The sequence below is a fragment of the Gorilla gorilla genome, chromosome 14, assembly GCF_029281585.2.
Source record: "Gorilla gorilla gorilla isolate KB3781 chromosome 14, NHGRI_mGorGor1-v2.1_pri, whole genome shotgun sequence".
NCBI classification, from domain to species: Eukaryota; Metazoa; Chordata; class Mammalia; order Primates; family Hominidae; genus Gorilla; species Gorilla gorilla.
In genome coordinates, this window is record NC_073238.2 from 34,229,084 (window position 1) to 34,517,441 (window position 288,358).

The 288,358-nt window shown below is 41.4% G+C and overlaps 3 protein-coding genes and 1 long non-coding RNA gene across 13 annotated transcripts; 2 read left to right on the forward strand and 2 right to left on the reverse strand.

Moving 5' to 3' along the window:
* Positions 1-29,001: 29,001 nt before the first annotated feature.
* ZMYM2 (zinc finger MYM-type containing 2) lies at positions 29,002-153,288 on the forward strand. 10 transcript variants are annotated; one of them, XM_063697172.1, is made up of 27 exons: positions 29,002-29,132; positions 31,290-31,358; positions 36,434-36,495; positions 59,732-60,233; positions 60,495-60,588; positions 69,562-69,847; positions 71,775-71,940; positions 73,070-73,282; positions 86,234-86,305; positions 93,317-93,467; positions 93,910-94,025; positions 98,038-98,154; positions 100,981-101,131; positions 103,455-103,627; positions 118,164-118,329; positions 119,011-119,045; positions 125,233-125,362; positions 126,114-126,229; positions 127,710-127,881; positions 129,513-129,638; positions 131,086-131,180; positions 133,456-133,624; positions 133,843-133,994; positions 148,602-148,716; positions 149,369-149,620; positions 150,244-150,364; positions 152,418-153,288. In XM_063697172.1, exons 3-27 carry the CDS (start codon positions 36,440-36,442, stop codon positions 152,608-152,610), a joined length of 3,939 nt encoding a protein of 1,312 aa, XP_063553242.1. In that variant the 5' UTR covers positions 29,002-29,132; positions 31,290-31,358; positions 36,434-36,439; the 3' UTR covers positions 152,611-153,288. The 10 variants fall into 10 exon arrangements, with proteins under 10 accessions (XP_063553242.1, XP_055216090.1, XP_018895360.1 ...); XM_055360117.2 differs by lacking the exon at positions 29,002-29,132 and adding an exon at positions 30,333-30,475; XM_055360115.2 differs by lacking the exon at positions 29,002-29,132 and adding an exon at positions 30,040-30,181 and having other exon boundaries at positions 59,732-60,588.
* Positions 153,289-205,834: 52,546 nt separating this feature from the next.
* On the forward strand, positions 205,835-239,178 carry LOC109029331 (uncharacterized). The gene is made up of 3 exons (XR_002008390.3): positions 205,835-206,286; positions 233,803-233,872; positions 239,010-239,178. It is a non-coding gene; the product is annotated as an uncharacterized lncRNA (long non-coding RNA).
* GJA3 (gap junction protein alpha 3) lies at positions 206,542-229,455 on the reverse strand. Its single transcript, XM_019039555.4, has 2 exons — positions 229,152-229,455; positions 206,542-211,569 (listed from the first exon to the last, which is right to left on the reverse strand). The coding sequence occupies exon 2, from the start codon at positions 211,550-211,552 to the stop codon at positions 210,245-210,247; it is 1,308 nt and encodes a 435-aa protein (XP_018895100.3). The 5' UTR covers positions 211,553-211,569; positions 229,152-229,455; the 3' UTR covers positions 206,542-210,244.
* A 16,960-nt stretch (positions 239,179-256,138) lies between the features above and the next one.
* On the reverse strand, positions 256,139-265,114 carry GJB2 (gap junction protein beta 2). Its single transcript, XM_004054219.4, has 2 exons — positions 261,376-265,114; positions 256,139-258,197 (listed from the first exon to the last, which is right to left on the reverse strand). The coding sequence occupies exon 2, from the start codon at positions 258,173-258,175 to the stop codon at positions 257,495-257,497; it is 681 nt and encodes a 226-aa protein (XP_004054267.1). The 5' UTR covers positions 258,176-258,197; positions 261,376-265,114; the 3' UTR covers positions 256,139-257,494.
* Between the last annotated feature and the right edge of the window lie 23,244 nt (positions 265,115-288,358).

Consider the following 288,358-nt stretch of genomic DNA (forward strand, 5'->3'; position numbering starts at 1 on the left):
CCAGCCTGGCCAACGTGGCAAAACCTTGTCTCTACTAAAAATATAAAAATTAGCTGGGCATGGTGGCACATGCCTGTAGTCCTAGCTACTTGGGAGGCTGAGGCAGGACAATGGTTTGAACCCGGGAGGCAGAGGTTGCAGTGAGCTATGATGAAGCCACTGCACTCCAGCCTGGGTGACAGAGTGAGACTCTGTCTCAAAAAAAAAAAAAAAACAAAAACCCGTCTTAGTAGAGACGGGGTTTCACCATGTTGGCCAGGTTGGTGTCGAACTCCTGACCTCAGGCGTTCCACCCACCTCGGCCTCCCAAAGTGGTGGGATTACAGGTGTGAGCCAGCAGGTCTAGCCTTTTGTTACATTTAATCTGGGCAATTTATAGCTTTGGTTGAGACTGTAAATGTCTTTAAAAATTATATCCAACTATTGCTAGTATATAAAAATGCGACTGATGTTTTATACTGATGTTATAGTCAGTCACTTTGTGAAATATTTTTGTTACTTATACTAATGTGCCTTTAGATTCTTTTAGGTATTCTAGGTAGATAATCATATATCTGTAAATAATGATAGCTTTGTTTCTTTCTTTCCAATTTTTAATGTCTTTTATTTTTATTGTTCAGATGACATTATGTATTTTTTTCTCCTTTTCTCCTTTTTTTTTTTTTTTTTTTTTTTGTGAGATGGAGGCTCACTCTGTCGCCCAGGTTGGAGTGCAGTGGCGCAATCTTGGCTCACTGCAAACTGCGCCTCCTGGGTTCACGCCATTCTCCTGCCTCAGCCTCCCGAGTAGCTGGGACTACAGGCGCCTGCCACCACGCCAGGCTAATTTGTTGTATTTTTAGTAGAGATGGGGTTTCACCATGTTAGCCAGGATGGTCTCGATCTCCTGACCTCTTGATCTGCCCGCCTCAGCCTCCCAAAGTGCCGGGATTACAGGCGTGAGCCACCGCGCCCAGCCTTCTCCTTTTATCCTTAATGTGGTGATTAATATTTAGAGATTTTTCCAGTCTTGAGCCATTCTAGGATTTCTGCACAAACCAAAATTTGGCATGGTACAATGTCTTTTTAAAAGTGTTTGGATTTATCATGCTCATGGGTGACTTTGGTCTTTTAATTTTCCATCTCAGACTTATATTTTCTAATTTTACTATCAGTGGTTACTTGCCTCATAGAATGATGGTTTGGAGCATATTTATTTCTCTCCTATCCTCTGGAAGACTGTGTTTAAGATTAGGTTAATTTACTTGTAAACCGTATGAACCTGTAATATTTTCTATGGGAATATTTTACGTATTTCAATTTCTTGAATAGTTATAGATCTACTCAGTCTTCCTGGCCTCAAATTAGTTTTATAATCTATGTGTTGTTTTAATAATACACTGGCATAAAGCTTTTAAAGTCTGGGATGGTAGTTCATGCCTGTAATCATAGCACTTTGGGAGGCTAGGCAGGAGGATTGCCTGAGCCCAAGAGTTTGAGACCAACCTGGGCAACATGGCAAGACCTCATCTCTACAAAATAAATAAACAGTATTTTATTTGTCAGGCACGGTGGCTCACGCCTGTAATACCAGCACTTTGGGAGGCTGAGGCAGGAGGATCACCCGAGGTCAGGAGTTCAAGGCCAGCCTGGCCAACATGGTGAAACCCCATTTCTACTAAAAATACAAGAATTAGCTGGGCGTGGTGGTGAACACCTGTAATCCCGGCTACTCAGGAGGCTGAGGCATTAGAATCGCTTGAACCCAGGAAGTGAAGGTTTCAGTGAGCTGAGATCACGCCACTGCACTCCAGCCTGGGCCACAGAGCAAGACTCCATCCTCCATCTCAAAAAATAAGTAAATAAATAATTTTAAACCTATTATTTTTTAAATTATCTTTACAATTTCTGAAGTACTTGTGGTTGTGCCCTGTTCTGTTTCTAATATTATTAATTTGTAAATGTTTGTCCCTCTTATTTATCTATTTATTTGTTTTGAGATGGAATCTCACTCTGTGGCCCAGGCTGGAGTGCAGTGGCGCGATCTTGGCTCACTGCAGCCTCTGCCTCCCAGGTTCAAGAGATTCTCCTGCCTCAGCTTCCTGAGAATAGCTGGGATTACAGACGACCGCCACCAGGCCCTGCTAATTTATGTATTTTTAGTAGAGATGGGGTTTTCCATGTTGGCCAGGCTGGTCTCGAACTCCTGACCTCAGGTGATCTGCCCACCTCGGTTTTCCAAAGTGCTGGGATTACAGGTGTGAGCCACCTCACCTGGACCCTTTTATTAATAATTTAAGGCCGGGCGCGGTGGCTCACGCCTGTAATCCCAGCACTTTGGGAGGCTGAGGCTGGCAGATCAAGAGGTCAGGAGATCGAGACCATCCTGGCTAACATGGTGAAACCCCATCTCTACTAAAAATACAAAAAATTAGCCAGGCACGGTGGCGGGCGCCTGTAGTCCTAGCTACTTGGGGGACTGAGGCAGGAGAATGGCGTGAACCCAGGAGGCGGTGCTTGCAGTGAGCCGAGATCGCACCACTGCACTCCGGCCTGGGTGACAGAGCGAGACTCTGTCTCAAAAAAAAAAATAATAATAATAATAATAATACTTTAAACAAGCACATTTTAGTTTGTTAATATTCTCTATTGTGTGCTTTCTATTTTATTGATTTGGGCTTTTATTTTTTCCTTCCATTTTCTATGGCGTTTATTCAGTATTTTTCCCCCCATCATCTTCAGTTGAACATACAACTCATCCCTTCTTTCTAGCTAACTATTGTTCATATAGAGAGATATTATTGGTTTTTGAGAGTTTATCTTGCATCTAACAACCTTGTTGAACTTTCTAAATAATAATAGCATAATTATTGATTTTGGATTTCACCGTCCTAAAAATTCTCCGTGTTTCACCTATCCATCCCTCCCTCTCCCAACCCCTGGCAACCACGATCCTTTTACTGTCTTCATAGTTTTGCTCCTTTCCAGAATGTCATATAGTTGGAATCATACAGTATATTTCTTTTTCAGATTGGCTTCTTTCACTTAGCAATATGCACCAAAGTTTTCTTTTTTGTTTTCTTTGGAGACAAGGTCTTTCTCTGTTGCCCAGGCTGGAGTGCAGTCGCGCAATCATGGCTCACTGCAGCCTTGACTTCCCAGGCTCAAGTGATGCTCCCACCTCAGCCTACAAAGTAGTTGGGACTAGAGGCGCACGCCAAAATGCCTGGCTAATTTTTAAAACATTTTTTTTGTAGAGAGAAGGTCTCACTATGTTGCCCAGGCTGCTCCCAACTCCTGGGCTCAAGTGATCCTCCGGCCTCGGACTCCCAAAGTCCTGGGATTACAGTCGTAAGCCACTACACCCAGTTCCTTATTTCCTTTTTAACTCAAGGACTTAATAATATTTAATTTCCAAAAAGGTAGTACTTAAAAGTTATCCTTTATTGTTAATTTTTATTCTCATTACCTTAGGGCCAGATATTGCAAGTGATAACATGTTGATTATTTAGACTCTATTAAGAATTCCTTAATGGTTTAATAACTCAGTCTATTTTTTGGAAATGTCCCACATGCTAGAAAAATTCTCTTTCTAAATATATTCAACAGTTTAAGCTTATATTTGTATAACTCATCTCTCTGATATCTTAGTGCTATGAACTGAATTGTGTTTCCCCCAAAATTCTATGTTAAAGCCCTAGCCCCAGTGTGACGGTATTTGGCCATGGGGCTTTTGGGAGGTAATGAGGTTTAGAGGAAGTCAGGAGGGTGAGAAGCCCATGATCCGATTAGTGCACTTATAAGAATAGACACCAGAGGCCGGGCATGGTGGCTCATGTCTGTAATCCCAGCACTTTGGGAGGCTGTGGCAGGTGGAACATTTGAGGTCAGGAGTTCACGACCAGCCTGGTCAATATGGTTAAACCTTGTCTCTACTAAAAATACAAAAATTAGCCAGGTGGTGGTGGTGCGCACCTGTAATCCCAGCTACTCGGGAGGCTGAGGCAGAATTGCTTCAGCCTGGGAGGTGGAGGTTGCAGTGAGTCAAGATCATAGCATTGCACTCCAGCCTGGGTGACAGAGCGAGAATTCATCTCCAAAAAAAAAGAATAGACACCAGAGAGCTTGCTCACTCTTAGTCCCTCCCATGTGAACATGTGAAGATCCAGCAAGAAGGTGGCTGTCTACAAGTCAGGAAAAGAGTTCTCACCAGAAACTAAAACCATGCTGGCACCGTATCTTGACTTTATATCCTCTGGAACTGTAAGAAAATATTTTTGTTGTTTAAACCACCCAGTCATGGTGTTTTTGTTTGTTTGTTTGTTTGTTTGTTTTGTTTGTTTGTTTTTCATGGCGGTCTGAGCTGACTAAGACACTCAGCTTCTTTTCTCTTTTTAAATTTAAATTTTTATTTTTAGAGACAGGTCTCATTCTGTCACCCAGACTGGAGTGCAGTGGTGCAATCATAGTTCACTGCAGCCTTGAACACCTGGGCTCAAGTGATCCTCCTGCCTCAGATTCCCAAATAATTGAGACTACAGGCATGCACCACCACTGTCAGCTAATTTATTTTTTATTTATTTTAGAGATGGGGTCTCACTATGTTGCCCATGCTGGCCTTGAACTCCTGGGCTCAAGTGATCCTCCCACATTGGCCTCCAAAAGTGCTGGGATTACAGGTGAGAACCAAAGTGCCCAGCCTGTTTTCTTTGATGTATCAGCTTCTGGGAATAAGGTCCAGAAATTTTTAAATATGATTTTTTGGTTATTTCTCCTTATAGTACTATCAGTGTTGTTGTTGTTGTAACTAATTTCAAGTCTATATTATTAGATACAAATATCTGTATATTAACTGTATGTCTTGTGTTTATTATTCTATTATTATATCACATCCTTACACCTCTTATAATTTTTTATTTTAGTTTAAGTTTTTTAATCAGATAAGATTTCTAGCCTGACTGATTTTTGTTCATATTTGCTCAATTGTTGCCTGAGATAGAGATTGGCATGCAGAAAATTTATTAATTAGTATTTTGGGGATCAACACCTGTTAAGATGCAAAGGAAGCAAGAGTGATCAGAAGGAAATATTGCATTGCCAAGCGATAAACAGAGACCTCAGATGATCCTATGTAGAATTCTGGAGCTCTCCTGGCCCTTCAGAGTCGTCCTTAATTGGGATGAGGGCACTGGGCCTTTATTGTCCGTCAATGACAGTTGTTAGATGTGGGCCACACATTATGGAAGGAATAAGGAGTTGTGACATTGAAGAAACTGACTCTCTTCAGACAGAGTAAGTTTCTGGAGAACTTTTGGTCTCCAAATTCCTAGCATCTGGGAGAGTAAGTGCTTCTGTTCTGGTCAGCAATCACAGTATCCACTATACTGAAAATCTTTATCAGTGCATTTAACCCATTTACAATTATTGTAATTACTTTCATATTAGGAATTTTTTCTCTATCACCGCATTTTTTTTTTATATTTATTGAATTTTCTTCCCTACCCCACTTTTCCCGCTTTCTATAGGACTTGTATTAGAAGGATTTAAATGTCATACATTTTACTTATTTTTTATGGTAGTTGTCTTTAGAATTCATACTCGTATTTTGTTTTAAATAATTTTTTTTTGAGACGTAGTCTCGATCTCTTGCCCAGGGTGGAGTGCAGTGGCATGATCTCAGCTCACTGCAACCTCCGCCTCCCGGGTTCAAGCAATTCTCCTGCCTCAGCCTCCTGAGTAGCTGGGACTACAGGCGTCCACCACCACACCTGGCTAATTTTTGTATTTTTAATAGAGACGGGGTTACCCATATTGGTCAGGCTGGTCTTGAACTCCTGACCTTGTGATTTGCCCACCTCGGCCTCCCAAAGTGCTGGGATTGCAAGCGTGAGCCACCAAACCTGGCTTTAAATAATTTTCAATTTCTTAAATTCGTCAATTTGATATCTGTATTCCTCATAATAATACAAGCTTGTTAGCATGTCTGTTTGTCTCTAGACTTAGCTCCATCCCTTTAAAATTTTTATCATTATCTATAATTTTAGTTTGGAGTTTTATGGATACATTTTCTCTTTTTCCTTCTTTTGGTGCTAGCTCTTCTTTTACCCAATAATGTTTACCAAGGTGTCAAATGACTCTTATTAGAATTCTTACAAGATTTCTCTCTCTCTTTATTTGAATACTCCTTCAAAGAGCATTTTCTTTTTTTTTTCTTTCTTTTTTTTTTTTTGAAACGGAGTCTCTCTCTGTTGCCCACGCTGGAGTCCAGTGGCACCATCTTGGCTCACTGCCATCTCCGCCTCCCAGGTTCAAGCGATTCTCCTGCCTCAGTCTCCTGAATAGCTGGGATTACAGGGGCTTAACACCACGCCTGGCTAATTTTTCTATTTTTAGTAGAGACGAGTTTTCACCATGTTGGCCAGGCTGGTCTCGAACTCCTGATCACAAGTGATCTGCCCACCTCGGCCTCCCAAAGTGCTGGGATTACAGGTGCAAGCCACCATGCCTGGTCCAAAGAGCATTTTCAATGTGATTTTATGTTTGGTAACATTTTGAAACTTGTATGTCTGATATTATTTTATTTATTTATTTATTTTTGAGACAGAGTTCCACTCTGTAGCCCAGGCTGGAGTGCAGTGGTGCTATTTTGGCTCACTGCAATACCTGCCTCCAGGTTCAAGAGATTCTCCTGCCCCAGCCTCCTGAGTGGCTGGGACTACTGGTGCATGCCACCACACCCAGATGATTTTTTTGTATTTTTAATAGAGACAGGGGTCTCACCATATTGGCCAGGCTGGTCTTGAATTCCTGACCTCAAGTGATCCGCCTGCCTCAGCCTCCCAAAGTGTTGGGATTACAGGCGTGAGCCACCACGCACAGCTGATGTTTCATTTTTAATTTGTTGAGGAAACACCATTGCTAGTTTGCAAGTGGTTGCACCATTTTACAATCACACCAATAGTGCAAAGCGTTCCAATTTTTCCACATACTTGATATCACTTGTCTTTTTTGTTTGTTTGTTTGTTTTTTGGATAGTAGCCATCCTAATGGGTCTGAGTAGAATCTCAGTGTGGATTAATTTGCATTTTCCTTTTTTTTTTCTTTTGAGACGGGATTCCACTCTCACCCAGGGTGGGGTGCAGTGTCGAGATCTCAACTCATTGCAACCTCCGCCTCCTAGGTTCAAGCAGTTCTCCTGCCTTTTCCCCTTATAGGATACAGAGTAATATCCTGGGAAAGGTTATCAAATAAGCCACAAGTCTCAATTATCTGTTCTAGGGTTTCTTTTTCTGGAAATAAATAATGACTCTCTTAGAGTGGATAAGCAAAAACCAATGAGCTGTGTGAACTGCAAGAGTTTTAACCTCTCTGTAAGCCTTTTCAGCTTCTATGTGAGTAATCAGAAAACGTTATGCTAGTAATCATAGGAGCGTTTCAAAACAGTCTTTAAAATTCTAACCATGACTTGCACTTGTTAGCTGGAATCATGGAATATCTAACTAGCAACAATAAAGGTTTTGAAAATCTTAGTCTCTCCTAGGCCTTTTAATTAATTTGAAAGTTCAGCATGTAAATGGTATAATATGTGAACCTCTTCTATAATACTATTTTCTAAAGAGTAGACTTTGTCATGAAGAGAGTTCATTTCAGACTTTTCCAGAATTAAAGGTCTGTGTTATATGGTGATTTTTCCCATAAAATAATCTCATAGCATGGCCCTTAGAGACTGCATTTTGAGGCTTTGCTACATAAACTATTTTACTCCTGTCTGCTCACTTAGCCATGGATGGCATTATTTGTAAACATATTTTTAAAGATGAGGAAGCTTGTTTTTAGAGATTAGGAAGAGGTACGTAATTTTTTCAAAAGAAGAGAACAGGCCGGGCATGGTGGCTCTTGCCCGTAATCCCAGCACTATAGGAGACTGAGGCATGCAGATTACTTGAGGTCAGGAGTTTGAGACCAGCCTGGACAACATGGCGAAACCCTGTCTCTACTAAAAATACAAAAATTAGCTGGGCCTGGTGGCAGGCGCCTGTAATCCCAGCTACTCGAGAGGCTGAGGCAGGAGAATCACTTGAACCCAGGAGGCGGAGGTTGCAGTGAGCTGAGATCACACCACTGCACTCCAGCCTGGGCAAAGAGTGAAACTACGTCTCAAAAATAAATAAATAAATAAATATATACAAGAGAACAACACTTAAAAAAACCAATTAGTAGCCAATTAGGAGAGGTTTTCCTTCAGTTTCTTTCCTATTAACTACTAATTTCTACAATTTCATAGATTTACTAAAATATACCAAATGAGTTGATGAATGTCCTATTAGAAAATAGACTAATTCTGGATTTCAGTTTTCACACTATACTAGATTACAAGTGAACTGACTTAGAGTTTGATTTTCATTTGGAGAATGTTATTAACATTGTTAAGATTTTCTAATTTAAATGATTTTTCAAGTGTTTTAATAAGTTGCTATATTTTAAATTAGTACGCAGCTTCAGTAATATTAAATATAATTAAATTTAAAAAATCAACCTCTTCAAAAAATTTTAAAAATATATGACATTAAATGACCTGTTAGTATTCTACTTTTTTTTTTTTTCTTAAGATAGTTTCGTTCTTGTCGCCCAGGCTGGAGTGCAATGGCACTATCTTGGCCCACTACAACCTCCGCCTCCTTGGCTCAAGCCAAGTAGCAGCTGGGATTATAGGAGCACGCCAGCGCCACCACGCCCAGCTAATTTTTGTATTTTTTTAGTAGAGAAGGGGTTTCACCATGTTGGTCAGGCTGGTCTTGAACTCCTGACCTCGTGATCCGCCCGCCTCAGCCTCCCAAAGTATTGGGATTACAGGCATGAGCCACTGCGCCTGGCCTACCGGCCTAGTATTCCTCTTTTTTTTTTTTTTTTTGAGACAGAGTCTCAGTCTCGTTATGTGGCTCAAGCTGGAGTGCAGTGGTGTGATCTCAGCTCACTGCAACCTCCACCTCCTGAGTTCAAGTGATTCTCCTGTATTCTGCTTTTATTTTATTTTTTTTTTAGAAATATGGAATATTTATTTTTAAATTATTTCTTTTTTTATATTTTATTTTATTATTATACTTTATGTTTTAGGGTACATGTGCACAACGTGCAGGTTTGTTACATATGTATACGTGTGCCGTGTTGGTGTGCTGCACCCATTAACTCGTCATCTAGCATTAGGTATATCTCCTAGTGCTATCCCTCCCCCCGCCCCCCACCTCACAACAGTCCCTGGTTTGTGATGTTCCCCTTTCTGTGTCCACGTGTTCTCATTGTTCAATTCCCACCTATGAGTGAGAACATGTGGTGTTTGGTTTTTTGTCCTTGCAATAGTTTGCTGAGAATGATGGTTTCCAATTTCATCCATGACCCTACAAAGGACATGAACTCATCATTTTTTATGGCTGCATAGTATTCCATGGTGTATATGTGCCACATTTTCTTAATCCAGTCTATCATTGTTGGACATTTGGGTTGGTTCCAAGTCTTTGCCATTGTGAATAGTGCCGCAATAAACATATGTGTGCATGTGTCTTTATAGCAGCATGATTTATAATCCTTTGGGTATATACCCAGTAATGGGATGGCTGGGTCAAATGGTATTTCTAGTTCTAGATCCCTGAAATAAAGATGGCCGGGTGTGTTGGCTCACATCTATAATCCCAGCACTTTGGGAGGCTGAGGTGGGCGGATCACCTGAGGTCAGGAGTTTGAAACCAGCCTGGCCAACATGGTGAAACCCTGTCTCTACTAAAAATACAAAAAAATTAGCCGGGCTTGATGGTGCGCACCTAACGCAGGAGGGTGAGGCAGGAGAATCACTTGAACCTGGGAGGACAATGTTGCAGTGAGCCGAGATTGCACCACTGCACTCCAGCCTGGGTGACAGAGCAAGACTCCATTTCAATAAATAGATAAGTAAATAAGTATTTGGATTCACTTTGAAAAGTTTTCTCGTAATTTTTTAACTTAGTAGTGTTAAATAAAATTATGGAGGGGGCCATTATTTTGGATTGAGCTCCTGTACTAGGCTCTGATAGATAGACTAGACCAAGCAAAACAGAGTCACTCACACTAAATGCCACATGAACAAACTGAAATGTTAGGGAAGCAGAGAGATCCCAAAACAGACCTTTTTTTTTTTTTCCTGAAAACAGGAGATTCCAGCCTGAGTCAGCTTAATACGGGAGTTCCCTTTGCTTTAATCCTTACAAAAAGATAACCTGGAGTAACCTGATGTTAATCAATCAATTTTTTCATATTGTTTTTGTTTCCTTGTTCCCACCTTACAAATCCCACTGTTTTGCCATTGCCCAGTGGGAACTCTCATTCTTTTTTGTACAAAGGAAACTGCCTCAATTCATGAATCATGAATAAAAGCCAATTAGATCTCAAAAAAGCCAATTTGATGTATAACTAACTTTGTTGTAATTTTGTATTTTTTTTTTTTTGAGATGGAGTCTCGCTCTGTCACCCAGGGTGGAGTGCAATGGCGTGATCTCGGCTCACTGCAACCTCCGCCTCCTGGGTTCAAGTGATTCTCGTGCCTCAGGCTCCCGAGTAACTGGGATTACAGGTGCCTGCCACCACGCCCAGCTAATTTTTGTATTTTTAGTAGAGACAGGGTTTCACCATGTTGCCCAGGCTGGTCTTGAACTCCTGACCGCAAGTGATCCACCCACCTTGGCCTCCCAAAGTGCTGGGATTACAGGTGTGAGCCACCGCACCCGGCCGTAATTTTGTCTTTTGACAGTTCATAAAATCTAATACTTATCTAAATTTAAAAAAAGTATAATATTATGTTATATATATGTTTCTGTATATTGGAGTTCTAATGTTGAATAATAGGCCATAGTATATGATTTACTTTTATATTTTAATAGATAATTCTACTAATTTATACTTCAACTGTCAATAAATGAAAGTAACCTACTTTGTGTTTCATCTGCATTGGTTGCTAACAACTTTTCCATTTTTGGCTATTTAATAAGTGTAACACACTTTAATTTTTGTTTTAGGATACTTATGTAGCTCAATTTGTGACAGCAAAGAATTGAAAATACTTTAAACATCAATACATATACAAATAATTACAAGTTAGGAATATATTTATTGTGGAACATTTACTATTAGCCATGAAAAAGAATGAAATGAGGATATATTATTTCCCCAAGCTCTTATATAGTGCTTCCAATGTACCAGAACTATAGTAAGCACTTTACACATTGTAACACATTTTATTCTCATTACAGTCCTATGTGGTAGGTACTATTGTTTATATCTATCTTGCAAATAAAGGACTCAAGGCAGCATGATATATCACTCTGTGGACTACTACACAACAGTGAAAAGGAATTAGGCAGTTCTAGTTGTACTGATCTGGAACAGTGTCGATAACATATTGTTAACTGAGAAATCAAAATGTGAGAATAATACAATACTATTCAATTTTGTGTTTTTAAAATGTAGGTGTTTATGAAAACATATCTAAGTATAGAATCAAATATAGAATGATATTTCATTAATAGCCTGAAATTGGAAAAGTTATGAGGAAGGCTCCCATTGATGTCTAATACCTAATTTTAAAAGAAAGAAAGAAAAGGAAGCATGAAAAGAAAGTGGTAGAATAAAGAAATGAAATAGAGTTCTTCGTTAACGGTGAGCCAGAATATGGGGCTAGGGAATACATTAAGCAGTTCTTTTCTTCCACCCAGGGATGGAGGACAAAAGGGTTCTTAATCTGTTTGGAATTTGGAAGCATTCAGTGCAAACTCTTTCCCATAGTTTACAGTTAATTCAGAGTCTATTTAAACAAAATCACTACATTTTCCCCAAATTTCTTGATTACGTGATATTTACTACACTACAAATTGGTAACTGCCACACAACTTCTTTTCCGTTCTCTACTTTCAGAGATTGCTATATTAGCCTTCAGGTTTTTTCCTGAAAACAACAACAATGAAAAAGTTTGTTTCTTAAGTAAGCTAGTCTCAAACAACTCTCTAAAATCTTTCATTTCCTTTCCCAGGGTTTCTGTAGGAGAGATCAAACTAAACCCACTAGACTGTATTTCAAATGGTGTTCAGCCATTTCCTTGACTACAATTCAATTTCTCTAGGTAGAACCAGACATTTTCTCAGTGCACTACGGGATGAAAATGTATATTTTTCTAAGGAAATGCTATAACCTATTCCTACTGTAAACTCTAGGACAGGAGGTACATAAGAAAAATTTTGTTAACTATGTAACAGAAATAAATTAGTAAATATATGCTGTACACCTATAGTTATGCCAGGCATGGGAATGCAAAGGTAAATAACACATTATTCCTGCCTTCCAAGAGACTAGAGAGATAGAGCTATAAACAACTAAACTTGTATTATTTAAGCCTATATTACAATATTTTACATGCTGTAGTAGTTAAGACAAAAACTTGGCAGGGCGTGGTGGCTCACTCCTGTAATCCAGCACTTTAGGAGACTGAGGCAGGTGGATCACTTGAGGCCAGGAGTTCAAGACCAGCCTAGTTAACATGGTGAAACCCTGTCTCTATAAAAAATACAAAAATTAGCTGGGTGTTGTGGTTTGTGCCTGTGGTCCCAGCTACTTGGGAGGGTGAAGTAGAGAATCGCTTCAACCCAGGAGGCAGAGGTTGCAATGAGTGGAGATTGTGCCGCTGCACTCCAGCCTGGGTGACGGAGCGGAAAACAAAACAAACAAACAAAAAAACAAAAAAAAAGAAAGCAAGAAAGAAAAGAAAAACTTTAGGCAAAATAAAGTTAACAGAGTTTATTTGAGCATTAAAGGATTCATTAATTGGGCAACACCCAAAACTGGAAGAGGTTCAGAGATCTCTATCCTGATAGTGTGAGCAGGGAGCTTTTATAGGCTGAAGATGGAAGCACAGTAAAGACATTACTTGATTGACTACAGCTAGGTGTTTTCCTTATTTGGGTATAGTTTGAGGTCCCTAATTTTATAACCAATTGGCTAGTTGGCTTTCTGTGATTGGTTAAAGCTCAATTCAAAATTAATCAGATGCAAGGAATGCCTCTAAGTTATGTTTTGATTTGCTTGTATAAGGGTTCTGGGTACAGAAACAACTCCAGGCAAATGGCTTTCTGCTTTTTTTTTTTTTTTTTTTTTGGCAGAGGGCTGAGAGTGGGGGTGGGAACAGGATCTCACTCTGTCAATCAAGCTGCCATGTGGTGGCACCATAAGTGCTCACTACAGCCTTGACCTGGGCTAAGCCAATCCTCCCACCTCAGCCTTCTGAGTGGTTGGGACTCCAGGTGTGTGCCACCACACCTGGCTAATTTATTTATTTTTTGTAGAGATGGGATCTTGCCAGTTGCCCAGGCTGGTCTCAATCTCCTGAGCTCAAGCGATCCTGCTGCTTTAGCCTTCCAAAGTGCTGGATTACAGGCATTAGCCCCTGCACCTGGCCAAAAATTACTTTCTATATCATCAAGTGATATATTTCTATATAATTCTACTTTTCATAATTACCAAACCGAGTATATAATGCATTATGTTAATTCAATCAAATATTTAATATAAATAATAGCTTCATGTGTAAGAAATTTTCAACACAGCTTTATGGTCTAGAAAGTTACAAATTTTGAATTTTAATTTATTACATATTTTTACTGCAGAGTAATATAGTAGGATGATCGCTAAAATTTTTAATAATAAATATGTATTATACTAGAATACAATTCTATGGGGGAAGTGGAATGGAAATACAAATGTGAATGAGAAAAAGGAACCACATAAAATGTCCTATACTAAAGAATTTATCATCTGTGTACTTTTTAAAGGAATGATGGTAAGTGCCAAGTCAATAACATATTTTTACTGATGTGGGAGGATTGCTTGAGTACAGGAGTTTGAGATCAGCCTGGGCAACATAGGGAGATACCGTCTCTACAAAAAAAAAAAAAAAAAGAAAATTAGCCAGGCATGGTGGCACATGCCTGTAGTCCCAGCTACTTGGGAGGCTGAGGTGGGAGGATTTCCTGAGCCTGGGAGGTTGAAGCTGCAGTGGGCCATAATCCTGCCACTGCATCCCAGCCTGAGCTACAGGGAGAGATCTTGTCTCAAAAAAAATCAATCAATAAAAAATAATTTTTGAAATAGCTCATAATTTTTTAATGAAAAATTTTTTTTTTGCTGAAATGGGACAGGTTTTATTACCCCCCTTTTCAGTTTTACGGATGTACGTGATGAGAAAACTGGTTAACAAATAAATAGACAAAAATCTAAGTTTTGTGTAACGCCATCTCAATTATTTTGAATTCTTGGGGAATTACATGCTAAAAGCTATATAGAAATTAGGTTCGTAGGGCTGCCATCACATTATACTGCAAACTGGGTGGCTTAAAACAGCACAGATTTATTATTTTACTGCTCTGGAGGCTAGAAGTCTGAAATCAAGGTGTTAGCTGGGCCATACCGTCCGACAGCTCTAGAGGTGAACGGCTTCCTGCTCTTCCAGCTTTTGTTTTTTGCTGGCAATCCTTAGAGTTCCTTGGCTTGTAGATGCAACATTACAGTCATATGGCCATCTTCTCCCCAAGTTTCTCAGGTTTTCTTCCCTCTGTATGTGTCTTGCCTCTGTGTCCAAATTTCTCCTTTTCATAAAGAGATCAGTCATATTGGATTAGGACTCTTCCTAGTGACAACATTTTAATTTGATTATCTCTATAAAGACTCCATTTCCAAATAAGATCACATTCCAAAGTACTGGGAAATAGGACTTCAACATGTATTTTTGGGGGTGGGACACAATTAAACTCACAACACCAGGCATGTGTGTTTTATAAGATTAGCCGACATCCCAATTAGCTCTTCATTCAATTTTCTTGAAAATAAAGAATTGAAAACCATCTGATGTTCAAAAATAATCTGTCATCCAGTCATGAGAGTCATTTATTTACATTCAAATTTATACCAGTGCTTCAAATTGTCCTCTCGCTGGGCATTTTGAAGTCTTTTTCACTAGGAGGCACCTCGCCTTAATGCAATTCTGGGGTGAGATACGTGCTTTTTGTTTTTCAGTGGGAGAAGGGTGGATGGGAATGGGGCAGATCTATTTTAGGTACGTGTACAACTGAATTTGAGGATCTGGAAATGGATTATTCTAAAACTGCTCTTGCCCAGTACGCAGTTGGTATATGTGCCCAAGTATGAAATTTTCTGCCTTAAAGATGAAGTAGTTCACCAGACTGAGTGGAAGCCAGGTTTTAACTAGTTTGAGGAAATCGCACAAAGGCAGTCTGTTAAAAGCATGCAGAATTGTTGGGGTAGAGTAAATTATCCAATGTGTCTAGTGTGTAGGCTGTTTGAGGGGAATGAGAAGGGAGATGGGGCTGCATTGGTGGGAGTCATTGTAAAATATGCGGGGCTGTAGAAAGAACTCTAGAACTGATTCTTTAGGCAATGGGGGCCTAGTAGGCAGCCTTGGTAGACACAGACCTCTTTTAGCTACTTCTCTTTTGCTGTGCATATCTAGAAGGACTCTGTAGGTATTTAAAACAATATTAGGAAAGAAACAAGAACAATTGCCACAGAGACAGTTACTTAGCAATCAAAACATTACCCCTTGCTCAGGATAAAATAATTCTAAAAAGGTATTTTTGGGGACTTCAATTTTTAAAAGTAGCAGTTAATGTGAAAATAACCTCTTATTATGAGAATTAGATATTAAGGACAGGATAATGAAATGACTGAGGGTCACTGTAATCTGACTCTGTTAATGAGTAATACAGTTTAAATAAATTATAGTTCAATTGAATATTATACATTCCTGAAAAAGAATGGGCTGTTATCTATGCATGTTGATGTGAACTCAGCTTTAAGATACAATGTTGAATAAAAAAAAAAGTTGTAGAAAAAGAATACATGCTTTTACATGAGAGATGTTTCTGGAAAATGTTAGAAGGAACTGGTGACAGTGGTTGTCTCTGGAGAGGCAGATAGGAAGGCTGGAGGCTACTTGAGCGGGTAGGGGGAGTCTTACTTCTCACTGTGAATTTCTTCTTCAATCACCTCTCCTTCCATGTCCTATTTATTTATTTAGAGATGGAGTCTCACTCTGTTGCCCAGGCTGGAGGGCAGTAGCACGATCTCAGCTCACTTCAACCTCCGCCTCCCAGAATCAAGCAATTCTCCCTGCCTCAGCCTCCCAAGTAGCTGGGATTACAGGCACCCACCACCACACCTGGCTAATTTTTGTACTTTTAGTAGAGATGGGGTTTTGCTATATTGGCCAGGCTGGTCTCAAACTCCTGACCTCAGGTGATCTTCCCACCTCAGCCTCCCAAAGTGCTGGGATTACAGGTGTGAACCACTGCGCCCGGCCCCTATTTTTTATTTTGAAGAAAACAAATTAAAAACACAAAACAAGGTCAAAATGAAAAAAAGAAAAACAAAACCAAAACCCAACACCTCTGAGACTATTATAAAGAACTACCATAGTATTATAGTGATATAATTAAAAAACAGAACTAAATTTGAAGTTGGTTACAAATCAATCGTTATTTACTTATATTCAACTATTTTTCCAAGTTTGTTGAAAAAGAAGTAAAAAGCAATAATAAGTAGAATACTCAGTAATGTTTTACTTATACATTTTAGACTAATTTCATTTTTGGGGGTTTGGGCAGGGGGACAGAATCTCACTCTGTCACCCAGGCTGGACTGCAGTGTCATGATCTCGGCTCACTACAACCTCTGCCTCCCGGGTTCAAGCAATTCTCATGCCTTAGCCTCCCAAGTAGCTGGAACTACAGGTGTGCATTAACACTCCTGGCTAATTTTCGTATTTTTAGTAGAGACAGGGTTTCACCATGTTGCCCTGGCTGGTCTTGAACTCCTGGCCTCAAGTGATCCACCTGCCTCAGCCTCCCAAAGTGCTGGGATTACAGGTGTGAACCACTGTAATTTTAGACTAATTTCTTTCAAAAATTCAGTCAATTCAAAGTAGTATTAATTTATTGGTCTACTTAGTATAACTCCTTTTAGCTATCATTCTTGAAGATTAGCTTCTACCTTTTGTGAAGCTTCTCATCTTTTGTTTGTACAAAATTGATCAGATTTGCTAAGAGTTTAATATTATTTAATAATTAGAAAAGTTTTTTCACCAGCCTGACCAACATGGAGAAACCCTGTCTCTACTAAAAAAAATACAAAAAAATTAGCTGTGCATGGTTATGCATACCTGTAATCTCAGCTACTTGGGAGGCTGAGGCAGGAGAATTGCTTGAACTTGGGAGGCAGAGGTTGTGGTGAGCCAAGATCGTGCCATTGCACTCCAGCCTGGGCAACAAGAGAGAAACTCCGTCTCAGAAAAAAAAAAAAAAAAAAAGAGAAGTTTTTTCTGTGTCTGAATTTTAAATTAGTTCCCAAATTTTAGAAATGCCTCTCTGTACCCCACATCTTCCCATCATTAACTATCATCAACTCACTTCTTTTACCTGCATTGCCACCACCCTATTTGAGGCTACCAATGTCAATTCTTGCTCAGACAACTCAACAGCTTCCAAAATTCTACCCTTGCTACCCTACGACAATTCCCCACAAAGTGGCCAGGGTTATATGCTTAAGGTTTAACATTACATTGTGTCATTTTCCCACTGAAATCCTCTATTTATGGCTTTTCCATGCACTACAGTAACATCCTGTCTCCTTAGTGTGGCCTCCAAGGCCTTCCAGGGGCCACCCCGCCTGCTCTTGACTCTCCTTTCCCATGACTCTTCCCCACCCAACTGATTGTCTTCCATTTCTTAGGAGAAGTTTAATTCTTGATTTTCCTGCTGTTCAGAGCATTACTTCTCTGGTTCTTCTAAAGATAAACAGTGGTTTAAATGTTACTTCTTCAGAAAAGTGTTCTATAATCATTAGCGATGGTCCTCATCGTTATTCTGTATAGCAGAACTCTGATTCCACCTAGCTCTCGATCGCACTTACTTTATTCATTTTGTTTACTTTCTGTTTATTGGCTGTCTGGTCTAGTAGAGACTATACATCCCATGAGGGTAGGAACTACATCTGTGTGATTCACTGTTGTATCCCTAGCACTTACCCTACTGTCTGGCCTAACTTAGACTCCCAGTTAACATTAGTGGAATGAATGAACAACAAAGATCTTAGTAAAAGTTCCATAGTATGTTTATAATAATGACTAATTTTTGTTACCACCACAAAGTGTACATTTAAAGAATGATTATTAGATCCACAATTAGTTTCTTACAATTAAACAATTATAGATGTGGTGTCTTAAAAGCATTTTATATCCCATCAAGTAATTAAAAAGTGTGTCTAATATCTTCATCTCCCTACCTGTTATCAGTGTGCTGCCTCTCTCAAGAATGTCACTTTTCCATGGTTGGATCCTTAGCTTTGATTTGTTATCAATTTTTTATTTTATTTTTATTTATTTTTATTTATTTATTTATTTTGAGACAGAGTCTCGCTCTGTCGCCCAGGCTGGAGTGCAGTGGCGGCATCTCGGCTCACTGCAAGCTCTGCCTCCTGGGTTCACGCCATTCTCCTGCCTCCACGCTATTCTCCTGCCTCAACCTCCTGAGTAGCTGGGACTACAGGTGCCCGCCACCACGCCCGGCTAATTTTTTGTATTTTTAGTAAAGACAGGGTTTCACCGTGTTAGCCAGGATGGTCTCGATCTCCTGACCTCATGATCTGCCAGCCTCAGCCTCCCAAAGTGCTGGGATTACAGGCGTGAGCCACCGCGCCCAGCCCAATGTTTTAGGAATAGAAGGAAGCCAGAGTACAATTCTTTATGTAGCCACGTATTACTCCACAGGGTATGTATCTCTTCTTCTTCTTCTTTTTTTTTTTTTCCTTGAGACAGAGTCTTGCTCTTGTTGCCCAGGCTGGAGTGCAATGCATGATCTTGGCTCACTGCAACTTCCGCCTCCTGGGTTCGAGCGATTCTCCTGCCTCAGCCTCCCGGGTAGCTGGGATTACAGGCACACGCCACCACGCCCAGCTAATTTTTGTATTTTTAGTAGAGATGGGGTTTCACCATGTTGGCTAGGCTAGGCTAGGCTAGGCTAGTCTCGAATTGTCTCGAATTCCAAACTTCAGGTGATCCATCCGCCTCGGCTTCCCAGAGTGCTGGGATTACAGGTGTGAGCCACTGCGCCCGGCCGCTATGTATCTCTTTTAAAAATCCGTTTACCTATCCTACAACAGCAAAATGAAGACGACCGCTCTATTCTCAATGACAATTTCATTTTTCTAGATATCACTAGTTCTTTACAGCATCTCTTCTTCACTCTATGCCATGTAATAAAAAAAATTAGCAAGACATAATTCTTGTGGGATGACAGAAATGTTTTTAAAACATCCTGTAAGTAAAAAAAAAAAAAAATAGTTACATCAACATGTTTATAAAGAAAACAAAAATGAGATACCACTATATACCTATCAGAAGGTGAAAATCCCAAATACTGACAATACCAAATGCTAACAAAGATCTGGAACGACAGGAACTCTCATCCATTACTGGTGGGAATGTAAAATTCCACTCGAGAAGACAGTTGACAGTTTCTTACAAAACTAAACATACTCCTACCATATGATCCAGTTTACCGCTCTCCTTGGCATTTGCCCAAACGAGTTGAAAAGTTATGTCCACACAAAACCCTTGCACATGGGTATTTATAGAAGCATTATTCATAATTGTCAAAACTTGAATGCAACCAAGATTTCCGTCAGTAGGTAAATGGATAAATGAACTGTGGTACATCCAGGCAACACAATATTATTCAACGCTTAAAAAGAAATGAACTACCAAGCCATGAAAAGACACGGAGGAAACTTAAAGGCATATTGCTAAGGGAAATAAGCTGATCTGAAAAGTCTGAATACTGTATGAGGCTAACTGTAAGACATTCTGGTAATGGCAAAATCATGGAGACAGCAGAAAGATCAATGGTTACTACGGGTTATAGGGCAGGGAGAGAGATAGGAAGGGATGAACATCACCAAGATGTAAAACCAAGGGTAAACTCTAATATATTAAACTATGGACTTTGAGTAATAATAATGTGTTCATATAGGTTCGTAAGTTGTAACAAAACGTACCACTCTGGTGGGGGAGTTGCTAGTGGGGAAGGCTATGCAGGTGTGGAATGGGGTGTGTGGGAACTCTCTGTATTTTCTGCTCAAATTTTCTGTGAACCTAAAACTGTTTTAAAAAATAAAGTCAATTAAGAATGTTAACAATTATAATTACATGCAAGGGTTATTGGTCATTTTCTCCCCCTTTGTACTTTTCAGGTATTCCAAGTTGTGGTTTGTGTGTATGTGTTTTTGTTTTGTTTTGTTTTTTAAATCACTGAGGGCAGGGCCAGTTCATATTCCCAGCTCTTTGGGAGGCCGAGGCAGGAGGATTGCTTGAGCTGAGTTCAAGACCAGCCTGGGCAACATGGCAAAACCTTATTTTCACAAAAAAAAAAACACAAAAATTAAGGCTGGGCACTGTGGCTCACGCCTATAATCCCAGCACTGTGGGAGGCCGAGGCAAATGAATCACCTGAGGTCAGGAGTTCGAGACCAGCCTGGTCAACATGGTGAAACCCCATCTCTGCTAAACACAAAAATTAGCTGGGCATGGTGGGGCATGCCTGTAATCCTAGCTATTCGGGAGGCTGAGGCAGTAGCATTGCTTGAACCGGGACCTGGGAGGTGGAGGTTGCAGTGAGCCGAGATCACGCCACTGCACTTCAGCTTGGGCTACAGAGCGAGACTCTGTCTCAAAAACAAAAAACAAAAACAGAAAACAAAAATTAGCTGGATGTAGTGACAGGTACCTGTAGTCCTAGCAGTCGGGAAGCTGAGATAGGAGAATCGCTTCAGCCCAGGAGGTGGAGGCTGCAGTGAGCCATGATCATTCTACTGACTCCAGCCTAGGCAACAGAGTAAGACCCTGTCGAAAGAAAGAAAAAATAGGCTGGGCGAGGTGGCTCACTCCTGTAATCCCAGCACTTTGGGAGGCCAAGACGGGCAGATCATGAGATCAGGAGTTCGAGACCAGCCTGGCCAATATGGTGAAACGCCGTTTCTACTAAAAGTACAAAAATTAGCTGGGCGTGGTGGTGGGTGCCTGTAGTCCCAGCTACTTGGGAGGCTGAGGCAGAAGACTCGCTTGAACCTGGGAGAACGAGATTGCAGCGAGTCGAGATCACGCCACTGCACTCAAGCCTGGGTGACAGAGCGAGACTTTGTCAAAAAAAAAAAAGAAAAGAAAAGGAAGGGAAGGAAGGAGCAAGAGAGAAAAAAAAGAAGGAAGAAAGGAAGGAAAGAAAGAAGAGAAAGAAAGGAAGAAAAAGAAAGAAAGGAAAGACGTGGCAGCTCACACCCGTAATTCCAACACTTTGGGAGATTTAGGTGGGAGGATTACTTAAACCCAGGAGTTGGAGACCAGCCTGGACTGTTAACATAGTGAGACCCCTTCTCTACAAAATAAACAATAACAAAATTCAGCTGGGTATGGTGGCACATGCCTGTGGTCCCAGCTACTTAGGAGGCTGAAATAAATAAATAAATAAATTTTAAAAATTAAAAAAAATTAAAATCATTGTGTATTTATTACCTTTGGAAGTAGGAAAAAGTATGAAAAACATAAGAATGTAATGATTCAAAACTTTCAGACCTGCTTAATTTTAGATTTTAATATTTTAGTGAATAGCTACTGGTAAATTAAGTTTAGCCTAAAACCACCTGCTTACATATTTTAAGTTTGGCCTAAAAGTTTCCCCTTACAGGGTGAACTGCAACCCAACTGGATATGTAAACAGAATGTAACCTATTTTTTGTACTAGTCACGGAGTTTTGGCCAGTCACAGGCGGCCAGCTCTTCAAACCATGTTCAAATAAGGCAAATGCTAAGCTCTAACCAATCAGGATGTTTCTGGGCCTCATTTCTGTTTTCTTTAACTTTACTTTTTCTACCCATAATCCTCTCTGACCACGTAGCAGCTGCAAAGTCGTTCTGAACCTCTTCTGGTTCCGGGTCCTGCCCAATTAGCAAATCATTCTTTGCTCAATTAAACTGTTAAATTTAATTTGTCTAAAGTTTTGGTTTTAACACTACTCAGTACAGAAATTCACTAAATAACGGTTGACAATATAAGGAGTCCTTTCAGCTTATTATTTTATAAAATCATAGAATTTATTGATGGAAAGGATCTTGGAAATAATCTAATCTTTCCCTTTAAAATTTGCTTCTGTTTTGCAGTGAGTACCTCTAAAGCAAGCTTGTCCAACCAGTGGCCAGGAGGCGGCATGTAGCCCAGGATGGCTTTGAATGCATGTGGTCCAACACAAATTTTGTAAACTTTCTTAAAACGTAAGATTTTTTGTGTGTGTGATTTTTAAATTTATTTATTTTGGCTCGTCAGCTATCGTTAGTGTATTTTATGTGTGGCCCAAGACAATAATTCTTCCAGTGTGGGCCAGGGAAGCCAAAAGATTGGACACCCATGCTCTAAAGCTTAGATGGAACTTGGTGGGCTATGATGCCTGGGAGATGAATGAATAACAAGAAAGCACAGGTACCAACAGCAAAAGCAGACAAATGAGATACATTAAAAAGCTTCTGTATAGTAAAGGAAACAATCAACAGAGTGAAGAGACAACCTATGAAATGAGAGACTATATTTACAAACCATATGTCTGATAAGAGGTTACTATCCACAATGGGAACTCAAATAACTCAATAGGAAGAAAGCAACCTGATTTAAAAATAGGCAAACGGGCCAGACGCGGTGGCTTACTCCTGTAATCCCAGCGCTTTGGGAGGCTGAGGCAGGTGGATTAGTTGAAGTCAGGAGCTCGAGACCAGCCTGGCCAACACGGTGAAACCCCATCTCTACTAAAAAAAAAAAAAAAATTAACCAGGGGTCGTGGTGTGCGCCTGTAATTCCAGCTACTCAAGAGATTGAGGCAGGAGGATCGCTTGAACCTGGGAGGTGGGTGTTGCAGTGAGCTGAGATGGGACCACTGCACACCAGCCTGGGTGACAGAGCTAGACTCTATCTCAAAAATAAAATAAAATAAGGCAGACAAAAGAATACACATGCTGTTAATGATGTGGAAGAAAGGGAACCCTTGCACACTGTTGCTAGGAATGTAAATTAATACAGCAATGATGGAAAACAGTATGATGGTTTCTCAAAAAATAAAAAAATTGACTACCATGTGATCCAGTAATCCCACTAGTGAGTATATACCCAAAGGAAATGAAATCAGTTCCTTCAGGTGGTGCCTACACTCTCATGTTCGTTGCAGTATTATTCACAATAGCCAGGATATGGAGTATATGTAAGCGTCCATCAACAGATGAATGGATAAAGAAAATGTGGCATATATACACAACGGAATATTATTCAGCCTTAAAAAGAAGAAAATCCTGTTGTTTGTGACAACATGGATGAACCTGAAGGACATTATGTTAAATGAAATAAGCCAGGCACAGAAAGACAAATACCACATAATCTCACATATGGAATCTTAAACAAGTTGAACTCATAGAAGCAGAGCATAGAATGGTGATTACCAGGGGCTGGGGTGGTGGCATGAGAGTTTGGTGGAATTTAGAGGATATGGGTCAAAAGATAGAAGTTTTAGCTACATAGGAGGAAGTTCAAGAGACTGTACACCATACTGTGCAACATGGTGTTTAAAATCAATAACAGTATATTGTATTCTTGAAAATAGCCGAGAGTAGATTTTAAGTGTTTCTACCACAAAAAATAATAAGTATGTGAGGTTGTGCCTATATTATTTAGTCACTGCACAATGTATATATATTTCAAAACATCATGTTGTATACACTAAATATATTCAATTTTTTGCCAATTAAAATAAATACATTTGATTTAAAAAGAGAAACATGATGAGACCCTTATTCCAATGTGAACTGGTAAGGAAGAGTGAAGGGCAATCTTTGTTAAGACTATAGTTGCAAACACTTTTTATTACTCAATAATAAAGCCACAGGAACTCAGAGGAAAGGAATATTTACAATAAACTGGAAAAATGATATGGGGTTGGTTGGAGGCATTGGGATCCCAAAGGATGAGAAGATTATAAGGAGAGAAGAAGGGATTTTCCTTGAAGGGTCTAGGATGTACAATTCCCTCAGTTCACTGAAGAAACTGAGGCTCAAAAAGTGGAGGGTCACTACTATGGTTTGAATATTTGTCCCCTCCACAGCTCATGTTGAAATGTAATTGCTATTGTGATGGTATCAAGAAGTGAGACCTTTAAGAGATGTGAGCCCTCATGAATAGATTAATGTTATCAGGGAAGTAGGTTTCCTTATTGCAGGACTGGGCTTGTCCCTTCTTGCTCTTACTCTCATCCTCTCTCAGCCTTTCAGACATGTAATGCTTTCCTTGATGTTATGACATAGCAAGAAGGCCCATGACAGATGCCAGCACCTTGATATTGGACTTCCCTGCCTCCAGAATGGTGAGTCAGTAAATTTCTGTTATTGATAAATTACCCAGTCTTCTGTTGTAGAAGCGCTAAATGAACTAAGACAGTCACAAAGCTAACAAGTAGTGGAATTAGCATTAACTTCACCTCTGCATACTTTTCCAGGCATTGTTAATAAGCTTCATTACTCTTTCATAAAGTGTAAAACATGTTGATAGGAAAGAATAAGTATTTCATATATTTAGAAAGAATGGCAACTTAAATCTCTATTTTTAAAATTTCAATCTATAGGCTGGGCACGGTGGCTCACGCCTGTAATCCGAGCACTTTGGGAGGCCGAGGCGGGTGGATCACGAGGTCAAGAGATCGAGACCATCCTGGCCAACATGATGAAACCCTGTCTCTGCTAAAAAACACAAAAATTAGCTGGGCGTGGTGGCGCGTGCCTGTAGTCCCAGCTACTCAGGAGGCTGAGGCAGAAGAATTGCTTGAATCCAGGAGGCAGAGGTTGCAGTGAGCTGAGATTTCACCACTGCACTCCAGCCTGGCGACAGAGCAAGACCCTGTCTCAAAAAAAAAAAAAAAAAAAATTCCATCTATGGTTCATTTGAGATTACTCTCAGTTTCTGATATCATCTTGTGTTTTTCCAACTGATTTAGAACTTAAATTTATCCATGACTTGCTTTCTCCAGAGTAATATTTTTCAAACCACAGTTTGTAAACCGTGAAATGAACTTGGTGTGTTGCAACTATTATTTATTTATTTAAAAAGAAGGACTAAAACTGCATAGACTAGATTTAAATATACTAGAATGGATAATATTAAAATGCATCTAAGACAGTGAAAGATAATTATTCCATGAATCCTGTGTTTCAGTTATATAGTCACGTACCTAGTAGGCGTTTGTACCAGGTGCTGATGTACAATGCATATCCCAGTGGTTGTCATGGTCAAAAAAACTTTATAAGCCACTGATCTAAAATGCATTATTTAGTGCTATGTTTAAATTTTTTTTTTTTTTAGACGGAGTCTTGCTCTGTCGCCCAGGCTGGAGTGCAGTGGCGCAATCTCGGCTCACTGCAAGCTCTGCCTTCCAGGTTCACGCCATCCTCCTGCCTCAGCCTCCCAAGCAGCTGGGACTACAGGCGCCCACCACCATGCCTGGCTAATTTTTTGTATTTTTAGTAGAGACGGGGTTTCACCGTGGTCTCTATCTCCTGACCTCGTGATCCGCCCGCCTCGGCCTCCCAAAGTGCTGGGATTACAGGCATGAGCCACCGCGCCTGGCCTGTTTAAAATTTTTTAAGATGACATGTTTAAGAGTTAAAATTTAAGAATGAAGAGAAAGCTATCTAGAGAGGCCGTATAATGAGGTGGTTAATAGCATGGATTCTGGAGCCAAGAATCCTAGGGCCAAGGAACTTCACCCTTTCTCCACAACAATAAAGCAAAATTATGGATTTTTGGTTGCTATAACACCAAACATCATTCAGTATAAGCAAATTATAAATGTCAACTTAAAACTAACAATTTTTGTTTAAAATTCTTATTTTTGAATCCTATGAGAAGCATCCTACCCAGGAGTACTATGTTTATATATCAATAAGTAATATTAAACTTATTTCAGTCTTTGTTCCTTCTCTTGTAGAAAATTTTCTTCAGTGTTTCCATTGTTAAAATATTGTTGTTTTTTTTTTTCTTTTTGAGACAGGGTCTCACTCTTTGCCCAGGCTGGAGTGCAGTGACACAATCTTAGCTCCATACAACCTCTGCCTGCCGGGTTCAAGCAGTTCTCCCACCTTAGCCTCCTGAGTAGCTGGGACTGCAAGCATGCACCATGCTGCCCGGCTAATTTTTGTATTTTTTGGTAGAGATGGGGTTTTACCATGTTGGCCAGGATGGTCTCAAACTCCTGATCTCAAACACCTGCCTCGGCCTCCCAAAGTTCTGGGATTACAGACATGAGCCACTGCGCCCGGCCCCAAGACTACTTGATTTAGTTACTGCAATTATTATTATTATTATTATTATTTGGATTATGCGGTAGCATAGTATTGGTGGTAGAGATATCAATATGGTCCTAGTAGAATATTATAATTTTTTTCTAATATTTCATTGAGTCAAGTATGAATGATAAAAACAACTAAAATTTACTGAGGTCTATGTTAAGTGAGGTGCAAGGTGCAAGTTTTATACATGTATGCTCATTTCACCCCCTAAAAAACTCTATGAAAGAGGAATTATTATCTACATTTCACACATGATGAACCGATCAGAGGCTTAGAGAAGCTTACACATGACTAAAAGCATCTAGCTAGTTGCTAGTTGTGGGTAATGCCAGAATTCAGATGGGGGCAGTCTGGCTCTTTAAGCTGTGCTCAGAGTCAGTTATACTACATCTCAATTAACGGTGAGCTCTTGGTCTTCGAAATGCAATTAAACCTAACACTTTTATATCACTTTCACAGAAGTTACTTGGTCCTTATAACAACTCTTTTTTTTTGAGACAGAGTCTTGCTGTGTTGCCCAGGCTGGAGTGCAGTGGTGTGCTCTCGGCTCACTGCAACCTCCGCCTCCTGGGTTCAAGCGATTCTCCTGCCTCAGCCTCCTGAGTAGCTGGGACTACAGGCGGGTGCCACCATGCCCAGCCACAACAACTGTTTATTACTTTACTTTACAAATAAGGAAATGGACTCAGAGAGAAGGTAAGTTTCTGAGGTTTTGAGTGGCCAGATATTTGAAATACAAGTCTTTTGCTCATGTCTTGCAGCTGCCTCTTGGATGTCTGGTATGCTTTTTGACAGGTACAGAATAGATTAATACACACACACACAGTTTTAGTTGTGGATTTATTGAGATATAATTTACATATCATGCAATTCACTCATTTAAGGTATGCTGTTCAGAGGTTTTTAGCACATTCACAGTTGTGCAATCATTTCAGTCAATTTTAGAACACTTGAGTCACTCCATTAAAAAACCTCATAACTTTTAGCTACCATTTTCTACTCCCCACTTCTCCAGTTCTGGGCAACCAGTAATCTACTTTCTGTCTCTACAGATTTGCCTATTATAGACATTTCTCATAAATGGAATAAAATATTCAGTGGTCCTTTGTGTCTTGTTTATTCACTTAGCATAATGCCTTTAAGGTTTGTCCATGTTGTAGTGTATATCAGAACTTCACTCCTCTTTAGGTCTGAATAATATTCCATTGTATGGATGTACCACATTTTGTTTATCCATTCATCAGTTGATGGACATTTCAGGGATGTTGGAAATTATGAATAATGCTGTTATGAACATTCAAACATTTATTTTTAAAATTACTTTTATGTAAAATTGTCTGCTTTTTAACATTATGACAAATACTTTCTTCCCAGTTCTAAATTCTCAACGAAAATTCTCCCTGATATCAGACCAGCAAACCAATGAACAGTTGCATGGACAAATGTACCTGAATGAATTTAAAAAGTAAATAATAAATACTATAATTAGCACAGTTGCTCATTAGTTACATAAAACAGCAATAACACTAGGGAATTAGTAGCAGTATAGAGCTCCAACTGAACAGTACGTGGCAACCCAATCTATCATTTATCACAGAGCTTATTTGGAAGTATTAGTCTACTTTAGTCTTCTAAATGTAAATTCAATGAGCTGAAGCTACTGCAATAGGACCTGGCAGCAGAAAAGGAATGATGTAAGTTTTCACCAAATTATTACAATTTGGTAGTAGAGGATGTTTGTTTTGATGATAGTGGCTGTTTTTGTTGTGATGTTTCTGTTGTGATGATAGTTTTTCAGTCTAAAACAGTACTGTGTAATATAAAATCTTAAGAGGCTATTTTAGTGTATTTAAAACTAAAAAATTTTAGTTACAGTTTCCTAAAAATTAGTGATACTTTTTGAAAAGCTGGTTCAAGTACATTTTATTAATTTTTTTCAATAAAAGAGAACAGTGTATTCAAGGTATTTAGTATAAGGTGGAAAGCCTACTTGATTTATTTTTTTTAATGAGTGAATGAATTCAACTTCTACTAGATTATCCTCTGTAAGTTGCGTCTATTAGTTTACACATCAGTCTTTCACGGGTGATTAACCTCACTAAAAACTTCATGTTCATCAATATTGTGTTGAACTTGAAACTGTATTATCATATATCTGTTTATTAATAGGCAATGGTGTCAGATAATCATGAAATTGAGAACTCGCCTATCCATTTGGGTGGGAAAATAACCAACATCCTCAGTTGTAATCCCACTAAGAACCGCCAGGGCGAGACGAAAGCGACATCGCTTCCATCTTTACGTGAGTCTTGGAAATGGTTCAGCACCATGACGTCCGCCGAAGACGTAGGTGTAGACGAGGAACAAAAGAGAAGACCCCTCGTGGAGGTGGCCTGTGGGGCCCGCCCTCCTCGGGCGCCTGTCGCCGTCTGTCCCTGACTCCGCTCCCCCCGGCGGCCGCAGCGAGTGCGCCCCGCGATGCAGCGGGCTGTGGAGGGAGCCTCCATGGAGTCTCCATCAACCATTGAGGACCAGGAGACGGTGGCAGGCGGTAGAAAGGCCTGGGCAGGGCCAGCGCCCCCGGCTGCGGAGCACAGGACGGCGGCGCCCAAGGACGCCCCAGGGCAGGCCTCAGCCCCTCCAACCGGTGGGAGCCTAGCTCCAGGGGAGCCCGCAGCTCCCTCCATCTTGGTTGATGGAGGCGGGGAGCTGCGTCTGGGTCTCTCCACCGTCGTGCCCGTCCCCTATGGCCCCGCGGACGCAGACGCCAGCAGCCGGGGCTGTTCCCTTGGCCGAATGGCAGAGTCCAGTTGGGGCTTCCCGAGGACAAGTTTCCCGGCCCCACGGGGTTTGGTTTTTAGGGGGTCCCAAGTTCCCATAGTCGTTCCGACAAAATGGAGGACGTCGTCTCCTCCTGCTGCAGCCATGGCGGGAGGTGGGGGACTATTCCCCACGGGGCGCGGCGAGGGTGGAAGGGCCTCCACTGCCCCCAGCGCGGTCGGGATTCCAGTTCACCCGCGGTCCCGAAAGCCCACTCGGCCCCGCTCCAGCGCCTCCCCGGCCTCGCCCCTCGCAGGGGCCTTCAAGCAACTGGACAGGGAGGGCGTTGGGGCATCGAGGCCGCGGCTCTCCTCGGGCAGAGGCGTTGGGAGCCGCTGCCGCGGCCTGGGCGCCCGGGCTCAGGCGAGGGCAGGCGGCCCCGCCGGAGTCTCCCGGGCTGTGTAGGTACCGGAGAGCCCCGGGCCCCGAGGAGCCGAAGCGGGTTCAGTACGGCGGGCAGCGAATCTCGGGCTCCTGACCCTGGCAGACCTGGTGGGTGGGGGCGGGGGACCGGCGGGGAGGGGACCCGGCCGGGAGTCGAGGGCCGGCGGAGGCGGGAGTGGAACGGCAGGGCCGGGGGAGTGGCCCGCACCTGACGGACAGCCCTTCGGACCACCCTACCGAGGGGGGGCCCTGAAGGACGGCCGTCGGAGCCAATGGGCGTGCCCGAGGCGCTCCGGCCCGCCTTCCCCGTCAGCCAATGAGCGCGCGGAGGGCGGGGCCTCCTCCAGGCTCGGCCGCGCCGCCGCCTCCTCCGCCTCCTCCTCCTCACCAGCGCTAAAGCCGGGACTGGACCGAGCGGAGTTGTGCGTGTCGCGGAAGGGGGGTGGGCCGGGGGAGGGGAGGTTCGTTCCGCGGAGCCGCAGCCAGAACCGGGTGAGGCTTATCCCCGCTGTCTTTCCAGTCCAGGGCCGCCGAGAGTGGGGGTGGCTGGGAGCAGCGCAGCCTCCGGAGGAGGAGGCGGAGGCGGAGGCGACTAGGGAGGCGGAGATGGGTGAGGGCAGCCTCCGGAGCCTCCCACCGACCCGGGATTAATACCCCGCGGCGCGGCCGCCGTCGCCGCTGCCGCGTCGGGGCCTCGGGGGCAGCTCGGGGCTGCGCTCATGTCACAGGCGCCTTTGCGTGCGGCCCGAGGGGCTGGGAGAGTGCGGGCGAGGCCGGGAGGGCTGGGTGAGGCGGCCGCCAGCGGCGGGGGTCGCGGGGCCGGCGGGGCGGCGGGACGGCGGGGCGGGGGTGCCGGCCGCCCGGGGAGGTCGCGGGGCATTTTCCTTTCTCTCCGGCGGGGGGCGGGGGAGGGGCGCCCCGGCCGGGTCTCCGCTCTCGGGGCAGCGCTCCCACCCTGTCCACCGGAGCCGAGGTCCCCAAGTTTTTCGGGGTGAGGGCTGCTGCCTCTGCTCCGCCGGGTTCCCTCCTTCGCTCTTCTTTTCCTCGGCGCTGCGCTGCGCGGCTCTTGCTCCGCACGTATTGTTTGGCTGGGTCTCTAATGGCGGACGGGGAGGCAGCGCTGCCGGTCGCCGACTGCAGGGGGGGGCAAACCTCGGGCCCAGGGCAACTGCTTGGGGCAAATGTGGGCGATATCGGCCCAGCGGTGACGTGAGCCGCCCCTTACCTCTGAATTGGTGCTTGGAGTGACGGGGATGACGCTGGGTGGGCAAATTTAGGAGGGAATACAAATCCCTTGCTGGCGTCGAGGCAACGTTTTCCCTTCCCCCCTCCCTTCCCGGGAGCAGGCTCGGTGTCCTTAGGCCCCCTCCCTTCCAGATTTTGCCTTTCACATGGGTTTTGGCCCCAGATATGTATTTTGCGCTGTTTTGCCCCACTTACGCAGGAGGGGGCTGTTGTGCGCATGGTGGGGGTAATAATAGAAGGACCGAACCTCCTTGACCTCTTATTCCCTTCTCTGCCTCCTTCTGGCAGAAAGGGTTGGGTTCTCCCACCAGGTTGTGTGTTTTTGATACATTTTTCTTTTTTCCTCCTATCCCAGGACCAAGAATCGCCTTCAGCCCTGTCTGGTGCATCCTTGGCAGAAAGTGAGGAGGAAAACACCCCCATTGTGAGTCCTTTGCCCCCAATTTGTTGCTAATAGAGGACATTGTCAGGTTGTAGGGGTTCAGCTATGGGACCTGGCCCTCCCCGTTGTTTTGAGGGGGAGGAGCTTTCCCTTGGGTGGCAGCTGCCCCCAGGGCGAAGCCTGGGTAATGGCTGGTGAGGCAGCTGGGAGTGGGCGCTGCTGTTTCCACCGCTGCAGACATCGCTCCTGCTGCTGCAATACCAACCTCAGCAACCAGACGACGGGCTTCTGCAGCTGCTCACGTTACCCGGGAGGAGGGGTGGTGCGAAGGAGGGCATATTTCTGGTGCCCTCTAGAGTTCCAAAATGGGAATTAAAGTTATTTCTTGTTGAATGCTGTGCATGCAACCTGAACATTTTTTCTTCCTTAAACAATGGCTAATTGATTGAAGGAATTGGAAACATAGAAATAATCATTTATATTTTTGTTTATGTCTGCTGGAAACACATATTTTGACACTTATGGCTCATGAGTTGCTAGATCTTTTTTCATGTGTTTGCTTAGGAAAGGGAGTCAACTCCTCTAGTACTATCTTGTTCACCAAGTAGTATGCTGATCAGTCCAGTGTACTGATCTAGTTACTTTCTTCGTTCCCCATCTTCCATGTTGATCATCTTTAACTTAACGATCATTTTTGAATGTGTTACCTGAGAATTATTTAATTTGTTGGTTTTAAGGCAACTATGTAATGTGCTAGAGAGGAAGATGAAGATAGCCAGTCATATTTTCCTTCAGACAATTGAAACTAAACAAAGTATCTGAAGTCAGCACTCTGGACACATCATGTCTCTGGAGCCCATTGACAGTTGATGTGGTAACTTGTAGATCTCTGTCAGAGTCAGAGATAAGTTATTTACGCTTAAGTATTCAGTCCACATGGTTCAAAAAATAGTTAATAAGCATTTGTTGAATATACATTGTGAAGGATGATGTGAGAATAGTAACATATTAAATATACATCGTTCTAGGCACAGTCCAGGACACTTTCCTTTAATCTTAGCAAGTAGCCCACAGGGTAATACGTATGGCATGTATTGAGCCCTTATTGTATGCTAGCCCAATTCTAAGGTTTTTGTTTTTTTTTTTAAGTTTATTATGGAAACTTTAAATTTTACTAGTAAGAATAGTGTACTGAACCTCCATGTACCCATCATTCACATTCTAAAATTATCAATACGTGCCCACACTAATTTTTAACATGTGTTAAGTAATTTAATTATCACGAAAACCCAGTGATGTTGATAACCACAGTTATCAATTAGATTTTTATACTGCCTTGTTTCAAAACTAACGGGCTATTTGGATCAGAATTAACATAGTCTCTTTTTCAATGTGTCTGTACAATTTACAGTCTGTAATTGTTTTCTAAATATTGCTAACTTGAATGAATATAACATCTCTAATGAGTTTGAAGTTCATCTCAGGCATCAGATCATTCAATAATGAATCAAGGGTTAGATCTTTCAAATAGATGGATGATGCTTATCGCCACATATTTTCACAAAAGATTTATCTTTCTAGGATTTTTTTTCTTTGTTCTTAGTTATGTTGATAGGGGAAGCTTGATAATTGGTTGTGTTTAGTAGATATTTGGAGATGAGGAACATAAAAAATGTAAAATCAGTACTTTACTGTAATGTCAACATATGTATACTAACGGAAAGCAGTGCTGCTTTGACATAATACCAGAATGGTTCTTGTTTTGCTTAACGATTTAGCTTAGAGTTGAACATTTCTTTACTTAAAAACAGCAACTAGTGATGCTGCTATATGCTAGACAGTAAGATGAAGATAACCTGATGATTTTTAATTGGCCTTGACTAAATAAGTACTTTTATTATACAGTAGGAACATATGTAAGTGCTTTTAGATCGATTTACAAAGTATTTTGACAGTTAAAAATACTTTGCATATTTATGGCATATTTCTTTAGTGCATCCTTTCTAATATCTATTCCCTCCCACCTATCCTTTTAAATTGTTGGGAGGAAGATATAAAGTGGTCCCTACTTTTCCATGGGCTGGGCTTTTGTATCTCATGTGGTGAGACAATCCTGAATCACTCAAGTATGACATATATGCTGACATATGAACATTTTTAACTTCTGTGTGGATATAGAGCTTATATTATCTTTGAACAACAGTTTTTATTTTTTCAGTTTTATTGTATTTTGCCCTTGTTTGAGGTACAGAAGTGTACAAATTTAATATTAATGCATTTGAGACAAAGTGAATCTTTACCTTCAGTCAGATGCTCTGGTATTAATGTGATGGGAAGAATGGGTATGAAATGCTGAAACCCTGGTGTCAAAAGGCATGGTATAATTAGAAATGTTATATTTTCTGTCTCTCTAGCATTATATGTCTCTATACCATTTGACAATATTATTAATATATATCATAATGTCGTTTATTATGAGAAGACTGGGCTATTCAAATTGCATGGGATATATATATATATATATATATATATATATATATGTATTTTTTTTTTTTTTTTTTGAGATGGAGTTTCACTCTTGTTGCCCAGGCTGGAGTGCAGTGATGTGATCTTGGCTCACTACAACCTCTGCCTCCTGGGTTCAAGTGATTCTCCTGCCTCAGCCTCCCAAGTAGCTGGGATTACAGGCGTGTGCCACAGTGCCTGGCCAATTTTGTATTTTTAGTAGAAACAGGATTTCACCATGTTGGTCAGGCTGATCTCGAACTCCTGGCCTCAAGTTATTCGCCTGCCTCAGCCTCCCAAACTGCTGAGATTACAGGCGTAAGCCACCTTGCCCAGCCTTTTTTTTTTTTTTTTTTTGAGACAGAGTCTCTGTCATCCAGGCTGGAGTGCAGTGGCGTGATGTCTGCTCACTGCAGCCTCCGCCTCCAGGGTTCAAGCATTCTCTTGCCTCAGCTTCCCAAGTAGCTGGGACTACAGGCACGTGCCACTACACCTGGCTAGTTTTGTATTTTTAGTAGAGATGGGGATTTTTAGTAGAGACGAGGTTTCACCATGTTGGCCAGACTGGTCTCGAACTCCTGAGCTCCGGTGATCTGCCCGCCTCAACCTTCCAGAGTGCTGAGATTACAGGCGTGAGCCACCGTGCCGGTCTGCATGTGATTTTTTTAGCGAATGCAAGGAGAGCCCAAACTCAAGTGTTTTCTCTCATTGGATTCACAAATAGTATTTTATGTAGGGCATTTCAATTTAGGGAAGAAATAAATTGCTTTGACTCCCTGCGTTTTCCTCCTTTGAAAACACTTCAGTTGGTTAATTTTCTTATATTCCTGTCAAAGCATAGAAGTGAACAGGACTTTTGAAGTATTCAGATCAAAAAGTTCTAATGCAGGTCTCCAATATATAAGACTTACAAAGTTGTCAATGAGAAAAACTGCTGTTGGATAAATCCATGAATTTGAGTGCAGCAATCTGAGTAACAGTTGCAGCTTATTTTCATATTTTATTTTGGTTGTATACCAGCAAGAATTTTTTTTTTATGTAGTTGGAGTTGCACATTTTTATATCTACAACCTGGTTTTTTAAACAAATCACTTTGTAGTCTTTGATGTCTCTTACTAAAATAGACATATGAAAAGGGTCTTTATGGTCATCACCAAATGCTTGGCAACAAGATGAGTTGGTCATTTTAAAATGTGTTAAAATTTGGATTATAACACATTTGAACTTATCTGTTGTTTTTGTGCATATTTAAGATATATTAATTTTTTTTTGGATCAAGCTTTACACAATACTTGAAGCACTTCTGTGGAGCTGCAGAATGAATTTTCGTAAACATTTTTAAACTCTTTTTAAGAGTTTAAAAAGATGTGCAGAGAGGTTAGCAAAATCACTTGATTAGTATGACTTTGGGATTTGTTCTTAGTCCTGTTTTATTTTTAACTTTATAACAGTCCATTGAAAATTAGAAGTAATAAATTTTAAGAAAAATCAATGCTCTTTAATTTGAAAGAAGGGTATAGCTGTTGGGTTTTAGTTTTACTGATTTGATTAATGTTCTGTAAATATTCATGTTTGCTATTTCAAGAAATGACGTAAGAGTAAACTGGTTGGCCGGGCTCAGTGGCTCACGCCTGTAATCTTAGCTTTGGGAGACTGAGGCGGGTGGATCACCTGAGGTCAAGAGTTCGAGACCAGCCTGGCCAATGTGGTGAAACCCTGTCTCTACTAAAATACAAAGATTAGTCAGGCATGGTGGTAGGCACCTGTAATGCCAGCTACTCAGGAGGCTGAGGTAGGATAATCACCTGAAACTGGGAGGTGGAGGTTGCAGTGAGCCAAGATTGCACCACTGCACTCCAGCCTGGGCAATAGAGTGAGAGACCGTCTCAAAAATAAAAAAAAAAGTAAAGTGATTATTCACAGAAATAGATAATGCATGTTTAATAGGTCGGTTTTTTGTAGAGACAGGGACCCACTTTGTTGTCCACACTGGTCTCAAACTGCTGGACGCAAGCGATCTTCCCACCTTGGCCTCCCAAAGTGTTGGGATTTCAGGCGTGAGCCACCATGCCCAGCCAGTAGGTTGGGTTTTTAAAAACTTGCACGTTTATGTTTTATTAGCATAAGTTATCATCTTGTTTTTGTTTATTCTTAATTTAGACCGTTCTCTTTAATGTCAGTAGGCTGCCAAGGATTAGGTTTTTCTCTCTTTTTCAGAGGGTTCCAGATTTTTTTTTTTCTAAGTGTTCCCAGTGAATTTCAAGGTCAGATTAGTTTTTGTGAATTTATAAATTAGTCTAAAAAGTTTTAAAAAATTTATCCATAAAAATGTTTTTTTATATTACAAGTTAATGTTAAATTGTAATCTTTCAGGATAAATTTGCTAGGAATATAACTAATTGTTGCAACTTCATATACAAATGTTGGGAAAGATCTGTTAAAACTCTTGCATTAAACTTATTTGTCTCTAACCATGCATTTAGGTTGGATAAGAAAAATACTTACATAGCTATTCTAATTAACATTGGGATGCACAGTTAGAAGTTGCAGACAGAATAATGTTTGTAAAATGTGACTATAATACAGTGAGACAAATTCTTTTTACTTTATAGCCATACATGTGTATATTACTCTCTGCCGTAGTCACCTGGATACCATCTCTGGACTTACTAGTGTAAGAATTGACAACTAAATTTTTGGGTTTTGTTACTTAACATTAAAAAATGACCTTTCTTCTAATACTGGAACAGTTTTATAATCATTCATTTCAAAGAGGTATGTCTTTTCCTAGGAAGAATAGTGTTTCTTGGAATATCAAGTTGGACTAGACAGAGTGTTCAGGGTAATAATCAGGGGACTGATTTAACAACACCTGTTATATATTAGATAGTCATAAAAGATGTGTTCTGTTAATTATGGGCTAGCAGTTTCTTTGGCTCTGCTTGGAAGAGCATTTCATCTAGACTTAGTGAATTGTGTTTCTAGTTCTATAGAACTAAGGAAAGGTTTGGGTGGAAGTGAAAATATAAGTTAAATGAAAATTTTATTTTATCCTCCTGTTTAGATTTGTTCTTTTTTTTGTTCCAGGCTTGTCATATCTTATTTTAATCATTTTAATTATTTCTGGCCCTGATATGGTATCTGAATTCTTTTTTTTTTTTTTTGAGACGGAGTCTTGCTGTGTTGCCTAGACCGGAGTGCAATGGCATGCTCTCAGCTCACTGCAACCTTCGCCTCCTGGGTTCAACTTGAAGCAATTCTCCTGCCTCAGCCTCCTGTGTAGCTGGGATTACAAGTGTGCACCACCACACCTGGCTAATTTTTGTATTTTTAATAGAGACAGGGTTTCACCGTGTTGGCCAGCTGGTTTTGAACTCCTGTGATCCACCTGCCTGGGCCTCCCAAAGTGCTGGGATTACAGGTGTGAGCCACCGCACCAGGCCTGAATTCTTATATATTTATAATTCTATATTTGCTTGGTTTTTTTTTTTTGTTTTTTTTTTTGTTTTGTTTTGAGACAGAGTTTCTCTCTTGTTGCCCAGGCTGGAGTGCAATGGTGCAATCTCGGCTCAACGCAACCTCCGCCTCCCGGGTTCAAGTGATTCTCCTGCCTCAGCCTCCCGAGTAGCTTGGATTGCAGGCATGAGCCGCCACGCCTGGCTAATTTTGTATTTTTAGTAGAGATGGGGTTTCTCCATGTTGGTGAGGCTGGTCTTGAACTCCCGACCTCAGGTTATCTACCTGCCTAAGCCTCCCAAAGTGCTGGGATTACAGATGTGAACCACTGCACCAGGCCTGAATTCTTATATGTCTATAATTCTTTTTTTTTTTTTTTTGGATACAGAGTTTTGCTCTTGTTGCCTAGGTTGGAGTGCAATGGTGCGATCAGGGCTCACTGCAGCCCCTACCTCCTGGTTTCAAGCGTTTCTCCTGCGTAGCTGGGATTACAGGCATGTGCCACCACGCCGGGCCGATTTTGTATTTTTAGTATAGACGGGGTTTCTCCATGTTGGTCAGGCTGGTCTCGAACTCCCGACCTCAGGTCATCTGCCTGCCTTGGCCTCCCAAAGTGCTGGGATTATGGTCGTGAGCCACCGCACCCAGCCTGCTTGTTTTTTTACCTAAAGAAAAATTTGCACTTGTTTTAATTAGTTATAGGAAAATCATTATTATAAAATTTAACAAGTTTTAGCTTTATAACTTTACTATGAATATTGTCTCACTTTATTTTGATTTTTGTCTGTCTTATTATTGTATAGTCCTGTTTCTTAGCCAAATAAGTGTTGAACTCCTGCCTAGGAAGTCATTCCATCCTATGTCTCGTACGGTTTTACATTGCTTATGGAAGAGAAGCTTCTGTTCCAGTTAGTCTCTCTTCCATGACACAGACTCCTGACTTCTGTTATTTCATGTTCTTTTTATTTGTATATCACATTTTCCTTTTTTAAGGACCTTACTCTTCTGTTTTCATTCAGTCTTCCTCCTGGACTTACCTGTTCATTTGTCTTTCCTTTTCCTAACTCCTTTTGCTTTTTTTAAAAAAAGAGCACAGTATCTGTAATAGCATCCTATATAAAAGTCTGATTATACTGTGCTTTTAGGGGGTATGTTTCCAAATTACAGTAAACTTGTGAATTTGGTGAGATCATAATATGTGAGTATGGTTCTAGAGATATATAAGGGCCTCACATGGAAAGGGAACTAGTGAGTACTAAGAGAAGATTGGAAGGGTAACGACTTAATTTTGCAGATTTTCTGCCAAAAAAAGCCATTTTTCTCATTGTAGCATGACATGAGTTGGAGTCATACAGATTCAGGCTTAAATCTGCCCTGCTCATGAAGGGAGTTTTGGGGTGATAGAGTGTTATATAAAACTGGATTGTGGTGATTGTTGCAGAAGTATATACATTTAATACATTTATCAAATCTTTCACTTAAAATAAGTAAATTTTACTACACGTACATTATGCTTTAATATAACTATTAAAAACAATTTTGCTCCGGTATTTACCAGTTTGCGATATCAGGCAAGTCATGTAACGTCTGAGCTGTAGTTCAGTCAGTTAACAAATGAGTATGGTAATGCCTGGTTTCCTGAGATTGTTGAGGTGAGGACTAAAAATAATACAGGGTATGCAGCTGGCCAATAGTAGGTGCTCAGTTAATAGCAGCTGCAATTCTTAAACTGTCTGTTTATATGGACCAAACATAATGAATTTGCTGCCACCACCTGGTATGGTAAACTTACTGTGTGCTTATCTGGTAATGACTAGAAGAATTTCTATGTTTCTCTTCACCGACTTCCCTCTTCTAGCTTTTTCATTAGTCTGCAGTGCTTTATCCTCCATCGAGATAAAAATGCTTTATCCTCCAGAATCTCTGCATCTTTTTCTAACGATTTCTTCTTTTCCCTATACTTTTAGAAAGAAATGCACTGTCTGATCTGCACTGTCAACACTATAACAAATCTCTTCTGAGGTCGCTAGTGACCTAATTGCCAAATCTTTTAACTGCTTCTTTTTGTCTTAATTCTGTAACATTTAAAATGTTTGCTTCTGAGGCTTAATGTGGTCTCATAGTTATGACCACCTCCTTCACTTCCCCTTGCTAGACTTTCCTTTTTTTGAGCCAGAGTTTTGCTCTTCTTGCTCAAGCTGGAGCGCAATGGCGTGATCTCGGTCCACTGCAACCTCCGCCTCCCGGGTTCAAGCGATTCTCCTGCCTCAGCCTCCCGAGTAGCTGGGACTACAGGTGCGCTGGGATTACAGGTGCGCGCCACTGTGCCTGGCTAATTTTTTTGTATTTTTAGTAGAAATGGGGTTTAACCATGTTAGCTAGGCTGGTCTCGAACTCCTGACCTCAGGTGATCTGCCCACCTTGGCCTCCCAAAGTGCTGGGATTACAGGCGTGAGCCACCACACCAGACCTCCCCTCACTAGACTAATGTTGAGACCTTTAAGTGTCCTTTACTGTCATCTTTAGCTCTTACTATGCTTTTAACTTTCACCTTAGTCTGTTAGAAAACGGAATTATTTACAAGGCAGTTTCTTCCTATTCTTGACTCCATTGTAGCCAGATTAATTTTTCCTAAAGCTCAGTCTGATGACATTGCTCATTTTGCAAAAAGTTGAGAAATTTCTGTTGGCATGTGAAACAAAATAAAAATTAAGCCTGGACTTAAAAACCCTTTTAAAAAGAAAAAATCAAGTAGGAAGTGTGTTATGTGTGTTTTTCATGTAAGTTCTCACTGTTCAGTTCAGAGAGGTAGTCATATAAATGAGTAAATATAAACAAAGTGTAATAGGTAATAAACAGAAATGAATAATTATATGCATATCACAAAGGACACTTCTTAAAGAATATTTTGGTTATAAAAATAAAACATTCCCTTAATATCTTTATGCAGTAAGAAATATATGTGACATAGAAAATGAGAGTTCCTGCATAATTCCATTCCCCTTGAGACCAGTGTTTAAACTTTAAAATGTATTCTTATGATTTTTCCACCTGGTCATCACACTAATAATTTGCATATATACTGTTACTATCAACAATGGACGTATTCATCGCAGTCTGACATCCTTATTTTCCGTTCCCTATTCTTATGTTGCAGAAGTCTTTAGCTGATTGTTTGAATTCTAGTGATCAGTTTATTAGGCCAGTTCACTAGTCTTAGTTCTAGCTGATGGGAAGATAATGTGGTATAATGAAAGGTATGTGGACTTTTTAGGTACAAACTTTGCGTGTGCCACCTACAGCTGTGTGCTGTAGATTTACTTGATCGTACAGAGTAATTTACTCAACTGCAAAATGGGGTCATAATATAGTATAAGGTCTTTTCAAGGAACTTGTGATGAGAGTGCTGTCAAGCGTGTTTTTCATAATTGGTAGTTATTGTGTTAGATGTATGATGAAATTCAGAGGCAAAAGTATAACTCAAGATATGAAGGAAGGGATTGAATAAAAGAGATCAGCAAAATAAGACTTACTGAGGACTGCTTTCTTTAGTTAAGATTTATTGAGGGTTGCCTTCTTTGCTTCAGGCTCACTTTATTTACTAGATAATTTAAAAAATAAAAAGCTATTGAATTGTAAGTGATAAGATTTTTTATTTTCTGAAATTTGTCTAATAAGGAAATTCTGATACTCTATGCTCTGTATTCCTTTGACTTTTTTTTTTCTTTTTTAAAGCAATCTGAAACATTTGAACATCTCAAAAAAATGCTGGTTAAAAAAGAGTTTTGAGTCTTATGAAACAGAGGCAAGAGATTTTTACTTAGTAGTAGTCTGTATTAGAGAAATAGATTCTTAGTACCTGAAGTCTACCTTATTGGATCTGTGGTCTCATTTGCTTATTGATGCAAGTATTGTTGTTTCTTTAGGTTAGATGAGGTCTTAATCATGGAACATTTGAAGTCACGTAAAGAAGGTAATGTTTTTTTAAAAGCCCTCTACTCCATCTGTTTAAACATTATGGAAAATTTGTTATCAAAAACAGTCATTACACTAGATCATAGATTTAGAACACCAACAAGTGGTCATAAGAATAAATGAATGTTTGATGATTTGTTTCCAAATTAACGTGTGTAGATGAAGTTTATTTTTGCTGCTGTAGTTTTTAAACTATGTTTGGAGAAGGAAGTATGGGTTTATTTACCTTCTTTGGTAAAGGGGATCACAGGGATAGGGTATGATAACCTTTCATTAGGGACTAAAATCAGGTCATGTTACTAACTGTAATTACGCAGATGAATATAGAAGTAAAAAAAAATTAGGACCAAAGACAAAGGATAGAGATAAATTATATTTTAGCTTGTTTCATCTTTTGAGGAAGTTATTCTAATTTTCCATTTTTAACAGGGAAGTGGGCTTGGGGGCGAAATGATTGTCCTATGCACACAAGAAGAGGGAGAGCCAGAATTCAGTGTGGGTCAGGGAGGAGTGAAAAAACCCCAAACCAAAAAAAAAAGGGCATCCTCTCAGAAAGGTTATTTGTTAAAGAAAAATATTCATTCAGTAAATATTTATTGGCCAGGCTTTTATTAAGTTCAAGGTTATAGTAAGGCAATAAGAGCATAGGTCTTTTCCTTCATGGACCTTGCAGTCTTCTGGGGGTTACAGATTACAAATCAACAAACATAACTACAAATTGGATAAATGCAGCTGAGGAAATGAGTATGATCTGAGATTGTAGCAGGAGACACCTAATTGAGACCAGCGATGGATTAGTGGAGTGTTTGACGCAGGAGGATCTTTTCTTTGAGAGAGTAACATTTAAGCAGAGAATAGACGTAAGCATGAAAAGGAGTCTTTCAGGCAGAGGAAGATCCTGAGATGAGGAACTTGAACTCTTCCACAGCCTGAAAGAAGGCTTAGTTTAGTTTAGCTGAAGCTTAATGAGCAAGGTGGGGAAGAGTAGGGCTGAAAGTGAACCTAGATTGTAGGTAGGGATCAAAGCAGACGGAAATATTACATACAGGTAAGGGGAAGAATTGTAGGCTTTCTCCTAAGTATACAGAAAAGCCACGTAGGAAGTGAATGTTGTAGTCTGATTTCATTTTTAGTTTATATATATGTGTGTGTGTGTGTGTGTATATATATATATATATTTTTTTTTTTTTTTTTTTTTTTTTCTTGAGATGGAGTTTCACTCTTGTTGCCCAGGCTGGAGTGCAGTGGTGTGATCTCGGCTCACCACCACCTCTGCCTCCGGGGTTGAAGCGAATCTCCTATCTCAGCCTCCCAAGTAGCTGGGATTACAGGCATGTGCCACCACACCAGGTTAATTTTGTAGTTTTAGTAGAGACGGGGTTTCTCCGTGTTGGTCAGGCTGGTCTCGAACTCCTAATCTCAGGTGATCCACCCGCCTCAGCCTCACAAGGTGTTGGGATTACAGGCGTGAGTCACCATGCCCGGCCGATTCATTTTTAAGAAGTTCTTTAGATATTCTGGGGAATATAGTAAGTCATGTCAGTATTCCAGCAGAAAAATGGTGGACTTCTCGGGCAAGAAGGATAGTAGTAGAGATGGGTAAAAGTGGACAATTTCGAGATTTATTTTGGAAGTAGGATAAGCACTTGATGATTGCAGGCTGTAGGGGAAGAAAGGAGAAAAAATTAAGAATGACCTCCAGATTTCTGTTACTGAGTCACTAGACATAAAACATCGTGAAATGGCAAAAACTGGAAGAGGTACAGATAAAAGGGGATAGAGCAAGTTAAAAAAAAAAACTAGATGTAGAGAGTAGGCAGTTTGGCGTTTTGAAACATCTTGATTGAGATAAATTAAGGAATTTAGGGGTATTAGGGTATTATTTTAAATCATGGGAATGGATGAGATCCCCAAAGAAAGTTAAAATTACTTGGAAGTACCTTGTAGTTAAATTTTGGTCCTATAGGAGAGAAGAAATTATTTCTTACCTCTAGAAATTCTACACCCTAGAGATCCCTGAATGAAATAATTGATTTATTCATGTATTTATTAGATCAAAGGGATTTTTGTTTAGACTCTGTCATAACCCTTGAATGGATTTTTAGTAGCTGAGTACATGAATTAAATGGTTCCTATCATTTTCTAAAGCCAGACTAGCTTTGTTTTAGGTATCTAATAGAGATATGTTCAACAGATTTGTGGCTAAATTGTAAGCAATGTGAATACCTAATTTATGTTATCTGTCTTTGGTTTTCTGGTCCCTGTCTCCATTCTGCGAAGGTTAAGAATATCACTTTAGTATGTATTACATTTACCCTTAAGAATTATCTAGTAATCTTGTGTATGCCTTTTAAAAACATGTATAGTATAAATATCTTTTCACAACTTTTTTTTTCACTTAGTGGTATGTCTTAGCTGTCTTTAAGAGTTAATACAGAAAGATCTCCTTTTTAACTGTCGTGAAGTATTTAATGGCATGGATATAATACAGCTTAGACATTCTTTTGATGGACAGTCTGTTTCCAATTTTTTGCTATTGTAGCTAATCCTGCAAGGAATATACTTGCATTTTCTTCGGATTTATGAGTGTTTTCTCTAGGGAAGATTCTGAGAATAGGAATTCCTGAGTCAGAGTATATGCATATTATATATTTTAATAGATAACTGCCAAATTGCCCTCCGTTATTCTACTATACCAACTGCATTTCCACCACTTCTTCCACATTCTTCCCGACACTGTATATTATCAAATAGCTAAATTTAATGTGTCCCCTCTGAAGTATAAGTATCGATTTTTTGTTATAGCTGTTACAAATTATATATATACATATATATGTATATATATATATATTTTTTTTTTTTTTTTTTTTTGAGATGGAGTCTCGCTCTTGTCACCCAGGTTGGAGTGCAGTGGTGCGATCTCGGCTCACTGCAACCTCTACCTCCAGGGTTCAAGCGATTCTCCTGCCTCAGCCTCCCGAGTAGCTGGGATTACAGGTGCCTGCCACTAGGCTTGGCTAAGTTTTGTATTTTTAGTAGAGATGGGGTTTCACTGTGTTGGCCAGGCTAGTCTCAAACTCCTGACCTCAGGTGATCCGCTCACCTCAGCCTCCCAAAGTGCTGAGATTACAGGCGTTAGCCACTGCGCCCAGCTACAAGTATATATATTTATGGTATCTTTGTTTGCTATATAAATTTTTTCATGTAATGGAGAAATCCATTTTATTCTTGTAAGAAATAGGAATAACTATAACAGGAAGTATGCAAGACTTTAATGAAGGAAACTATGAAACAATACCATAGAGGGGCCGGGCGTGGTGGTTTCTGCCTGTATTCCCAGCACTTTGGGAGGCCAAGGCAGGTGGATCTCCTGAGGTCAAGAGTTCAAGACCAGCCTGGCCAACATGGTGAAACCCCGTTTCTACTGAAAGTACAAAAATTAGCAGGGCGTGGTGGTGTGCGCCTGTAGTCCCAGCTACTTGAGAGGCTGAGGCAGAAGAATTGCCTGAACCCGGGAAGCAGAGGTTGCAGTGATCCAAGATCACGCCACCGCACTCCAGGCTGGGTGACAGAGCGAAACTCCATCTCAAAAAAAAAAAAAAAAACCAAAAAACAAAACAAAAAACAGAAAAAAAACCCAACACAATACCATAGGGCAAGCTTGTCCAATCCGTGGCCCGCAGGTCCCGTGCTGCCTAGGAGGTCTTTTGAGTGTGGCTCAACACAAATTTGTAAACCTTCTTAAAACATTGTGAGATTTTTTTTTGGATTTTTGTTGTTGTTAGCTCATCAGTTATCATTAGTGTTAGTGTATTGTATGTGTGGCCCAAGACAGTTCTTTCAATGTGGCCCAGGGAAGCCAAAAGTTTGGATACCCTTACCATAGGGCATATAAGAAAACTTTAAATGGAAAGATGTGCCAGTGTCTGAATGGGAAGACTTCCATAATGTAAAAGTGTTTAGTTTGTCTCCAGATTAATCTCTTAAATTCAGTGAAACCCTAATCAAATCCCAGTATATTTGCATATGATACCAACTTTAAAAGGTAGAAGAGGGTAAACAGTGAGAAGGAAAACTCACTCTTCTTCCTCTGATTCATCTACACAATTCTCTTCCCTAGAGGCAAACCACTGTTGTCATTTTCTTGGGCGTTTATCCAGAGATACTGTGTGTGGTGTGTTTATGCATTGTTTTATACCTTGCTGTTTACACTTAATTTATATTTGTGGTTGATCCTTATTAGCATGTAAGTCCATTTAGAGTTGCTTCATTGTTTCGAAGTGCTGCATGGTGTTTTGTTGTATGTCTTTGTCGTCATTAATTTTATCCATTGTGTGTTGAGACATTTGGATTGTTTAAATCTTTTGATTTTACCATGAATATCCTTCTACTTTTTTTTTTTTTGAGAGAGACTCTTGCTCTGTTGCCCAGGCTGGAGTGCAGTGGTGTGATCTCGGCTCTCTGCAATCTCTTCCGGGTTCAAGCAATTCTCCTGCCTCAGCCTACTGAGTAGCTAGGATTACAGGCGCCCGCCACCACACCCGGCTAATTTTTGTATTTTTAGTAGAGATGGGGTTTCACCATGTGGGCCAGGCTGATCTCTAACTCCTGACCTTGTGATCCACCCACCTCAGCCTGCCGAAGTGCTGGGATTACAGGCGTGAGCCACTGTGCCTGGCCTGTTCTTTAAAATATGAGATAATATATCTGTTGGATGGATGCCTAAAAGTGGAATTGCTTGGTCAAAGAAATATTTTTTTAGTTGCCCTCTATAGAGACTGTACCAATTAACAGAATAGGAGTCTTGCTGCATGGGATATTATTAAGACTTGGTGGGCCTTTGTTAATATAAGAGAAAATTGGTGGCCTTTCAGAATTTAAGTAGTACTTTTGTAGATACATATTTAAGAGTGATTTTTGTGTGTGAACTGTTTATTTTTTGTCATTCTATTTGTGGTTTATCTCATTGATTGTAGGAGCTCTTTGCCTTCATTTTATTACGATATGACAAAAATTTTCTTTTCATAGGATATCATTGTTTTTGGTATTTTTTTCCACCATATGGTGTCTTATTTTCTTAAAAAAAAAAAAAAAGTACAGTAACATAAAATTGACCATTTTTTACCATTTTTAAGGGTACACAATTTTGTGACATTAAGTACATTCACAGTTTCTTATAAAAATCAACATTATCCATTGCCAGAATGTTTTCATCATCCCAAATAGAAACCATACTCATTAGCATTCCTTGTCTCCCTTTCCTCAAGCCCCTGGTAACTTCTGTTCTACCTTCTGTATCGAACTACCTCATGAATGGAATCACAATATTTGTCCTTTTGTGTCTGGCCTACTTCACTTAGCATAATGTTTTCAAAGTTCATCTATGTTGTAGTATGTATCAGAGTTTTATTCATTGTTAAAACTGTATAATATTCCCCTGTATATGTTTACCAACATTTTATTTATCCGTTCACTCTTCGTTGGACACTTAGGTTGTTTTCACCTTTTGGCCGTTGTGAAAATGCTTCTGTGATCATTGTTTTACAGGTATCTATTTGAGTCATTGCTTTCAGTTATTTTGGGTTTATATCTCACAATGAAATTGATGGGTCATAGATTAATATCCACATGTGACTTTGGGGAACCATTAAACTGTTTTCCACAGTGTGGTACCATTTTACGTTTTTACCAGCAATACAGAAGAGTTCCAATTTCTGAAGGTCTTTATCAGCACTTTTCTTTTTTTTAAATTTTTCCTCGATTTTTAAAATTTATGTATGTATGTATGTATGTATGTATGTATGTATGTATGCAGAGCTGGAGTCTTGCTATGTTGCCCAGCCTGGTCTTGAACTCCTGGCCTCAGTTGATTCTTTCACCTTGGCCTTCCAAAGCATTGGGATGTGAGCATTGGTGTGAGCACCACCACGCCTGACCTCCTTTTTTAGAAAAACAGCAATCCTAGGCCGGGCATGGTAGCTCATGCCTGTAATCCCAGCACTTTGGGAGGCCGAAGCGGGCAGATCACGAGGTCAAGAAATAGAGACCATCCTGCCCAATGTGGTAAAAATTTTTTGTAAAAATACAAAAATTAACTGGGTGTGCTGGCGCGCACCTGTAGTCCCAGCTACTTGGGAGGCTGAGGCAGGAGAATCACTTGAACCTGGGAGGCAGAGGTTGCAGTGAGCCAGGATCATGCCACTGCACTCCAGCCTGGCGACAGAGCGAGACTTCACCTCAAAAAAAAAAGAAAGAAAGAAAGAAAGAAAAATAGCAATCCTAATGCGTGTGAAATGGTGCTTTATTTTTTCTCTTTATTTTTTATTTTAAATTGTAAAAAAAAGCATAAAATTTACTATTTTTACCACTTTTAAGTGTTCAGCTCAATATTAGTCGGTATATTCACATTGTCACACAGGAGATCTCCAGACCTTTTTTATTTTATAAAACCAAAACTCTACGTATTAAACAACAGTTCCCCAATTATCTCTTCCTCCAGCCCCTGGTAACCACCATTTTACTTTCTGTTTATGAATTTGACTACTTTAGATACTTCACATAAGTGGAATCCTGCAGTATTTGTCTTTTCGTGACTGGCTGTTTTCAGGTAGCATGATGTCCTCATGGTTCTATGTTATAGCGTGTGTCAAAATTTTCTTCCTTTTGGAAGTCTATTGTATGTATATATGTCTTTTAGGTCTGAGTAGTTTATAGTGTTGTTTAAGCCCCTTCCATTTCCTTACTGATATTCTGTTTGGTGGTTCTATCCATTTTTGGAAGGGTATAATGAAATCTTCAGCTATTATCATAGAGTTTTGTGTCTATCTCGCCTTTTAATTCTGGTAATTTTTGCTTTAATATATTTTGATGCTTAGTTGTTAAGTATCTATATGTTTAGAACTGCTGTATCTTCTTGCTAGAATGAACCTTTCATCAATATATAATGTCCTTTGTCTCTTATAACCTTTTTTGATTTAAAGTTAATTTCTGATTAGTATAGCCACTCCAATTCTCATTTGGTTAATATTTGCATATATTAGGTTTTCTATCCTAACAGAAAATAGTACTCAGCTATTCTGTATCTTTGTATCTGAAGTGAATCTTTTTCTTTTTCTTTAAATTGAGATGGGATCTCACTTTGTTGCCTAGGTTGGTCTCAAACTCCTGGGCTCAGGTGATCCTGCTGCTTTGGGCTCCCAAAGTGTTGGGATTACAGGCATGAACCATGGTGCCCGGCCCTAAAGTGAAATCTTTTGTAGACAGCATATAGATGGATCGTGTCTTAAAAAATTCAGTCTGCCAGTGTATCTTTTATTATAATTTAATCTATTTATATCTAAGGTAAGTCTTCATAAGGATTTACCTCTGCCATTTTGCTGTTTTCTGCATGTCTTATGTTTTTTCCTTTCCATTTCTTTTTTTTTTTTTGAGACGGAGTCTTTCTTTGTCACCCGGGCTGGAGTGCAGTGGCGCCATCTTGGCTCACTGCAAGCTCTGCCTCCCGGGTTCACGCCATTCTCCTGCCTCAGCCTCCTCAGTAGCTGGGACTACAGGCGTCCGCCACCACGCCTGGCTAATTTTTTTGTATTCTTAGTAGAGACGGGGTTTCACTGTGTTAGCCAGGATGGTCTCGATCTCCTGACCTTGTGGTCCACCCACCTCAGCCTCCCAAAGTGCTGGGATTACAGTCATGAGCCACCGCGCCCAGCCAACCCTTTCCATTTCTTCTATTATTGCTTTTTATGTTAAATTTTTCTCTAGTGTACCATTTGATTTCCTTCTTTTCTATGTATTTTAAAAGTTTTTTTTTTTTTGAGACAGGGTCTTGCTCTGTCGCCCAGGCTGGAGTGCAGTGGCACAATCTCGGCTCACCGCAACCTCCACCTCCCTGGTTCAAGTGATTCTCCTGCCTCAGCCTCCCAAGTAACTGGGATTACAGGCATGCGCCACCACGCCCAGCTGGTTTCACCATGTTGGCCAGGCTGGTCTCGAACTCCTGACCTAAAGTGATCTACCTGCCTCGGCCTCCCAAACATTAGCTGCCCTAAGTACATCATCCCCTTTGGAGAAGAGATGCTGCTATTAGGTTGGTGCAAAAGTAATTGCAGTTTTTGCCATTACTTTCAGTGGTTCCTGAACCTGTTGAGTATTCTATTTTGAACTGTTGCCTCATTCCTCTGCAAATTGTTATGTTGATGAAGGTACTTCCTACCTTGACAAGTGAATGTTAACTGCAGTTTCATTTGTAATTTGTTCATTTCAAAACGTTGCTTCCTGTGGATTCAGTGTTTACCTTTTTCAGGCCTGCTAAGTCAGATACAACTAGTCCATGCTTATCTGCCTTCCCTCTTCCAAATTTTAGTGCACTTGAATTCTCTCCTATCTCGCCTTCCTTGTAGGTTTGTCCTTTTTTTAAAAAAAAAACCCTTATTGTAGGTTTAGTTGACCTTTGGATGGAAGCAAAATTTTATGGCCGTTCAGTTGACTGATTTCTGCATATTAATTTGTTATGTAGATACAATTATTTTACTATATAAACTCACTGTCTATAATAGTTTTTCAGGTAAATCTTCCGGGTCTTTGGGGGTAAAGAATTGTATAATTTGTATATAATATTTTCCCCACTTTCACTTTTTTTTTTTTTTTTGAGACGGAGTCTCATTCCGTCGCCCAGGTTGGAGTGCAGTGGCACAATCTTGGCTCACTGCAACCTTTGCCTCCCACATTCAAGCAGTTCTCTTGCCTCAGCCTCCGGAGTAGCTGGAATTACAGGCGTGTGCCACCATGGCACGGCTAATTTTTGTATTTTTAGTAGAGATGGGGTTTTGCCGTGTTAGCCAGGCTGGTCTCAAACTCCTGACCTCAGATGATCTGCCTCCCTCGGCCTCCCAAAGTGCTGGGATTACAGGCATGAGCCACCGTGCCCGGCCTCACATTTTTATATTTCTTCATTTCTTTTTTGTGTAATCACATTGGCTGTTACTTCTATAACAGTGCTATATGGTAATAGTAGAAGAATGTTCTTGTCTTATTCTTGACTTTAATGGTAATGCTTTTAATAATTCTTTCTTCCTATAATTCCTTCTTCCTATTTTATTAGGAATTTTTATTTTATTATTTTTTTCTTTTTTGAGATAGAGTCTCGCTCTCTTGCCCAGGCTAGTGTGCAGTGGTGCAATCTTAGCTCACTGTAGCCTCGACCTCCTGGGCTCAAGTGATCCTCCCGCCTCAGTCCCATAAGTAGCTGGGACCACAGGCGTGCATCACTATGCCCATCTAATTTTCCTATTTTTTGTAGAGTTGGGGTTTCTCCATGTTGCCCAGGCTGGTCTCCAACTGCGGGCTCAAGAGATCTGCCCGCCATGGCCTCCTAAAGTTCTGGGATTACAGGCATGAGCCACTGTGCCTGGCCAGGAATTTTTATTCTTAACATTTTAAATCTGTCATATTAACTCAGAACTATTATAAGTGCCATGAATACATACTGACTTATAATACTCTTTGCTGTAAAAAAGAGTTCACCTTAGCTTTCTTTGTAATTCTTTAACGATACTTAGAAAGCGTTTAGATAGGCTTGTAAGGGAGAAGACGATGAATACTTTTGTTGAAGCACTTTGAAGTGCTTTGTGATTTTGTTTTTTGAAGGTTCAGCCTTTTTCAGCAAGTACTAATATTTTCTTGATACAAATATATGAATGTTTATATTTTAACTATCACCTTTTCATTGTTTTTTCATGACAACATCAACTGTTGTGTTAATTAATTCTCACTGAATCAAAATAAAGACCAAATAGAACTGAAAGCATTTATGATTTATAATGTGGAGTATCACAGGGCAGCTTAAAAATTAATTGGAAACTTACTGAAATTCTGAGGTACAAGCACCAGTTGTCTGGTAATTGTTTAGGAGTTAGGTAAGTATTTAGGAGTGTGCTAAGTGGTTTTCACATCCAGTTATACCTTTGAATTAGAAGAAAAGCCATGTGAACTATTTTTATACCATTTACTGTAGTAAAATGGAAACTCAGATAAGTTATTTGTTTAGTCTTAAATAGTTAGAATTGACTGGAGGTAGAAGAGTGGTGGCTACATGGAGTAGATTTTACTTTGATAATGGAGGAGTGGTCAACTTCTAATTAGATTGTCTTTCTTTAAAGGACTAAGTAGATGTTTTCTGGTTGAAACATTATTTCTATGATATGTAGAAGTGACCAATATTATTTACAGTCTATGATTTTAAGATAGCTGTCATAGTTGAATGGTTATTCTGTTTCGAGAAGTAGATTGCTGCAGGGATCTAACTGTGGTAAAGAAAGACCTATTTTAGGCTACACTATTTTCTTCTAAGGAGACCGAATTGACACATAGCAGCCACCAGAGGGAACTGTGATATCAGTTCTAGCTTTTCTGCCCCAGAAGTGGTTTTGTTCTGTTTTAAGTATGCCAAAACAAAGGAGCCAAATAACTTATATATTAAAAGCTTACACATTTTATAACATCTGTAGATTTGGGCTGAGCTGTTATCTCATTTCTGTGAAAATCATTATGTTGATCAGGTACTTCCCTTATGACAAGTGAATGTTAACCACAAATTCAGCTTCGTTGTGTTTTTTGTTGTTGTTGTTGAGACGGGGTTTCACTCTGTTGCCCAGGCTGGAGTGTAGTGGCATGATCTCTGCTTACAGCAACCTCTGCTTCCCTGGCTCAAGCGATCCTCCCACCTCAGCCCCCGAAGTAGCTGGGACTACAGATGTGCACCACCATGCCCAGCTAATTTTTGTATTTTTTGTAGAGTCAGGATTTCACTGAGTCACCAGGGCTGGTCTCTAACTCCTAGACACAAGTGACTGCCTGCCTCTTGTCTCCTAAAGCACTGGGATCACAGGTGTGAGCTACCATGCCTGGCCCCATTCATTGTTTTTTAAATCCCATTGTAGGTTGGTACTTTGGGCTTGCTGTTTCTTTTGAAGCTTGTGTATTTTGAATATTGATTTGGTTATTTTATTGAATGGTTGTGTTTTTTAAAAAAAATAAGAGCTGTGGCCAGGCACAGTGGCGCCTGTAATCCCAGCTACTCAGGAGGCTGAGGCAGAGAATTGCTTGAATCCAGGAGACAGAGGTTGCAGTGAGCCAAGATCATGCCACGGCACTGCAGCCTGGGCGACAGGGCGAGACTTGGTCTCAAAAAGGAAAAAAAAAAAGGAAAATTTGGCCGGGCGTGGTGGCACGTGCCTGTAGTCCCAGCTACTCGGGAGGCTGAGGCACAAGAATTACTTGAATCCTGGAGGTGGAGGTTGCAGTGAATTGAGATTGCACCACTGCACTACAGCCTGGGCAACAGAGTGAGACTCTGTCTCAAAAAAAAATAAATAAGTAAAAAAGCCGGGTGTGATAACGTGCGCCTGTAAATCCCAGCTACTCAGGAGGTTGAGGCAGGCAGGTTGCTTGAGCGTGGGAGTTCGAGACCAGGTCAGGGCAACATGGCGAAACCCTGTCTCTGCAAAAAAATACAAAAAAATCAGCCTGGCGTGTGGCGTGTGCCTGTGGTCCCAGTTACTCAGGAGTCTGAGACAGGAGGATCCGTTGAGTCCAGGAGTTGGAGGTTGCAGTGTTGCAGTGAGCCTAGATTGCACCACTGCTCTCCAGCCTAGGCAATAGAGCCAGACTCTTTCTCAAAAAAACAAACAAACAAAAAAACAAAAAACAAACAAAAAAAGGGATAATTCTGTTTAAAAGCTTAACCCAGCACACACCTATAGTCCTAGCTACACAGGCAGGAGGATCATTTGAGCCCAGGAGTCCAGCATGGGCAACATAGAAAGATCGCCATCTCAGAAAAAACAAACAAAAACAAAAAAAAAGAGAGGGGTGATTATTTACTTTACCCAAAGACCTATAAATTACTACTTCATATCCTAAGACATTTCAGAAATTAAAATATAAACATCATTACTCTAAGGCAGTTCCTTAATAAGGAAAGCTTGTGTATAGCAAAAATAAGATATACTAAGGAGAAAGTTTCAGATACGTCCTTTAGTTACTTTTAAATAAATTTGAAAAAAAAATTTTTAACATTTCTGTTACAGAAAGTTTTAAAAATTGAAATATACTGAATAACATTTTCATTCAAAATTGTCATAACTAATTCAATTAAAATTTTTTAAATACAAGTACTGTCATCAGTAATAACTAACATTCTTTTAATGGTTATTATGGACCAAATATTCATGTCAAACACTATAGCAGCCCCTTAAAGTAGAATCATTATTATATCAATTGTACAGATTAAAAAAAAATCCTCAGTGGGGCACGGTGGCTCACACCTGTAATCCCAGCACTTTGGAATGCCGAAGCAGGTGGATCACTTGAGGTCAGGAGTTCGAGACCAGTCTGGCCAACATGGTGAAACCCCGTCTCTACTAAAAATACAAAAAAATTAGCCGGTCATGGTGGCTCATGCCTGTAATCCCAGCTACTCAGGAGGCTGAGGCAGGAAAATTGCTTGAACCTGGGAGGTGGAGGTTGCAGTGAGCTGTGATTGTGCCACTGCACTCCAGCCTGCAGCCTGGGCAAGAGAGCAAGGCTCCGTCTCAAAAAAAAAAAAAAAAAAATCCTCAGCAGTTAAGTAAGCTGCTTAAAACCACAGCAAGAAAATGGTAGAGGTCAGGATTTAAATATTCACAGCTATTAAGCAAAATGAAATTAAACATTAATAATGTAAATAAACAATGCAGCTCTTATTTTTTTTTTCTTGAGACAGAGTCTCTCACCGTCACCCAGGCTGGAGTGCAGTGGTGCAATCTCGGCTCACGGCTGAATCCACCTCCTTGGTTCAAGCGATTCTCCTGCTTCAGCCTCCCGAGTAGCTGGGATTAAAGGCGCCTGTCACCACGCCTGGCTAATTTTTTGTATTTTTGGTAGAGATGGGGTTTCACTGTTTTGGCCAGGCTGGTCTCAAACTCGTGACCTCGTGATCTGCCCACCTGGGCCTCCCAAAGTGCTGGGATTACAGGAGTGAGGCACCGCACCCGGGCCCCCCGCTACTTTGTGTGTGTGTGTGTGTGTGTGTGTGTGTGTGTGTGTGTGTGTGTGTGTGTGTGTGTGTGTGTGTGTGTATAGGAAAGATGGGGTTTTGTCATGTTGGCCAGGCTGGTCTCGAACTCCTGAGCTCAGACAATCTGCCCACCTCAGCCTCTCAAAGTGCTAGGGTTGCAGGCGTGAGCCACCGTGCCCAGCCTAATTTTTGTATTTTAGTAGAGACAGGGTTTCACCACGTTGTCCAGGCTGGGCTTGAACTCCAGAGCTCAATCTTCTTGCCTCAGCCTCCCAAAGTGTTGGGATTACAGGCGTGAGCCACTGCCCTCAGCCCATTTTCTTTAAAGCAGTAATAAATATATCTTTTGCCATTTTCCAATCTCAGCATGTCTTTCATCTGACAGCAGATAGACACACAGCTCTTTCTCTGAGAGGAATAGAGACTGGTTTTGAAACCGAGCTCTGTGTATAGTGTTTGAATCCTTTACTGTCTTGGGACCTTGGGCAGTTTTAATTAATGTGTGAGCTGCTGTTTTATTATAGAAACAAATTCTGTTTTCTTTTAACTCAAAGGGGTTGTCACAGTTACGTGAGAATAAAATAAGACCTTGGTATTCTGTAAAATACTGTATGTTTTTGAAAATATTTCATTTTCTTACTTTGTTGAGTGGTAGAACAGTGCTCTTCTGATACTAGAACTTGGTTTATGGTCAGAGAATAATACAGCATATATAAACTAAAGGGCTAGAGTGTGTACTTGGATAATTAAATAATGCTATTACTTAAAAATAACTTTGATAGTTAAAGTGAACATAATTGGCTTTGGTTTCTGATCTTTCCTCAAATATTTGGGACAATTGTCTACTCTGTGCTCAAGCATTGTGTTAGGTCTTAGAGATTCAGTGAAAAGACAAGTTACGGCCGGGCATGGTGGCTCACGCCTGTAATTCCAGCACTTTGGGAGGCTGAGGCGGGTGGATCACGAGGTCAAGAGATCGAGACCATCCTGGCCAACGTGGTGAAACCCCGTCTCTACTAAAAACACAAAAAATTAGCTGGGCGTGGTGGCGCATGCCTATGGTCTCAGCTACTCAGGAGGCTGAGGCAGGAGAAATGCTTGAACCCAGGAGGTGGAGGTTGCGGTGAGCAAGATCGATTGCGACACTGCATTCCAGCCTGGGTGACAGAGACTCCATCTCAAAAAAAAAGAAAAGACAAATTAATGATTCATTAAAAAGTTAGTATACACATATTTGATGTCTGTGAAAAGTGCTTATTCTGCATCTCTTTTTGTATCTGGAGATTGCATCTTTGACTAGAATTTTGTCAACTGTATATCATCTTCCGCTAAGATGACTCCTTTTCCTTCCTTTATTCAGTCAGATGCTTAGCTGCATGAAACTCTAGATTAAAGCAGAATCCAAAGTGCATCTGGTTGACCACTCACCCTCCCCTGCGTAAACTTCTGCCCTTCCTAGCAAACTACTTCTGTCAGTATGATGTGATCCTCTCAAGAGTTTTTTTCCCCCATGAATTTATGTACAAATATATATACTTCAGGGAAAATATCATATATATAGGTTTTTGGGATATGCATAACATCACAGTAGTAATTTTCTTTGTGTTCTATAACTTTTTAATTTTTGTGGGTACTTTGTAGGTGCTTTTGTGGGTACACTGTAGGTGTATTTATGAGTTACATGAGATTGTTTTTGTTTTTGTTTTCTTTTTGAGACAGAGTCTCACCCCATCACCCAGGCTGGAGTGCAGTGGTGCAGTCTCTGCTCCCTGCAACCTCCATGTCCCAGGTTCAAGCGATTTTCGTGCCTCAACCTCCTGAGTAGCTGGAATTACAGGTGCATGCTACCATGCCCAGCTAATTTTTGTATTTTTAGTAGAGATGGGGTTTCACCATGTTGGCCAGACTGGTCTCTAACTCCAGACCTCAAGTGATCTGCCTGCCTCAGCCTCTGCCCGTCTACATGAGATGTTCTGATACAGGCATGCATTGTGTGATAATCACATTATGGAGAATGGAATATCCCTTCAACTATTTATCCTTTGTGTTGCAAATAATCCAGTTATACTCTTATTTTAAAATGTGCAATTAGATTATTGTTGACTATAGTCACCCTGTTGTGCTATCAAATAATAGGTCTTATTCTGTTTTTTTGTGCCCATTAACCCCCACCTCGCCACTACCCTTCTCAGCCTTTGCTAAGCATCCTTCTACTCTATCTCCATGAGTGTCCTGTAACTTTTAAAAGTCATCAGTATACCTTGTAGATTTTTTTCATGTCAGTAAGAGATCTTGCTTTTAAAATACCCTAGTCTGTTCACTTTTTCTCATCTCCCATCACCACCCTTTTTCAGCCACTGTCATCTCTCACTTGGACCATTTCAATGGCCATCTAGTTTGTTTCATTGCTTCCAGTTTTTCCCTCTTGTTCGCACATAGCAGCCACAGTGATCTATTTAAAACCTGAGATTGTATCACCTCTTTGCTGGAAACATGGCAATGTTTCCTGTTCCAGTAAAATCCAAACTTTCACCTTTAGTTAGAATTAATGCTTTCTAAGCTTAGGCAGGGCTGTTTACCTGTTTTGATTACTGATTTTTCCCATGTGCCTAGAAAGTATCTTGTGCATACTAGGTGCTCTGTAAATCTGTTAAATGTAATTAATGAATTAGCTAGTTGGCCTTGATGTGTTATTCTCTGCCTGTTTATCTCATTTTATCCTCCTCTTTGCTTCCTACTTTGATCTGCCACATTGGCTTTATTCTGCTGCTTGGATTGGCCAACTTCATTCCCTCTAGGCTTTGCAGAAGCTGTTTTCTTTGCCTGGAATATCCTGTCCCCAGTTTTCTCAAAGCTGAATCTTGTCATTTCGTATTTCAGTGTAAATGTCACTTGCTTAAAGAGATGTTCTCTGATCACCAAACTAGTTATCTCTTCACCTTCTGTTATTCTGTTTAAAAGTTTTTAAATTTAGTTTAAAAAAAAGTGATAAATCACGTGGCCCAAAATTAAGAAAATGCTACAAAGACGTACAGTGAAAAATGCCTCTACCGCTGTCATCTGCAAATCAAAGCAATACATATTAGTCTCTTTTTTATCCTTTCAGAGGCTCTTTAAATGAAGTGTTTTTAAACCAGTCTTTAAGAACTATGTAGCCAGTATCTCCTCATCTTTTCAGATAATACACTATGAAAATTAGGCCAAACCACTGGATATAAGCCACTTCAACTTCCTATTCATCCTATCTACAATTTAATCTATAGTCTATACTTGCCCTTCAGTTTTACCTCTTCTAGTTGGTTCCCCTTGCATTTTGCCCCCCAAGTTTGATCTGTGAGATCAAAATGGTTCTTGTTCAGAATTAGTGATACTACCACCTGAGCCCATGATCTGTCTCATCTCCATTTGCTCAGTAACTTTGTCCTAGAAATTTTCTCTCTCTGTGTGTGTGTGTGTGTGTGTGTGTGTGTGTGTGTGTGTGTGTGTGTGTGTGTGTTTTCTTTTGAGACAGGGTTTGCTCTGTTGCCCAGGTTGGAATATAGTGGCACAATCGCAGCTCACTGCAACCTCGAACTCCTGGGCTCAAGTGATCCTCCTGCCTCAGCCTCCTAAGTAGCCAGGACTACAGATGTGCGCCACCATGACTGGCTGATTTTTAAATTTTAGTATTTAGTAGATTTGAGGTCTTGTTATGTTGCTCAGGCTGGTCTCGAACTCCTGGGCTCAAACAGTCCTCCCACCTCAGCCTCCCAAAATGCTAGGATTACAGGTATGAGCCATTGTGTCTGGCCTGAGGTTATCTTCTTAACTCTGCTATTTTCTTTGACTTCAGCACAACCTGGCATATAGGAGGTGCTTAGAAAATATTAGTTGAATATAGCAGAATGATGAGTTTTGAACTCTTGAATTTTAGAGACCTGGGTATTCAACCTAGCTGTGTGACTTGGGCAAGAGAGTTAGCATCTGTAAGCCAGAATTTCTTTTCTTTTCTTTTTTTTTTTTTTTTCCATTTTGAGACAGGTTCTCACTCTGTAGCTCAGGCTGGAGCGCAAGGGCACAATCATGGCTGACGTCAGCCTCAAACTCCCGGCCTCAGATGATTCTCCTCTTCAGTCTCCTGAGTAGTTGGGACTACAGGCATGTGCTAACACGCCCGGCTAATTTTTGTATTTTTTGTAGAGATGGGGTTTTGTCATGTTGCCCAGGCTGGTCTCAAACTCCTGGGCTCAAGTGATCTGCCCACCTCAGCCTCCCAATGGTCACACTGCCTTCTCTTTTACTTGTAGCCTTCCTCTGCATGTCTTTTATAGGGGTACTTGTGAGTACATTTGTGACCCACCCAGGTAATCCCATATAATCTTACTTGAAAATCCTTAACGTTAATCATATCTGCAAAGTCCCTTTTTCCATGTAAGGTTAACATTTGTAGGTTCCAGGAATGGGGACCTGATATCTTTGGTGACCTTTATTCAGCCTGCTACTGGGATATAAAGCACACAGCATAGTGCCTGGTAAAAAAAAGAATTTATGCTTTCTGGATAGGGTCAAAAAAGATTAAAATTTTCAGAAAGATTTAATTGTACAATTAATGGGAGCCAGAGAATATGAGAAAAGTGGGTTAAAAAAAGATGAGATGGCCAGGCACAATGGCCCATGGCTGTAATCCCAGCACTTTGGGAGGCTGAGGCCGAGTTCAGGGGATCTCTTGAGCCTAGGAATTTTGAGACCAGCCAGGGCAACATAGTGAGACCTCGTCTCTACCAAAATAAATAAATAAATAAATTAGCCAGGTGTGGTGGCGATGGCCTGTAGTCCCAGCTACTTGGAGGTGGGAGGATCGCCTTAACCTGGGAGGTCAAGGCTGTAGTGAGCCATGATCACAACGCTGCACTCCAGCCTGGGTGACAGAACGAGACCCTGTCCTTCCACACCCCCCAAAAAAGATGAGGTAAGGGAAAGGATTATAGCATGTGACTTTATATGATACAGTGAATAAATGGGATAAGTGTATAATGAAGTAATTATTTTTTGTCAGATTTTGATTTTTTTTTTCCTGTTCAGATGTGTGGGAGGATTTATCCATATTTTTGGTGATAAATTTTATGGAGTAAATAGTGTACCCCTGAAAGGAGGCGGTGGTGGTGGTAGGAATATATTGCATGTGATTACCATGAATATATTGCATATGATTAATTATCCAATAAAAATTGGATAATTGCCTTCCTTGTTATCCTGCAAAAGTTAACATGTAAACTATATGAAATGATTAATGAATGGATATCACATATTTTCCTGAATGTTAGACAAGAATCACTTCATTTAGAATAAAAATAAAATAAAAGTACCCTTTAAATCAGTGGTTTCAGTTAGAGTAACATAGAAAGTCATACTGACATTTTAATTCTTTTTTCTATCTTCCTAACAGGTTCTTTGGCATGGACACAAGTTCAGTGGGAGGATTAGAATTGACTGATCAGACTCCTGTTTTATTAGGGAGTACGGCCATGGCAACTAGTCTCACGAATGTAGGAAACTCATTTAGTGGTCCAGCTAATCCTTTAGTGTCTAGATCTAATAAGTTTCAGAACTCGTCAGTGGAAGATGATGATGATGTTGTTTTTATCGAACCTGTACAACCTCCCCCACCTTCTGTACCAGTGGTAGCTGATCAAAGAACCATAACATTTACATCATCAAAAAATGAAGAACTACAAGGAAATGATTCCAAAATTACTCCTTCCTCAAAAGAGTTGGCATCTCAGAAGGGAAGTGTAAGTGAGACAATTGTCATTGATGATGAAGAGGACATGGAAACAAATCAAGGGCAAGAGAAAAATTCCTCCAATTTTATTGAACGAAGACCTCCTGAGACTAAAAACAGAACCAATGATGTGGATTTCTCCACTTCCAGTTTTTCAAGAAGTAAGGTAAATGCAGGAATGGGTAATAGTGGTATCACCACAGAACCAGACTCTGAAATTCAGATTGCTAATGTTACAACTTTAGAAACAGGTGTAAGCTCTGTGAATGATGGCCAATTAGAAAATACTGACGGGCGAGATATGAACTTAATGATTACACATGTAACATCACTGCAGAATACCAACTTGGGAGATGTCTCTAACGGACTGCAGTCAAGTAATTTTGGTGTTAATATACAAACATACACCCCATCTTTAACTTCACAGACCAAGACTGGAGTAGGACCTTTTAATCCTGGTAGAATGAATGTGGCAGGAGACGTTTTTCAGAATGGAGAATCTGCAACTCATCATAATCCTGGTAAGCAGTAAGAGATACTCTACTTCATGTAAATGAATTTAAACTTTTGGCTGCTGCTTTTTTCATTGTAGTAACTGGTATTACCTTGTTTAGTTTCATCATGTGAAATATGTGAATTATATTGAATTTTATCTTAAGTTTGGAATTTTAATAAGAATTGTAAAACCACGTATAGTATTTTTCTGTGGATTACTAAAAAGTTAATCATAAAGTAATTTTATATTTAAAGGATTTAAGAAAAAAATACTCTTTACATTCATCACCAAAGTCTGATAATTTGGCCGGGCACGGCGGCTCACGCCTGTAATCCCAGCACTTTGGGAGGCCAAGGTGGGTGGATTGCTTGAGCCCAGGAGTTCGAGACCAGTCTAGGCCACATAGGGAGATGCCATCTCTAAATTTAAAAAGCAAAACAAACAACAGAATGAAGTGTGATAATTTAATATCTTGTTTGTCATGCATTACTTTTTGCTAATAGAATTTTTACTAGTGTTTTAGTATATAAATTAGAGAACCAAAAGATTAATATAATAGCACACTTAAAGAACAGTGTAATATTGTACAGTAGTTGCATTTAGATTTTTTTTTAAGATGGAGTCTTGCTCTGTCACCCAGGCTGGAGTGCAGTGGCGCGATCTTGGCTCACTGCAATCTCCGCCTCCTGTGTTCAAGCGATTCTCCTCCCTCAGCCTTTCAGGCAGCTGGGATTATAGGCGTCCACCACCACGCATGGCTAATTTTTGTATTTTGTATGGGGTTTTATCATGTTGGCCAGTCCAGGCTGGTCTCAAACTCCTGACCTCAGGTGATCTGCCCACCTCAGCCTCCCAAAATGCTGGGATTACAGGCGTGAGTCACTGCACCTGGCCGCATTTAGATTTATTTCTACTTTCCCTGTGCTTATTTAATTTAATTAATTAGTTAATTTTTTGGGACAGGGTCTCTCTCTGTCGCCCATAGTGGAGTAGAGTGGCACAATCTCAGCTCACTGCAACCTTGACTTCTTGAGCTCAGGTGATCCTTCCATCGCAGCCTCCAGAGTAGCTGGGACCACAGGCGTGAGCCACCATGCCTGGCTAAATTAAAAAAAAAAAAAATTATTTGTAGAGACGGAGTCTTACTGTGTTGCCCAGGCTGGTCTTATACTCCTGGCCTCAAACATTCCTTCTGCCTTGGCCTCCTAAAGTACTGGGATTCTAGGTATGAGCCACCATGCCCAGCCATTTTATTTTTTATTAAGAGTTGGCTAAGGTTTTATTTTTCTCACATTTGAAGAAAGCCAAACATATCATCCTTTTTTTTCTTTTCTAAAACAACTTTAAAGTTATGATTGACATGCAAAAGGCTGTATATATTTAATGTCTACAACTCGATAATGCCGTGTTTATTTTTGACCACGTATCTTTAGCTTTTAGTTAGCATTTTACTACTAAAAAATTTTTAAAAATTATTTTTATTTTTCAAGGGCATAAATAAGCAATACTTTTTTTTCTTATTTATTTATTTATTGACAGAGTCTTGCTGTATCGCCCAGGCTGGAGTGCAGTGGTGCAATCTCGGCTGACTGCAGCCTCTGCCTCCCTAGTAGCTGGAATTATAAATGTGTGCCACCATACCCAGCTAATTTTTGTATTTTTAGTAGAGATGGGGTTTCACCATGTTGGCCAGGTTGGTCTTGAACTCGTGGCCTCAAGTGATCCATCTGCCTTGGCCTCTCAAAGTTCTGGGATTACAGGTGTGAGCCACTGTACCCAGCACCCCACCTTTTTTTTTTTTTTTTTTTTTTTTTTTGAAGGTTGATAGTTTTCTTGACTTTGAAATTGTTTTCTGTGAGCAGCCTTGTTCTGTGAAAACTTTAAAATATGGAAGTGATAAGAACTCTGTGCCAGCCTGGACAACATGGTGAAAAAATACAAAATACTGAAAATATGAAAAGTTAGCTAGGCATGGTGGTGCACACCTGTGGTCCCAGCTACTTGCGAGGTTGAGGTGGGAGGATTCCTTGAGCCCCATAGGCAGAGGTTGCAGTGAGCCGGGATTGCACCACTGTATTCCAGCCTGGGTGACAAAGTGAGACCCTGTCTCAAAAACAAAACGAACTGTGTGACTTTTTCATGACACGTCTGTGGATGTCTCTCTCTCTCTTTAACCTCTCCCCCAATTCCTCTGTGTGTGTGTGTCTATCGGCGTTTCTCTCTCACATGCCTCTCTCTGACCCATTCTGTCATCATTTTAGGCTCATTATCCTAGGGATTGTGGAGAATAATGTGAAGTAACTAAAATCTAGGCAATGTAGAATGCTATATGAATTGCTAGTTATTTTTCTTATTTGTCGGGTAATGTCTGATTATTGAAGACTGCTTAGAAAATCTATAATTTAAAACAAGAGCTGGTGCCAAGCATGGTGGCTCATGCCTGTCGTCCCAGCACTTTAGGAGACCAAGGCAGGAGGATCACTTGAGCTCAGGAGTTTCAGACCAGCCTCTGGGCAACAGAGCAAGACCTTGTCTCTACTAAAGATAAAAAAAAAAAAACTAGCCAGGGCTGGTTGCGGTGGCTCAAGCCTGTAATCTCAGCATTTTGGGAGGCCAAGGTGGACGGATCATCTGAGGTCAGGAGTTTGAGACCAGCCTGGCCAACATGGTAAAACCCCATCTCAACTAAAATACAAAAATTAGTGGGGCATGGTGGTGCATGCCAGCTGCTCGGGAGGCTGAGGCACGATAATTTGTTGAACCTGGGAGGCGGAGGTTGCAGTGAGCAGAGATTGCACCACTGCACTCCAGCCTGGGCGACAGAGTGAGACTCTGTCTCAAAAAACAAAACAAAACAAAACAAAAAAAACTAGCCAGGCATGGTGGTGCACACCTGTGGCCTCAGCTACTTGGGAGGCTGAAGCTGGAAGGTTGTTTTAAGTCTGGGAGATCAAGGCTGCAGTGAGCTATGATTGTGCCACTACACTCTAGCCCAGGCAGCAGAGTGAGACATTGTCTAAAAGAAATAAAGAAAGCTGAGCATGAAGGTGTGGGGTGTGGAGCTGTTGAGATATGAGGATCACTTGAGTCTGGGAGTTGGAGACTGTAGTGCTCTGTGCTGGTGCCTGTTAATAGCCAGCACACACCAGCCTGCGCAACACAGTGAGACCCAATCATAGTCCTCCTGAGTAAAGACGACCACTATCAATGCTTTGGGTGGTTGTCTTTTAGTCTTTTTTTGTATTTTGTTAACCTAGTGGAAATGCAGATCTGTGTAGTTTTGTTGTCTGTTTTTTCCTCCACTGCATTTTCTCATACCATTAACTATTTATATAAGTTTTAATGGCTGCACAATGGGTATTGATGTAACATTCCCATATTTGGCTTTTACATTGTTTCCCATATTTTGCTGTTGTAGGTCTATGATGAAATATTTGTTCACATTCCTGATTATTTCCTTAGAGTATATTCCTACAAGTGAAGTTACTGGGCTAAATGATATGATTACTCCCATGCCCCTAACGATTTTTGGTTTAAAAATACATACCTGGTATATAGTAGTGTTAAAATAAATATGCTCTTTTTTACTCAGTTTTGAAATTTCTTGTTACTTCTAAAACTCCTTATAGGTAGGTAGAAGTGTGTGTATGTGTGTGTGGGTGTATGTGTGAGTTTGAGCATTTTTAACTTACAGAAATACATTGTAATAATGCTTTTTAGAAAGCTCTTAGCAATTTATACTGTCATGAACTGTATGTTAGTCTTTCATTGTAATCTTGCCGCTTAAATAGTGCTCAAATTAGTTTTAAAATAGCTATTTTTTCTTTCTTATATGTAAAAATATAAAGAAAATAATGTTGTCTTACCACTGAGAATCAATTAATTAATGGTACATGTAATTCTAACCTGAGATCATAGCATAGGTACAGTTTTGCAACCATTCCTGCCATTCCGTTTAATACCTAGCAGTAGATCTTGAAATTTTGTTCATGTCAATATATGCGTGTGAAATTTGTCGATTTTGTGTTTAGCTTGGTTCCAGTTTTTCCTACTTAGATAATTATTTTTAAGAATATTCTTGTGTATACATCTTGGGATACTTACTTCTTTAGGAATATTGCTGGATCAAAGAGACCGTAACATAAGAATTGTGTTCCTGTTTACTCAAACTCTGTAAACTCGTCATCAGAAAAACTGTACACGAAGAGACATATGAATTGGGTCTTGCATTTATATGCTGATTTTATTTGTAATAGAGAATAATGGATGAAGAGCTATAAAATCTTGGCTATTTATATTGGTTCTTGGACTAATTGTTAATTGGGAAAATTTACCAGCTATGCTTTCATGAAATCGCTTGTATGAAATTGAACGTTTAGACAAAATGATTAGGCCTTTTCTATTGCTAAAAAATTTTTTTGATGTTGGAGGAAATAAAAATGTAAAACTAGGGCAAATGTAAATTGAAAATAGAGAAGCACCATTTTTTTCAGTGTCAAGGCAATAGATGCCCTTAAGTTTTGATAGGCTCTTTTAACTATGTATTCAAGTGACAAGCCTACAAAATAGAACACCCTGAGGAGCCACTATTTGTGTGGGCAAGAGCTGTTTCTTTTAGATATGTTCAAGCATAATTTTTGATTGGAGGCCTTTTTTCCTTTCTTAAGATGGAATTACCAGTTCTTCTAGTGACTTTCTTTCTCGTTGATTAGATTTTTACCCGTTTATTGAAACTGATCAGTTACTGTGATGATAGTTAAATAACAGAATTCCAGAATGCACTCTTTATTCTAATAAGTTTGGTGTGTTCTTGTTTTTGTTTTTCCAACTAAGGGGTATTAATACAGTCAGGTAAAATCTGAATAGCCCCTCGAAACCATTAGGTTGATGGAATGGGTCAGAACCAAAAAATCATCCTTTTTAAAGTTTTGGTAGTAAAGAAGTTTCCCCAAGCTCTGGTTGTATTTTGTACCGCAAGGAAAATAATTTTTTTCCTGTGGAAGGGCAGCTTTTATATATGGAAGTTCAAAATACGGAGAAACTAGAAAGGAAAAAGAAATTTATGAGAGACCAGAGTAGTAAAAATTAGAAGTGGTAACCTGAAAAGTTTCAAAATGAAGATAGGTTATGGTATTGGTAGTGCCATGGGAGGCCTGCAGAACAGCAACTAGTGCAGCAAACTGGAGACTTCTACTAAGCACTAAAGAAGCTTAGCGCAAAAGAGAAAATATGTCCTCTAGTTTTAATAGTTACCACACCTCAGTACTGTGCTGTGCTGAACCTTTGCAGTGGTAGAGGAATTTGACATTGGATTGGTCAGTACAGGCATACCTCATTTTATAGTACTTTGTTTATTGCACTTCACAGATAATTGCATTTTACACAAATTGAAGGTTTGTGGCAACATTGAGCCGAGTAAGTCTTTTGGCGCCACACTTCCAACATCATGTGGTCACTTCGTGTCTCTGTTTCACATTTTGGTAATTCTCACAATATTTCAGACCTTTTCATTATTATTATATCTGTTACGGTGATCTGTGATCAGTGATCTTTGATGTTACTATTGTAATTGTTTTGGATGCCACAAACCATACCCATATGAGAGCGAACCTAATTGATAAATGTTGTGTGTGTTCTAACTCTCCCTCTCCTTGGACCTCCCTGTTCCTTGAGACACAGCAATATTTAAATTAGGTCAGGTAATAACCCTATAATGGTTGCTAAGTGTTCAAGTGAAAGAAAACCTTACATTTCTTGCTTTAAATCAAAAGTTAGACCTGTTTAGGCTTAGTGAGGAATGCATGTTGAAAAGCCTAGAAAGGCTGAGAGCTAGGCCTCTTGAACCAAACAGCCAAATTGTGAACGCAAAGGAAAAGTTCTTGAAGGAAATTAAAACTGCTACTCCAGTGAACACAGGAATGATAACAAAGTGAAATAGCCTTTTTTTTTTTTTTTTTTTTTTTTGAGACAGAGTCTCACTCTCACCCAGTCTGGAGTGCAGTGGTTTGAACTTGGCTCACTGCAGCCTCTGCCTCACAGGCTCAAAGAGATCCTCCCATCTCAGCCTCCCGAGTATCTAGGACCATAAGAATGTGCCACCATGCCTGGTTAATTTTTTAAAAATATTTTTTGTGGAGACAGGGTTTCGCTGTGTTGCCCAGGCTGCTCTCAAACTGCTCAAGCAATCCACCTGCTTCAGACCCCCAAAGTGCTGGGATTACAAGTGTGAACCACCGTGCCCAGCCACAAAACAGCCTTATTGCTGTTGTGGAGAAAGTTTAAGTGGTCTGGATAGAAGATCAAAGCAACTATGACATTTCCTTAAGCCAAAGCTTAATCCAGAGTTAGGCGCTAACTCTTTTTCAGTTTTATGAGAATTGAGAGAGATAAGGAAACAAAAGAAAAGTTTGAAGCTAGTAAAGGTTGGTTCATGAGGTTTAAGGAAATAAGTCATCTCCGTAACATAAACGTGCAAGGTGAAGCTGCAAGTGCTGATGTAGAAGTTGTAGCAAGTTCTCCAGAAGATCTAAGATAATTGATGTAGGTGGCAGCATGAAACAACGGATTTTCAGTGTAGACAAAACAACTGATGGCTCTCTTGTTAGGGGTTAATATACTTAGTGACTGTAAGTTGAAGCCAGTGCTCATTTACCATTCTGAAAATTGTAGGGTCCTTAAGAATGATGATAAATGTACTCTGCCTGTGCTTTATCAGTGGAACAACAAAGCCCCGATGACAGCATGTGTGTTTACAGCATGGTTTACTGAATAGTTTAAACTAGTGTTGAGACCTTTTGCTCAGCAGAAATGATTCCTTTTAAACCATTACTGCCCAGTACACCTGGTCATCCAAGAGCTCTGATGGAGATGTACAAGGAGATGAGTGTTGTTTTCATACCTGCTACCACAATATTCATTCTGTAGCCTGTGGATCAAGGAGTAATTTTGACTTTTAAGTCTTACTATTTAAGAAATACATTTTGTAAGGCTATAACTGCCATAGATAGTGGTTCCTCTGATGGATCTAGGCAAAGTAAATTAAATGCCTTCTGGAAAGGATTCGCCATTCTCAGCGCCCTTATGAACATTTGTAATTCATGGGAGAAGGTCAAAACAGCATTATTAACCAGAGTTTGGAAGAAGTTGATTTCAACCCTCATGAATGATGGTGAAGGGTTCAAGACTTTAGTGGAGGAAGTAATTGTAGATGTGGTGGAAATAGCATGAGAACTAGAATTAGTAGTGGAACCTGAATGAGGCTGGGCATGGAGGCTCATGCCTATAATCCCAGCACTTTGGGTGACTGAGGCAAATGGATCGGTTGAGGCCAGGAGTTCAAGACCAGCCTGGCCAACATGGTGAAACCCTGTCTTTACTAAAAATATAAAAATCAGCTAGGTGTGGTGGCACACACCTGTAATCCCAGCTGCTTGGGAGACTGAGGCATGAGAATTACTTGATCCCAGGAGGTAGAGGTTGCAGTGGGCCAAGACTGCTCCACTGCTCTCCAGCCTGGGCTACAGAGAGAGACTGTCTCAAAAGAAAAAAAAAAAAAAAAAAGTAGAGCCCAAAGATGAGATTGAATTGCTGCAATCTTGTGATAAAACTTGCACAGCTCTGAGGAGTTGCTTTTTATGGTTGAGCAAATAGAGTGGTTTCTTGAGATGAATCTATTCCTGGTGAAGATACTGTGAACGTTGTTGAAATGACAACAAAGGATTTAGAGTATTACGTAAACTTAGTTGGTAAAGCAGTTGTAGGGTTTGAGAAGATTGACTCTGATTTTGAAAGAAGCTCTAGTGTGGGTAAACTGCTGTCAAACAGCAGAAGAGTTCATTGATGGGGTAAAGATCATTGTTGTCTTATTTTAAGAAATTGCCACAGCCAATTGGCAGCCACCATCGTGATCAGTCAGCAGCTATCAGCATTGAGGCAGGGCCCTCCACCAGCAGAAAGATTACAGCTTGATGAAAGCTCACATGATTAGTGTTTTTTTAGCAATAAAGTATTTTTAAATTAAGATGTAGATTTTAAAAAGATATAATACTATTGTACACTTAATAGACTACATTATAGTGTAAACATAACATTTTTTGTGAAACCAAAAAAATTCCCATGTCTTGCTTTATTGCAGTATTAGCTTTATTGCAGTGATCTGGAACTGAACCAGAAATATTTCTGAGATATGCCTGTATACGTTGGTTTAATTCCATCATTTCTGTGTAACACTCTTTCTATGAGATTATGTGTTACATTTAAAGGCCATGAAACTAAACATATATGGAAAAGCTGTTCTTAAAAATACGTCTTGGAAATAATTATAAACTTTATTAGACTTGCATTACATTCGTCAAAGGTTCTAGTTAGGATTTTATTATTATTTAATGTTGATATATGTGTTCCTTGCCTAAAGTGATATTTTATAAATACGTGAATACTTCCTGCTTAATAGCTAGTGACATTTTTTAATACTTCCTATATGCCAGTTATTATGCTTTATTATATGTCTTACCTCATTTAATGTTTACCATTAGCATGAGGTTGATACCATTTCAGGCGCTCTAAAGAGTAAGGCACAGTTTAAGTAGCTTCCCAGTCTTGTAAGCGATGGAGCTGGAATGTGAACCATTCTTTTTTCTTTTAATTAATTTTTTAAAAAATTGACAAAACTTGTATATTTATTTATTGTGTACAACATGTTGCTTTGAAGTAGATATACATTGTGGGAATGGCTAAATTGAGCTCTGAGTTACCCGACATACCCTTTTTTTGTGCTGAGAACACTTAAAATGTAATGTTAACTATTTTAAAGAATACAGTGCATTGTTAACTGTGACATTCTTACTCCAAAACTTGTGCTACCTCTCTGCTATGTTGCTGTTCCATTAACATCTTAAAATTGTACAAAATGGGAAGTTAATATTTCTCTGATATAAATTTTAATATGTATAAACAAACACTTGTTTCATTACTCTTTCTTGTGCATTTTGTTTTTAAGATTCTTGGATCTCCCAGTCAGCTTCATTTCCCCGTAATCAGAAACAACCAGGGGTGGACTCTTTATCACCAGTGGCCTCACTTCCTAAACAGATTTTCCAGCCGTCTGCCCAACAGCAGCCTACTAAACCAGTTAAAGTCACTTGTGCAAACTGCAAAAAACCTTTACAGAAGGGCCAGACAGCTTATCAACGAAAAGGATCAGCTCACCTCTTTTGTTCTACCACCTGCCTTTCTTCCTTCTCCCACAAGCCTGCTCCAAAGAAACTCTGTGTTATGTGTAAAAAGTAAGGTTTACCTTTCAACATAATTCCATATAGTTGAATTTTGGAGTTGTAAAATTTTAAGAAAAGTGAAACAGATTTGTAATACCTTTGGAAGCTTCCCTATCAAGTCCAGGTGGCATATGGATAAAAGGCTTCCTGTTTGGATAGGCATTGGAGTTGATTTAGATAGGTCCTTATAATTAGTCTGTAATCTCCATTGGACTCTTTGATTTTGTAACAATACATACTTATTTACATGATTAATGAGAAGAATTTCGTTCTTATAGCCAAATAAAAATGCTAAGCAGTTTATGCGTGATTCTGTGTTAAAATTGGTTAAATTTTACCCTGTCTTCAGATCAAGATTATGAAATTGGCAAGTCTTTGGATTTTATATGTGTTTGTTTTGAACATTAGGTCATTAGAAATAGTATTTCAAGACTCAGGTACCAATTTTTAGCCAGCCTTAGAAAGGCAGGATCCTCTCTTCTACTGTTTTTTTCTTTTTCTTTTTCTTTTTTTTTTTTTTTTTAGGCAGAGTCTCACTCTGTAGCCCAGGCTGGAGTGCAATGGTGCGATCTCAGCTCACTGCAGCCTCCACCTCCTGGGTCCTCCACCTCCTGGGTTCAAGCAGTTATCCTGCCTCAGCCTCCCGAGTAGTTAGGATTGCAGGCTTTCACCACCATGCCCAGCTAATTTTTGTATTTTTAGTACAGATGAGGTTTCACCATATTGTCCAGACTGGTCTTGAGCTCCTGACCTTAGGTGATCTGCCCACCTCAGCCTCCCAAAGTGCTGGGATTATAGGCGTGAGCCACCATGCCCAGCCCTCTTCTGCTGTTTTTTGATCTAGCTTCACTGGTTAAAAATAGCTGGAATATGGTATGTTATATGCAAGGTAAAGCCTGGTGGCCTTTCTGTACCATATCTTGGAGCAGCTCAATTCTCTGAAGCTATATTTAGATCTTGAATTTTACAAAGAGCTTAGTGTTCTGTACCTGTTTAATAAATTCAAATACTGAAACAATTGTTACACAGATTGCTTTGCAGTATTGAACTCAAATACTACAGTGTAGGATCTTGAAAATCAGAATAAAAGGAAAACTTCAAAGGTCATCAGTATTGTCAATTTTGTTTTGTTTTGTTTTGAGACGGATTCTCGCTCTGTCGCCCTGGCTGGAGTGCAGTGGCGCTGATCTCCGCTCACTGCAAGCTCCGTCTCCTGGGTTCACGCTGTTCTCCTGCCTCAGCCTCCTGAGTAGCTGGGACTACAGGTGCCTGCCACCATGCCTGGCTAATTTTTTGTGTTTTTAGTAGAGATGGGGTTTCACCATGTTAGCCAGGATGGTCTCGATCTCCTGACCTCATGATTCACCCGCCTCAGGCTCCCAAAGTGCTGGGATTACAGGCGTGAGCCACTGCGCTCAGCAGTATTGTCATTTTCTAACATTTCTATTTACTGTTGGAGAGCCATGTTAATAGTGGGTGAGGTTATTTGGGGATGGGGTGTGTGGGTATATTTAAGTTCAGTTATCCCTCTAGAACGTATACCGTATTCCCATAACCCAGATACCTCTTACTTTCTACTTATCCAGGGGAGGGAATTGAACAGGTTATACCTCAGTAAATTAATCCTTAACATTAATTCCATATAACTAATAACAGCTTTTCTTTTTTTAGTTATCCCAATATTTGAAATCCTTTTTAGTGAATTTAAAGATAAATTGAGTAGTGGCAAAGATTTAATAGTATAAAATATTTTTGCTTCTCAAAAGTCTTTATTTCCAAACATATTTTATTAGGAATGTCTAGTAAAAATGATTTGTTAGATCCAAGAATGATGTTTGATTTGCAGGACTTAGTCTATAGAAATGAAAAATGTCACTTATGACTGTTATATTTGATTTCTTTTAAAATGGAATTTTAATATGTACCACTTATTTTTCAGAGATATAACTACAATGAAAGGAACCATTGTTGCTCAAGTGGATTCAAGTGAGTCCTTCCAGGAATTCTGTAGTACATCTTGTTTATCTCTCTATGAAGACAAACAGAATCCTACTAAAGGAGCTCTAAATAAATCAAGATGTACAATCTGTGGTAAACTAACTGAGGTTTGTATTTTTTTTCTTTATCATTTAATTCTAACAAATAGGAATATTTTAAACTTCATTTAAGAACTATTAGATAATCTTTTATCAGTTCCTTAAAAATGAATATATATAAAGACTATCTTATAAATATCCTATTATGTAATCTGATTCTCCCATAGGATCTTATCTTATAAATATCCTTTTATATAATCTGATTCTCCCAGAGGATGATTTTGGAAAAATCATTGTGTTAATTGCCTTTTTTTCCCCTGAGGTTGGGAACACTCACAGACAAAACCATAGTGTTGAGGTTGATTTTTGTCTAGTAATATATTTATTTAAACAAGCAGGCAGACTACACAGAAATACTACAAATAATTTTGCTGAGAAGTAGAACAATTGGAATATTTTTTGATAACCTCACATTATTAATATTGTGTTAAATAAAAAGTAATCTGTTTATATATAAGTCATTTGAATGATTTATAATGGTTCTCCCCTCCTCATTTTTCTAGAGAAATGTACTTTATTTATAGTTTTTAAAAATTGATCTAAAGATTTTTAGTCTATGAAGTTTAATATTACCACTACCCAAACTTGGTTTTCTGTCATCTTCTGATACCTCTAGAGAAGTTTGTAGTGATGTCACTGATGGGTTTTTTTCTTTTTTCAGTGCCATACATGTGTTCCTATGTGTATAAAAACAATTTAAATAATTATGAAAGTGGGGCCAGGCTCAGTAGCTCACACCTATATAATCCTAGCACTTTGGGAAGCCAAGGTGGGAGGATCACTTGAGGCCAGGAGTTTGAAATCAGCCTGGGAAGCATAGTGGGACCCTATCCCTACCTAAAAGAAAAAACATTAGTTAGGCGTGGTTGTGTGTGTCTATAGTCTCAGCTACTTGGGAGGCTGAGGTAGGAGGATTGCTTGAGCCCAGGGGATTGAGGCTGCAGTCAGCTTTGATGGTGCCACTGTACTTTAGCCTGGGTAATGAGTGAGACCCTGTCTTTAAAAAAAAAAAAAATTTTTTTTCCTTTTCTCCAAACAAGCCTTATTGGGACATCTTTATTTCTGTTCAGAATGCTTTATTATTTAGCTACTTGTCAGATTGATCTGTTTTGTAAGATTTTGTTTATTTTTCTTTCAGATTCGCCATGAAGTCAGCTTTAAAAATATGACTCATAAGCTGTGCAGTGACCACTGCTTTAATAGATATAGAATGGCCAATGGTTTAATAATGAATTGCTGTGAACAGTGTGGAGAGTACTTACCCAGTAAAGGTGCTGGAAATAATGTTCTGGTGATTGATGGTCAACAGAAAAGATTTTGCTGTCAAAGTTGTGTCAGTGAATACAAACAGGTAATTCATGTTCTAATCAAAATTGGGCATTCTTTAGAATGTGCTTGAAAGTGTTGTAATACTTTTACTCTAACAGTGTTTATTAACTGGCTTTATCTTAGAATTTCATTTAATTCCATTATTGTTGTCATATCATGGAGCATACTGAATGCATAGTGCTTTGTACCATTAAAGCTGAACCATCGTAAGTCAGGGACCATCTGTATTTTTTCATTTGAGGTAGGTCATTTCCGTGATATAATGATGGAGTTAAGTCTGGGTAAACCCGTTGTAAGTTGGAAATGTCTTAAAATGCACCTTTGACCTAGGTATTTTCAACTTAGAATGGGTTTATCAGGATGTAACTCCATTCTTAGGGAACATCTGTGTATGTAGATTATTGGCAGTAAATTTAAGATTTTACATATAATGGTAAATGCTATCAGAATGATTCCTCTTTTGAATTTATTTCCTCTTTGGGAGTTGGAGAGGGGCTGCAAATATTATTTTTCAAACTTTTAAACCTCGGCTTGAAGTGGTCATATTGTTTATATTTAAATTCTAAGGTTAATGTTGTTATAATTTTTTTTTTTGAGACGGAGTTTTGCTCTTGTTTCCCAAGCTGGAGTGCGTTGGCGTGATCTCAGCTCACTGCAACCTCCGCCTCCCAGGTTCAAGCGATTCTCCTGCCTCAGCCTCCCAAGTAGCTGGGATTACAGGCATGCGCCACCACACCCGGCTAATTTTTTGTATTTTTAGTAGAAACGGGGTTTCACCATGTTAGCCAGGCTGGTCTCGAACTCCTGACCCCAGGTGATCCACCTGCCTCGGCCTCCCAAAGTGCTGGGATTACAGGTGTGAACCACTGCATCCGTCCAGGTTAATGTTATTTTAAGGACTTTTTGATTTCTAGTTTTATTCCATTGCTCATTGAAAAGATAGTCTGTGTGATTTCAGTCTTCATAAATTTATTAAATGTTTTATCAGAAATTATTATTGCCTTAAAGATCTTTTTGTTGTCTGTGGAGAAGGTTATATGAACTTTCTCCCTCTTTAGTTTTTTTTTTTTTTTTTAAAAAGACAAGTCTCGCTTTGTTGCCCAGGCTGGAGTGCATTGGCGTAATTTTGGCTCGCTGCAACTTCCACCTCCTGGGTTCAAGTGATTCTCCTGCCTCAGCCTCCTGAGTAGCTGGGATTACAGGCGTGCACCACCACGCTGAGCTAATTTTTGTGTTTTTACTAGAGATGGGGATTCACCATGGTGGCCAGGCTGGTCTCACACTCCTGAGCTCAAGTGATCTCCGCGCCTCGGCCTCCCAAAGTGCTGGGATTACAGGCATGAGCTACCACACTTGGCCTTAGATTTATTAAGGTGTGAGTTATATAGTAGTCCTTTCTCACGCAAAGCTTTGTTTTTTGTGGTTTCAATTACTCACAGTCAGCTGCAGTTTCCAAATAGGTGAGTAGACTACAATAAGATAATTTCAGAAAGTAATTAATTATAGATGAGTAGACTACAATTAAGATAATTTGAGAGAGATTAATTATAACTAACTATAATTGTTGTTGTTTTTTGTTTTGTTTTGAGACAGGGTCTTGCTCTGTTGCCCAAGCTAGAGTGCAGTGGTGCAATCTCAGCTCACTGCAGTCTACTTTTCCTGGGTTCAAATGATTCTCCTTGCTTCAGCCTCCTGAGTGGCTGGGATTACAGGCACATGCCACCATGCCCAACTAATTTTTGTATTTTTGGTAGCGATTGGGTTTCACCATGTTGTCCATGCTGGTCTCAAACTCCTGACCTCAAGTGATTTGCCCACCTCGGCCTTCCAAAGTGCTGGGATTACAGGCGTGAGCCATCATTCCCGCCCAATTGTTGTTAATCTCTTGCTGTGGCTAATTAGAAATTAAACTTTATCATAGGTATGTGTCTACGGGAAAAGACATAGTATCAAAGGTTTCAGGCATCCACTGGGAGCCTTAGAATATATCTCTCAAGGATAAGAGGTGGCACTGCCATATTAGTAGATTTCCTAATCTATTGAGCCATCCTTGTATTCCTAGAATAAACTATGCCAGATAATTATTTTTTCAAAAATGTGCGTACATTCTGATGGCTAATACTTTATTTGGTACTTTTGCATTGATATTTATAAGTAAGATTGGTCTGTAATGTCCTTTTTTTTGTGCATTGTTTAAGGTATCAGTGTTACATTTGCTTTATAAAAATGTCCAGAGGAAAATTCATTTCCTCATATACTTAAAGCAGTAAAAATGAAAATAAATGAATTAGTCAACTTGAAAAACCTGGAAAAAGAAAAATAAACTGAAACAGAAGAAAGGAAATAAAGATAAAAGGATAAACTAATTAGGAATTTTAAAATAGTCTTAACATTGTTCAGAATGTTGCCTCTTTGAAAAATCAGGTCTTCAAAAACCAGGGAAAAAATACCCAATTGTTAATCAGGAAAAGAGGTTTAAAAACAGAAATACGTAAAATAAGAAATGACAAGGTAGATATGAACATCAAAACAAAAGAACTTGACAAAAATCAGTCATAAGAACTAATTTATTTAGCCCTATATAAAAATGTTGAACCTAGATTGAGTAATTTCCTGTGAAAATATAATTTCCCCAACTGGACTTCAGCGCAGACAAAATTAAGTGGACAAATTTCTATAGATGAAATAGAGATAATTATTAAAGTAGTACCCCACAACAAGGACCAGGCTCTGATGTTTTCATAGGGGAATTCCATCACATTTAAACAAGAAAATCTCAGTGCTATTTAAACAATTCCAGAGCATAAAAAGGAAGGAAAGTAACTCATAAGGTTTTTAAACATTGTGGTAGACTATATGTAACATAAAATTTGCAGTTTTAAGTATTTTTAAGTATATAAGTGAGTGGCATTAGTTACATTTACAGTGTTGTGCTACCGTTGACTCTATTTCTGAAACTTTTTCATCATGCCGTACAAAAACTGACATTAGCCAATAACTCCCATTTTTTTCTATCCCAGTCCTTGGTAATTTAGTACTTTCTGTCTCTATGAATTCGTATATTCTAGATATTCATGTAAGTGAAATTATATAATATTTGTCTTTTTGCATCTGGGTTATTTTACCTGAAAGCTGAAACATAATGCTTTCAGTTTCATCCGTAGTATAGCCATGATCAGAACATCATTACTTTTTATGGCTGAATAATATTCATTATATGTATATGCCACATTCTGTTTATCGATTTGTTGTCCCTATGATAGATGTTGCTTTGTTGCCACCTTTGACTATTGTGAGTAATGCTGCAGTGAATATTGGTGTATAAATTTGATATAAGTATCCTGGTTTTCCATTCTTTTGGATGAGTGTGGATTTGCTCAGTCATAGGGTAATTCTGTGTTTTACCTTTTGAAGAACTGTCAAACTATTTTACACAACTGTACCATTTTATGTTCTCAGCAGCAATGTACAAGGCTTCTATTTTCTCTATATCTTTGCCAACACTTGTTATTTTCCATATTTTAGGCTTTTGATTTTTCTTGTAGATATCTTAGTGCATGTGCGGTGGTATCTCATGGTTTTGATTTGCATTTCCCTAATGACTAATGACAATGAACAATTTTTCTTTGTTGTTGTTTTTTTTATTTTTGAGACAGAGTCTCGCTCTATTACCCAGGTTGGAGTGCAGGTGCACAATCTTGGCTCACTGCAACCTCTGCTTCCTGGGCTCAAGGGATTCTTCTGTCTCAGCCTCCCGAGTAGCTGGGACCACAGGCACGGGCCACTACGCCTGGCTAATTTTTTGTATTTTTTTGGAGACATAGGGTTTCATTCACCATGTTGTTCAGGCCTGGTCTCGAACTCCTAAGCTCAAGCCATCTGCCTGCCTTGGCCTCCCAAAGTGCTAGGATTACAGTGTGAGCCACCGTGCCTGGCCAATGAGCAATTTTTCATTTGCTTGTTGGCCATTTGTGTATCATCTTTGGAGAAGTATCTATTCAAGTCCTGTCTCTGTTTTTGAATTGGGTTTTGTAGTTCAGTTCTTTTTTCTCTTTTTGTTTTTTGTTTGTCTGTTTGTTTGTTTGTTTGTTTTTGTTGCCCTCTGTTGCCCAGGCTGGAGTGCAGCAGCGAGATCTTGGCTCACTGTAACCTCTGCCTCCTGGGTTCAAATGATTCTCCTGCCTCAGCCTCCTGAGTAGCTAGGAGTACAGGTGCGTGCCACCACACCTGGCTAATTTTTGTATTTTTAGTAGAGACGGGGTTTCACCACGTTAGTGAGGCTGGTCTCAAACTCCTGACCTCGTAATCTGCCCGCCTCGGCCTCCCCAAGTGCTGGGATTACAGGCATGAGCCACTGCGCCTGGCCCTCTTTTATTTTTAGTTGATATGTAATACTTTTATATACGTAGGGGGTACAGAGCGATGTTTTTATACATGTATAGAATGTGGAATGTTCAAATCAGGGTAATTAGGATAGCCATCACCCCAAAATTATTTTTTTATGTTGGGAACATTCGAAATTCTCTCTTTTAGCCTTTTGAATCTATCCAATAATAATTGTTAACTGTATTCGTTCTGTAGTGCTATGGAACAATAGAACTTAATCCTCCTATATAGCTATAATTTTGTATCCCTTTGTACTTTTGTTCTTGAGTTGAAGAAGTTCTTTGTATCTTGTACAGTTTGAGTATCCCTTATCTGAAATGCTTGGGACCCAAAGTGTTTCAGATTTTAGGTTTTTCAAACTTTAGAATATTTGCATTATACTTACATTCAAACAATCCACATCTGAAAAATCCAAAATGCAAAATGCTTCAATGAGCATTTCCTTTGAGCATCATGTTGCTAATTGAAAAGTTTTGGGTTTTAGAGCATTTCAGATTTTTTGCATTTGCGTTGATCATTCTGTATATGTTTTGCAAATACTGTCTTCCATTATGTAGGTTTTTGTTTTACTTTCTCAGTAATGTCCTTTGATGTGCAGAAGTTTTTATTTTTTTATTTTATTTTATTTTTGGGGGGTGAAGGAGTCTTGCTCTGTCACCCAGGCTGGAGTGCAATGGCACGATCTTGGCTCACTGCAACCTCTGCCTCCTGGGTTCAAGCGATTCTCTTGCCTCAGCCTCCCAAGTAGCTGGGATTACAGGTGTGTGCTACCATGCCTAATTTTTTTTTTTTTTTTTTTCTTTGAGATGGAGTCTTGCTCTGTTGCTCAGGCTGGAGTGCGGTGGCACAGTCTCTGCTCATGTAACCTCCACCTCCCGCGTTCAAGCAATTATCCTGCCTCAGCCTCCCGAGTAGCTGGGATTACAGGTGCACACCACCATGCCCAGCTAATTTTTTGTATTTTTAGTAGAGACGGGGTTTCACCTTGATGGCCAAGCTGGTTTCAAACTCCTGATGTCAAGTGAGCCACCTGCCTCGACCTCCCAAAGTGCTAGGATTACAGGCGTGAGCCATAGCGCCTGGGCTAATACTTGTATTTTTAGTAGAGATGGGGTTTCACCATGTTGGCCAGGCTGGTCTCGAACTCCTGACCCTCAGTGATCCTCCTGCCTTGGCCTCCCAAAGTGTGAAATTACAGGCGTGAGCCTCCGCCCCTGGTCTTTTTTTTTTGAGATGGGTCTCGGTCTGTAGCCCAGGCTGGAGTGCGGTAGTGCGATCTCAGCTCACTGCAGCCTCCGCCTCCTGGGTCCAAGCAATTCTTTGCGTCAGCCTCCCAAGTAGCTAGGACTATAGGCATAGGCCACCATGTCCAACTAATTTTTGTATTTTTTTTAGTAGAGTTGGGGTTTCACCAGGTTGGCAAGGCTGATCTGAAACTCCTGACTTCAAGTGATCTGTCCTTCTCAGCCTCTCAAAGTGCTGGGATTACAGGTGTGAGCCACCACGCCCAGCTGGAAGTTTTAAATTTTGATTTACCCATTGTTTTCTTTTGGTCGTGCTTTCGGTGTCATTTAAGAATCTGTTGCCAAATGCCAGGTCATGGTTTTCCTCTACAGTTTCCTCTAAGAGTTGTATGAGTTTAGCTCTTAATTAGGTATTTGATCCATTTTAATTTACTTTTTGTTTATTATGTGAGGCAGGGGTCCAACTTCATTGTTTTGTACTGGAATTCCAGTTTTCCCACCACCACCACCTGTTGATGAAGGGATTATTCTTTCTCTGTGGAATGGACTTATCACACTTGTCAACTATTAATTGGCCAGAGATCATTTCTATGTTCCACTGATCTACATGTGTGATCTTATGTATGTGCCGCACTATTTTGATTACTGTATCTTTGTAGTAAGTTTTGAAATCAGGAAATGTGAGTTCTCCAACTTTGTTTTTTGTCAAGATTGTTTGAATATTCTGGACCCATTCTAATTTTATATGAATTTGAAGATTGGCTTTTCTATTTCTGCAGAAGAGTTTGTTGGAATTTTTATATAAATTGCATTGAATCTGTAGATTGCTTTGGGTAGTATTGACATCTTAGCAATAGTAAGTTATTCTGTCTGTGAAAATGGCATTTATTTATGAAGACATACCATTTATTTATGTCTTTAATTTCTTTCAGCAGTCTTTTGTGGTTTTTAGTGTACAAGTCTTCACCTCCTTTGCTGCATTTATTCCTGTTTATTCTTTTAATGCTATTTCTAGTGGATTTGCTTTATTTCCTTTTCAGATTGTACATTACTAGTGTATAGAAACATCTGATTTTTGTACATTGATCATGTACTGTGCAACTTTACTGAATGTTAGCTCTACTAGCTTTATGAGTTTCTTGGTATTTTTCTCTTTATGAGTTTCATGTCATCTGTGAATAGAGATAGTTTTACTTTTTTCCAATTTGGATGCATTTTATTTCTTAACTAATGGTTGTGGCTATAATTTTCAATACCGTGTCAAATAGATGTGGTGAAAGTGGGCGTCCTTGTTGCTGATCTTAGAGGAAAATAATTTTTTTACCATTGAGTCTGATGTTAGAATGGGTTGTTCATATGCATGGCTTTTAGTATGTTGAAGTAGTTTCTTTGTATTACTTTTTTTATTCAGTTTTTTTAATCATAAAAAGGTGTTGAATTTTTCAAATGCTTTTTCTACTTTGAGATGATCATGTGGTCTTTATCTTTGCTCTTATTTATGTGGTATGTTACATGGATTGACTTCTTTATGTTGAACCACACTTTTATTGGGATAAATCCCTACTTGATTATGGTGTATAATCCTTTTAATATATTGTATTCAGTTTAGTAGTACTTTGTTGAGGATCTTTGCATCTATATTCTTGTGGGATACTGGTCTCTGATTTTCTTTCTTTTGATGTCTTTATCTGTCTTTCAAATGAGGGTAATGCTGGCCTTATAGAATGGGGTGGGTGAGACATCTTGTATCTTCTGATTTTTGGAAGCGTGAGAATTGGTGTTAATTCTTTAAATGTTTGGTAGAATTTACCCGTGAAGTCATCTGATCTTGGCCTTCTCTTTTTTGGGACTTTTTGTTTGTTTGTTTGTTTGTGAGACAGAGTCTCGCTCTGTCACCCAGGCTGGAGTGCAGTGGCGCGATCTTGGCTTACTGCAACCCCCACCTCCCGGGTTCAAGCAATTCTCCTGCCTCAGCTTCCTGAGTAGCTGGGACTACAGGCGCCTGCCACCACGCCCAGCTAATTTTTGAATTTTTAGTAGAGATGGGGTTTCACCATGTTGGCCAGAATGGTCTCGATCTCCTGACCTCATGATCCACCCGCCTCAGCCTCCCAAAGTGTTGGGATTATAGGCATGATCCACTGCACCCGGCCAGGACATTTCTGATGACTGAGTCTCTTGTTACAGGTCTGTTCACGTTTTCTATGTCTTCTTGTGTCAGTTTTGGTGGTTTGTGTGTTTTTAGGAATTTGTGCATTTCATCTAGGCTGTGTAATTTGTTAATGTACTATTGTTCATAGCATTTTCTTGTACTACTTTTTACTTCAGGAATGCCGGTAGTAATGTCTCCCATATTTTATTCTTTGTGTCTATTCTCTTGGTATTTTAAAATGACCAACTTTTGGGTTTGTTTCTCTCACTTTTTCTGTTCTATTTTTCCTGCTCTAATCTTTATTATTTGCTTTCTTCTGCTGGCTTTGGGTTTAGTGATCTCGTCTTTTTCCTCAAGGTGGTGAGAAGTTAGGTTATTTACTTGAGGTTTTTTTTTTTTTGAGGGGGGCAAATTCTCACTCTATTGCCCAGGCTGGAACGCAGTGGCATGATCTTAGCTCACTGCACCCTCACCTCCCAGGTTCAAGCGATTATCCTGCATCCGCCTCCTGAGTAGCCGGGATTACAGGCATGTGCCACCATACCTGGCTAATTTTTGTATTTTTAGTAGAGATGGGGTTTCACCATGTTAGACTGGTCTTGAACTCCTGACCTCAGGTGATATGCTCGCCTCAGCCCTCCAAAGTGCTGGGATTATAGGTGTGAGCCACCGTGCCTGGACTTTCTTTCTTTCTTTCTTTTTAACATAAGCATTTACAATTTTAAATAAATTTTTCTCTGATTAGTATTTAAGTTGCATCTCATAACTTTTGGTATTCTTTTAGTTTTGTTTTCACTCATCTCTAAGTATTTAAAAATTTCCTGTGGTTTCTTCTTTGAGCCATGTTTAAGAGTGTGTGGTTTAATATCCCCATATTTATGAATTTTCTAAGTGTTCCTTCTATTACTGATTTCTAGTTTTATTCCATTGCTCATTGGAAAGATACTCTGTGTGATTTTAGTCTTCAAAAATTTATTGAGACTTTTTTGTGGCCTAACATAGTTCATTCTGGAAATTGCTCCATATGCATTTGAAAAGAATGTTTATTCTACTGTTGTTGGCAAGAATACTCAATATATGTTTGTTATTAATAACTCTAGTTTATATTGTTTTTCAAGATTTGTCTTTACTTAGTTGAAATTCTGTCTAGATGGTCTGTCCACTATTGTAAATGGTGTATTGATGTCTCCAGCTATTATTGTACAATTATCTGCTTCTACCTCAGTTATTGTCTATTTCTCCTTTTACTTCTGTTAATTTTTTTAAGTGTATTTTGGGGGTTTTGATATTTGGTATGTATATGTTTATATTTGTTATATCTTCTTGGTAAGTGGACCCTTTGTTCAGTATGTATTTTTCTGTCTCTTGTATCAGTTTTTCACATATAGGCTCTTTTTGCCTTATATTAATACGGCAACCCCAACTCTCTTAGTTACTGTTTATTTGCGTGGAGTATCTTTTTCCATCCTTTTACTTTTGACCTGTTTGTATCTTTGGATAAATAAATCTTTCCTTATCAATAATTACATTAAATGTACATGGATCAAATTATTTGATCAAAAAGCAGAAATTGACAGAATAGGAAAAAAAATGATGCCTTTTGATTGGATAATTTGATCCATGTACATTTAACATAATTACCAATAAGGAAGGATTTATTTCTGCCATTTTTCTATTTTTTTTTTGGTATATTCTATACCTTTTTTTTGGTATCTCATTTCCTGCATTACGGCTTTTATGTTTAGTTGATTGTAGTGCACTGTTTTGATTTCCTTCTCATTGTCTTTGTATTATTTTTAAATATATTATTTGTGGTTACTGTGGGGGAGGCTTTACATATAACATCCTATAATTCAATCTAATGTGAATTTATAACAAGTTAATTAGCTTTTAAAAATGCTGCTCCTATATATCTGTTCCTTCTTTTTGTTATAAATTACATTTTTAAGCATTGTATTCCCAGTAATAAAGATTTACAATTTTGTGTGCATATTTGTCTTTAAAATCATGTAGGAAATAAAAAGTGGATTTATAAAGCAAAAATACAGTTATACTTGTTTTGTATTCTCCCATATATTTACTAAAGATTGGGTCAAGTGTATTCCTTCCATTTCAATAAAAAGCTTTGACTCCTTTTAGCATTTGTTTTGTAGGGTAGATTTAGTGGCAACAAACTCCCTCCACCTTTTATCTGTGTGTCTTTATTTTTCCTTCAGTTTTGGATGATAGTTTTGCTGGACATAGTATTCTTGTTTGAAAGCTTTTTTTTCTCTATTATTTTAAATGTTATTCCACTGCCTTTTGGCCTCCGTGGTTGTTTCTTTTGTGAAATTGATGGTTAATCTTATTGAGAATTTCTTGTGCTGAACCATTTCTGTTTTGCTTCTTTCAGTATTTTCTTTGTCTTTTAACGGTTTGATTATAATGTGTCTTATTGTGTGTCTCTGAGTTTATCCTACATATAATTTGTTGTGTTTATTAGATTTGTAGATTTGTGTCTGTTATCAAATATGGCAAGTTTTTAGCCATTAATTTTTCAGATAATCTTTTGCCCCTTTCCCTTCTTCTGAAACTCTCATAAAGTTCATGTTGGTCTATTTGATCTTATTCCATGGGCCCCTTAGGCTTTTGCTTACTTTACTTCATTCTTTCCTTTACTGCTCCTCAGGTTCTGTTACGTCAGTCTTGGCCTCTTTACTGCAAGTTGTTGGTAAAAGCTCTGACTTTCTGCTGGGTCAGACCACCTCAGTTAGGGTAGAGGTGGTTAAGGTGTCTAATTACCACCCAGTGGGGTGGAAGTTCAAGTTTCCTACTTGGCCTTCTCTGACTTTACCATGGCTAGGGTGCTGGGGTGAGGCATCCCATTGTAGCCTGGCCAGGGTGGAAGTGTAGGCTAATTGGCCTTTTCTTGTGTGAATGGGATTAGGGTCTGTAGAGTAGAGGAGCTGTTGTCTTACTGTTTCTCTAGGCTGCTATTTCAACTGTATTTCGCCTACAGGTGTGTCATTTCTCTTGCCAGATTCAAGATTTTTTCTTTGTCTTTGGTTTTCAGAAATTTGAATTTGGTGTATCTTGGTGTTTCTTTGGGTTTTATCCTTCCTAGTGTTTGCTAACCTTCTATCTGTAGATTTATGTCTTTTGCCAAATTTGAGACATTTCAAACAGTAGTGTTTTTGGAGGACTTTTCTAACTCTGTCCTCTTTTTCCTTTCCTTTTGGGACTCCAGTAACATGAATGTTACTTTTTGTGTGTGTGTGTGTTTTTTGTTTTTTGTTTTTTTTTTTTTGTTACAAGCCTACAGATCCCTAAGGCTCTGTTTTACTTTTCCCCCCACCCAGTCTGTTTTTCGGGTTGGGTACTTTTTATTATTCTGTCTTCCAGTTCACTGATTCTTTCCATTTTATTCTTCTTTATATCTTCTATTTCTTTTCTAGAAGTTTCTGTGTTTTCATTTGTTTTTTAAGTGCATGTGTATTGGTTATTGGAGCACTTTTATGATGACTGCTTTAAAATCTTTGTCAGGTATTTCCAGTATCTCTGTAATTTTGGTGTTGGCATCTGTTGATTGTCCTTTTCTATTTAAATTATAGTTTTCCTGGTGTTTGGCATGATAAATGATTTTTTTATTTGAAACTTGAACATTTTGAGTACTGTGGTATTGCCAAGTGGAGTTAAAAGGTCAGTCTCTGTACTTGGCCTCTCTACATCTGTGAGGGAGAAGCAGCTTCTTGTTATTGCTGAGTGGATATGGGAGTTCTGGCTCCTTTGTGGACATTAGCTGATACCACCCTGACTAGAGGAGTAGGAGTTCCTTATACTGTTCCCCACATAACCTCTACTGACACCAAATGATTCTTCTCCAGTGGATAGAGAAAATGTTCTTTGTACTATTATTACATAAATAAAAATTATTTAAAATAGTGTTTTATTCTTTAAAATTACTTGCATGTTTTATAATTACATGCTATATGTTCATAATTCATTAGTTAAATAAATAGGTGGGAGTCCATGCCTTACTATTTTACTGATAAAGAGACCCAATTGGATGTGTTTGGAGACAACTACATGAGATGCTATAGTGAATGTCTTCTTTCTCTGCAACCTGGGAGCTAAAATTGTATCATAATCCTTCCTTACTTTCCTCTCACCCCCTTTGACCTTTGTCTGTTATATTTAACTTAGCTGCCTTTTGTTGTTTATCTGTGCTCTCATTGCTCAATTAGTTTCTGAAGTGTATTGATACACTTAGTTAATAATCTAGATCCTGGCAGTGGAGACTGTATAACGCTTGTCCTGTGCCTTTCAGTAGTTTTCCTTTTCTAGCATAGTATTTTGACTTTCATGGAAAGCAGGAAGCATATCTTTTAAAACTTTTGTGCAAGGAGTAAGGATATGTGTTCATATTATATGCTGGAAACTGTCATATGTGCTTTCAAAAGAATTTCTCAAACATGCCAGACACGGTGGCTCACGACTGTAATCGCAGCACTTTGGGAGGCCCAGGTGGGCCGATCACTTGAGGTCAGGAGTTGAAGACCAGCCTGGCCAACATGGTGAAACCCTGTCTCTACTAAAAATACAAAAACTAGCCAGGCGTGGTGGCAGGCGCCTGTAATCCCAGCTACTCAGGAGGTTGAGGTGGGAGAATCGCTTGAACCCAGGAGGCGGAGGTTGCAGTGAGCCAAAATCATGCCACTGCAGTTCAGCGTGGGTGACAAAGCAAAAACTCCATCTCAAAAAAAAAAAACAAAACAATTTCTCAATTCATTTTGCATATGGTGGAAATTGTAGCTGTATAATCTCCAAATGACTTAATTTAGAAAGCTTTGAGTTTCATTATAAGTGTTAAGAGTTTAATAGGTTTTAAAGAGATCTTAGAACACTCCAAATTAGAAGTGATTTTACTCAGAAATTAGAGGTGAGTCAGATCTAAGTGTCTATCTTTAATTCCTTAGCCCATTATTACTGTTTTATCATTATACCATTTTTTCTAAGATAAAATTATTTGATAATTCTTTAAGTTGGGCAACAGTAGTGGGGACAGGACAGGCAGACATTTTTAAAAGTTGGAATGAGTTTGTAAGTCACAAAATATAATTGAGAAGCAACTTTTACATAATGCTTATTTACCTTTCAATGTAGCAGCTATTCTTTATGTGTGTTTATAAAGTCTTTTAAAATCTTTTTTTAGGTAGGTAGCCATCCAAGCTTCCTGAAGGAGGTTCGAGATCACATGCAGGACTCTTTCTTAATGCAGCCTGAGGTAAGCAGGAATGTAAATGGAGTTCAAGACCTTAACATTTTTGAGCACTGCTACTACTGTCATTAATATGTATCTGAAAAATCTTGTCCAATTTGAAATATATTAAAATTTCCAAACTTAAATTGTATCAAATGATGAATGTTTTATCTCTGAGACATAGATTTCTAATTTCACTAATTTTACATGTATTTTCTTGTGATATGCTCATTTGTCTTTAGATATTTATGTTCTTAGGAAATTATTTTCAGATTTTTTTTAGTGCACAATACCTTGTACACAGTAGGCATTTAATAAAGGGATATAAAAATCCTCTCTTTTGTGCCTACCTGAAAAGTTAAAAAAAAAAACCCTTTCTTTCAAAAAAATTTCTAAGTCTGTATTCCTGTTAATCCAGATAAATGAATTAGTAATGAGTAATAAGTGTTTAAAATTAGGAAGACTTTTAACTGTAGTACAGTTATCAAGATAATGAAATTTACATCAGTAAACTATTATTATCAGGTTAGTCAATAGAGCGTATTCAAATTTTGTCTGTTAATGTCCCTTACAACAAATGAAAAACAATTATTTCTTGTCTAGAATCCAGTACAGGATCATAGGCCATTATTATTCCTCTTCTTTTTTTTTTTTTGAGACAGTTTCGCTCTTGTTGCCCAGGCTGGAGTGCAACGGCACCATCTCGGCTCACCACAACCTCCGCCCCCTGGGTTCAAGCGATTCTCCTGCCTCAGCCTCCCAAGTAGCTGGGATTACAGTCATGCACCACCACACCCGGCTAATTTTGTATTTTTTTAGTAGAGATAGGGTTTCTCCATGTCGGTCAGGCTAGTCCCGAACTCCTGACCTCAGGTGATCCGCCTGCCTCGGCCTCCCAAGTGTTGGCGTTACAGGCGTGAGCCACCGCGCCCAGCCCATTATTTCTTTAAATATAGTTTTTAGGCCTTTTCCCAACTCTCTTCTTCTGAGACCCCAATTCCAGATAATTCCTGCCACTTTCCCACAGTCACTGAGGCTTGTTTTTTTTTTTTTTTTTTTTTGGTATTGTTTTGTATTGTTTTTGTACTGTTTTGTATTTATTTTGCATTGTGGTTTGTATTTGTATTGTTTTTCCCTAGTCTTTTTTTCCTTCTGTACTCCATTTTGGAAAGTTTCTATTGCTGTATCTTTAAGTTTGCTGATCTTTTAAAATCACCTGTGAATACCATGCAGCATATTTTTTCAGATGTTATGTTTTTCGTCTCTAAAAGTTCCATTTGTCTCTTTTGTATCTTCTATTTCCTGCCTAATTATGTTCATGTTTTCCTCTACTAATATTTTAATATATTAGCATATTTATAATAGTTCTTTTAACATCTTTGCCTACTGTTTTCTTTTTTTTTTTTTTTTTTTTTTTTTTTTTGAGATGGAGCCTTGCTCTGTCACCCAGGCTGGAGTGCAGTGGCGCGATCTCTGCTTACTGCAAGCTCCGCCTCCCGGGTTTACGCCATTCTCCTGCCTCAGCCTCCCTAGTAGCTGGGACTGCAGGTGCCCGCCACCATGCCCGGCTAATTTTTTGTATTTTTAGTAGAGACGGGGTTTCACCGTGTTAGCCAGGATGGTCTCGATCTCCTGACCTCATGATCCGCCTGCCTCAGCCTCCCAAAGTGCTGGAATTACAGGCGTGAGCCACTGCGCCCGGCCTTACTGTTTTCATATCTGCCATTTCTAGATCTGTTTCTATAGTTTGATTTTTTTTTTTTTTCTTCTTCTGGGTAATGAGTCATGTTTTCCTGCTTTTTTTTTTTTTTTTTTTGACAAAATGCCTGTCATTTTTAAGTTTGATTCAGAATATTGTGAATTTCACATTATTGGTTGCTGGATTTTGTTGTATTATTTTAAATGTTTTGTTGGACTTTGTTCTGGCATCCTGTCAAATTAACCTCGAATTATTTGGATCCTTTTGAGGCTTGCTTTTAAGTTTTTGAAAAGACTTTGGTAGAGCAAACTTTAGTCTGGGGCTATTTATTCATACTACTGCGGTGATACCTGGAGAGATCTGAATCATCCCCCGTATTACAAGGTCATCCTACTCTTGAACAGGTAGCAATACAGAGTACTCCTGGCCATGTGTGTTCTTTGGGAATTGTTAGCCTAATGCTTTCTTGTGGTTCTGGGGTTCTTTCTCTGGCCACAGGTGCTTTCTTCTCATGAATGCACAGATCAGTTTTCAGCCAAAATATGTCTGTAGATGTATTTTTAAGATCACAGATCAGTTTTCAGCCAAAATACATCTGTAGATGTATTTCTAAGATCAGAGCTTTTTTGTGCAGCTCCATCATCATCAGTACTCTGTTTCCCAAATTCTAGCTGCCTTGAAAGACTTGTGTTTCCTCAACTCAGTGAAACTAGTAAGTAGGCTCTGTTAACCTCCCCTTCCCCCAGCTACTTCTAGGCCTCAAGCTTTGGTAGCCACAGGACTCACTTGATTTGTTTCCCTTTTGTTAGGTATACAGTTCTGTGCTACCTTGTGTGTAGAGTTTGAAAACCATTGTTTTTTTGTGTGTGTGTCTAATTTTCTAGTTGTTAAAGGTGGGTGGGAGGTTTAAATCTAGTTTCTGTTAGTTGGGAGTGGAAGTTACCTCTGCTTTAATCTAAATAGTTCCCTAGTTTTTGTTTGTCTTTTATGACTTGACATTTTGAATACCACTTTGGAGAGCATCCCTCAATTCGTGTTTGTTTGATAGTTCCTCAAGATTAGATTGAGTTAATGCATTTTTGGCATGAATACCTCATAAGCGATGTTGTGTCCCTCTTCGTGCACATCAGGAAGCACATGATGTCTATGTTTTCCATTATTGTGTGTTAACTTGTTTAAGGGGATGTCTGTCAGGTTTCTCCAGGGTAAAGTTGCTATTTTTCCCTCTGTATCTGTTTAAGTTAAGCAAACTTTTCACCCACTATTTTTAGCATCTGTTGTCAATTAGAAAAAAATCCTTAAATTACAAAGTTAGAATAAGTCTGTTAAAAGAAAAATTGTAAATTAAACAGTAATAGAGAAAAGTAAAACATGATGGTATATACATTTTTAAACCCTTTTTTCTCTGCACAGACAAATCTTGCAATATGAAGAGATGATTTCCAGGTTTTATTGAATAAATGAATTGTAATTTTTACTTGAAATTATCTTATTTAGTATAATAAATATTACAATATTATGTCATTGTTTGAGTTTTATTGCCACTTCTTCTAATCAGGGTTCTTCACTATTTCAGTGCTTTGGATTCCTTTGGTAATAAGGACAGATTCATTCTCAGAATGTTATTAAATGCATAAAATACCTATGATTACAAAGACAACCAATTATATCAAAATACAGTTACCAAAATATTTTTTAAATTTTTGAAATGTGCTGCTTTATTTTAATGTATTTAGGAATAAAATCCAGTGATTAATAACTGTAATTTTGAAGTCAAGTTGAATGTAATTGGTATATTAAGGGATACTAAGAGTGATATAAAAATTGGGAATTTTTATTTTTGACAGTCATAGGCCCTATTAAACTAATGAAGTAAGTTTGTTGCCTCCAATCAGAGTGAAAGAGAATGTTAAATTTCAGTTAGAGGTTAGTAAATATAAAGGTAATTTCTTTACTGTGCGATGTCACAGACTAAAGTTCATATTGTATTTGAATGTGGCTAGGAAAGTAGATAATATGCAGCCTATATCTTGGGGCGCCATTTCCTAAATTAGATTTGCAGCAGCAGGTACATCAAGCCATTCTTTCTTGATTACCTTCCCATGTGGTCTACTTGATTGGTCCAAATGTACCAAATGAAATATACTTCCTATATGTAGAAGGAAAATTTGGGAGAAGTTGTGAGATCGTGACAGTTTTGACATTCACGTGAAATTGGTTAAAATTAAAATATAAGGTACATCTTTTAAATGAGTAGACTGAAAATGAGCCAATTTGTCATAAACTTACCCATCATATGTACGTTTTACCTTATCCATATCTTGTTTCACTTGGTTCTATCTCATTCTTTTTCACTGAAATTATATGTAGGCTTATTTTTCCCCATGCCCAAAAAGGGAATATTTTAATTCTGAATTTATTCCACAAAACTTTACATCACTAAATGTGTGTTTATAGGATGCATATAAATTTGTATGAAATTTAAATATGATTATTTTGATTGCTTACGTATGAAGCTGAGTAAACATGGCATAAAATTATATTTCCCTTTTGGCTAATGTTCTTACGTTAATTGGTTCTTTGAGGCAGCGGTAGCTATGCAAGTGGCAGTATTGAAATATTCTCAGTGATTCTGTCATTCTGATAGTACTTTCTCATTTTCTTTTTCTTTTTTCTTTTTTTGGGAGGCAGTCTCACTCTGTTGCCCAGGCTGGAGTGTAGTGGCGTGATCTTGGTTCACTGCAGCCTCTGCCTCCCAGGTTCAAGTGATTCTTGTGCCTCAGCTTCTTGAATAGCTGGGACTACAGGCATGCACCACCATGCCTGGCTAACTTTTGTGTTTTTAGTAGAGACGGGGTTTCGCCATGTTGGCCAGGCTAGTCTCGAACTCCCAACCTCGTGATCTGCCCACCTCAGCCTCCCAAAGTGCTGGGATTACAGGTGTGAGCCACTGCACCCGGCCTTCATTCTCTTTAGATAAAATTATTTGTCTGTGTGAAACAGTTGCCTAACTCCATGTTTACTTGATGTCTTAAAACTGTTACTAATTATTTAATCATTCTGCCAATAAAATCAGCGTTGGGATCACAAATCCAAGGAATAGACTCACTCGGTCAGTTTGAAGAATGTTTCAAATAGAAATCAAATCTATGATTTGATTAGATGGTGGAACTTAATTTATATTAGTAAAAGAATTCTTTGTAGGTGCTGATACATGGAGGCCTTCTACAGACACCTAGTGGGAGCTGATTTTTCTGTCTTGCAAACTTGCAACATAGTGGCAGTTGTCCCGAATATTTTATAGCATTACTAATTTGTACTGTAGTTTCAAGTTTTAAACATTTTATATTCTGTTTCATTGATTTGCTTTGTTTTTGTCCCTTTTCCAGTATAGAAATTTAAGTCATCAAATAGACCTCAGGAAACAAACAAAAAAAAAAGCAGAGCATTCTCTTCTATTATACTTACACATCATAGTGAGATATAATATGTTTGCAGCCATTTTTATTTTTTCCTTGTCACCATTCTTTTGCAGTTGACAAATATTTTTGAAGGAGGACCTATCATTAAAGAATGAGTTGATTTCCACTTTGAAAAGCAAAATTGAGGGCTTCCTTTAGTTGATATTTCAGTAAATGAGGAAGTAGGCAGCGTAAGTGGTTTTAATAAGATGATAATGAACATGCATTCCTGGCACATAAACAGCTATGTTTTCTTATACTTTTTCTATTCGTTTCAAGCTGAAAGACCTTTTTCTTGATGTTGATTGTATTTTTTTATTTTTACCTTCCATTTATTACCTTCATTTTCTGAAACCCTGTGGTATTTGTGACATTTTTCCATGCAGTGTATTCATTTCAGTTGTTATTTTTGGCCTGATTGTTATCTATAACACCTATTATTTATGCTATCCATGGAACATTTCGAAGCCTTCTTATATTTTCATATTGTATAGATGCTCGTGGGTATGAAGACGGATTTAATTGCAACATGAGGTGGAAAATGGATACAATTATTTTGCAACGTGATTTGTGATATTTGATTTAACTTGACTATGACAGAGTTCTGCAACCACTCAGAAGATCAAAACAACTTGCACTTGAAGGCTAGCCTTTCGTTTTTATTTCTACCTTTTTTTTCTTTTTGTGGAAGATGGGGTCTTGCTGTGTTGCCCAGGCTGTTCTTGAACTCCTGGGCTCAAGCAGTTCTCTACAAAAAAAATACACCCCCACCAAAAAAAATAGCCAGGCAATTGCTTGAACCCAGGCTGGTCTCAAACTCCTGGGCTCAAGCATTCCACCTCCCTAGGCTTCCCAGTGTGCTGGGATTACAGGTGTGAGCCACACCCTGCCCTCATATTCTTTATCTCCTTTTGTTGTTGTTGTTGTTGTTGGCACATATAGTCATTCATTGCTTAATGACAAGAATACCTTCTGAAAAATGCATCGTTAGACAAGTTTGTTTTGTGAACATCACAGAGTGTACTCAAACAAACCTAAATGGTATAGCTTATTGCTGCTAGGCTATAAGCCTGTACAGCATGTTACTGTAATGAATATTGCAGGCAGTTGTAACACAATGGTAAGTATTTGTGTATCTACATATATCTAAACATAGAAAAGGTACAGTAGAAATATGGCATTACAATCATTGAGTGAAACATCGTTATTTGGCACATTACTGTATTCACTTTTGGCAGGAGGATTAACTTTATTATTATCTATTGATGAATTATTTACTTTTATAGCCAGAAGTCATTTTGAATGTGGTTTAAATTTTTTTAATTCAAAAATTTTTTTATATTTTATTGTGGTTTAATGAAATTTCAAATGTAGTAGATAGGTGATAAATCATTTTTAAGAGAAGTTCCAAAGGTGCTTGGAACAATAGCAGCTCAGTGGGAAAAGGATTTAAAATCTTCAAATTCATTCTTCAGCATACTTTTTATTATTAAGGCTTATATTTCTTAGCTCCATTTAATTGATTTTGTCAAATGACAAAGAAGTATGTCCTCATTATAAACAAAAAGCACTGTGCCTTTCCTAAATTTTTCAGGTTTTACTTAACTCTATGTAGGGATTCTGTTAAACTAAATATAATAGAGAGAAAAACATTCTGTTTTTGAAGGCGACTTAGCTGATGATCATTGCTTTGTTTGGACCTTGCAGTTGTTGCATAGTTAATAGTTTGTATGTAGATGAAGACTCATGACTCTAAACCTGTTTAGAGATTAACAGGATTGTTTTGCAGAGACAAAAAGTGTAATGAAAAATTGGTAATTCTTTTCTAGTTAAGTTGTAGTCTTAAAAATTATCTTTTTATGTTTCAAATTTTAGAAATATGGAAAACTGACAACTTGTACTGGTTGCCGAACACAGTGCAGGTTTTTTGATATGACTCAGTGTATAGGTCCTAATGGATATATGGAGCCATATTGTTCAACTGCTTGTATGAACAGTCACAAGACAAAATATGCAAAATCACAAAGTAAGTTTCACATATTTGGACAGTTAAAAAAACTTTACAATGAAATTAATTTTTGCATAAATACTCTTATTTAATGTTTTTATGCTTGTTTTTAACAGCTTTTTATTTTATATTAATCTTTTTGAAAACTGTTCTAATTATTTTGATTATTCTGTACTACTTTTTTAGTTCTCTTCATATCTATGTTCTTAACTAAAATTGTTACTCCATCTAAAAAATTACCCAAAACTGAGTTTTTTCTCTATATCTATGTATGTTTTAGTGGCATAATATCAGAGTCCGTTATGACAATATTTTAAAAGTGCACATAATCTTCAGTATTGAAGGTGCAAATAATAATAGTTTATTTTTTAACAGAAACTTCTATGATCTCAGTAGTTAAGATAAAAAAACTTTTTTATTACTTTATAAACAAATCAGATATGTACCTTTTCTTTCCTAGGTTTGGGAATTATTTGCCATTTTTGTAAGCGAAACTCTTTACCTCAATACCAAGCCACAATGCCTGATGGAAAACTGTACAACTTTTGCAATTCCAGTTGTGTGGCTAAATTTCAGGTTTGTCGTTTATTTTGCATAACCCATGCCCCCAATAAAATACACATAGAAAATAATCAGTGTAATATAATATGGTTTATCTTTATTTTATCTTAATTTTTACGTAGCTTGTTGAGGGTTAAATTGGAAGGTGGATATCCTAGTCACAGAATATGTGGCTGTACCAGTTTTCTATTTTAGCCTGGATAGTCTAATTGAGATTATAATTATTACTCTGATACAGATTTTGAAGGAAAAGAAATTTTAATATAGTTCAGTGCTGATGTGTAGTTTTTTCTTGTTAGATGGTTTGAATAAAATGTGAACCGTAAGGGGAACTCTTATGTGACAAACGGATAGAGGACCTAGATGTATTTAGCCTAGAAGTGATAAGAATACTTGCTTTCTTCATATGTTAGAAATGGACGATGTAAAGAGGGAATTAGATTTTTTACACTAGGCCTTAATTTAATACAAAATCAGTTTTAGGGAGACATTTTTCATTTTGGTAAATGTAAAGAAAGACTTGCTAACATAGTTTTTCAAATTTGGAGTATGGATAGTCTCAGAAGATAGATTCTTGGAAGCGTTCAAACTTAACCTGGTTGACCACTAGGAAGGAATAGTTAAGAGGGAATTCAAGCATTAGTTAGGTGATACGATTAGGTTTACCTGTTGTGTGTGAAAATTTCAGGGTATTACCCAAAGGTTCAAACGCGTGCATAAAGCCATGCTTCATGAGTTAATTCATCCAACAATTCTGCTTTATTCCAGGTACTGTGCTCTATGTTAATTTATTTAAACTGTAAATATAGTTTCTTAAGTATAATAGTTACTATATCACTTATTAGTATTTAAATTGAGGTGTTTTTGAATTCAAATGAATGTCAGTTTTTGTTAATAGTAATATTCTCACTGAGCTTAGGTGATAAACCACGTTTAAGACTTGTTATTTCAGAAGTTGGGATCATGGCCGTTGATACATCCTTACAGTGGTAGATATTGCTTTTGCCTTGTTGGCTTTTCTTAAACTAGAAATTAAGGAATAATTACTAATTAGAAGAGAGGAAGACAGTGTCTATAGCATGCTGCTTGTCAGATCTTGAACTTTGTTTTTTGATATTGTTGGATAAACTAAACTGATAATTGAAAATGTTGTAACTACCCTTTTCATTTAATTGAAACTTCTATCACCCATGATTTGATAAGATCCTCTGTATACGTACATTGTATATTTTAAGATATACAGTTACCCCTCGATATCCATGGGCAAGTGGTACCAGGACCTCCTGCAGATATAAAATTCCAGGGATGCCCAAATCCCTTATATAATATGGCATAGTATTTGCATGTAACCTACAATGCAAGTCTTCCTGTGTACTTTAAATCACATCTAGATTACCCTTAATATCTAATGCCATGTAAATGGTATGTAAAGAGTTGTTATACTGTATTGTTTAGGCAATAATGACAAGAAGAAAATGACTGTACATGTCCATACACATGCAATCATCTTTTTTTTTAATTAAAATTTTTGATCCTCTGTTGGTTGAATCCATGGATATGTAGGACCGACTGTACTTAATTTAGGCTCTTATTTTGAGGAATACATCCAGATAGGCCTACAGGCAGCTTCATCACTCTGCATATAAATAATACAAAATTGACAGAAAAGCAACATTTTTCCCTTTATCATAAAGCAAACCATATATTTTGAACTTTATATCTTCATTAGATGTTTTTCCTTTTAAAAGTAAGATAACAGGATAGTATTCCCTCTTAGTCCATTCAGACTGCTATTACAGAATACCTTAGACTGGTAGCTTATAAATAGAAGTTTGTTTCTCATAGTCTGGAGGTTAGTAAGTCCAAGATAAGGCACTGGCAATTTGTTGTCCGTTGAAGGTCTATTCCTCATAGATGGTACCTTCTTGCTGTGTCCTCACATGGTGAAGGTAGTGAACGAGCTCCCTCAGGCTTCTGTTATGAGAATACTGACTGATTAGATCACGAGGGTGGAGCTCTAGTGGTCTGATCACCTTTTCAAAGCCCCTACCTCTTCTAATACTGTCACCTTGGGGTTTAGGATTTCAGCCTATGAATTTGTGGGGGAACACCAACATTCAGACTGTAGCATATTCCATTTGTTTTGAAAGACTAGTTAACTTTAATGGGGCTCAAATTTTTTGGAAACGCTAAGAGTAATGTTGGCTTTTATTTTTTAAATTTATTCATCTGATAGTCTTAAATCTGTATATTTTATTTTTCACAAACTTAGTGTTTACAGTGTATGCAGAAGTTTTAAAAATGGTAGTTTTTTCTCCTTCCACTGTACATTGAATGGCTAATTTTTATTAACCATTTCATGCATTAAGATTATATGTAATATATGAGTAATGTGGTTTAAAAAATGATAATTAAATACCAGTGTCCTCACCGTTCAGATTAGGAATTAGAAAAAATCTGTCAGTGTCCATGTATGCTTATATTGTGTCTTATTCTGTAAATTTTTTTTTTTTGGAGACAGAATCTCACTCTGTCGCCCAGGCTGGGGTGCAGTGGCATGATCTCGGCTCGCTGCAATCTCTGCCTCCTGGGTTCAAGTGATTCTGCCTCAGCCTCCCAAGTAGCTGGGATTACAGGCACCTGCCACCATGCCTAGCTAATTTTTGTATTTTTAGTAGAGACGGACTTTCGCCACATTGGCCAGGCTGGTCTCGAACTCCTGACTTCCAGCGATTCGCCTGCCTCTACCTCCCAAAGTACTGGGATTACAGGTGTGAGCTATGACGTCCAGTCTGTAAATTGTTTTAACTTTAAAAAAAAAGGAATAGTAAAATTCCTCGTATGAATACCAGTGTGTAAATCTTTTTTCTCGTAACTTTGAAGAAGAAGTGATCAATTTTTAAATGTAACATAGGCCGATTTCTTTTCCTCCTTTTTTTTTTTTTTTTTTTTCCAGATGGAGTCTCGCTCTGTCACCCAGGCTAGAGTGCAGTGGTGTGATCTCGGCTCACTGCAACCTCCGCCTCCTGGGTTCAAGTGATTTCCCCTGCCTCAGCCTCCCAAGTAGCTGGGATTACAGGCATGCGCCACCATGCTCAGCTAATTTTTTTTTTTTTTTTTTTGAGACGGAGTCTCGCTCTGTCGCCCAGGCTGGAGTGCAGTGGCGTGATCTCGGCTCACTGCAAGCTCCGCCTCCTGGGTTCACGCCATTCTCCTGCCTCAACCTCCTGAGTAGCTGGTACTACAGGCACCTGCCACCAACCCTAGCTAATTTTTTGTATTTTTAGTAGAGACGGGGTTTTACTGTGTTAGCCAGGATGGTCTCGATCTCCTGACTTCGTGATCCGCCCGCCTTGGCCTCCCAAAGTGCCGGGATTACAGGCATGAGCCACCACGCCTGGCCTAATTTTTGTAGTTTTAGTAGAGACGGGGTTTCGCCATGTTGACCAGGCTGGTGTCGAACTCCTGACCTCAGGTGATCTGCCCGCCTTGATCTCCCAAAGTGCTAGAATTACAGATGTGAGCCACTGCGCCTGGCCAACATAGGCCTATTTCACTGGTAGACTTGGAATGAAAATTATAGTAGGGATGCAGTGGCACAAAACATTAGTAAATTAGATATTTGATGATTATTGGAGATAGCAATAAGAACTAGGTTTTTGTTCTTGTTTTTGTTTTTTTAAACTTCTGTTAGTTCAGAACATGGGCAACTTAACCTCACTATTATTTGCTTACTGTTACTTCCTTACATTTTCTTAAGTGAACAGATGATGATTGAATGTATGATTTTCTCTTATTTTAGGTAAATAATAATTCTGTGGTTAAAAATTAAATTTAATTTCAATTTTATAAAACTAACATATACTATAATTTTTAAGGACAAAATTTGGAAATGAGTTTTATGTGCTGAAAAGATATCTAAGCAAGATGCATATTACTTTCTGGACATTGTAGATATATGACAGTAATCACAAATAGAAATTCAAACATACATGTCAGGCTTAGTATCTTTTGTTCTTTGTTTTAGGCTCTAAGTATGCAGTCATCTCCAAATGGCCAGTTTGTAGCGCCAAGTGATATTCAGTTGAAATGCAACTACTGCAAAAATTCGTTTTGTTCAAAACCAGAAATCCTGGAATGGGAGGCAAGTTGTATTTTGTAATGTGTGTTATTTAGTGCTAAAAAGAAAGTCTGGTAAAATAAGTGTTGTATTTCCATCTGGAAACCTATTTCTTGGTAGATAAAAATATGCTTTTCAGATTTTTTTTATGATTGGATTATTCTCATGTGGGAGTGGAAAACCAACAAAGGATCTATGTCTTTTTAGGTCCAAGAAAAATTACTGAAGTCATATTCCTGATATATTGTATAAGTTCATAATAGTGTATAGAATGTCACTTTGTTTAGCTACGTACCTAGAGCAATTGTCTTTCCTTTTTTTGTCCCATGTTTCTCCCTGTCCTGTATTATCTGAGAACGATATTTTCTATCACTCAATACCTGTACATATTAGAATGTATTAGTCATATACCACATTGTCATTTATAAAATGATACAATTCTGTAATGGTTTTTTTTTTTTTTCTTTTTCTTTTTTTCTCAGAGGCTTGCTGTGTTGCCCAGGCTGGAGTGCAGTGGCACGATCTTGGCTCACTGCAATCTCTGTCTCCTCAGTTGAGGTGATTCTCCTGCCTCAGCGTCCCAAGTAGCTGGGAATACGGTGGGCACCACCATGCCCAGCTAATTTTTGTATTTTTAGTAGAGACGGGGTTTCACCGCGTTTGCCAGGCTGGTCTCTATCTCCAGACCTCAACTGATCCGCCCACCTCAGCCTCCCAAAGTGCTGGGATTACAGGCATGAGCCACCATGCCCGGCCATAATTGTGTTTTAATAAAACAATAGTGGCCTATGAATCCCACTACAAGTTTATTTTCTTTTCCCTTTTTTCATTAGTTTACTGATTTGCTTTGACATGTCTCCATTAGCAATAACGCTGATGATTGACTTTTATTTCGTAAGGGGGCAGTAATAGATGGATACATGGACAAGACTGCCCAGGCTGCCCATTGCTTTCTTGAGCAATGCTTGCCTTTAGCCATTGTTTCTTTTCACTGCTTTAGGGGTGGGGCAGGGTGGGAGGTAGTGCATGGAGTATATGATAAAATGGTATACAAGATTTAGAAGATGTAGTATTAACACTGTTCTTGAGCCAAAATTTATTAGGAGCTGTTGGTGAGTCATTCAGTATCTAAGTCTTAAGTGAAAGGTGGTACCCAGAACTGGATTACATGATTTTTTTCTGTCTTTTTTTTTTTTTTTTTTTTTTTTTTGAGACGGAGTCTCGCTCTGTTGCCTAGGCTGGAGTACAATGGCGTGATCTTGGCTCACTTCAACCTCCACTTCGCAGGTTCAAGCGATTCTCCTGCCTCAGTTTCCCAAGTAGCTGGGATTACAGACGCCTGCCACCACGCCTGGCTAATTTTTGTATTTTTAGTAGAGATGGGGTTTCACCATGTTGGCCAGGCTGGTCTTGAACTCCTGGCCTCAGGCAATCCGCCCGCCTCAGCCTCCCAAAGTGCTGGGATCACAGGCGTGAGCCATCGCACCCAGCCTGGATTACATGATTTCTAAAGTACTTTGGAAACCTGAAATTTCATTTTAACAGTTTAATGACTGGAACATTTTTTAGTTTATTATTTGCTTTGGTGCTGTCTCCAGATCATTTAAACCAATCCCTATTTGAGACTGTTGTTGGCATCCAGTGATGATTTTTAGTGACTGATAACCTTTAAGTAACAGCAGTAAGAATGAAGGCCCAGTAAGAGGTAATAAAGGAGTGATGAGGGAATGAAGAAAGAAATCCATTAGCAAGCATACAGAATAATAGTGTCATATAGAAAATGAAGATCCTGCATACACTGAATTTTGATACTAGATCAAAATGAGGTCCTTTTCACTGCATTTATGTCAATGCTACTCCACTTCTGTAGTTGTTTTGGTGTATTGCTTTTATTTACATGGAGGTTAAGTGTTAGAAGCAGTTAAGAGACACTGCCACACTGAATGAGAGTTGAGCGTGTCCCCCTGGGAGATTGAGAATTCAGTGGTCTCTTTCTCCTCACTCCATGTGGCTTCTTTGTTGCCTTCCTCCTTCTATAAATTACATAGTCATAATGGGGCAACTTTCCACTAATGATTGCCTTACTACTTGAGTTGATTTCCCAGACTCCCTCACCTTCCTTATTCTGGTCTTCACATGTCTTTGCTAACTGTAAAGTAAATGGTTTAGACTTAGTCTGTAGCCTGCTCAATAACGAGAGAAAAGCTGCCTCCCTGGAAGTTTTAACTTGTTCATACCTGCTTGGGTTAATATTTGAAAAGTAGCTCTGGCTATTGTGGGTTTGGGCCCAGGAGAAACAAATTATTACTAATCATGTTCCATTCAAGGGAAACAACTCAGTCTCAAGTTCAGCAGCACGCTGTGTGATGGCACCAAATTGAATACTTCATCCATGATACATCTGTTACTGTTAAGGTGTGTGGTAGGAATGTGATGGAGCCTACTTGTTTATACTCAACAAAGAATTTTTCTTTTTGACTGAAAATATTATTAGTGCCATAATTTTTATCTTTCTTTAGTTTACCTATGCTGTATTTTCCATCATTTTCTTCCCATTTCTCCAATTATGTTAGCAACACCAGTCTGTCATCTTATTTAGTGATACTTTTACTTCCATTAAGTAATTTTAGGGTAGCTAATGGCACTGAATTTTGTGGAGCTATGTTTAAATTTGGCAGTGAATTGGTTAAACTAGGCATCCATGGCCTGTAGGAAATCTGTCCCCAAGGATCTTAACATTACATAGGTAAATGATTTAACTTTGCTTCTGTAAAAGTGGCGTGTTTATTTCTTAAGCTTTTTCTTGAGGTGGTCATCATATACTTACCAAGGTTCCCATTGTGCATTTAGAACAAAGTGCATCAGTTCTGCAGCAAAACTTGTTCAGATGACTATAAGAAGTTGCATTGCATAGTTACATATTGCGAATACTGTCAAGAGGAGAAGACTCTTCATGAAACAGTAAATTTCTCTGGCGTTAAGAGACCTTTCTGTAGTGAAGGCAAGTTGCGTATACAGTGTTGTTCATAACATATATTGATATTTAATGTTTTTTGCCAAAATAATATATCCAGAGTGGCTGCACAATTTTAATGTAGCTGAACAAAAAAAATTGAGTTTACGTTTCTACTGACTTGTTTCGTTATTTTATATGTGTTTGTAGATCTGGGCTTCAAGATGGTTTTACCTCTGAAAATTTGGTAACCTCTTATTTCATTAAAGTTTTAGAATAAAATAAAAGCATTTTCATGCCATGTTATTTCTAAACCTACATGTTGTGGTCTGAAAGTTGGTTTTCCAAGTGGTTTAAAATTGTTTTCCATTAGCTCCATTTTCCCTGCCCAGCTTACTACCTAACCTGCAAAGGTTTTCAATATGTATACTAGAAAGAAAATCACATATGGCAGTACTAAAATGGGAAGATACTTTTAGGTATTCAATCTGGGGTGCCAGGGAAACACTGGGTTCTGTTTTAGTATGTTCAAGAATTCCCTTTCCTCTTAGCTACACTTTTGCTGCTCTGGTGCCAGGCAGCAGATGATACAGATGAATTCAAATTCTAAATCTACTTATCCAGAGATAGGAACTAGGATTGTAGCTATGGGTTTTGGGGTTGTGTTATTCCTGTTCCCAATGTGACATTCTTGCTCTAAGCTGGCTTTCACTTTCTATCTTTCTTTGGTCCATGGCACTGAACTCCCAGCTTTCCTGTCTGCTATCTTCACCTATAATTTTTTAATGAGGAATATTTTTTTCTGGATCTACTTTTTCTATGGATTCCTGACTGCTAGTTTGGAGTAAGAGAAAGGTGGGAAAATCCTAAATGTCAGCAGTAGAGAATGACAGCAAAATAAAAAGATTTATCAGTTCATTCAACTAGTGCGTTCATTTACAGTCTTAACATGTAATGTAAAGTCATGTCCGTAAGAGGATGCTGCTTGCTTATAAAACAAGGCATTCCTATTTAAATTTAATTTTGTACATTTCACCTGGAATGGAAAGTAACCATGTTTCGCTGTTATTTAAGAGTAAAGCTATAATGAAAAATGACAAATCTTACAATGTTTCATTGAAAAGATTGATTCTGAATTAGTCTTTTTACATTTGAGTAAATTCTTACTGATTCATAAATCTGAACATACTGATGTTGATTGCTCATATATGTCATTAATTGTCTACCATTTGGGTTATATGGACTTTACTAAAATGAATAGACAATTAGCAGCAAATAGGTAATTGACATTCAAGAAGATAATTTTCAGTTGGAGGGATTTATACATTCAGATCGGTAATAGCATGTTGAAAAAGAATGTGTGGTTTTTTTTCCTGTTAAATGACATATTTTTTGCTTTCTCTTACTGCACCTAGTTCTCTGCTAGAACCTGTCAGAAATAACAAAACACATAATACCTAGTACTACCATCAAACTCTAGTTAGATAAAGCTAATAAAGGTAAATTTTAAAGAATATTTTAAAATATAGTTCAAGGTAACAGAAGTCATAGGATAGTACATAAATGATTGCTAAATAAATTTTATAGAAAACGATTGCAGTTCCTGTTTGCAGACAGGAAATGTCATTTTAAACTAGGTTGATTGTGGGCAGCATTTGTGGTAGGGGTATAATTTGAGGTCCTTATGAAAGGATAAATAGGATTTTAGTAGATAACATGTAAGTCATTCTACTTACATAGCACAGTATAAGTATAGAGTATTATGTGATCCTCGTAGAGGTGTTATAGGGAGTAAATAAGGATATGTAAAAATACTTAATGCGTTTATGTAGTAGAAAAAAGAAATATTTCGTTAAAGGACTAGATAACAAAAGTATTTTTTCTGGGCAAGTCAATAAATCTGTTTTATTTTTCTGAAGGTCCATGTAAGAGAGGTAAGCTTGAAAAATTAGCTAAAATGCCCACTTAAGTTGAATATCTCTATAAGTTTACTCAGAGCCTCTCAGTAGTCTACATTGTTCCTTTTTCTAAAATGCCTATTTGTGGTATGCTTAGTTTGATACTTAAGATTCTATCTGTCTGTTTCCCAGGCCCAAGCAAGATTCTGTTTAAATAGAACAAATAAAATAATTCTGAGACATTACTAGATTTTAATGTCTTGAAACATTATTTTAACCCACATGTTAGATAATATGTTATCTAATAAAATATCCCATATTCTTTTCTAATTTTTATAGGTTGATATTGATTACAGTAGATTTTATAGTTTTGATCAGGAGAGGAAAAATCTTGACCAGTTAAGATCTGTCTCTGCTCAATAATTAGTTTTCATGTGTTTTTTGTTTTAATATATAAATCTTATATTTTTCAGGCTGCAAATTATTATACAAACAGGATTTTGCCAGACGTTTAGGATTGAGATGTGTTACTTGCAACTATTGTTCTCAGCTATGTAAGAAGGGAGCAACTAAAGAACTCGATGGTGTTGTGAGAGATTTCTGCAGTGAAGACTGTTGTAAAAAATTTCAGGATTGGTACTACAAGGCGAGTAACTCCTTTATTACAGCAGCTACTTTAACCAGTCTTAAAAAACGTTGTAGCTGTTACCATTACAAATCTGGCAACTCATTTATTTTAAAAATGTACACACTTAAGGCCCAGCCCTGATAATACTATTCATTAAAATTGTCTTGTCATTTCTGCTTGTTTGAAGTAGCATTTTTATCTCTTTTTTTAATAACTTAAGCATTACCAAAAGATTAGGATATACCTATATTTTCAGCATTGTAGTTTAACAAAATGGATTGTTTTTCTAAAATTTGTTGTGTCTTTATTTCACTAAGTAGAATTTTTTTTTTTTTTTTTTTTTTTGAGATGAAATCTCTGTCGCCCAGGCTAGAGTGCAGTGGCACCATCTCGGCTCACTGCAGCCTCCACCTCCCAGGTTCAGGCAATTCTTGCGCCTCAGCCTCCCAAGTAGCTGGGATTACAGGCACGTGCCACCACGCCCAGCTAATTTTTATTCTTTTAATAGAGACAGGGTTTCACCGTGTTGGCCAGGTTGGTCTCGAACTCCTGACCTCAGGTGATCTGCCCGCCTCAACCCCAAAGTGCTGAGATTACAGGCGTGAGCCACCAATGCCCAGCTAAATAGAAATACTTTCAACTATGTTATCAGTGTTGAATGTTAGCAGGTAATTGTTTTGGATACTTGAGATATATTTTAAAAACATCTTGCTCTTTTTTGGCGTTTTGCCTTTTTAATTGTGAGTTTTGGGGGACTTTAAAATTGAAAAGAACACTAAATAGAGACCAGAAACATTAATTTGAAACCATAAATGTGTGTATGTGTATGTGTCATACTACTAAATCCACTTTAAAAATTTAACTTTTAGGTTCAGGGGTACATGTGCAGGTTTTTTATATAGGTAAATTTAGGTCATGGTAAATGATGGGTAAATGACCAAACATGACCCAAATTTACCAAAGTAAAAATTTGGGTCATGTTGTACTGATTATTTTATCACCCAGTTATTAAGCCTAGTACCCATTAGTTATTTTTCCTGATTCTTTCCCTCCTCCTACCCTCCACTCTTTCATAGGCCCCAGTGTCTGTTGTTCCCCTGTATGTGTTTGTGTTCTCATCATTTAGCTCCCACATATAAGTGAAAACATGCAGTATTTGCTTTTCTTTTCCTGTGTTAGTTTGCTAAGGATAATGGCCTCCAGTCCTATCCATGTTCCTGCAGGGTATATAATCTCTTTTTTATTGCTGCATAGTATTCCATGGTATATATGAACCACATTTTCTTTATCCACTCTACTATTGGTAGACATTTAGGATGACTCTAGGTGTTTGCTATTGTGAATAGTGCTGCAATGAACATATGTGTGCATGCTTTTTCTGTGCAGAAGCTCTTTAATTAAACCCCATTTGTCAGTTTTTGCTTTTGTTGCAGTCGCTTTTGGCATCTTAATCTTTGCTGGTTCCTATGTCCAGAATGGTATTGCCTAGGTTGGCTTCAGCAGTTTTTATAGTTTTGGGTTTTACATTTATTAATCCATCCTGAGTTAATTTTTGTATATGGTGTAAGGAAGGGGTCCAGTTTCAGTCTTCTCCATATGGTTAGCCAGTTATCCCAGCACCGTTTATTGAATAGGGAATCCTTTTCTCATTGCTTGTTTTTGTCAGGTTTGTCGAAGATCAGATAGTTGTAGGTGTGCGGCCTCATTTCTGGGCTCTCTATTCTGTTCCATTGGTCTATGTGTCTGCTTTTGTACCGGTACCATGCTGTTTTGGTTACTGTATCCCTGTAGTATAGTTTGAAGTCAGATGGCATGATTCCTCCAGCTTTGTTCTTTTTGCATTTTGCTTAGGATGGCCTTGGCTATTTGGGCTCTTTTTTGGTTCCATAGGATTTTAAAAGTTTTTTTTTTTTGTTCTGCGAAGAATGTCATTGGTAGTTTAATGGGAATAGCATTGAATCTGTAAATGGCTTTGGGCAGTATGGCTGTGTTAATGATATTGATTCTTTTTATCAATGAGCATGGAATGTTTTTCCATTTGTTTGTGTCATCTCTGATTTCTTTGAGCAGTATTTTGTAGTTCTTGTAGAGATTTTTCACCTCCCTGATTGGCTGTATTCCCAGGTATTTTATTCTTTTTGTGGCAATTTTCAATGAGATTGTGTATCTAATTTGGCCCTCAGCTTGATTGTTGTTGGCATACAGAAAAGCTAGTGATTTTTGTACATTGATTTTGTACCCTTTGCTGAAGTGCTTTATCAGCTGAAGGAACTTTTGGGCTGAGTCTATGGAGTTTTCTAGATATAGGATCATGTCATTTGTGAACAGGGAAAGTTTGACATCCTCTCTTCCTATTTGGATGCCCTTTATTTCTTTCTCTTTCGTGATTGCTCTGGCCAGGACTTCCAATACTGTGTTGAACAGGAGTGGTGAGAGAGGGCATCCTTGTCTTACACCAGTTTTCAAGGGGAATGCATGCTTCCAGCTTTTGCCTGTGCAGTATGATGTTTGCTGTGTGTTTGTCATAGATGACTCTTATTATTTTGAGGTATATTTCTTCAATACCTAGTTTATTGAGAGTTTTTTGTTTTTTGTTTTTTTTTTTTGACATGGCGTCTCTCTCTCTGTTGCACAGGCTGGAGTGCAGTGGCGCCATCTTGGCTCACTGCAAGCTCTGCCTCCCAGGTTCACGTCATTCTCCTGCCTCACCCTCCCGAGTAGCTGGGACTGCAGGCGCCCGCCACCATGCCCAGCTAATTTTTTTGTGTGTTTTTAGTAGAGATGGGATTTCACCATGTTAGCCAGGATGGTCTCGATTCCCTGACCTTGTGATCCGCCCATCTCAGCCTCCTAAAGTGCTGGGATTACAGGCGTGAGCCACCGTCCCCAGCCTGTTGAGTTTTTAACATGAAGGATGTTGAATTTTATTGAAAGCCTTTTCTGCATCTATTGAGATAATCATGTGGTTTTTGTCTTTAGTTCTGTTTATGTGATGAATCACATTTATTGATTTGCGTATGTTGAACCAAACTTGCATCCCAGTGATAGAGCCTACTTGATCATGGTGAATAAGCCTTTTCGATGTGCTGCTGGATTTGGTTTGGCAGTATTTTGTTGAGGATTTTGGCGTTGATGTTCATCAAGGATATTGACTTGAAGTTTTCTTTTCTGGTTGTGTCTCTGCCAGGTTTTGGTATCAGGATGATGCTGGCCTCATAGAATGAGTTAGGGAGAAGTCCCCCCTCCTCAATTTTTTGGAATAGTTTCAGTAGGAATGATACCAGCTCTTCTTTGTACATCTGGTAGAATTGTGTTGTGAATCCATCTGGTCCTGGACTTTTTTTGGTCGGTAGGGTATTTATTACTGATTCAATTTCGGAGCTCATTGTTGGTTTGTTCAGGGCTTCAGTTTTTTCCTGGCTCAGTCTTGGGAGGGTGTATGTGTCCAGGAATTTGTCCATTTCTTCTAGATTTCCTAGTTTATGTGCAGTGAGGTGTTCATTACAATCTCTGGTGGTTATTTGTATTTCTGTGAGGGTAGTGGTAATAATATCCCCTTTATTGTTTCTAATTGTGTTTATTTGGGTCTTCTCTCTTTTCTTTATTAGTCTAGCTAGCAGTCTGTCTATTAATCCACCCCACCCCCATGCGCAAAAAAAAAAAACTACTGGATTTATTGATCTATTGAATGGTTTTTCATGTCTCAGTCTCCTTCAGTTCAGCTCTAATTTTGGTTATTTCTTGTCTTCTGCTAGCTTTGGGATTGGTTTTCTCTTGGTTCTCTAGTTCTTTTAGTTGTGATGTTAGGCTGTTAAATTGAGATCTTTCTAACTTTTTGATGTGGGCATTTAGTGCTATAAATTTCCCTCTCAACACTGCCTTAGCTGCGTACCAGAAATTCTGGTACGTTGTATCTTTGTTCTTATTGGTTTCAAAGAATTAACTGGTTTCTGCCTTAATCTCATTATTTACCCAAAAGTTGTTCAGAACAGGTTATTCAATTCCCATGTAATTGTAAGGTTTTGAATGGATTTCTTAGTCTTGACTTCTAATTTGATTGTACTGTGATCCAAGAGACTTTTGGTTATGATTTCAGTCCTTTTGCATTTACTGAGGAATGTTTTATATGTGATTATGTGATCAATTTTAAGAGTATGTGCCATGTGACAGTGAGAAGAATGTATATTCTGTTGTTTTGGGGTGTCCATTTGATTCTATGCTGAGTTCAGGTCCTGAATATCTTTATTAATTTTCTGCTTTGACAATCTGTCTGATACTGTTATTGGAGCATTGTCTAGGAGTCTAAGTCTCTTTGTACGTCTCTAAGAACTTCCTTTATGAATCTGGGTGCTCCTGTGTTGGGTGCATTTATATTTAGGATAGTTAGGTCTGATGGTTGAATTGAACCCTTTACCATTATGTAATGACCTTCTTTGTCTTTTTTGATCTTTGTTGGTTTAAAGTCTGTTTTGTCTGAGGCAACCCCTGCTTTTCTTTGATTTCCATTTGCTTGGTAGATTTTTCTCCATCCCTTTATTTTGAGCCTATGTGTGTCATTGCATGTGAGATGAGTCTCTTGAAGATAGCATACCAATGGGTCTTGTTTCCTTATCCAAGCCACTGTGTACCTTTTAATTGGGGCATTTAGCCTGTTTACATTTAAGGTTAGTATTGATATGTGTGGGTTTGATCCTGTCATCATGATGTTAGCTGGTTATTTTGCAGACTTGTTTATGTGGTTGCTTTATAGTGTCACTTGTCTGTGTACTTAACGTGTGTTTTTGTAGTGGTTGTTAATGGTCTTTCCATATTTAGTGCTTCCTTCAAGGGCTCTTATAAAGCAGGTCTGGTGGTAACAAATACCTTCAGATTTTGCTTGTCTGAAAAGGATCTTATTTCTGCTTTACTTATGATGCTTAGTTTGGTGGGATATGGAATTCTGGTTGGCAGGTGGCACTGGTGTTAAATTAAAAAAAAAAAAGTTGAATATTGGCCCCCAATCTCTTCTGGCTTGTAGGGTTTCTGCTGAGAGATCTGCTATTAGTCCGATGAGTTTCCGTTTGTCGGTGACCTGACCTTTCTCTCTAGCTGCCTTTTAACATTTTTTCTTTCATTTCAACCTTGGAGTATCTGATGATTATGTGCCTTGAGAATGATCTTTTTATGAAGTATCATACTGGGGTTCTCTACATTTCCTGAATTTGAATGTTGGCCTCTCTAGCAAGGTTGGGAAGTTCTCATGGATGATATCCAGAAATATGTTTTCCAAGTTGCTTATACTCTCCCCATCTCTTTCAGGGATACCAGTTGAGTTATAGATTTGGTCTCTTTACATAATCCCATATTTCCTGGAGGTTTTGCTCGTTCCTTTTTATTCTTTTTCTCTGTATTCTTGTCTGTCTTATTTCACAAGGCCAGTCTACAAGCTCTGAGAGTCTTTCTTCCGCTTGGTCTATTTTGCTATTAATACTTATGATTGCCTTATGAAATTCTTGTAGTGTGTTTTTCAGCTCTATCAGGTCAGTTACATTCTTTTCTATACTGGGTATTTTGTCTGTAAGCTCCTACTTACCTTGTTCCTTGGATTGAGTTTCAGTGTGCTCCTGCTTCTCAGTGATCTTCATGCCTTTGCATATTCTGAATTCTATTTCTGTTATTTCAGCCATCTCTGCCTGATTCAGAACCCTTACTGGAGAGGTAGTACAGTTATTTGGAGGAAAGAAGGCACTCTGGCTTTTTGAGTTGTCAGGGTTCTTGTGCAAGTTCTTTTTCATCTTCGTGGGCTTACATTCCTTCAACCTTTGAAGTTGCTGACCTTTGCTTTTTATTATTATTATTATTATTATTATTTTATTTTTTTGAGATAGGGTCTTGCTATGTTGCCCAGGCTGGAGTGCCGTGGCATGATCTTGGCTTACTGCAGCGTCCACCTGCCAGGTTCAAGTGATTGTCCTGCCTCAGCTTCCTGAGTAGTTGGGATTACAGGCACATGCCACAACACCCAGCTCATTTTTGTATTTCTAGTAGAGATGGGGTTTCACCATGTTGGCCAAGCTGGTCTCGAACTCCTGACCTTAAGTGATCCACCTGCCTCTGCCTCCCAAAGTGCTGGAATTACAGACATGGACCACTGTGCCCAGCCAATTTTTTTTTTCTTGTATCCTATATTTGATGACCTTGAGGGTTTAACTGTGGAATAAGGTGGATTCAGCCAAGTGACTGTGTTCTGGAACGTTTTAAGGGACCGGTGCTAAGTTCCTAACTCCTGGACTGTGTGCTTTAACTCCGGGGTACTTACATCAGTCTCAACTTTATTCTGTCTCCTGGAGCGTAGGTATCCACTGTGCTGGGGAGACTGACGTGTTTGGGGCCGCTGATCACTACACTCGATGGATGGTGTCAGTCAAAGCATTTGGTAGTGCGGTGACAGCAGGATCCATCCTCATTGGCATGTGCCAGCAGCAGTGCAGCATGATGGGGTGCACACTTGTTGGCTGTGGTAGGGTGCTAGTTGGTGCTGGGGTGCCTGCCTCCCAGCCTGCACTTGCCACAGTGGTGGATGCAATGTGGCTAGGGGGTGGAGTGGGGAACCCCTGTTGGCTACTGTGCCTGTGGTTGCACTGGTGGTGGTGGTGGTGGCAGGGCGCTGGCAGGTGCAGGTCTTTGTGCATTCTCAGAGGGCTCTTGGTCGCTCAGGGAGGTGGAGTGTCCACTGTTCTGTGTGCCTAGTTTTGCTCTGGGCAGTGTTGGTGAAAGGGCCAGGTTGTGGTGGGGGCGGGGCTGACTGCTAAGGCTCCAACTGCAGTGTTGTTGGTGGGGCAAGGTGGGGGTGAAGTGCACTCGTGCTGCATGAGTGGCAGGGCAGGGTGCACACATAAACGTGGGTGCTGGCTGGGTGAGGCAAGCAAAACCTGCCTGCACATGGCAAAGGGATGTGGGAAGTACCCATGGGCCCCAGGGGAAGCTGCAGTGTGGGGAGGGAATGGGTGGCACTGCTGCGTGTCTGTGGGGGCCACCCCACTGGGGGTCTCCAGTGGTCAGGTTCCGTCTGCCAGGGTAGAAGCTGTGATGGGGGCTTCTAGGACACTCGAGGCTGACCTGAAAACAGGTACTTTCACACTGGGACCCTGCAAGAGGCCAACAGATTAAGGGATGCTCAGGTCAGACTGGCCTCTCCTTATGGGCAAGACCTCCCTGCAGAGTTCAGATCTGACAGTTGCCCTAGGGTTAAAGTCTCCTATGGGAGCAAGTTGATTCTAGGTGGATGGTCATCATTGGCTGTGCTCCACTACAGAGGCCCCTGCACCAAACCCTGTGGGCTCCAGATCAGCTAGCTTGCTGCCCCTACAACTTCTTTAAGCAGCTTTCCCTGCCAACTCAAGTGTCCCTGCTGGTTGAAGGGTTTCCTCCTGCTGAGATTCCAGAGGCCTGTGCCCAGAGCAGGTTGCTCTCTGCCAGTTCAACTAACTTGTGCCCTCAGCATATTGGGGGTCAAGAACAAGTCCCAGTGTGTGGTAGCCCCATGCAGCGTTCCCAGATTCCTTCTCCTTAAGCCAAGCTTCTCTCTGTCTTCCCTCCTCTACTCTTGGTGCTTTCCCTCTGAAGATCTCTTAGGAGTGCACCAGTACTCTCAGTCCCTCCAGGGCAGCTTTTCTACCTGGCTGCGTCTAGTCAGCCATCTTGCCCCAACATCTACTTTTATAAAGTCAGTCTCTTTTCACACATTGCATTAATTTCTTCCTAGATAAGAAAATGAGTGTAAATTTGGACTTGTGGGTAGTCAGAAAGATTACAAGAAAAGAGCATTAATTCCTATGTTGATAACATGGAAAACCATCTCAATGCTGAAACTTCATTGTGGGTACAGTTGTAAAGCATGTGAAGACAGGCCAGGCGCGGTGGCTCACTCCTGTAATCCCAGCACTTTGGGAGGCCAAGGCGGGCAGATCACTTGAGGTCAGGAGTTCAAGACCAGCCTGGCCAACATGGTAAAACCCCGTCTCTACTAAAAATACAAAAATTAGCCATGCATGGTGGTGCATGCCTGTAATCTCAGCTACTCGGGAGGCTGAGGCAGGAAAATCACTTGAACCCGGGAGGCGGAGGTTGCAGTGAGGTGAGATGGCACCACTACACTCCAGCCTGGGCGACAGAGCAAGACTCTGTGTCAAAAAAAAAAAAACAAAAAGCATGTGAAGACAGACATTATCATGACTTCAAATTTGTTAAGGCCTCTAAAGAAACAAATGAAATAGTCGAATATGGAGAACAGTATTTAGTTTACTTTATCAAGGTATTGGTATTAAAATGATACTACTAGGAGAATTGCAGGAGTTCTGGTGCGGTTCTTTAATATCTGCAATTCACCATGTTAACTAGCATATTGTAAATAAAAAAAGGAAGATACTTTCCAAGTTAAGAGCTGTAAAGTAATTCCCAAGTTGTTAACAGCTGTGAAGTAATTGAGACTAAGAGGTTTGATGTACTAAAAAAAGTTACTTCATTACTTTACTGTTGCTTCTATATGATGTAAACTTTAAAAATTAAGGCTCAAATTTTAGAAATACACAGAGGACAAACATACACTCTAAAACGTGTTTATTTCAGTCTAAACAAATGTTTTGTTTATGGATATTAGTGTTTTTGAGAAATGACTCAGAAAATGTTACTTCATGGCCTTGCAATGCTTGATGTTAGTTTAGCACATACAAGTGCACTTTTATACCCATTGTTTAGGAGGTTTTATTTTTAAAATTTTCTTTTGGATAATCTCAAAACAATAAAGGCATTTAGTGAGTACAAATTTGGAAATCCCATTTTATTTTTATATCTATTTTCATTGTTTATCTTATTGTTTGAGACAGAAATTGTTACCATGTGATGATGATTTCCCTGTTGTTTTACTGTACAAATATCTGCCTAACTGTAAAATTATGAATATAAAATTTTAATGTTGTATAATCTTTCTTGGAGGATTTTTTTGTTGTTGTTCACAGCACATACTGAATGTATTTCTCTGTTTGGCTTCTTTCTTTGAATGAATGATCTCCCAGCTTTAAAAAATATTACTGGGGCTGGGTGCAGTGGCTTATGCTTGTAATCCTAGCACTTTGGGAGTATGAGGTGGGAGAATCACTTGAGGCAAGAAGTTCAAGACCAGCCTGGGGAACATAGTGAGAGCCCATCTCTGCAAAAAAAAAAAAAAGAAAAAAGTTAAAAATTAGCCAGGTGTGATTTCATACCCCTATAGTCCCAGATACTCAGCAGGCTGAGGCAAGAGAATTGCTTGAGCCCAGGAGTTCGAGGTGAGCTATGATTACACCACTGCACTTAAGCCTGGGTGATAGAGCCAGACCCTGTCTCAAAAAGGAAAACAAAAAATTACTGAGAGCGGTGGCTCACATCTTTAATCTCTGCCCTTTGGGAGGCTGAGGTGAGAGGGTTGTTTGAAGTTGGGAGTTCTAGTCCAGCCTGGGCAATGTAGCAAGACCCCATCTCTACAAAAAATAAAAATAAAAAAAATTAGCCAGGCATGGTGGTGCATGCCTGTAGTCCTGGCTTCTTGGGAGGCTGAAGTGGAAGGATCACTTGAGTTCAGGTTTTTGAGGTGACAGTGAGCTCTGATCACACCACTGCACTCTGGCCTGGGAGACACAGTAAGACTTTGTCTCTAAATTAAAAAAAAAAAAAATATATATATATATATATATATGTGTATATATGTATATATGTGTATATATATGTGTACATATGTATATATGTGTGTGTATATATGTGTGTATATATATGTATATATATGTGTGTATGTATGTATATGTGTGTGTGTGTATATATATTAAAGAATAGGGAAGTTTGGGATTTGTTTCCCTTTTTTTGGGAAACAAAGGTATGTTCTTTGACAAAAGACCATGTTATTGTAGATGTTGTCGTGTGTTCCACCTTGCTATGTATTTTAAAAGATAGTTATTTCTGTTTTCATTTATGCTGAATTCAGTGATGAGGATTTAATGAAGCAGTGCATTTCAGAATATACAAGAAATACTTTAGTCAAATACCGGGTTACAATCATCTAGTTATGTTTAATGTCATCATTCTGTACCTTAAATACATTATATATTCGTGCCTTATTTTAAACAGATCTTTGTATAATATACATAATAGATTATATATTATACTAATCTGAGGAATAAAGGTAAGAATATTTTTGTTACATGGTAGAAATTTATAAAGCAAGTAGCAATGCTGATGTTTCTATACGATCAATATGCAGCACAATCTTTGAAGTGCAAAGAGTTGTCTCTCTCCATTCATCCTTGGTTTTTCTGCCTGCAGCCATTATTGTAATCAAATGGTAACTTTATTCTCTGTGCTTTCTACTTGAGTCAGACTGTATTTTCTTATACCCCCCCATGCATTCCTTCTATTCATTGTTGCCATGGTATCATCTTGAAAATGTGGTAAACTAATTATGGGGTCCCCCCCTTTTATGGTTTATCTTTTTTTATTTAAATACTCACAAGTTTATATATTAGTATATTAAAACCTGTGACCGTTACAAATCATTCCGGCTTATCAGAAAAATAAGCTTCAAGCCAAAGGAAAGAAAGTGCTTCATCACAGAAACTTAAAAATCAACAGCTAGCCAATCTGGCTATTATTTCGTGTTTAGCCATGAACATTTCTTAAATGGTAGTACACACACATTGTATTTTTACCTTCTCTTATCTTTGCACTTTAGATTGAGAGACAACTACCTATAGTATAAATAACTTCTACTTTTTTGTTTATTTAAATTTAGTTTTATGCTTTAAAAATTGTTTTACTTGACAAGACACTGAATGAGCTGTGTTTTCTGGTCTATATCATGGTTTGCTTCTAGATTTAAAATAGAGATTTATTAAATTCTTTCTCTTCTAAATTGGAATAAGAAATCTGTGACATCATGCAACCAAAAAATGCTGAAAATAAAACTAACGTATTTTTCTTCTCCCAGATACCTTTTTAGAAAGAAGTAGATTTTACTTTTCCTCAAGTAAATGTTTCCAGGCATAATGAAAAACCAGATAGTTCTTTTGATCTGTGTAAGTTTAAAAGTTTTTAAGAAAAAGAATTTAGTATCATAATGCAATAATAGCTAGAAGGTGTTTGATAAATTGGTAAAGATAATATTTCAAAAGGTCCACTGTTTCCCAAGAGTATCTCTATTAAGACCTGAGCTTTTCTTAAACTGTATTACTTTTTGATTGCACATTTTTTTAACACAGGCTTTGATTTGTTTTCCAAACAAGTAGTGAATGGTGGCAATATTAAATTCTTAATACAAATGCCCTCTAATAGTCTTAACAGTATGATTTATGGGCTTTAAATTAATAATATTAGACTTGTATAATTTTTCTTTATAAACAGCTATATCCATTTTTTAAAAATTTTTTTGAAATTATTTTTAGGAAAATAATATTTAATATTTGAATATTGCCTTAAATATATATTTTTGGTCACCGGAGAATTCCTATGCTTTGCATAGTACCCAGTCACCTTTTATCCCTGCATTCTTTTTTAAAAAAAATTTGTAGTGAATCACTCCATTGTGCTCAGAAAGCTGTATTGAGAAGTCATAAAGGATTTCTGCTTAAAATGTCTGTAAAATACCCCTATCTTTTTCGTATTCATGGTTCTCCCCTGGAAAATTAGGTTTGTTTGGTGAAATAGGGAGCAAATGGATAGGAAAGTTTAAAAAGATGTATATATCAGTCAAAAATGAAAAGTTGAAACTATCCAAGACATGAAAGGGACTGGGTCAGGATAGGCTGAATGACCTTTTGCCAGTTATTGAAAATGAAATTTCTGTTTAGCTGATAGGTTGGATTAAGGTTTTTGAGTCAGAGTTTAGTACCTGGCTGTTACTTAGATTTGTTTGAACCTGTGACTTGTTTTTTTTTTTCCCCTCCCCCTTAGTTTGCTATCCTTGATTTCACAATGACAAGAAAACCACAAAATAGATGATGCAGTATTTTTAAAACCAGAGACTTATGTCCCATTTATTTCATTTTTTATGATGTCTTAATAGTTCTTTTTTGCAAATGGCTAGGGAATGCGGCTTAGAGTGGAGTTGTGTTGGCGTTGGTAAGGAATGATGGTCATTAATGATCTTTTTAAATTGGCCATCATATTTTAGCTGAATTCCAAACACTTTACTAGGAGTTTGCATGAGTGGATGTCAAAGAAACAAAAGTTCACAACCTCCAAAATTTTGATTATGGCATTAAAGTTGGAATTATTAGTATTGAGTTCTCACTTATTGTTTTTTTCATGCTGAAAAAATAGATGCCTATTTTGTTTACATTTGTAAATTGGTATTAATCTTGCCCCTTTTTTCTTTGGGTAGAGGGAAATTATCTAAATTTGTTTTGAACCTTTAAAAGAAGAAGGGAGCTTCAAGTGTTGATTCTATAAAAACCAAGTGTCTAATTGTAGAACGATGAAGTGATTCCATTGTTCAAATTCTTGAGGTGGAATGTGTTTGATTTTATGCCCTTGACCTTCCAAATTATTGTATAAATGGAAATACTACTACTAAGAGTCAGCATAGTACATGTAATGATTTGAATTAATACAGATTTCTGTTTTAAATGTTAAATCGAGAATCTTCTTGTAGCATTTTATTTGTATTGTGTTAGGATATTTATTCTCTGCTCATTTATAGTAACTCATTTTGTCTTTATTGCTTAGTGTACAGGATAAAGCCTAGGTTTTGACTTGGTTGTCTGCCTTTTGAATCCTGTCTGTGCATTTTTAATATTTGACCTTAGTCAAGTCATTTAATCTTTTTAGATCTTAGTTTGCAGTACCCATTTTGCAGGGCTGTTGTGAAGGTTTATAGAGAGTAGATACAATGGGTTTGGCTTTTATTTCAGGTTCTTAGTGAACAAGGTAGTCAGGCTGTAACTCTACTTTTGGTTCCTGCATTGTTCGGAATCAGTGAATAAAGTATTAAGCTTCCATTTCCTTCCTTTATGCTTTGTCTTTTCTTTGAGCATAAATTATAAAAAGGGAAAAAGAAACTGAAAGAAAGAAAAGAAACCCTGGAACAATTCTATGGTTATTTCGAAGAACAGTCTTGCTGGTGAGAATTTAACAAAGGGACTTTTTTATTATTGAGTGAAAATATGATCTTGGTTGATATTAAGTGCTGTTGTTACTGAGATGATCACATAATACCATCAGCAGTATAAAACTTGGATTCACAAGTTTTTGGACAAGAGTTGTGATATTGCATCACTTAGTAGTCATAATTTATACTATAAATCTTCATTTAACATTTATTCAGCAGGAGAAATACCTGACCTGGAGAAAAAAAAAGAGCCTGTGTTCTAACCTTGGGGTATGTTTGTTATGTAAGACCTGTTTGTCAACACAGTCATTTGTTAATATTCCTGACCAGGAATTTTGACATGGCATTTGTAGAATTCCTCTTGAAATACAACGTGAGAAATTTCAAAATCCACAGTGTAAAACTCTAGATTAGAGTAATAAAGGAAAAGCCATGGCCACAGTTACTATGAACTGCAAAATACTTAACAGTTATTACTTTATCAGAATTTCTAAGCTGTTAAGCCAAAGGGTAATTGAAAAAAATAATAATAGTTCATTTCTAGATCAGAAACTTAAATTATGAAAAGAACTGTATTTGAAATTACATCGTTTTTCTGTATTTGAAGATACATCACTTATATTTTCGTTACACTCATTGGTCAAGACGTTAAGAAATAGTGAAAATGGGCAAAATCTAGGGAAATTAGGATCTCTAAAAAACAAAAATCTGTCTCAAGATTATTGATTCACCAAAATAAAGTACATTCTATGAATTTTAATTTGTTGTTCTTGTATCGTTTTTTGGTATTGCAAGTTAAGTTGTGGACCCATTGGGCTGATTGTTTTCCTAGATGTGGGTCAAATTGCTTGTCTTATAGATATTATTGGTTTTCAGAACATTTAAACATTGAGTGTTTTAGAACATAAAGTTCTTGTTATTAAAATTAAATAAATGTATTAAAGCTTTTCAAATTTATATTAAACTGTTGAAAAACTCAAAATTTTCAAGTTAACATCCATAAATTTCCCATCATAAGAGCTTGCTTCAAAATTACCTTTGTCTTGTACAACTAACTTGGGAAATCCGTTCATTACTCATAAATGTTCAATGTAATGATTGTAGGAGACAGTTCTACCAGTATATTATATGGCCCTCAAAATTATTTAAAAACATTAAAATACATTCATTTGGTCTACCAATATATATTTAGTTATCCTACCTTTGTAATGCTGGTCTTTGACTTCTGGTAAGTATAGGATGGACTTTGTCAATTGAGAAATTGCTTCTTTTTTTTTTTTGTTTTCATTTATTGTAGATTTTACTGTTTACAAATGATTTATTAAAGTTCTACTTTTTCTGTATCAGTCACGGTTTTATCACATTTGGCAATAATTACTGATAAACTTCTGGAAATCTTCAAAAATAATTTGCAATATCTGAAACCTTCCTTTTTAAATTAAGGCTGCAAGGTGTGACTGTTGTAAATCTCAAGGAACTCTTAAAGAGCGAGTTCAGTGGCGTGGGGAAATGAAACATTTCTGTGATCAACATTGCTTACTGCGTTTCTACTGTCAACAAAATGAGCCCAACATGACAACTCAGAAAGGACCTGAAAACTTACATTATGGTATGTAATAATTTAGGTGATAACTTGAAAACCCTGTACATCAGTCTTTACGTAGTTTTGAATCCAAAGCACTGATAATGAATAGTTGATTTTGGAGATAGCTTAACAGCAACTTAAATTCCGTAGATTCTCTGGGTCGAAGTACCCTTGTATGTTGTTTTTATAAATGTATTGCTTTTTGTTTTATTGTCTTTTTGAAATTTCATGCTAATTGAGAAAAGGCGTAGTTGAGAGTGAGGAGAAGCTAAACAGTGCTATAACACAAATTTTAAAAAGAATAGACATCTAACTATCGTGTCATCTGCAATTTTAAATGAAAATTATTTTTAGCAAATCGTATTGCTAGGGAGTAGGTTGGGAGGAAGAACAAAAACCCTTTAGAAGCTGTAATTTTTTTAAAAAAAAAAATATCATTTAAGATATAAATCTAAGAATATATAATAGTATTTCCCCGAAAGCAGTGTATACTTTCAGAGGGGATGAAAGGAGAAAAGGATTAATTTCATTTATTTACCTGTATATTTCTATACTTTATACAAATTTGAAATTCTTTCCTTAAAATAGTCTAAAATATTTTCTTTAGTCACATTTTAAATTAGTGAAATTTAATGAGAAATAGGGATTTAGAACATTCTGAAGAAAGAGTATTTGTCTTATTTTAAATTTTTTTGTGTTTTTTAGATCAGGGTTGTCAGACGTCTCGAACCAAAATGACAGTAAGTATTGGTGAAATGGAGTGCTAAATTGTGATTTTTATAATATGGGGTAAAAAATAATTAGGCCAATTTAATGTGATCATAATAGTAATATTTTTGGGTTTTTTTTTTGCTTTACTGAGACGGTGGAGTATTCAGCTGAATTATATTAATACCAGAGACTGTCATGCATGCTAAAGAATATAAAGGAGAATTAATTATAGCCTCTACTCACAATGGGGCGACAGACATAAGTGATATTTGAGTTGATGGATGTTTCCATAATAGATGCATCTTTAAGACAATGGCAATAGTATGTTTGAAATGACTGTATTTGTTCTGAAAGATACGAATAAGCTGACTGTAAACAGTTGAGTAGAAGATTGCCAGATAGGCATGAAAAGTAGGAGAATAATAAAGTACTAAGCACATGTGTATTTGGCAGAACTACTTACTAGAGCCAAGCCTGAAGGGGATCTTTGGTGGAATAATGGAAAATGAGGCTGAAGGAATAGGCTGAGACAGATTATTAATGGCTTTATGCATTTATTTTTCAAGTAGAGATCTGAAGATATATGTTGGTGGCTAGAATTTTTTGAGTTTAACAATTTGGGAAATAGTGTGTCCTGGATTTTTTTTCCTCCAATTTATTTTTCTTTTGGTGTAATACATCAAATTCTACACTTTTGTTAGCATTTTAAGAGTTTTATAGGTTGAAAGTGGCCATTGATGTTACTAATGACTACTAAAGATAAGAGGCAGTGCTTTTGCCACTGCCTGGCCTTGGCATGCTGCATCTTACAGCAGTCACCAGTGGTGGATCCTGCTATTTCTGGCATCCTTATCCAAGGGAAGCTCTTTGGGAGTCATTTATTGGCAATAAAGTCTCTGGGCTAGTTCTTGTTGTGTTACAAAAGAACAGATTAGTGGTTCCTAGCTCTGACTACTCATTAGAATCACCTGGCAACTTTTCAAAACCTTCCAGTGCCTGGGTTCCAACCCAAAAATTCTGTATTTTTAAAAAGTTCTGGCTGGGCATGATGGCTCACGCCTGTAATCCCTACAACAAGGCAAGTGGATCACCTGAGGTCAGAAGTTCGAGACCAGCCTGGCCAACATGGTGAATCTCCATCTCTACTAAAAATACAAAAAATTAGCCGGGCGTGGTGGTGGGCACCTGTAATCCCAGCTACTCAGGAGGCTGAGGCAGGAGAATCGCTTGAACCCAGGAGGCAGAGGTTGCAGTGAGCAAAGATCGCACCACTGCACTCCAGCCTGGGTAATAAGAGTGAAACTCCATCTCCATTAACAACAACAACAAAAAGTTATTTAGGATTCTAATATGTAACCAGACATGAGAATCACTGATATAGATGAAATTGGTATTTTTACATTTATTCTATTCAGTGTTTGTTTTTGATGTTAATAGTTGGACAGAATCCTAGAAAAGTAAGAATACTTTTTCCATACCCCCCCTTAGGGAAATAACATTTTAAAATCAGATAATTTGGAAGTACATAAAGTATTCACTTGAATTATCTGATTTTAATACCAGACACTTTTATCCATGCTGAGGGTATGAAAGATGACTACTCCCTATTTTATATTTATAAGGCAACTATTAGCACGATATTAAATATTTTTCTCCTCCTACAGCACTTGAACCAAACTATATGACAGAGGGATAGAGGGAGCATTATTAATAGGGAAGGATAAGTAAGGCTGCCATTGCAGCTGTTGCCTTTTGTCATATAAAGTCCTCTCCCATCTTTTCTTTGTAAGCTTTTGGAATCTTCTAATTCTCCACCCATAAACTTCAAAGGATAGGAGCTTAGCTGTATAATTTTGGGCAAGTTACTTCACTGTTCTTTTTGTGAGTTTCTTTATTTGTAAAATCAAGATGAATATAGTACCTACCTCATGATGAATACTAAACGTGGTGTAACTGTTTTGTTCCAGACTTCCTAGAGGCAGTATGTATAGTAAAGAACATAAACTTTGACATCAGATGAGTCTTACTTGAATCCTGATTTCAGAACTTTTAGCTCAGTGCCTGTTGCCAGGTTATATCACTTCTGAGCCTCAGTTTCCTCCTATGTAAAATGGGAGTGATAAAAAGTCCTACCTTTTGTGGTGGTAGGAGTATGCAATAAGATTTGGTGCTTTTCATAGTCCCTGGCATCTAGCAAATACTCAACAGATGGTGGCTTTTGTCATTATAATTTTTATTCTTTTGGGTCCTACTTCAGCATACACAAATACTGTGGATACTGCCTATTGACTAAAAAAGTAAAAAACATTCTAAAAAACAAGTTTGGTTCAAGTGTAGATTTTCACCAAGTGGCATAGTTAATTGACATAAAGTAGTATTTGCAGAATGGCAAGAAGTGCAGGACATCTATGACTTTAGATCCTCTCTTCTGGGATTCCAGTTAAGAGCGAACTTTGCTAATGCCTGGTATGTAACAGATACTGTTTGCCAAGTTATTCTTTCCATTATACAATGGTGGAAATTGAGGCATGAGAGATTGAGTGACTTGCCTGACGTCACACAGCAGTAGCTTTAAGTATAGTTGACCCTTGAACAACATGGATTTGAACTGCATTTGTCTACTTCCATGTGGGGTTGTTTTTTTTGTTTTTTTTTTTCCAACCAAACTTGGATGGAAAATAAAGGATTTGCAGGATGCGAATTTGAGAGCATACTTTTCCTATGGGTGAGTTCTATAAAGGCTGACTGTGGGAGTTGTGTATGCAGATTCTGGTATGAGGAGTAGGGGTAGGGGCATTGGTGGATGGTGGTGGTCCTAGAACCAATCCTCCACATATACTGAGAGATAATTGTGCAGTCAGTCCTCATTCATGGATTTCAAATTTGCCTACCCACCAAAATTTATTTGTAACCCCTTAATCGATACTTAAGTGCTTTCACAGGCATTTGTAGATGTGCAGAGTGGTGAAAAATTTGAGTTATCCAATGTGCATGTTCCCAGTTGAAGTAGAACAAAGCAATGCTGTGCCTTTTTGTTTCAGCTCTCATACTGTAAACAAGTGTCCTTTTCTTAGTCTAATTAGTGTCAGGGTGTTTTGTTTTTGTTGTTTGCATTTTTGTGTTTTCTGTTGATGATTTTTGTTTAGAAGGGCCAACAAGTGTGGTGATGAAGTGCTGTCTAGTGTCACTAAGAGCAAGAAAGCTGTGATGTACCTTATGGAGAAAATACTGTTAGAAAAGTTTCATTTAGGCATGAAATTATAATGTTCTTGGTGTAAGTTCAGTATTAATGAATCAACATTATCGTACATCTAGAAAAAGGAAGAGGAAATTTGCCAGTCTACCCGAGTGCTATAGTAACATCTCTAGTTTGTGGTACAGCTAAGGAAAAGATAGAATAATGACTAAACTTACGGATTCATGAGATTATGACCAATTTTTTTTTTTTAAAGCATACTGAACAGCTTTCAGCTCACAACAGGTTAATCGGGGTTAGGAAAATGTTAAAACGTTCTTGGCTATGTGAGAGCTAGCTGGCTTACACATTTTAAGGCAATGTGGTATGAAAAGTGTTGAAGTTGAGGCGAGTTTTGCAGATCAAGATACTATGGAAGAATACCTACGAAGTGTTATACAGGGAAAAGGTTATATGGAAGAGCTACTTTTCAACACTAATGGGACTGGCTTATTTTTACGAGGTCATTGGCATATGAACCTTTGAAATGCCCTTGGCCTTAATTCATCCAAAGAGTGTGCAAGCTTGTTATTGTATACCAATGCCAAGGGCACCTTTAAATGCAAACTCTTGATACACAGAGCTCAAAATTCTTGAGCACTTGCAGGGGAAAACCAGAAACGTGTATCATTTCCATTGGAGGTGGGACAAAAAAGCATGGATGATGCCCAAAATATTCTGGGATTGGTTTCATTGCTTCATCCTAGAAGTTGAACACTATCTTCAGGGTGAAAATTTAGCCTTCAGAGTTTTATTACTGGATAATGCCCCAGTTCATTGCTATGAAGAACTTGGAAGTGCCCATCCCAATGTAGGAGTTCTTTTCATGCCCCCAAATACTAGTCTCTTCTCCAGCCCCTCAGACAGGGCATTTTAAAGGCTTTTACGGTGTACCACATGAGGGAGCTTTGTAACAAGGCTTGTGAGGCTCTCAATGCCGACAAGGAAACCACCATGGATAGACTCCTGGAAGCAGTCACAATATGCATCTTCTTGATTATGGCGACACAACCTGGGGGCAGTATAAAGCAGTCCATTGATAACTGTTGGGAAGATGTTTGATCAGACTGAAAAGGTGTTAAAGAAATTATAAAGAACAATGTTAAAAACATAATGTGCATCACACAGCAAATGAGCATAGAAGGCTTTGGCAACATGAAGGAAGGTGATATCAGAATGGAATTCTGTCTTGGGAAAAATTGTCAATAAAACAGAAAAATGTGGCCCTATGCTTGAGCACAGTCTCAATTTTAAGCGCTACTGAGAACATGCCTTGAGATGCTTAAAGGATCTGAGGTTAAAAGCTAAGCTGCCAAGGCTGACACAATTTTTGGAGCCAGTTTGGGTAAGAAAATCACTGACACTGTCAACAAGGCACAAGAGCCAGTTCTACAACCTTGGTTTTCATGGGGCACATCAAAGGTTGAGAGGTCAGACCACACAGCGCAGTACCTCATCACACATTCTGCAGCTCCGTCCACAGTGAAATTTTATTAATGTTTGTTTTGTTTTTGCTTTGTTCTTGAGACAAAGTCTAACTCTGTCATCCAGGCTAGAGTGCAGTGGCAATATCTTGGCTCATTGCAACCTCCGCCTCCCAGGGTCAAGTGATTCTCCTGCCTCAGCCTCTAGAGTAGCTGGGACTAGAGGTGGGCGCCACCATGTCCGGCTAATTATTTATTTATTTATTTATTTATTTATATTTATTTATTTTTGTATTTTTAGTAGAGATGGAGTTTCACCATGTTGGCCAGGCTGGTTTCGAACTCCTGACCTTAGGTGATCCGCCTGTCCCAGCCTCCCAGAGTTCTGGGATTACACATGTGAGCCAATGCACCCGGCCAGCTTTTGTAAAACTTAGCTTAATTTTTGTTTAATATTTTTTAGGATTTTATTTGCATAAGGGTACAGTAAACAGTATGTGTTCACAGTGTTGTTTACTCTGTGATTACTGTACAATATGTGTGGAGTACTGTACAGTGTGCATGTGCTGTGTGAGTGCTGTACAGTATGCGTGTGCTGCATTATATCTGTACTGTGAGTTGATCTCAGTACCATAGTGTATTACACAAATATTCTCTAATGAAATATTGTTTTATTATTAAAAAATACTGTGTGAAGTATCGTTAACAAAATTATGTATTTATCAGTTGATGAAAACATTGCGACCAGAGGCTCACAGGAACCTAATCTTGTATTTCCCATTGCAGCAGCGGTTCAGTAGTCATTGTTTGGGGCAACCGTACAGAACATAACTATTCCGAATTATGTTCCTACATTTTCTCCATATCGATAGATTATGTGGAGAGTACCTTATTTTTACTCCCTTAGGCTCATATCTTCCACTTATTTCAGATTTTATTTATGTGGGGTTTTGTCTTGTTTGCAATGCAAATAATGCTGCAGTGAACTTAGTGTGAAATATCTGAGAGACTGCATCTGTAGAATAGGTTTCAGAAATTGCCGTTGCTGGGCCGCAGGAAATACACAACTTAAAGTTTGAGGATATCTTTGGTAATTGTTTTCATTTTTCTTTTCAAATTTATAATCGTATTTAAAGCCATTTATCCAGCAGAGGGAGTGAGAGTATCAGAGAGCCATAATAACTGTTGGATCTTCTTTTTCTGAAATAAATTTAAAAGTACCCAAGTATTTTCATAGTTCAGGTTTGCAACCTTGATTTTGTACTTAAAAGTTAGATTGTCTTTTTATATTTTTCTAAAATCATTCTGATGGTATCCTTTGAAGGTGATATAAATCTATAGAATGAATAATTGCTACCACTTTGCTAGTAGTTAGGATAGATTCATATTGATCCTTATAGATTAAGAGTATGGCGAACATAGTGATAATAGCATAATTTGGTTATCCTCTTCTGCTTTTGTGTGTTCCCTTCTTAGGACTGAAAATCCTTCATTGACACCAGGAAGTATTGAAAATTAGACATAAAAATAAAAATGTTTCTCTTTGCTTCTCCATAGGGTTCAGCACCACCCCCTTCTCCAACACCTAACAAAGAGATGAAGAACAAAGCAGTTCTTTGCAAACCTTTAACAATGACAAAAGCTACTTACTGTAAACCTCACATGCAGACCAAATCTTGTCAGACAGGTAACTTAGGACAATGTGACTTACATACTTCCCCATACCTTCATCTCACCTAATGAAATACATGCTTTTCTTGAATGACACCTCCAGGATAGATTCATTTGGTCAATGTGTCATTTTCTGTTGATTTTGCTTACGTAATTTTAGATATTACCTGGAGAATACAGCATCTCATTTTAAATCATTATGATCAATCTCTGATAAAGGCCTAGAATACAAATTATGTCAAAAGTGAAAAAAATACTATCTCGAAAATTTCCTTGGGGATAAGACTACTAAAATTATAATGCTTCCTCTGAGAAAATCATCTCTTTGCATGTGGTTTGTAATGGTAACAGTTCTGTTTCCTTCCTGTCAGAATGAAATGAAATTGTTCAAATATGTATTTTTTATCAAATTTACAGTGTTACCTGTGTATTCTAATTATTTGATTAAATAAGCCTTTGGGGAGGTTGTTGAGGAGAGTATGGTAGGGTATCTGGAACTACATAGTGTTTTTAAAGGATGTTTTCTTTCTTAAAAAAAAAAAAAATCCCTAAATTCTATTTGTATTTTCTGTAAGTTAGAACAGCTGCTGCTTTCTTTTTTGTCCTGTTCTTTTTAAGTTACCTAACTTATAAAAACTGGGAATTTAAAAAAAAAAAGAAAAGGTACTGAGGTAGTTAAATTTTTCTTTATCAAATTATTTTAACATTGAGCACCTGTATATAAGTGTTAGTTAACATTGCTCCTTAAATATGTTTTGTGTTTTTAGATGATACTTGGAAGACAGAATATGTTCCAGTGCCTATCCCTGTGCCTGTGTATATCCCAGTTCCTATGCACATGTACAGTCAGAATATTCCTGTTCCTACTACAGTTCCTGTTCCTGTAAGTCACATTTTAAGTTCTTTCTCATTTTGAGATTTAGCAGACACAGTTGGGAAAACAGTGTACAGTTGACCCTTGAACAACAAGAGTTTGAACTCCATGCATCCACATATGTGGATGATTTTTTTTTTTTCCAATAAATATGGGCGGCCCTCTATATTGGCAGGTTCCACATCCGTGACCAAACACAGACTGAAAATACAGTATTCTGCCTGTAATCCCAGCACTTTGGGAGGCTAAGGTAGGCGTATCTTCAGCCCAGGAGTTCAAGACCAGCCTGGGCAACATGGTGACACCCTGTCTCTACTAAAAATGTAAAAATTAGCCAGGCACAGTGGCATATACCTGTAGTCCCAGCTACTTGGGAGGCTGAGGTAGGAAGATTGCTTGAGCTTGGGAGATGGAGGCTGCAATGAGCCGTGATTGCACCACTGCACTGCAGCCTGGTCTACAGAGCAAGTCCTTATCTCAAAAAAAATAAAAATAAAAAATTATTTGAGGATATGAAATCTGTGTAGAAGGCCGACTGTAGGGGTGTGGAACTTGAGTATGCATAGACTTTGGTATCCATCCACAGGTGGTCCTGGAACCAATCCCCTAGAATACTGAGGATAAGTCTAGTTGCAGTTACTAGTTTAATGAAGCTAATAAAACCATCTTTACCTTTCTTCAACAGTTAACTTAGATTTGGTTGAATCTCTGTTGTCATGATTGATTGCTTTGTGTATAGTATGTATATGTTCATCCTCGAGAGTGACATTTCTCAGATATCTGTGCCTGCTCTGTGCATATTAAGTTTTATATTTGGGTTCATTTTCAAAAGGAATATTTGTGGGCCATGTGCAGTGGCTCACGCCTGTAATCCCAGCACTTTAGGAGGCTGACATGGGCAGATCACCTGAGGTCAGGAGTTCAAGACCAGCCTGGCCAACATGGTGAAACCCCCTCTCTACTAAAAATACAAAATTAGTTGGGCATGGTGGCACATGCCTGTAATCCCAGCTGCTGGGGAGGCTGAGGCAGGAGAATCACTTGAACCCGGGAGGCACAGGTTGCAGTGAACTGAGATAGCGCCATTGCACTCCAGCCTGGGCAACAAGAGTGAAATTCCATCTCAAAAAAAAAAAAAGAAAAATATTTGTGAAGCCATAAGGTTTAGAACTGAAACATAGAATTTCATATAAAATATTATTTTATCCCAAATCACTTGCAGTACTTAGAAGAACACTGTGTCAGGGCTTGGCTATTATAGTCCCCTGGGGGACAGAAATTCTTTTTCTTTAATTTGAATTCTAAAAAGTAGATGCTTGTATTCTAGGCTTTCTTATCACAGTTAACATCTTAGTTTTGTATGTGTTCTTTTCAAAGCTTTTATCCAGTGTGATATTACAAAGTAGATCATGTGTCAGAGTAATTTTTAATTTGGAAAAATACCTTTTAATGTTTAGTAAACCTAACTCAAAATGATTTGGTTAATTAGGTGCCAGTTCCTGTTTTTCTGCCTGCTCCATTGGACAGCAGTGAGAAGATTCCTGCAGCAATTGAGGAGCTAAAAAGCAAGGTTTCTTCAGATGCTCTTGATACAGAGTTGCTTACAATGACGGATATGATGAGTGAAGATGAGGGGAAAACAGAGACAACCAACATCAACAGTGAGCTACACTAAATTATACCTTGCGAATAAGTGTTACCATTGGTTATTTATAAGTATTGTTACAGTACTTTCCAGGGCATATCATTTTGTTTCAACTTATGTGGGGGTGAGGAAAGCATTGTAACAAAAATGTTTTTTATATTAAGAGATCTACACTATATTTAGCCAGGTGCCCTCAGACAGATATCCGAAGCAGGAATTTGGTCTTTGGTCTCTGTTTTAAGCAGGATTTGACTTGTAAAATCAACTCAAAATTATTCTTGTTAATGGAGTAGCGCTGATGCAAAACTATAATAACTTGTAGTAGACTCTAATGATGATCAAAACTCTTATTTTGTAATAGTTATCCCTAGTTGTTTTTTTTTTTTTTTTTTTTTTTTTGAGATGGACTCTTGCTCTGTTGCCCAGGGTGGAGTGTTACAGTAGCATGATCCTGGTTCACTGAGATCTCTGCCTCCTGGGTTCAAGCTATGCTTCTGCCTCAGCCTCCTGAGTAGCTGGAATTACAGGCACGTGCCACCACGCCCAGCCAATTTTTGTATTTTTAGTAGAGACAGGGCTTCACCATGTTGGCCAGGCTGATCTCAAACTCCTGACCTCAGGTGATTCACCTGCCTCCCAAAGTGCTGGTATTACAGGTGTGAGCTACCACACCCAGCCCCTAGTTTTCTTCTATTGCTTATACTAATAAAATAATTTGCATTATCTAAACCAGAGTTTATCTTAACCCCTGTTAGGGCAGTGCTTGCGCTACATGGTATAATGTGATGAGTGTGTTGTGGATGGTTCTAAGTCACTTAGAATATTTATTTTCCACCCTTAACCCTCTCTTGATACCCAAAGTCCTATTTCAACCTTGAGCTAATTCTTACCCTTACCCTAGAGGACAATCAAAATACTATAATTTTCTGTGGATTTAATAATGAGACAGTGTTTTTGAAGCACTATGGTAAGGAGTTGTGAAATCAGTGGGTTGCAACCAGTGTTTTTGTTTAAGAAAAGAAAAAGCTAAGTGGAATAGGGTAAGAGAAATGACAGTGTGAATCCCTCATAGAAAGGGTAAGTATTATTTTGTGAAACCAGTGTGTATACAGATGTCTTTCTGTTCCCCACCATCACCTTGCAGTATGTGCTGGATAAAATGCATTTCTTGCCATGATTACAACACAAAAACACTTGAAAGCAACTGATCGAACCATTAAAAGGCAGTTGTTAATAAGCATATATTGAACAATTTGAGAAACCTGGGTCAAAATTCAAAGAGTATTGAAAACTACAGTTGTCTACCCTCATTAGTTTATTTTTGACAAAAAGTTGCTTTTAGAAATACTTTACTTGTTGAAGTTGTTTTACTATCAAAGCATACCTATTAGCTTTTGAAGGGAGTCTTCCTGTAAAATTTATAGGATTAAAAGTTTTCATGTGCTTGTGACTAATTATAATTATGAGGTTTATAGTGGTTTACATTTTGAGATAGTTATATATATAATATGCCCTTTTCTTTTGTGACATTATACGTATTTTTTTATATTGCATTTAAAATTAAATGACTTGCTTTTGCCAGGTTAAATACAGATACCATTGGGGTTTTCTGTTTTGATTCCTAATGATAATATGGATTGATTTCAGGTGTAATTATTGAAACAGATATAATTGGTTCAGACCTTTTGAAGAACTCTGACCCAGAGACACAGTCCAGCATGCCTGATGTACCATATGAACCAGATTTGGATATCGAAATAGATTTTCCCAGAGGTACTCAAAACCTTTATGACTATGGAATTTAGTTATGGAGTCAACTGTGGTTATGATCATTTACCATTTGATGTTTGTGTCATTGCCTTTTAGCAGTGTTCATATTTTTTATTCTTGTCATTTTTTAAACTCACCTTAACAGTTAACTTCATATTTTGTTGTTGTTTTTTTTAAAAAACCCACCTTAACAGTTAACTTCTGGAATGAGATCACTTGAGTCCAGGAGTTCAAGACCAGCCTGGGCAATGTGGTGAAACACTGTCTCTACTAAAAATATAAAAATTAGCCAGGCATGGTGGTGCATGCCTGTAATCCCAGCTACTTGGGAGGCTGAGGCAGGAGGATTGCTTGAGCCCAGGAGGTAGAGGTTGCAGTGAGCTGAGATTGTGCTACTGCACTCCAGCTTGGGCAGCAGAGTGAGACCCTGTCTTTAAAAAAAAAAAAAAAAAAAAACTTCTAGAAGTAATTCATTATAGAAAGTTTAAAGAAGTGTTTGTGTCCTTTTTAATTTAAAAATATTGTTAGCGTCTGGGTGCGGTGGCTTATGCCTGTAATCCCAGCACTTTGGGAGGCCGAGGTGGGTGGATCACCTGAGGTCAGGAGTTTGAGACCAGCCTGGCCAACGTGGTGAAACCCCGTCTCTACTGAAAATACAAAAATTAGCTGGGCGTGGTGGTGAGTGCCTGTAATCCCAGCTACTGGGGAGGCTGAGGCAGAATTGCTTGAACTCAGGAGGCGGAGGTTGCAGTGAGCCAAGACTGCACCATTGCACTCCAACCTAGGCAACAAGAGCAAAACTCTGTCTCAAAAAAAAAAAAATATATATATATATAATATATAATATATAATATATATAATATAATTTTACATATTATATACATTATAATGTATATTATATATAATATATAAATATAATTTTATGTATAATATATATTTTATATATATTATATATATAGTTAGCTTTTTTTTAAGATCCTTTGAAAATTAAGTTCACCTTCAAAGGAAAAATTATTTTCAGGTCTTTTGTAAAATAAGTGTGCCCCATTTTTCATTATTTTCTTAATCCATGGATGGCTAATGAGCACACTGAGTAGAATGTAAAACATTAGTTTTTGGAAAAAACATTTAGTAGATTGAATCAGATTTGTACCAAGACCATTTAGATCTCGTAATTGGATTTCAGACTATAATAATTTTTCTGGTATCATACATTTTCATGAAAATTTTATGTTGATATTCATTTGATATATGTTTTTAGGAGTTTGAACAGTGTTTGTCAGAATTCACAAACCATGTTAGGTACAATGAGTCATTTACTCCCCAGCCCAGCCCAGATTGTCTCCATGTATGAATGCTGGTTTACATCCTGTGGTTAGTTCTTTGTTGGCTGTGTTTATGTAACCCTGTGCTATTTCATTTAAAATAAAAGTTCTGATTTGGTTGTCAGCTGCTGAGGAGCTTGATATGGAAAACGAATTTTTATTACCACCTGTTTTTGGCGAAGAATATGAGGAACAGCCCAGACCTCGATCTAAAAAAAAGGTACATTCACTTAATAGCCTATATAACAATATTTCTCTATAGGCAAACAAGGATACAGTGTTCTTTTAGTGTGCCTGAGAATATGGGAACATATTTTGTTTTCTAGGTTGGAAAATAATTTTTCTGTTTATATAGAATATAGTAATAATATATTACTGCTATTTATTACTACTATTTATTACTATTTCTATTTGTATAGAAATAGTAATAATTTATTACTATTTCTAGTAATAATAGTAATAATTTATTTCTAGTAATAATTTATTACTATTTCTAAGTAATAAAAATATCTCAGATTTAGTTGATACCTCAACTAAACTTGTATTGATACAAGGTCAAAATAGAAAACAGTTGCTAAAGTAGTAAGTTCAATTATTTGACAAAAATTTAGACTGTTTTCTAGGACGCTGTTTTTTCCATGATTATTTCTGATGAGATGATCAGCGGGGTTGAAGTACACAGTTTATTATTTCTGGTCTCTTTTAGGCATACCAACACACATAGAAAGACATGCTGGACAGTTTGATCATTCAGGTAGACCAAATCTACATGCATTAACAAGTGTAATTGTTATAATATTCTGTCAACTTTCTGTGTTTCTGACTTCCAACATAAAGCAGGTTTTAAAAATACCTTAAGAAAGATAGCTTTCACAAATTGTCCCCAAAAGAAAGAAAAAAAACCTGAAAAGGGAGAGAATACTTGCAGTAGAATGAAGGTGGACTTCTGCTTGACACCAAACACAACAATTAACTCAAAATGAGCCATAGACCTAAATGTAAGAGCTAAAAATATAAAACTCTTAGAAGAAAACATAGGCCTAAATCTTAATGGCCTTGTGTTAGGCAGTTTCTTAGGTAAGATACCAAACGCACAGGGAAGAAAAGGAAAAATAAATAAATAAACTGGACTACATCAAAATTAAAAACTTTTGCATTGCAAACAGTGCCATCAGGAAAGTGAAAAGGGGGCCAGGCACAGTGGCACCTGTAATCCCAGCACTTTGGAAGGCTGAGGCGGGAAGATTGGTGGAGCCCAAGAGTTTGAGACCAGCCTGGGCAACATAGTGAGACCCCTACAAAAACTAAAAAATAAAAACCAGCCAGGCATGGTGGCACGTGCCTGCAGTCCCAGCTACCCGGGAGGAGGATCGAGGCTGCAGTGAGCTATGATCGTGCCACTGCACTCCAGCTTGGGCAACAGAGCAAGACCTCTCCTCAAAACAGAACTCCAGCATGGATGCTTACCTGGCAGGGGAGATACCGTGATTACAGAACTCTAGCATGGGTGACAGAGCAAGGCCCTGTCTTAAAAAAACAAAAATAAAACAATAAAATAAAAAAGTGAAAAGTACTTCTATAAGGTGGAGTTGTTGAAAAGTTCTTCAGTTTCTGTTACAGTAATATTTAGATTATTAGTTTACTGTCTTATATTTATTTTCTCATCATTGGTGACTCTCACCACAGAATTTAATATGATTTTGTTGCACAAAGTGATTTATGTAGAAACATCACATTTCCTGAAATATTAATTGACTGTTGTCAGATTCAGGAATACCAGTCAGTTCAAAGCAAATACCTATATTTCATTTTTTCTTTTCTAATTTCATGACAGATTAAACAAATAACTATATTTTTATGACAGACTAAACAGATAACTATATTTGTAATTACAGATGACCGTTGTACAATGCAGTGGTTGGGCTCTGATCCCCCCTGCACAGTCACAAATTTGTGTATAACTTTTGACTTCCTAAAAGCTAAGTACTAGTAGCCTACTCTTCACTGAGCCCCCCTGCACAGTCAAAAATTCATGTATTACTTTTGACTCCCTAAAAAGCTAACTACTAGTAGCCTACTGTTGACTGGAAGCCTTGCTGATAACAGTTGATTAACACATATTTATATGCTACATACTGTATTTTTATAATAAAGTTAGCTAGAGAAAATGTTATCAAGAGAATCATATGGGAGAGAAAATATATTTACAATTCATTAGGTGGAAATAGATCATCCTCATTGTCTTCAAGTTGAGTAGGCTGAGGAGGAAGAGGAGAGGTTGATCTTGCTGTCTCAGGTGGCGCGATTGGAAGAGGTAGAAGGAGGTTGGAGAGGCAGGCACACAGAAAAACATGTGTCCAAGTGGACCTCTGCAGTTCAAACCATGTTGCTCAAGGGTCAATTGTAATTTGCCTTTGTTGAGAGATGGCTTGTATAAAGTAATGAAATAATGTAGGCTTTAAAAAAGATATTATTATGGTGTTTTTTACTAATAGGGAGCCAAGAGAAAGGCTGTATCAGGATACCAGTCTCATGATGATAGTTCTGACAATTCAGAATGCAGCTTTCCTTTCAAATATACGTATGGCGTAAATGCATGGAAGCACTGGGTCAAAACTAGGCAACTTGATGAAGATCTTCTGGTATTAGATGAGTTAAAATCTTGTAAGTGTTTTAATTTTGTTTCTCCTAAGTCCTATTTAAAATCAAGATTTCTGTTATTGAGTACCTTTAAATTTAAAAAACATAAATGTAACTTAAAATACCTGTAAGAATGCATTTTATTTTACTTCAGAGCTCTTACAAAGAATAACGTCAGAAAGTTTCTTAACCTTAATAAGACACTAAATAATAACAATTTTTTTTATTTTATGTATTTTTAGCCAAATCAGTAAAGTTAAAAGAGGATCTACTCTCTCACACCACAGCTGAGCTTAACTATGGGTTAGCTCATTTTGTCAATGAGATCCGACGGCCAAATGGAGAGAATTATGCACCTGACAGCATCTATTACCTTTGCCTTGGAATACAGGAGGTAAGTAATTTGATGGCTGCTTTCAAGTATAACATTAATAAGAAAAGTTGTGGTAGTTCTTGTTCCTGTAGCATTATGGAACCTTTATTGACTTACCAAGAAACACATCTACAAAGTTGTATGTTTGCCGCCATTTACATATAAATGATAATCAGGATGACATTCTTTCCTTACCCATTGCAGATAAATGAATTCACATTATAAGGCATGATATGTAGCCACATCTGGCTATAGATCCATGCTGATCTGCATGTAAACAGAAAAATGTCATAACTCTGTAAATAGGTCTGTTTCACTGTATGCTTCTGATGTGTTTCTAACTTGTTAAATAGTATAACTACTCATTAATTCTTTGGCTATTTCATAAAAAGAGATTCTTTTTATTCATTCTTTAGGGGTAAAGATAAACTTCATCCACATGTCTATGAATTTGTTTTCTACAGTAAACATGGAGATCAACTTTAAATAATGACCTCTAGTTCTGAACAGATTCCACAGATTTGTGCCCAGAAGTCAGAAAGAATCTCCAACTTCACATTCTATGTATTTTGAAATATGGTAGATGACAGGGGAGATCTCTTCAGAGTTTTGTTTGTAGGCCTAAAAATTCATTTTATTCTGCTAACAGGTGTTAGATAATGAAGTAAATCACTGAAGAAAACTAGAATTGTCTTAATTTGTGTTTTATTTACTTTTTCTTTAGGATAGAAATTTGCTTAAGATTCTGTAAGTGGTGGTGCAGATATATAGTGTGTGGCTATAAATCACTATATTCAAGGACCATCATATATCTTGCAGTAGCAACCTAAAAGATACGTGAATAGGTTTACTTTTTTCTTATTCTCGTTTTATAGGTTTACATGTACTTTGAGCCTCATGCTTAGATGATAATATAGGTCCACCATTCCACAAACCTCTGAAAAGCAGAATTATTTTCATGAAAACACACTCAACAGTAAAACCTAACTTAAAGGATTGTGAAGCTATTGTTGTCTTTATTACTCTTGGTATTAATATTCATCCATAGAACATTAACCATAGAATTTACTATAGAATTGTTAATGTTTCTAAACAAGTACAGAGTGTTTACCCACACCACTCTAGGAATATTAATGTATTATAATTATGTACATGCCCTGTTTCCCCTGTAAAATCCAAACAATGATGAATTCCAAAACATGTGACTCCAGTGGTTCTGGCTGAGGGGTTGAAGACCCATGTGTGTATTTTCCCTCCTCTTCTTTTATTATACCTAGGAGGGAGGGGGAGAGTAGGAGTAGCATTTATACTGTACCAGGTGTAGATGAAATTGTCTTGGTCCTCTGGTTTCAGAACAATTTATTTAAGGAGAACATTTATATTTTAGAAATAATTCTGTTATCTAGATCAATTATTTTTTAAAGTGCTGTAGAGAGCACTAGCGTTGTGCCATATCAACTCAGCAGGAAGACAGAGTTTGAGTTCTAGGCTCCTCTTGTTTTAATTCATTCCTACTTTTGGGGGCTGTGTTTTGGGGTTATGTATGGAATTTCATTTAGAAATTTCATTTCTGGTAGAAACAAGGCTTAAAAACATATTTAGATAATAAAACTTTTAAAATCAATAAAAACAACAAAATAAGGGGTTCTCTGCCTCACTGATCTCTAGTCTACCTAGTTCCTCTCCCTAAGGACGTGCTTTTTGCTCTTTTAGCTATTTCCCCTGGCATTACTTGCAAAATATAACTGATTTTTATATATTCATCAGTTCACTATTCTAGTAGGTGGTCTTGTTTTGTTATTTTTTAAATATATCTTAGAATATATACACAATCATGTCACCTATGAATAAGGACAGTTTTACCTCTTTCTGATCTTTCTTTGCTTTACTACATTGCTTGAAACCTTCCCCCATTTTTCTCTCCTGCCACCCAAACCCTAGTCCTAGTACAGTGTGGAATGGAATTAGTGATAGCAGAAACTCTTGGCTAGTTCCTGATCTTAGAGGAAAGTATTTTGTCTTTGACCATTAAGTACGATGCACCCTTTAGGGTTTTTTTTTTGGTAGCTCCCTGTTACCAAGTTGAGGAACTTTTCTCCATTCTTAGTTGACCGAGGATTTTTTCAACTTTTTATTTTGTTGCTGAGAGTTTTTTTTTTTAAATTATAAATGCTAATTGAATTTTGTCAACTCCTTTTTCTGCATCTATTAAGATACAGATTTTTCTTCTCCTATTAATAATGGTATGAATATAAATTAATTTTCAGACATTAAACCAGCCTAGCATTCTTGGGAGAGACTCCAATCGATAATGTTATCCTTTTTATATATTGCCAGATTAGATGTGCAGATATATTGTTGATGATTTTTGCAGATGTTCATAAGGATAAGTAGTTCAGAGTTTTCTTTTTTTAACGATAATTTATATTTATAAAGAACATTGTTCTATGAACAACAACAACAAAAACTCAGAAAAAAAAAGTGATCAGAGTATTATTTATCACAAATAAGGCAACTAATGCCCTGGTATCTCAAAATCCTTTACAAAAGGAGATAGCTTCATAAGATCTAGTCAAGGGGTTTTTGGTATGTTACTTTTTTTTTCTTTTATGTTACTTTGTTTTTCTTTTCATCTGCTTGCATCTTAAGCATAATTTCTTCAGCTGTAAGACCTCCCACTTGCTTATTCTTTGCTTACTTAACTTTTTGTTTGATGCTGGCCACATGAATTTTAGTTTCAGTAGAAGCTTCCTTAGGTTTCACATCTGGTTTTTCTTTAGATGGAATTAAGTTTTGCTTCTTTGCTCATCTCTTACCGAGGGCTTCTGCTTGTTTAGCCTTTATTGCTTCCATTTGCTGCTACTGCTTCCAATTTGCCTTCGGAAAGTATTCACCACTAGCCAGTTCGTTATCAATCTGACTTCCTGGCTGTGGTGGTGGGAATGGTGTATATTCTTTCTTAACATTTTTTTTTCTTTGGTTCCTTGCATTTATTCATATTTGTATGTTTGAATTGTGGCAAAAATCTCTCCCAACTTTGTGGTTGAAATTTAGAGTCTTTTGCCAACTCTTTTAGTCATTAAGGTTTTAATATTATAAATAGGATGCATATTCTTCATAGTATATAGGACTACTTTTCAAACCTTTTTTTTATTTTTTTGAGATGGAGTCTCGCTCTGTCACCAGGCTGGAGCCCAGTGGCGCGATGTTGGCTCACTGCAACCTCCGCCTCCCGGGTTCAAGCAATTCCTCTGCCTCAGTCCCGAGTAGCTGGGACTACAGGTGCACTCCACCACGCCCGGCTAATTTTTTATATTTTAGTAGAGACGAGGTTTCACCATGTTGGCCAGGATGGTCTTGATTTCCCGACCTCGTGATCCACCCATCTCAGCCTCCCTAAGTGCTGGGATTACATGCGTGAGCCACTGCGCCCAGCCAGTCTCAAACCTCTTTTTTAAGTCACTAAAAGGTCCAGTGGCTGAAACTGTGTTTCCCTGCATCATAATGAAGCAAGTACATTAAGAGTTCTTCAGTGTAGATCCTTTGAGACCAATAAGCCATTGTCTTTTTACAAATCTCTTTATTTCTTACTAAATAACCTATTTTAATGATGTTACATGCAACATCATCTGGAAGAATTCGCACTGCCTGTTCAAATGAAACACTCCTTGCTAACAGTTTTAGATCTCTGGTCCCAATGATCATATATGAATCAAAAATCTTCTGTTTTTTTTTTTGAGAGTCTTGCTCTGTCATCCAGGCTGGAGTGCAGTGGCACCATCTTGGCTCACTGCAGCCTCTGCCTCCGGGTTCAAGCAATTCTCCTGAGGAGGCTGGCATTACAGGTGCCCACCATCATGCCCAGCTAATTTTTTGTATTTTTTAATACAAGTCTTCTTTGTACTACTGTTAACGGAAGGAAAGTCTTGAGTGTTAATTGTCCAGGTTCTTGGCGTTTTGAACAAAGGATTGGACAAAATGCATAAACAACAAAGGAACGAAGCAGCGAAAGCAGAAATTTATTAAAGCAAGAAAGCACTGAATAGGGTGGGAATGGGCCTGAGCAAGTGGCTCTAGGGCTGAGTTACAAAGTCTTCTTGGTTTTAAGTACTCCTTTTGAGGTCCTTATTGGTTATCCCTTATCTGGATGAAGGATTTGGTCTAATACTAGTAAAAGGCTGAGGTGAATTGGCCCCCTGTGCAGATGAAGGGATGGTCCCTGCTTGGCCCGTGGCCAGTCCAGGGCACTCTCTCTTTCCACCTGAGACCTGGCAGAAGGGAGAGGATTGTAGGGAGAGTAGCTTTTGCTATGTGGGCATGGGGAGATGGGGTTTTCCTTTCTGGTTCAGCTTTAGGAAGTTGGCATTAATTGGCCTTAAGTTCCCTGCCCCCAGGTGTTTTCCCTTGATTCACCATGAATGACTTTAATTTCTCTGCCTCCAGACCCCATTCTTCTGCCTCAGTTCAAACAGTCATGCTGCCCTGGATCCAATGCAGGGTTGCGTTAACATTGATGTTCGTTCAAGGCTTTCTGCACCAATGGCCAGCACTTTCTAGTAAGCTTCTCTATATTTTGGGAACAAAGTTATATAATTGCTTTCCTTTAAGAGTCCTCTGGGATTGTCCTCTTTGGAAAGAGCTGTTTCCTTCCAACCATCAGGAACAGTAAGGAATTCCGATTCGTCTTGGTCTCTTCAGCTTCCGCTTCTGGTTATGAAATTCACTGTTTCCAGCCACCTTTCTGGCCAGTTCAGAGAGGAAGACACCATTTTCAAATTGCTTCTGGTGGAGCTGGAAATAAACTTGAAAGTTCTCTTGTCTTTACCTGGCTTTGGTTTGAGGGTAGTAGTGGCTTCATAAAATGAGTTGGGGCTGGGCACGGGGGTTCACGCCTGTAATCCCAACACTTTGGGAGGCCAAGGCAGGTGGATCGCCTGAGGTTCAGGAGTTCTAGACCAGCCTGGCCGACATGGTGAAATGCTGTCTCTACTAAAAATACAAAAATTAGCTGGGCGTAGTGGCGAGCACCTGTAGTCCCAGCTACTTGGGAGGCTGAGGCTGGAGAATTGCTTGAACCTGGGAGGCGGAGGTTGCAGTGAGCTGAGATCATGCCATTGCACTCCAGCCTGGGCAACAAGAGCAAAACTCCATCTCAAAAATAAATAAATAAATAATATTTTTTTAAAAAGAGTTGGGAAATATTCCTTCCTCCTATTTTCTGAAAGAATTTGTGAGAATTGGCATTCTTCCTTAAATATGCAATAGAATTCACCAGTGAAGCCATATAGGCTTAGGATTACTTTTTGTGGTGGGGGTGGCAGGGTGTGGATGGGTGTGGTTTTTAATCACTTAATCAGTTCCTTTAGTTGATATCAACTGTTTAGATTTCCTGTTTCTTCTTGCACCACTTTTAGCAATTTTGTCTTTCAAGAAATGATGCATTTCATCAAAGTCGTCAAATTTGTTAGCCTAAGTTTGGTAATATTTTCTTATTATCCTTTCATTCCTGATACTGGTAATCTGTGCCTTCTTTTTGTTTCTTAGTTCTTTTTTTTTTTTTTTTTTTTTTTTTTTTTGTTTGAGAGAAAGTCTCACTTTGTCGCACAGGCTGGTGTGCAGTGGTGTGATTTTGGCTCACTGCAACCTCTGCCTCCCAGATTCAAGTGAATCCCTGCCTCAGCCTCCCAAGTAGCTGGGATTACAGGTGCCTGCCACCACATCTGGCTAATTTTTGTATTTTTAGTAGAGACAGGACTTCACCACGTTGGCCAGGCTGGTCTTGAATTCCAGACCTCAAGTGATCCGCCTGCCCCAGTTTTCCAAAGTGCTGGGATTACAGGTGTGAGCCACCATGCCCAGCCTCTTTTTGTATCTTGAACAGTCCAGCTCAGGAATCAGCCAACTTTTTCGTAAAGGGCAAGATAGTAAATAATTTAGGCTTTGCAGACCAAGAGGTAAAAATTTAGACTGTAATATAGCTACTTATATATAACTGCTTTAAGTTGTAACCATTTATAAAAGAATAAAAAACAATCCTTGGCTCATAGGTTTGTGGGATTGGGCCCATGGAGCTAGCTAGGTCTGTATAGTTGGCCTAGACACTCATGTAGCTAAAGGTGTATCATTTTAATTTTTCTCTTGTATTGAGTCTGAGTTGTATTATTTCCTTTCTTAATTTGCTCTCTTTTTATCTAGCTTCTTAAGATGTAAGCTTAGATAATTGATTTTGGTGTTTCTTTTTCAGGAGAGCATTTAAAACTAAAATTTTCTCTAAAACTAGTGTACTTACATCACGAATTTTTATATGTTGTGTTTTAATTTTCCTTGACTTAAAGAAAATGATATCACAGGAAGTTGAATCTCTGGATTGCCTTTTATTAAATGGATTATTTAAATAATTAGGACTTCAATACTGTTAAGAGGTTTTGAGAGCTAAGTGGATTGTGTAATAAATTATGAAGTATGTCTTAAATAGTTTTTTTCTCTCAGTTTTTGTTGTAGTAAAATATACATAACATAAAATTTACGGTTTTAAGCATTTTTAAGGGTGCGGTGCAGCGGCATTAAGTACATTCACATTGTTGTGCAACCAGCATCACCATCTATCTCTAGAACTCTTTTCATCTTGCAGAACTGAAACTCTGTACTCATTAAATAATAACTCTCCATTTCCTTCTCTAGTGAGCCCTGTAAGCCACTTTTCTACTTTCTGTCTCTATGATTTTGACTACCATAGGCACCTCATATAAGTGGAATCATGCAGTATTTGTCCTTTTTAGTCTGGCTTATTTCATGTAGCATGATATACTCAAGGTTCATCTGTGTTGTGTAGCATATGTCAGAATTTGTGTGTGTGTGTGTGTGTGTGTAAGAGAGAGACAGGGTCTCATTCTGGCACCCAGGCTGGAGTCCAGTGGCATGAACTTTGCTTAGTATACCCTCAATTTCCCAGGCTCCTCCTGCCTCAGCCCTTTAAGTGGCTGGGAATGTGGGCACGTACCACCCTACCTGGCTAACTAACTTCTCTATTTTTTGTAGAGATGGGGTTTCGCCATGTTGACCAGTCTGGTCTCGAACTCCTGGGCCCAAGCAATCCACCTTCCTCAGCCTCCCAAAGTGCTGGAATTAACAGGCATGAGCCACTGTGCCCGGCTTCCTTCCTTTTTTTTTTTTTTTTTGAGACAGAGTCTCACTCTGTCGCCCAGGCTGGAGTGCAGTGGCACGATCTCTGCTCACTGCAAGCTCCGCCTCCTGGGTTCAGGCCATTCTCCTGCCTCAGCCTCCCGAGTAGCTGGGACTACAGGTGCCTGCAACCACGCCCGGCTAATTTTTTGTATTTTTAGTAGAGACGAGGTTTCACCGTGTTAGCCGGGACGGTCTCGATCTCCTGACCTCGTGATCCGCCTGCCTTGGCCTCCCAAAGTGCTGGGATTACAGGCTTGAGCCACTGCGCCCGGCCTTCCTTCCTTTTTAAAATAGGTTCCTTATGTATTGATGAATATTTTATCAAAAAGTTGTTTTACTACTAAACTGCACATTTAAAAATGGTTAAGATGGTAATTTTTTTGTTCTACAGTTTACCACAATTTTTAAAAATTGTGGAATATCTATTTTTATTATTGGATACATTTTCACAGACTTGTTTTCAAAGACTGTGGTATTTATAAGCAGCTTTAAAAGTAATCCTGAAACTCAGTGTAAAGATAAGATAACTAAAGTAAACTTTCCAGAAATCAGTGCTGTTTAATGTTAGTTCAAGATGTGTACAGAAATAGAAGCTATTTTTGGAAGAGTGTGCATATTTTTCTGTCTGTTGGATTCATTAGTTTTGCTTACAGCTGACAATAAAGATACAGTTGACAGGAAGTATGATTTTCTTCCGTATGTCTATGGAAGAAACAGTATCTTTTGTTGTAAGGACTAAGTCTTACGAATGTATACTGAAGTAAATAGTCACTTCTGTTTTGCACATTGAAAAATTAAACATAATTGTAAATAACTGGTACTGTATGAAAGGGGAGCTCGGCCTTATTTTTTCTTGTTTTGTTTGTTTGTTTTTCTTACTCTTTCTCAAAGTAACTGACTTTCCTCCACTGATTTTGTATAAGGAATGGTGGTTATTGTTAAATGTTCACATAATATGAAAATGTTTGAGGAAGAAGGAAAATGATAGGAAATCCTACAATAACCATCATTAACATTTCATGATCATTCTTTCATACACTGTTTTACATATGTGAACACATATCTGTCATACTAAATTTATTATGAATAGAACTATAGACACCTTTTTTTTTTTTTTTTTGAGACAGAGTCTCTATCGCCCAGGCTGGAGTGCAGTGGCGCCATCTCGGCTTAATGCAATCTCCGCTTCCTGGGTTTAAGCAATTCTTCTGCCTCAGCCTCCTCCCAAGTAGCTGGGATTACAGGAATGAGCCACCATTCCTGGCTAGTTGAGTTTTTTTTTCCCCCCACCCCGTAGAGACGAGGTTTCGCCGTGTTGGCCAGGCTGGTCTCAAACGCCTGATCTCAGGTGATCCGCCCACCTCAGCCTCCCAAAGTTCTAGGATTACAGGCATGAGCCACCATGCCAGCCACTTTTTTTTCTTTAATCTCCCCACCTTATCACTGTTAGCTAGATGTGTATATTTCTGTTTTTCATGAATGTGATGAAAGAGATAGTTTTGTCAGCTAGGAACACTAGACCATATTATATACTTCTACATCTTACTTTCTCTTCATCTACTTCCCAGTAAATTGTGGCAGTCCCTCTAAGTCAGCAGGAACAGGCCTAACTATGTATATATCTCATTGTGTGCTATATCACAATTAATTTAGTAATTTCCACAATGATGAGCATTCCCTTTGTTTTATGAAATTTTGCTGTTATAGACAGTGTATACTTTCCTTCCTCCTCTGCTTCCCTCCTGCACCACACAAATCTTCTATAATTATCCTAAAGAACTGATGCATTTGTTTCTGAGATATGATTCCAGAAAGGGTATTATTGGATCTCAAGAAAAGTATATTTTTTATTTTTAAAGATATTAACAGATTTATTTCCCAAAATGTTTGAGGATCTTTTTGTGTTTATTGACCATTTGCTTTTCTGTGAATTGCCCCATCGTTTATCTTTTTTAGTTTGTGAGTTTCTTGTTTATTATAGACAGTAAGTCTTTGTCATTTTTCCAAATTTTTCTCCAGAATTTTTATTTTTTACTTTCTACATGTTAAGTCTTTTATATGGAGGGATGTGTTTTTTAAGAAGAAAGAACTTTATTTACTAAATTAAAAAATATAGTAAACTCACAGTATGGCTTGTTAATTTAATTTGTATGTAAATGGGTAGTTTTCAAATAATTAAATTCTATTAAAATACATAGAGGATTTCTAAGCTTATTTAATCTTTATTCAGAGGAACTTAAGATTTATTTTTTATTTTATTTTATTTTTTTTGAGACGGAGTTTCGCTCTGTCGCCCAGGCTGGAGTGCAGTGGTGCGATCTCGGCACACCGCATCTCCGCCTCCCAGGTTCAAGTGATTCTCCTGCCTCAGCCTCCCGAGTACCTGGGACTGCAGGCCGCCATGCCCAGCTAATTTTTGTATTTTTAGTAGAGACGGGGTTTCACCATGTTGGCCAGGTTGGTCTCGTTCTCTTGATTACAGGCGTGAGCCACCACGCCTGGCCTCTTTATTTTTTAATAGCAGTGATGAGGTTGATTCAGGCTATTAGAAACCTTCTTTCATTGGTTAATTTAGCAAACATTAAGTGCTGTTGTATGCTGGATACTGGACATTGGAGTAGGCTTTGGAGATTGAGATAAGCATGTTGACAACTTACATTTACTGACTGTTTACTGCTTTCCACGCACTATGCTACGTGCTTGATGTGTCATTCAGTCCTCTCAACAACTTTACTATAATTATCAGCATTTTTTTATGAGGAAGTAAAGTTACTTGCCCAAGTTACACAGCTCATAAATTTTGAATCTGGTGAGCAGTTTGAATTAAAAGCCATTACAATATGTTCCACTGAAAGAGTTGAAATACACAGACAAATAATATTTAAATAATGTTATGCTCGTGGTGTATACAGACTTGGTAACACAGAATTGGGACTAATTAATTCTACCTAAGTATATACAATGAAAAAGTATAGGAATTTAGATGACATTGAGTTTTAAATTTTAAATTGAGTTTTGAAGTACATATGGAAATTTATTCAGCAAAGGGATGAGAGAGGGACAATGGCAGTACAAGGGCACAGTTTACCAGGAACTACTTAGCCTGGCTGGAATGTATAATGTGAAGTGGAGAAAGCTTTGGGGTATTGAGGTTGGGGGCTGCGGTAAGTAAGAGTCATACCACAAAGGCCTCTATTCCTTGATAAAATGTTTAGATTTCATCTTTATCCAGGGAGAAACATGAAAAGGTTTTAAGTTTTTTGTTTTTTTTTGAGACGGAGTCTTGCTCTGTCGCCCAGGCTGGAGTGCAGTGATGTGATCTCGGCTCACTGCAAGCTCCGCCTCCCGGGTTCACGCCATTCTCCTGCCTCAGCCTCCCGAATAGCTGGGACTACAGGCGCCCGCCACCACGCCCGGCTAATTTTTTGTATTTTTAGTAGAGACAGGGTTTCACTGTGTTAGCCAGGATGGTCTCGATCTCCTGACCTCATGATCCACCCGCCTCGGCCTCCCACAGTGCTGGGATTACAGACGTGAGTCACTGCACCCAGCCAGTTTTAAGTATTTTAAAAGATGATACTTGAAATTTTTTTTTTCTTGGGCGTAGCATCTGAAAGCTGGAATATTTTCATTGAAACACAAATTATTGTGCAGAACTACTGATTGATAGCTTAAATTAATGGATTATTTTATATTCTTAATGAAGCTTTATTCATATAACATTTAATAAAACAACTGATTTGAGAGACTTAGAAGTAGAATCTAATAGCCCTCAAATTATGAATGTCTTATATTCCCAATATTTAATTTTATAAATTGTTATATATATTGTTGCACACAGTGTTTCTTGCTTTAGCTAGCTCTCCAAAACATTTGACCATATGTTTGTCATATTAGTGACAATACTTGTCTGAACAAACATGCCAATAGTCTGAACATATCTAAAATACATGCTTTTCAACTCTCTGTTATCTGTGTTTTATGAGATTTTCATTTTGCTTCTCAAGTACTAGTACCATAATTTCTGTTTAAGTAGATATCTGTCAACGTGCTGCTTTGCCCTACAAAGCATTTTTTATCCATAAGAAACAGGGCCTTTGAAATGTGGGTAGTCTGAAATGAGAAGTGTTCTGAGTATAAAATATATACAAGATTTCAAAGAGTTGGTATTTTTAAAATGTTAAATATTTTTATATGTTGGGATTACATGTTTTGGATATATTGGGTTAAGTAAAATATTATACTTGTTTCTTTTTAACTTTTAAAATGTGGCTACTAGAATAAAGTTAAATGTATAACATGTTACATTTTTATCATTCAGTACTGCTGTTTACAGATGTTTCAAAATTATTTAGGGAACTCTAGTTCTCTCATGTATAGTCCCAAAGAAATCTAAGTAAAATGAGAGACCAGTAACTCTTAAAAAAGGAATTTATATTTTTTTTTTTTAAAAAAAGATACTTTTATTGGCTGGGTGCGGTGTCTCATGCCTGTAATCCCAGCACTTTGGGAGGCTGAGGCAGGCAGATCACACGTCAAGAGATGGAGACCATCCTGGCCAACACAGTGAAACCCCCTCTCTACTAAAAATACAAAAATTAGCCGGGCGTGGTGGCACGTGCCTGTAATCTCAGCTACTCGGGAGGCTGAGGCAGGAGAATCGCTTGAACCCTGGAGGCGGAGGTTGCATGAGCCGGGATTGCGCCACTGCATTCCAGCCTGGCAACAGAGTAAGACTCTGTCTCAAAAAAAAAAAAAAAAAAAAAAAGATACTTAATGAATTCAAATCCCATAATTGAAGACTTTCTGTGATGATTTTTTTTTAAGAAATCTACTCTTTGGGCAGGCGTATTCTATCTATAAGTTGCTGCTCTTCTTCGCAGCTTCTCCTTTGCCTCTGTTCCTGAAACCACGCACAGGATTTCTTCTGTAGATTCTCATTGGTTGCAAGGGCTTTGGTGCTAAGGCAGCCATATGTATATAGATTAGATGTTTGTAAGTTGTGACTGCCTATGGTGGAAAATAACAGCAACAATAATATGGCATTGCTTCCCATACTACCACAATGAGTAATAAAACATTTTGTAATTCATTCTGTAACAAGAGCAGCAGATCATTTATCATGGATTGCCTAGAGAAACCTTTTCAGGAGGATTAAATGTTCGCACTTCATTTAGGAACTGCTTTTAGTAGAGCTGAGTTGGGAACTTAGTTTTTGGTTTATTATTGCTAAGGTTCTAAATGTTACATAGAAATTTTCTCTTTGTACTAGATTTACAGATGAAAATAATTATTTCAGAATCATTTCCCTCATTTTTTATTACACATGTTGCTTTATGATAAAAGCAAAAAATATAAATTGCTATTCTAAACTTGGGGATTTTACTTTAGTGATTGTTTTATGTAATACCCAACTAAGTTTGTATATTTAGAAATCCAGGAACAATGCAAAAGTTTATAGTCCCGTTAAATAGCTGGAATCATGATGTTATATTTTAAGCAATCACTGCTGTTCTCATTCATAACAATGAGGATCTCCAGGTAGTTTAGGAAATGCTATTTTTAGAGCATCAACCCTTTGACTAACCCAAAAGCAGAGGAGAAACCTAGCATTGTCACTTTCTTGATTTGCCAGGCTTTTATCAGTTGGTCTATCATTGTATTTGAAAGACATTAATTAGGAGTTTTTGTTCTACTATTTTAGAATTTTTCTGACTAATATTCCTTTGACTAGTTTGAATAACATTGGATCAACTCAGATGATGGCATTCTTATGTTTTGATTAGTGTATACATGGTGTACATTTTTTCTTTTACTTTTCACTTATCTGTTCTTTTATTTAAAATAGGCTTTTTGTAGACAGCATATTGTTGAACCTTGCCTTTAAAAAAATTGAATCCGACAATATCTGTCTCTCTCTTTTTTTTTTTTTCCTTGAGACTGGGCCTTGGTCTGTCCCAGGCTAGAGTGCAGTGGTGTGATCTCATGGCTCACTGCAGCTTTGACCTCCCAGGCTCAAGTGATTCTCCTGCCTCAGCCCGTCGAGTCGCTGGAGCTACAGGCACATGCCACCACGCCTGGCTAATTTTTGTATTTTTTGTAGAGATGGGGTTTCACCATCTTGCCCAGGCTGGTCTTGAACTCCTGAGCTCAAGCTGTCTGCTTGGCTTGGCCTCCCAAAGTGCTGAGATTACAGGCGTGAGCCACCGCTCCCACCCCAGTATCTGTCTTTTAATTGCTGTTTAGACCAGGGACCAACAGACTTTTTAAATAAAGGACCAAATGGTACATGGTTACAGGTCATACTTGTCTGTCATGCAGACATTCGACTATGCTGTAACATGAAAGCTGCTGTACAGTATGCAAATGAACCAGTATGTCTGTATTCCAAGAACACTTTATAAAAATAGGCATGGGCCAGATATGGCTCCAGGACTCTAGTTTCCTAACCTTGGCTTAGTGTAATATGATCACTGCTGTCATTGAATTAAAATCTGTTATCCTTCTGGTTGTTTTGTGTTCTATCTGTTCTTTGTTTTCCCATCTTTTTCTGCCTTCCTTTGAATTAATATGTTTTGTGATTCCACTTTATTTCCACTATTGGTTTATTATTTGTACCTCTTAAGTTTTACTTGTTACCTTAGGTTTACAATCTGCATCTTTAATTAACATGTCTACATTCAAATAATATTATATTACTTCACATGTAGTTTAAGAGCCTTAGAACAGTGTACTCCCAATTCTTGCCTTCCATTCTTTGTGCTATTATCATATAATTTTATGTTATTTTCTCTTTAAGTCCCACTAATGTTTATACTTTAAATGATTCTGTAACCACCCTCACTGTTAAGATTTTTCTAGGTTTGTGACAGTAAGTTACAAGATTCATAAATTTGCACTGTTTTACAGGTGGAGAATTAGGAATATAGAGACAATAAGAAAAAAGCGTTAGCCTGACAAAGTCAGAGTGCTAGAAGAGAGCTTTCAATAGCTACAGATAACATTTCCTCTCATTCTTACCATTCAGTGTTTTTCTTTAGTCATTACCTTAATTATAACTCTTACTTTATAAGAAAAAAAACTAAAAAGAAAAAAACACTTTTATTTTAAAATTTACATTTTTCTTCATGCACTATATAATAAACACGGGAGTCAAATACTTTTTTTTTTTCTGTCTGACAGACTGAAGATTGTCATCCAGTTTTTACATTCTTGATTCTGGGGTGTGTATTTCAGCTTTGAGTGTTTCAAGCAACAGATTTGTTGATAATTTATGATTCTTTATAATTTCTAGGTGCATACATAAAATCAGTCATGTTTTAGTATGCATTTCAAAGACATAAAGCTTTTTTTTTTCTTAAGAAATACGGAGTGTAATATGTTTACTATAATTAGCTGATTTTCTTTCAAGAAAGTTTGTGGGGCTTTTTTTTTTTTTTATAGTATTTGTGTGGAAGTAATCGAAAAGACAACATATTTATTGATCCTGGATACCAAACATTTGAGCAAGAATTGAATAAAATACTGCGAAGCTGGCAGCCAAGCATACTTCCAGATGGTAATGCTATTTTGAATAAAGGTGTTGCTCTCTTGATATTAGGATTGTTATTTTTACAGAGTATGTTTGAAAATATTATAATTAAGTCACTTAAATTAGATAACATTTTCTGAACACTTACTCTTGAGCTCATCTGCCTTTCATCTCGTTGAATTAGAAACAAATGTGGTCAATAACTAGTGTTTATGAAGAACTTTGTAAGAAATGTAATCTACTTTCTCTGGAGTATGAGACTGGATGTTCATGTCTTAAGCCTTCCAGTGGGGAGCTTCTGATGTAAATTTCTCTTAAACCACTGTTTTCAATCCGTGAAGAAAATGTGTATGTATGTGGAGCCATCAATTTTTTTCAGGAATTTAAATTCCTGAATTTTAATTTTAAAAGGATTTACACTGTTTTCTGACCACTGTTTGCTTGTCCTACTGAAGAACAGAAGTAAACATCCAGTCCCTTATCCCATAGATAATAGTTCCATAGTAGCCTCTGTATTGTTAAAGAGCTGCATAGGTAATTCTAAAATTATTCTAGTTGATCTAATATGAAAGGAGAATTGGTATAGATTTGTCCTTAAATTAATTGTGTCTGCTTCTAGATGGTTAAATGAAAACTTTTATTTATTATAATTCTTTTAAAATAGTTCTCTCTATTTAAGGGTCAATATTCTCTCGAGTTGAAGAAGACTATCTCTGGAGGATAAAACAACTAGGATCACACTCTCCAGTAGCTCTTCTGAATACACTGTTCTACTTTAACACTAAGTATTTTGGCCTGAAAACAGTGGAACAACACTTAAGACTTTCCTTTGGCACTGTGTTTAGGCATTGGAAAAAAAATCCTTTAACGATGGAAAACAAAGCGTGTCTTCGATACCAAGTGTCTTCCTTGTGTGGAACAGATAATGAAGGTAGTGTAACAGATTTCTATTTTTATTTTTATTTTTAAATTTTTTTTGAGACAGAGTTTCACTCTTGTTGCCCAGGCTGGAGTGCAGTGGTGCAGTCTCGGCTCACCGCAACCTCCACCTCCTGGGTTCAAGCAATTCTCCTCCCTCAGCCTCCTGAGTGGCTGGGATTACAGGCAGGCACCACCACGCCTGGCTAACTTTGTATTTTTAGTAGAGACAGGGTTTCTCCATGTTGGTGAGGCTGGTCTCGAACTCCCGACCTCAGGTGATCCGCCCACCTCAGCCTTCCAAAGTGCTGGGATTACAGGCGTGAGCCACCACGCATGGCCCAGATTTCTATTTTGGGATTGTCTATGGTAGGGATATCCAAACCTTGCCTTACTAAAGACCACCTGGGTCACTTGTTAAGAACCTAAGGACTGTCAATTTTATAAAATAAGACAACCTATGTCTTAAGATGTCTCAGTTCCTTTTGTTTGAAAAATTGTACATTACCAGAAGCCATAACTTAAAACTCCAAGGGGCCCCTGGTCCTATTCTTTGGTATAACAGACACTAGGAGTGATGTTTATATCTTTCTTCAAGATTAGTTTAGGAGGTTTATTTCACTTTTATTTTTTAAGATAAAATTACTACTGGAAAAAGAAAACATGAAGATGATGAGCCAGTATTTGAACAAATTGAAAACACAGCCAATCCTTCCAGATGTCCTGTGAAAATGTTTGAATGCTACTTGTCTAAAAGGTGAGTGTTAATGATACTTAACTTTTAAAAATGTTGGTAGAAGTTGGCTGGTTTAAATTTAACATTACCAAGAAGTGACTTTTTTAGATGGATTCTTTCTCAGATTTCTTCTTTCTCAGTTATACCCCCAAGTTCATTCAGTTATAATCTTTTATTTTGAAATACCCAGCTTATACATCATATTTAGAGTTTAAGCATATGTTAAGAAATCACTCTCTACTAATGAAATTTCTCCTGCTGTCATTTTCTTTTGGAGATGGGGTCTTGCTCTCTCACCGAGGCTGGAGTACAGTGGCACATGATCATAGCTCATTGCAACCTCAAACTCCTGGGCTTAAGCGATCCTCCCACCTCTGCCTCCTGAGTAGCTGGGACTGCAGGCATGTGCCTCCATAGCTGGCTAATTTTTGTATTTTTTGTAGAGACAGGATCTCACTGTGTTGCCCAGGCTGGTCTTGAACTCCTGACCTCAAGCCATCCTCATGCCTCAGCCTCCCAAAGTGCCGGAATTACAGGCATGAGCCATTGCGTCTGTCATTGTCTTTTAAATTACAGCAGTTCCAATGACAGCAAAGCAAGGGACACAAACTTTTTCTTAAACGGTCAGATGGTAAATATTTTAGGCATTTGGGCCTATAGAATCACTATTGTAACTAATCGGTTCTCTTGTGACTAGAAAGCAGCCATATACTATATATAAATTCATGGCATGTGGCTGTGTTATAGTAAAACTTCACATAAGCAGGTGGCTGGCTGTAGTTTGCCAATGCCCGGTGTGAAGTTATGCTCAAAGGTAGTATAGATAGAAATGTAAGTGAAGTTTTTACATTTAAGAGAAAACAGTCAAGCAGGTATGAAAAATGGAATCATGTTCTGGAATTTTTTTTCCCTCAATCTCAGACCAACAAGCATTTTAAAAAGTTTAAGCCAATAAAACGTTTAGAGACCATAGATTATTTTATGCTTGCCTGTTGTTTTAAGTAAGCACTCTCTAATTTGCAGAAGGTCAGCATGAATTCAAAACGTACTTCCCTGTTTAAACAAATTTATAAATCACAGGTCCCCAGGATGGCCCTCAAGAACTTGTAAAAACAATAGTATCATGTATAGGATGATATTAGTACAAGTTGAATGCGCCTTATCCAAAATGCTTCTGACCAGAAGTGTTTTAGATTTCAGATTTTTTCGGATTTTGGAATATTTGCATATACATTATAAGATGTCTTAGGGCTGGGACCCAACTCTAAACATGAAATTCATTTATATTTCATATACACCTTATACATGTAGCCTGAAGATAATTTTATTTATGCATAGCCTGAAGGTGATTTTATTTTCCCCTTGGGGTTGCTGAATAACCTGTGTGTTATGTGCCTGTGTTTTGGGCGCGAACTCCTCACATGAGGTCAGGTGTGGAACTTTCCACTTTTGGTGTCATTTTGGCGAAGAGTTTCAGATTTTGGATTTTTGAATTAGGGATGCTCAGCCTGTATTTCTCACCATGGTTTAGGGTAGTCCTATTTGGCTGCAATAGTGTCAGGGTCTTCAGTTGGTAGTAACTATTTGTTAGTAGGAAAGTCCTATCTCACTATTACCTTGTTGGTATTTTAAAAATTAAGTTTCTATTATGTAATGCTGTAAGAAGTTTTTAATTTTATGTGCTGCCATACATATTTCATCAATTCTAAGACATTTTCACATTTCACTATTTCTGAAACTGGGATGCACAGTTTAAATTGTTGCATCTTGAAATCATAATTGGCAGTGTTTCACTTGCTTAATGGTAGCATTAAAATAATGAGTGGTGTGTCTATTGATAGTGTCTTGGATTTAGTGAAGTAGAATTAAAATTGTGGTGGGAAATAATCTCTATCTCAGAAAATAACTTTGAGAATATTTTAATGACAGAATAATGGAGACAGTGGGGCATAGGGTCTGGTCATATAACGTGATTAATGGGGTCTGAATTATTCTTGAAAAAAGAAAAAGTTGTGGAAATTTTGTGTGTATTTTGTGAAATTGACTTTTTCTCTCTTTCCTCCCGCCTCCAAAGTCCACAGAATCTTAATCAGAGAATGGATGTTTTTTATTTGCAACCAGAATGCTCTAGTTCTACAGATAGCCCTGTGTGGTATACGTCTACTTCACTGGACCGAAACACCTTGGAAAATATGCTTGTACGGGTTCTTCTAGTAAAAGATATTTATGATAAAGACAATTATGAACTGGATGAAGACACAGACTAAAAAGGAACGTTGCAGAAGCAATCGGGATAAAACAGCATTAGATAGTCATGCTGCTAGATCTTTATTATGGAAAACATTTCAAGTTTACTCCTTCTGTTTTGAGTTTTGTAGCAGTGTACCCACGCTGGGTATTACCATGTAAATAATCTGTGAGTGAAAGTTGCCATTATTCTATGTAGTGGTTTTAGGATACTTAACAAATACATTCAAATTCTTTTTTTATTATTATTTATTTGATTAGGTATGTTTGTAACTTTTTACATTACAGAATATGAATGAGAATGTGCCATGTATAATTTTTTTCTTGTAGTAAGAAACATCCATATTGCACAACTCTACTGTTGCAAAGCTTCCTTGGAAGGGGGCTCTTTTACTGGGTTCTTAACCAGATGGTTGTGTATGGGTAGCACTACTAAAAGTTTAGAACTTGCAGTGTCTTTCGGAATTTTTAAAATAAACTGTAAACTAATAGGCTGGGATTTTTGTTTTGTTTTGGGGTTTTGTTTTGTTTTGTTTTACATTTTAGTTACTGAAGCCTTACAAGGTTATGTAGAGAGATACCATCTTCTGTACCAAAAATAGACAAGAGAATGCTGTCAATATTGGTGTACTGTAATGTGAATCTATACTGGTGAAAACAATTTTTTGTTCCCCTTATTAAAACCTTAGTGTCCTTTTCTCATTTGTGGCTTTCTGCATCACCCAATCAATAAAAAAACAAATATATATATGTATATATATGTATGTATGTGTGTGTGTGTGTATATATATATACATATATATATATAAATGATTGTAAGTTGAAAACAAGATCATCAAGACATTTCCTTTGTAAAAATGTCTGGTGAAAGTATAAAATTCTGTTTTCTTCTATGCCAGCCATAAGTATCTGAAATCCTCTTCATTTATAGAGGTTTGATTTTTATTTCTGTTTTTCCCTCTTAAGGATACAGATCATGCTGCAATGTTACCTGTGTAGTACTCTAAAACTTAGCAATTTTATCAGAATTCTTGTGCCTGTTTACATTGGATAAAATTGTTTTTAGAAATTCCACTCCTGAAATAGTTACAGAAAGTCAAGCTATGTTAAATAAGATAGGATCACATTTTATTATGAAGATTACCAGTGTAGTAATTCTGATATTGCAAATGATTGAGGAACAAAGAAAGAAACTAATAGAGAAAGTCAATCTCAGAGGAAATCCCATTTAATGTTAGATTGTTTGGCTTTTGAAATTACTTCTTATAGAAGATTGCATTTAAAAAAACAACTTTGTGCTTCTGCATAGCAATTTATCCATTCAGACCTTTTCTTTTAGAATAAGGAAACTTAAAATCTACTTTCTAAAGACTGAACAAAGTGCTAGCTGCAAATTATCTTGAAATCATTTGGCTGTTTTCTAGCATGTGTGTAATCATGTTTTCTTCTGATTCCTGAATGACCATGGTAGCATTAGTGTTTAGAAATTGTTCAGGGGAAAATTGAGCTATTTTCCGTAGTGGCTAGCAATTGCTACACATCCTTAGATACTCCTCTCTCCCATAGGATAAATGTTACAGCACACAAAAGAAATTTTCTCAGTTCTGATTTGGAAAATTTCACAGGTGTCATTATTGTATATCTAAGCAATAATTATCTGAATGTTTTGGCATAAAAAATTACTTTATAATGTTCTAACTTGTTTTATAAGTTGAATGACTTTTCGGTCCCTTGATTTTATATTGTTGAGTGATAATCAGACTGATAGTAGCAAATCTGATAATACATTACTAAAATAGATTGCTGATTGTCTATTTAACGAAGACAAGTGGGTAACATTTAAAATATATAATACAAAAATTTCCTCTAACTTACCTTTTTCCAGAACTACTTCTTTAAGCACTTTTCCTATTAATGCCTATTGTTGATTAAAAGGTGGTTAATTCTAACCATCTTTTAGTCTTCAAAGTGGTGCTATATTCCATCAAGAGCAATAAAGTTTTTCCCAGGTGTCACTTATTGTATATGTTACCAAATACCATGAATTTCTGCCATAGTACTACTATCAAGCACCTTGTCTTGCTATTTACAGTTTCTTCATTTGTATATTTTTAGCTTTTCTAAGTGGAAATGTCTACATAATTTTGATCTTGACATGATTGAGGATTTAGAGCTCTTGTCTTTGTCTTGATTGCAATCCAACGATAGATTAACTTGATTCTCAGGGGGAAAAGAAAAAGAAAAACTTATTTTATGAGAATTGTTTGTTCTGTGAAACTCACTTCACCTAGAACACATTTCATTGATTCTTGGATCTTAGTTTATGTGGTCATAGTTGACTGCTGAGAAAAGGACAATGAAATGATAGCAATTTCCTTTTGCTTCTAGGTGATCTCTGATTATAGATAGCATCCTGTAAATATAACTTTATTGTCTTGAAATGTTTATTGAAGATGCTATATTTTTCTGTTCTGTTTTCTGAAGATTTTGCCATTTAAAATGATCCAGTGAAAAATATTTATCCACATTGAAGAAAGTGGATTTCCCATGCAAATTGAATCTTCATTAACACATTTTAAAAGGCTTTACTGTATTAGGTAACATAGATATTAAAGGATTTTTCTAGGCAAGAAGCTCAACTTTTTTTTTCCATAAAAATAATTTTTGCTTAAATAGTAACTCATGGTTTTCTTTTATTAAATGGGGTTGTTGTCAGTATGTTAAACATTGAAGTAGGAGGAGGATGCATATTGTACTGTGCATTCAAATTTATCACTTTTTTCTGGCAGACTTTCCCTTTGTCCTTTCTAGTTATGACTTGGGAATGGGGTAACTTCTTTATGCATAGTATTAAGGGTTATAGTATGAAGAAATCATAAAATTGCAAGTTTTGGTTTGCATTACTCTAATGTGGGTTCATTTAATCTGAGATCTTAAATATTTTGCAGCCTTAAATCACTACAAACATTTGCATTTTTATTATGCCAGTTATTTCCAAAATGTATTGTTATACATGTCACTTATGTTTTTAAGCTAATATTGACTGTAGGATAATCTCCTTGTTCCCCTCAAAATAGTCATGAAAGTGTACATGAAAATATTTTTAAAGAATAAATTTCTTTAAATTACATACTTTTGGATTTCCCCCTTAATAAGCCCCTTACTCATGTTTAGAGAAGATTTTGAATTTCATTTATTCCATTCTACTGTGTTCCGAGGATTATATCAGTTTAGAAGTTGATGTCCAGAACAGGTTATCTGTATCAGTTTGGATCTGAGAATAGAAACAACCTACAGTGCTGTCCCAATTTGTACTTTTTTTTCTTTACTCGGAAGTTAGATGTCAGAGTGACACCTCAAATAAGTGTGATCCCCTGCCTTGTAATGAAGTGGCCAAAGAGAGGGTCCCTAAAAATCTGGGCAAGTGATGTCCTAATTAGTTACTGAGTTAAAACAAGTTCATGAATTTAGGCCTTTTGGGAAAGAAAGAGAATGTAAGATTTAACCTGTAAATGTTAAGAATAGAACCAAAGAGAGGGTCACAGACCATTAGTTGTTAAGAGGTATCAATCTTAACAGCATATTTTCTCTTGTGCAATGAAAAGAACAATTGTAGCTCTTTTGGGGATCTTAGGTCTTTTATTCTTTCTGGATGGCTTACATTGAATCCTTGTGATTTATTTAAAGACACATTTTTCCTGGAGAGGAGAAAGATCTTCTCTAAAATAACCTTAACACTGAGAACATATTAGGCCTAATTTTAAAAGTCCAATTCAGATAACTCCTCAGAAGTAAATGCAGCACACTAAAATTCACTATCACAAAACTTAGTATTTGTTATATGTTTCCTCTGTGCTAAAAGGCTGCTGCTAACCATGGTAGTTAGGGAGGAAGAGAAAGTAAAAGACATTAGTGTTCAAAAACTTACATCTTTGGGGGGTAAACGACATATAGTACATTTAACTCCTAGGGAACTTAGAATATTTATGGTAGGATAGAAAGAGATGATTGTGGACACACACAAGTACCCCAAAAGGCCATTATGGTCTAGAATAGGTTTCATAGAGAGGATTACTACCACCTGCGATTATATGGTATATGAAACATGAGATTTTGTAACCTGGACATTGCTTTTAGCTCTGTTGGAAATGGTCAGTAGAGCAATTTCTGAATATTTTGATGGTACGGTGTTGATGGTATCAGTCCTTTTCTGTGGCTTTCAGCCCAACTTAATACAAGAGGAGTTAAAAATAGCACCCAAAAGGGGTAGCTAGAGCACCCTCACCATGCACTAGAGATAAATCTAAAAGGTGTTCAAGTACATTGAATCAAGATGAGTAATCCAACTTCTAGGTTATGTAGGATGGATGGAGCACACAAATTCTTGCAAACATTGTAGAGGTTTTTTTAAACTTCATCCACTAAGGATTTTTTTATAATAATTACTTTTGAAAATAAAATCTCAACTATTTTCCAAGTTATGAGTGTGCTGCTCTTAACCCTGTAAGTGAGATGAAATCTTCCCATTTGGATTACATATTTGTAGTTCTATATCGACATCAGCAGATGGCAATAGTATACAGCATGAGCCTTCCATTGCTTTTATTTCTTTGTTTATAAGTATACTATAATCCTTCATCTGAAATCCTTAGGGTTTTAGAATTCAGAATTTTCCCCTTTTCAGAGATAATATATATAATGTAGATTACATAACACCCTCAATGGGGCCTGGGGCAACACCCCATAATCAAACATTAGTACATTCATAGTAACTGGGATTAACTATGTAAGGCAGTAAGCTGTCTTACATAGTTTAGGTCAATTTTTGTCACAAACTTATGGAAAAACTAGGTTTTTAGAAATTTTTTGGATCTCAGAATTGGTGATTAGGGATTGCTGACCTCTATAAGGAAACTGGTGTCAGGTCTAGAATTTTCCTTCTAATGAAATACGTAGTCATTTTTCCCCCTTTTTAAATTGCTTAGCTTTGGTAGAGGTAACTGAAGGCTTTCTTTAGAATTCGTGTATTAGATTTTAAGAAAAATGCATGAAATTGTTAGGACAGGCATAAATACAAATGGCAATTCTAGAGCCATTACGGAATTTTGAAACACTTAACAATTGCTTTCTTTTACTTTTCATCTTGCCTCAATACTTGTAGCATTACAAGTATTCCACGTAAATAAACGTTTATGAAGAGCTGCAGTCATGTCATGGAGCCAGTCATTTATTCATTCAACAAATACTCAGATTAGTCTTCCACACACGATTCCAGGTGCTGGGAACACAGAATTAAGACCCAGCCCTTCCTCTCAAGGACTTCGCATAGTTTGGGAGAAATGGGAATGGGCTGGAATGTCAGAATAAGATGGGCACTTAGGCCTTATTGAGCATGATCACACTTGTATTTTGAAGTAAAATACCCTGATCAAGTAATTTACCAAGAAGCTACTTTTTGTGACACAGCTCCGTCTCCTGACTGCGGTTCCAGACTTCACCATTACACCAGTCTATTCCCATTCTGGAAAGGGAGAGGTATCAGCTCTTAGGGGGCAGAGATTAGCAAATTGAAAAATAGCAGTGAACCAGATGGAAGGCTCTCGATCTTTAGAGGTTATTAATCAGTATTTGTTCGTTCAATTTTTAACCCGTCACCTTGCTGTAAGAGCAGAACATAATTGGCTGGAATGTAATGTAGGGAATTTTTCCCTGTTGGATCCCTAGCACCTAGAAAAGTTCCTAGCACCTATTAGGTGTTAATAAATGATTGTTGAATGAATCAATGATTACAAGTACTTTTAAGAATTTTGAAAATAAAGGAACCATTGGAAATATGACCTGTGATCAAGGAAGAAATACCTGTTTTTTGGTGTGCCTTTGAGCACTTCCCTTGCGTTTGTGTGTGGGCGTGTGTCCTGATTTGCTCAGCATACTAGTATCGCTTGAGTTCCTGTAACCTTCCATTTGTGAGAGCCAAGGAGATGAAGATGTAGGACTTGATGGTTTGTAGTACTGCTCAAAATAGTAACACTTAAAAATCACTTGTGAATTTCGTTAAACTGGAGGTTTCTGTTCTGCCCACTGGAGATGGGTTTAGTAAGTCTGGGTGCAAGTCTCCCAGAGAGTTGCATTTTAAACACCTTGGCTAAAAACCCAGACCTACAGTCTAAAAAGTGGTCCATCTACATTTTAAAAAATTAAATAGAATTGCATGGAATAGAAGATAAGGCATTTTCTTCATGCACTTTATTTTATACTCGTGTGCATTGGTTGGCAAATGTAAAACACTTTTATGGTTCTCAAAGTGTGAAAGCCTTCCCCTAGAAGACTTAACTAAGAGCAACTCCACACCACATACAGAAGGATTTGGTGTTAGTCTGCTCCTCCCATTTTGTTTTCGGATGTCAACGTTTATCTACACTGAACTCCAGAAAGTTGTGAACTGTGGGGACATTTGCTTTTCATTTCGCTGTAATAGGTAAGTGGCTAATCAAAGGTAGTGTGGTGTAGTATTTGAAACATCCGTTTCTCTACTCGTTTGCCATAAGTTTGAGGCAAGATTTTTTTTTTTTCCTAGAGTTACTGTGAGAATAAAAGCAATAGTTCTTGGAGTGCTTTTCTGTGTGCCAACCCATGATGTATTGTTGGCATCATTATCCCCAGTTTAAAGATGAGCCAATGCCTAAGGTCACACAACTAGGAAGTGGCAGAGCTGTGATCCACATTAGGTCTTTGTGTCTAAAAGCCCACATGTGCTCTAAACTACTTGGCCATTCATTTCTGTGACAGACTGAAATAGGTAGTTCTTCCAGGCTACCCCAGTCATCCACGAACCTCTTCTCAACTGGTAGAGCAAATGTTTAGTAAGCATATGCCGAGACAAAAATAATAGGTGAGCCTGCAGCAAAATTGTGGAAGATAGCAGATGGATACATGGAAAGGAACTTAGCAGAGCCAGTCCCAGCCTTGCTCTGTACACTTGCCCTGCTTGCCCCAACTGCACATCGGCAGCTGGGTGCCGAGAGGAACACACCTGGCAGCTGGATTGCTGTCCCATACCTTTCCGGCCACACATGAACACTTCTCCCTTCTTTACACTCGGGTTGGTCAGCTTTTTCTGTAAAGGCCCAGAGAGTCAGTATTTTAGGCCTTGGACACCAAGAGGCAGCATTGAGGATATTCTGTAAGTACTTAGAGGAATGTTCATATTATTTTTTAATTGACAAAATTTGAAATAATTGAGTATAATTTTTCTTAATGGAGTCTATTAAGGAGAGAGATAGAATGCTTTTTAGGGGAATGTTTCACTTAATTGGAGTTCAAAGTAAGTAGTTGGCTATGATCAAAATTGATTGCAAATGTTCATCTGTTAGGTTTTAATGTATTTCATCTTTGAAAATGTCTTTTCAGGCCGGGCGCGGTGGCTGACGCCTGTAATCCCTGCATTTTGGGAGGCCGAGGTGGGCAGATCACGAGGTCAGAGCGAGACTCCGTCTCAAAAAAAAAAAAAAAAAACAAAAAGTCTTTTCACGCAGGCAGATACTGCCAAACACTGATATCAGTCCATGTGCGTATGATTTTAGTCAAACATATTCATCACTTAGAAGGCATTTGTACAATTCTACTAGATTGTTCTCTTGATACTTACCTTTCAGCATGTTACTGTGTTGCAGATTAATCACATTCAGTTAAAGGTTAGATGTGATCTCCTCAGTTTCACAATTAAATGGATTTTGTAGTACAGAAATTTCCTTCACACTTGCATTGAGCTCTGAAAAACTGCTGGAACTCTAGTTTGAGACTGGCAGTGTGTCTGCTCTCAATGTGTGGGGATGGGAATGCCATTGCTTGTAACTTTTGACAGCATGAGAACTGCATAAGCAGCTTGATGTTACTTGTGATTCAAGCAACATTAGTTGTCACTATTCACTGAACCTTACTGCAGTATGTTTTGCATTTAAGCACTGTTTTGCCTTGTAATTTTAGGGTGAATTCATCAAGAAACGTTATCAAGCTTGCAACAAAATAACTTCCAAAGCTATTCAGTGTTGAATAGTAGTGGTTGAGTGTGGTTTATCTCATTCAGAACAATTGCAGTCTTTGCCCTGAGCTCAAAACATCACAATAAAATTTGATTGCTGCTAAGCCGTTGACCTGCTGTGTGGTAGGGCAAGTCACGATATTCAGCTGTGCTGTCTGACAGATGTTCACGGAATTGACGATGGTTAAATCCATGAAAGTGAATGAAGTTCGCCCTTGACACTACTGGTTCAGTAACACGTGATCAATTCACGTATTTACTGCAAAGCACTGCTGATAATACCATGAACAACTTTAGGCTTTATATATTTACATTTCAACTAAGACTTTTTATGCTTCATAATTTTGCCACCATTAGTTGCACTCAGCCAATTCTATTTTCAGGTTTTCTCCACTTTACCTACAGATCTACTCATAGATGCTAATAATTCTTCAGTCACTTCAAACTCAGAATGAGACACATTGAAAAGACACCTAAGCAGTGTCGGTAAAAAAAATCAAGAGCAAAGAAAAACACTTGAAAACATCTACCTTGTTTTCAAAATTTTAAATGACTCTTCAAGTTTTCAAGCAAGTCTTTTTGCCAAAAGGCCAGTATTCTTAAACAAGCTTATTTTCTCTGGATACATTTCTTTGCCTGCTGCAATCAAATGCAGTTTAATTACTATTGGGAAGCGGTTTTCCTTGCTTGGCTAACAAATGAGCCGCTGGAAACTTACTTTGGTTGCAGCCTCATTTGATTTTTTTATTTTTTGAGGAAATTGTACTGGAATGAGAGGTTCTGTTTTAAATTTTCTAATTTTTCTGACTGCTGCTCTCCTGTGAGTTGGACATACCGTGAGGAGGGCTCAGTCTGGTCATGTTGATGGACCCTGTTCTTTAGCATCGCTATCGTGTCATTTCACAAGAAACACAAAACCAGCTAATTCAATAGCAGAATCCAACTCCACTGTGCATTAACAGTGGGACACCCAGAGAACACTTTAATTGCTTTGACATGGTGAGTTCGCACTGTGAAAATAAGTTGTTGGTGTGGCAATGTGCATGGCACTGGAAACACTGATGTGAAGCCCCCACTGCAGTGGGCTAAGCAGCAGCACAGAGCTGAGAGTGCCACAGGCTGCTCCGTCACAGCTCCTCAGCCTTGTCCTTGTAGCAAAATAGCCACCAAAGGCCATAAATAAGTGAAAAAGTGTGTCTGTGTTTTAATACAGCCTTATTCATGGAAATATTTGAATGTTACATGCCACAAAATATTTTTTAAGATGTCTCCATTAAAAAGTGCATAAACCATCCTTAGCTAGTGTGCCTCGTAGAAATGGGTCGTAGGTAAGACTTGGTCTGCAGTCTGAAGCTTGCCAATTCCTACTTAAGTTGCTAACCTTGCTTTCTACTTCAATTTCTTTTAAATGCAATTTTATTTATTTTTGAGACTGAGTCTTGCTCTGTCGCCCAGGTTGGAGTGTAGTGGCGCAATCTCGGCTCGCTGCAACTTCTGCCTCCGGGGTTCAAGCAATTCTCATGCCTCAGTGTCCTGAGTAGCTGGGATGACAGGCACGTGTCACCACGCCTGGCTAATTTTTGTATTTTTAGTAGAGACAGGGTTTCACCATGTTGGCCAGGCTGGTCTTGACCTCGTGACCTCAACTGATCTGCTTCCTCAGCTTCCCAAAGTGCTGGGATTACAGGCGTGAGCCACCGTGCCCAGCCTCAGTACAATTTTAAAGCAATCAAAAGAGACTTCCATTGATCCCACCATCACTTCTACCCACCTGCAAGCATACTGATTGTTCGCTTTAGCACAAAAGCTGCTGTTGATCTCATCTTTAAAACAACCCTTTTTTAACTCTACTTCCCTCCACTTCATTTCTTTGCTTTCCTTTAGAGCAGAATTCCTCAAAAGTTGTCTAGCTTTATGGTAATTCCTGTTTTCTCTCAGATATCAAGAATGTTTTTGTCCCAAATCCCACTCACTACTCTTACCAATGCCACTCATGACCTCCATGTTAAATCCAGTGGGTAATTCTTTTTTGTTGTTTTTTGAGACGGTGTTTTGCTGTGTCACTCACCCAGGCTGGAGTGCAGTAGTGCGCAGCCTGGACCTCCGAGACTCAAGCGATCCTCCTGCCTCAGCCTTCTGAGTAGCTAGGACTAACAGGTGCACTCCACCATGCTTGGCTAATTTTTGTATTTTTTGTAGAAAAGGGGTTTCACCATGTTTCCCAGGCTGGTCTTGAACTCCTGAGCTCCAGCAATCCTCCCACCTCAGCCTCCCAAAGTGCTGGGATTACAGGAGTGAACCCCCATGCCCCGCCCCGTAGGTAATTCTTAATCATCGTATTACTTAGCATTTTAAACTGCAGCGCATGACTTCCTTTTTGAAACATATTTTTAAACTTAGTTTCCTGTATTCTATGGTCTCCTGATTTTTCTCCTACTTCATATGGCTCTTCTCAGTATTCTTTGCTAATACCATCCTTAGCCCCTAACCTTTTTTAAAGTCAGGATGTCCAGAGCTCAGTTCTTGAGCCTCTCATCTAACTTAAATCTTTGGGGTTCTTATGTAGTCTCAACGGCTTTAAAAGCCACCAATACACTGAAAACTCTACTACATGTATTGACTGTATATCTCCAACTTCGGGAATAGATGAATAATGACCTTATTTTGTTCTAGTGCTTTAGCTATATTAACTCAGTTAATACAACTACCCTGTAAGCCAAAGGGCAGAAAACCTTTCTATTAAGGGCCAGAGAGTAACTATTTGAGGCTTTGTGAGCTTCCTAATGTGCCCCGAATTCCTTCTGGTGGGTTTTTGGTCTCGCTGACTTCAAGAATGAAGCCGCAGACCTCGCGGTTAGTGTTACAGCTCTTAAAGGTGGCGCATCCCGAGTTTATTCCTTCAAATGTTCAGATGTGTCCGGAGTTTCTTCTTTCCGGTGAGTTCACAGTCTCGCTGACTTCAGGAGTGAAGCCATAGACCCTGGTGGTGCGTGTTACAGCTCATAAAGGTAGTAAGGACCCAAAGGATAAGCAGCAGTAAGATTTATTGTGAAGAGGAGAAGAACTATGATTCCACACCATGGAAATGGACCCGATAAGTTGCGGCCGGTGGGGGTGGGGGTGGGGGGGGGCAGGCAGGTGGCGGGGGGTGGGGGGGGGGGCCAGCTTTTATTCCCTTATTTGGCCCTGCCCATGTCCTGCTGATTGGTCCATTTTACAGAGCACTGATTGGTCCATTTTGCAGAGTGCTGACTGGTCCACTTTACAGAGTGCTGATTGGTCCATTTTACAGACTGCTGATTGGTGCAGTTACAATCCTTTAGCTAGACACAGATGCTGATTGGTACATTTACAATCCTTCAGCTAGACAGGAAAAGTTCTCCAAGTCCCCACCCGACCCAGAAGCCCAGCTGGCTTCACCTCTTACTAACATTTTGTTGCATGTTCTTTTATGAGTTTTTTTGCATGCTTTACAACCGTTTAAAATGTGAAAACCATTCTTAGCTCATAGGCCATACATAAACAGGCCATGGGCCAGATTTGCACTGATGGCTGTGGTGTGCTGACCCCTGCCATAAGCTATTACAGAGTAGTGTATTATTATCCCTGTTTTACATATGGAGACACTGAGGCACAGAGTTCAAATAACTTGCCCACACTCATCAGCTAGCAAATGAAACGAGGGTTCCAACAGGCAGTCTGGTCTCCAAGTCTGTGTGCCTAATCGCCACACTGCTTAGAAAGTCAAAATACGTGTCGGTAAAAAGGAAAGCTAACCAAAAGCTAGCAATTTATGCCCCAGAACGCCAAAAAGTCTTAGGAATTGGAAGCATCAGACACTCTAAAGATCAGATATAGGCGACTGTTTAAAAGTCTGCCAGAAAAACGATGTAGTCCTTTCCGAGATCCTCCCCCCAGCCTTAGCAGTCATTCCCTACACCTAGGAGTTGAGGTTTAGTCTCTGGAAAAAGTGCGGTAGAGAAACCTGGGACTCAGAGAGGCCAGGCAAGACTGAGGCTGGCGGGTTGCATGCCAGTCTACAGCTGAAAGTGAGAGCCCTACTGCTTGGCACCCAGGATGCTTGAGGCCAGGCTTGCAGAAGATCTGACGATTCCTCTCTGGGGGGTTAAACCAGCCCAGGACAAATGACAGTGATACCCACAGCTGCTGACATCACGATTCTGCACAATGACCTTACAGTGAATGCCAGCTGTCAGAAAACCCTCCTCAGGTCCACAGAGCTCCCTTTCAGGGGTTTGCACTCTAAGTAAGCATGGACTAGACATTTGAAGAAAGCTTTCAACATGTAAAAGAATCAAAACAAGAAGGAAATGGGGAAAAAAGTGCTACGATGTAGGAAGCAAAGGAAAACTTTAATTCGATTAAAAAAAAAAAGATAAACATATCCAGGAAGTAAGAATCAGAGGCTATGTAAAAGGAATATTAAGAAAGACTTGGGAAAATTCAAAATATGATAGCAGAAATAAAATATTCAGTCAAAAGATTGGATAACAAATTTAAGAAAATCTCACATAAAGTGGAGCAAAAAGATAAAGAAGGGCAAAGTATGAAAGAGAAAAGATTTTTTTTAAATCCTATAGATTTAACCCAGAAGGTCCACCATCAAACAACTACAACTTCCAGAGAGAGGGAGAGAATGGAGAAAGTGCAGGGGAAGAAAATGGCAAAGAGATAATATGGGAAAAGTTTCTAGAATGGGAAAACGAGATTATCCACGATGAAAGGGCACAGGGTGCCCAGGATAATTAATTTAAAAAGTCTCAGACCAAGACACATCACCGTGAAATTTCAAAAAATGGGATGTGAAGCAAAGATTCTAAAAGGTGCCACAGAGGGAGAAAAAAAATCCAAAAAGCAGATTACATACAAAATATCTGGAATCAGAAAATGATCTGACTTTTTAACAGCAGTGCTGGAAGTTTTAAAACAGTGCTGTAAAGCCTTTAAAATTCTGAAGAAAAATTATTTCCAACCTGGAATTCTATGTCTAGCCAAGCTATCAGGTGGAGGAAGGGCATTTTCAGATAAGCAAGTTCTTAGAAAGTTTACCTCTTAGATGTGGTTGTCAAGAAGTGGTTCTGTTCCGCCGAAATGAGATTATGAATGAGGAGAGGGGATCCAGGAAACAGGAGCTGCAGCCCAGATGAGAGGCACTGAAGGATGGTGACAAGCTTTCAGGCAACTATGTGACATATCATCGTGCCCCAGTTGTCACTTTATTGCCTCTTGGCTCTAAATTCACCCTTCTGCCGTTCTTTGTGCTACTGGAGCTGGACCCTGTAAGTATTTCCCCTTTGCCGGCCGTCGCAATGGCAAGCCTTGTCAGTAAAGGGCACGGGAAGACATTGCAAGAGGGAAGGGTTTTCTTGGGGCTCAGGCCTTGTTTTTCTTGTTTTCGTGGAGAGGCTGCCAGCAGAACCCCAGGGGGCAGTTTTCCTGTGAGTTTCATTGGCAGATCAGTGGTGACTTCTGCCCATCAGCCCAGCCTCAGCACCTCATTGACTCTACCACCACCCCATAGGCCACAGCCTCAGCCTTGGTCCTGCCTTAGTGCCCTCCCTCCATCCTAGCGGCAGCAGCTGCCCTGTACACCTGCTGTTCCTGCATTCTCTAGTGTTCACTTCATGCCTCTCAGAAGTTCATTCCTTACTTACTAGTTAATAATTCTTTATGTTAAATTTTCCCTGTTAGTATTACTGGTGTGGATTCTGTCTCCAGACAATCCCGACTGATATACATAGTACTATAAACACTGAAACATTATTCTATCAAGATGTATGCTGTGGTGACCTTGGGATGATGGAAAGGGGACATAGGTATGGATGGATATGTGAGGGGGTATGTATGTAGAAGAGCCAGCTCTTCTTGGTGAGAAGTCAGCAGATTACATGAAAATTTAAAAACTAAAACAAAAGCATGCACTGAAGTATGTTTAGAAATATGGCTGCAGTGACCAGGAGAAAGAGCTCAGTGTTAGGAAAGGTGCTGCCTTTGGAGAGCAACAGGAGAGGAATCTGGAGAGGGCAGGGCACTGCTGGTTTTTATTATATGTCTCTCAATGCTATAGCAGCCCCCCTTCTCTTAGGGGAATATGGTTCAAGACCCCCCAGTGGATGTCAGAAACCACGGATAGCACCAAACCCTATATATACTATGTTTTGGTCTGATAATCTAGATGGCTACTAAGTGACTGACAGGTGGGCAGTAAGTACAATGTGGAGACACTGGTCAAAGGGATGGCTTGCGTCAAAGGGTGAGACGGCTCGGGACGGCCCAGGACTTCATCACGCCACTAAAAAGGCAGCTGTGCACTCTTACCTCAGATAATTGTTTATCTCCAGAATTTTCCATTTAATATTTTGAGGCTGCAGAAAGCAAAACAGCCAATAGGGGGGATGACTTCTTTACTTTTAAATTGTTTAATGTATTACTTCATCTTTTAATTTAGTTTATTCATGAGAGCTAAAATATGGAAACAGCTCAAATGTCCATCAACAGATGAATGGATGAGCAAAATGTGGCCTATCCATATAATGGAATATTTTTCAACCTTAAAAAGGAGGGAAATCCTGTCACATGCTATAACATGGATGAACCTTGAAAACATTATGCTAAGTGAAATGAGCCAGTCACAAAAGGATAAATATTGTATGATTTCACTTATAAGAGGTACTAGGGGCGGGGCATGGTGGCTTACGCCTGTAAGCCCAGCACTTTGGGAGGCTGAGGCGGGAGGATCACTTGAGGTCAGGAGTTCCAGATCAGCCTGGCCAACAGGGTGAAACCTCATCTCTACTAAAAGTACAAAAATTAGGCAGGCGTGGTGGTGGGCGTGTGTAGTCCTAGCAATTCAGAAGGCTAAGTCAGGAGAATTGCTCAAACCCCGGAGGCAGAGGTTGCAGTGAGCTGAGATCCTGGGTGACAGAGTAAGACTCTGTGGCAAAAAAAGAAAAAAAAAAGAGGTACTAGGGTAGGTAAATTCATAGAGGCAGAAACCACAGTGGTGGTTGCAGGGGCTGGAGAGCGGAAGATGCGGAATGACTGTTGAATGGGTGTAGAATTTCAGTTTGGGAAGATAAAAAATCTGCAGATTTTTTATCTGCAGATAAAAAGTGATGGTTGCCCAACAATGTGAATATACTTAATATCACTGAGCTGTACACTTAAAAATGGTTAAAATGTTGAATTTTATGTTTGTTTTACCACAATAAGAAAAGTTGAATTTAATAAAATCAGTGCATTGGAAATACAGGTCTCAGCTTCAAAGAACATTAATTCATGCCTGATACTTGCAGTATTATCATCTGTAAAGTAAGCATTAGCTTGAAAAAGGTATTTTGGGAATTTCATTCTATTTATTATTTAATTTAATTTATTCCTCTCTAACTTTGCCTTATGTAGTAAATGGCCACTACCTTGCCTCCATTATTTTAAGCATTATTTATACCAGAGAAAAATACTTGAGCATCAAAGAGTAGTTTTCAATATGACATTCATTGACTTGCTGAAAGGAGGTGTCAGATTTCATTCAGGGAGGATTTGAGGACCTACTACATGTCAGCCCCGTGAGGCACAGGGTAAACAGAGACAAATAATATTTCCTTAAAGTATCTCCCACAATATAATAGGAGAGACAGACAGGAAGGAAGAAAGGGCCTGTGATCTCATGGCATCCAAGGTGAGCAAACAGTGGGCAGAGGACACAACAGGATGAGGAGAGCACCTCTCAGCTTGGTAGAGAGGAGCTTGGGGCCAGCACTACAGAGCGCGGGGATGAGGTCTTCAAAGGCGAGTGACGGTTTGTCGTACAGCCACAGGAACCAGGGTGAGGCTGAGCCTGCCCACCATCCTTTGAACACCTGCCCCATATTCCTGCTTCCATATCTGTCGTTACTGCAGATTAGTTGCTCTCCAAATTGCATTTCCATGCTGTGCTGTGTGATTCGGATTAATAGGGACTGCATTAAATGCTTTCTCTGAGGATCTTTCCCGTACTGGAGGCTGGAGGAAGCACTCAGTGTCTCGGAACATTTTCAAGGCACTCAGTCTCACTGCGGTGACAGATCTTATCAGCAAAGACTTTTTACCCAAGGGGACAAAGTGTCCAAATGGGTGCTTGTGGGAATGTACTGGGGGTTGGGCAGTGTTTCATTCTGTTTTGTGCTGCTATAATAGAATACCACAGACTGGCTAGCTTATAAAGAAAATAAAGGTATTGCTCACACTTCTGGAGGCTGGGAAATCCGATATCAAGGGGTCGGCATCTGGAGATGGCTCATCCGGCAACGGGAGGCAGAAGGGCATGGGAGTGCCTCCAGAGAGCCAGAGAGCAAGGAGGCTGCACTCCCTTTACACCAAATGCACTCTGCAATCATGGTACTGATCCTGCACTTGAAGGGAAAAAATTCTATAACAGAAGTAGTATTTGTTGTCTCCTGAGCCCATCTGGATCTACCTGAACGTGCTCCTTTTGGTAAGAAGGCAGCGTTTTTACTTAAGTGGGTGAGGAAGTCTAGCAGCCTCAGGTCCCCACACGGAATGACTGTGTATACTTGTCAGCATCAGTTACAACTCCTTTAATCCTCAGCGCGTGAAGGAGGGAGAGGATTTTTCTCTTTGGCAGTGTCTGACAGATTCTCCTGTTTGAGGAACGTTGCTGGCTAGTGACATGGAGGAGCACTCACCAAGAGAGAAGGGGTTGATTTTATCACTGAAAGCCCAGCTCTGTGGTACATTCTAGGAGCTCTCAACATCTAAGTGAGTTTTACTCAAAGACTTTTCTGGGAAAAAGGAAACCTTCTGAAATGAGAGATTGTTGTTTAAATTCTCATTCTTCTTTCCCCTTCTCTCCCCAAGTCTGATGGTGCGCACCAGAAGCTTCTCCCTCCTATTGAATCTAATGAGAACATCACGTGGGCAAGCGTTCAGTTAACACCCAAAAAGAGCTGCAGCCACAGACTGGCACTGCATCAGGAAAGGCAGACGGGAACACATTCTAGTGAAATGCAGGAAGTTAGAGACACAAGGCAAAAAAGATGTTAAAGAGTTTTGTGTCAGAGATAGCAGAAACTCCTTAATTACTTTTTGGAGTTTGGATTTCTAAATCACAGCTTTCTGGAAAATTCAGATTCTTATCAGTAAAAGATCCTGCTTTAGGTTATTTAATGTTTGGAGTCTTATTATCATTATTTGCACTTTATCGCACAGGTTGGAGTGCAGTGGTGCAATCTCGGCTCTCAGCAACCTCCGCCCCCGGGTTAAAGTGATTCTTGTGCCTCAGCCTCCCAAGTAGCTGGGATTACAGGCGCTCACCACCACACCTGGCTAATTTTTGTATTTTTAGTATAGACAGTGTTTCACCATGTTGGCCAGGCTGGTCCCAAACTCCTGACCTCAAATGATCTGCCCACCTCAGCTTCCTAAAGTGCTGGGACTACAGACGTGAGCCGCTGTGCCTGGCCTGGAGTCATATTATTTTGTAAAAGCAGTAAAGAATATAAAATGGTAACCATAAAGAGGAAATATTTTAATACAGCAAATATATCTGAAATTTGACCCCCTAAGCATATCAGTATTTCCCCCATCTAGTCCTCTATATATCCATATTATTTGTATGTAAACAAAAGCATTTTTATCTTCCACCTTTCCTCTGGTATATCGGAAGTGTTTTACATACTTCTTGTGAGGAGTTTTGATTATATGAAATATTATATGAAATATTTCTACACTTTACTATCATGCCCTTTAAAACATTTTTAAAGCCTAAAGGAAGGGACTGCCATTCTATTTCCCTCCCTTTGTTAAAGTCACCAAGATTCATTTGATATTGGTTGACTGAGACGGTCTTACTCACCCAGGCTGGAGTACAGTGGCTTGATCATAACTTACTGCTGTGACCTCCAACTCCTGGGCTTAAGCGATCTTCAGGCCTCAATGTCCTGAGTAACTGGGACTACAAGCGTGTGCCACCATGCCCAGCAAATTTTTAAAAATATTTTTTAGAGACAGGGGTCTCACTATGTTCCCCTTGCTGGTCTTGAACTCCTGGGCTCAAGTGATCCTCCCTCCTCTGCCTCCCAAAGTGCTGGGAATACAGGTGTGAGCCACTGCACCTGGCCTAATTTAATGTTTATTAAGAACCACCAATGAAATACATGTTGTTGCTAATCTGTGGAATGGGTTAAAGGGTACAAAAAAGCAACACCAAGACAAACAGGCTTTTGTGGATTTTTTTCTCCAGAAACGGGGAAAACAATATCCTTCGTTCATTCATACTTAACAATATCCTTTGTTCATTCATACTTATTCACTGGATCAAATGTTACTTGGATACCTACAGTGGGTGAGGTGTGCATAGGGACACTCAGTGCCTGCCCAGGGAGCTCACTGTCCACCAGGAAGACGGCTCCCACATACAGCATCAGGCGACGTGGCGGGAGGAACACAGACTAAGTTCCGCAGGGTACAGAGGACAAAGAACCGAGTTCAGCCACGGTGACCTGGGAAAATATTGTGCAGGGACTTTAAATTGGAGTTGGGGAACAGATAGAGAAAGAGAAGGCATTTTATTGTCAGGGATGAAAGAAGTGAAGTCACCAAGGAAGGGAACCACTGGGCATGTGGGAAGAACAGTGAGCAGCCCCCCACAGGCTGGCTGCAGAGTAAGGGGTGGCCAGGCAATGGGGCAGGCCCACTGCTCAAAGCCCTTCATGGAAGGCCTCGCAACTTTGCTTAAACAGGAACTCACAGGTGGCTTTCAATTAGGTGAGTGACTTCAAGAGGGGGCTTTAAAGCATGAGTCTGAGCAGTTGTGTTCAAGATAGGCTGAATGGGGGCCAGCCTGCCCAGAGAGTGCAGGGGAGAGCCCAGGGAGCTGGTGGCAGAAACTGAAAGGAAGGGCCACAGGGGGAGGTGCTAGGATGGAAGAACAAAGGGATGTGGGACAGCAGACAAGGGAGAAGTGCACGGGTTATTCTGGGGTTTTGAGTTTGGGGTGATGAAATATCCCACAAATGGAAGGAGCATGGTCAGGAGCAGGCCCAGGGTGTGGCCCGTCCTCAGTCCAGCTGCTCACCGTGGCTGGGGTCCAGGTGGACCCAGGTGCAATGCAGAGCTCATGGGAAGGAGGGAAGAGGCTGGAGTTGATCACAAAGAGACGCGGACCCAGAGGTGGACAGGATCTCTGAAGGACGATGCCTAAAGGGGAAAGAACAAAGGACAGAACTTCTGGGAGTGCCCACACTGAAGGAGAAGCAAAAGAGGAAGAGACAAAGAAGGCACTGCCAGGGCCTGGAGGTCAGTAAATGCACTGCCGTGAGGTCAGGGGGCAATGAGGGGGTGTCTGTGTCAGGTGCATTGGTGCCAACCTTGACGCTGAGTTCAAAACACAGACCAGGAGCTCGAGGAAGAAACGGTGCCCCCTTCTGAGAACTTTGCTGGTGAAAGGGAGAAGAGCGTTGAGAACTCGATTTCCCTTTTGAGGCTGTCCTAGAAGCTGGCACTTCAGTTGTCACAGGGCAGTTCATTTGGACCCATATTTCTTCCAAAATAGTCTGTGGAGGGGTCACTGGCGCCCAGCCCTTTGCGCTTCCCCACGGTGCTGTTCTTCCAGGCAGGGTGGGTCCATCAGCTGCCTCTCCTCACCACACAACGCAGATTCCATGCGTCTATAGAACTGGAAGACTCCCCCGCAGTTATAGACATTTAACAGGAATTGAGTAAGAAAAAGCTCAGATGTTAACGCCTAAGGCAAAAGAGAAAAGGACAGAACCCTGAGTCCAGCCTCCTCCAGCTGGGGCTGGCCACTGCGCTGGTCCTGTTTGCCTCTGGGTGTTAGCGGAACCTCCTTCCCCTCCACTGCCATCCCTAACATCAGCCAACATTGAGCAACTTAAATCCAAAATGCCACGCACTCCAAAGGTAACAGATTGAAAGAATCCCAGAGTTGGAAGGAGACTTAGAGGTAACTTAGATTATATAACAGGGATTGCCAAAACTACTGCCTGCAGGCCATCCCGCCACTGCCCTTTTTAGGTAAAGAAGTACTGGTGGCCGGGTGTGGTGGCTCACACCTGTAATCCCAGCACTTTGGGAGGCCGAGGTGGGCAGATCACCTGAGGTCAGGAATTCCAGCCCAGCCTGGTTAACATGGTGAAAACCTGTCTCTACTAAAAATACAAAAATCAGCCAGGTGTGGTGGTGAACACCTGTAATCCCAGCTACTCAGGAGACTGAGGCACGAGAATCGCTTGAACCCGGGAGGCAGAGGTTTCAGTGAGCTGAGATCACGCCACTGCACTCCAGCCTGGGCCACAGAGCGAGACTCTGTCTCAAAAAAAAAAAAAAAAAAAGTACTAGTACACAGCCACACCCATGGGTCCACTTAATAACCGTGGCTGCTTTTGTGTGACAGTTGTCGAATTTAGCAGTAACATCGGAGACTATTTGTCTCACAATATCCAAAATATTTACTATCCAGCCCTTTACAGAAAGGGTTTGCAGAGTTCTGGATCATACGCTGGCTCGCTAGCTAGCTGTGCCTTTACTGTGAACAAACAGGCCTTTTTCTTTCAACCTGGGCAAATTACAGTGTTTTTAAAAAGCACCAAGAATACTTTTTGGAAGTCAGAGTTTTCTGTCAAGTGGCTTTGGCTATACTCCAGATCTTTTTGATTCATTTGGCTGTAGAGCTGGATGGGCACATGGTATAAAAACAGTTCTCAGACCTCACTCTTGTTTCTGCTCAATCCCTGTCCTTTTAACCAGCACAATGAAAGTGCCTCAGTCAGCAGGGTCAAGTAGAATAACCAGAGCAAAATGTGAAAACGAGATTAGAGCTGTGATTAGAGGCCGGGACGTGTGCTGAATTCCCTCTAATCACGTGATATGAGCTAAGGCCACCATTTATCATAAAACAAACTGTCCAGCTTTGGGAGGCACGGAATGGATGACAACTGCATTTTAAAATGTGTTCAAGTAAATGAAGCATAGTCGTTTTGGAAAACAAGGAAGCAAAGCTTAATAGCTGAAAGGGTTTTAAAGTTTTCACATGTGTATGTTCCTAAGGGATTTTCGTTACTTTTGTTCTGAAGTGAGATGTGAAGTGGTTTCCTTTTTATTAGCATATGAATAGCAGGGCCATTTGATTTTGGAGAGATGCACAAATGAAAGTCAATTAACATTTGGGGGGTGAGTCCACCAACCTATCATGAATTTACCTGAGTAAAGTTAGGTGAGAAGTCCTCCTGCGTGGGGAAAGGTGCACCTGTGAGCTGCCGATCAGGGAGGAATCATCACAGGCTTTTTGGAAAGTGGTTTGGCAATATGCATCAAAACCCTTAACAGAGTTCATATCCTTCACCCAGCCATCCCGCTCCTAGGAGTCCACCCTAAAGAAATAACCAGAGATGTGGAGAACAGTTATGTACAACAAGCATTATTTAACATAGCCCCAAAGTGGAAATAACTTAAGTGTCCAACAGTGTTCAACAACTGGGTTCTGCTTAAACAAAATGTCATGCATATATAAGGTGGAATGTCATGAAGCCTTTAAAACCATGATTTTGAAGAAAACATAATGTGGAGAAGTTTTCATAATATATTAAGTTTTAAAAATCAGGATAAATATACAGCATGATCCAAATTTCATATAAGCATACACTTAGAAAATACCTCAAATAAAAGAAATCAAAATGTTAGCAGAGGTGTGTGCAGTCAGATGCAAATCTGACTCATCTTCATGTTTCAGTGTCTAATGTGTCTTGACTTGGTGGTTTTTTTTTTTTCCTTGACTTGAGATTTCTTGGACTTCTGAATCTATGGATAGGATCTTTTGTCAATTCTCGCAAATTCTCAGCTATACTCTTTTCAGATATTGTCTTTGCTCCCTCTCTGTCTCCTTTACTTCTAATATCTTGATTAGACACATGTGAGACCTCTCGCCATTCTTCATGTCTCTGAATCTCTTTTTCATACCTGTCATTTCTTTGACTCTCCATGCTGCATTCTGGATAATTTCTTCGTGTGTGTGTGTGTGTGTGTGTGTGTGTGTGTGTGTGTGTGTGTGTGTGTTTGTGTGTATATATATATATATATAATTTATTTACTTATTTTTTGAGATGGAGTCTCTCTCTATCACCCAGGCTGGTATGTAGTGGTGCAATCTCGGCTCACTGCAACCTCTGCCTCCTGGGTTCAAGTGATTCTCGTGCCCCAGCCTCCCCAGTAGCTGGGATTACAGGTACCTGCCACCATGCCCAGCTAATTTTTGTATTGTTAGTAGAGACAGGGTTTCACCAGTTTGGCCAGGTTGGTTCTTGAACTCCTGACCTCAGGTGATCCGTCTGCCTCAGCCTCCCAAAGTGCTGGGATTACAGCCATGAGCCACCACACCTGGCCTCTTTAGCTATATTTTTTAGTTCATCTATTCTTTCTTCAGCTATGTGTTAAATCCATCCATTGAGTTTTAAATTTCAATTATTATTACTATTTTTTAATTTCTAGAACTTCTATTTGGTCATTATTTATTTCTTATTTACCTCACATATTTCTAATCTTTTTTTTTTTGTTCTTTAAATGTTTACATTCTGTGTCTGATAATTCTAAAATCTGAAGTCTTTGTAGGTCTATTTCCACTGACTCTTGTTTCTGTTTATTCTCTCTCATAGGGCCTCATTGCTTTGTGCATGTAATGAGTTTTTATCTGTAAGCTGTGTAAGGGAACATTTTAAAAATGACTTTTTTCTTGCTGCAAAAAGGGAAAAAGACCATTACTCCTTCAATAGCTACTCACTGGAAGATCTTGTGGCGCTTCTTTGAGACATAGGACGAAGATGATTCCTCCCAGGAGGATTGGCAGGTGCTTCTCCCAGGTTGGAGACACCTTAAACCCAGCTGTCACCTTGAAGGGATTTTGTCCAACTAGTTCTGTGAGCTCAGGCTAAAAATATGCCTGGGAACTAGCTTATGGTTATAAGTTATCTGGGGCAGGATGACCCCTTTCCACTGAATACCATGGATTAAACAGGCAAAGTTTCTTGCAGTCTTAGAAGGGAGTGATTACTAATTCTTTTCTTTTTTTCTCTAATTTTTAAGCCGTGTACACAGTCTTCTGGGATGTCAACTTTTGCCTAGTAGACTCTTTGGGTAAACCCTGGACTTCACCCTTGACCAGTGTGTCTCACAGGGCCATGAAAACTGAAGCTCAAAGTCATCCTCAACTCCTTTCTTTTTCTCCATGTTGCACAGTGACCATGACAGGATATCCTACAGGCCCCATCTTCCATTTATATCCAGCTTTTGACCCCTTCACACCACCTCAACTGCCACCTCAACTGCTACCTCCATGCTGGGCCACCACCATGCCCAGCCTAGATGGCTGTGCCAGCCTCCTAAGCAGCCTCCATGCTCCTTCCCTGCCTTCTCATAGTCTGCCCTCAGCACAGCAGCAAGAGTGGCCCTTTCATAAATCAGATGATACCACTTCTCTGCCCAAATCCCTGGGAGCTTCCTCATTTCACTTAAGGCAAACACAAAATTTTACAGAGTGACCTGTGAGCAGGGCCCCCCACCACCTCCCCTCTCCAGCCTTGGTAGCCCCCACTGTCCCTCGCTCACGTGTGCACGCTGGGTCACCTCCTGATGTCTCCTGGGCCATGCAGGCCTCACTCTTCACTCACATATACCTCACCTCCTTCAAGGCTTTCCTCCAATGTTGCTTTCGCAGTGAGGCCTACTCAGCTGGGGTCTTCTTTTCTTTCCTTTTTTTTTTGAGACGGAGTGTCGCTCTGTCGCCCAGGCTGGACAGATCTGCAGTGGTGCCATCTCGGCTCACTGCAACCTCCGCCTCCCGGGTACAAGCAGTTCTCTGCCTCAGCCTCCTGAGTGGCTGGGATTACAAGCACCCACCACCACACCCAGCTAATTTTTGAATTTTTAGTACAGACAGCGTTTCACCATCTTGGCCAGGCTGGTCTTGAACTCCTGACCTCGCGATCCACCCACCTCAGCCTCCCAAAGTGCTGAGATTGCAGGTGTGAGCCACCATGCCTGGCCTCCTTTTTTTTTTTTTTTTAAAAGAGGCAGGGTCTTGTTTTGTCACCCAGTCTGGAGTGCCATAGTGTGATCACGGCTCACTGCAGCCTTGGACTCCTGGATTCAAGCGATCCTCCTGCCTCAGCCTCCTGAGTAGTTGGGACCACAGATGTGTACCACACGCCCGGCTAATTTTTTATTTTTTGCATAGATGGGGTCTTGCTATGTTTCCCAGGCTGGCCTGGAACTCCTGGGCTCAAGCCATCTGTCTACCTCAGCCTCCCAAAATGTTGGGATTACAGGTGAGAGCCACTGTGCGAAGCTCGGATTTTATTTTCAATAAAAATATTTATCTTCCACATTTATTTGTTTGCCAAGAATTAGGCAGTTCTACCTGAAACTCTACTACTCTGCTGATGGGAGTGTAAAACGGTACAACCCCGTCTGGCAAACAGTTTACAGTTTACTTAAAAAGTTACATATGCACTCGCCATACAGCTCAATCACTGCACTCTTAGACCTGACAACACGCGTCTCCACAGAGTCTTGTAAAAATGCTCACGCTGGTCCAAATTATGATGGCCAATGTTATGTGTCAACTCAACTGGGCCAAGGGGTGCCCAGACATTTGTTGGAACCTGATCCTGGGTGTGTGTGAGGGTGTCTCTGGATGAGATGAACATTTGGATCTGAGATCAGGTGTGTGAAGCAGACGGCCTCCCTGACGTGACCCCACCCCGCCAGTCAGCTGAAGGCCTGAAGAGATCGAAGGCTGGCCTGGCCTTCCTGCCAGCAAGAGGAAATTCCTCCAGCCTGACTGCCTTCAAGCAGGGACAATGGTTTTTTCCCTGATTTCAGATTCCAGCTGAAATATCAGGTCTTCCTGGGTCTGAAGCCTACCGGCCTTCGGACTAGAATGACAACATTGGCTCTCCTGGGTCTCCAGCCTCCATAATCACATGAGCCAGTTCCTTAGAATAAATCTCCGTCTAGCCACCTACCCAGCTGCATCCTATTGATCCTGTTCTCTGGAGAGCCCTGAGTAATGTACTACCCAAAAGCTCGTGAGCAGGTGAATGTGCACACAATGGGACTCCCAGCAATGAAAAGGGACACAGGACTGCAGCCTGCGGGGGCAGAGATAAATCTTGGAAACACGAGTTGAGTGAAAAAGGCAGCCACAGAGGAGTCCGTACAGTATAGTCCCACTTCCATGAGGTTCCAAAAAGGTGATAGTGCCCAAAAGCAGTTCAGTGATTGCCTGGGCATGACAGTGAAGGAGAATTGACAAGGAGCACAGGGAAACTTTAGGGGTGACAGAAATGTTCTCGATTTGATTGTGGTAATGACTACATACACATTTGGCATACAAATGTGGGAAAAGTAAAAAAAAAAAAAAAAAGAGAGAGAAGAAAAGGAAAAGAAAAAAAAGAAGCCAAGCACAGTGGCTCACACCAAGTAATCCCAAAACTTGGGAGGCCAAGGTGGGAGGATCACTTAAAACCAGGAATTCAGGACACACGCCTGTAGTCCCAACTACTTGAGAGGTCCAGGCAGGAGGATTGTTTTTGCCCAGGAGGTCAAGGCTGCAGTGATCGTGCCGCTGCAATCCAGCCTGGGTGACAGAGAGAGACCTTGTCTCTTAAAAAAAAAAAAAAAAACAAAACACAAAACTGGCCGGGTACGGTGGCTCACACCTGTAATCCCAGCACTTTGGGAGTCCAAGGTGGGTGGATCGCTTGAGCTCCGGAGTTTGAGACAAGCTTGGGCAACATGGCAAACCTCATCTCTACCAAAAATACGAAAAATTAGCCGGGCACGGTGGCGCGCACCTATGGTATCAGCTACTCGGGAGGCTGAGGTGGGGGAATCCGTTGAGCCTGGGAGGTTGCAGTGAGCCATGGTAGCACCACTGCAGTCCAGCCTGGATGACAGAGTGAGACCCTGGCTCATAAATAAATAAATAAATAAATAAATAAATAAATAAATAATAATTAAAAAAAAAAAAACAATTCTCCAGCCCTGGCAAAGGACTAAACTTTTCTTTGATGCTCCAATCTGTGTCAGATGAAGTTTCAGCCAGAATCCAATGTTTCATTCATTCATTCATTCATTCATTCATTCATGCATTTGATCACCATTAAGTGCCTACTGCATGGTAAGCCGTGGTCCAGGCAGATTCAGTCCCAGCCTACCTGGAGCACAGATGGGCATGGAGGTCTTCGCTAGGTCCCCTTTCCACCTGTAGGCAGTAAAGCCAACATTCCCCATCCTCCCAATCCCCACCATTTATGGAAATAAGATCCTGACATGTGAAGTGGCTGACTCTGAAAATAACATGGCAAGTCAGAAGAGGCACTGGTGTTAGAACTTGGGAAATTCTTGGTTTTTGTTGTTGTTGTTGTTGTTTGTTTGTTTTTTGAGACGGAGTTTCGCTCTTGTTGCCCAGGCTGGAGTGCGATGGTGCGATCTCTGCTTACCACAACCTCTGCCTCCCAGGTTCAAGCGATTCTCCTTCCTCAGCCTCCCGAGTAGCTGGGATTACAGGCATGCGCCACCACGCCCGGCTAATTTTGTATTTTTAATAGACACACGGTTTCTCTGTGTTGGTTGGGCTGGTCTCGAACTCCGAACCTCAGGTGATCTGCCCGCCTCAGCCTCCCAAAGCACTGGGATTACAGGCATGAGCCACCATGCCCAGCCAAGAACTTGGGAAATTCTTGGCTCTTGGTCTTCTACTGGTGGACATCATATTTACTCATGTGCAATTACTTGGATGTCTGAGTTGAGCTTGGTTTGCATATTTAACAAAAACTCCGGAGGCCACCATCTAGGTTTGTACAAGTGCACACGAAGAAAAGCAGCTGAAGCCTCCAAGCAGTGTTCCGGTAGGGAATGCTCTGTCTCAAGACAGGGGTGCTTAGAAACAAACTTCAATTTCACGAGGTCTTTAATACAAACGAATAAGGAAGAACTGTTTTCAACCTTAGCTGGATTTGCCAATTGGATACATTCCAAAATCTTAGTATTCTTATTAGCTGTTTTGTGTCTTACCCAAACCAGCCTCATTTCCATCTAATAAAGGCAGTCATAAAAGATACAGTCTTGGCGGCCAGCATTCGATAGTGATCTTACTTTTGCAGTCGTGGAATAGTTTCTTAACTATGCTTTCAGGAACATTAAAATCACTTCCCATATTTAAGAACTCATTACCAGATAAATGGTTGATCCACAGAATCAATAATTTAAATTGTGTCAAATAGGCTGTACTTAAAATTCATTTGAAATAGAAATTTGTTTTCTTGTTGAGGATTTTATGTTGCAGGCTTATGGATGACAGAGGCAGTGCCCTGCTGAAGTGCAGGGCCTGCACCTAATGATGGTGCAGTTTCCTGAAGAGCTCTGAGGGACCCTGTGGCTCAGACAGACCCTATGGGTGTTTAGAGAACCAACCCTGAAGCCAGGTGGCCTCTCTGGGGCCCTGGCTCTATGAACGTGGGCAAGTGACCTAACTTATCTGTGCCACTGTTTCTATCTGTAAAGTGGAAATAACAATGGAAGCTACCTCATAGGCCTGTTGTAAGGACTCAACACAGCAAGCTCCCATGTAAGTGTTTGTGCTATTATGAATATTTTTATATTTGGTTAGATTTGCACGTTCTTTTGTTAAATGACAATGATAGTATTTATTTTGTATGGTAGCTGTGAGGATTAAATGAGATGATTCATGTAAAGTGCCTGATATATTTCACTAAATAAAAGTTATTTATTTTGGAAGTTTATAGCTAAGTATATAGTTATAAAAATAATTAACTTTGGGCCGGGCACGGTGGCTCACGCCTGTAATCCCAGGACTTTGGGAGGCCAAGACAGGCAGATCACCTGAGGTCGGGAGTTTGAGACCAGCCTGACCAACATGGAGAAACCAGCTGGGCGTGGTGGCGCATGCCTGTAATCCCAGTTACTTGGGAGGCTGAGGCAGGAGAATCACTTGAACCAGGGAGGTGGAGGTTGCGGTGAGCTGAGATCACGCCATTGCACTCCAGCCTAGGCAACAAGAGCAAAACTCCATCTCAAAAAAAAAAAAAAAAATTAACTTTGGATGATCCTTTTAAACCTGAAACTTTTTTTTTTTTTTTTTGAGATGGAGTCTCACTCTGTCATCCAGGCTGGAGTGCAGTGGCTCGATCTCAGCTCACTGCAGCCTCTGCCTCCCAGGTTCAAGCAATTCTCCTGCCTCAGTCTCCCGAGTAGCTGGGATTACAGACACCTGCCACTACACCCAACTAATTTTTGTATTTTTAGTACAGACAGGGTTTCGCTGTGTTGGCCAGGCTGGTCTCGAACTCCTGACCTCAAGTGATCCGTCTGCCTTGGCCTCCCAAAGTGCTGGGATTACAGGTGTGAGCCACTGTGTCTGGCTAAACCTGAAATTATATGTTGTCTGTGCATTTTTGATTTGCATCATTTGTATTTTTTATAATTTGTATTTTACATAATTTGTATCACCATTTTGCATGTTTTCTGAGTACCAATCTCACCACACCGTCATGAAGTATGAAACTCTAGTTGACAGCTGAAGGAAGGGAAACACAGAACTTTTCAATGTCACGTCCAAGTCCACACACTGAGTATGCGGAGAGCCAGGATGGAAGGGGCCCTTGAATATGAGGCGGCTCTGCCCCCACCTCCACAGGTGTTGGGGCATTTGGTTCCCATGACACCCCAGCAGGTGTGGTTATTATCCCTGTGCATTTTATGAGGAAAAAACAAAACCTGGAGACGTTAGATCACGTCCAAGAGCTTGAATTCAAATGTGGGGCTTTCAGGTCCGAAGCCCATGTTCCTGGACTCTACCGCACTGCATCTCAACTCTGATGATGGGAGCAGAAGAGTTGACAGAAAGCTAGGAACAGGAGAAGGGAAGGAAGAGGGAGAGACAGAGGCAGGGAGAGAGGACACAGGAGGAGCAAGGCCTCTACCTGCACAGCCCCTGGGCCCACCCTGGAGAAAACACTGTTCTTGGAAGACCTGAGCGGCTGGTGAGGGGGGACAATGGAATGCACTTCTGCATTCTAAATCAGCCTAGAAAGCAGATCAGAGCATGAGAAAGGGCCCAACATCTGTATTACTAATAATAGTGCTTCCTACACCTGCCGCCCAGGGATCCAGAACAGAGAGGAGGGCCAAACAGCAGCTGAGCAAAGCGAAGCAGGGAGTCAGCTTTCTGGGAAGAGCCGGTGTAGCTTGGGGGCCGTAGAAATTAAGGCGGCCTCCCTTGCGCTTTTGTGGGCCTTTGCTTTGGTTCTTTGGATGCTGGGGTAGGCAGAATAATGTCCCCCCAAAAATGTCTACGACCTAACCCCCAGAACCTGTGGCTATGTTAGGTTACTTGGCAAACTGGGGATTAAGTTGCATATGGAATTAAGTTCTCCAAACAGCTGACTTTAAGATGGGAAGATTCTCCGTGTGGGCCCAACGTGATCACAAGTGTTCTTAAAAGTGGACGAGAGAGGCAGGAATGCAGGTCGCATGATGCCACAAGCCCAGCGATACTCATTTTGGACATCTAACCTCTAGAACTGTAGGAGAATTGGCCCGTGTTGTTTGACGCCACTGCATTGACAGTGACTTGTTACAACAGCACAGACGACTCACAGAGATGGCAAAGGGAGGGACGGTTTTCAGGACCTCCGCCTTTCATCTTCCCTTACTCCCTGTCAGGAGCATCGCCAAGCAACCACTGGATTCCACTCACTGCTTTCCACCTCTGCCAACCGTGTGTTCTCAGAGTCCAAGCAGCTCTAGACTGAGTCCTGGTGCGGAGGCTCCTCTGCCATGCAGCAGACCCAGAGGAGCTCTGCTCTGCCCAGACCCAAGGCCAGCTCAGAGCAACCTACAGAGGCGGCAGTGGCACCGGTTGGGGGCGTGGGGGAGAGCCTGGTTTTGTGAGGCCTGAATCTCTTGAAGGGAAAAAATGCACAGGTACAAATATCGAGTTAGGTATGAATGTAAATATTGATTCAGAAATGAATGCAGAGACTTCCCTCTGGTCCTCCATCTACAGAAAGGGGAATGCACTGGGCCTGAATGGCGGGGGACTCAAGTTGGGCCGAGGGCTGTGAGGTACCTTGCTCTTACAAATTTTCCAGAAACACCTGACCAACCCCTTGGAAGGACTTGGAAGGCCTTGGAAGGAGCCCAGGCAAGTGAGAGGCCTGATGCACATGCCTCACAGGTTCAAATTCAACCCTTCTGTGGCAGGTGGAAGGGAGTGGGCGGGAGGGAGACAGTGGTCCCATGCAGACTGCCCATGACAACAGATAGAGAAGAAAACAGGACCAGGCACTGTTGCTCATGCCTGTAATCCCAGCCCTTTTGGAGGCCGAGGTGGGCAGATCACCTGAGGTCAGGAGTTCAAGACCAGCCTGGCCAACATGGCAAAACCACATCTCTACCAAAAATACAAAAAACAAAATTAGCTGGGTGTGGTGGCAGGCGCCTGTAGTCCCAGCTACTCGGGAGGCTGGGGTAGGAGAATCACTTGAACCTGGGAGGCAGAGGTTGTAGTGGGCTGAGATGGCACCACTGCACTCCAGCCTGGGCAACAGAGCAAGACTCTGTCTCAAAAAAAAAAAAAAAAAAAAGAGAAGAAAATTATCTCATATATATGTATATTAATATATACATATACACATACATATATACGTACATATATATATATTCAGGAAAACAGGCTTCCTAAAGAAAGCAAATTGTAAGCAGGAGAATTGCAGTGTTAGAAGTTCACGGATATGCAAAGCATCTTTTCTCCAATGGGCCCACAGCACTGTAGCTGACTTGCTTAACAGGCAGCATTCATGGTCCGTTAACCACCTACTTCTCCTGAAAACAGAAAAATCATTACTGGATGGTGCTGGGGTTACAGTCCTATTTAGGTTATTGTGACAATGTCCCTACACTAGCATTGCATCCTTGTCTCACAAGACACCCCCTCTGGGGCTACTCCTGGCCTTATTTTTTTATTTTTTATTTTTTTTGAGATGGAATCTTGCTCTGTTGCCCAGGCTGGAGTGCAGTGGTGTGATCTCAGCTCACTGCAGCCTCTGCCTCCTGGGTTCCAGCGATTCTCCTGCCTCAGACTCCTGGGTAGCTGGGATTACAGGCGCTCACCACCACACCTGGCTAATTTTTGTATTTTTAGTAGGGATGGGGTTTTGCCATGTTGGCCAGGGTGGTCTTGAACTCTTGATCTCAGGTGATCCGCCTGCCTTGGCCTCCCAAAGTGCTGGGATTACAGGCATGAACCACCGCGCCCGGCCTCATTTTTAATTATAAATATGTATACTATTAACAGCATTTGCCCCTTTATATCGGGTATGGTTATAAAAAATAGTGCATTATAGAGACCATAGAAAGTAAAATAAAGGACTAAGAACTGTGGCTCATGTCTGTAATCCCAGCACTTTGGGAAGCCAAGGCAGGAGGATAGCTTGAGGTCAGGAGGTCAAGAGCAGCCTGGGCAACATAGCGAGATCCCATCTCTACAAAAAAAAAATAGTCCCAGCTACTCTGGAGGCTGAGGTGGGAGGATGGCTTGAACCCAGGAGGTCAAGGCAGTAGTGAACTATGATGGGGCCACTGCACTCCAGCCTGGATGACAGAGAGAGACCTTGTCTCTTAAAAAAAATAAAGAAGGTAAAATAAATAAGAATCATCTGTAATTCCAGAAATAATCATTGTCACTTCATTCTAGTCTTTCTTTAGGATCTATAACCATGTTGTCCCTACCTGTCTGGCTTTTCACATCAACCCTGTGAAATCTGTGTTGCTTGGGGACCTAGCAGCAAGGACAACACTCCACCTTTGAATAACTGAAGCAGAGCTCAATGAAGAGATTACTCACCGGTCATCTAGAGACCACAGGGACAGTGCAGGGACTGTCAGAAGGGGGGACAGAGCGGGCACCTCCCTTTGCTCCCTGCCAGGGCTCCTGGGGTGGGTAGAGCCGCCACAGTTCAGGCGGATAGTGGAGCCCCTAGTGGTGTCGGAGGACTGTCCTGTATTTTGGTAACTAAGTCAACAAGGCCCGAGAAAGTCCCCTGAGGCTGGATTTGGCCCATGAGCCTTCAGTTTGAGACTTTTGTGGGGTACTTTTTCTTCTTCCTTTTTAGAGACAAGATCTCGCTCTGTTACACAGGCTGAAGTGCAGTGGCATGATCGTAGCTCACTGCAGCCTCAACCTCCTGGGCTCTAGTGATCCTCCCTCCTCAGCCTCCCCAAGTAGCTAGAACTACAGGTGTACACAATGACAACTGGTTTGTTTTTTGAGTAAACTTTTTATTGACATGTAATCCATATGCACAAATCTAATAAAGCCATTAAAAACTCCCATTTTTCTATTTTTTAAATGTGACCTGAAAAATTTCTTAGAGTTGAAGTTAATTTTAAAAATGAAAATAACTTTTATAAAAATTATGAAAACAACATAAACTCACTTCAGAAAAATCAGAAAATAGAGATGAGTATAAAGAAGATAGTTGAAATCAAAGTAACCTTTAAGTTAGTGATGTCCAAAGGGTTTAGACTGTAAAGGACCAGATAAAGAAGGTAGGGGCTTGAAGCCCCATAGAGTAACTCTACATTTGGTTTAAAGAATCAGGAAAGTTCTTAAGTTAAAGTTTCCTGCATTAGTTAATTTCAGGCATTAGTTAAAATTCCAGGATGAAGTGTTTGGGGGGACTTTTGAATAATTTTGATGTTTGTAACCATCGGTGGATATAATCTGTTTTGTGTAAAGCTTAATTAAGGCTTTAATTAAATGAGTTTTTGAGAAACTCTTTCTTTTGAGGACTATTGTTTTTAACTTCATAAAAAGAAATTATTAAATACACTATTTAATTTTAATAGATATGGTGTATGCTCACATCTGTAATCTCAGCACTTTGGGAGGCTGAAGCGGAGGATTGCATAAGCCCAGGAGTTCAAGACCAGCCTGGGCAACACAGTGAGACCTTGTCTCTACAAAAAATTATAAAATAAAATAAAATAAAATAAAATAATAAAATAAATTGCCAAGCACAGTGGTGCTTGCCTGTAGTCCCAGTTAGTAGGGAGGCTGATGTGGGGGAGGCTGAGATGGGAGAATGGTTTGAGCTTGGGAGGCTGAGGCTGCAGTGAGCTGTGTGGCTGCTTCACTTACTCCAGCCTGGGTAACACAGCAAGACCTTCTCAAAAAAATAAATACACTACAGTAAAAATTTCTCCAATAGACTTATGTTATTGTCAAATATGGTAAAAAAAAAAACAAAAACGACACTTTCTAACATCAGGAGGAGCAGCATTTAAAATACGATAGTCTTGCAGATAAATGAATAAATGATATAATTCTTTGTTATGACTATTACTAGCTGTGGTGGTTTTAAAATATGCCCACATATTCTTTTTTTTTTTTTTTTTGAGACAGAGTTGCACTCTGTCACCCAGGCTGGAGTGCAGTGGCACCATCACCATCTCGCCTCACTGCAACCTCTGCTTCCCGGGTTCAAGCGATTCTCCTTCCCCAGCCTCCTGAGTAGCTGGGATTACAGGCAACCGCCATCACGCCCGGCTACTTTTTGTATTTTTATTAGAGACGGGGTTTCACCTTGTTGGGGTTTCACCTTGTTGGCGAGGCTGGTCTCGAACCCCTGACCTCAAGCGATCCACCCGCCTCGGCCTCCCAAAGTGCTGGGATTACAGGCGTGAGCCACTGCGCCTGGCCACATTTTCTTTTGAACTACCAGTGAAAATAGCTCTATTGAATCGGGGGTGAGGAGTATCAATTTTCCTACAACTTCTATGTCCTGCTTTATTGACCAGCCGAGCATCAGTGACGTAAATGGGGGGCCTTTCCGTTCCAAAGCAGATATTCTGGGCTATCTGACCTAACTCAGAGGAGGCAGCCTCACCATCCCACACCTGTCATCCTAGCGCTCAGGCCAGGCCCCTGGCGGGGAGCCTCCAAGGGATGACAGCGTGGCCCGCCCGAGGCCACAGGGAGGTGGGCGAGCTGTCACCTTCGATGGGACAGCCCGGGCTGCGTCATGAGCACCCGGCCTGCCCAGGTGGCCTGGATCCTCGGCGGGGTCCCCATCCCTCTGCTCCGAGTGCGCCGAGGGCCGCGTGGAGCCCAGAGCGCCAGGGAGGGAGCCTGGAGGGCCGCCTGTCTTTTCGAGCTGCGCTTCCAGGGACTTCGCTTTTGTGCCTGGCGGGCTGCGGTTGGAAGAAAAGTGCCAACATGGCAGCTCCAGGATCAGGCCCCTTCTTCCAGGAGGCGTTTCTCAGCCACACCAACGCGGCACTTCTTTTGCCTTTTGGCACAGAAGTGAGGAAGAGCAGCTGAGCTGGTCTCGGTCTCCCAGCTCCTGCAGTCTGAGGACCCCGGGATGCGCCAGCCAGGGCAGACCCGCGCGGGGGGTGCCCTTCCCCCACCCCCTCCCCTGCGGGATGCCCCCTTCCCTCCCCTCTCCCGCGGGGTGCCCCTTCCCTTCCCTCCCCACCCCTTCCCCCGGGGTGCCCCTCCTCCCGGTGTCGCCTCCTTTCAGGTGCCTGCCCCTCCCCCATGTGTCTCCGCCCACGTCCGCCCCACCCCCACGTGTGTCGCCCCCGCCCCGCGCCCTCCCCCGCCCCTGTGGAAGGGAGGCTGGGGCTCCCGGAACCAGCAGGGAAGCAGCTGGCAGAGAACGTTGAGTGTTCTCTCTGCCAGGGTCTTCACCACCATTTTTGGGGCCCTCACCCCGACCCACACCGCTTCCATTCTTGGGTGCAAAGGGCCTTCCTTAACAGTCGGCGGCAGCTCTGGGGCCGGCGCATTTTTTTCTGTGGGGGACACCCGGCACAAGAAGGGTGGAGGAATGGGGCTGCGCGTCACTCCCACAGCTTCTTAGAGAGCCGTTCGCAAGGAGGACCGAATGTCACGTGAGTGAGCTGGAGGAGGTCACGTTACCTTCCTCCTGTGAGAGGCTCAAACACAGCTCAGGATTTTACCAGTATGGAGAGAAGAAACCTTCAGGCAGGGCGCGGTGGCGCTCCTGTGGCCCCAGCTACTCTGGAGGCCGAAACAGGAGGATTGCTTGTGCCCAAGTCGAGGCTGCAGTGAAGCCGATTGTTTCACTGCACTCCAGCCTGGGCAACAGAGCGAGACCCTGCCCCGCCCCCCAAACACACACACACACACACACACACACAGAGAGAGAGAGAAAGAAAAAGAAACTTTCGGGAACCGGACAGCTTTTCTGTGCACTGGAAGGCACTCACCCCCCTGGCCTGGTAGACTCCTACCCATGCATCTGATGTCAGCTCAGACGTCTTCCTCCAGCTGCCTGTAGGACGCCTAGACCAGAAAGGGCGCCTCTAGATGCCCTCCTAGTTCTCAGGCCTTTTTCTTCATAGCACGTGTCACCGTTTGTGAGAACAAGTGATTTCTATGATTGAGAACTGTCTCCCCTTCTCGTCTGTGAGCCCTGTCAGTTCGGGGTGTCTGATTCTGCTCCCATGCTCAGTACCCAGAGGCTGATACATAGTATGCACTCGATAAAAAAAGGTTTTTGAGTGAATGAATCAATGTATCTGATCCCAGCTCTGCCTTTTACTAGCTCTGTGACACACTCAGATACTTAACGTCTCTGAGTTTTACCTTCCACATGTGCACAGTGGTGCTAAGTGTTAAATAAGATTTATGGGAGGCCATTGAATTGGGCTGAGCTCCTGCACTAGGCCCCAGTAGGCCAGACCAAAATGGAATCACTTGTGCTAAGTGCCACGTAATCAAACTGAAACTTAAAACAGGAAAATCCCCCAACAGGGCCAGTTTTCCTGAAAAAATAGGAGACTACCAGCAACCAGTCAAAAGGGGGCCAGTCCACTTGAGCCTGCATAAGAGAGGTTTCCTCCGCTTAAACTCATACAAGGAAATGTGGAGGGGTCCAGGTTGTTGGCGTTTTGAGCAAAGAATTGAACAAAACGCACAAACAAAGCAAGGAAAGAAGGAAGCAACAAAAGGAGAGATTTATCGAAAATGAAAGTACACTCCACAGGGTGGGAGCAGCTGGAGCATAGGGGCTCTTGTTACAGAATTTTCTGGGGTTTAAATACCTTCTAGAGGTTTCCCATTGGTTACCTGTTGTACACTCTATGTAAATGAAGTAGTGACCTGCAACCAGAGGCTGAGGTGAAGTTACAAAGGTTACACCAGATGCAAGCCTCTGCAAAGTGAAGTTACAAAGTTACAGTTCTATGCAAAGGAAGACTTGGCCCACAATCAAGCTGATTGGTTGTGGGAAGCGACCAATCAGAGGCTGAAGTGAAGTTACAAAGTTACAATCCTATGTAAACGTCTGATTGGCTGCCCTCAGAGACACTTTCAATTTTCCATCTGCCAGGCAGAAAAGTGTGGGGGTTTGCAAAGGGAGTAGCCTCCGGTTTTTTTGTTTGTTTTTTCTTTTTTGAGACGGAGTTTCACTCTTGTCGCTCAGGCTACAGTGCAACGGCGCGATCTCGGCTCACTGCAACCTCCGCCGCCCGGGTTCAAGCGATTCTCCTGCCTCAGTCTCCCGAGTAGCTGGGGTTACAGGCGCCCGCCAACACGCCAGACTAATTTTTGTATTTTTAGTGGAGACGGGGTTTCACCACGTTGGCCAGGCTGGGCTGAAACTCCTGACCTTAGGTGATCCGCCCACCTCGACCTCCCAAAGTGCTGGGGATTACAGGCGTGAGCCACCATGCCCGGCTGCCTCCGGTTTTTTTGTTACTTAGGTGTGAAAAGTTGGGGTTTTCCTTTTGATTTAGTTCTAGGAAGTCAGCGTGAATCGGCCTTAGATTCCCTGCCTCCAGACCCTATTCTCCGCCTCAGAAAGTCACCCAATGATAACCAATGCACTTTTCTCACCACACGGTTTCCTCATTCCTGCTTGAGCTGCCTTACCAAAGCCGATTGTTCTGCAACACCCAGCCGAGTGCCTTCTGTTTTGTAGTCTGGAGGCTGCCTGTTTCATACATTGCTAATAAGAGTCAATTAAATCTTTAAAACTCAGTTTGTCAAAATGTTGTTCTTTGGTGTCAGAGACCAATACTGTAGGGAATTTGTGCTAATTGACTGAGCTCAAGTACATAGAACAGCTGGAGGGAAGAGACGCGCAGGGCAAGGTGTGAGGTGGGGGCTGCAGGTGCACCACATTCCCACAACTTGGAAACTCTTCCAACCTGCTTGTTCAAGAGCTTTTTTACAGCTTGATTTCTAGTCCCCTCCCCTTCTCACAGGTCTAGGGGTGAGGCTGAAAGATCCAACCTCCTACTTACCTGGTCTTCCCGGTGACCAACCCCATCCTGAAGCTATCTAAGGTTTCACCCTAAGTCACCTCAGTAGCATAAACTCAGATGTGATCAATAGGGGCTTCATTATGAGTAACAAAAGACACTACTATCACTCAGGAAATTCTAAGGGCTTTAGCGGCTCTTTGCTAGGAACCAGGGACAAAGACCAAATATATTTCTCTAATTGTACCCTATCATCCTAATGGGCTCAAGGTGGTATCTTATTGTGGTTTCGATTTGCCCTTTCCCCAGTGATTACTGACATTCAGCATCTTTGGTGCTTATTAGCCATTTGTATGTATTCTTTGGAGAACTGTTTATTCATGTCCTTTGCCCATTTTAAAATTGGGTTGTTTGGGTTGTGCCTGGTGGCTCCTGCCTGTAATACCAGCATTTTAGGAGGCCGAGGTGGGCAGATCACCTGAGGTCAGGAGTTCAAGACCAGCCTGGCCAACATGGTGAAACCCCGTCTCTACTAAAATTACAAAAATTAGCAGGGCATGGTGGCAGACGCCTGTAATCCCAGCACTTTGGGAGGCTGGGGTGGGGGAATCACGAGGTCAAGAGATCGAAGCTATCCTGACCAACATGGTGAAACTCCGTCTCTACTAAAAATATGAAAATTAGCTGGGCATGGTGGCACGTGCCTGTAATCCCAGCTACTCGGGAGGCTGAGGCTCGAGAATTGCTTGAACCTGGGAGGCAGAGGTTGCAGTGAGCCGAGACTGTGCCACTGCACTCCAGCCCCGGTGACAAGAGTGAAACTCAGTCTCAAAAAAGAAAAAAACCAAAAAAACAAAAATTGGGTTGTTTATTTTTTTGTCATTGAGTTTAGGAGTTTTTTGTTTTTTGTAATTGAGGGTTTGTTGTTGTTGTTGTTGTTGTTGAGTTGCTTATATAGTCTGAATATTAAACCCTTATCAGATATATGATTTACAAATATTTTCGCTCATTCTGTGGGCTGCCCTCTGTTGATAATGTCCTTCGATACACAACAGTTTTTACTTTTGATTAATTTGTCTATTTTTCTTGTTGTTTGTGCTTTTGGTGTTGTAGCCAGGAAACCACTGGTGCTAAATCCAGTGTCATAAAGCTTTCCCCTTGTTTTATTCTAAGAGTTTTACAGTTTTAGCTTCTACATTTAGGCCTTTAATCTTTTTTTTTTTTTTTTTTTTTTTTTTTTTGAGACAGACCCTCCCTCTGTCGCCCAGGTTGGAGTGCAGTGGTGCCATCTCGGCTCACTGCAATCTCTGCCTCCCAGGTTCAACAGATTCCTCTGCCTCAGCCTCCCAGGCATCTGCCACCATGCCCAGCTAATTTTTGTATTTTTAGTAGAGCCAGGGTTTCACCATGTTGGCCAGGCTGGTCTCGAACTCTTGACTTGAAATGATCCACCCACGGCCTTCCAAAGTGCTGGGATTACAGGTGTGAGCCACCGCGCCCGGCCTGATCCATTTTGAGTTAATTTTTGCATATAGTATGAGGCATCCACATTCTTTTGTGTGTGGATATCCAGTTTCCTAACACTATTTGTTGAAAAGACTGTCCTTTCCCCAGGGACTTTGTTTTATTCACTCCTGTATCTGCAGTGCCAGAAGAGTGCCTAGCACATAGAGTCTTCGTAAGTGTTTGTTTAGTTACAAATAGATAAAATGAGATGTGCTCTTTCCAGGCCTCTGCTGTCCCTGTTCCACAAAATAAGACCACTAGATGAGGCCAGCTCCAAGGCTCCTTCCAGCTCCTCTGTGACTCTTAACTCATGAAATGCTTTCCAGACTGGAAGGGAGCATTTGCCGAACACACTTGGGGTGGAGGAGAATGGAGACACCCAAATTTATTTTCAATACATTCTGTGTTGGAAGAGGGACATTGTAGGACATTTTCCCTCTTATCCTATTCTCAGTAGTGTTATTCAGCCCAGATCCACGGGAAGGTCTCACAACCTGAAACTGTGTATCCAGGGCATCCCCAGACAGGAGGGTTTTTAAAGAGAACATTAGGAAGGCACACAATTTAATCTTTGTATTTTCAGGGGTTTTATACAGGGCCACATTGGAAAATCAAAAGGAGGCTCATAGTTATAAGTTTAAGCTCTTTTTTTTTTTTTTTTTTTTTGAGACAGAGACTTACTCTGTTGCCCAGGCTGGAGAGCAGTGGCATGATCTTGGCTTACTGCAACTTCTGCCTCCTGGGCTCAAGCGATTCCCCTGCCTCAGCCTCAGCCTCCTGAGTACCTGGGATTACAGGCACCCGCCACCATGCCCGGCTAATTTTTTTTTTTTTTTGTATTTCTTTGTAGAGACAGGGTTTTACCATGTTGGCCAGGCTGGTCTCAAACTCCTGACCTTAAGTGATCCACCTGCCTCAGCCTCCCAAAGTGCTGGGATTACAAGCCACTGCACCCAGCCTGTACTTATTCTTTTCTCTGTGATTGCTGTTGTGTTGATTTTGTTATTTATTTATTTATTTACCCATTTAACTTTACTTCAAGGAAAAGCCATTTGGTACAGCCTGAGATGTTTCGTCAGAAGAAATAATGATGTTCAAGAGGAAGAAAATAGAAAAACTAAATGGAATGTAAAGTCTTGTGTAGGCAAAGCCCTTATTTCCAAACAGACGTTTAATATATGTTGGCTAGCCCCAGGACTAGACATGATAATTTTTAGTGTTTCCAATCTAAGGATCTCAAAAATATTTTATACATGTGAAAATGTATGATTCATTCATTCATTTATTCAATGCATGCTTATTGAGTGACTACTATGTGCTGGGCATGTGCCACTCCATAGTGTCAGGGAGAGAACAGTGAAAAAAACAGCTCAAGATTCCTGCCCTTGTCTTATACATAAGGTCTGTTTAAAGACAGGAATCAAAATGAACCAGATCTGTAGTGTGCTAGATGATGCCACATGCTGTAGGGGAAAGGGCACTGGGAAGAGGAGGACAAGGTGGGGAGGAGCTGCAACTTAAAACTGTGGGGTTGGCTGGGGGCAGTGGCTCATGCCTGTAATCATAGCACTTTGGGAGGCTGAGGCAGGTGGATCACCCGAGGTCAAGAGTTTGAGGCCAGTCTGGCCAAAATGGTGAAACCCTGTCTCTACTAAAATACAAAAAATTAGCCAGGTGTGGTGGTGAGTGCCTGTAATCTGAGCTACTCAGGAGGCTGAGGCAGGAGAATTGCTTGAACCTGGGAGGCAGAGGTTGCAGTGAGCTGAGATTGCGCCACTGCACTCCAGCCTGGGCAACAGTGTGAGACTCCATCTCAAAAAAAAAAAAAAAAAGAAATAAAAACAAACCTGTGCTTTTAAACCTCTTACCTTCTATGTTTTACAGTCATTCACTCATTTGTTCATTCATCCATTCGTTACTTCAACACATATTTATTGAACACCTACTGTTCACCAGGCACACAGTAGGCTACAATTGCTCTGAAGTTGTAAGATAATGCACTTATTTTCTATATGAAGGATAGTGATATATGCATATTTTCAAAGAGATTTTTGTTTCATTTATCACATGGTAGCCAGTACAGTTGCCAGAGAAAGTAACTGAAGACAAACAATTCTGCCGTTGTTAGGAATTTATTGTCAGTCACAGAGCATGTGATCTGGCTAAATATAGACTTCAGAATTTCTAAGAAACAATACATGTAAGATAATTCATTAACTCCCTACTACTCGTTTTCTTTATCTCTTTGGGTAGTCCAGTTAATAGTAAAGTGTTATTGAAAATAAAAATGTACAGGTTTTTAGCTCTGTCCTGTTCAATATTTTTACCAATGACTTGAATAATGACAGAGAAAGTCCATTTACTTCATTTTCCAGTGACACCAAGTTAATACAGTAAATGACTCAACTAGTTAGGCTGGCACCCAATTAACAAGATGATTTAGCGAGGACAGTGTTGGATGTTCCACTGAGGCTGGATGAAAAACGCCCATTGCAGGGGTCCCAGAATGCAGAGGCTTTTCTGGGCAGCTGTTCATGTGAGGAAATCAAATGAGATAGTGTAAGTGAGAGCACTTTGTAAACTGTGCATTTACAAATGTTAGATATTTTATCAGTAAAAGTCCTGGGATTTCGTTGTCTACAAGCCCATAGTGAGCCCACATGGAGACAGAGGCAGCTGAGAAGGAGTGGTCCGGTGAGCAGACACAGAACGAAAGAGAGCAACAGAAAAGCAGCCGTGGGCAAAGCCCCCAGGAAAAATGCTGTGGGCAAGAGCAACTGATGGATGCTAAAACCCAGGGGGAAATTGTGAGGAGACAGTCTTTGCATAATCTCATAGTATCTCCCCAAGTTGTTAGCTTTATAGTAGAGAAACTGGGAAGATGCCCTGTAACCAAACAGCCAAGGTGTGCTTAACAAAGTCACTATGGTATCATGCACCCCTTGGTGTGATGCACTGAGAAGGGCACACTTCATTTCTGTGGTCATCTTGCCAAAAATGTCAGATGACCAACCACCTAAAAAGGAAGCAGTTAAGTAACTTTGGGAATTATCTAGGTTGCAGGTATATTCGTGCCTGTCTTTGCCTTGTAAATAATGGACATTATTGGCTGTCATTTTTGTTTGTTTGTTTGTTTGAGATGGAGTCTCCCTCTGCTACCCAGGCTGGAGTTCAGTGGCACGAGCTCAGCTCACTGCAACCTCTGCCTCCCAGGTTCAAGTGATTATCCTGCCTCAGCCTCCCATGTAGCTGGGATTACAGGCACCTGCCACTACTCCCAGCTAAATTTTTTTTTTTTTTTTTTGTATTTTTAGTAGAGATGGGATTTCACCATGTTAGCCAGGCTGGTCTCAAACTCCTGACCTCACATGATCCATCCTCCTTGTCCTCCCAAAGTGCTGGGGTTACAGGCGTGAGCCACTGTGCCTGGCCCCAGGAATCTATTTTTAACAAGGCCTCCAAGTGACTCTTGGGTAAGCTAAAATTAGAGAAGCAGTAGGCTACTATGAAACGGAGCCTCTAGCTTTAGGAAGTGCTCAGCTCACACAAACATGGGTAGCATCGTTGCTCAGCGTCATCTCTTTGGACTGCAATCCCCATCCAGTGATCCTGGATTTCTGGATGTGGCTGTTTTCAAAGCGCAGGATATTTTCAGCAAGATCTCACCATAGTGGGCCCCATCATGCCCAGGCTGAGAGCTCTGCCTGCTCTGTTAGTGAGGAGGTAGGGGTGCCGACCCGCCTTTCTGACCCCACTCCCTCCCTCCTCTCCTCTCACCTCCCTCCTTTACCTCTCACCACCCCCAAACCTCCTTTCTTGATGGCAAGCATTGCTTCTGTACCCCTGCAGCCCCCTTGGCTCTAGTGTTAGTCACAGCTTAGTGGGGGAGCTGTGGGCTTGCATCTGAGGACCTGGGCTTCAGCTGGGGGTCTGCCATTTACCAACTATGCTTATTAACCCACAGTCCTTCCCGGAGCCACTGCTTATGTTTTCTGCATCCTGATGTGACCTCAGGCAAGTCTTTAGGCCAAGTTTTTTCCTTTAGACCAAAGCTTTTTTTATTTTTTATTTATTTTCATTTTTTTTTTTTTTAGACAGGGTCTCCTTCTGTTGCCCAGGCTGGAGTGCAGTGGCGCCATCATAGCTCACTGCAGCCTCCACACCCCCCACCCTCCTCACCCTCACTAGTAGTTGGGACTACCTACAGGCGTTGCATCACCATGCCCGGCTAATTTTTTTTAAACTTGTTTTGGAGGCGGGGTCTCACTATGTTTCTCAGGCTGATCTTGAACTTCTGCACTCAAGTGATCCTAACACTTCGGCCTCCCAAAGTGCTGGGATTATAGGCGTGAGCCATGTGCAGGACCTGGACCAAGTCTTGATTCTCTGTGGTTCCTCCCAACTGAAACATCAGGATGCCGCCCCGGGTGTCCATGGGGCTGGGGAAGTTGCTGAGCAACCTTGCCCTGCGAGAGCGAAGGCGGGCGTGTCCCTCGGGGGCGTACCCCGAGTGGGCAGCAGGGCCAGCCCGCGCGTCCCTCAGGGTCAATGCTGGGGCCCTGAGGGTGAGGTCAGCTGTGAGGTGAGGTCTGGTGGGCGAGGGGAGGTGCCCAGCGTGCGCGTCCGCATCCGGCAGGCGACTGAGCAGCCCCGGAACAGGAGCTTCCCGGCCGGCCGCGGCGTGGCGCCCTCCGCTGGGCCGTTCTCCCCGGCAGCCGCTAAGTCAGCATCGCCTACTTTCCCACTCTCGAGTTTGCCCCTCTTTGCTGCCCGGCAGCTGGGTGTCCCATGTCCCCTGCCCGCCAGTGTGCGACCGCGGCCTCCCGCGGGGCGGTGACGGCCCCTCTCCTTCAGCCTGACCGCCGCCAGCTCCCTCGGCGTGTCCGGGGTGGCCAGGCCTTGTTTAGAGTAGCTCCAGCGTTTGCATCGCGCAGGCACAAGAAGGCCGTTTCCTCACCGCGGGCCAGCAGGGCCGGCCAGGGCCCGGGCGGAGGGGGCGCCCGGGTTCCACGGTCGGGTTGTGGGGCCGGCGCTGACCTCACCGCACGGGCCCCTGGGGCCGCCGTGGCTTCTCACGCGGCCTGACTTTGGACTCGAGTGCAGGCTCTTAGCTGAATCTCTGTGTAGACAGGGTGGGTGGGACTCTGCCCTGGGGTGGCGCTGGGGGCTCGGGTCTCCCGCCGCAGGCCTGTCAGTGGGGCGCTTCCCGTCGATTCCAGGAGCGCCCGCGTCTCTGCTCAGCGCCATGAGTCCAAGCGTGGGGGAGGACGAGACTTTCAAGGCGGGGGGTGACGGTGCCATCCAGCCCAGAATACCCACCCCCAGTGGCGGGCTGCCGTGCCCGGGCCCTGATCCCTGCCCCTGCAAACATCACTTTCTATCGCCCACGGGGCTCTGCAGATGTGGCCAGGCTAAGGGTCCAGAGTTAGGGAGATTGTCCTGGATGATCCGGGCGGACCCTAAATGTCATCAAAGTGTCCTCGTAGGAGAGGGAGAGGAGGCGACCGTGGGGGCAGAGGCTGGAGGACCGCGGCGCCCGGGACCTGCCCGCACCTGACTGCAGCCAGGTGGCGCCGATTCCGGACGCCCAGAACTCTGTGGGAATGCAGCTGTACTGTGCGGCGTGTAAACCACCGCATCTGTGGGATTTTGTTAAAGCAGCCACGGGACCACTCCACCCCCTCCAGCTGTGGTCCTTTACCCGGCAGCGGCCACCTGGCAGCAGCCCGGTTCCCCATCCTGCAGGGTTCCTCCCGCCCGCAGACCGGCTCGGCCATAAAAACCTTGCTGAGAATCAAAGAGAGAGAAACATATGGAACGGAAGAGTCAACGATTTTGTGTAAAGTTTAGGGTTTGTATTCATCGATATATATTTACATATATGCACACGCAAATATGTATGTTTCCTTTGAACTCAACTTTATTGGCACAAAATTTACATATAACAATATAAATTTATTTTAATGATGCAGTTTAGTGAATTTTGAAAAACCTCCATACCTGTGCAGCCGCCACCATCGCGGTGGTGAGGACGAAGGCAGCTCTGGGGCTTACCCCTGGAGTGCGTGTGGTTAGAGAAGCCTTGAGACTCGGGCTCCCATCGGTGATGCTAAGTTTTCATTTTTCTTAAGAAAAATGTTCTTCCGGCCGGGCGCGGTGGCTCATACCTGTAATCCCAGCACTTTGGGAGGCCGAGGCTGGCGGGTCACGAGGTCAGGAGTTCGAGACCAGTCTGACCAACATGGTGAAACCCCGCCTCTACTAAAAATACAAAAATTAGCCGGGTGTGGTGGCGGGCGCCTGTAATCCCAGCTACTCTGGAGGCTGAGGCAGGAGAATCGCTTGAACCCGGGAGGCAGAGGTTGCAGTGAGCCGAGATTGCGCCATTGCACTCCAGTCTGGGGGACAAGAGCGAGACTCCGTCTCAAAAAACAAACAAACAAACAAACAAAAAACAAACAAAAGTTCTTCATTTCCAGACCACACTGCCATTCTGTGGTTTCGTATCTTCCTCGTGTTTTGTCTGGCTTGAGCCCCAAATATTTTAAGAGCAAATCTGAGAGTACAATGAGAAGGAACAGAGTGTGTACACAAATACACCCACACACACTCACACACACACATATGTACATACACACACATACACTCGACACCCCCCCACACTCATACATTTAAACACCTATACTCACATACTAACACTCATACCCCCCACATACACTCATACACCTACACACGGATACACTAACATCCTCACAGACACCCACTCACATACACTTGCTCACACACATTCACAGATACACTCACACACACATACACTCAGATACAGACACAATCAACATACACAGACACATATTCACATGTACAGACATAGAGATACACACACATACACATTCACAGACACATAGACACACACACACAGACACACTCATACAGATACATTCACCCTCATACTCAGAGATATACTAACACACTCACAAACCCATTCACACACACACTCAGACACAGATTCACACTCGTACACCCGCAGCCACATATAGACACTCACATGTATACTCACAGTCATACAGATACACTAACATACACCCAGACACACTGTATTAGTCTATTTTCATGCTGCTGATACATACCTGAGACTGGGTAACTTATAAATAAAAAGGTTTAACGGACTCACAGTTCCACGTGGCTGGGGAGGTCTCACAATCATGGCAGAAGGCAAAAGGCACATCTTACATGGCAGCAGGAAAAGAGGGAAAATGAGAGCCAAGCGAAAGGGGAAACCCCTGATAAAACCATCAGATCTCATGAAACTTATTCACTACCAGGAGAACAGTATGGGGCAAACCACCCCCATGATTCAATTATCTCTCACCAGGCCCCTCCCACACACAACACGTGGGAATTATGAGAGCTACAATTCAAGACGAGATTTGGGTGGGGACGCAGCCAAACCATATCACATACCCACTCACATACACATAGACAAACACAGATACAAACACACACAGATACACACAGACACACTCACACACACATTTACACTCATACACACACATTGACAGTCATACACACATACACTGACACAGATACACCCACTCACATACACATACAGACACACTCAGATACACTCAGACATACACTCATACAGATACACAGACACACACATAAACACACACCCCGACACATACAGAAACATTCAAACACACTCATACACATATTCATACACACAGACACGTGCTTACACTCACACATACAAACACACACAAACACACACGGACACATACAGACACAGATACACACACTTACATATACATATAGGCACTCACACACACACGAGGTAAATGCTAAAATGCAGGTGGGATGTGCTTTCTGATTATTGCACTTTCTGTATGGTTTTCGAAGTCCCTGAAAGTGAAAATTTGTAGCTCAGGGCTGCTTTTAAGACCACTCTGTTCAATTCTGCCACAAGTGACCCGCTGTGCATGTATATAGTTCCTCAGCACCCTCAGCCCACAGGCGCCACTGGGGAAGTGGGGGAGGCCAGGCCCATTAAGGCTGCGGCTGGGGGACCTGGGGGCTGTGCCTCAGCTCCCTCTCCACTCTCACCCCTCTGCCAGCCTCCTCCAGGCGCCGGGAATGTACCTGTCTACTCAGGCTGTAGCCAGGATTAAGAGCTTTCTCACGGCTTGCTGAACTCATGCTTGAGAATAACTGACTTTTGAGGGTTATTCTCCCCTCCCCTCTTTAATTTGCTTTGAACTTTCAAGAAAAATCATAAGGAAGGGCACCTCCTATATTCTGTAAAAGTCTCTATTTCCTTATTTGGTATTTGGAGCCCAGTGAAGCCCTTTGAGGCTGCAGGTCCTCTTCCCCAGCCCATTACTGGACAACATAATCCGCAGTTCTGTGGGAAGCAGGAAGTGTCAGGTCCACTTATGTGTGCATCACACCCATGAATGCTGCACAAAGGTAGATGAACAAGTACCAACTTTTCTGGAGAAAGGTCAGCTCATTGGCGCCTGTGTCTATTGAGTGAATTATCAGCCCTATTAGAACCTAGTAGAGCAGAGGTTGCAAGTGTGTGATTTGGTGGTCCGGATGTGACTGTCTGACTCCCACAGTGTTTAATGAGGTAGGCATTCATTCATTCATTCATTCATTCATTCAGCACATATTTATCGAGAACCTACCCCGTGCCAGCATTGTGCCTAGAGTTCGACCCAGGCAAACACAAAAGCCACAAAGCTAGAGCGGGGAAGCAGACAATCAACAGAACAGGTTGTGAGAAAGTGATCCGTACTTTCTCTAGAGGAAGGGGGTGGGGAGTGTGTTGGGGATGGCCTTGCTGACAAGGCTTGGAAAAATTCCTTCTCTGATGTAAAACCTTACAGAAGTTGCTACTCATGCAACTCCTGAGAGCTTACGGGGAAGCTGTGATCACCAGTTTCCGGTGTTTCTGTTTATTGGGAGACTGTTTATTGCCTTTCCCTGGCACTGGCTGTGACCAGTTATTATTTTAGAGAGAGTGTGACAACTGCCTGACCATCACCTGATGGTCGCCTGACATTCCTGGTGGGGTGGGGGGAGCCCTCTCCTGCCATGCTCCAGCCTGACTAGCCACCTCCTGCAGCATACCTCATGTGGCTACAAAAGCTGCCCTCAGCAAGCCTCTAATCCAGAGCTCATTCCAAGCATTGGGTACAATTTCTTACTGTCCCCATGAGGTGTTCTACAGAATCCACAGAGAGGGAATCCCAGCAGGGCTGCCATGGAGGTGAGCTGCAGTGATGAGACAATAGTGAGCGGGCCCGCTGTGTAGCCAGCCTGAAAAACGAGCGTCTTCAGTCCACACAACAGAGAAATAATTTCTCCCTGAATTGGGAAAGTAGTACATACAGCAAAACAACCAGCCAAGCTGACCAAAAAAAAAAAAATAAGAGTTATTACGTCCTAAGTGCCTCCAAGGTAGCACAAACATAGTAGCATGGCAGCCTCACTCCCACTGGCTCTGAGGTGCAAAGAAACTGTAGCTCATTTCCTTTTTTCTTTTTTTTTTTAACAATTTCTATTTTTATTTAAAAAATTTTTGATTGTGGTAAACAGAATCAAAATATATAACATAAAATTTGCCAACATTAAGTGCATTCACACTGTTGAGCAGCCATCACCACCATCCATCGCCAGAACTCTTCCATCTCCCCAGCCTGAAACTCTGCCCCCATTAAACACTCCCCCACCCTGCCCCTCCACCCAGCCCCTGGCAACCACCATTCTGTTTTCTGTTCTATGATTTTGACCCCTCCAGATACTTCATGAATGGGAACCATATAGTCTCTGTCCTTTTGTGCCTGGCTTATTTCACTTAGTAACATGTCTTCAAGGCTCATCGATGTGGCATGTGTCAGAATTTCCTTCCTTTTTAAGGCTGAATCTATTTATTGTATGGACAGATCACATTGTTGTTTCTCCACTCATCTGTGGATGGACACTGGGTCGCTTCCACCTTTTTGCTGTTGTGAATAGCCCTTCAGTAACTATGGGTGATGCTGCTTGTTTTTTTTTCACAGATCGGGTCCCCTTCATGAGCCTGGCCCACTGGGAGTGTGTGGGGACAAACTATTAGTCACTGACATCCCCAACGTGAAGGGAGCTGAGGGGAGTCTGGGGCCCCCTCCCCCTTGGCCTGATCTTGGAATAATATCAATTTGATTCTGACATCATGAAGTATTCTTACTCCTTACAGTGACTGGGGTGTCATCTCCATTTCACCAAGGGGAAACTGAGGCCCAAAGAAGGAAACTGTCTAGAAGTCACTCAACTAGTATGTGACAGACCTGGGTCGACACCTTACCGGTTCCAAAGTGTGGGACTCCCTTAATATTCATGACACTATGCTTTTTTTGTAATTTTATGGTGTTTAATGGTGATTTTTATGATTGGATATGTCTTAACATCTGAGAATGCAGTGAACACATTACCATCCTCCCTTCAGGCAACCCTGTGACACGATTTTTAGTTCCATTAGGCGGCAGTGACTGAGAGTGACAAACAGGTGCCCTAGGTTCGGCCCTGGTGCCACCTCTAGCACCCACAGATGTGTTGTCTGTTGGCCTAGAAACTAGGAAAAGTGGGCACATACTTTCCTTGGGGAAATGAAAGAAAGCATTATTGTTTTTTCTTTTTCCTAGCAAACACATTAACCTCTGGAAGTGGACACCCAGCTGAGTGTGGGGCCTTCCAGGGAGGACCCCAGAGGGGCAGCCACCCCTCCAAGCCCAGGGACCTGCATGGCTTTTTGTGATGAAACTGCTTTCCAAGACTAAAGCAATTTATTTTGAAAAATCCATAGAAACTGCCTTTGGGAGAGATTTTTGTTTTTATTTATTTATTATTTATTTATTTATTTTTGAGATGGAATCTGGCTCTGTCACACAGGCTGGAGTGCAATGGCACAATCTCAGCTCACTGCAGCCTCCCTCTCCCAGGGTCAAGCGATTCTCCTGCCTCAGCCTCCAGAGTAGCTGGGACTACAGGCACGCGCCACCACACCCAGCTAAGTTTTGTATTTTTAGTAGAGACAGGGTTTCACCATTTTGGCCAGGATGGTTTCGATCTCTGACCTTGTGATCCACCTGCCTTGGCCTCCCAAAGTGTTGGGATTACAGGCGTGAGCCACCGCGCCTGGACTTTTTTTAAATTTTGAGACAGGGTATCACTTTGTCACCCAGGCTGGAGTGCAGTGACATGAAAATGGCTCACTGCAGCCTTGACCTCCAGGGCTCAAATCAATCTTCCTGCCTCAGCCACCAAGTAGCTGGGACTACAGGCATGCCCCATGATGCCCAGCTAATTTTTGTATTTTTTGTAGAGATGGGGTTTCGCCATGTTGCCCAGGCTGGTCTTGAACTCCTGAGCTCAAGCGATCTGCCTACCTCAGCCTCCCAAAATGCTGGAATTATAGGCATGAGCCACTGCATCCGGCCTAGATTTTTTTTTTAAAGAACTATAAACCTTTTGTTTTTCTCACTAGAAATGTAATGAAAACTCATAAAATGGATCAAAGAAGATTCACATCAGGGCCAATAACAGTATTCTGTGGTGAGTTCAGGGCTTGTCGAACTGACACAGGACCAAGCGCTAGGATGAGGACAGCCGAGGGTGACTGTACCCAGGCCACTTGCCTTCTTCTGCGCCTGCCCTCCCACACCTGCCCTTCGAACCCCTCCACCCCCATAACTCCCATCCCAAAGGCCTGCTGCTTTTCCCTGAGGAATTTTAGTGTGAATAATGACAAGAGAAAGGGTGGGCAGTTGTGACATAAACAGGGGACAAAGAGGGCAGCTTTGGGGAGGAAGCCATTTTCTGTCTCTTGCTCTAGGTATGTTCAGGTCCGCCAAGCTGTATGCGTAGGCATGCGCCATTTTCCTTATATATTTTAGTTCAATTTGAAATGGGATTCTTATGGGCTTCTTGAATCTATATATTTTAAAATTCTAATTGTGGTAAAATACACATAACACGAAATTTGCCGTTTTAACCATTTTTAGGTGTACAGTTCTGGGTCATGGAACACATTCACACTGTTGTGCAACCATCACCACCATCCTTTTCCAGAAGTTTTCCATCCTCCCAAACTGAAACTGTCCCCAGGAAGCAACTCTCCCTTCCCCTCCCCACAGCCCCTAGTGGCCTCCATTCTAGTTTCTGTCTTTATGAGTGTGACCACTCTAGGTATCTTGTACAGGTGGAATTGTGTCGTGTTTGCTCTTTTGTGTCTGGCTTATTTCACTTAGCATAAAGTCCTCAAATTTCATCCATGTTGTAGCATGTGTCAGAATTTCCTTCCTTTTTAAAGCTGTATAATATTCTATTGTATATATAAATTTTTTTTTTTCTCTGTCACCCAGGCTGGAGTGCAGTGGCACAATCACAGCTCACTATAGCCTTGAATTCCTGGGCTCAAGCAGTGCTCCTGCCTCAGCTTTCCGAGCAGCTGGAATCACATGTGAGTGCCACTATGCCCAACTAATTTTTATTTATTTATTTATTTTTAAATTTTTCATTTTTTTGAGACAGTTTCGTTCTTGTTGCCCAGGCTGGAGTGCAGTGGCACGATCTTGGCTCACTGCAACCTCTGCCTCCTTGGTTCAAGCAATTCTCCTGCTTCAGTCTCTCAAGTAGCTGGGATTACTGGCACCCACCACCACGTCCAGCTAATTTTTTGTATTTTTAGTAGAGACGGGATTTCATCATGTTGGTCAGGCTGGTCTGGAACTCTTGACCTCAGGTGATCCACCCACCTTGGCCTCCCAAAGTGCTGGGATTACAGGCATGAGCCACTGCGCCCGGCCCTTACTTATTATTTTGAGACAGAGTTTCGCTCTTGTCACCCAGGCTGGGTGCAGTGGTGCGATCTTGGCTCACTGCAACCTCTACCTCCCGGGTTCAAGCAATTCTCCTGCCTCAGCCTCCAGAGTAGCTGGGATTACAGGCGCCTGCCACCACGCCCAGCTAATTTTTGTATTTTTAGTAGAAACGGGGTTTCACCATGTTGGCCAGGCTGGTCTTGAACTCTTGACCTCAGGTGACCCTCCTGCCTCGGCATCCCAAAGTGCTGGGATTACAGCCGTGAGCCACTGCGCCTGGCCTGCTGGGCTAATTTTAATTTAATTTAATTTTATTATTATTTATAGAGAGGGGTGTCTCACTATGTTGTCCAGACTGGTCTCAAACGCCAGGCCTCAAGCAACGCTCCTTCCTCAGCCTCCCAAAGTGTTGAGATTATAGGCGTGAGCCAATTGGCCTAAAACTGTTTTGTTTTGAAATAAAGGTAAACCATAAAAATGGGTAGGCAGATGAAAATTTTGGTCAGCCCGCGGATTATTTTTATTTACCCTGAGGCTTGCGTTTATTAAGCATCACTATGGGTTAAGGACTAGGCAAAGCATTTTAAGTTCATTCTTATTTACTCCTTGCAACTTTACTTCAATTTTTCAGACAAGAAAACTCATCATCTATAAAGTCAAAGACGTTAGATAACTTTCCCAAAGTCATGCTGTGGGAGAAGAGAGGTGCAGGATTCACAGCGGCTCACCTGGACTCGGGCGTGGAACTGTCCACCGTACAGGACCGTTACGGGTTCCTGGTGAGGAGACTGCCTTCTAATGGATAGGACCGTGCAGACGATAAAGCCCACAGAAAGCGTCTCTTTCTACGCTCGGCCAGCCTGGGTTTTGTGGCGCCAGCAGCAGGCGCTGGTTCCCCGGCGTCCCTCCGGGGCCTCCCGCCGCGCTTTGCGGAGCGCACTTGTTCCCAGGTGTGCCAGCGCCCTGCGCAGCGGCTCAGCCAACCCAGGCTCAGACTCAGGTCTGCGCCGTTTCCTCGCCACGCTCCCCCGAGGGAAACGGTCCTGATCCGTGTGTCCACGCTTTTTTTTTTTTTTAAGACTTTAAACGGTCCTGATCCGTGTGTCCACGCTTTTTTTTTTTTTTTTTTTTTTTTTAAGACCCTGTACGACAGGGTCTTGCTCTGTTGTCCAGGCTGGAGTGCAGTGGCGCCATCACGGCTCACTGCAGCCTGGAACTCCCAGGCTCAAGCGACCCTCCCACTCAGCCTCCCAAGTAGCTGGGATTGCAGGCGAGGGCCACCGCGCCCGGCCTATTTTTTTTTTTTTTTTTTTTTTGAAGACAGGAGATCTCCTTGTGTTGCCCAGGCTGCACTCGTGCCTTCTTACCACGGCCCCTCTCGTCTCGTCAGTGCCACCCGCGCACTGTCCCCAGGGTCCGGGTCGCCCTGGCCCGCAGTGAGCAAGGGACCCATAGGCTGCGGCCTGGGACTGTTTAACATTTCCCTCCACAGGCCGCGACTGTCTTCCCCAAACTGTCCATCACGATAGGTGTTTGCACTTGTCGGCAATATGGGAAACTCCCACCAATTTGTGTTTGGAAGAGCTGAGTTTTGAGTTTTGGGTGTGGAGCTTTGAGAGCTTTCCAAGGCCCCAGGCCGGCTGCTTTGTGTTATACTGTGTCCCTGGAAATCATCTCACACCTGGGTTCATAAAGCAGGAACGCTGCAGGTGGGGAATGCGTTCCTTATCAAGCGCTGAAAATCAGACGCATTCCAGTGTTGCCAACAGTGTCACAGAGGTAGATACAGCGGGCCCCTTACGTAGAATTCCATGCGGGACAGCTTCCCAAGAGCCACAAACTCCAACCTCCTAAAGCAAAGATCTCTCTCTCTCCTGAAGCCCCATGAAGCTTAAGAGAACGCTGCTCAAGGGGGGACTTAATGAGACAGGAAGAAGGTGAACTTTTATATTATTTATTTCTTCAGAAGAACTCACTGCAGGCATCAGCAATGCTTGAACCCTGGGAGAATGTGTATTTTTGCTCTGGGGAAAGCCTGTGAGAGAGGGGACAGCCCCTGCAGTGACTTCTCAAATTGCTTCTGTTAGGAAAAAAGGTCTTCCTCCTTATTATATCTAAGATAATAAAAAGTGTGATTTTGAATACCTGCTTAGGGAGTCTGCCAATGAAAATAACCAACTGCAGAACTAGTGGTTTAAACTTAAGGGCACTTTTATTATTTTAGAAAATGTTTACTTGCAGTTACAATGTAATCCAGGAAAGACACTGTTATGGCACAAAAATTAAGTTTTAGTAAGAGTTTTGTAAATACATGAGCTAAATGAACATTTACACACCAAACAGCTTCAAATATGGTACTTTCTGGAAACAGTTTGTTGCTTTGAGTGTTATTCAAATCCCTAACTTGTTTGCCTTGTTATGATGTTCTGTAACGTAAAGGGGAAAAAATCTTTTGGGCAGTCAGAAACCTTAAAGTGAGTCAACCCAAGATTTGCACTGTAATATAAAATTAGGAAGAAAAGTGCCTTCCCTGACCTTAAATGTACAATGTCCATATGCTATATTAAAGGTTATTTAGGATATCCTCAATTTGTAGGGGTGGCGGGTGGTGATGGTGGCAGGACTCTATTCATCTTTGGAAAACACATTTACTCTCTTAAATCATGCAATACTCTCTATAAGTATTTATTTTGGTGGAGATTCACGAATTAGTGTTACAAATATCAGAAGTTCAAAAAATTCAGAAAAAAGGAGTTTATTCAGTAATACAAAATAAAGAAAGTGTTAATAATAGTTTTTAAAAAGCCTGATGTGAAAGGAGACCTAAACCCTATTGGGTTAATTTTTTGTAAAGTGATGTTTAAATTATATTCATAGTTATTATTCTAGGTATTCTTGTGTAGGAATTCTATGATCTATCCACTTACTTGTCCAGAGCCAAAGAAATCCAGGATAAATGAGAGAGATGCTGGCTTGCTATTTTTCTTTTGTAAATTTAAGGATTTATTGGTGTCAATTTTATTAAAAAATACAAGAATAACCATTAAAAGTTTAAAAAGGAGAAAGTGAGTGATAATATGAGAAATAGTTTTAGAATTTAAAAAATGACTTTTGGTACTGTAACTATAGTGATGTTTAACATTTTATAAAAACAGGGATATAAGAAGTAATTGTATACAGCAGCTTAAAAACCATGTATGTAAATATAATACTCAAATGCTATAGGTATAGCATTTGAGTTTTAAAATAGGCTTAGAGATTTTTTAAAACTTTCTAATGAATCAAGAAAATAGTTTCAGTGAAATTTCCAGGCTAGAAAAAAAAAGGTCTGGAATCTTGCCTATAGAGAGAGGCAATTTCTATTTTTATTGCATGTTTCAATGTCTTAAAGGACTAGTTGAGTAGAGAACAATTCCACACTGCCCAAGAGAGAAGGACCCAGCCTTTAGAATCATGGATACCTCAAAGAGCAAAAGGATGTGAGACATGCTTTCATTTCTTACGTGAACTGAAATCAGTATGCTAACCTGAAAAAACACCACAGGCACTGTTCTATTGCAAAACCTCACTTCTTTATAGATTAGTGATTTTCAAGTAGGTGAATCTAATTCTACACTCCTATCCACTCTAAATGGACCCACTAGACTATGGTCAATGGTACAATACTGGCATTTCCATAAACATATTGTGACTAAATTCAATTTTAAAATGTAAAAACTAGATACAATTTGAGTTCTCATGCTCATCTCCAACCCCACTCAAAATCAAATTGTGGATAAACAAGAAGCTTGTTACTGTTATGAACATTTATTATGGTAGAACTTAAAGAACCAAGTATTGACATCCACTTGTACTTGAGCTGTACTTGTGCTCTTGGATGATTGCTATTGCATTTTCTAAAATGGCCAAAGCTTTTTATCGGAATGCTTCTCACACTAGGATCTTCTAGCAGCCCTTATCACTCACGAGAACTAAGTCCTGCTTCCCTAGGCCTATGGCATACACTGCATGTAATGAGTTAACTTCGGAGAGAAGTTATGCATCTAGAATGGCTGTAGTTATGCACCAGCCTGGAGAGGAGTGAGAAAGTCACTCACAGTTTTCCAAAGGGCTAACTTCTCTCTGTCAATCTGGTTGAGAAAGTCTCTGAGGAGACGTATGGAAAAGTTAGCATTTTTCAAGCCTAGGAGCCTGTCCAGTGCATCCTACAGCAAGCAGAATGTACTAACAAATTCTTTGTGTTTGACTGACATGAAAAACTAGTTGCATGCAAGAATCTGAGACTTGGAAATTGCATTCCTTTCATCAGATTGTTAGTGGAGCACCCTTTATGATAGAAAACAGAAAGCATGTTTGGAGTGTGGTCCCAAATGCATCATCGAGAAGTTAATTTATAAAAAGAAATGCATTACATTGGTCTCGCTGAACAAGGGCTAATGATACTCAGTAGAAGTTGGAGGTGAAAAGTGTGAGTAGAAACAGGCTCAACACGACCATCGTTCATTTTATAAACAAATGGTGACCAGGATACTACAGCTGTGTGTGCAGGACAGAAAATTCTGCCGTCTTCCAGCCATGCCCACACACATAAATAGCCTTCCCTGTCAGGACAGCTCTGGTGTGGAGGCAGAATGGGGCATACAGCCTGCATAAGCACGCGCCCTCCCCCAGGCAGGGATCCCCAGACACTTATATTATTTACACTGGAGAAAGCAAACAGGCTGCCCACAAAGAATGATTAGGAAGCTTGAAGTGTTTTATTCTGTACTTTTTAAAAGTGTAGATTGTCATAGATTCATCTGTATAAATAATTTTCCTGGCAACAGTAGTTCACTTTTCACTTCCCATTCAAAATCTTCAGAACTTCTATTTGAATGCACTTAAAACTTTCCCCTGCTTTTGTTTTATATAATACATTCTCATTATAATTAGGTGACTCATGAAATTAAAGAATTTCTTTTACAAGAAAGTTCAAAATCTTTACTAGCATGCATTAGGAGAAATTAGCACTGTCTTGGTCAGCAATCATTCTAACAGTATTTAAAGAAAGAAAAACACTATTTTTCTTTCATTTTTCCTGAAAGAAAGTGGGAGAAAATAGGCATAGCTGCACCATTCAAAGCACAAAATAATCATTTAGAAAATAAATACCTAGGGCATACCCGACACACTTTTATGTCAATTTCCTCAACTGTTTAAAAATGGCCTCAGGTGTGGCTGCGTTTCCACCTGCCTTCTGCCAGCAACCTCTGGGGCCCTTGCCCACTGAGCCTGCCTCTGGAGGGTAACTGCTCTTTGTCACTTGTCATGAGGCCTGAAGCTTAATATCCTGGGCTTCACATGCAATTTCGGAAACTCAAATGACACTACATAGACTTGCTGTAAATCTTTTTTTAGTGCAGTTTGGCAAATATCCCAAATGAAATTCAACTCTAAGTTAAAAGTATCAAACAGAGATAGAGCTAAGTGCCTCTATGACCCTCTGGGCTGCCCAGAGGCTCTGGAGAGCTTAGGAATAGCAAACCCAATTGCCCGGGAGCTGAAGGGACTGCAGGATACCTGTTGCTTTACCACTACAGAACAGTTACCCCCAGAGACAGCCCTCAGCGACCAGACTTCTGGGCTGCTGTGAAGATCTTAAAGGCCCACAACCCTTGTCCCCGCCACCCCCAAACTCAGAAAGTGGGAGTTATCCCCACTGTAACTCACAGTGCTAAGAACAGCATGCATTGAACACGGAAACCTGATCTCTCCTCCATCGTCCACCTCCTGGGACTCCAGTCGTTCCCACCTCCTGGGACTTTCAGGTTCTATCTGCTGGTGGGAAGTGCACTTTGGTTTTGGTTTCTAAGAAAAAGATCACTACACAGCTGTCTGGAGGCAGGCACCCGGGCACTAGATGGCCAAGTCCTCCGGTCTGGCCCGCCCGCTGCTGGCCCTGCTGGCCTTGCTGGCCCGACCTGGGTCTCCGAGGAGCAAGGGCGGCTGGTGCATCTGGGCCGCGGTGGTCACGGCCTGCTCCTCCTCCTCGGGGGTCCCTGCCAGGGCGCTCCCCTCCAGACTGCTGCCGCTCCCATCCAGCAGCAGGGGCGCCGTGCCCGCCTCAGCCTCGTGCGCGAGTGGCGGGGAGCTGCTGCCGACGGGGCTGGGGGCTGCGGGCGTGGACGCTGCCGCGTAGGCCTTGAGCGCCGGGGGCTGCCGCTCGGCCGCCTGGTTGGCCCAGTTCTGCTCAGTCATCAGCAGGTGGTGGTGGCCGTTGTAGAGCTTGGCGGACTGGCCCTTTCCGCGCGCCTCGGTCAGGGCTAGCATTCTGAAGTCCGCGGCTGGTGGCGGGGCCCCGGGGTAGCCCACGGCGCGGGCCTGTCCCAGGGGCGCAGCGGTGTGCGCATAGTAGGGTGGGAACCCGATGGCAACGGCGGGCGGCCGGGAGCTGGGGGGCAGGGGCGGGGGATCGGCCGTCCCCAGCGGGGCCTCGGAGGCGTCCGGGCCGAGGCGGCTGGTCACGCCCTGCTTGAGCTTCTTCCAGCCCAGGTGGTAGATCTCCAGCATGTTGAGCAGCAGGGACGCGCAGGCCACCGCCAGCATGAAGATGATGAAGATGGTCTTCTCCGTGGGCCTGGAGATGAAACAGTCCACCGTGTTGGGGCAGGGCCAGCGGTCGCAGCGGTAGAGCGGCTTCAGCTCGAAGCCGTACAGAAAGTACTGGCCGGCGATGAAACCCACCTCGAACAGCGTCTTGAAGATGATGTTGAAGACGTAGGTCCGCAGCAGCGCCCCGGCCATGCGCACCCTGCCGCGGTCGTCCCGCGACGAGGGATTGTCCTGCGGCGGCTCCTTGGGGCTGGGGCTCTCTCTCTTCAGCTGCTCCTCCTCCTCCCTCTCTTTCTTCTTCTCTTCCATGCGCACGATGTGCAGCACGTGGCCCAGGTAGATGAGGGTGGGCGTGGACACGAAGATGATCTGCAGCGCCCAGAAGCGGATGTGGGAGATGGGGAAGGCCCTGTCGTAGCAGACGTTCTCGCAGCCCGGCTGCTGGGTGTTGCAGGTGAAGTCTGACTGCTCATCGCCCCACACGTCCTCCGCCGCGGCCCCCAGCACCAAGATGCGGAAGATGAACAGCACGGTCAGCCAAACCTTGCCGATGACCGTGGAGTGCTCCTGTGCATTTTCTAAGAGTCTTCCCAGAAAGCTCCAGTCGCCCATTGCTTCAGATTCCTAACCTGTAAGAGGAAAATGCTCATGAACACCCGGCTGCAACGGCTGAGTGCCGGGTCCGCACCCATGGGCGGCGGCAGCGGCCTGGATGGTACTGGGATGGGGCTGATGGGCAGCTTCTCCACAGGGCAGGCATCGCAGCTCCCCAGGACCTGGACGAGCAGGCACTACACAAGTGCAAGCGTCCAGGAGGAACCACAGGTTAAACTCTTCATTTCAGAGAGGAGGAAGCCAGAGCCAGAAGAGAAAATGCCCTCCTCTGGCCTCCAGACTGCTCAAGCCCTCTCCCTGAGGCTGACCCTACAGGAGCTCTGGGGCTCTGCGGCCGCTTAGGCCACTTCTGAATCATGACCTTTCTGTTCAGGTGGGATTAGAGCAACCTCTTCCCAAATTGCTGCCATCCCCATGCCCATGCCACCTTCAGAACTTCTGCCATGTTAATCTGATACCTCTTGTACTATTTGCTTTTTCTATCTTCACATCAACTCTTTATGCTTAAATTTGTCTCAACTAGGAAAGTTTACATTACTACTGTCAATGGAAAATTGGCACTAATACCTTCAATGGATGGTAGCTTTAAGAGTAAATATATTCCAACTCAGCCAGCTTTATTTTGGAAGTAAGGAAATAAAGACTTACTCCCCTTTTTAAAAAAAGAATAAATTCCTTGATGATAATGAAGTTGATACAGTCTATGGGATATTGCTTGACAAAAGCTCTGGATGTAAGCTCTCTTTGTTACAAAGAGGAAGATGAGGAGTATTGGAGAGGTGTTAAACAAACTAGTATCAAACCAAGCCCCTCTCCAAGGCCACTATTAGGATAGAAACAGAATTGATAAGCGAATGATCTTCTCACACATGATTCAGCATCCACTGACGACCACCTGAAATCACCTCACCTGACCGAATGCCCACACTGGATTCCAGGCAGAGCTGAAGGGGTGCTGGATGGGGGCAGAGGAAGCACTTGGGGTGAACCGAGCTTGAGGATCCTGTCAGGACCAGGGGCCAGCTCAGCAGAGCCGGGCCTTCAGTGGCCGTCACCCAACAGCACTCGTGGGTACCCAGATGTCTGGGGGTAGAAACAGCACACCCAGACTCAGTCAGGGTGCAAGTGAGTGGAGCCCAACCAGTGTGGGAGATAGCATGGATCCTCTGGGTCAGAGTGCCCATGGGTGTTCGGCAGGGCTCACCAGCCCTACCTGCACCAGAAGTGTGACTCCGAAGAAGGCAGCCCAAGGAGGGGGTGGTACCAGCTGCAGGCCCACCCCCAGGCCCAATTCAGCAAGTGTTAGGTAAATATCCCCAGGCAGGCAGCTTCCTCTCTCAGCCTGTGTACAACAGGGACCACGGTCATACACAGGGATGGAGGGAGGTGAGACTGCCAGCCTGCTAAGAAAGCAGCAGTGCCCACAGACACGGGATGAAGATGAGATGGCATCCCGTGTCGCTGCTGCCCCAACAGGCTGGATGCTGGGAATGGGAACAGAAAAACAGCTCCATGCTTTGCAGTGAGGAAAGTAGTCTCAGCTGTGAGGACACAGTCTCCAGTGGAACCAAAGAAAACACTTGTCATTTCCAATTTTAAAATATTTCAGGCTGGGTGCGGTGGCTCACGCCTGTAATCCCAGCACTTTGGGAGGCTAAGGCGGAAGGATCACTTGAGGTCAGGAGTTCGAGAATAGCCTGGCCCACATGGTGAAACCTCATCTCTACTAATAATACATAAGTTAGCCAGGCATGGTGGAGCGTGCCTGTAGTCCCAGCTACTTGGGAGGCTGAGGGCAGGAGAATTGCTTGAACCTGGAAGGCAGAGGCTACAGTGGGCTGAGATCATGCCACTGTACTCCAGCCTGGATGACAGAGCAACAGTTCATCTCAAAAAAAATTTTTTTTAAATATTAATTTTTATGAATTGGTTCAAAGGCAAATCAACAAAAGAAAACGCTACTCATTAACAATCTAAAGAAACAGACGAATGTTAACTCTCCCTTAGAACAAACTCCCAACGTTCTGCTTGGACCCCTGGAGCTCTTAGAGAAAGCTGACTACTCACGCATCCTCCCAGCCTCTCATCTCCTATTGTGGCTGGCATCTTTTCTTGTGTTCTAAGGAGGTAGGATGTTTTACTTTAGAAACTTAATTACTGCACTTGAAACCACCCAGTCACCCCCAGGAAGGATGTCTGGGAACAATTTGGGGTCACTTCCTGCTTCTCCTCCGAGTGTCCCTCTGGGCTGGGACCAGACCCCCAATGGCATCTATGCCCCTACCTGCCCAGGCGTCTGGGCAGACACTGCACAGGACAAAACCATGATAGCATGCAAGACCCATCAGCACCTGGGCCCAGACACGCTGAAGCCTGAACTCCACCTTTAGGCCTCTGTACATGCTGTTTCTCCAACCTAAAGCCCCGCTCCGTCCAGCCACTGCCTGCTGACCAGCCCCTTGCCTACACAGTCCCCTCAGGGGTGGCCACCTCAGGCCTACACCGGTGCCCTGGGTTCTCTCTCCCCCTTGTCATGCCCTGGTTTAATGGCTGTCACCTCTTCCCAACATCCCCCTCCCCATCCCGCTCCAGCAGGCTCCCTCCATCCTCCCACAGCCCCACCTGCCAAGCTTTCCCGGGCAAGAGCAGCCTCTGGGCTCTAGAGAACACCTGCTCCCTGTGCCTTTCCCCTAGGCCTGGCTCTGAGGGCGGGGCTGGCATGGGCATCCTTTCCTGCTCCCTGTCTACCGGCAGAGTAGCGGGGTAATGTGCTTTCCAGAGGCTTCCGAGGAAAGGCCGCTGTGGGTAGTTCATACCCCTTCCAGCAGCCTCATACTTGCTCCAGCAGTTCTTGCTAAAAGGCAGTCTACATGAGGTGCTGGGACAGGGGCCTGGCTGGCTCCCCACACAGGGCTGATGGCACAGAGCACCATGAGGGAGGGGTCTGCTGCCCATCACAGACTGGATAATGCCACTGGCGTTTCCCTGTGGGGCCAGTGGAGGCAAAATGTTCTGCCGTGTTTGGGGTGACCTCATGGGAAAGAACTGTCCCACCCCAAATGCCTATCATGCACCTGTTGAGAAACACGGGGCCAAATAACTACTTATTCAACTGGTAAACCAGATGATAGGATGGGGAAGCTGACCACAGCGGCTGAGCCTGCTCCAGATCCTTTAGGCCCAGGGGCTGCAAAACACCGGAATATATGCCCTTGGAAGGGCCTTGCGACCTCTGAGTGCAACCTACAAGAATGATGACCAGCCACCAGCCAGACCCTTGCTTGTGCCCCATCAGGGGCCAAGGCTGTGTCCCAGAGACAGGATGACACAGTGTTTCCTGAACAGGAGCATCCAGCATTCAGGCACTGTGTGTTGTAGCACACTAGGGATCTGTGTGGATCTTTCTGGAAAAGAATGAGAGACATGAACCTAACAATACCTTTGACCTCTAATTCTACTTCCAGGACATCCTACTAAGGAAATAATCAGAGACTTGGGTAAATGTGTGTGCATGGCATATTGTGATGTTACCCATAAGGAATGACTGGAAACAGAAATGTCTGGTAGAGGATGAACAGTTCCCTGAGCAGTGCTGGCTGGCCGTGGCTGACACCATGCTCTGGCCAACCCAGCTCCTACTACCATCCTTCTCTCCCTTGCCTGACTCTAATGTGACTGGGAAGGGAAATGTTTGCTTCTTCATCCTCCCTTGTGGCTGGAGGTGAATAGAAAAGGCAGTTCTGTCCAGTGAGTTGTAAGATGTCTGCTGGGGAATGTCTCGGAAAGCTTTGGTTTTCTAAGAAAAGGGCAGGTGGTACTTGTGCTGTCCTTTCCCTTTCTTTTCCACGTACAGTACAGATGTGATGCTGGAGCTGGGCAGCCACCTGGCAAGCATGAATCAATAAGCACGGGGGATTGGTTAAGAGAGTCATAGGTCACCTGTTGTGAACTGTGGAACTGCCGAATCAGCCCCATCAGCCACCTCCAGATTTCTTATGTGAGGGGAGAACCTTATTTGTTCAAATTAGGTTTCCTGTTGCTTGCAAGTGAAAAAGAATCCCTAACTGATACACTATCTTAAATGCTTTATGAAATAAAGCCTGGTAAAAATGAAAAGCTATGGTTCATTTATAACTACTAAAATATAAAGTAGCCATTAGATGTAATTTTTCAGAACATTAATGACATGAAAAATTACTGATGCTATGATAAATGACAAGAACTTAGGACAACACAACAGTCTGATACCAGCTATTTTATACACTCTCTTACATGGACACAGAAAAAGGAAGAATGATACTGAAATGTTAACAGTGGTGCTTCTGAGAATGGGGTGATTTTTCTTTTCACAGTTCTCTGCATTTTCTACGACAACATATCACACTGCTCATCATAAAAGATAGATGACCATAGCTTTCATTTTTCGCAGTTGTAGCTTTTGAAAAAATCAGCTGACTCCTTTTTCATTGTTGTTTCATTGTGGTTTCTACTCTGTTCATTGCTTTAATCATGTCTGTAGTAAGCACACAAACAGATACAATACACTTTGCACGCTTAGCCCAATGTCAGAGGATAATGACTGTGGGATCACCGAGAGTTTAGAGTGGATTCCATCTTCCTGCCTGGCAATCTCCCACATCAGGCACAGTGTTTGGAGAAAGCAGTTTCCCCAACAGACTCTAAGTGAGCAAGGGCAAGAGTGTCTGTGTCCCCATCACTCATCTGAGCCTCACGACTACACTTCACAGTGTGGGTTTTGTTTTGTAAAACACATGCATGAATAAATGAAAATTTAACCAGAACACAGACAATCTATCTGGGAGACTGACAACTGGATCCTGATCAGACCTGTGTGGAAGCCTCCCCAGCAGATGCGGTATCCACCTCCCTTCACTGTCAGACTTTAGTTGGCTCTGGATGACATGCAGAGGCTCTGGAGGCATTTTACCAATACTATATTTTTTTTTTTTTTTTTTTTTTGAGACAGAGTCTCATTCTGTCGCTCAGGCTAAGGTGCAGTGGCACGGATCATAGCTCACTGCAGCCTCAAATTCCCAGAGCTCCGGTGATTCTCCCACCTCAGCCTACCAAGTAGCTGGGACTACAGGTGTGCACCATCATGCACGGCTAATTTTAATTTTTTTGTAGAGACGAGGTCTTGTGATGTTGCCCAGGCTGGTCTGGAACTCCTGGCCTCAAGTGATCCACCCACCTTGGCCTCCTACAGTGCTGGGATTACAGGTGTGAGACACCGCACCCAGCCTGATATCACTTTGTAATCATATTCCTAATATCACTAGACAGTGAAATCAGCAGAGACTTGCACATGTGTCGCAGAAAGACTCTTCTGTGCTAAGTACAGACAGAGGATGAGAGAAGGTATGCCAGGACTGACAGAGGCTGAGGTCAGGCAAGGCGCTGCTGGACCATGTGTCCTGAGCACCGCTGGGCAGAGGAAAAGACGGGCTTTCGCTCATCACCCACGGAGGCCCCCGGTGTGATCGCTTAACCTTGCAAGGTGCATGCGACCTAATGACAGAATACCACAGCCCACGTTGTTGAGACCTTTTTAGAGAACTGACCTAAAAACTGTGGGGGTTACACAGCACTGTGTGGCAGGGTGTTTATGATCTCCCATGAGATGGCCCTTAATCTTTTTGGTTCTGCCTCAGTGAAAACCTTGATTCTTAATCGTCTGAATAACAAACAGGTCTTATGTTTCAAAATTTATGACGCTGCTTTCATAGTCTTTGAAAAGTTACATTTTCCTTTCAACGGTAAATTGTTTCCCCCTTGGCCTTCAAGATCCATTGCATTTTCCCTCAGACAAATCAATGGCTATTTCCTCAGTGACAGTCCTGCTCTCAATTCTGGGCCACAGGTTTTGATGGCCACACAAGAAGTTTAAGGAATGATCTCGGTGCAGTAGCTCACACCTGTAATCTCTGCACTTTGGGAGGCCAAGCAGGAGGATCTCTTGAGCCCAGGAGTTCAGGGGCAGCCTGGGCAACATAGCGAGACTTCCTCTGTACAAAAAATTAGCTAAGTGTGGCGGTGCATGCCTATAGTCCCAGCTACGCGGGGGGCTGTGGTGGGAGGATCAGTTGAGCCAGGGAAGTTGAGGCTGTAGTGAGCCATGATTGTGCCACTGCGTTCCAGTCTGGGTGACAGAGCAGGACCCTGTCTCTTAAAAAAAAAGAGAAAGAAATAGTTTAAGGAATAGTCTCTATCTTAAAAATCTATTTGTGGAGGTGGAAAAATTCAGCAAATTAGGGAGCTACATAATATATACATGCAAGGGGATTTCAGAGAAAAGGGATATTCGTATCATACTAAAATGGGCAGTCCGGGAAAAGTGGGATTTCAGCTGGGATTAGGAGTTGCAGTTTTGGATAAGAGGTGGGAGAAGGGAATGCATTTCCAGAAGAGAGCAATGTTTCCATGAAGGTGGGAACAGGGGTTGTGGGTTGGAAGCAGTGATTTTAAAAGGTGGCTTCTGCACAGCAGAGCCAGGCTGTGGCCATACTCTGCACATAGCAGACGTTCAATAAACACTTGCAGGACAGATGAATGAAAGAGTGGGAGCCCCTCAACAATGCTGAGAGGGAGCAACAGGCTGGAAGTGCTCTTCACGAATGAGGCAGGGCCTCAGGAACAGCGTGGTAATCTCGGAGTGAGTGTCCAAGGCCTGGGCTGGGTGACAGGCAGGCGAATGGAAAAAAGAAGGGACAGCAAGAAGACACATTCTGAAGACAAAAATAAAGCAGAACGCAGCGTCTGACTAGAGTCAGGGAATAAAAAAGCTATGAACCAGAGGCTAAGCCTGGTGACCGGGAAAATTATGGCACCATTTAAAGAGGAAGAAGTTGGGGCAAGTGCTGACCTGAGCTGGAAGAAAGGCGAGGGGGTGGCTGTGAAAGCAGTGGTGGAGACAGGAACGAAGACAATCAGGAGGCAGCTGGTGGCATGGGGCTGGAGGGGTCAGGAAGAGGGTCTGCACTGCAGCTTCCCCTTCCAGGCAGGACCACGGAGCAAAGAACAGAGATGAAGAGGGAGGCAGGAGACCACTGTTCCTGGTGTGTGTGTGTGTGTGTGTGTGTGTGTGTGTGTGTGTGTGAAGGTGGTCTGGCAGTGTGGGGACTAAGACTGGGCCGGGAGGACCGCGTCCTGCACAGTGTGGGGGAAGGCGCCCTCGGTCTGTGCCTGACGAGCATCCCCAGAGAAGTCCACAGGCTTAGATTGTGTTAGGTTTTTGGAAGGGCTTTGAAGTTGTTTTATCCTTTTAACTCTGTTCTGTTTTCCCTTAGTCTTCTGAGAAAGTTCATTTAGAAAATTCTGACCTCGGGAATACAGGCAGTGACCTCCCACCTCTCAAGACAATGTGGGACCCTCGATGCGATCCCAGGCGGGGCTGGAGGGCGAAGGCCCCCTGAGGCCCCGCAGAGCCTGGCACAGCTGTGACAGCCACTTGCCTCCAATGGGTGAGGCTGGAGAGCCAGGGCCCGTGGTGCTCAGCTGGGGCCTCTGAGGCAGGGGTGACTCTGCGTCAGTGCCCTTTAGAGGGCCCAAAGGATGGAGTAGGGAAACGCCTGTCCACCTCACAGGAAGGCAGGAGACCACTGTGGTCCTCAAGTGTCCTGTCCTGGGGGAGGGGTCAATGCAGTGCAGATGGGGAGTGCCATCGGCTTCCATCTGTTGTCAGTACATCAAGAATGTCAGGAAAGGAGAGAGCATGGGCAAAAGTGGGGCCCGGGGCCCAGCAGAGGTACCCCAGATGGGGTGGTATGGGTGGCGGACATCACAGAGGGAGGAGGGTGTTGGAGGGAGGGTGGGGCGGGAGCAAGGTGGCTCCTTCCGGCCAGGAGGCAGTCAGTGAGGGCAGGCGTGGGCAGAAGGTCTCCAGAGTGCTGACAAGACTCTTGTCAGTGGGGTCAACGAGGAGGTCACCTCCTCAGGCAAGAGCACGACTCAGCCCTCCAGGAGATAAGGAAGCTTGATAGCAAGGACTGGAGAGGATGTGGAAGAGATCAGCTCCTGCCCCCCAACCCCACAACCCACTCCTCTGCACGTACAGGAGATGCAGGCGGTCAACAAGGGTTGCTGAGGCCTGCTCCCCAAAGGGGTGCCTCCAGCCCCAGGACGGCATGGAACAAAACACAGGGGCTCCTGTCCCAGTGCAGCCCCCATGCTGGCGGGAAGTCACGCAACATGAGAGAAGTTCCATGTGTCAGACCCCCGATACCCTGGAGAAGTGGCAAGCCGCAGAGGAGCATCAGTGGGGGTGCACAGGCCAGAGCAGACCGGGGCTCCAGGACATGGGAGCCTCAGGTATGAGGGCAGAGTGATCCAGGCCAGAAGGGGCTCTCAGTTAGGGGCATCCCTCGTGGGCTCAAGGGACGGCGAGGATGGATTACTTGAGCTCGGCAAGCTGAGGCGGGGGAGGCAGACAGGCCACAGCAGATGGGAAGAGAACCCGGGCTCTCACTTCAGTGTGCTGGGAAAGTACTGGAGGGATGGAACAGAAGAGTAGCCATGCTCACAGGGCCACCCTAGGACAGTCTATGGGGGCAGGGGCAAACGCACAGCCTCCAGGAAGGAGGCTGGACCACAATCCAGAGAAATGATGTGAGCAGTCGAGGTGTGAGAAAAGGCCCGGCATGCCCCTGGGCTGGTGTGGGGAGGGCACCAGCACTGGTGCTCGGAATGGGAGTAATGGAACTGCCTTTTACCAAGATGGGGAGACCAGAGGAGGTCCAGGTTTGGGGAAGAACATGGCGATCATGAATTGTCTGGGACATGTTAAATTTAAAATGCCTGAGACGTGCGAGTGTGGAAGCTGGAGGTGCACATCTGGGAGTTGTCACCAAGTGGCCCTGGATTTAGATCATTGAAGGGCAGGGGAGGAGGAAACGGGGGTGACAATAAAGCCCAGGGGTCTAACAACATCCAGAGGGTGAGCACAGACGGGCAGGGCACCTGCAGAGGAGCTGATCACCACCAAGTGCAAGTTTTAGTTAAGTCTCTGGAATGCAGTCACAGCCAAAAGGTATAATTTGTACCATACTTGATTCCCTCTCATAATATCATATTGACAATTAAAAAGACATTTTTTTTTTTGAGACAGGGTCTCCCTCTGTTGCCCAGGCTGGAGTGCAGTGGTACAATCTCGGCTCACTGCAACCTCTGTCTTGTGGGTTCAGGCGATTCTTGTGCCTCAGCCTCATGAGTAGCTGGGACTACAGGCACCCACCACCACACCCGGCTAATTTTTGTATTTTTAGTAGAGACAGGGTTTTGGCTGTTGACCAGGCTGGTCTGGAACTCCTGACCTCAGGTGATTTGCCTGCCCTGGTCTCCCAAAGTGCTGGTACAGATGAGAGCTACCACACCTAGTCTATACTGACAATTTACAACACTGTTACTTGGTTTACAAATAGAGGTAATATAATATGGAGTAAAGCTAGGTAAATTAATTTTGTATTAAGTGTTTGTGATTACCTGGAACACTCATGAGTAGGATTTTGAGGGTCACAAGTAGGCTTACCCAGAAAGAGTTCCATGTTTAACTAGTAATGTCTGTGAGGGTTTGGTACAGGGCAATGGTGGTTCAGATGCTCATTTTTGCATCCCTGGTTTAAGCACATTTCTACGAGGGCATGGTGGGCTGTCACAAATATTAAGTCACCAATATTATATGATGAAAATGGGCTTATCTAGTTAGTCATCTTTTCAGCCACTGGCAAGACTGTCTTCCATTAGCCTCTTTCATTCCTTGCCTATTTCAAGCTTTTGCACCTAAAGACTGTAATTTCCAGATGCCACAAGACCTAGCCTATGGTGTTTGGTACATCGTCCCACCCTTTTCATAGTTCTGATCTGACTTTTTAAAAAAGACAGAATTCAAAACAAACCTGTCAAAATAACAAAAGGAACAAAAGATCTTTTCTTGTACTCTATATGGCTGACTTCAACATTTAGCACTGTTCGAGCAAGATGAAAAGCAGGTCTTTAGATTATAAATCATGCTGCCATAAAGACACAAGCACATGTATGTTTATTGCAGCACTATTCACAATAGCAAAGACTTGGAACCAACCCAAATGTCCATCAATGATAGACTGGATTAAGAAAATGTGGCACATATACACCATGGAATACTATGCAGCCATTAAAAAGGATGAGTTCATGTCCTTTGTAGGGACACAGATGAAGCTAGAAACCATCATTCTGAGCAAACCATCACAAGGACAGAAAACCAAAACACTGCATGTTCTCACTCATAGGTGAGAATTGAAAAATGAGAACACTTGGACAGGGTGGGGAACATCACACACTGGGGCCTGTTGTGGGGTGTGGGGAGGGGGAAGGGATAGTATTAGGAGATATACCTAATGTAAATGACAAGTTAACAGGTGCAGCACACCAACGTGGCACATGTATACATATGTAACAAACCTGCACATTGTGCACATGTACCCTAGAACTTAAAGTATAATAATAATAAAAAAATTAAATTAAAAAAAAAAGAAAAGCAGGCCTTTAAAAGCTGGTTTAGAGTCACTTATAATTTAGTGCCACAGTTCAATTACACAGACCAGCATGAAAGAGGAAAATCCTGAATCTCTGAAGTTTCACACTGACAGAACATGATATTAGTTTTTGTCTCCGGAAGAAAATGACAGAAGGCTACCCCTGTTACCCACACCAGCAGGACACCCAATGGCAACAGTTCTAGATACACAGCACTTGGTATCTGGTAGGACAAGTCCCCCAACCTTGTTCTCCAAATGTGTCTTTCGACAATTTTTGGCTTTTTACTTCTAACACAGGAAACTTAGGTATAGTTTTCCAAGACCCACAAAAATCCAAGATAGGGTTTGGATTGGAAATGCATTAAGTTTAGAGATGAATCAGATTTACTTCTGTACGCTCGTTTCCCACTAGCAAGTGCAATGGCTTCACTGCTGCGACACTTCTTTAATGCCCTGAGCCTTAGGATGCTGTCCCTGAAGGTCTCACACATCTGTTAGATTTATCCCTCGATACTTCTTTACAGTTGTTCTGAAGAGTTTTTAAAATTTTCTGGTTGATTGTTACTAGTACTTAGGAACATTACTTTTGTATGTTGATATTGTATCCAGCAACCTGTTACGAAGGCTTTTCTAGTTCTAATAGATTCTTTTGGATTTTCTGTGTAGACATAGAAATAATCTACTCTTAAGGATAAATTTGTCTCTTCCTTTCCTAAGTCTAATACCTGTTATTTCTTTTTCTTGTTTTCCCTTTGCTGGCCAGGACTTCTAGCATAATATGGTGTGGTAACATCTTTTCTTGTTTCTGACTTTAATATGAATGCTTTTAAAGTTTTATCATTGAGCACGATGTTTTAATTTTTATCAGACTAAAGACATTTCCTTCCAGTCTTTCTTTGCTAAAAAGTTTGTTCTGTTTTCAATTTTTTAAACTATGAATGACTAATGGATTTAATGCAACACTTTTTTCCTCCATCTATTGTGATTTTTTAGATGTTAATCACTAAAGAGGGTAAGTCCTCTTTGTTATGATTTAATTACCTTATTTTTTTGAGACAAGGCCTTGCTCTGTCACTCAGGATGGAATACAGTGGCATGATTACAGCTCACTGTAACTTTGAACTACTGGGCTCAGGCAATCCTCCTGCCTCAGCTTCCCAAGTAGCTGAGACTACAGGCACACACCACCACAGCCAACTAATTTTTATTTTAATTTTTATTTTGTGAAGATGGGGTCTCACTATATTGCCAGGGTTGGTCTCAAACTCCTGGCCTCAAGCCATCCTCCTGCCTCAGACTCCCAAAGTGCTGGGATTACAAGTGTGAGCCACCACGCCTATCAATGATTTTATTTTTAATATCCTAGCACATTCAATTTGCTACTACTTTATTTTCGATTCTTATATGTTCATATTTAAGACTGGTTTCAGCTTTTCTGTCCTATCATCAGATTTTGGTATAAAAGTTATTTTAACCTGAAAATTTTAAAATTATCTGAATAAGCTCATATAAGAATCTCCTACAGAAGAGTTTGGGACTAATGTCTTTTTTTTTATGGGGGGCAGAAGGGAAGACTTAATTACAAATTTAATTTCATTAACTGTTACTAACATATGTAGGTTTACTGTTTACTAAGTCAAATTTGGTCACTTACATTTTTTAGAAAATTTTCCACTTTATGTTTCAAATTTGTTGGCATAAAATTATTCATGGCATTTTCTTATGATTTTGAAACTCTATGGTGTTTGTAGTCAAATTCCTTTGGTTCCAAATATTGTTTATTTGGGGATTTAAAAATATGAGTCTTGCTAGTTTATCTTTTGTTAATGAACCAACTTTGACATGCTTTTAAAAATGACAGGTTATTTTATTTTCTCCCTTGTCCTATTTTGTATGCCATATTCATAATATATAGAATAAACCTATAGGAGTCCTATAGATCTTTTCAATAGATAATGAAGATTTTAGTATTTGTTGGCATTACTATAAAATACACATACACAATTTAAGAGTATCCTTGATCTCAAAGTTATGTGGTTATTGTATAGTTCCAGGGGTTTCCATCTCTAATTTACATGCAGCGATACGTGGGTTCTATTCTTAATGTTTCAATAATCTAATGCTGTTGCAGGAAACATTACTCTCATCCAGAGCCAACTGATTTAGGAATATTATAAATTTAATTTTCAACTTCTTTAATAGTTCTAAGTCATTGCTAGGATTATACATTTTTATATTTTAAATGTACTTATGAAATAAGAATGTATGGAAAGCATGTACGACAGTGTCTGCCATCTATGTATTATTATTATTTCTCTTATTTTCTTTTTCATGTGGGGATTTCAATCTTTTATGCATACCTGAAAAGTCATATGCTCTTAAATCTTTATTCGGCTAAAGTAAATATGGTGAACAGTTTTCATCTCTAGTCAAAGGGAGGAACTAATCTTTTTTTACCTTTTATAACTTAAAATCTTAGTGAGGGCATTTTATTTTATTTTATGACAGAATCTCACTGCACTCCTAGGCTGGAGTGCAGTGGCATGATCTTGGCTCACTGCAACCTCTGCCTCCCAGGTTCAAGCAATTCTCGGGCCTCATCCTCCCAAGTAGCTGGGATTACAGGCGTGTGTCACCACACCTACCCAATTTTTGTATTTTTGGTAGAAAATACAAAAATATTTCTGGTTTCACCATGTTGGCCAGGCTGGTCTTGAACTCCTGACCTCAGGTGATCTGTGCACCCTGGCCTCCCAAAGTGTTGGGATCATAGGCATGAGCCACCAAGCCTGGCCATAGTGAGAGCTAATTTTAAACTGAAAGTAATTAAAACAGCTGTGTTAATTTAAAAAAATTGTCTTCAATATTTTATACTCGAGAATGGCAAAATTTAAAATATACTATTTATTTACAGTCTTTCTTCTTGAAATACTTGAATAAATATTCCCTCTAGAAATCAGCACTAAAGCACCATTTCCACAGGGAGTTCTAACATTAAGCTAGAAAATGAACAGCTGGTTTAGTTTCAATTCAATTGACAGGAAAATGTAGAGAGTTGCAGCGTAAGTAGAAACAACTGCCTGCCAAGACTGTTCACACCCCACTGGAGGTTCCTTTCAACCCTCCAGAGACCTCCCAGCTCCATCTCCCAGTGGAGCCCTCTGGTTTCTTCTGCCAATTATTAAAGGGCATTGTAAGTTTTAATAACTTCTGTGAGCCACTTAAGAATTCCACTGAAATTATTTACTTATTCAAACACTTATTCAGACATTTTAGTGATGTGTTCATGTATTTCCTTCAATGTTTTAGTCCTCAAAGTTTTAAAAATTGAATAATGAAAAAAAGTGACTTCCTTAAGGTAAAATTGAACTTAGCAGTACCCCACTTTCTGAGGGGTGGCTTGGGGCAAGGGTAAGTAATAGAGAAAATTACAGGGGTGCTTCAGCATAGCAGCGATCAGAACAGGCTTTTGTCATGTCTAAAACACAAGTCATGACGTCTGAACAGACGACCAAACACTGACCTCATAAACACAGTGCAGTCAGTTAAAAGGCAATTTCCTCATATAAATCCAAATGACATCCTTCAGGAACCTTACTCATTATCGACAGAAGAAATATGGAATCTTAGCATTTTGGCAAGGGATGAACCTTAGATGTGGTCTAGTTTATGCTCCTTATTTTACAAACTGGGAAATGGCGGCTCAGAGAGGGTCCTGAGACTTGCCTAAAGTTGCACAGCCCACAGTGCTGACATCAGCACAGAAGTGCCCAACCTCCAACTCCTGGCCCAACTTCCCTTCCCCTCCCACACCACTTCATGGGCGATGCAGCAGGCAGACTGTTCAGCTTATGACACTATGTATTACATGCCTTTTGTATTTTATTATATTCTAACATACTGGAATACATATGTTTAGAAATGTGGGCTGGAGTACATGTTAAGCTTTCACTTTTTTCTTCCAGTCCAGACTGTCTCAAGGGGGGTATTTTTATCTTTTATAAAAATGGTTAAATATTACTGATATGCTAAGGACAGCCCAATTACTTCATCACAAATTTGAATTATCTTTTTTTTTCTCTGTCACACTTATGGCTTACTGCAGCCTCAATATCTTGGGCTCAAATGATCCTCCTGCCTCAGCCTCCTGAGTAGCTGGGACTATAGGTTTGTACCACCACACTGGGTTAATTTTATAAAAAATATTTGGAAGTGACTGTATCTCACTATATTGCCTGGGCTGGCCTCAAACTCCTGGGCTCAAGAGATCCTCCTGCCTCAGCCTCCCAAAAAGTGCTGGGATTACAGGCATGAGCCACCACACCCAGTCAGAATTATCTTTTTAAAGTAAATTCAGATATTTTTACTCTTGCTTAGTGAACAAAATCCCACAACCTGATAATTATGGTATTTTATTATTCCACTGATATTACTGATAAAAATTACATCTGTCAAAATATTTTCTATTTTTTGCAGAAATAACTTCTATAGTATTAGTATGATTTCACTTTTTTTACTCAAATCTACTTCGATTGCTATGTAACCAGAAATTGCTTCTATGTTCTAGAATAAAAGATTTATTTTAAAATCAACAGGAAATGGAGTTTCAGGAATAAATAAGCAATAATCCATGGAGATAATCAGGAGGTCTAAATGTAAAAAGCTAATTTTTATATCTAGTATCATTAGTTTGTTAACAGTAAATTTAAAGCAAACCAATTCTTCAAATTAAATAAGACACATAAGAGTGTGGGAACTATTCACATCAACCATTACTTTTGAAGATGTACAGGAGTTTTAAAAAAGCAAGCAGTAGGCTGGGCACGGTGGCTCACGCCTGTAACTCCAGCACTTTGGGAGGCTGTGGTGGGTGGATCACCTGAGGTCAGGAGTTTGAGACCAGCCTGTCCAACATGGTGAAACTGTGTCTCTACTAAAAATACAAAAATTAGCCAGGCGTGGTGGCGCATGCCTGTAATCCCAGCTACAAGGGAGGCTGAGGCAGGAGAATCGCTTTAACTGGGAGGCGGAAGTCGCAATGAGCCAAGACTGTGCCACTGTGCCACTGCACTCCAGCCTGGACAAGAGCGAAACTCTGTCTCAAAAAAAAAAAAAAAAAAAGAAAAAGAAAAAAAGCAAGCAGTAGAGTACTAACCTAGTTATCATGAGGAATTTTCCACCACTGTAGGAATGGAAATTAAGATGAAATTTTATTATTTTTATTGCCTTAAAGCATTATACAGAAATTGCAGAAACATACTGTTTTTTAGAGACATATATGCTGTTGTCACATATATTGGATTTTTTTCCCTCCTCAATTCAGTAAACATTTATTATTATTATAAAACATTATTACCTATTGTGTGTGGCACTGTGCCACACACTGAGGACAGCAAAACAATTAAGATCCAGTCCTCACTCTCAGGAGATTCATTTGCAATCTATGAGAGAGGCAGAGTGGCAAAAAACAGATCAAAATAAAAGTACTACATAGTACTGGGAATAGCTACCATCCAGCGGAGGGAGGAAGAAGGCATGGTGGTAGGCGCCTGTAGTCCCAGCTACTCGGGAGGTTGCAGTGAGCCGAGATGGCACCACTGCACTCCAGCCTGGGTGACAGAGCGAGACTCCATCTCAAAAAAAAAAAAAAAAAAAAAAAGCTGCGATAAACGTAATTTTTCGTTTCAAATGTAGTGTGTACACGTTATTTTAGCTAAGAGAAATGAATATAATAAGTTAAAATGTAAGTAACATTCAAGAAAACTGAGTCAAAAATATTTTCCTTATTGACAAAAAATTTTGTTACCCGCCATTCTTTTAAGACAGCTTTCAGCCAGTTAAGGGTTCCTGGTTAAGAAACAGTATTGTCTGATTTGTTAGAGTAGTACCGTTTCGTGAATTACTTTCCACTACAGCAACACATGCACTGCCCTTATGAGATGCTTATCTCAATATGAACCAAACTGCTGAGCAGGTGGAATCTGTGCCAAACTAGCTGATGTTTACTTTGAACACACTGATATTTGGAAAATAAATCCCTCTTTTTTCCTCTTTAATCTTTTAATGTTTGTCTTGCACATGGATGGACCGCCAGTGAAGTGATGGGCACATCATAAATCACCATGGTTTTGAATTCCTGGGTGATGAGACCCATAATTCGCTTGTCAGCTGTTTGTATAGAATCATTTTTAAATGGCATGTTTTGGAGACATATTGATAAAATAAAAACTGGAGTTCTAAAGTTGCAGCCACATATTCACGAACCGAGAACTCTACATGGTAGGATGAATTTTGCTCACTAGTGTGGAGTCGGCAACAAAGCAAATGCAGCCGCGTCACTGCCTTTTGTTTTCTCAAGTCTCCTACGGGAAGGGGCTCAGACGGTGCTTTTCCACTCCTCTGCAAATTCCTTATACTTGAACACATCATAACAAACATACAGGTCGAGAAATTTGGTCGTGGCATTAATAGCTACAGTGTTTCTTAAAAATAAAAAGTTTCTGAAAAGAATGTAGGCGAGCCAACCTTGTTTCTAAACAATCCCAACAGGACTTTTAGGAGCACGGCGATGCTGAATGCCCGTGGACGGCTGGGTGCGCGCCGTTAGCTGGCGCGGTGACATCTGCTTAGAGTTTTCAAGCATTTCAGCATCGCTAGGAGCCCTACAGCCTGACAGTCCGGGACAGCCCGGCTTCCTCCACCCGAGGGGGAAAACAACCCCAGGAAAACAACTTAAACTCGGCCTTAGACTGTCCATCAAGGGAAGCCAAACCAGGCGCTGCTCTCCAGACCTCCAGGAGCAAAGGAGGAAGATCAATTATTCCAAAAGTTTCTCACAAATTTCCCGAGCTCCCCACAACTTTTTGAAGAATCCTGAAAGAATCCTAGGGGGCTGGGAGCCGCACACGTGCCGGGGCTCGGCTTCCCGGCTCGGCTTCCCAGCTCGGCAGTCCCAGCCCGCTGGGCTCGCCCGGGAGCTCCGGGGCGCCGCCGACCCGCCCGTCCCCGCCCCGCGCTGCCCTCGGCCCCTATGCCTGGCCTCCGGGGCGCCCGGCCCGCCTTACCCCGCTCTGACGCGGCGGCGACCCGGGTGCGTTCCTCCGGAGCAGGGCTCCCGGCCGCTCTGAAAAGAATTCCTTTCACACGTGCGGTGCTGCTTCACGCGTGCGCCCCGCGCCAGGGCCCGACCTCCCCGACCTGATCGCCATCCCTGCAGCCCCAGTGTGCGTTGCGCCCGACGCCCCCAAGCTGCAGCTCAGGACGCCGCGCCACGCCCCCGCCGCCTCCGAACAGCCCCGCCCCGCGCGCTTCCCAGCACGCACACCTACCGCCCCCGCATCCCTACTCTGTACGCGCAGCCACGGCACTCACCCGCGTCCGCATTCCACACCCTAGCCCGCGCGCCCGTCCATGCCTAGCGCCTGCATCCCCAACCCGCACCTGCGCGGGCCCTGGGGATGTGGACGCGGGGGCTCTTCCCTGCCGCCTACACACTCCGGGGCACGCCCGCGCGGGACGTGAGAGGAGAGCCGAGGGCTGTTGGGGCGGGCCCGACCCGCTTGCGGGGCGCCCACCGCACGCAGATGCGCCAGCCCGCGCCCCGCACGCGCCTGTCCTGGGCTTCGCAGGCCCGGCGAGGTAGCTGCTCTCCGGGCGCTCCCACGGTCGGAGGCGCGTGGGCGTCGGGCACCTAGGTCTCGCCCGCCTGCAGCCGCCTGGGGACGCGGGTTCTGGACGGCTGGCGCGGGGCGGGGCGGGGACCACCGAGCAGGGAGTCCCCGCGGAAGCGCCGCCGGGCACAGCGTGGGTGCTGTCGAGGAGCGGCGCCCGGGCGGGGCGGGAGGTTATAAATAGCGGCCGCCATCCTGCTTCTCTTCAGACACACTTAATTTAGCCGGCAGGCAGACGGATGCTTATTTTTAAAAAAAGAACTTGTTTTATTGCGCTCGAGGTGACCGGGAAGGTGTCCCCGCGGGTCACTCGCTCCATCTGGTCCTGGAGACGAGATGCCAGGGCGAGGCCTAACCTGCCTGCTGGCGCCCAGCGAAGATTTTAACGTTTTCTGTTCCCTTCGGGGTGGTTTTACCACGCTTGAGGGGGACGCCTACTGCGCAAGGCCGCGGACCGAGGGCGGCATCGCGTCCTTGTCTGCTGTCTGGGCACAGCCTAGAGAGGCCGCGGGTCCCCTCCCCGTCCCCCAAGGTCTGGAGTGGGGCTTGACCAGCCTGGGATATTAACAAATATCGGTGGACTGCATTTCGGTGATCATTCCACAAGCTGAAATGGCTTCAAAATCACCTTTATGAGTAATAAGTTTATTCCAGGAATGTGGCAAAATGCAAGTCTGATAGTTTTCGTGTCTTCATGGAGCAGCTTCCGTCGGTTGCCTTCGTTAGCGTTTAGATCTACTCGGATTAGCAGTTGGCTTGCCCTGAAAAATGCGTTCGTTCTGCTGAGATCTGAATTTAAAGTTATCCCAAGGAGGAAAAACTAAGCTCCTAAAGGCGCATCTAAAATATCTTCTCCCTTTGGGAACTTTGCGGTGTATGTATGGAGTAGGTAGTAGTTACGGAGACTTAGTTTTTAATTTTTAATTGAAAAATGCTACCTTTGAAGGTCTTAAAATATCTGAATATTTTTCTCATTTAAAACATTTTCTCTGAGAAGCACAGGAATAGTTTGTTTTTTGCTGTTGTTGTTGATCACAAAAGCACTAGGAATTGTTAGTATTTGTAGTCTGTTTGCCAAATGCTATTATTGGTATTCTGAGGATAAAAATGGAAATATAATATTGTAATAATTTTAAAATTTTTATTAAAATATAGATTTTAAATTATATTATGTAATTCAAACAAATATTTTACATTATGTTCATACAAGCATTATTTACTATAGCCAAAAGGTGTCCATCAATGGATGAATGGATAAACAAAATGTATTGCATACCTACAGTGGAATACTATTCAGCCTTAAAAAGGGAGGAGAGCCCAATCACACGCTACAACGTGGACGAACCTTGAGTACATTATGCTAAATGAAATAAGCCAGTCACAAAAGTCACAAATACTGTATGATTCCATTTACATGAGGTACCTACAGCAGTCAAAATCATAGAGACGGAAAGTAGAAGTGTGGTTACCAGCAGCTGGGGCAGTGGGAAATGGGAAGATAGAGTTTCATAGGTATGGAGTTTTAGTTTGGGAAGATAGAAATAGTTTTGGAAGCAGATGATGGTAATGGCTGCATAACAGTGTGAATGTACTTAATGCCACAGAACTGTACACATTAAGAAAGGTTAAATGGTAAATTAAAGGTTATGTATATTTTACTACCATAAAACAATTTTTAAAGTGGTATTGTGTAAAGACCAGCAAAACTAAGAAGCTAGCAGTTTCTTTACACTTGTCATACTGTACAATTTCTAGGTAGACAACTAAAATGTTCATCTTATGGTTTAATGTTTAGTTGTAAAGGTTGTTTGCTTCTCATTTGGTTCCAAGAAAGAGTATGTAGGCCAATTTCAGGGAGAAATATGTGTATAGATATATTCATATGTCGAACTGATTAGTGCTGAATGTCACATTTCCATATTCTAATAACATTTCTAGCAAAGAAGAGGACACAGTGAAGAGAGAATTGCCCGCATTGTCATTGTCTCTCTCTCAGCCTAGAACGCCTAACACTTGGGTGTGGAGAGACAGCCTCAATTCACTTTCTAGCAGCCACTGAGATGTGCTTGCCTGGGGTGCCCCCTGGCAGGCAGGGCTGGAACTGCTTTCCAGTACCCACACGGACTGTGAACGAATCTTTCTTTGTGCTTTGGGTACAGAATGGAAGTTCAACAAATATTTGTTGAATGTGTATGTCCTTCCAATACGCAGCAGCCCAGAGCAAACGTGGTAATCTTGTGTGTGTTCATGTGAAAGCAGAATTTAATGGTGCTTTTAAGCACCAAAGTTTAAGATGCATGAGAAAACTGTATCTCCATTTTTTCCTTTTCGTTTACAATTACTTGTATAAGCCAGGCACGGTGGCTCACGCCTGTAATCCCAGCACTTCGGGAGGCCGAGGCGGGCGGATCACATGAGGTCGGGAGCTTGATACCAGCCTGGCCAACGTGGTGAAACCCCGTTGCTACTAAAAATACAAAAATTAGCCGTGTGTGGCGGCACCTGCCTGTAATCCCAACTACTCAGGAGGCTGAGTGAGGCAGGAGAATCACTTGAACCGGGGAAGCGGAGGTTGCAGTGAGCTGAGACTGCACCACCGTACTCCAGCCTGGGTGACAGAGCAAGACTCCATCTCAAAACAAAAACAAAACAAAAAAAAACAAAACAAAATTGCTTGTATAGACCGTCACTATTCCTTACTTACTATGCTGATTGACAATGTATAGTATTTCAGTTACTCTGCAGGCTATAAATAGCTCTAATAGCACTTAAAAAAATGAATCCAGCTGGGTGTGGTAGCTCATGCCTGTAATCCCAGCACTTTAGGAGGCCGAGGCGGGTGGATCACCCGAGGTCAGGAGTTTGAGACCAGCTTGGCCAACATGATGAAACGCTGTTTCTACTAAAAATACAAAAAATTAGCCGGGCATGGTGGTGCGCATCTGTAATCCCAGCTACTCGGGGGGCAGAGGCAGGAGAATTGCTTGAACCTGGGAGGTGGAGGTTGCAGTGAGCTGAGATCGTGCCACTGCACTCCAGCCTGGGCAACAAGAGCAAAACTCCATCTCAAAAAAAAAAAAAAAAAAAGAATTCCAACAATCCAACTTTTATTTATTGAACTTCTCCTCATACAAGGCCTTGGGCTGGGTGTTGACGGATGGGAAGGTTCCACTTTCTCTACTCAGAGAATTCATTGCGCCCAGCTCTGTGCCAGTTTTTGTCCACAGGAGGATTTTACAATCTGTTGTTTCTGAATTACAAAGTATTAATTAACAGTTAGCGGGTGTGGTGGATCATGCCTGTAATTCCAGCACTTTTAGAGGCCAAGGCAGGAGGATTGCTTGAGCCCAGGAGTTCGAGACTAGCCTGGGCAATACAGTGAGATGCTCCCCTACCCCAACCCCCCATCCAGTCTCCACAAAAATATTAAAAAATTAACCTGGCAAGGTGGCTCGTGCCTGTAGTCCCAGCTACTCAGGAGGCTGAAGTGGAAGGATTGCTTGAGCCTGGGAGGTCGAGGCTGCAGTGAGCCATGCCACTGCACTCCAGCCTGAGTGACAGAGCAAGGCCCTGTCTCTAAAATAAAATAAAATAAAATAAAAATAAATAAAATAAAATCCATGGGATAATTTCTATGAAGTGATTGCAATTGGGAGAAAAATATAAACAAGCAGTGTTTATTTCTTATCTCGCGTGTGGAAAAATGAGATTTGCATGTCTCATATGGGCTCTGCAGGCCTTGGAAATGTCCCCTGTGGAAATTTTCTGGGCTGTGCAGTTAATACAACCTGTATCCAACTCTCGTCGGATAACTTATTTAATTCCAGAAAATTGGGTAGTCAGAATGGAGGGTGGCAGAGATATCAGTGCAAGTAGTCAGAAGTACAGACTTTCTAGAACTACTAGGCTGAATAGAGGATTACACTGAGATAGAGTTTTCATAGAAATTTTAAGTTGCAAAAAATTTCAAACCAGAATGCTAGGATGAGAACATTTATTTAGCAATGTGGTATGCATTATAAAGAATATTTTCTCTTTCTTGCAGAGAGTTAAATCCAATAATTTGAGATTCCATCTCCCGTGGGAGTTTGCTTTGAAAACATAATGACTGTAAGGTAAATAAATCAGACTTGATTAATCTTGTTACGGCAGCATACAATTTCATGAATACTTTAAGAATTGCATTATTCTTGCACAAATGATTATATCCAACTGATAGGAGCATTTAGAGTGTATTAACTAAATCCTCTTTGGTGAAAGTTGTGTGTTGTATCCAGACATTTCAGGTTAATCTGCTGGGAAGTCCCTTTGATGCTGTTCTTCCTTTCTTTTGATGTATGTTTTTTAAGTATCCATAAATCCTTGCTTGGCTAGTCAGAAGGGCTGGGAAGACCAAACTGGAAAAACTGCCCAGAGAAGGCAGGAGGGCAGGGTGCTATGGAGAAAGAGTAGCCGTGGTGCCAGGGCTCAGGAACTGTGCATTGATACGAATGAGGACAGCAGGGTGGAGGGTGAGAAAGAGCACTTGAGACTGGGCGTGGTGGCTCACACCTGTAATCCCAGTAATTTAGGAGACTGCTTGAGCTCAGGAGTTCAAGACCAGCCTGGGCAACATGGAAAAACCCCGAGTCTACAAAAAATACAAAAATTAGCCGGGCATGGTGGCGCATGCCTGTAGTCCCAGCTACTCAGGAGGCTGAGGTGAGAGGATCGCTTGAGCCTGGGAGGTGGAGGTTGCAGTGAGCCGAGATCGTGCCACTGTACTCCAGCCAGAACGAGACCTTCTCCGAAAAAAACAAAAACAAAAACAAAAACGAAAAAAGCACTTGGGCAGCAGCCGAATTAGAAAATTAGATCTCCTCATGTGGAAGAGGGTCAGCAGTGTGATTCCTAAAGCAGGTAGCAGAACCACTGATAAACCATAGACAAGCAAGAGTGGCAGAGTCCTTGTCTGCTCAGTTATTGTCAGTTATCATCAGGTAGAACAAGCCTTGTCCTGGTATTTCATTTACTTCAGAAATAAAGACAGCCTTGGTTGAGAACAGACTTGTTTCTGATAATAATAATATAACCCTTCACCACTGCTTGGTGTTTTAACATTTTCAAAGTGCTTGATCTTGTTTGAGCTTCAAAACAAACGTGTGAGGAAGGAAGGGCAGGGATCATTTCCCATTTCACAGAGGAATACGTTGAGAGATGGGGAGGTGAAATGGTTTGCAGACATGTGTCACTGCTGGTAAATAGCTTATGGGAGTTTGGGCTCTGACCTTGCAGGTATCAACCTAGTTCTTTCTGTGTAGCACTGTGAGACTTCTGAGGTTGACTAGGAAAAGAACTTAGTCATCCATAAATCAGTAAAAGTCGTGGTAACATCTAGAAAGGGCTAACATCAGTGATGTGAAGTCGTCAGCCTGTGGTTCTGAGGGAATGGACCACCATGCCTGCCCCCAGCCTGACTGGGCAAGATGACCCACTCCTCACCACCCCTAGGTACAAGAAGAGCTCCTCGCCTCCTGGTGAGCCTCACAGGGTCTGAGAATTTGCCTTGCCTGAGGATCTCAAATGACAGAATTTAAATTTGGTGGTGTTCACAAGCTGAAGGAGTTTATTTTCATGAAAATTGGGAGGGAAAAGGTGGTGCTTTATCATTTCTTCTGGGGAAGTAATCTTCCGGGGAGGTGTTAACACTATTACCCTCATTTTAAAAATTAACAAAACAGGTAGAGTGTGGTGGCACATGCCTGTAATCCCAACGCTTCGAGAGGTGGAGGCAGGAGGATTGCTTGAGGCCAGGAGTTTGAGACCAGCCTGGGCAACAAAGCAAGACTCTGTCTCTACAAAAAATAAAAAAAGTTAGCTGAAGGCAGTAACATGCGCCATAGCCCCAGCTGCTGGGGAGGCTGAGGTGGGAGGATTGCTTTGAGCCTAGGATTTTGAGGCTGCAGTGAGCTATGATCCTGCCACTGCACTCCAGCCTAGGTGACAGAGTGAGACCCTGTCTTACAAAAAGAAAATAAACAAAAATTAAAGAAACCAAGTAGAGAAAGGATATGTGACTTATTCAAGAGCATGGTCTACTTTGGTGGAAGGTGGTCAATGTGTCTCAGGCTGAAGTTGTAAAGTGAGAAGAACAGGAGGGCGACCTGCACGATTAGGGCAAAACTTCGAAATGTGCCCCAGCAGAGATTTATTTTTCAGGGGGTGTTTTGCATTCCAGCCCCTCTGCCTTCCTGGCGTTTAGTGCGATTTGTTTAGCCATGTGCTCCCTGGTCTGTGTTTTTGAATGTGTGTGAGATGGGTTGTCTCTCGGGACCTGGCAGGTGCGGCCACCAGGTCAGGGCTGCCCCCCAACCCTGTGCCTCCTTCCTCCTAGGCTCTGGCCCCCTCAGTGCTGAGGGTGATACAGAGCACTTTTCAAGCTGGATTTGGAATGTGGCCTCTCCCCTCCAAACTCCTGGAGATCATGCAAAGGCCTTTGGAGCCAGCCAGTCACCTGGAAGGTGACATTCCCACCAGCTGAGGCCTCACCTTCAGCGGGGGCTGGGCAGCTTTGGAGTCTGGGGCCAGCCAAGCTCACTCTGCCCATATCCCTGCCACGTGTGGCCCAGCGGATGATCACCTGTCTTCATCTGCGTACTGGGCTACATCCCTCCTGCCGTCCCCCACTTCCCTGATGACACCCACAGCAAGCCCCTACCCAAGTGTTCTGTGATCCCCTGTAAATGTGGCCTCCCTAGCTACTTGCTTTTATGAAACCAACAATCCTGGGGACACAGTTTTCGGCTGTCTCAAGACGGGGCAACCACTCCTTTCCCCAGGCCTGTGGGTCCCAGGCCTGGAGCTAGGGTTGGCATTCTTGCCTGAATTCTCCACTCTATCCCAACCCCTGAGGCCACCTGAGGAGGCTCAGACTGTGTCAGGCTAGGAGGACAGTCAAACCACAAAAACATGCCTTTTAAGAAGTATAAGCGGCCGGGCGCGGTGGCTCACGCCTGTAATCCCAGCACTTTGGGAGGCCGAGGCGGGCGGATCACGAGGTCAGGAGATGGAGACCATCCTGGCTAACACGGTGAAACCCCGTCTCTACTAAAAATACAAAAAATTAGCCGGGCGTGGTAGTGGGCGCCTGTAGTCCCAGCTACTCGGGAGGCTGAGGCAGGAGAATGGCGTGAACCCGGGAGGTGGAGCTTGCAGTGAGCCGAGATCGCGCCACTGCACTCCAGCCTGGGCGACAAAGCAAGACTCCGTCTCAAAAAAAAAAAAAGAAGTATAAGCACAAATCCCTCTTTGATGTTATGTAAAAGCTCAGTGTCACTGATTAGGAATCCAGCAGCCCAGGTCCCTGTGTGGACATGACGGTGTTGAGGGAAGCGGATTGACCGCTGGCGGTTGTGTCCACAGCGAGGAGGCGGCTCTCCACTGTTGCTGTGCCAGCCACGTTTCCAGGAGTGTGTTTAGTTTTGGACAGAGTCCAGTGAAAAATCCAATCTATTTAAACAATGGAACATCACCCATTTAAAAGGTGACTGGCCCATTTAAAAGGATACAGAGAGGACTGAAAAACCACAAACTATAAAGAGGGGTTGAAGGGAGTGGGAATATTTCCCTAAGAGAAAGGACTCAGAGAAGACCCCTGTCCATTTAATGAGTACTGGTTACATGCCAGGCACTGGGCCAAGACACATATATTAGCTCACTTAATCCTCACAGCAGCCCAGTGAGGGTCATATGAAGAAACGGAGGCTCAGGAAGGTTAATTAACTTGCTGAAGGCCACACAGCTAGAATGGGGCAGGGTCAGGATGTTAATATGAATCTGCGGCCCCAAGCCCTTGCTCTTAACCAGCTGTGTGTGTGTAAACACAGTCATATGTGTATGTATGTGTGTATATATATTTGTGTGTGTCAAAAAGTTTAGGCTGGCTTTGTATGTCCACCAAAAGGACACCCATGACCTGTGGGCAGAAGTTCCTGGAGAACAGCTTTTGCTTAAACCCATTACGTATACCCAGCTAGAGTTGTCAAGAAATGGCTTCAGGATGTGGTGGTTTCCGAAGGTAGTGGGTGGGATGTCTGTGGAGTGTGTCTCTGAGAAGGTGGCCAGGAAATGCATCTATGAGGTGATGGGAAGTAACTTCCTGGAAGGGAAGAAGAGTTCAGATTAAATTAAGGCTGGATGTTAGAAGTGTTAGATAAAACCTTTTGGAGGACCTGGTGGATGCTGGAAATTTGTTAAGCGAGCCATCCATGTAAAGTGCAGCAGGGAAGGGTGCGTCTTGGAGTCAGCTGGTGGGCGACACTGTGAGGCGACTAGCCCTGCGAACTCTTGGGAGGCTGGGACTGAAGAAGACTGAGGAGGAACAGATGTGCCCTGGGCTCCCTTCTCCAGCTCCTTAAAATATCTGTGTCCTACAGGGAGGACAGACGGAGAGATGGTGCCACAGAACCCAGGAACTGAGCCTGGGAGGCTCTGCTGCTTTTGGTGTTGGTTGAACAGGATTTGTTCATGGATTACTTTTTTTTTTTTTTCCACGCAGGCTGGAGTGCAATGGTGCCAACACAGCTCACTGCAGTCTCAACCTCCCAGGCTCAAGTGATCCTCCTGCCCCAGCCTCTCAAGTAGCTGTGACCACAGGCGTGCACCACCACACCTGGCTAATTGTTAAATTTTTCATAGAAATGGGCATGTTGGCCAGGCTGGTCTTGAATTCCTGGCCTCAAGTGATCCTCCTGCCTTGGCCTCCCAAAGTGCTGGGATTACAGGCGTGAGGCACCATGCCTAGCCATGGATTACCTTTTTGATTCCTTCTTTGCTCTTTTCTTTCTTGGCTTCTACTGGCTACATTTTCTTCTCACTTGTCTTTCCTATCCTTTCCTTTTAATTTCACTTTTGCCTAATGCAGTCATAAAGACATTTCTGTCAATGATGAACTGCATATCCAACGGTGGTACCATAAGATTATAATGCCATATTTTTACCATACCTTTGGTATGTTTAGATTTGCAAATTCTTACCATTACGTTACAGTTGCCTTCAGTAATCAGTACAGTCACATGCTGTACAGGTTTGATGCCTCGGAGCGATAGGCTACACCACACAGCTTAGGTGTGCAGTAGGCTATTCCATTGGTTTGTGTGGGTACACCCTATGGTGTTCCCACAATAATAAAACTGGCTAATGACACAATTCTCAGAACGTACCTCTGTCATTAATCGAGTGACTGGGTATCATTTCTTCTTTCCCTCCCCTCAGTCCCCATCGCTGATGGCTCTTCTCCGTCAGTAACCAGCCCTCACCACCACAGCGTCCTTTTTACTCTTCCTTCCTCCCCACCCTTACCCCTTGTGATGGGAGGAATGAGCAGAGATGGTGCAGGACCAGCCAGTTCCTGCCAGCAGACTCCCTGCCACCAGCAGCCATTGCCAGATAAGTAGAATACACCTATTTCTTCAGGACAATTGAGAGAAAGTCTGAGTTTCCATCACTGGTCTGCCCTTATGAGCTCTCTGCCTTGGGGTAAGTGGCTTGCCCACACTGCCCCCGTTTCATGAGCTTATGTACATGGAGATTCTGTAGGATTGTTACAAAGATGAATCAACATGACCCAGTGTATGAAGTAGCCTAAACCAGTGCTGGTGCATAGTTGGTGCTCAAAAAATGGCACCCGTTATTATTACTTAGAAACTTGTATAGCAGTTTGCCATTGCTGTGACATTTATATTGTAATTTACACAGGTATTGATCCTCAAGAGATTAGGGAAAAAATCTTTCACTACTAATGTCATTATTTCCCCTTCTTTGCAAAAGCTACTTACTACGAATAGAAACATTTACATAACGAGTGAATTTCTCAAATGGTGCAAGAATCAACCGCAAAATAGGCCTCCTCTTTTGAGTTTGGGAGAGAATAAACAAACAGAAATGAAACAACCTGGTTCCTATGAAGACTCTTCTTGCTTCTTTTTGCCTCCCTGCGGGCCCCTTTGTCAGCACAGGGCAGGTGCTGAAGAACTTTTGCTCATCTGGCCCAAGTACCTCCTCCATGTTTTCATCCTTGACAAGCCCAGACCAGGAACTCAGTGTCCCCTCACAAGAGGACAAATTTAATTTCCTGCTTATCCAAGATTTGTTTTATTTGATATGTAGGGACAATGTGTTTATAAATGGTTAGCAGCTATTAAGAGTGTAGAAATGTGTCATTTTCTTAACAGATAAGATCACCAACCCTCTTGAAAAAAAGTTGACATCACTTTCTAATATGGCCCCTGTGTAATGTCCCCAAGGCACTGTGTGATGCCACAAAGGCAAAATAAAATATTTGAAGTGTGTAGATTTCAGTTTACAAAGGCCAGGCCTATTGTTTGCCAAGGAAAAGAAAGCAGGAACCACTGGGTTCTCCGACAGTACTTACTTTGCTTTCTTCCTCTAAAAGAATGAGGCATTATTAATCCTTTTATTTCTACCAGAGAGCACAGAGCAGCCGAGTGATAGATGTTATCTAGCTTAAATATGCACTGGGTAAGCATCTGAGTGCAGGTAGCACTGTTCTAGGAATTATGGGGCTCCTGGGAAAGTGTAATGTGTTTAGTAGCTTATAATCCATCAATATGAGTTGATGTTGATAAGTTCATTAATATGATTGATGAACTTATAATTCATCAACCCATCAAATGGCTGACGAGCACATGAACTATGCCAAAGGCGCTGGGGTGTGATGGTGAGCTGAGTTGGAGGTCTATTCTCTCTCAACTTACAATCAACAAGATGAGCATTAAACAGGTAAATGCACAAGAAAACATGTACTGTGTTTCACTGCATCTAAAGTACGGTTGGTCATAAGACATATCACCATGTATGTACCACTGAAGTAAAAGCCTGACTGTGGTTGTTGGATGTCGCCAACTGTAAAGCACGGCTCTCTATTTCAGAGGTGTTAGAATGGGAAAGAATTGTGTGTCTTAGAATCTGTGTGTGTAAGAATTAACTTATAAGTAAGTTAATCACTAATCATGGTGAGTTCTTTATAGAAAAGGTGTTACAAGAAAGCCCAACAGAGAGCCCTGCTTCAGGATGAGTGACGTTTCAGCTGAGGCTTGAAGGGTAAGGACAGGGGAGAAGAGTTGGTGGGATGCTGTCTCCAATGGGTGGTGCAGGAGATAGGTGAACAGCGGTGCAGGGGAGGGAGATCAATATGGTGGGGATAGTCGGGGAAATATAGGAGGTGGGAACTGAGCTGCATTTTGAATGATTTGAGGTGGAAAAGGAAGGCCCAAACAAGGGACATAACACTAGCTAAGGCCAAAAGCAAAAGATAATGGGTGAAAAATCCATTTTATAATTCAAGTGGAATCCCAAGAGACTCCACATAGCCAAAACACTCTTGAAAAGGAGGAACAAAATTAAAGACTCACTCTTCCTGATTTCAAAACATACTACAAAGTGATAGTAATCAACACAGTTTAGTACTGGCATAAAGACAGACATATAGACCAATGGAATACAACACAGAGGACAGAAATAAACACTTACATATATGGTCATCTTCCACAAGGGTGCCAAGACCATTCAATGAGGAAAGGACAGTTTTTCAGCATATAGTGGGGAAAGCTGGATATCCACATGCAACACAATCAAGTTGGACCCTAATCTTCCACCATATACAAAAATAAACTCAAAATGAGTAAAAAACCTCAATGTTAGACCCAAAATAATTCAACTTGTGGAAGAAAACAAAGGGCAAAACTTCACAAACTTGGATTTGGCAATGATTTCCTAGTTATGGCACCAAAGCCACAGGCAATAAAAGAAAAAATAGACAAATGGATTTTATGAAAATCAAAAACTTTTATGCTTCAAAGGACACTAAAGAGTGAGAAAGCAATCCACAGAATGGGAGAAAATATTTGCAAATCACATATCTGATAAGGAATTAATATCTGGAATATATAGAGAACTGCTAAAACTGAACAATAACAATATCAACAGAAAACAAGCTGATTCAAAAGTGGGCAAAAGACTTCAGTAGACATTTCTCCAAAGATAGACAAATGACTCATAGGCACATGAAGAAATGCCCAATATCACTAATCCTTTGGGAAATGCAAATCAAAACCGCTATGACAGCCCACCTCACACCCATCAAGATGACTACTATCAAATAAACCAAAAATAACAAGTGCTGATGAGGATGTGCAGAAACTGGAGGCTTTGTGTACTGTTAGTGGAAATGTAAAATGGTATAGTTGCAGTGGAGTACTGTATGGTCCTAGCGCTTTCTGGGAAGATGAGTTAATTCTCTCTTCATTTCAGGGCCCATGTGCGTGGGTGGTGGGCTGGGAAACTTCTGTTGCTTCTGGGCTTCCTCCCCCGTGGCTGCCGTGAGTCTCAAGACTCACTTGCACCCTGGCTCCCGCCTGGCATCCTCAGCCTGCCCTACTGCCTGCTCAGCAAATTCTACTCGTCCTCACCCAGTGTCCCTCAAGTCTTCCTTCAAATGTCCTCTCCACCAAGGAGCTTTCCCCGCCACCTGAGGCAGAGGAAACCACTCCTTTCTTGATTCTGCGGAGGAAACCACTCCTTTCTTGATTCTGCAGATGCAGATTCAACAGACACCTGGCACTGATAGGCACCGAGATGTCCTGTGTGTTCATGGAGTTTATGTTGGGGTTTGGTTGGGGGCACCCCCGAGCTGCCCTCCACAGTTCAGAATGAAACAAGAAATAAGACAGGACAGGCAGATAAAAATAAAAATGTCAGCTTCAAAAGCCAGGATAAAGTGACTTGATATCCCTTTCTAAACTAGACAGAATCAACTACCTGCTCACAGCTGCTGACCTCTTTCTTGGTGGCATAACCTGCCCCAGGCAGCTTTGGCTGCAGCCAAGGGTGAACCAGGACACCCCACCACCCCCAGGCCTTCAGGCAGTGCCACACTGGAGAGGAGGGCAGAGGGCATTGGCCCTCAAAGGGCCAATTCCATCCCCCGGACTCATGGATGAGTTATGTCTCTCCTCCCCTAGAGAGGAGGAAACGATGGAGTGAGTGAGAGAGAGAAAGAGAGGGCACACTGAGGTGGAATTCGACCAGAGGGCATCCTCATAGAAATATGAGAACAGGGGTGGGATACCCCCTCCCGGGGCACACCTTACATTGCACAATGGTTGTTTTTCTGTCTCTTTTTTATCTGAATGTACACTTTTGCCAGTAGTAAAAATTGCCATATTTGCTTTTGTGCTCCAGCATTTAAGAGGGGCTCAGAAAGTTCTTGGGAGGTGTTGTTTGCTTAAGTGGAATGGGAAGGGGACAGGACATCTCTCTTTCCAAAACAGGTTTGGTGACTCCTGGATTTCACACTCTCTGACTGCTTGGGTGAGGGTGGAATGGAGGGCTGTCCCCCACCCTCGCACCTGCACGGTGGCATGCTTTCCTCCTACTCCAGGGAATTCCTCGTGGCCTCATGGCCTGGGCTGTTTCTGGCTTCAAGCTCCACGTGGCCTGGCCCCAGCGGTCTGGTCCACCCTGTACTTGGTGCCCCCACTGCCACCTGGCCTCAGCTGGAGTGACGCACCTCATCCATGCGGGCCTGGCGTCTGGAAGGTGGCTGGGCCTCTCGAGCTTGAGCACCATCATCTTAGCTCCAACATGTCATTATTCCTTCCTCACTGAGGACTTTTCTGCTTCCTAATTGGTTGTTGAAGATGAGGCCCACATGCTCTTTTAAGAAAACCTGTTGTGCCCCAGGCTTGGCTGTGATGGGCACTGACTCATACAGAAGTAGAAAGGCCTGCTGAGTCATCAACACTCCTGCAACACCCTCGCATTTTCATTAATGACGGCCTCCCGGCCACACGTGAATCACTCCAGCCCGAGATCTGAAACCAGGACACACCCCAGGGGCGAGGTGACGCTGAGTGAGCCCAGCTGTGTCCCTTTCATGAGAACTCAGAGCACAGGGCTCTGTGTGCGTGGCCGTCCCCTCCAGAGAGGAGGAAGTAAATGCCGGGATTAGTGGAAGATCGTTTCCTTCTATTTGCCTTGGCTTACGTCTTTCAGAATTCAAACACGTGCACTGTTGACCCTGCAATGGTTGAGTTTTTGGATTTTCCTTCAGTCCGATTGCTAAAATACTTCCCTCTCATGTGAGCTGTTGTGAAAGTCATCAGCCAGATACCATTCTAAAAACAAAGAATGTGCTTCTCGTATGTTGCATGCTGGTTACTGAAATATTAGGGAATTACATAAAGGTTTTCTGGGGCACATATTCAAACTGAATGATAAAATTGAAGGTCACACAAAGCTAAGGTCTTTCAAATCCTGACCCAATTAGCTCTCTGTTAGCTCTCTGACTGTGGACAAGCTGTCTGGTCCTCTGAAGCGTACTTTGTTCGCCCTGGGTAGGGGCCCTCTGTTTTAACAGCGTTTGGCAGATGAAAACATTTGCAAAGCCAAAGGACAACGAAATCTACGGAAGCCTACCATATGCCAATGACTCCACCAAATGTTTTCTCTTCTTGGGATCTTCTAAAATTCATCTGAATACTTAAAACGTTATGCAAATGTTGGTTATTAATCTAGGTTGTATTACCTTGGGGGAAGTCAGTTAATCTCTTTGAACTCAGTTTCTTTATCTGTGAACCTGAAAGAACACCTTCAAACTCCAAGGGTGGCTGTCAGAATTAACTATAGAGGTGCAGGTATCAGATGAAAGCTATAAAACAGTTTACAGATCTTAGATATTATGATGGATGGCTATGATACGTTTCTCGAATCACTGCTTGCCAATGAGCTATACAGTCTTCCTGAAGGGGTCTGCCTTTCCAATCTGGGCAGCAACAGTTAATGACAGTGTGCCAGGATATCTGTGTCTCCTTTTATCTGCTCCAGACTTTAAACACACCCTCTGATTACATCACACTATCAATTTGAAAAAGGGCTCAGAGCCAAAATCACCACTGTTAGCGAGTTCTCCAGGGCTGCCTCCCATCCTCTGGAGGTGGGGCTCTCGTCTGCAGAAATAGGCACAAGGGTTTTCTATGGTTTTTGTTTGTTTTAAAGACAAAACATGTTTTGGGATCTTTTATCTCAAGAATCCTAATCGTTGTGAAAGAAACTGAAGTAAGTCACTGTTCAAGTGACTGTCATTCTGCTGTGAATAGTTTCTCCCACGTGAAGTCAGCTCAAGAGACTGTGAATTGCTTCAGCCTACCTGAGACCTGGTACACAGGGAGGCTTCCCAGCCACGGAAGAGGGACAGAGCGTTTGCAGGAGGAGGAGGAGGAGAGAGGGCCCACGCAGGTGACATTCTGGAAAGGGAATGCTGGTGCGAAACTGCCTCACCTACTTTGCTCCTTGGATGTTCAGGAAAAGCCAGCCCCATCCACCCCAGTCCGAGGGCCTCACTCATGGAATAAATGAAGCTGAGAAGAGGAGCTTCCCGTTTTCCAGCTGCTGGGGTCATCATTGTCTTCAGGAAGGACCCCGAAAAGCATCGTGTGTTTTTGCAAAGGCCTGCCTTATCCTGGCCCCCAGGTCCCTCTCCGCTGGCCCTGTCTACTGGATAAGCTGAGGTTGCACGAAGTAGGTCCAGGCCTAATGTGACAGTGGCTAATATGGTGTTTGGCCACACAGAGATGTGTGTAGGTACAAAAACCACCATGCTTTTGGCGGCAAAGTAAAAAATGAAGATGTCGTCAAGCGATCTGAACTCTGATGGAGACTGAGCGAGAGACCCTGGCCCAAAACAATCACTCCATGGCGGATGCGCTCTGGGGTAGACAGCTACCTGCTCTCAGAGCAGCTGTTTTCAGGCCACAAGGCCGGACCATTGTTCAGTTACCTGGCTTTTGTCTGGTTCAAGCACCTGACAGGGATCTGGGAAGGTCTTGTCATGTTTCCAGTCCTTTGAGAAACTGCTGCTCAGGGCTCAGGAAAGACGCTGAGCGGGCGGGCACGCGCCCCATGAGGAAGCCTGGCTGAGACGGGAGGTCTGGGGAGCCTCCGTCTTACTTGCCACCTGGTTGCCGCCCTCCCCTCGGAGACCCCCTGTCTGGAGACACGCCCCAATGTGGCCCCCTCTCGCGGGCACGTGCCGGAAGCAGAGACACATCTTGGAGCCGTGGAGGACGGTGCTAGCGGCAAAGTCCCTGGCGGGAAGAGCCGGGGGAGAGCGAGAGCCCCGGCCGGGCCCAGAGAACAGTGGGCGCCGCGCCGCCTCCCGCAGGGGCGCAGACGGGACCCTGGCGCCGAGCAGAGCCGGGCGGTGAGGAGGGACCGCCGCCTGCCACCCGTGCGCCGCGCCTCCCCAGTCCTCCCTCTCTTCTGGTGCGCCCCGTTTCTTTTCGCCCCGCGGCCACCGCGCCGCCTCCCTCACTCGCGCCCCGATTCTACGGCACCTCCCTGGTGGTCCCAGGTCCTAACAGGGCGGCTGTGCCTCCTCCTCAGCTGCACTTTTGATTTCATCCCTTGTGCCGCAGAAGCTGCCAAGCTCTGTCCGAAACACCCAAGGCCCGGTGACCGTGCCCAGGCCACGCTGCCCAGCAGCGCCTGCCCTTCCGTGGGGCTGCGCCTTTGAGCCTGGTCAGCCCTGCCAGCCCGGGCCTGACGACACGGCCGCGCCCTGCGCCCCAGCTAGGATGGGCACATGAGTGACCACCCTGGCACATAAGGCCTCCCTGCGAGCTTCCCTGCAGGATGGAGCCACTGTAGCTGGCTTAATGAGGCCCCCTTATCCGAGACCTCCCTCGCCTGGATCGTCCCTGCTCCCTGCCAGTGCTCACTGCATCTTCCACCAAGTTACTGGCACGCAGGCATGCAGTTCTGCCCAGGTCTACATCTGTGACCTTTCCCTGACTCCTCATGGGCGAATCCTCCTTTCTGCTCCTTCGAGGCCCTCCCTGCTCCTCGGCCCTGGCACCCTGGAAGGTCTTCCATGCCGGCTCTCCCCCTGCTCCTTCCCTGGAGTACTTTGCCTCCTCTGGTGACCTCAGCCATCAGGGATGCAAGGACATAGCCCACACGAATATTTCTAGCCTGCGTTTGGCATGAGTTTTAGACAAGCCTTTCTAGCCTGCTTCATTTTCCCACCTTGCAAGTGCTTCCTGCCTCCTACTCAACAAGTTTTAAATCAGACTATTGTCTCCCCTCATGACACAGATGCGTTGCCCTGGGGCTTATTTTTTTTTATTTTTATTTTTGTTAGAGAGTTTCACTCTGCCACCCAGGCTGGAGTGCAGTGGCGCAATCATGGCTCACCGCATCCTCAATCTCAATCTCCCTGGGCTCAGGTGATCCTCCCACCTCAGCCTCCTGAGTAGCTGGGAACTACAGGCATGAGACATCATGTCTGACTGATTTCTGGACTCATTTTTGTAGAGCTGGAGTTTCGCTATATTGCCCAGGCTGGTCTCAAATTCCTAGGCTCGAGTGATTCCCCCACCTCAGCCTCCCAAAGTACTGAGATTACAGGCATGAGCCATGGTGCCCGGTCTGGGGACTTACTTGTTTTTATTTCCCACTGCACAGATATAAAAATATAGTCACCTTGGAGTCTTTCCTCTCTCTCTCTCACCCTTTTTTACTTATCTATTGACAAGTCATGATTTTTTTTGTTATTTAGTTTTTGTTTCATAATCATAAACTTAACTCTTCAATCTGGCTAGAAGTGGAGGAGAATTAAAAAAACGAAGCTCCGAAAACTTCAGCAAGAGCATGAAAATTACAGGATATTATGAACAAATGGGTGGAAGTGTGCTCTCCTGAGCTACAGAAGGAATGCTCTGGTGATTAAGACAAACACAAATCAAATTTATTGGAGTTGTCCACATTTGGCAATGGTGATCTTGCTGGTCTTGTTCTTCCTGGACCCAAAGCGCTCCATGGCTTCCATGATATTCATGCCTCCTTGCACCTTGCAAAGACCACCTGGCTGCCGGCCCACCACTCAATTTTGGCAGTGCAGATGAAAACCTGGGAACCATTTGTGTCGGGTCCAGCATTTGCTATGCACAAGATGCCAGGACCTGAATGCTTCAGGATGAAGTTCTCACCATCAAATTTCTGCCCATAGATGGACTTGCTGCCAGTGTCATGATGGCATGTGAAGTCACCACCCTGGCACATAAACCCTGGAATAATTCTGTGAAAGCAGGAGCCCTTATAGCCAAATCCATTCTCTCCAGACCTCACAGCATGAATGTTTCCTGCTATGTTTGGAACTTTGTCTGCAACTAGCTCAGAAGAGATGTGGCTTAAGGGCTCAGCAATGTCATAAAACATGGCAGAATTGACCATGGCTGGTGGCAGGGGATCCTGGGGGCATTGGCAGCTACAAAGCCCATGATTGTTATTAAGATATTTAATATGTATTTTTCCATTTCTGCCACCAAATTTATTTGGCTACATGCTACTGTACTGCCTCAGGGTTATGTTTCTGGAGCGCAGCTCTGACTGTGTGGATTTCCAGCTGCAAAACACTCCAGGGCTTCTCATTGTCCAGCAAGCAAACTCTGTCCTCTCTCTTTCTGCTTAGGGGCCTTCCTTGCTCCACCCCCAGTAAGTGAGACTTCTCTCCCTTTCAAGAGTGTGCCCGTCGCTCACTCTCGTCAATGTGAGCTATCTTACCTTCCTTTGCTGTCCTCTCCTGCAAGGTCTGAGAGCCCAGAACCGAGTTCCAGAGGACTTTATAACTCCCCTTGAGCCTCGCTGGACTGAGTTCGTGAGTCGGAATTATGTGGTGTTCTTTCAGTTAGGCCATCCTTGAATTCACCTGAGTTTTCTCATAAACCTTCTGGCCTTTCCTGTGCTATTCTCTGGATGAACAAAATTAAGTCATTTTACAAAATTCTGACCACACATAACTAACACATAGAGTCAAAGTGCTGGACATTTGTAATTTCTAGCCTTTCCTTCTCCTTTGTGACCACATCTTCACTCCCCCAGGCCCATAAACATAGCTATTTTCCCATTCAGAATGAGCAGAGTAAGCCAAGAAGAAATCACTGAAACAGTAACAGCAACAAGGTGTTTCCCATAAGGACTGATTTTGCTTGCTGCTTCCTAGAGCATTGGATTATGTTTTTGGGTACCCAAAGGTTGTCAAAGGCTCTGGAGGATGAAAATCCTATGAAAATATTCTCTTTGTGACTTTGAATTTTTCCTACCATTTCTACAACTAGAAGTTTGCTGGCTGGGGAGAACAAATTCTTCCAAGTTCTTATGTGCTTCTGGATATAGATGATGAGTATTATTAAAACTTCTACTTCTGTTTGGAATACGGATGAAAACTCCTAGACTAGATTACTAAATGAATTATAATTCATACCAGCTTTGGGAAATAAGTTGCCAAGGGGCTTAACCACACAGAGATTTAGATTTAGAGAAATATGAGATTTTCAAAGCTTGACATGGGTGCCTCTTCCTTTTATTACCATTCCTGAGAATACTTTTTTTTTTTCTTGAGACAGAGTCTCACTCTGTCTCCCACACTGGAGTCCAGTGGTGCGATCACCAGTCACTGCAGCCTTGACCTCCCCCGGCTCAGGTGATCCTCCCATCTCAGCCTCCTGAGTAGCTAGGACTACAGGTGTGTTCCACCACACCCAGCTAATTTTTCTGGAGAATAATTTTAATGCATAATATTCTACCTAGTATGGGCTATAGAGAGTACTATAAATTTTTTTTGAGATTAGGAAAGGGCAGTTCTAGCATGCCATTTGAATTTGAGGCAGAATAATTTTCTGGTCCTTCTCCCCTAAATAACTTGACCAGACTTGAATGTGATTGTTTTTCACAAGGAAGGGCAAGGCCCAGCTGTGTGCTCAGACCTGTCCTCTTAGTTTAATGTTTATGGTTAATGTGCATGGGCTTAGGAGTTTATTTCAGTGCATTATAGTGCTAATAAAATAGGATAGAGACATTAACAGGGTTTGATGTGTGTCTGAGTTCAGAATGCATCTTAACATGCTTATGATCACAATCAATGTCTTTCAATGCAGCCCATCCATTGTCTCTTGTGTTAAAAGATCTTTTTTCACTTTTTTCATTAAAAATTGTAGTAAATGCACATGTGCACACACACATAACATAAAATTTACCATCTTAACTATTTTTAGGTGTACAGTTCAGTGGCATTAAGTACATTCACACTGCTGTGCAACCATTACCACCAAGCGTCTCCGGGAACATTTCCAACTTCCCAAATAGAAATGCTCTACTCATTAGACAACTCCCAATCCCCTCTCCTCCCAGCCCCTGGCAACCACTCCATTCTCTTCCTCTATGAATTGGACTGCTGTGAGTATCTAAGTGGAATTATACATATTTGTCCTTTTGTGTCTGGCTTATTTAACTTAGCATGATGTCCTCAAGGTTCATCCATGTTGTAGCATGTGTCAGAAATTCCTTCCTTTTTAAGGCTGAATAACATTCCATTGCATGGATAGACTACATTTTGCTTCTCTGTCCATTCGCTGATGGGCACTTGGGCTCCTTCCACCTCTTGGCTGTTGTGAATAGAGCTGCAATGAACATGGATGTACAAATATCTGTTCACATTGAGATCTCTCTCCTTTGGAAAAGGCAGGGCAAATGTGAAAAAAAAATCATACTTTCCTGATTTATTGTGACTCAAAATTTCCCAAACCTACTTCTTATTTTTGAAAAGTAGATGTCACAATTAGTAAAAATCCTGAAAATTTTGAGTGAAATATGTTAGGTGATTTCCCTTCGTAAGAATATAAAAGAAGTAAAATAAAATGATGCTGAATCTTTAGAGAGCTTCCATGTTTACATTAGATGTTGATTTAAACATTTTTCTAAATAAGAGATTTTCCCCTCGTGGATGAGTGTCAAGAAATAATCCGACGTCATAGCATTTATAGTCCTAGATAGTAAAATTTCAAAATCCAAGGATCAGAATAGTTAGAGAAACCTGAGAAAAACCCAAATAAAGACCTGTAAAAAGCTACTAACTACAACCACGAGATTATAGATGTTTGCTGATATTGTTCTCAGTTTGGTTATTGTGTTGTTTATGAATGAAAGTAGTGTATGTTTGTGTGAATTTTTGTTTTTAATTTTTTATGAGTGCCCTAACAAAGATTACAAATTGGGAATACAAACTCCAGAGCAATGGAGACAGTGACACTTTTGTGGAGGGGTACATGTGGCTGTTCGGGTGGTTATTAACACAGGCTGCTGCCCCTGCCCTGCAATGGGAATCCCCAGGGCATTGGAGGATTCAACCTCTTGCAGTTACCCTTGTAAGACAGCAGATGGCAGCAGAGAGAGGCTTTGCACATCCCTGCAGGTTCTAGTTTGCACAAAGGGTTTCTGAGAGACCTATCAACCAATTATAACATCAAGTGGCAAAAAGAGTCCTTGATAAGTTATTTCGCTTCTCAAAGAAACCGAAAACGCCAAACTAATCACTAGTCTTGTTTTTTTTTTTCCTGGCAAAAGCCTGCTATCTTTCATGATTTAGCTTTCAAGAAATTTTTCCTGAAGACCCCCAAAAGAAACAATTTCATGCCCCGAACTCTGTTCAGAGACTTTGCTGTGCCTGTCATGTCCAGCTTGCCATGTCCTGTTTTGTAAAGTAACCACCTTATATACACACCTGCTGTCTGCACTGTGACCTCCTTTCAAAATCATCTTTGGTTCTTCAGAGGCCTGGAATAATGCTCTGCCCAAATGAAGATCTCCGTAAATGTGTTTTTGAAATGGCTAATTAAATAATGGATACCCTTAGGTATTTTTGCAGAAACACTTGACAGCCTTCCATAATATCCCTACTATGAAATGGAAACTTGTGAATGAGATGTGGCTAAGTACTTTATCCATGAAACTCCAAACTTGAATCATGTTGGTAAGTGAACTGATGTTAAGCTAGCAGGAAATTGTTGGTGGCATTCCTTATTCAACATTTTTACTGGCTTAAGTGACCATAGAGAAAGCACGCTCATGAAACTGACAGATGACATAAAGTTGGAATGAATTGCTAATAAACTGAAGACAGGGTTCTAAAAGATCTGGATGGACCAGAAGGATGAGCCCAAACCAGCAAGATGAAATGTAACAGGGACAATGCAAAGCCCTGAATTTAGGTTAGAAAAATGGGGGTGGGGGGGCGGCACCTGGGCCACAGAGCAAGACTCCGTCTCAAAAAAAAAAAAGAAAGAAAAATGGGGGGAAGGGTAGACTTTGTGAAAAATGGGAGACAATGCTACTATCACTTAACAAGGAGATGGTTCAGTAACATTCGATGGGACATTGTACATTGTTAAAAGAACAAATTTCTATACATGCTGACATGAAAGGATTTCCTTTTTGTTTTTGTTTGTGGTTTTTTTTGTTTGTTGTGTTTTTTTGAGATGGAGTCTCCTGCTGTTGCTCAGGCTGGAGTGCAATGGTGCAGTCTTGGCTGACTGCAACCTCCACGTCCTGGATTCAAGAGATTCTCCTGCCTCAGTCTCCCAAGTAGCTGGGACCGCAGACATGCACCACCATGCCTGGCTAACTTTTGTATTTTTTCAGTAGAGAAGGGGTTTCACCATGTTGGCCAGGCTGGTCTCGAACTCCTAACCTCAAGTGATCCACCCACCTCGGCCTCCCAAAATGCTGGGATTACAGGCGTGGGCCACCACACCTGGCCAGACCTAGAAGGATTTCCAAGACATATTACTAAATGGGAAACAATCATAGAAAAAATGATGTAAGAAATGCAAACCAACATGGTCATGTATGTGTTGTGTGTCTGTATATAAGTATTAGTATATTCAATTGCACAGGGGAGAAGACTGGAAGGATGTAATCCAGATGTTAATACTGAAACTTCCAAGCAGGGGAGTGAAATGAGACTTTCACTTTTGACTTCGTATACTCCTGTATTATTTAAGTGAAAATGTATTTATATATTCTATAATTACAAAAATCACATTGGTTGCCTTTTCATTTTGAAATGAACAAAAGTGACAGGGCTGTTAAAAAGCTAAGTCACTTGAGCAATAACGTGGTGTCCAGAACAGTGGTTCCATGGCTCAGCCATGTCGGGGGCTGCACTGAGGACAGGGGGCCATCTGCCTTCTAGGAGGACACTGTGGACTGGAATATTGTTCCTGCCTTGAGGAGGAGTCTCCCAGCACAGTTACTGCTGCTTGACTGTCAGAGCATGCGTTTTCTTAGGGAAGTTGAAGGCAGCCTGTATCTAGTAAGGTGGTATGCAGTAGTTGCTTAATGCTGAATGTGTGAAGGAATGTGGGGCTGTGGAGCAGGAGGATAAAGTCTGAACTTGGACCTGTTGTTCTCAGCTATTCGAAGCTTTCTCAAGTGGAAAATAGACTGACTTTGGGTCCACCAGAGGGCTGAACAAATGCTGGAGAGCAGATGCTAGAATTCCGTCTTAAAATCATGAATCCTTACAGCGGCCTGCGTGGCCTGCGCCATCTGTCCCAGCCACGCCCTCCTTGGCCCCATCTCCCCCTTTCTCGCCCTGACTCTTTGGCATCCTGGCCTTTCCGTCTCACTGGGATGCTTCCCTAAGAGACTTGTGTGGTTTGCTGCCCTGTATCCTCCGGATCTCTTAGCAGAGGCCCTCCCTGACCACCCTATGTTAGTTACATTGCAATTTCCCATTTCCCTCATGACGTCTTATTTTCCTCCATTTAAATTACCTGCAGCAGGTACCACCTACAGGGATCTGTTGAGAGTCGGCCTCCTTCAATGTGAAGCCTGATGTTTTGTTCTGTTCACAGCTATGCCCCCAGCCCCTAACAGTTGGTGGCAGTCAGTAAATATTGCCTGGGAAAACGAATCATTAGCCATGTGCAGAAATGGAACAGCGTCTCACCAAGTTGGGGTTGCCCTGGACCCTGTGAACACTGGGGCAGTTGGGGTGTTCCTACTGCGCTTGTTACCGGCTTCAGGAATCAAATGCACTAGAGAATTATAGAAGTGCAGTCCACATCCTCTGTGTGGTAGGACCAGCTGCTGTTGGCCTCTGAGCAGGATCTCTTACCTCTCTGAGCAGTGCCTTCCTGTTGCCCTCAGCAGGAATAACACTCTCTAACAGCCTAGGACTTCAGAGCACTGCTGCGAGGTGCAAATGAGGTAATATGGGAAAAGCATTTGGTGAGATGTATGGAAAGTGTAGAGACCCTGACCAGATGAGTCAATGGCCTTCTTCGTTACTCTGTTGACCTTTCTTTAATTACAGAGTCGCATAGCTGTCACCACCTTATCCTTTTTTGCTGCTATATTTGCCCCCAGCCATTCCTCTCCCGGCTTATGTGGCTAGACTCACCCTCCTGTGCTGCAGTTACTCCAGGCTTTGTGTAAATGTGCATTTTTTTCCAGCCCCCAGTTTATCAAGCTTTGCTTGAGTCACTTGTATCTGAAATACCATCTGTCACTCTTCCAGGTTGGGATCTGTCTAGTGGAAAACAGATGACAGTCATACGTTACTTAGTGCTTTACTATGTGGAGAACGTTTACATAAATTATCTTATTTCATTGCCACTAAGCTTGGGAAAGATTCAGGAAACCCATTTTAAGATGAGGACACTGAGGTCAGGGTAAGTGAGTGAGCTTTTACCCACCTCTCAGCTGCTCTCTAGTTGTCAAAGACCAACCTGAGGGGGTGGCTCAGGCCCGACCCCTGCAGCATATTCCTTGGGGCCTCCCAAGTGGGCCCGATCTGCTCACCCCAGCTGTGACTGTCTTTTGACAGGAGGAGGGAGCAGCGAGGCTGCACCCACTGCTCATAAAAAGCAGAGCTTGTCCACGCCGAGGGCTCGGCTGGGTGGGAGGCCGCTTCCACAAGGCTTTTTCTTGCTCCATACAAAGTGCAGACTGATGCTTTGAGATATAGTCAGGATTATCATTTTCAGAGCTCAAGCTCTAATTTCCAGGCATGTGACCAGACCTCTCTATCCATTCCTACAAGTGGTCGAGAGTAGCCCATAATTATTTTGGCTTGGTCTTTTAATAGCTTGAGAGTAATAACCTACATAGCTTGTAGAAGTGAATGTACTTATTTTAAAAGTTCTGTGTTTTTTGATGTTGTTGTTGTTTGGGACAGGATCTTGCTGTCGCCTAGGCTGGAGTGCAGTGGCACAATCACAGCTCACTGCAGCATGGACCTCCCAGGTTCAAGCAATCTTCCCACCTCAGCGTCCTGAGTAGCTGAGACTATAGGCACATGTCACCACGCCTGCCTGGCTAACATTTTTATTTTTTGTAGAAACAATGTCTCCCTATATTGCCCAGGCTGGTTTTGAACTCCTGGGCTCAAGTGATCCTCTCGTCTCAGCCTCCCAAAGTGTTGGGATTATAGGTGTAAGCCTCTGCACCCAGCTTAAAAAATCCTGTTTTCACAGTCTATGTGCAGAGCATTTTGGAAGTCAGGTAGAAACCATTTCCCATTTTCTATTACCTGGGTGATAGTTGATTGGGTTTTGTTCTTTGAAATCCATTTTAAAAGTGTATGGTCCTCTATGAAAATACTTCTAATTATAGATGTGTGAAATGCTTTGAAATCCTTGGATGGAAATCTTGTACCATGAAAGAACAGAACTGTTGGTGGTGTCTCTGGGAGAGGTTCGCGAGGGCCGGGCAAGCCTGTGGGGGTAGCAGGCAGTCACTCCCATGGGGACAGGCTGACCTGGCAGGCTTATTTCCCATGGAAGTGGGCACTGAGGAATAAAAAGCAGTTTCAGGCCAGGTGCGGTGGCCCATGCCTGTAATCCTTGCACTTTAGGAGACTGAGGCAGGGGGATCCCTTCAGCCCAGGAGTTCGAGACCAGACTGGGCAATATAGTGGGACCTCATTTCTACAAAAAATGAAAAAATTAGTGGAGTGTGGTGGCACACCCCAGTGGTCCCAGCTACTTGGGACGCTGAGGTGGGAGGATCGCTTGAGCCTGGGAGGCAGAGGTTGCAGTGAGCCAAGGTCATGCTATGAGTAACATTTTGACGGTCCACTTCTGGGATTGATCCAGGAGCTAAACGGGTCATGTCCAGCCAACTCAGCATTCACCAAGGTACGTTTCCAGTCCAAACACCACATTGTCCATAGACTGATATGCCTCAAAAACCTGGCAGAGGTGGGCACGGGGTTAGGTAGAAATCATCTTCCTCCCTTCCTTCCCCAGCAATCTTTCTGGTGACAGAAGCTTTTCTGTAACTGGGGCAGAATGGGGTCAGACACTCTGGCAACTTACCCATTGGTGTTATGAAATATAAAACATTAATGTATTTATATAAAAAGTGATAGATGAAATTAAAATTTGCTGTTCTATTAAAACTATTAGATTTTAAATTATTATAGAGATTATATTTTAATGTTTTAAATGTATTTGATACATTGCAAATTATTTTAGTTACAAGCATATCATTAAAGCTATTCTTTATTATTACAAAATGCTTTTACAATGCTATTCTTGACAACAGGAAAATACTTACCCTCGCTGAAGTATGTGGAGTACCATTTTTTGGAAACCATGTCAAGCATAATGGCAATATTCAGGTTCAAATCTTCCTATAGAGCTGCTCAATATTTATCTAAACCTTAGCTTCTATTCTTTTCACATGTTATTAGTTATATTTTCACTTAAAAAACTGGAGGCCGAAGGGGTAAGCAAACAAACTTTTGAAGTAGACAAAGCTCATCTTTAATCAACAGAATTTAGAGTCCAGTCTTTCCAAATCTGTTTTTAACGACAGAAACTTCTCCCTCCCCTGCCCCATTTTGTCTTCCCCATTAAATGGTACTGTGTCAATAAAATTCCCAAGCGACCTCTTTAAATCAGCGTTCTTTCTGATGCTGGCTACCACAGTCATGGAAAAGGGATAGATGTGTTGGACAGGCCTGTCATTACAGGTAGTAGTTGGTGGTACATCCAGTCTGTATTTCTTACACAAAATTACATCTAAATATTTGACATGAGGCCATTTGCTATCATAAGCCATCACTAGGAACTTCTAGTCTGTCTCACTCGATTGAGGCTACAACGTTGTTAGGTGCTATGACCACAATGAATACAACAGACAGCCTCTCAGCTGTACTGCAAAGTATTCATAACCAAAAGACCATATTTCAAATTAAATCATAGTAGTGAATGACATACCATTTACATATCACAATCTGAGCCTCTGAAACAGGGGGAACATATAATGGTATCCAGAACATCTTTACATCAAAATAACCTATCATACTACAAAGTTTTCACTTACAAAAAGTGTAACAGAGTTTAAGGCACTGGTAATTTTGTCCACTGTTAGAGATTAAAACTTCCAAAGCAAATGAAAGAACCAATGTTCAACTTTAACGTGGGGAAGGTGGCAAAAAGAACCCCAGGAGGACACCCAAACCTTCTCTGTGTCCTCTGTGGAACCTGGCCTTTTTCTCTTGTCCTCAGAGAAAGAAACAAATGCCGATATCCTCTGTTTAAAATATGAAAGTACCTTACACCAATAACCCCTAACAGCCCGGGGTCTCAGTGGAACTAACTTAAGTGAAAGAAAATTAAGACAGGCATAGAATTAGACCTTTGTTTTGAGGCTTTAGGGGAGCAGAGCTCCACTGTGGCATCTGGAGTTTCACCTGAGGCCTACAGGGGTTTCAAATGGTTGCATTTAAGATCAGAATCTTGGGAAATGCTGGCGACTGAGCCTTGACAGCTGAGCACGGGTTGCCTCATCCCTCTCATGCTGTCTATTTCTTAATCTAACAACTGGGCAATGCGTTAAACTGGCTTTTTTGACTTCCCAGAACAATATCTAATTAGCAAATAACACAATTCAGTGACATTCAGCAGGATGCAAATTCCAGACACTGCAATCATGAACACTGTGAAGACAGTCTTCTCCGTGGGCCGGGACACAAAGCAGTCCACAGTGTTGGGACAAGGCCAGGCGTTGCACTTCACCAGCCGCTGCATGGAGAAGCCGTCGTACATGACATAGAAGACGTACATGAAGGCGGCTTCGAAGATGACCCGGAAGAAGATGCTGCTTGTGTAGGTCCACCACAGGGAGCCTTCGATGCGGACCTTCTGGGTTTTGATCTCCTCGATGTCCTTAAATTCACTCTTTATCTCCCCCTTGATGAACTTCCTCTTCTTCTCATGTCTCCGGTAGGCCACGTGCATGGCCACTAGGAGCGCTGGCGTGGACACGAAGATCAGCTGCAGGGCCCATAGCCGGATGTGGGAGATGGGGAAGTAGTGATCGTAGCACACATTCTTGCAGCCTGGCTGCAGGGTGTTGCAGACAAAGTCGGCCTGCTCATCTCCCCACACCTCCTTTGCAGCCACGACGAGGATCATAATGCGAAAAATGAAGAGGACGGTGAGCCAGATCTTTCCAATGCTGGTGGAGTGTTTGTTCACACCCCCCAGGATCGTCTGCAGCGTGCCCCAATCCATCTTCTACTCTGGGCGGTTTGCTCTGGAAAAGACGAATGCACACAACACAGGAATCACTAGCTAGGACAGAACAGGGAGACTTCTCTGAGTCTGGGTAAGCAAGCATGGCTTAAATCTCTTCCTGAGCAAACACCAACTCTTACACAACCTCACCAAAACAGGTGAAGACAGAACCAACTTAGTTTGTCATAGGATTAAATGTATAGTTCCCAAACCCTCTTGAACATGTTTTTAGGTGTTCTCTGATAAAAAGTAGCTTGTTCACCTGAGTAATTCACCCAATCTTTAAACACATCATAAAAATTTGCTGTGCTGGGGAGTGTCATAAAGTCCTCGTTAGCTGAAAGGCACTCATGGGTTCTGACCGTACCCCTGCATCCTCTGCAGAGCTTCCTTGGGTCTTCCTGACTCTGCAGAAGTTACTCAGCGTTCAACAGCTGCATCCATTTGCAGTCTCAAGTTTTGGCTGTACCACTGGGGCCGATACTAGCTTGGGCCAACCTTGCTCAAAGGCTGAGAGGCCAAGTACAGGAGAACCGTGAGGATAAGATGTCTAGTCTCTCTGCTGAGCCACTTTCCTTAATGTCTTGAATGAATTTTCACAGACGTGGCATGTAGCAGTGAAACTGTTGTTACCAGTGGTTAAGTTTACATTTGAGGCACCCCGAGTCAAAATTTTACAAAGGACCTTGCTTCCTCCTACGTGAAAGGAAGAGGTTAGGAATGCCCTCTTCATGGAGAAAAGCCACTGTGAGCACAGACTTTCGTGTAGGCTTTATGGATGGCTTGGTGGCCTCACTGTCAGGCTGGCACTGATGGCTCAGTTAGCATATCTGTTTTGATAAGTGCTGCAACAGTGCATTATAATTGTGGGCTGTGGTTTTAATTTCAAAGTGTTTCTTAAAAGACACATTATTTTAAAATGACAGAAAATTCAACTCCCTCGGTTACTGGCCCAGCTAAGCGACGTCACTGCATTGCAGTTCAGCGCTGAAGCTTGGGGGAGTCCCACACTCCTTACTGCAAGCGGATGTGGAGAGGCCAGTGGATAATCTCCCGTGAGCCCGTGGCCTTCTTTTCATCCCAGGATGTGAACTGTCTTCACTGATTCATAGTTACACCCTGCCTGCCACAACCAACGCTCTCCTAAACAAGATTCCACCCTCTCCACAGTCCGGATGAATCATTTCTTTTCCACCCTTCAGAGCTGGTAGTGAATCCTCCTCCTTCTTTTTCTTAAAAGCATCCTCCTCTCCTCATTTTAGGCAAGTTGCATCCCGTTTTCTGATGGACTCCAGAAGCAGGCTCGTAGTGAATGTCTTTCATGACCCACAGTCGCTGCCACGGGGCACCAAGGTCAGGCAGAAACCATCCAGTGCCACCTTGGTCAGAGGCTAACAGGAGAGAGGTGGCCACGAAAGTTACATCAGATTGACATAGGCCCATGAAACATTTAGCTTCACTGAGCTTGGGAAAGACAACATCATTGGAAAAAACAATATTTTAGCCCAGGTTCAGCACTGACCCATTGATAATCCAGACTGGGAGGCCCTTAGGTGAGCTGGTTGTCCTGCTAAAGCACCCACAGCTCAGGCCAGTCCCGTCCCAACAGCAGAACCACCGAGGACAGCAACATTCCGATTTTAACAAAAGCATCTTATGGAATTAGACATTCTTCACTGGCCCTCACTGAGTGGAAAACAGGATACTCCCCGAAGTAAACTCTCTCCTGGTTTACAACAATACACCTGGCCAAGAATATGGGGCTGCAGGAGGAGGGGTTTATCCTTTGCCCTCTTCCACCTGCCAAACCCAGGTCATACACCCTTCTACAGACCTGTCCAGTTACCATCAGCTGAGAAAAATACAGTTCCAAGAAACCCTATATTGTTATTTTATAAAGCTTGAGTTGAAGCTACCTGTTTTAAAGATCCTTTTTCAGGAAGAGGAGTACATTAAGATTTACTCCCCAATGGGCTAGGGGGTCATGGGTTAAGAGGGGCTCAGAAGCAGGACGAAGTTGTTTTCAATATTCAAGTCAGAGGAGGAGCTGCCCTCCCGGCCTCCCGACCCTGGGCGGTTACATGCAGCTTCCTACCGGGCCCACGCCACCCTGCACCGCCTGGAGAGCTGCCAGAGGCCAGCGGAGGAGTTGGTTCAGTTCCTTAGGGAAGACACTAGGTGGATCACCAGGATCCAGAAAAGGCAAAAGGGACTCTTCACCCCTTAAATTTCTCCACCCTTAGGTGATGGGTGGTCGACCTTGCCTGGCTGTCCCCAGGGGGTTCCTCCACCCTTCTCACCAGTGTCTGAAATTGTGACCGACTGTGCACTGCAGTTTCGAAAAGCTCTAAGGTCACATGGGGACACGGCCGTACCACGCTTCTCAAGGCAGTCCCAGGTGCATGGCCACGGAACCCAGCTCTCAGCAGCTGTTAGTTAGGTGAGCGCTGTTCGGGCTGCCTTCCTCCTCTAGTGGGGCAGGATCGAGGCACTGATGGAACCGTCCTGAGGACGCGGGTCTCAGCCGCACACCACCTCTTCGCGAACAAGGGTGCTAAAAGTTTTCCTTCTAGCCGGGGAGCACAGCCCGGGAACAGACCCTCGTGAAGTGTTTAGGAAAAAGGGAAGCCACTGAAATCTTGGCCCCGGGGTAGGCCGGGGTCGGCTGGCTCCGCGTTAGTTCTAGGCAAACTCCGCCCAAATCTCTGCCCGGGGATTTTTCTGCAGAAGCCGCTCCAAGAGGTAAAGGTCAGTTCCTGCAGCGAAGGCTTCCTGCTTCACCGGCGAAACGGAGCTTTGCTTCGAAGCTAAGCTTTCGGTCAATTTAAAACGTTTGGTGGCAGTGGGTCAAGTAGCCAGGCGGCTGCGCTAGAGTACCCCGAAGGGACATCGGCGACACCACAAACCTCGCGCTGGCGACTCGCCCCCGCCTTTTTCCCCTCCCGCGCGCGCCCGGCCCCACTCGCACCCCGGGCGGTGCCATCGCGTCCACTTCCCCGGCCGCCCCATTCCAGCTCCGGAGCTCGGCCGCAGAAACGCCCGCTCCAGAAGGCGGCCCCCGCCCCCCGGCCCAAGGACGTGTGTTGGTCCAGCCCCCCGGTTCCCCGAGACCCACGCGGCCGGGCAACCGCTCTGGGTCTCGCGGTCCCTCCCCGCGCCAGGTTCCTGGCCGGGCAGTCCGGGGCCGGCGGGCTCACCTGCGTCGGGAGGCAGCGCGCGGCGGGGCCGGGGCGGGGGTCTCGGCGTTGGGGTCTCTGCGCTGGAGCTCCTGCGCTCCTGGGCGGGTCCTGGGCCGTGCGCCGCCGAGGGGCTCCGAGTCAGGGAGAGGAGCGCGCGGGCGCTGCGGGGCCGCAACACCTGTCTCCCGCCGTGGCGCCTTTTAACCGCACCCCACACCCCGCCTCTTCCCCCGGAGACTGGGAAAGTTACGGAGGGGGCGGCGCCGCGGGCGGAGCGCGCCCTGCCTCTGGGTCCTCAGAGCTTCCCGGGTCCGCGAACCCCCGACCGCCCCCGAAAGCCCCGAACCCCCCAAGTCCCCTTCGAGGCCCCAATCTCCTGGTTCATTTGAGCCCCCATGAGTTCCCCAAGTGCCCCCAGCGCCCTGAGTCTCCCCCCGGTTACCCCGAGCGCCGCCTCCCCCAGCCCCTTGGCGGCCCGGGTGGAGCGGGGGCGGCTGAGCGTCGGGACCCCCCAGGAAGCCGCGCCCCAGGCCCCGGCTCCGGCGCTGTGCGGTGGGCGGGGTTCAGGGATGGCTGTGGTCGTTGTCCTCTGTACTCCGCATAGTGCGAGAGGACTTGGCATTTATGAGCGCTTCTTTAATTTTTTATTGTTAGAGAAACAGGCATTCCTCCAAGGACTGAAGATCTGTTCGAGTCGCGGAGGCTGCGCGAGCCCGCGAGGCTCTCGCAAGGGGACCTGGGCTGGGTGGCGGGGCAGTGCCCTCTGGAATGGGGGTTAACGGTGGCCGAGGAGGGGGCGCCGCTGGTGCCGGCGAAGTCCCCGCTTCTTTCTCCCCTCAAAATCTCACCAATCCGAACGAACGCCTTCTCGAATTTCCGATTTTATTCAATTACTTTCAACAATGTGCCAAGGACTAAGGTTGGGGGCGGTGGGAGAGACAAGCCTCGCTTTTGCCATGGCCGGCAGGGGGGTCCCGCCATCTGCGGAGGGTGCCCCCCGCGGCCCCCGGCCCAGCCAACTTCCTCCTCTTTTCGCAACTGGGGAACTGCAAGGAGGTGACTCCTTTCGGGGTGAGGAGGCCCAGACTTTTCAGAAAGGAAAGAGGGCAGGTAAAATCTGCCAAGCCCCTTCCTGCTCGATGCACACAGCACGAAAGGGGGAAACTGATAGGATTCTGCGGAAGACCGTTGGGCGGCTGGCTCTGCACTGCACACCCGCTGGGGGCTTTCTGGATACCGCGAAGCTTTGTCTCAGATTATGAGGTCTCAGTATTTGCATTTGGTTGGGGATTTTGATGTCTTGAGATACAAATGACAGAAGACAGATTTGCACAGCGCAAGCGGATGAGGGACTAAGATGTGCAGAGCAGGCTGGGTGGGGACTCCCGGGAAGGTCTCCCCCAACCCCCGCCCCACCTCGGGCACCCACTTCCCGATTTTTGCAGAGGGGAGCCAGGTCAGAGGTGCAGCCTGGTCCCCTCGCGCTCACGTTTTTACCCAGGTCAGTTCGAAGTTAAGTGGAAATGATGATTAATCCTGACAAGTCATATCTGGCCTCAGAATGGATTTCCCGTGATTGCCACCATTATTAGCATTGACTTTTCCTTGAAAAACTGGCGCCCCGTGGCCATGGGCCGACCTAGGCAGTTTCTGCAGGGACGAGCGTGAGTTTTGAACCGCGGTTACCACCTACTTTCCAGCTCCAGGTCTTAGTCTAAGAGGGAGTGTCTGCTCATGAAGAGGCAAAGCCCCAAGAGCTGCGAAAAGCCTTGCATGGCCCATCTGAGAGATGTGCTGAGTCGGCTTGTTAAAAATGACAGGCAAAGCCTGTGGGGTGGGGCAGCTTTCTTGGCCTGAGCGCATCTTGGTTGAGCCAGAGGTGACTTGGGGTGGGGAGTGGGGCGCCGGTTGGTGGGTTCTCCCTTTAATTTCTCAAAGGCTGCGGTGTTTATGAGTCTGTTGGAATCCTGGTTGGGTTGGAATGAAGGAAGGTTCTAGAACCATTGTGGGAAGCTCGCTAGTAAAGATGGTTTGGAGATCGGAAGTTGACTGACTTTCCCCCATTGAAAAATGTCACCTGAGATTTTAGTGCCTGTATCACGATTATAGGCTCAACTTTCTTTTCCTTGTTTTCTTTGATTTAGTTCTCCTTATGTGCAAAATTACTACTGTGTGATGTTGGCTAGTCGTATTATCACAGCCACTCCGTGTTTTCAGGATTTGTAGCTGGAAGTCCTATAGCACTTAAGTCTTCACTTACAGATCAGCGCTTGCTTTTATTCTGTTTTGTGTGATTTCTGCTGTTTTCCTGTGAGTTGGTGTTTTCTTCCCAAGTGGGCTCAGGACTCCTCTAGGGCAGGACATTATATTCATGTACATAGTGTCCTCCAGTGTAGGGGAGGAGAAGGAGGAGAGGTGAGGTGGGAAAAGGGTGAGGGAAGGCTTGGATATTTGAAGTTATTTACAAATGAGCTTAGACGTAAATCCAATTAACAGATCACACCACAAATTAATGATTAAAGAAATCCTGAAATTATTTTGTAAATTACACACTTACATTGCTGCATTTTTTTTCTGTTGAAAGCATTACTTTTAACAGAAATGGAAACATTGGAAATAAACCATGTTTTTCTCACCTTTTATGTCTTCATCTCTTAATGTACCAGTCCCTAGAGAAGCTGAAGCCCAATCCTGTGTTCCTCCACCCCAGCCACCCAGCCCCATGGTGAGAACACAGGGAGCTTAGGATAGTACTGCTGCGTGCAGCACACACCTTTGTCTCATTGACCTGCAGAGACTGACCAGATAGAGAAGGTTTTTTGATGGAAAACTCACTGTGGTGTCTGCCTGGTTGATCTTGAATGATGGCAAGTGGGCACTTTTCAGGTAACTATTGATGATTAACTGACAAGGATCTGTGAAGGCTACACTTTGTCACTTCAGAGTGCCAGAGATACCCATCAGTAATATTTTTACATATATGCTTAGTACCATGCAGGTAAATCCCAGGTGATTGTCATAGAGCTGAACTTTTACTCAGATGTTTAAAGTGATGCACTTGTAAGGTTATAAGGTGAAAATGCTAATGTTTAAAGCTATTTGGCATTTTAATTTGACAGTTGTTTTATAAATGAACCAAAAAGAAAGAAGTTGCTGTTTTGCAATAAATCAGTGTGACACAAATCATATTTCTTAATATTTCAAGTGACTGCTTGCCAACTGCCTGATGGAATGGCACCGTGAATTCCCGCCGGGAAGAATGCTCTAAATATACATTAAACATGTCTTGGTTGAATTTCCGACTCACGAATCACACGTAGGTGATGGCAGAAAATGATGCAAGATGCGAAGAGACTGTCCTACCACTTGGCAGTTTTAGGGCAAGTTGGATTCATTGAGTGTCTTTTCAAGAGCCATTAGTTAATGGACCACATTCCCTTTTCTTGCCTTGCTGTTGAAATATTAATAATAATAATAACTGGCAAAAAAGAAACTTTAGCTCTCCTCAAAATAGCAGTTGGAAACTGACAAGCTCCTGGCATCTCTGGTTAATTAATAATAACTTACATATGATACTGTAATTTTAATGCAGGAGTGGCTCCACTGTGCTCCTTTGTGGGTAATTATTACAGGGAACACTATTTCACTACAATTTCTCTCTGTGTAATTGAACCACACCCTGACTTATGTTTTCTGAAAATTGTTAAAGTCAAATCTTTTGGGGAAAATCTGTTGTTCCATTCAAAGAGTTAAAAAAAAATTCCAGCCTTCAATAATTTAATTGTTCTTTGCTTCCAAATTAAAGACATCTCATAAAATTCTAATTGCCAAGTTGTGACTGAAATTATTATATAGGCTTTTAAATTTTCCTCATTCTATTCTTATTTTCACACGTACAATCTTTTGGGGGAAATTCAAACTGCTAGATGTGTCTTCATTTCAAGGCAATGGTAGAATTAGTTGATCTCCTTGGTTTTGCTGAATGGACACATGCTCTTACTCACAAATATATCCATGCGGTTCTTTTACGATTATCTAGGCAGACTGTGGATAAATTACAAAGACATTTCCAATTGTATTTGTGTCAAAAAGCACATTTTGGTCAGAAATGAATCCAGAGCTATAACTCCTTAAATAGGTAATTTTTTTTTACTTCTATTGAATATAAAAAGTAAATTCTGTAAATTATGGTGGCTTGCCAACATGGAAATTCTGGATCATTCACAATGAAGCCAAAAAGAGCTCTACATTCTAGCTCTGGCTACAAAAATATTGTGCTATCTATCATCTTGAAGGGCTTCCGGAACAAGTTAGAATAGAGTCAACACTCATGAGCTGCTGTAGCAAAAAAAACTATAGATGTAGGATTGACAAGGGCAATAGAGCGATGACTCCCTGGCTGTGTTGTATTTGATGGACGACAGTAGGTTTTCACAAAATGCTCATTTGGATGTTTCAAATTAAAACGTTTCACTTTCTAGAACCAATTACGTGGTCAGTTTAGCTCCTGAGGTCCCAGTCAGAGGGGTATTCTGTAGCTTGCAAAGCCTCTCTTTGGGGACTGGACATGGAGTCTGTGGTCTTAGAATTCAGAACCAAGAGAATGTGTTAGCCACTCATCCAAGCTATTCCTCAAACGCTTTCAGAGCCATCTCCACTGTGGGGAAAGAAGTTCTTTGTGTTCTCTGACTTAGTCTCATTCTAAAAAAAAAAAAAAAGCAATTGCAATACCCAGAGCCCACAGTAGATGGCACTGAGACTTGTCGGAAAGCTGGACGCACTCAAGAGGTGGCAGAAAAATCGGTAGGTAAGCTTTTCTTCTAGTCTGGTGTTGCTGCTCCTGACCTTATTAATGGGCTGAGAAATAGATTTCTTTCCTTTCCTTTTCTTTTTTATATGAAATTAAATGAAGTATAAAAGAATATGAGAATGTGTTGCTATTAGCAAGGATAAGTAATGCTTTAGGAAACGTTTGGTTCATGTGTGTGTTTTCAGACCAATGTGTGTCCTGGATCCAGAGTAAAATGTACTTCTGTCTGTAGGTCTCTGCCACAGAAAAGTTGGAAAGCCATTGTTGTATTCCATTTCCAGGGCAACAAAAGATACCACTGTCACTTCATGTGAAATGGTGTTGTTACTAAGAGGAGAGACAGCAGGGCTTTAAGAGCAGCCCCAGCTCTGCTGTGCCTTAAGTTCACTGTCCATTGATCCCAGAAACCCCAGGTTGGTGAGATTTATTTGTGGATGGGCTGCTTAGGACCATCATTTCAGCTTGGAAAGGGACGTCCTCAGGGCTCCTCTTTGTGATCTGAGAAGCAATAGCAACATTTAGTTAGGTCTTTTACTAACTTAATATAATTATTTGTCTAAAAAAGGATAGGAATAATACTTTGATATGTAGTATGCTCAGAAATCAGGGATCAGTCATTTTAATGGGTTACATATTTAAAGAGCCAGATAGAGACTTTTAATGCCAAACGTATGCATTGAACAATTATACTTTGGAAAAGAGGAGGCAGTAAACATAATGGTTTATATTGTCTCTTTATTGGCTTTGAAATGAATCAATGATGGCGGGGAATTTAGCGTATTAGACTATTGCTATTAGTGATTTGGGGCTCTAGTACACATAGCTTTCATGGGTGAAGATGGTATTGGTCATCTCAGTCACCATCTGATGGGAAACATTCACTTATTCTTACAGGCTACGTGATATTGCATGTAGGTAATTAGGTGGCTGGGCTTTAGAAAGACACAGCCTCTGCTTACAATTTATGGTAGTTCCCTATTATCCATGAGGGGTACATTCCAAGGCCACCAGTGATGCCTGAAACCTCGGATGGTACTGAACCCTCTATATAATCTGTTTTTTCCTATACATACAAACCTACCATAAAGCTTAGTAGTAAGAGATTAACAATAAAGAATAATAAAACAACACTTATAACAATGTATAACAATATATTGTAATATAATTTTTTGGATGCAGTCTCTCTCTCAAAATGCTATCATATTTTCCAACTGTGGTTGACTACAGGTAACTGGAACCACAAAAAGTGAAACAGTGGATAAGAGGGCGACTCCTGTATCGAAGAAAAAAATAGAGTGTTACAGCTGTAACATAATTGAATGACTGAGTTAGACTGCATAACTGACACACAAAACCACATAAATATAAATGAAGGAATCTCTGGGTGTAATCTGGTGCAAAGGTGACTGTGTTAATCATTAATCCACAAGTTGCTATCCTGAAGTGTGCCAAATGCTTTATGTTTATTTCATCACATAGCTCTATAAAGAAAGGATTTGTAATTCCATTCTACAGAAATGGAAAGTAAGTCTTAAGACTCAAAAAACTTTAAAAACTACAATGAAGTAACAACTTTTATTAATTTATTTTGTGTCTTTCCAGAATTTCTATATATATAGGAATGTGATATGAATCTATATGTGAATTGAATCTACATGAATATTGATGACTTTTATTTCCCCTTTTGCACATAAGATAGAATATTTTACCCACTATTCCACACTTTGCTTTTCTTAACATATCATGGGATCTTTTTATATAAGTGAACAAAGAGTTTCTTCATTCACACAGTTTCATAGTATTCCTTTATATGATTAAGTAATCATTTAATTAAAACCCCTTTTTTGATGGGTGTTTGGATTATTTCTAATATTTCGCTGTTACAAACAATAATATGGCTTCTGCTTCCAATTAAAATATAGAATGCAAAATACCATTATTCGTATGATAACAATAACAAAAAACCCTGATAAAATGAAAATCATACTTTTTTTGTGGCAATTACCAAAGAACAGTGGAGAGGGTAAGCTTTGACGAGCTGAATTACTGAGCGTGATGGTGAGCAGAGAGCCCACGGCTTCTTTCTTACTTGAGGGAAAGTACCTGATTTCTGTGTGGGAAGGTGGAGAAGCAGGCCTCTATCAATGAAGAGACTTTGTACCTTTAAGAAAAATCTGCCACAAGATTTGGAGATGGTTTAGAATTTAGAAGTCCACCAAATGCAAAAATAGTTTGGCTCAACAGTCACCCCCGTCCCTGATTTTACTGCAAAAGTGGCAGTGGAGGCAAGGCTGGAAAACAATTAAACAATTTTGTAGTGCTTGAATTTTGGAGCCATGTTAGATGCAAGGTAAGCCAAATGATATGAAATCTATGTCTCAACCTGCTTCCAGCTCAAACAGTAGTAAAACCAAAGAAACTAGCCATTATACAGTGGCGGCATAGGAAATTCAGGTTAGGCTGAGGAGCAAAGTAAAACGTCCTTGCTTCCATTAGATATCAGTGGTGCACTCAATTTAGTGAACACTACAGCTCAGTCTCAGCTCAACCTGACTCTTGATGAAATCTGATCAGATTCTCATTCCAGCCAGCTGGCAGAGAGAAAAGGACTTGCACTCACTAGAAAAAACAAAAACAAAACACTCCTGGAGAGTCTTTTATATGCAATGTCTAACCTTCAGTAAAAAAATCACAAGACATGTGAGGAAGTAGGAAAATGAGATCCATAATCAGGAGGAAAAAAAAAACAGTCAATAGAAGTAGATACACTACATATCATACATACACAATAAAAGTATGGGAAAATGTACATACACAATGCAAACTTAAATTATAGGGAAGCTGGGGTGGCTTTACTGTACAAAATATACTTCAAAACAAGGAAACTACCAGAGTTAAAAAGACATTTCAAATGGTAAAAGGGTCTTTTCATCAAGAAGACATCAATCTTGGCCAGGCGCAGTGGCTCACACCAGTAATCCCTGCACTTTGGGAGGCCCAGGCAGGCGGATTGCCGGAGGTCAGGAGTTCAAGACCAGCCTGGCTAACATGGCAAAACCCCATCTATACTAAAAATACAAAAAATTAGCTGGGCGTGGTGGTGGGCGTCAGCAATCCCAGCTAGACAGGGAGATTCATTTGAACCCAGTGGGCGGAGGTTGCAGTGAGCTGAGTTTGCACCATTGCACTCCAGTCTGGGCAACTGGGCGAGACTCCATTTCAAAAAAAAAAAAAAAAAAGACATCACTCTTAAATGTGTATTCCCTAAGTAACAGAGATCCAAAATACACAAAGCAGTATTAAGAACACCAAAGGGAAAAATGACAAATCCATATTCATAGTTATAATAACTGAGTAATTGACAGAACATGTATATAATAAAAATCAGTAAGGATATAGAAGATCTAAGGAATACTATCAGCTAATTTGATCTCACTTACATTTATAGAACACCAGGTTTAGCAACTGCATAATACACATCGTTTTCAAGTGCATGTGAAATGTTTGTTGAGAAAAGACATGCTGAACTATGAAATGTCTCAATAAATTCCAAGGAATAGAAATCTCACAGAATATATTCTCTGACTGTCGCAGAATTCAACTAGATATATGAATATCTAGAAAATACCAAACATTTGGAAATTAAATAACAAATAACCCATGAGTAAAAGAAGGAATTTTGAGACATCTGAAATGTTTAAAATCAATGAAAATGAAAACACAAATATTAAAATTTGGGGTATGTACCTGAAGCAGTGCTAACAGAGAAATTTTTGCCTTAAATATTAAAAATAAATATTAGAAAAAGAAGAAAAATTTAGAATTGACTATCTACATTTCCACCTTAGGAAGTTTGAAAAAAGAACAAATGAAACTCAATGTATGTACAGAAAGGAAATAACAAATATAAAAAAATCAATTAAGTAGAAGGCAACTAATAGAGAAAATCAAACAAAGCCAAAGTTTAATACTTTGAAAATATTAATAAAATTGATAAACTCTTTGTCTTAGCTTGGGCTGCCATAACAAAATACCATAGACTGGGTAGCTTAAACAACAGAAACTTATTTTGTCATGGTTCTGGAGGCTGGAAGTCCAAGATAAGGATGCCAGTATGCTTGGGTTCTGTTGAGGGCTTTCTTCCTGGCTTGCAGATGGTAGCCTTCTTGCTGTGTGCTCACATGGCAGAGAGAGAGAGAGGTGCAAACTCTCTGGTGTCTCTTTTTATAAGGGCGCTCATCCCGTCATGAGGGCCACACCCTCATAACCTCATCTCAACCTAGCTATTTCCCAAAGGCTCAGTCTCCAAACACCATCACACTGCACAGTAGTGCTTTGATGTATGTTTGTTGGAGGGACACAATTCTGTCCATAACATTCCAAGCAACAGTAATTAAGGAAAAAAGAGAAAAAACATAAACTATGTCATCAGGAATGAAACAGGGGAAATCACAACAGATCCTACAGACACTAAAAAAGTTAATAATAAAATGTAGGAACAATTTTCTTCCAATAAATTCAATAACTTGATTGAAGTGAACAAATTTAAATTCCTTGAAAAATACAACTTATCAAAATGGGCACAAACAGAAATGAAAAAATGTATCTATTAAGAAAATTGAATTTGTAACAAAAACCTTTCCCACAAATAAAACTCCAGGCCCAGATAGCTTCACTGGTGAATTCTACTAACATTTTTTTTTTTTTTTTTGAGACAGAGTCTCGCTCTGTCGCCCAGGCTGGAGTGCAGTGGCGCGATCTCGGCTCACTGCAAGCTCCGCCTCCCGGATTCATGCCATTCTCCTGCCTCAGCCTCCCGTGTAGCTGGGACTACAGGCGCCCGCCACCACACCTGGCTAATTTTTTGTATTTTTTAGTAGAGACGGGGTTTCACTGTGTTAGCCAGGATGGTCTCGATCTCCTGACCTCGTGATCCGCCCGCCTCGGCCTCCCAAAGTGCTGTCTACTAACATTTAAGTAATAAATAATACAAATTGTACTCTAATTATTTGTCGTGTACATATGTCATTATATATTTATGCAAGTACTTCTGGAGGATAATGTCCTCAAACTAGATGTGATGGGTCAAAATGTACATGCATTTGTTATTTTGATGGATATAGCCAAATTGCCTTCCGTGGGGATTGAACCAATTTTCATTCCGTCAGCAATGAGAAGACCTGTTTTTCTACACCTTTGCCAACAGATTTATACTAGTTTAAAAAATTTAAACCAGTTTAAAATTTTCACTGATAGTTATTAAACACGTTGATGTGAAATGAGTGATAGAGGATTCTTCTCGTTGACCAATTACTGGAGCTTTTATTTTCAGAAAATGTGTGTCTTCTTCTTATTTCTTTGATTTTTCTCACTGACCAATTACTAGAGCTTTTATTTTCAGAAAATGTGTGTCTTCTTATTATTCCTTCATATATTTTGTTTTTTTCCTTGTTAATTACTGGAGCAAAAATTTAAATTAAGGTGGCATAACAGGGTGGGTGTGTGAGGTCCTTGGAAAGAAGTATGTGGGGGAAGTTTCTTGAGCCCTGCATTCGAGATCAGTACCAATCTCTTCCTCCAGAAGATGTTTTATGAAACCTTCTAACAAGTAGAAAAGCTGTAGTTTTGAGTTTTATTTCACCTATAGGAATATTAAGAAATAGTAATAGAGAAGCAGGAAAGAAGAGAGAAAAAGATGTACTTCATAGCCATCTTTTCAATACTCACGAAAAACTTTTTTTTTTTTTTTTTCTGAGACAGAGTCTCACTCTGTCACCCAGGCTGGAGTGCAGGGTGCTATCTCGGCTCACTGCAAACTCTGCCTCCCGGGTTCAAGCAATTCTTGTGCCTCAGCCTCCTGAGTAGCTGGAATTACAGGTGTGTGCCACCATGCCTGGCTAATTTTTTTGTATTTTTAGTAGACATGGGGTTTCACCATGTTGGCCAGGCTGGTCTCAAACTCCTGACCACAGGTGATCCGCCCGCCTCGGCCTCCCAAACGGCGTGAGCCACCGCACCTGGCCAGGAAAAACTGTTAAAGACTATATGTATGTCTTTAATTTAAAGAGATTTGGAAACCAAGTTGGAAGATTCATTAAGGTGACTTCGACTTCCTGCAACATGTCAGTAGGACCTGTCCAAGAAGTTTCTTTTCCCACATTAAATATAATAATTCTCAATAAAATATCACATAAAAACCTTGACAAATAACTAAGTGAGAGAAATAAAGAAAGGCAGGTCTCGAAGTGCCAGAAATAAAGATAGAACTCAAGGTTGGCACTGTTGAGTAGAGAGTGGCTCTATGGTGGCCAACAGGAGAATGAGTCTGAATGCAGCACGTAGAAGCCCAGGCTGATGCTAACTTCTTCCCAGCAGGATTTATTTTTGCTTCTGGAAGGCAGTTGGGGTAGGGAAAGTACTATTAATCCAACCAAAGATTAAGCGAATTCAAAGCTTGGCTTTAGTCTTGGTGAGCGTCAGCCAATTTCCAGGTGAGTCCTTCTCCCAGCTATCCCTTTCAAGGTCTGAACTGAAAGCCTGGGGTATCTATTTAGGGTTTTTGTTTGCTTGTTTATTCCTTGTTTTGCAAATCGGCAACTGTCTTATCCCTTTGCTTTTTCTTTCTCTCTGGGATCTTCAAGCCCTTGCTACTTTGGCAGCCCTCTGATGCTTTCAAACAGATGTTTTGTCTACGTTGCTCAACTTCTCTTTTTCTCAGCAGTAGCGTTTGTTTTGGATAAACTAACTCACCATTATTTCAACCAGAAACAAACTGCTCGATTACTTAAAATTATATAGTAGATAATGTTAAAATTTCTTATTTTACTTACTAAATATTTTTAAATTTCCCTTATAAATGATATTTTTATTATTTCAGATGACCTATTATGTGAAACTTATTTAGGATAGACTTTTAAGTTTTTATTCATTCATGGGTGTAAGTTTTCATTTATTGAGTTTTGAGCTTTAATAGAAGTAATTACTATTTTGATAAAATGTATGTATGTTCAGCTTTTAATAATAGGACTTTTGAGCATCATTTTTATCCAGTGGTTATGTTACTAGCAACAATAAGCCGCTACTTTTGTTGAAACAATAAAACTGCTTTTTATTTCTGAAATACAAATTATTACTGATTCTTACACAATGTCAAAAATGTTCTAGGCTATTCTGCTTTTGTTTAGACTATCAAGAGATACTCTAGGCTATAATTCACTTTTTTTTTCTCCTACAGATTCTGAAGATTGCTGTTTTTGATATTCAAAAGGAATATTCAAAATTATCCAAAGTCTGTTTCCTATTTCTGAGGTTTTATTTTTAATATTTTATTCTAGGTTTCTGAATTTATAACTATAAAATACTGCTCCCTTACTACTCACAGAAGAATGACAACTTATTAATCATTAGTCAAAAGTAACAATGACATAATTTGAGGATAACGTTAGCCTGGTGATTCTCTACAGTGTGCGGGGCTGCCCGACATTGCATGTAGCAGCCACGCTGTCCTGTGAGATGGGGGCTGAGCTGGCAGGGACACCTGTGGGGGCGTCTCAGGTGTCTCGGGCTCTCCCTGGAGGCCCATTTGTCAATGGGCTGTATGATATCTTAGGACAATTAGCTGGATCTGTGAGTTTATGATAGCATTCACCATACATTATTAATTCAGTTTACTTCTTTCTTGTTGTAGTCTCTATCATATTATTTCCAACTAGTATGGAAGCAATTTGATAATTCCACAAGTAGCATGGCTATACCTGCAGCTAAAAAAACCTATTTACTGATGAAATACTTCAATACAAAGAAAATTTCTTTTAAGGGTAAATTAATTCTCATTTATAATTTTTGAAATAAGTAATATATAATCAGCAAAAATTAAGAAACTACAGAATTAGGGCCGGGCGTGATGGCTCACGCCTGTAATCCCAGCACTTTGGGAGGCCGAGTCAGGCAGATCACCTGAGGTAAGGAGTTCGGGCCCAGCCTGGCCAACATGGCAAAACCCCATGTTTCTACTAAAAATACAAAAAACTAGCTGGGCTTGGTGGCACACGCCTGTATTCCCAGCTACTCAGGAGGCTGAGGCATGAGAATCGTTTGAACCTAGGAGGCGGAGGTTGCAGTGAGCAGTTATGGCGCTGCAGCCTGGGCAACAGAGACTCCGTCTCAAAAAACAAGAAGAAGAAGAAGAAAAGAAACTACAGAATTAGGTAGAATAAAAACTAAAAGAATAAAAAGTAAATGTCATCCCTGTTCCCTCCCCATGAACAGTTTGGTGTATGATTGTTCATTCTTCTTCTGTACACACACACACACACACACGCACACACACACACACGCACACACACACACACACACACGGAGGTTTGTGGCCACAGCCCATGTTGTTCAGTTCTGTCAGTGTGCAGAGATCTACCTTGTTCTGTTCCATAGCTCCACTATAATTTATTTAACCTTTTCCTTACTAACTGTGAGAAAATTCTGATGATGGAAACAGGGCAGACAAGGCTTCACTGAGGGGCATGGATGGAAGGACATTAGCGATGTTGCCTGGAGACAGCCTGACTAGTGCACCCCGCAGTGAAACTCTCAAAGTTTTTGAACAATACAAAAAACCAAAACTCACTGTTCTCACGAGGTTCATGTTTTCCCCTCTGCCTTCCCTTCCCTTTCTTTCATAAATTCTGTCTTTGCTCCCCTCCCCAATTTACAACAGTTTAACATCTATTCTTTACATAAATGAGTAAATGTTTTCCAAATACTAACTAATGCTTCTGGGTTATTCTTTAATAATGGATATATATGTCATTTCCATTTTTATACTATTACACATAATTTTGCAAAATCATCCTTATTTTTTTTTTTTGCACTTGAATATTTCTGCAGGGTAAATTCCTAAAAGTGGGATTACTGCATCAAAAAGGATCTCTGTTTACAATTTTGGTAAGGCCTGTGGGAATGAATTTCTGGTGCTAGATGAGGAGACAGATGGCAGCTAGGTGGGGCAGACGCACTACACCAGGCAGGAGGCCTTTGGGGTCCTCCCTGTCATATGCAGTTCACAGGTGTCTTCCCACCTTGCCCTGTGCGCTCTCCTGAGTCTGTGTGATCGAGGGAGAACCTAAGAGAGCACTTGGGAAGAGCCCCCGAGGGCAGCTGGGGCTTGCCGCCTCACCCTTTTGGTTTCACATCCCAGAATCAGTAAGGCAGGAATTGGAGGCTGCTTCTTGCCTAAGCAACTCAGTGACCTTAGGCAGAACAGTTCAGCCTTCTGAGTGTCCTTCCTCTTCTTTAAGGGGAGCGTAAACCGTCCTTCATGCAGAACGTGTACTGTGCCTGGCACAGCACTGGGGCATTAGGATCTCCAAATTAAAGGCTCACTCTGCGGGATGGAGGCAGCCACAGCTGGAAGAAGGAACATTTGGGGCCAGAAGTCCCCCTACCTCCGTCCTAAGAGAGAAGATGGGAATAACGACCCTCGCTGAAATGATTGCTCTCTGGCCAGCTCGCCTCGCATCCACATCCAAATCCGGGAGGCACAGAGCGCATCAGGACATCGGGTTCTGTCAGTGTAATGGGCGTGGCTCCTGACCTTCTGTCTGTATCAGAGCATTTGAAAGAAAGGAGAAAGAAGATAGCCACTGGAGAACAGAGCAAAGGAGCCAGCAGAAAAAGACGAGAGGGCTGTAGCCCCACAGGAAGCAGAAACCGATAGGCTAAGTAGGATACACACAAAGAAAAGTAGATCCCAAGAGGCATTTCCCCGAGGGCTTTCATGTGGTTTCTCGTAAGGAGAAGCCGACTGCAGGGTGTTTGAAAGAACGACTTATGCAGCCATAAAAAATGATGAGTTCATGTCCTTTGTAAGGACATGGATGAAATTGGAAATCATCATTCTCAGTAAACTATCACAAGGACAAAAAACCAAACACCGCATGTTCTCACTCACAGGTGGGAATTGAACAATGAGAACACACGGACATAGGAAGGGGAACATCACACTCTGAGGACTGTTGTGGGGTGGGGGGAGGGGGGAGGGATAGCATTAGGAGATATACCTAATGCTAAATGACGAGTTAATGGGTGCAGCACACCAGCATGGCACATGTATACATATGTAACAAACCTGCACATTGTGCACATGTACCCTAAAACTTAAAGTATAATAATAATAAAAAAAAAAGAAAAAAGAAAAAAAAAGATTTAATTTCCTAGAAAATCTTTGTTCCAAAAAAAAAAAAGAAAGAACGACTTATCGTTCTTTTGATCTCTTACGGCTGGATATCTAAGGGCCCATCCGATGCCTAGAGATGGAGGCTGGAGAAGTCCTCGCTGGGGAGATGCGCAGGGCAGGCAGGGAGGGCAGCAGCTGGTGACACGGTGGCCCTCCCAGGGCGGGGACTGCCTGACCCCTCCAACCCCATCCCCGCGTGGAACAGGTTGCTGAAAAACAAACTCATGTTTTGAGTCCATAGGGCTGAAAAGGGTCTGTCTATAGTGATTACACACCAATGACTGAATGCAGCACACATTTCACAGCCGCAGGTCCAGAGTGGAACTGTTTCAGAGAGGCACAGCTATTTCCACGGGCCGCTCGAAATGGCATGTGTCTGGGAGCGTTTCTGAAGACCAGCATGAGATGAGGATGACCTGAGGGACTTATCAAAATGCGATTCTGGAGCCCATCCCGGGCTGACTGAATTCGACCTTCTGAAGGTGGGTGCTGGGATGGACATTTTAAGCAACCCCACCGGGTAATTCTTAGGCACACTGAAATGGGACCATTTTGCTGCTCCTTGCAACCTGGACTAAGCCTGGCTGATTAAAAATCAACCCCTGGCTGGGCGTGGTGGCTCACGCCTGTAATCCCAGCACTTTGGGAATCCAAGGCAGGTGGATCACCAGAGGTCAGGAGTTCGAGACAAGCCTGGCCGATTAAAAATCAACCCCTGGCTGGGCGTGGTGGCTCACGCCTGTAATCCCAGCACTTTGGGAATCCAAGGCAGGTGGATCACCAGAGGTCAGGAGTTCGAGACCAGCCTGGCCAAGATGGTGAAACCCCGTCTCTACTAAAAATATAAAAAAATTAGCCGGGCGTGGTGTTGGGCGCCTGTAATCCCAGGTACTCTGGAGGCTGAGGCAGGAGAATTGCTTGAACCCAGGGGGTGGAAGTTGTGATGAGCCAAGGTTGCGCCATTGCACTCCAGCCTGGGGAACAAGAGTGAAACTCTGTCTCAAAAAATAAAATAAAATAAAATAAATAAATAAAAATAAAAATAAAATAAATAAAAATAAAAAATAAATCAACTCCTAAGTTTATTAAAAATACAGATTTCTGGCCGGGCGTGGTGGCTCACGCCTGTAATCCCAGCACTTTGGGAGGCCGAGGCGGGTGGATAACGAGGTCAGGAGATCGAGACCATCCTGGCTAATGCGGTGAAATCCCGTCTCTACTAAAAATACAAAAAATTAGCCGGGTGTGGTGGCGGGTGCCTGTAGTCCCAGCTGCTCGGGAGGCTGAGGCAGGAGAATGGTGTGAACCCGGGAGGCAGAGCTTGCAGTGAGCCAAGATTGTCCCACTTCACTCCAGCCTGGGTGACAGAGCGAGACTCCGTCTAAAAAAAATAAAAAATAAAAAATAAAAAATAAAAATACAGATTTCTGGGTTGTGGGACCAGAAGTTCTGATCCAGTAAATTTGGGAAGCCATGGGCTATAGTCTGTAATTATTTGGTTCTTATGATCTTATAGCTGGACTTAGCACTTGTTATGGATTGAATGTTTGTATCCCCCCTGAAATTCCTGTGTTGAAATCCTAACTCCCAGTTAGGAGGTGGGGTCTTGCGGGGGTGATTAAGGGGAATAGAATTAGTGCCTTTATGAAAGAGATCCCAGAGAGCCCCCTTGCCCCTTCAGCCACAGGAGGGCATGGTGAGAAGGCCGTGTCTGTGAACTAGGAGGCAGTCCTCACCAGACATCAAATCTGGTGATGTCTGATTTTGGACTTTCAGCCTCCAGAATAGTGAAAAATAAATTTCTGTGGTTTATAAGCCACCCAGTCTATGGCATTCTCTTATAGCGGTCTGAACTGATTAGGACAGCCCTATTTTGACGAACGTACTTCTGGGGAAACTTAAGATCTTGAGCCCATTGACATTAGCTCCAACTGAAGGGTGTCTGTCTTCAGCACGTAGAAATGTGGTGTATGGGGAGGAAACACACAGTGTTAAATTTCAAATCCCACACCTCTTTTAAGGAGGTTAGAGCCTGTGTCACACTTTCAGCCAAGAGTCTCTCTCTGATATTAATTCTGAACTTAAATAGTAATTTTTGACAAGTGCCAGGGATACCCCTTCATGAGAAGAGTCTAGAAGTCCACTCACAGGTCTCTCTTTGAGCTGAAGTTCAGCCAGAAACAGTCAATTCCCCTCTGGATTTATGCCTTCTCTTCAGTGAGCATTGAAGAGTTGAATAGATACTGGCTACCATTCAGAAGAGACTGTTTCATGTTGTATTAATATATTTCAAATAGAGAACTAATGTCTAAGTTAATAAGAGATGAATAAAAGTAAATGGTATACAAAGAAATAATTATTTACAGCTTACTGCTAACCACAATTTAAAATACCACATTAATCCTGAATCTATTAACTTAAAAGTTAGGTTAGGAAAAAGCTAGAAATCAATTATACCTAGAAATAATTTAGGTTGACAAGCACCTTCACATTTCTGAGGCTGATTAATGATAAGAGTCTCTGCTGTCTGTAATATTATCTTTAAAGAGATTCTTGGCTGTAGTTTCACAGTTAATTTAATTCCTCATCTTGGTGAGATTTTCCCACTGCACTCTGCCATCTGAATGGTTTCAATGCCTTCTGTTACTTCACCAACTTTTTCCCTATTAAAATGGCCTGAAAAGGCCTTGGCCAGCCTGCTCTGTTCTTCCATCAGCATTCACCTAAGTACTCCTCATGGGTGGGAGAAACCATGGCAACAGCAGTTCTGCCGCGTAGGGAGGTTATTCACAGGGCTTCAGAAAGCTACCGGCAGGTCCCTCACAGTAAGGAAGCCAATGAGCCTTCTTCCCTTCCCAACAGCCATGCCACAAAGTCAGGAGAAAAAGGATTGGTATTTCAGATGCCGATTAGTTCAACATCCACTTATTGGTGCTCAGTATGTGAAGAATCATGTTGAGGCAGGAGCAAAGGGAATGAGATCAGCTCTTCTCTGTTCAGGAGCCCCTGCCCTAGTAGAGAAGCAGAGAGAACTTAGCAAAGCAGAAACACCCTCAGAGCACCCTGGGGAGGAGGGTCAGGAGAGATGATGCTGCCTGGGGGAAGGCAGGAGAATCCTCAAGAAGAAGACTTTGAGCTGGTCTAGAAGGACAGGGTGGAGGAAGGGACAGGCAGGCAGGCCATTCAGGGTAGAAGAGAGCTTGTGTAATGCCCAGAGGTGGGGATAAGAAAATGACCCTTGAGAAACAGCAAGTGCCCTCGGGAAGGTTGAAAATGGACAGCATGGAGACTCCCCATCACTCTCTCACAGACTGAGAGATTAACTGGAAAACTAAGGCTGGAGTGTGGTTGGAGGGGTTGGGAAGCCAGTGACCCAAAACACAGATGGGTGTCAACAAAAACAAAACAAACTCAAAGACAAGCCAGGAAAAGCCTTCTGTCTCCAGTCTAAGGGTCAGTAAAGGGGAAGCCTAGCAAGACATAAAAATTTTAGGCCGGGCACGCTGGCTCACGCCTGTAATCCCAGCACTTTGGGAGGCCGAGGCGGGCGGATCACTAGGACAGGAGATCAAGACCATCCTGGCCAACACGGTGAAACCCCGTCTCTACTAAAATACAAAAAATTAGCCAAGTGTGGTGGGGTGCGCCTGTAGTCCCAGCTTTTCAGGAGGCTGAGGCAGGAGAATTGCTGGAACCCAGGAGGCAGAGGTTGCAGTGAGCCAAGATCGTGCCATTGCACTCCAGCCTGGCGACAGAGCAAGACTGAATCTCAAAAAAAAAAAAATTTTTTTTAGACAATAACCAGTCTACTTCAGCCAAATATCGCAGAAAAAACTGTGTCCCTGCTACCACTCACCCATGCCAGCAAAGGCCAAACAGGTTGCCCAGGCTTCTGCCCTAGCAAGGCTGTAATAGGGTGCCCCAACATCCCCACTTGGACTGTGTGAGAAAAAGCAAAGTAGGGAGCTTGGACTTTTGTCCCAGCAGGTAACAAGACCCTCCTGCCACATGATGTTAGTGGCGGCCGTATTGGGAATCTGGACCCTATCCCACCTAGCAGTAATGAGGCACCACTGCCCCTCCCCCAGGTGGTGTCAAAGAAGGTCTAGTGGAGAGTCAGGACTTTCATCAGTGCCTACTAGAAATGAGGCCACCCCCACCATGGTGTTGGTGGAGATTACACTGAGAGCTGGAACTGCCAACCCTGCCCCACAAGGAGCCTCTCCTCACCTTGGGTGTCAATGGAGGTCAAATGGAAAAGCTGGACTTCTACCTCCACCTGACAGCATGAGGTGGCACCCATTCCCTTCTGGAGGGGTGATAGAGAAAGCAAGTTAAAACAGAGATTTTAAAGGAGATCCAGTCTTATGACATAACACCCAGAGTGTCCAGGTTTTTGTTGTTGTTGTTGTTTTTTGAGGTGGAGTTTTGCTGTTGTTGCCCAGGCTGGAGTGCAGTGGTACAATGTCGACTCACTGCAACCTCCGCCTCCTGGGTTCAAGCAATTCTCCCACCTCAGCCTATCGAGTCGCTGGGATTACAGGTGCCCACGACCACAACTCACTGATGTTTTGTATTTTTTTTAGTAGAGATGGGGTTTCACCATGTTGGCCAGGCTGGTCTCAAACTCCTGACTTCAGGCAATCCACCCACCTCAGCCTCCCAAAGTTCTGGGATTACAGGTGTGAGCCACCACCCCTGGCCAGACTGTCCAGGTTTCAACTGAAAATCCCTTGTCATACCAAGAACCAAGACCTCAACCTGAATAATCAAAACAATACGAAGATGGCAGGGATGTTAGAATAATCTGACAAAGGTCTAAGGCAGTCATGATAAAAAGGCTTCAATGAACAAATACAAACATGTTTGAAACAGAAATAGAAAATGTCAGTGAAGAAATAGATGATATAGAGAAGAACCAAATGGAAATTCTAGAACCGTAAAATACAATAACTAAAATAAAAATACAAAAACTAAAAATAGAAAGAATTGGTGGACCAAAACAATATAAACTACTCAATCTAAACAACAGAGAGAATAGAGACTGAAAAAAAAATGAGCAGAATTCTGGGTACCTGAGTTACTATAACAAAAGCCTTGACATTTGAGCCATCAGAATCCCAGAAGTTGAAGAGGGCAGGACTAAAAAAAGGACTTGAAAAAATAATGGCTGAAAACTTTCCAAATTTTGTAAGAGATCTATATCCACAAATTCAAGAAGTGAACCCTAAACAAAATAAACCCAAAGAAATCATGCCGAGACACATCATAATTAAATTTCGGAAAACTGAAGACAAAGGAACAATCTTAAAAGTAGCTAGAGAAAAACATTGCCTATAGGGAAAAATCATTCAAATTTCTCATTAGAAATTATGGAGACCAGGCTGGGTGTGGTGGCTGATGCCTGTAATCCCAGCACTTTGGGAGGCTGAGGCAGGCAGATTGCTTGAGGCCAGGAGTTTGAGATCGGCCTGGCCAACAGGCGAAATCAGGGCTCTACTAAAAATACAAAAAAAAAAAAAAGAAAAAAAAATTAGCCAGTGGTGGTGGTGTGCGCCTGTAATCCAAGCTACTCAGAAAGCTGAGGTGGGAGGATCGCTTGAGCCCAGGAGGTGGAGGTTGCAGTGAGCTGAGTTTGTACCACTGCAAGAAATCATGGAGGCCATGGCACAATATTTTTCAGGTCAACTCAAAATTCTATTCCAGGCAAAAATATCCTTCATGAGTGAGGAAGTAATAAAAACTTTCTCAAATAAAAGAAAGCAAAAAATTTATCACCAAGAGACCAATCATAAAAGAATAGCCAACAGAAGTTCTATATTCAGAAAGGAAATGATAAAAGAAGGAATCTTAGAACATCAGAAAGAACATGGTAAGCAACAGTATTGGTAAATACAATAGATTTTCCTTCTTCTCTTGTGTTTTCTAAATTATATTTAGCAGTTGAAAGAAAAATTATAACACTGACTGATGTGGTTCTAAATATATGTAGAGGAAATATCTAAGACAATTATAAATGGAGAAGGGTTAAGGGACATAATGGGAAGTAAGGTTTCTCTATGTCACTCAAACTGGTAAAGTGATGACATTAGGAGGCAGTGATAAGTTGTGTAAATACACTATAATACCTAGGGCAACCACTACAAATGTTACAGAAAGATACACACAAAAATAATAGATACATAAAAATAGAACTCTAAAAAACATTTAAGCAAACTACAGAAAGGGACGAGGGAAAGAAAACGGAAGTATAAAACAGACATAACAAACAGAAAACAAAAAATAAAATGGCAGATCTAAGCCTTAAAACATCAACGATTACATTAAATATAATTGGTCTAAATACATCCATTAAAAGACAGATTAACAAAATGGACTAAAACACATTACTGAACTATGTGCTGTCTATAAGAAACTCAATTCGAATTTAAGGATATAGGCAGGTCAAAAGCAAAAGGATGGAAAAAGGTATATCATGTAAACTTCAGAGCAAAGAAAATGATGAGCCAGAGACAGATGTCATATAATGCTAAAAGTGTTAATTCACTAAGAAGACATAGCAATCCTGAATGTGTATGCACCAAATAACAAAGCTGAAAAATAAGTGATGCAAAAACTGATGAAACTGAAAGGAGAAATAGACATACCCACAAATATAGATGAATACTTGAACACCCTCTCTCACTAACTGATAGAAAAACTAGGCAGAAAACCAGCAAGGACATAAAAGAACTCAACGACACCATCAACCAAAAGGCTCTAGTTGGGATTTACCAAGCACTTCACCCAACAATACTGAAATATACATTCTTTTCTAGTCCAACAAATGTGTACCAAGATAGACCACATTTTATTTAAAAATATCACACCTGTTTTAATCAGGTGTGATAAGAAATGCAGGCATGGAAATGACTGTCATGAAGGAAGAGGTTTTTACTCACAGTGCTCTAGAAATAGGGGGCAAACACACCATGCAGAGCCACACGGAAAAGTACCAGAGTCAGTCAGGAGGCAGAGGGGGTCAGGGGGAAATGTGGGCAAGAGCCATTAATGTGGTTACTCCGGGAAAGGCAAGGCAGAGTAAACAGGCTTAGCAGACTTGGGATTGGCTAGTGTGAAACTTTCAGGGGGCTCTGAGGCATAGGGGCTATCCCCATTGGTCTGATATCTGGCCCTGGACTGACTGGGGCAGGTAGACAGTGGCCTAGAATGTGAAATCTCTGTGAGCGACTGATGAAGGGGGTGGTTAGGGTCTAGGTTTGGACTGGTTGGTTTGCATATGATTGGTGCACTCACAGGGAGTTATTTGCCATCTCTAGGAATTAGCTGGCTCTGGGAGGGACAGTCTTTCCAAGGTTAGTAAGGCCACGAACATTATTCTGATATCAAAACAGAAGAGTAAAAAGACATGCTTAATACATAAGCCATAAAACAAACCTCAATACATTTCAAAGAATAAAATAATAGTGTGTTCTCTGGCCATAATAAAATCAAACTAGAAATAAATAGCAGAAAGATAATAGGAAAATTTCCAAACACTTGGAAACTAAAACACACTTCTAAATACATTGTACCAAATGAAATTTAAAAATAAAACATATCAAAATTTGTTAGCCTAGCTAAAGGAGTGCTGATAGGGAAATGTATATCACTGAATGCATACTGTAGGAAAGAAGAAAAGACTGAGATCTAAGTTCCTACTCAAAGAACCTAGAAAAAGAAGAGCAAAATAAACCAAAAGCAAAAAGGAAGAAAATAATAAAGATAAGAGCAGAAATCAATTATCCTGAAAACAGAAAAAGAGGATATTGATGAAACAGAGAGTTGGTTCTTTGAAAAGATCAACAAAACTTAAAATTTACAAACCTCTAGGAAGGCTGACAAAGGAAAAAAAAGAGAGAAGACATAAATTACCAATATCAGGAATGAAACAGGATATATCGCTACAGACCCTGTGGACATCAAAGCAATAATAAGGGAATCTTGTGAGCAACTCTACACATACACTTTGCAACTTAGACAAAATGGACCATTTCCTCAAAACCCACAAACTACCATAGCTCAACCAATATAGCATAGATGATATGAGCTGTATAACTATTAAGGAAGTTTAATTTATAATTAAAAATCTCTCAGAAAAGAATTGTTCAAGGCTCAGATAGTTTCACTGGAGAATTCTACCAAATGTTTGAAGAAGGATTACCACCAATTCTACATTTTTTCCAGAAAATAAAAAAAGAGGGAACACTTCCCAGTACATTTTGTGACGCCAGTGTCATACTGATCCTAAAACCAGACGAGTACAGCATACAAAAAAGAAAACTACAGACTAATATCCTCCATTAATATAGAGGCAAAAATTCTTAACAAAATAGTAACAAATGGAGTTTGGTACTGTATAAAGAGAATTACACACCACGACAAAGTGAGGTTCATTCCAGGGATGCAAGGCTGGTTTAATGCTAAAACAATAGTCAATATAATCTACCGTATTAACAGGCTAAAGAAGAAAAATCATATGATTAATCAATGCATGGAAAAACTTTTTTTTGGCCAAAATTCAAAAGACATTCATGATTTTAACAACTCTCAGAAGGATGAGAATAGAGATGAACTTCCTGAATTTGATAAAGAGCATCTACAGAAAAACCTGTAGTTAAGATTATACTTAATGGTGAAAGATTGAGTCCTTAATGCTCCCCTTAAAATCAGGAACAAGGAAAGGATTTTTGCCTTTACCATTCCTACTCAGTGTAGTGCTGGAATGTCTAGCCAGTGCAATTTGACAAGAAAAGAAATTAAAAGGCATGTGGACAGGAAAGGAAGAAATAAAATTCTTCATATCTACAGATGATATGATTGTCTACATATGATTGTCTACATAGACTCCTAAGAAATCTACAAAAATCTAGAACTAATAAATGAATTCAGCAAGATTGGAGGACTCAAACAAATAAGCAAACAAAACCCAAATGTATTTCTATAAACTAGCAATGAACATGGGAACATTGAAATTAAAATATAATACTATATTCAATCAATCAAAGAAAATGAAATATTTAAAATCTAAATCTAACAGAACATTTACATGACTTGTATGCTGAAAACCACACAATACCAATGAAAGAAATTAAAGAGGATATAAATAAATAGATAAACTGTGTTTGAGCCTAGGATGATCAAACATAGTAAAGATGTAAATTCTTCCCAAATTGATATACAGGTTTAATGCCATTTCTATCAAAATCCCAGCAAAAGTTTTTGTATACAGAGATGAGATTATTCTAAAATAATCCTTATAATGGATCCATTCATATAATAGAAAGGCAAAGGAACTAGAATAGCTAAAACAATTTGACAAAAAAGAATAAAGTGGGAGGAATTACTCTTGCAGATTTCAAGATTTATTATGTATCTACAATAATTAAGACTGTTTGATATTCGCAGAAGGATAGACCCAATGGTCAAAGGATCAGAACAGAGAACCCAGAACTAGACCCATACAAACATGCCCAACCGGTTTTTGATAAAGATGCAAAAGAAACTCAAATGGAGAAGAGATTGCCTTCTTATCAAATGGTGCCAGAGCCATTGGACATCTACATGCAAAAAAATGAACCCCAACTTAAGTCTCAGACCTTATCTAAAATTTAACTCCAAATGGGTCACAGACTTAAATATATAGTGTAAAACTATAAAACTTTTAGAAAAACATAGGAGAAAGTCTTCAGGATCAAGGGCTAGGCAAAGAGTTCTGAGACTTGACACCAAAAACACAATCCATAAAAGAGAAAAGTGATAAATTGTGCTTCATTAAAGTGAAAAACTTTTGTTCTTCAATGACCTTGTTAAGAAGATGAAAATAAAAGCTACAGAGATGTGTTTAATTTGTTTTAAAGCCACGAAGTGAAAAAATATTTGCAAACCACTTATCTGTCCAAACCAGTGCCCAGAATACATAAAGAACTATCAAAACTCAACAGTAGGAAGACAAACAATCCATTTAGAACAAGGACTAAAGACAGGAAGAGGATACAGAGATGGCAAATAAGCACATGAAAAGACGTTCAACTTCGGCTAATGCAACTAGGGACATGCGAGCTAAGCACACCAGTCAGAATGTATAAAATAAAAAATAGTGACAGTACCAAATGCTGGTGAGGATGAGGAAAAACTAGATTGCTCTTCCGTTGCTGGTGGGATTGTAAAATGGGGCAGCTACTCTGGAGAACCGTTTGGCGGTTTCCTTAAAAGCAAACAATGCAGCTATCATAAGGCCTAGCAATTGGACGTCTGGGCATTTATCACAGAGAATGAAAACTTTCATTCACAGAATAATCTTTACAGGAACATTCATATTATTCATATAAGTAAAAAACCAGAAACAGTCAACATGTAACCAATCTCAGAAGGTTACATACTGCTTGATTCCTTGTATATAACATTCTTTAAATGACACATTATAGAAATAACGAGCAGATGAGTGGTTGCCAGGACTTAAGAAGGGGATGGTAGGTGGGACGGGAAGGAGTTGGGTGCGGGTATAAAAGGCAGCATGAGGGGTCCTTATGGTGATGGAAATGTTTTGTATCTTGACAGTATCAGTGTCAGTTTCCTGGTTGGGATCTTACACTACAGTTTTGCAAAAATTACCGCCAGGGAAACTGCAAACAGCACATGGGATCTCTGCATTGTTTCTTATATCTGCATGTAAATCTACAGTTATCTCCAAATAATAATTTTAATTAAAAAAAGAACGAAACACTTATAGGACAGTCAGAGAACACTGGCTGTAGTTTTTAGTGTGATGGTGACATTGAGCTTTTTCGAAAGATTAGTCTGTATTCTTAAAAGATCCATACTGAAATATTTCAGATGACATTCTGTCTGGTACTTGCTTCAGAATAATCCAGAGAGAGGGAGAAGCAGGTGAGGTCCACCAGGAGAGTGAATGGCTGTAAGCAGGGCATTGTGGAGCTGGGTAGTGGGTATGTGGGTGTCTTTACATTACACACTACATGTGGTTCTAGTGCCTGGGGCAGGGCAACATGGTGGGGAGGCCATTGGCTTTAGACAGGGTCAGACTGGCTGTGAATCTTGGCTCTGCTACTTATTAGCTGTGTGACCTCGCTCAATCTACTCAGACTTTCTTTCCTCTTTCTTTCATTCCTTCTTTCTTTCCTTCTTTCTTTCCTTCTTTCTTTCTTTCTCTTTCTTTCTTTCTATTTCTTTTTTTCTTTTCCTTTCTTTCTCTTTTTTTTTTTTTTTGAGACTGAGTCTCACTCTGTCGCCCAGGCTGCAGTGCAATAGCGTGATCTCGGCTCACTGCAACCTCTGCCTCCCGGGTTCAAGCAATTCTTGTGCCTCAGCCTCCCGAGTAGCTGGAACTACAGGTGGGTGCCACCACGCCCAGCTAATTTTTGTATTTTTAGTAGAGACGGGGTTTCACCATGTTGGCCAGGCTGGTCTCGAACACCTGACCTCAGTGATCTGCCCGCCTGGGCCTCCCAAAGTGCTGGGATTACAGGCACGAGCCACCACGCGCAGCCTCTATTCAACCTTTCTGACCTCAGTGTCTTTGTCTGTAAAATGAGGCTAATATCTCATAGGGTAATTGTGCAGATAAACAAGATTGCTGAGGAAGAGTGCAGGGTGAGTAATAAAAGGTTCTTGGGGTAACTTTACCTGAGGACGGAGAGAGGAAGAGAAGCCAGTGCAGGAGATTGATGGGCAGGTGGAGGTGGGGCAGGAGAACCATGGTTAGGTTGGGCAGTGTGTGGGAATCTAGTAAAATATTAGTTTTATTTAATTTTTAATTTTTTTGTGATAAGGTCTTGTTCTATCACCCAGGCTGGAGTGCAGGGGCGTGATCATAGATCACTGTAGCCTCAATCTCCTGGTCTCAAGCGATCCTCCCACCTCAGCTTCCTGAGTAGCTGGGATTACAAGTTTTTTTTTTT

What these genes read in the sequence shown, in the direction of transcription:
- ZMYM2 (XM_055360115.2), top strand. Translation starts at nt 36,440, where the DNA reads ATGTGTATATTACTCTCTGCCGTAGTCACCTGGATACCATCTCTGGAC. An exon ending in CTCTGTGTTATGTGTAAAAA is followed by an intron (nt 69,848 to 71,774) that starts GTAAGGTTTACC and finishes CTTATTTTTCAG; the next exon opens with AGATATAACTACAATGAAAG. An exon ending in AGAGACAACCAACATCAACA is followed by an intron (nt 127,882 to 129,512) that starts GTGAGCTACACT and finishes GATTGATTTCAG; the next exon opens with GTGTAATTATTGAAACAGAT.
- GJA3 (XM_019039555.4), bottom strand. Translation starts at nt 211,552, where the DNA reads ATGGGCGACTGGAGCTTTCTGGGAAGACTCTTAGAAAATGCACAGGAG.
- GJB2 (XM_004054219.4), bottom strand. Translation starts at nt 258,175, where the DNA reads ATGGATTGGGGCACGCTGCAGACGATCCTGGGGGGTGTGAACAAACAC.